This window comes from Balearica regulorum, chromosome 3 (genome assembly GCF_011004875.1).
Source record: "Balearica regulorum gibbericeps isolate bBalReg1 chromosome 3, bBalReg1.pri, whole genome shotgun sequence".
NCBI lineage: Eukaryota > Metazoa > Chordata > Aves > Gruiformes > Gruidae > Balearica > Balearica regulorum.
This window is the reverse complement of record NC_046186.1, coordinates 49,795,116-50,036,277: the sequence shown is the minus strand read 5'-3', so window position 1 is coordinate 50,036,277 and position 241,162 is coordinate 49,795,116. Positions and strand designations below refer to the sequence as shown.

The 241,162-nt window shown below is 40.7% G+C and overlaps 4 protein-coding genes and 1 long non-coding RNA gene across 10 annotated transcripts; 4 read left to right on the top strand and 1 right to left on the bottom strand.

Moving 5' to 3' along the window:
- Window positions 1-16,601: 16,601 nt before the first annotated feature.
- On the top strand, window positions 16,602-138,741 carry PDSS2 (decaprenyl diphosphate synthase subunit 2). Of its 3 annotated transcripts, XM_075747826.1 has the most exons (8): window positions 16,604-17,128; window positions 65,579-65,710; window positions 93,774-93,972; window positions 110,589-110,663; window positions 119,329-119,502; window positions 120,956-121,081; window positions 126,482-126,517; window positions 136,541-138,741. In XM_075747826.1, exons 1-8 carry the CDS (start codon window positions 16,902-16,904, stop codon window positions 136,697-136,699), a joined length of 1,128 nt encoding a protein of 375 aa, XP_075603941.1. In that variant the 5' UTR covers window positions 16,604-16,901; the 3' UTR covers window positions 136,700-138,741. The 3 variants fall into 3 exon arrangements, with proteins under 3 accessions (XP_075603943.1, XP_075603942.1, XP_075603941.1); XM_075747828.1 differs by lacking the exon at window positions 65,579-65,710 and having other exon boundaries at window positions 16,602-17,128; XM_075747827.1 differs by lacking the exon at window positions 126,482-126,517 and having other exon boundaries at window positions 16,603-17,128.
- A 13,209-nt stretch (window positions 138,742-151,950) lies between these two features.
- Window positions 151,951-172,406, top strand: BEND3 (BEN domain containing 3). 4 transcript variants are annotated; one of them, XM_075747818.1, is made up of 5 exons: window positions 151,951-152,247; window positions 158,613-158,722; window positions 163,927-163,971; window positions 164,426-164,649; window positions 169,794-172,406. In XM_075747818.1, the coding sequence occupies exons 3-5, from the start codon at window positions 163,938-163,940 to the stop codon at window positions 172,044-172,046; spliced, it is 2,511 nt and encodes an 836-aa protein (XP_075603933.1). In that variant the 5' UTR covers window positions 151,951-152,247; window positions 158,613-158,722; window positions 163,927-163,937; the 3' UTR covers window positions 172,047-172,406. The 4 variants fall into 4 exon arrangements, with proteins under 4 accessions (XP_075603933.1, XP_075603934.1, XP_075603935.1 ...); XM_075747819.1 differs by lacking the exon at window positions 158,613-158,722; XM_075747820.1 differs by lacking the exon at window positions 164,426-164,649.
- Window positions 172,407-180,605: 8,199 nt separating this feature from the next.
- Window positions 180,606-185,273, bottom strand: MTRES1 (mitochondrial transcription rescue factor 1). The gene is made up of 4 exons (XM_075747822.1): window positions 185,147-185,273; window positions 183,036-183,474; window positions 182,153-182,225; window positions 180,606-181,061 (listed from the first exon to the last, which is right to left on the bottom strand). The coding sequence occupies exons 2-4, from the start codon at window positions 183,464-183,466 to the stop codon at window positions 180,885-180,887; spliced, it is 681 nt and encodes a 226-aa protein (XP_075603937.1). The 5' UTR covers window positions 183,467-183,474; window positions 185,147-185,273; the 3' UTR covers window positions 180,606-180,884.
- LOC142600968 (uncharacterized) lies at window positions 185,200-190,597 on the top strand. The gene is made up of 3 exons (XR_012834483.1): window positions 185,200-185,313; window positions 189,512-189,642; window positions 189,785-190,597. It is a non-coding gene; the product is annotated as an uncharacterized LOC142600968 (long non-coding RNA).
- Window positions 190,598-197,544: 6,947 nt separating this feature from the next.
- On the top strand, window positions 197,545-202,497 carry CD24 (CD24 molecule). Its single transcript, XM_075747817.1, has 2 exons — window positions 197,545-197,668; window positions 200,453-202,497. Exons 1-2 carry the CDS (start codon window positions 197,600-197,602, stop codon window positions 200,636-200,638), a joined length of 255 nt encoding a protein of 84 aa, XP_075603932.1. The 5' UTR covers window positions 197,545-197,599; the 3' UTR covers window positions 200,639-202,497.
- Window positions 202,498-241,162: the final 38,665 nt, after the last annotated feature.

Sequence of the window (241,162 nt, the reverse complement as noted above, 5' to 3'; positions counted from 1 at the left end):
CCCCTGTGACGTTGAAAATAGGAAGAAACCGGGATTTTGCATAGTCTTAGCTGTTAGAGCGGTGAGCGTTAAAAGGCAAGATAGCAACCAGACCTCAGTCTGTAAAATCCTGGAGGCCATCCGCAGCGGTAAGGTCACGGCCGTTGTGAAGCGAAGGTGCTGCCACTCCCCTCGCTGCCTGAAAGAAATCAGGCAGATGTTGGAAAAAACCCACAGATTCCAATCATTGGTTTTCACAGAGTGGCAAGACCTCGCGGAGACCCTCGAGAAGGCTCTGCTGACGGCGAGGAGCTGCAGGAGTCAGCCGCAGCGGGCATCGTGCTGCGGGCTCGGTCCGTTCTGCGCACCCCAGGAATGCAAGGTCCGGCCTCAGACTCAGCAGCAGCAAGCATAAGAAGAAACCAAGATTTACTTTTTAGTTGCCTGTAATATTTTAAAATACAGTGAGTTCTGAAACTTGGGAAACTAATTTGTGACTCCACAGGTAACCTCCAAAGTATGGTGCTTCCCTCCTTCTGTCTCCCACCACCACCAGCAACAACCTCATCTCTGTTTTGTTCACCATATTCTATTACAAACAAATCGGTGTGGTTGAGCTCTCATCAAGTACAGGAGATATTCCCAGAATATCAATGTGTTCTCTCGCACAGTAGGGATAAGACAGGCAGCACAAGGGGAAGTTGCTTATAAACACAATCTCACGTAGCCTCAGAGCTCTTTCTTAGCTGGGAAAAGCCAGCCAACCTCAGAGAACTATTCTACTTTGAATCGCCACCACCTTGCTGATATGTGAAGTCATTCTAATGAAAAAGGCAAAATTAATTCTTGTATTGGGGCATATCACTAGTTTCTCTGTAGAGCTGATAGCAGAGTTTTAAGGAAAACCTTAGAACTTACGCTAAACAGAGTATTGCCTCAAATGGTTCTTGTTCAGTGAAACGTCTGAAGGCTACTTCTCAACACTTCCTATATATATTGTAATAAAGCACTGTTTCGCTGCAGAAATTTAACAGGCTGAGCTGATAATCTGACAAAAAGATTAATCCCAAACTCCCAACATAAACAGAACTTCCTTTAACATTGGAAGTGACTTTGGAGGGTGTATTTGCAAGCCCAAATGATGTGAATTGTCTTCAGCAGGTTACAATGAGAAGACCAAAACGAATGTCTTCAGGATCAAATCTGTCATTCCAGTTTTCCTGAACTAATGGCTGAAGGTTTGGATGTAAATTGAAGCATTTCCCACCCCTCTTGCTACCAGTTCTGAACGCCGATCCTCACTTCTTGATCACCAAAAATAGTGGATTTCAGTTGGGTTTTCTTCCAGTTGCACACTCTGAATACTTTTGAATGGAGATGCGAACAGCCTCCTGACAGTAGGTTCACTTTTCTCAGATATTTTTGAAAGCTCCTGAAAAATAGCCTCCAGTCCCCCAGTACCTCATCAACCATCAGATGAAAGCCATGGTCTTAGAGCATATCCTGGTTTTCTCGGTATATAGGCTTTGGATGGGTACAAAAGTTCTACCTCTCTGTGTCCTAATAATAATATCTCTTCATCTGACAGCAGATTATTTCTGCAACTGTCACGATTCCTGTTTTTCTAGAGCTGTTATTACCTTTACATATTGCATATTATTATACTACATATTCTTGGGAAGTTGTTCTTCTAGTGATAGCATATGGAGGACCATCAACTGTCAACACAGAAGTTCATGCATTTAGAGTGCTCAGATGTTATCTGACACACATTGTAGATACCGAAATAAGTTTTGGAAACCGTCTAATTATTCCACTTGTTACTGGGGAGGGAATGACTAACAAAAAGGAGTGTTTTCAGGTTTTAATGGTAACTCCTGAACTTGTAAGGGGAGGCAGAATATCAGAATCTATGGAAGCCATAAATTTGTCAGTCATACAATGGCATTGATCTGAACGTCTCCAAAAAGTTATGAGAAAATAAATCTGGTATTTACATTACAGAGACCCTAACATTAAATACATTTACTGAACTGTGACAGCACATATTTCTTGTGTGAAAACCTGTATTTTTGGTAAAGAAACCTAGTTCAGCAGTGCTCAATATGGCTTCTGCAACCATCTTAAACAGGTGAATAAAGGTGGCTGATTGGATCAATAGGGCTGCTCGCATTTATTCTACCAGACAGAGATACCAGGGTATGTGGTATCAGCAAGTAGTTATCAGCCAAAAATGAGATCCTGATCCTGTGAAAAACAGTGAAGAATTTGCTCCTGAGTTTAATGACACCAAATTCCTTGTGAAATTTCCAAGGTAATTTTAAATCCGTCTAGTATATAGTGTGCATTGGCAAGCAAGAATCCCATTTTCTTTAAAAACAAACAAACAAAAAGAGCAGTGTTTTCAAAATACATTTCCATTCTCATTCAAAGCAAAAGTAAGATTTTTCAGTGTGAGGGGGAAAAAACTTCATACTCCTTATTGTAATTAATCTCAAAAGGGAGTGGGAACTTTGTATCAGGCTTCCCACGATGAGTGCACGCTCTGACCACAGTGCAACAGAGTAAGTTTCTCACTGTCTCACCTATTCAAGGGTTTGGGGTTGTTGGGGGTTTTTTGGGGTTTTTTTTGCTTTGCTCATTGGTTACCTTCAAAGCTGGGAAGAAAAAAGCCACATGATCTGCCTTTCTGTGGTCACTAAGTCACCTGCAAGACTGAGGTTCAGGTCCCTGCTGTATCTAAGTCACAGCAAGAACCTGAGCTTTTCCTTCCATTGCCCAAGCTTGTGTTTTACACAGAAGGCACTTTGCCAAGCTCCGTATTTTTGTTCTATCATGGCTTTGGCTTTCCAGCTCTGAATTTGCTCTTGGATTTTTGCAAGCACAGTAATTTCAGCCTCTGAAAACCAAATATTGTTCATAAAATGATAGGTGTAAATGAGTTGCCTAAAATAAATCGCCCCGGGTTTAATTTATATTCTATTATTCATATTCCTCTTTATTAGTATTTACCTGTTTTAAAAGGGCACCTATCCACTTACCAGAGTTGCTTTTCAGATAACACGAAAGCAACACTTTGCTATAACCAGGTTCTTCAATTTGGTCTTTATTAAGATGTAACTCTCTTTAATATTATTATTGAGCTATTTCTTCTCCTTATTGCCTACCGGAGAGGCCGAGACAAACAAGCAGGCCTGATTTTCTAGCTGGTAAACACGTAAGCGGCACGACGGCTTCAAAACGAAAGGTTTTAAAAGGCAACGGCGTCAAACAAATGGCAGTCGGGGGGGGGGGGGGGCACTCTGGACGACGTGACGGTTTATCAGAGGCAAAATTGGGACAACCGGGGTAATTACTGTAGCAGCTGTGCTGCCCGGTGGGAGGCGGGAGGAAGGGGCCGAGGCCCCGCCGCCCCCCGGCCCGGGGGAGCATCCCTGCCCGGTTCAGCCCGGGCTGCCGCCGCGGCGGCTGCGGCGAGAGCTCCCCCTCCTGTTTCTCTCCTTCTCAAACACGGTGGGAAACGCATCATGGAACCTCGGATACCAAACGGTGTGTTAAGCACAAGTCTGCGTGCGTTTGTGCACGTATAAAACACGCGTGTACACCCACATAGAGGGAGAAAGCTGGAGGTAAAAAGGTGGGCTCTTGTGGGTTTTTTTCCACAGGCGTTGCAGGCCAAAATAAAGATGAGGCTCTTAATTGGTTTCTCTTAATATTGCTGATAATTTACCTTATTGTTCCCTGCTTGCCAAGGTGCTGTTAGCTCCCCATCAGGTTGCTTAGTAATGCCAGTCACTGTGGAAAATATATGTCTATGCAGTCTTTCACGAGCTAACCTATTCTCATTTCACCTGTATCCGAGGGCAAGCCATAATAAACAGCAATTTAAATTCAGGTATTTGGTTTGCTGAAGTGTTAATTAAACAAAGAAATTCATTATATGTGTTCATAGAAAAGTACCGTTACGTTGATTTTTTTTTTATTATTTGACTTGAAGTGGAAACGTTCCTTTGACTTTTTGTGCGACACGTTAAGGTGCTAGGTTATTTATGCCATCAGAAGCAACTAAATGCACTGAATAATTGAAATATTGGCTCCCAATCTTTTTCTTTTTTTGTTTTTTAAGTACAGCCAGCCGTTTTCATACACATGGAAAACATACACATGAACTTCTCCCTTGCTTCAGTTCCATCCAATCCCCACTTCCACCTCAGTGATGTTATTTCAGCCATACCTTTGAGAAGGGGTACATTCCACTCGTTCCTGAGCTTGGACGAACGCCCACAGCGTTACTCACACACAGTAGTGTCTGTAGATTCCTTTCTGCTGTGGATACTAATCTCAATCCAGAGTTTCCTTAGACGATTAGAGGCTGTTCTGCAAAATGTCAAGAGGTAGCTTCTCCAAAGCAGACACAGTATGGCAGTTGAAATGGGAGTAGTGGCAGTTTTCCAAATACAAAGGTCTGGAAATGTTTGGAGGTATTTTAATATTGATGAATATTTCATTTTTTGTGCTGCTTTAGGGTATCAGTGTCAAATCTGTACAGATTAATGGCAAGACAGAGCCTTAATACTGTTAATGCTTTTTAAAGTTCTGGCAAACAGAGAGAAACTTTATTTAACTTATTAAATCATTAATTAATGATTGCTTTTCTTGCCTGAAATTTCACATAATTTGATAAACAGAAAGAAATGTTAACTTGTTTCTCTGGTTCTTCGTTAACTACTTCCGAGACTTCTATTAAAATGCCTTTTTGTTTCTTGTTTTGTTTCTCATGTTCCCTACACCAAAAGTAAGCAAGGAGAAGTCTTTTCCTTCTTCAGCATCAGAGAACACCCACACCATTAAAAATCAATCAATATTAAACCTTTAAAAAAGTATCAGCAATGCATTAAAAACCATATTACTAAAATATGCCCCGGATACCGGTATTGACTTTGGGGAGAAATCTTTATCATCTGTCTACTGCTACACCCTACCTATCCACTATAGTTATTCAGTGACTCTGCTGTGACACTTTCATATTGAAAACAATGCCAAAGATCAGGTAGAGGAAAATGAAAGACCTATGGATGAGCAAGAAACTTAAGACACATTATATCAGATTTGAACTTGGCTGTGACAAGCTACGCATTTGCAACCTCTAGACTTCATTACGGTTAAGGACTGTACCTCAGAATGAATCTTGTGAATCTTTTAAAGTTTCATTTGGTTCAAAAGAGCAGTCTACTTGCTCTGTCATGCAGGTTGGTGAGAGCATATACAAAGCCCTATGTTCTTGAGGGCTTCTTATTTCCTTGCGGCTGACACCCAAAATGCTGACCTCCTAAGGCTACTTTGGAGAAGGTCTGAGGTACCTGAGACACCCTCCTACTCTTTATGCGTCCAGCCCCATGTTTCTCACATACCTTGAAAGCAGGGAACCGTCAAAGTCAGAAGCAAAACTGGTGAGGGGTGGAGACTTGCACTCTCTGCAGCTGTCCCACAGCTGTAAAGCTCCCTCCAGGGTGAACTGAGAATATTTACAGGCACACTCATTTCTTCACTTATCACTTCTCGACAATGACCATTTCTGTCCCTTCCCATTCTTTTGCTTCTTCACACAGAAGAAGGCAGGAGAGAGTTGTCTTATTTTCACTTTAATAAATGGGTAAGTCAAGTCTCCCAGATGCTGCAATGACAGGAGGAGAGGGGGAGAGGGGGAGAGGTTGTGAGAGGCTGGGGTACAGCAGAAACTTCTCCCTTCTTTTTAACTTTTTTTTAATAGATCAATTGTGCTGATACATTCCTGGAAATATTATTACAGTAATCTACATCAAGTTCTTCCTAAAAGGCATCCCTCCTCTCTTTGTCTTTCTGTGAAGAATAAAAGAATTTTTTACAATAAAGATAGTGGTTTATACATTTTTTCATAATCCTGCATTTCCCCTGCGAGCTTTGTTGCATGATATAGTATGTCAGTTTAAGTAACATCTGTCAAGGGATGGAAAACAATTACAGGTTCTTTTCATTCATGAAAGTCATTCTGAAGTTTCTTCATCCTTAATTTTCTTGTCATGCTTTCAAAAACATTACATCGTTTTGTCCAAATTACCCCCTGCATTGCATATACAAGGTACAGTGGGTTATTCACTTCTTTCCTGGACCCAAAGAAACATGTCAAGGTATCTACAGTGACATATACTAAATGATTTAGACTTGGGTAAAGTTAGGCTTTCACATGTCGTTATTTGACAATTACTCTTCTACTGCAATGCTTGCTTTCCCGCCAGCACCTCACCAGAATCCTACATGACATGTGATTCAATCTTTTGGTCTTCTCAGTTATATTTACATGGATTTTACACATCCTAATATATAATGGCAATGCATTTACATCGCTGTGGTAAAAAGTCTGTCAAGAAAAACCCCAAAACATATCTTGGGAATCCATAACAGAAAGATATTCAGGACTAGGATATGGCACGTATTTTCAGCCTAAGAAAATGTTCTTTATTCAGCAAATCAAAGAATAGCTGAGATTGGAAGGGACCTCTGGAGATCAGATAATCCAATCTCCATGCTCAAAGCAGAGCAGGTTGGCTCTGTGGCCAGTCATGTTTTGACAATCTCCAAGGATGAAGACTCCACAGTGTCTCTAGGCTATCTGTTCCAGTGTTTGACCACCTTCACAGTAAAAAGCGCCTTTTTTATGTTTAAATGGAATTTATTGTATTTCAATTTGTGCTCATGTGCTCTTGTCCTTTCACTGAGAAGAGCCTGGCTCCATCGTCTCTACTTCCACCCCATCATATATTTACACACATTGATCAGATCCCCCTTGAGCCTTCTCTTCTCCTGGCTAAACAACCCCAAATCTCTCAGCCTCTCCTCATATGTTAGATGTTCCAGTTCCTTCATCATATCCATGGCCCCTCACTGTCCTTGTTCCAGTGTGTCCATGGCCCTCTTATTTTGGGGATGCCAGACCTGGACCCAGCACTCCAGACGTTTCTCACGAGGGCTGAGCAGAGAGGAAGGATCACCTCCTTCAACCTGCCGGCAGTGCTCTTCCTAATGCACCCCAACCTTCTCTGCTGCAAGGGTGCACGGCTGGCTCATGTTCAGCTTGTTGAATGCCAGGGTCCCTGGGCCTTCTCTGCAAAGCTGCTTTCTAGCCAGTCCCCCACCTGTATTGCTACAAATATTATTCCTCTCTGGGTGCAGGACTTCACATTTCTTTGAACTTCATGAGATTCTTGTCAGCCCATTTCTTCTGCAATTTATTCAATTTGCTTTGATTTATGATCTTTTAGGTAATTAGTATAACTATTATCTGGAAAGATTTTGTTTTCCTGAACTGTGTTGCTTTTCCTAATTAAATCATACTTGTAACATTAATGATAATAATCTATGTCTCTTACTGCCATAACCAAAAATAGATTTTGCTCAAAGACAATCCTGAGAATCCTTTACTACACAGGAAGGATTTTTTGCCTTAAACCAGGATCAATGTATGTATCCATCTCCATCTGAGATTCTTGAAGTCACGTGTGGTTATCAATTTCTTTTCACACTACTAGTTAAAGGAGAACTGGCATGTCCTCACTGCTCCCTTTCAGATCACCAGAGGGTGCTGATGGGAGATGGTCACATACAACTTCCATTCCACCCAGCTGGCGTGGAGAAGGCTTGCCACAAGACTTGAGCTTTGGGTAATTTCTGGCAGTTGAGTGTCAGGCACTCCGTGCATATCTCGATTAGCATGCATTGAAATCCTGCCCGCATACATGTCAGCCCCTGCCATGCTGTGGTTTATTCTGGGTGTCACTAGAGGTCCCCAGGTGCACCACCACTCCTACAAGCTCCAACAGCGATTCAGTTGGCTTGCAGAGCCAAGGTTCTGTGTTATTGCCTCCTCTCACCGCTCAGGACCATGTGAGAATTTGCTTCTTGCATATTGTGAGTGTGTCACAGGGAGCGCCTCTGTGGTGTGAGGAGCTGTAGACTGAAGTATATTGGCTTTACCTGAACTGCCAACACCAAAACCAGGTCCAAGGCCAATTTCAAAACCTAGCCACCCATATGATTAGTTGGGGTCTTCTTGTTTGTTGTTAACTAATATTACAACTACCAGTTAGTATTAAAGCTATTTTGCGGATGAGAAATCATCGGGAGAGAGATAAAGTGACAAAACACATGTACCTGAAGAGTCTCACGGACTCAACTAGAATCCAGCTCTTATGTCTTGTAGGACAGTCCTGTCACCATTAGAACATGTAATCTAACCTTCTTGGAAAAAAATGAAATGTGAGCCTCCCTTTGAACCAGCTTGACTTTGAGCTCACTCATGAAACGCCAATGACCTTTGAAAAAACACAGGGATGGCACCATTGACAGATTTTGCCTCAGTTGGCTGCAAATAAACTTATTTGAAATAAGTGCCAAAGCTGTAATTTATCAGACTTTTTCACAGATTCCACAAAGGCAAGGAAATTCAGAGTCGAAAGGCTTTCTCCAGGCAGCACATGCCAGGCATTTGTGCATGAATTGCAGGAGGGGAAATGATATGTTTCTTTTAGAGCTGTTGTTGCCATCATGGAAAGCGAACAAGCATCTGTGCTTTGGAAATCAGTAGAAGGAAGGTGTTCCGTGAAAGGGAGCATGTGGGAAAGCGGCTTAAAATGGTGAGAGTGTATGAAAGTAGCAGGAGTTCTGAATGCCATTGGGGAGAAGAACTGGAACAAGGCTGACACATAGAAAGGTGGCGAGAAAGCAAAAAGAAATGCAAAGAGGAGTACACTGAAGGAAAAAAAAAAAAAGGAAAAAAAAGAGACATTTGGCTAGAGAATAGGTCTGAGCAAATTCCAAGAGCGAGAGAGGAACAGAGAAAGAAGGAAAAAATACAGGGCAGATGGAAAGTGTATCTCTTGGATGATTGTGCAGGTGAACGTGTAAGTTCAAGTTCTTGTGTTTTACTTTGGAAACTGATCTAAAGCTGAAAATCAGATGTCCAAGCAGGACTCCTGACACAGCAATGCTCTCTACGTTTACACTAGACAAAGTCTGTAAGATGACTGTCCTCTGTAGCATTTCCCACTGATCCTGAAAAAAATGAGAAGATTCACATTTAGTAATATTTAATTCAAGAGGACTGCTTACCTTAAATCAACATAAGTAAGGGTTGCACTGCCACTCCTAAGGTTCTTAATTTCACTCCAGGGCTGATGACTTCCTGTGTCACTACATTGTGAAGCTGAATCCAGAATAACAATTTAATACTTGAGTGCCCAGAGCCAGGCAGATGCTTTGCATAAAAGTGTTCTCTTGTGTGCGCCGATGCCTGCAGCTCCCCCCGGGAGGTGGTGGGTGCTACGCACCTCTGAAAAACAGGTCACCGTCACTCGGGAGCTCAGAAAGGAAGTGCCAAAGTTTAAGACTAAACTTACAAGCAAATGACATCATCGTGGAAGAGTGTGTCTCTGAAGGACTGCCATGCTTTTGGTCGTTTTGGTACGTAAATCAGATGCCTGTGTAGCTGGTAACACCCTCCAGAAATAATATGAGGATAAAAGAAAGAGGGAATGGGAGAGAAAAAAAGGAAGATCGGGGGAATTAATAAAACAGAAAAGGATGGACATGTTGTTCAAGCCTTCTTTTAGACTAGCTTGAGCATGCCTCATTAGCTCTGAATGCAAGCTATTAGTTAGGAAGCTTAAAATAAACACAGTGAAGTGGGTTTTTTCCACCTAACACATACTAAAACTATGGAACACATGTCCACAGGATGTTCAGGGGAGCAAAAGTCTAAACAGCTTCAAAGAAGAGCTTAGAAGAGCCAGACTTGAAAGTTCTGGAAAATAGATCCATTTTGGTTTATTAAACATGATAGACTTGATAGAGCATCTGGCTCAAGATGTCTCTAACGCGCGCTCAGGTGGAAGCCGGGCAGACATGCCACAGAACATACTTTTCCGTACTTGCTCAATTTCTCATTCTCTTCCCTTAAGCATTTCAAACTGGCTCTTACCAGAGACAGCATATATACTACCTTAGATGCTCCCTTCCTCTGACCCATTACTCTTATATTCTATTTTGCATTAGTAGCTTATGGTTTCCCTTCTATAGCTTACTTAATTGTGTTGGCCTAGATCAATTGTTCTTCCTCTTGTACAGCAGCAGTAACTATGATTGCTATAACGTTCAAATTTTAATCATTTTAGAGCATGTACTGAAGTGGCAGGCATTTTAATTATAGGGATTAAAAGGAGAACAGATGCAAGTGAGTGAAGTGCTAGGTAAAAATAAATGCATCTCCCTTTGTACCCTGAGGGTCATCACTCTGTCTCCAACGGATTGACATCAGGACAAATTCAAAAGCAGAGGGAATTGTAATGAAAAACACATATTGAACAGAAGGCTTTACCTAGACGGGGGGGAAAAGGTAACAAAAAAAGAAGTGCAAAGAGGCAACAAAAAATAGTATAGTATAGTATAGTATAGTATAGTATAGTATAGTATAGTATAGATGAATCTTTGTTGATCTTATTTTAATTTCCTCAAAGCCATTTAGTCAGTGCTATTTAAAAGACATTACTTTGTTCAGACACAGAATTACAAGGCTGGATTCAAACATTTTTGTTTAACTTGGGTTTTCTATTTTAAATTTCTATTTCAAATTTTAAAACCATTTTCTTTATCCAGATTGACTTCCATATATTGAGACTTGGTTCCTGGAAAGATATTCATCTCCACCTGATAGTGAGGCAGCAAGTGGGTATAGAGTCAGAGGACCCCCTAAGATAACTATTTCTTCGAGTGCTCCGGGCTTTAAAGTTGATCAGTAAACAGCAAGCCAGTGCCGAGCCTCTGGTGCGGAGTGCTCATGCTGTGCGGCACTGCTCAGGGAGCGGGCAGCAGCTTTCTCAGCAACTGGATCTTTCAGGCACGCTTCAAAGGGGACTCATAAATAGAAAGGTACAGAAACCCAGGTGGACGTAACAAAGGCACCAGTGACTTCTGCAAAGTTTACTTCAGAGGAAATGTGCAGCCAGCCTTGGTGGAGAATACATAGCTTCCCGCCTAAGTAAAAGAGAGAAAGACAGAGAAAGGTGGACCGATGTTCTCCTCTCAAACCCAGCATTACCAGCAGAAAGAGCATTTAGTGTTCTGTGTTTTGGTTATGCATGTGAATAGCAAGCAGCAAAATGTAAATAGGACTTCATAAATTACATATATTTAGTCCCTGAGAAATAAGCATTTTAACAGAGAAATGCTTCCATTTATTTATTTAAATCCATATCAAATGTCTATGTTGTATATGATTGCCAGTCTCCTACCTTACTATGACTTTAATCCCTGGATTGTATCACTACCTAGTAATTGTGGAATAATTTAGATAGAGTTCTTTTCAATGTATTTTTCACCTAGCATACAAAATCTTTTTTTTTTTTTTCTGCTGGACCCTCCCAAATCACATCACCTTCTGTGATTTTAAGAGATGCTGATATGGAACTCACTGGAAAAAAAATCCATATAAAATCTATAGATTTGTGGAGCAGGGAGTTTAATAGAGGGCATGTGAGAAAGCCTTTGTTCAGTATGGCTGTCATTTCCTCTTTGCTGCATTTCACTCTTGCCCAGACCATGAACTCCTCCGGCAAGGGACCATCTCCTTTGTTCCAGTTTTGAAACGTGTCTGGTTGGAGTTTTCCACTGCTACTAGAGTTCAATTAAATACAAATAATAAATAGTTAATGGGTTGCCAAGCTGCAGAGGTGGGGCTAATCAGCTGAGGCTTCATGGGGTGGTTAATGATGGATTAGGAATAGGGGAACTGATAAAGCTGAATATTTAAAGGCTAATACTGTACAGGATGATGGATGCTTTGTCAGCTTCGATTGCATATGACCAGAACTAACACTGTGCTTATCTTCCTCCTCCTCCTTCTGTAGATTACTCGGCTCCAAAACACTGCTGTTTTGAGAGTCTGTGTCCAAATTCCCCTGAGTGGAGCACTGCCCGTCAGAGGAGATGGCCTAAGAGGCTGTCTTACAATTGAAATTGGGTTGGGAGGTGAAAAAACAGTGACTCTATGAAAGAGGGGCGTTATCAGCCGCACACTTGTCTGCTCCTGTTCCTACTCAGCTTGCTGAAATGGAGGGATTTCAATTGATTTTGTTTTCTTTGCAGTGCTAGCTGGCGAGCCAGTGAGAAGGGAGCTGTGTTCTGCGAGTGTGCGGCACAGGAGGGGCACGTCCCACTGCCTGCACAGCGCTGCTGAGAGCTACCGGGAGCTTTGGCTTCTCATCCGTGCTGTGCACTGACAAGCTACTGTATCACTGCGTTTTGTGTGCAGAGTGAAAAGGGTAACATGCACCTACCCATACAAAGGACCCCTATGTATCACAGCTGCATCTATTTATTTGTTAAATAAAATCAAAATAATTATGCATTTATTATCATTTATTAACCAGCAACACATCATGTTCTGATACTGGTATCTCAGTAGGTATATTTAGGCTTAAAAATTAATACCTTTTAGTGCCAAATTCTGTCCAAGGGTCGTGACTCCTACTGAAATTAACTGATGCTAAATGATGCTGTTTTTTCAGCGTCTAACTATAGGATCAATAAGGCCTTCATCCTTCTTGATAGTCTGTCAGCTAGTAGGAAGTCAGGCAGCCTTGTAGACAAGACACAGACAACGAGGTCAAGAGAAGTGGATTCTTTTCTCAGTTTGCCTTAGGGGGTTTTGTGAAGCCTTGGACAAATCACACAACCACTCTGTTAAACCTCCTGACTTCCAAAATGGAAATGATCGTAACTGTCTACTTCCCCAGGATGTTATGGAGTAAATCAATTCTGTGTATGTATGGTGGGGGGAGAACTACCTGGATGCTTTGGAAGGAACAGACATATTTCTGTTAGCTGTCACTTTTGTACACAGTTTTAAAGTGCACCTAAGCATTAATATATTCAAACCTTAAGCAACATCTAGAAGAAGATTAGGTTATATAGGCAGAGTATAGTCAGTATATTAACATTGCTAGTCTCATTCTCCTATGGACATAATATGTTTTGGTTAAGGCCAGAGTAACTGTGAAAGATTGAAAGTTCCAATGTTCCCAAACAAATGAGAGTGCTTTGCAATTGTTTCACTTTAGATGGTAGTCAGGAAAATATTTCCACATTTCATTTCTTAGAAAAGATATCCAGAGCTGACATTAGAGATGGCTTTCATGTGTTCTCTGGTATATTAGTCCAGAGCATGCTGCTGTAAACAGAAGTGTCTCTTCACCTTTCATCTCTGCTCTTCAACTTTGATACTGGTCCCCTGCAGTGGCTTCTTTCTCCTCCTGGGGAGGCTTAACAAAGTCAATTGATATAGGAAAAAAGAGTTTCATTTTTCTTCTCTACTTAAGACTCTAAAGAAATAGACACATCTATTGTACAGTCACTGAAGCTCTTGAAATAGTGTGGGTTTTTCTCTCAAATCCTGAGGGGAAATGAGCCAAGAAGGTAAAAAAAAAAAAGGATGCTGTTTTGTCCACAGCTTAAAATATGGTAAGTACATCATACTTTTGCTTCTGATGATAAACTGAGAAACTCTAAATTACAGGCAGCACAAGCAGCAATGCCTATGGGTAAGCTGGTCCATCATTGCCCATTATCAGTCCCTGGCTTTTGATACCTGTAACTGTCAAATATTAACTAATTCGTAATGATTTCTTCTGTGATTGGTGTGTCAGCCTGAAGCCGATTTTTCAAATATTTCAGTCAGTTTGCAAAATGAGGTTGGCAAAAAATCCATTTTGCTCGTGCTAAAAAATATCGTTGGACTGCATGACTGAGAAACTCTCCTATCTCCATGCTCTAAAACAAATTTGGCAAAGGATTTTCCAAGGATTTGATGAGTGAGGGATGTCTCCGACTGTTTCCATTAAAAACCATAAATACAGAATGGTCTTTCCACATTCTACTGTCTGAGCAGTTGAACAGTAATGGACTTCTGCTGCAGGTTTACTGGTGATGGGCAAGACTTTCCAGCAATGGCTTTTCCTTGTGACAGAGGCCTCTGTGGAGATGAGTGCAAGAACTGAGGGATGGTTCTGCTGTTGCTCCCCACACTCCCACCCATAAACATGTATGAAAAGAGTAGTCCATGATTAGGATGCAGGCTGTGCAGACAAGAGGATGACTGGAACTTAATGAGGAAAAGATGAGGAGGCTGGGACAAGAATGAAAAAACCCAGTAGGCAGTAAGGACGGTGTGTGGAAATGAAGCAAAGAAGTGAGGAGGTTGGGAGAAAGAAACAATGAACTTGGACCAGGAGTCAAAAATGGACTATTGAAGTAAGAATGTCATGCTGTTAAGAGAAGGGAAAGGGATGAAGGCATTGGGCTGAAAGACAGAGGGTCCTTGGGTACTACAGCATAATCCTTTCAAAGAGTCTCTGTGGTCAAAAAAAAAAAGCCGTGAAACTCACTGACAAAATATATGCTTTATTTCTCCAATGACTGCTGCATTTAAAGAACATCAACCTACTGCCAGTGAATCCTGAGGAAGCTCCCGTGGCAGCATACAGCATTGTGGATATCAAGGGTCTTGCCCTACTTCTAAACCATTTGGACTTAGGAGAATTCTACATAAAGGGGGCAGAGGTGTTCAGTTCCTTAGACTGTAACACAAAGAACAGTGATTTTGAAAAGCTGAAGTCTCGCACATTAGGACATGGTAGGTTTACTGCCCATAGAACCCTAATTCTCCTCAGTTTATAGGTATTATTTTAAGCAGACTTTAATTGCATAATCATGTTAGTTTTTCACAGAACACTTACCACATTAAGTGCAAGAATGGATATGGCTCAGAAAATAAATCAAGAAACTTGTCACCATTACAGGATGAGGGGCCTTGGTAGCTCCTCTTAAGTGCATCCCTCCAGCAATTTTCATTAACTTAGTTCTTCTGCACAGAAACATGCCATTGCATTCTGTCATTTTTAGACTGTGTTTACAAGCTGAAACTCCCTATTTAGCAACAGTTTGTTCTGTGACACTAGCTAACTGAAGTGACTCAATGGCAGCTCCTTCAAAGCAAAGCTTTATTCTCTCAGAGACAGGCAGCACAGAAAGCAAAGATTTGACAGCAGAACCTTAACTCTCCTGTCATCTTTCCAGTTTTTGCAGCATCTCTTCATTCTAGTTTTCACCTCTCCAGTTTGAGAGAGGGTCCTTACAAGATGCCCCAGGCATGTCCAGCCATTGTGGACCCCACAGCCAAACCCCCTTCCCTAGGACAGTAACGTTTACAGTTTTGGCACCCCCTTTGAGTCATCTCAGGTATAAGAACAATAAACACCTTGTCATTGTCAATGGAAACAGGTAAGGCCATTCCTTTTTTAGCAGCTCTCCCCCTTGTAACTTCAAGAGTTATTTGTGCTTTCTTGGATTGCACTTGATTATTCTTTGTGATGGATTTGTTTGCTATTTGCATTTGTACCTTCTTTTACAGTGTTATTCAGTGCAACTCTTTTTAATGACGTGGAATAAAGCAAAAAAAAGTGACCTGTGTCTTGTGTTTGTAAAGATAAGAAATGCAACACTCCGATTTTTCACATGAATGTAGTCGATGGGACTGTTTTCTCATCAGAACTCTGCCCAATTTGTTGCAACAAAGCCTGGAAGTTATAGGAGGAATGGATGTAAGTGATTGTAAAGACAGAATAGATCATATTCTTGTGGAATTGATCAAGTCACTTAAATCCAATTTCTGAAGATGGCCAGTGAATTTGCCTCCTCCACGGGGTACAGAAAATCTATTCCCTGAATTCACAAAAGCTTTGGGTGCATGTAGCTGCAAAGAGGTGACGACAGCTGTGCTCAGAATAAGCTAAAGACTACATGATATACAGTAGACCACACCATGGAATTGCAGGACCCAGCTTCAGCTAGGCACTCAGAATTAGTTATCACTTTTGATGTTAACTGTTTGGTAGAAAGTACCTCTTCAGCTCACAGGGAGGTTAGTCATAAACCCCTCAGCTCTGCCACAGAGGAGCACCATAGGACAAACCTACAAGGAAAGACAGAGTATGCAGTAAGTAAGGCCTGCTGGTGCCACATCCCAAACAACTACAGCAAAAGACAAAACAGAATGCCCATACAGACAGAACTGCAATTATGAAAATATAAACCACAATTGTGTAGCTAAAGACTATATGTCGAACACTTTATGTCAGAACTTGAACTCCCTTCCCCGTCGGTCTCTGTATGCAACACGGGAAGCAGGCAGAGCACAGCCCTTTCCGTGGGGCACCCCCCGCCAGCCAAGAGCCCAGGCTCAGCCGGGGGAGCGCCCCCCCCCCCCCCAGCTGGGCCCTGTGCCACGGCCGGGCTGGCGAGGCCGGCCCACACACCCCGCCCTGGGAGGCGAAAGGCACAGAGGGGGGGGAAGAGGCGGCAGCCCTTTACCCACGGCAACGACTAAAGGTGGAGAAAAAAGGGAGCTATACCCGCAGGCATCAGAGCGGCTGCCGCCAAACCCTCAACTCCGCCACCGCTGCCCCCCCGTTCAACCGCCACGGCCGTCAGGCGAGGAAGCCGGGTGGGAGGGGGAAGAAAGAGACCTGCCGCCCTCGTTTTACGGCCCGGCGTGTTTTGCGACGCCAAAGATGGCTGCCCCCAGGGCACAATGAGCCCGCTCCGGCCGCTGCCCTGCCGCCGGGGGGAACGCGGACAGGCAGCGCGGCCGCCGCGCGGTCCCGCCACCCGGGGCTGATCCGGCCGCTGACGGCGAGGGTGCGGGGAGGGCCTCCGGCCGTAGCGAGCGAGGAGGAGGAGAACTCGTCCGCGGCCGTTTGGTCTGCGGGGCCCCGCCGGGTCGAGCAACGGGTGAGGGAGCCGGCGCCGGGGGCCTCCCCGGGACGGCGGCGGGGGCAATGTGGAGCGCCCTGCTGCGTCGCGGGGGCCGCGGCGCCGGCGGTCTCCGGGGGCTGGTATCGGGCGGCCCGCCCTGGAGCCAAGTGGTGTCGGAAGCCGAGAAGATCGTGGGGTACCCGACGTCCTTCATGAGCCTGCGGTGCCTGCTGAGTGACGAGCTGAGCAACATCGCCATGCAGGTCCGCAAGCTGGTGGGCACCAAGCACCCGCTGCTCGACACCGCCCGGTAAGCGCCCGGCCCGACGCGGGAAGCCACATGCTGCCCCACCGGCTGGGGGGCCCCGGGGTGCAGGGACCTCGGGCCTTGGCCTCCGCGGTGGAAACTGCTGGCAGGCCTCGGGAGGCTTGTCAAAACTTGTGGGAAGTTTTGAGCTTCGTTAGTTGTCAGGAGTTGGGGCTTGGGTCGTTGGCGGTGGTCGGCATCGCTTCACCTCGGGTGGGTGGGCGCGTTGGCCGTGGCAGGTGCCCGAGAGCGGCTGTGGAAGTGCCATAAGTGGCATGTCCCTAGGGAACCCTGCCTTGAGCCGTGGGGTTTTGTGTGGGCACTTAGCTCTCCGCTCCGGGATCTCCGTTTCCTTGCCGCGACAGGTTTTCCTTCGGTTATCCTCTGTCATTCAGAAGTCGCTTCGTTGCAATACCACGTGCGATGAATGAGTTTCCCCATGCGATGTGCAAAAAAAATCCCTTGATAATAGAAGAAGCGTGGCTGTTTCACTAACAGTTATGTATTTTTTAATACTAAGGACTGTATTTTGAGGAAACCAGTGAAAAAAACGGAGGAACTAATCAACTTAAAAGCTTAAAATGACACTGTTCTGAACTGTGTATTTTGTTACTAAGAGCTTTAGAAAACATTTTCCATTTTGAAATATCTGGCTGGGAGTTGCGAGGTTTTGTATATTGTTGAGATTTTTAGGGTTGCTAAGCTGATTACCCACCCTTTCATTTTTAAGGCAAAGTGATGGAAGACTTGCATTTCTGCCAATAAGCAGAAGTTGGGATTATTTGGCAGTGTTTTCTTTGACTGTAAAACAAGAACTGATTTGCACTGGGTTTTTTTTAAACAATAAAATGCCAGAGACTTAACAAAATTTTAAAAAAAAGAATTGCAATCTTCCAGGGGCATTGGGTTGTGGGGTTGGTTTTTTGGTTTTGGTGGTTTTTGTTTGATAGAGCTGTGTTTGCTATAACTGCAAATATAGCAATGTTAATAGGATGCAAGGTTTTTTGAATAGGTGTAAACAAAAAATTAGCATTTGTTCAAAACAAATGTTCTGCTTTTCTTTTAAAGAATAAAAATTGTAATTTTGTAGCTGTCCTTGGCAACTCCATAATTCTGGTGTAATGATATAAACCAAGATTTGTTTTTCAAACTCTCTGTCTCTAAATCTGGTTGTCTTGAGTGAAAAAAAGGTGTACAGGGGATGAACATAGCTTTTTAAAGAAATATTATTATCAGGGAAAGGGATTTAGACATTGGCTTTAAGTAGACTTTTCTGGAAGAAATAAATCAACTTGTTAATAAAAATGGAAAATACCTGACTTTAGAAAATGCTGGTGGAGGGGATTTTGTTGAATTGTTTGTAAATGCAGGTTATGATATTATGATAAGCTTAGCAAAGATTTTTGTGTTTCTTTTTTAAGAGGAGGGACAAGAAGAAAATGTTTTTCTGCCTTTGGATCCAACTTTAAGGTCAGTTGATGGAATGGGGGGAATAGCAGGACCAAAGTACAATGCATTCAGGCTCTTTAGCTTCCACTGCAGTCGCAGAAGCATCATAGAGACCTGCAGCCCTGAAGGAGGACTTCAGTGTTAGCTTTAGATAGTCTGTTCGATGTGTAGTAGTTGCTGCTTTATTTTTTTGTGAATTAAGTTTAAATACAGTAGCCTGGGGCGTGGTTGGAGGTTTTGTGGTGGAGCTGTGATGTGTGGGGTGGTTTTCTTTTGTTGTTGTAAGTAGGCTGCTTTGGGCTTAATTCTGTAAGCCTGTGGCTTGTGGAACGCCAGTAGGAATGTAATCATGCACAGGGTCAGCAGGATTGAATCTATTAATTTTTTAAATTCATGTATGATTCAGAGTACACTACTAACCTGATGTGTTGTGCTAGAAACAAAAGTCAGTATTTACTCACATAAAACCGAAACAGTGTGCTCTTATTTTAGATGTTCTTATTTGGCTTCACTGGTATTTCCAAAGGCTTTGTTGCAGATGCGTTTCCAATGGCCTTGACCATCGTATTATAAGAAGAGTTAATTTCCTGCTAACAAGTTTTAGTACACCTGTAACAATGCACAAATTGTACCTCACCTTGGTTTATGGTATGATTTTGCAATGAAGTGAATTTTGACCTTGTTTTTTTCTTAGTAATCTCTTTCTGATATTTGACTGTTGTACGTTTGACTGTAAATGTGATTGATTTTAGTTCTGGGTCTGAGATCTATGCTCTGACTTACCATAGCAGTTTAGGAAACAGGTGTTGATTCTTCAATACTAGATATACATGTTTTAAATCTCTGGCTTAGAAAGTAACGTAGGTTTCCTGTTGTGTGTTCAGGCAAATGTTTAAAGCATGGATATCTACAATATATTCTTTAGTGATTTTTTTAAAAAAAAAAAAAACTTAAGTGATTCGTATGTTCTGTGACTCTAATCTTTCAGACTGTGAGTGCATAAATACTGTCTACTTCAACACTTCAGGAGATTTTTCTGTTTGTGGGAACATCTGAAAAATCTGTGCAGTAAAATTGATTAATTGCACGTGTTGTTTCTCAAGTTTCTACTCATTTATTTTTGAGGTTGTAAGTGGTGACAATCAAATTATGATTGCTTGCCGTCGTCTCTAAGAGATATTAATTTTTTTTTTTAACCTTCTTTGGTGGCATTTTTTCATCAGCGTTTTTGTGTCTACCCTCCCTTCTTGTCTAAATGCTTTGCTAGTCTTTGAAGTCTTCCTTAGACCATCAGGGGTTTCTTAAGCATTGGTAGAAACCCCTCCTCTTTATCTGCGCAGAATAGGTTCTGAGCTGAGATGGTGTAAGACGTAATTGCCACCACATTAAAAGCCTTTAGTGTAACAGGAGAACTGAGGAGCATTTTTAACCTTTTGCCGAGCTTTGGGTCACTAGGCTGTTCCAACACAGCCTGTGCTGAGAGCCTTACAGAAGGCAGCTTAAAGATAACTGTCCGTGTGAGACAGGTCGTGTGGAGGAACAGCTGCTGGGGCAGTGTACGTTGCTCTGACGATCCCATCCGTTTCTTCCTCTCGTTTGGATGTGGCGGTGGCAGCTTCTGGGTGTAAGTGTCTGCCATGAATCAGGACTGCAGCAGGTGTTCTTCTGGGATGATGTGCGACCCTGATACCTCCTACCAAGCCTGTGCCTGGCCAGCAGCTTTAAATCTGTGAGCTATTGCTGACTCTGCTCTTGGGAGGGCAGAGATGGGTAACTGAACCCTACAGTGAGGGGTTTGGGAGTTCTGTAATCTGTCTGGTAAAGTCAAGTTTATATCACTTTTTTTTTCTTTTTAAGTTTTTTGTTTCTTAAAAGTCAACCACACAAAGTGAACATCCTACATCCTCAGTACTAGTTTTGCCAGACTTGTTAGAAAGAGGGCAGAATGTGAGGGAAAGGTTACATTTCATTTTAGAAAGGCTGATGTTTAGTGGTTAACAGATCATTGGAAGCTGGGGTATCTGGATTATATTCACAGCTGTGCTTTTGGCTCTCTGACTTGGGCAAGTCACTTAATTTTTCATACTTGCATTTACTTATCTGTGAAATGAACAATGTAGCATCTGTTTTCTGGAGGTGTTACACTTCATTCATTACAACCTGTATCAACCACTGTGATCTTTGAGTGGAAAATTGTGCATAAGCAATATTAATAAAGAAGACTTTAAACAAATGCTATTATTAAAATATTCACCTCTAATGGATACTCTGGAAACAAAATTGCAATCTGACTACTTCTGGATCTTTCTGTTTGTAGTCCTGAGAGTCACTGTATGGTTCTTCAGAGCTTTCAATTTTCTTTCCCTATAATGAAGTATTTTCAGCAGCTTTTCAAAGCTAACATTTAAATTTTTTTGCTCTTCAGGCTTTGTTGGACTAAAGGAAAATTTTTTCAATGCATGAATGTATGACAACCTTTTCAGCTGGGAAGCAAACAAATCTGCAGTCTTCTGTCTTCTCTTTCCCCCTCCTTTCTAGGCTAGCGTATGTCCTTCTTCATATAGGAAAGAATCTGTAATTGGTGCAGCTATCTACTTTTCTCAAATACATAGGGTGAATAATGTTTTCTTGATTATTTAATCTCCCTTGAGAAGGGTATAGCTTGCTGCAGATTGTAAACAGTAAACATTATGGCCAATGCATCACTTTTATAATATCACTAAATGAAATGGAACACTTCATACACGTAAAATTATTATGGGATACCATTTAGCTCTCACCGTTCTGTCATTAGCATGTAGGAGGAATGATTATATTTTAGTTCTGTCAGAATTGTTTGTTGGTGATAAATGCTTAAGTAGACTTAGTTACAGTTTTCCTGGATTATTACAGAAATAAAAAGCCTTGATAGACCACCTTTTGTTTTGTGGCAGCCCGCTCCATGTAGATCTCTAGACATTTTAAGCACCGAACATAAAATGCAATCCAGAGTAGCTTCAAGATTACATGCTTTTTGGTTAAAATATCCAATAACACTGGTTTCCTGAGCTTGAAATGGCTTAGCTCAGTAACATATCTTGTAACTACAGATGTGTGCATTTGCCCTCCTACGTGGGTGACTGATTTCAGCGTAGACCCAGGGATTTGTTACAACCTGCTGTGGATGGAATTGTTACGACCAATTTATATTTTGTCTTAACAGAATGCTGACCTTAAAGCTGTCCTCTTTTATAATTGTAGGTGCTGTGATTGACTATGAATAGGTTTTAAGCAACTTGTTCAAAATGTTAATTGAATTGGGTCTTTTTCTGGGTTAGAAAAATGAAAGTGTCTATTTACTTGGCAGTGGCCAATGAGGTAACTTTCTCTGAAAACAGCCAGCAGCTGGATGCTCAAAGTCACAAGCAGAGGGTCTGGTCAACTTACAGCTTCTAAAATGAAAACTTACTACAGTCTTTTAAGTTTTAGTGAATTACCTAATCTGTAATGGACCCTGGGGGCATAAAGTCCCTCTCCTGCTGTTGCTGGATTAGAAGTTAACACACATTTGCATTCACTAAATTTTATTGTTTTTTTCAGCCTGCTGTGATACTTTGTAAAAAATATTTTTGTGGTAGAGAGATGTGATTTTTATAACCGTGGTCACAATGCCTGTGAGGTTAGCAATGAGGTAGCAGTTGTGTCGTTACTGTGTTTACCATTGGACTTCTGGAAGCACTGGCCACCAAAGCTAGCACACAGGGCACCTTTGCAGAAGGTCTTAGTAGTGATGTCTGAAAGGCAGAAATATTTTTGCTGCTTGATATGTTTGATACAATGTGCAAAATTACTGAAATACTGGTGGTTATAGGAAGTTTGCCTTTGTCCAGGAAGACTGTTTCCCAAAGCATTCTGTACAGCTGATGGAAACAGAGGTACTCTCAGGGGAGCTGTGGTTGAAGCACTGGAATTAAATTCTTGCTTTGACTCACCTCAGCAAGAAACCTCTCTCTTTGAAGAAAGGCTGGCCTCTCTTAGCTAAATAAGGATTTGTGAATATCTTTCAGTCTGTTTTGATAGACTTGAGTAGTAACTCCCAAAACCTTCATGTTATGTATCATATACATGTTGGTACTCCCTAGAGGTTTCTGTTACCATACTCACCATTGAGTACACCATTCTTAGCCACCAAAAATCAGTTTCCTGTGTATTTTGGCTGAATTAACTCACAAAGAGTAGAAAAGTTAACTTTGGCAGGTAAAAAGGCATGGAGAAAATTAAACTGTTGTAGGTTCATATATAGACTGAAACTTTTTTCTATATCTGATTCCTTCCATGTTCTTCCTTGTACCTGTGGCCTTCACTGTGTGGAAAAATTTAGTCAAAGGATGTTTAATTATATGGTACAATACCTAATTTGCTGACTATTTTGCCACCATAAGCAAAGTAGGATCAAGTAGCTAATCTGCAATATGGATGTACAAAAGCTAGGCTCCAAATTTAATTCTCTTGCATTTAAATAATTGGTTTTGGCAATGATTCTCATTTAAATAGCCACGTTGAATCCAGGTTTCCGTGCTTAAGAAGAATGTATTATTTCAGCATGTAGGGTGATCTTAGTAAATGAAGTATATTCAGTAGGTGATGATGCTGTTTGGGATTTTCTGATAGAATTATTTACAATGAAAACTAATATACTGTCCTAATATTGATAATTTCTAGTATGTTTTATAATGAATATGAGTCTGAAGATTTCACCAGAATTTCATGTACAAGTCATTCTGACTAAAGGAAGGACCTTGGGATTTCTTAAGCTTGGGTTTCAAGCGTGAGGAAAAAAAACCTGAATGTATAATGAACAGAACCAAGTGCCAGTCAGTCTTGAAAGGATGTAGTATACCACACCTAGAGCAAACTTGATTTTACTTGAGGCACACAGTAGCCTAAACATCTTTTCCAAATAAAGATAATTTTTGCAGTTCACATCTGTTCTTTTCTGTTTTCAAGTACAATTGATTCATAATGCATGTGAATATTGAATACCAAGTTGAATGTACCAGTGAACGACTGTAACGTCAATGTTTGCTCTACACAGGAAGAGAGTACTGATTAAGTGGAAATAGTTTCAAAATAATTATTTCTGTAACCCAGAAGAGGGTTACCAAATATGCCTTTATATAGAGTGCAGATGAGAACCGATGTCCTAGAGTATCAAAAGTCATATTTTGGTCACTGGAAATGGTTTTCTTTTGTTGGTGAATCTTCTATTTGTCTGTGATAAGTTAACTTCCTTGCCTTACAAGAAAAAGTACTTTTCCTAGGGCTTTTACTCCTTCTAAGGCCTGTATTTTGTAGCTTGCCAAAGGTGTTCTCCCCTACTTGAGATATTTCCCCCCTCTGCCGCCTTTTTTGTTGATGCTGCCTCCCAGTTGACTTTTCTTCTTGTTTTGGAGGCCCTGGCAGTGGCAGGAGACACCGTTAACGAGTCATCATGAGCATTTTCAGGACTCCCCCAAAAACCATGGGTAACGCTGTGTCCTCTACAGCACTTTGTAAATCTATTCAGGAAAATACAAAGTGCACAAAGGACAAACCTCAGCTCGGGAGTTAGATAGTTAGCTATTGCTTTCTCCTAGGGGTGGCAGTCTTAAATTATTAATATCTTTCCTTCACCCCACATGTGAGTGTCTTAGTTTCCCTCAGGGTAGGCAGGCTGTCTGCAGTGCTTGCCCTAAAGGAACTACTGCTAGAGACAAACCTGACAGACTATAAAGGAACACCATGAATTTAAAAATAGGATCTATTACAAAAATTAAGTTTAAAATCTGTAGCAGCTGCTTTGCTGTCCTTGAATTGTCCCTGCCAATTCTCTGGCATTGACAATCACTTTAGCTTAATTTTTTTTTTTCTTCTCTCTCGCTGTTTGAAAGATTCATTTAAGGAAAGAACTGATCATATAGGAAAACTGGTGAGGCTCATTATACATGAGCTTTTATCAAATACATGCTGTGAACTAGCTAGATTTTACTAATAATGATAGATAGGGCTTAGAAATTTGCCTCAATACCTGACTTAACTGAGAAACTCTAGCACCTGTTCAGCCTGCTGGAGGTTCTTCAGGTGAGCCACAGTCATCTTTTCTTCAATCCTTAGCTATTCCTAAAGAAGCATCAGGGGCTCCAGCTTTTGCATTCATCTTTCATTTCTGTTCCACATGAATTGCAAGTGATGGTTTTCTCCATTTTGCTTTCTCGTTCTTCCAGTTCCTTTCTTCAAAATAGCACTAGTTGGTTCTTCTCTGTAGCTGCTTTTCCATTTTGGAGAAAAACAAAGAAAGGCCTACAGATAATCCTCTGTTTCTTAATAGAATGAAAGTGTATAGCAAACATCTGGTTTTTGTTCTTCTTTTCTTCTTCCCTGCTAGGGAAAGAAGCTGTACCTAGGAACTACCGATTCAGCTTTATTTTTCTAGTTAAAAAACCATGAACAAGCAAACCCCATAGCCTCCATCCCCACTTTGTTTCAAAAAGTGCTCCCTTTAGAAGGAGTTTTCTTCAAGATCAAGTAGAAATTATTTTTGATTATTCATTACTTAAACAGTCCTATAAACATTGATTGGCTTGATAGCTACCACTAATATGCTCAAAATTAATTTATTTTGTAGAATTTGAACTATTTAAAAAAGATCATTCCTCCTAACAACTCCCATTATTTTTTTTTTCTAGATCTTCACACTCATGGTGCAAACTTGCTGGAATGACAGCTATCTTTTTCATTAACTGCCTGTTCAGCACACTTCACAAAATAATCATAATCAAAGGGTTAATGCATCTCTGTGCTCTCACTGGTCCTTTAAATAGCTTACATAATTGCATCTGTAACACACCCCACCCCCCCAAAGAAAACCCAAACCCCAAACAAGTAAAAGAATCTGTATTACAGACCCAGACCTACTTTGTGACTGAAACAGGATGTGCTTGTGTAGATCCATCCTGCAAATGCATAGTCCCGATTAAGGCAATTTGAGGGTAATGGTCCGTGCCAACACGCTTTGTGTCTGGTTGTCATCTGAATGATTAGCCAGTAGCAGAAGCACCATAATTAGTTGATTTGGTAAGACTGCTTTTAATCAAACTTAACAGAAAGTTCAAGTTGTTAAGAGCTAAACGGAATACTTGTTAGGTCAAATACACAAGGCAAAGCTTTGTGATCACAAGTGGAAAATCATCTCTCTTACACATTTTAAAAATAGTTGTGCTAGCATATATGTTTGTTAGTGATTTTTTTTTTTTCCAAAGATGCACTGTGTTCCTGTTAAATTGGTGTTGAGCTTTGAGACTGAATGACAGAGCCACCATGTTTTCATATGATAAAAATTGATACATTTTCATAGGCTAGGAAATAAAGGTTCTTATGATATATCAGTGCAGCCTGTAGCCATGTTTTTATCTTTTCCACTGGGAAAGTTTTTATCCCAGTAACCTTCCTGTTTCTGATTCCTAATTGCTTTTCATTTAATGTTGTTTGTGAAGATGAAGGAGATATACTGTGTGCATATTTTAAAAGTATTTCAGTGATGGTAATGCTACATTATGAAGTTCATTTTTTGGATCATTCTTGTAGAAGTCAACTTCTGAATGTAAATTTGTCTGGGATGACATATTTCAGTAACTAAAATTAATCTACAGGAGAAACATGTCTTCCCCAAACCTGTGTTATCTTGTGGAGGTGAAGCTGAAGTGTAAAGAGCCGAGAGATCAATTCATCTGTTCTTGATCCTCAGTTGTTAAAGCCAGAAATACCGGGAAGGGTGTATACTCCATGTTTTGTTGTCCACAGGAAGAATTTGTCACTTTCTGATTATTTGTAAGTTTAGATAGCATGGGAGCCATTGACAGGCTCTGCAAGAAATCAGATGTCATCTATCAATAGGAGTAAAAATGCAAAAAGACTGTTTTCAGAAATAGGGCTTGGAAGGCTTGAGGAAGCTGGAAGTACAGAGACTTTTAGGGTAATTGTGGGGGAAGCCCTTCTTCCAATACATGTTTATTTAAGGCATTAAAGGAGTTTCTACTATTAGAATTTACAGTATATTTTATGTGTCTTATGTCTATAATATAACTTCATAAAACTGAAACAAAGAGTCTTGCCAGTTGGAAAGTAGGAAATGAATCCATGTAATGACTATAATGTGTCATAGTAACCAAGTTTTAAAATAGTCAAATTCCAAAATAAAGTTATAAAAATGACATCAGAGGAAAAAAGAGTATTATGTTATAGCAACAGAAACGTAGGCTTGTTTGTTTGTGAATCACTTGGGATCATATTGCTGCCTGTGGATTTTTGGGAAGGAGTGGCGCTGGAGTGTACGTCCTAACACATAGTGTGCATTCAAGGGGGTGTGTGGGGATATATTTATTTTTCTTTTGGCCATCCTTGTTCCTGTGACACTTTGAAAGAGCTGAAGTTAGGTTTTCCTGGTTTTAATTTGTTTTCAAATAAAATACTAACTGAATATTCACCTTCTCATTTACTTTTCTACTTTTAAGACTTTAGGAGTTCCCTCAAATCTTTTGGGTCTTTTACCAGGGCTTGTCAGTGAGCAGTTAAGTTTTAGTAGCAGAACTTTATGAATGAAACTTCAAGAGGTTGCCAGCCAGCAGTGTGAAGTTTCAGCGCATCCCAGGGCAGCAGTGAGATTCACAGTGAGTGTACGTGCATCCCTCTGCTACCTTGCGTGCGCACTGGGCTCTGAGCCGGGAGGAGTGACCTGGGTGGCGAGGCAGACTCGCTCTCTACGCCTTCTTACCCAAGTGCCAGCTGAGACTGTGGAGATCTATTGTAAGGAATCAGCTTGCCACTGGAGTATATGTCTAATAACTGTGTGAATGTAAATTGTTGGCAGCATAGCTCTGTGTCTGGGTCTGTGTGGATCCAGAAATGCGATGGGTTATATCTTGCTCTACTTGTGCAGATGTTCTGCTTTATAAGATTAGCGCATGCAGTTAGTTCCTTTGAATATGTTTTTATCTGAGGGCTTTGATTTCTGATTTTCACAGGTCTCATCCTCAGTCCACAGCATTCTTTCAGATATGCCATTCTTCCTAATAGTTAATTTATCCGAAACAACTTTTTCAGATAACTGCTAGGAATTAAACATGCATTGCAACCAGAAGTTGAGATGTCTTCAGGACTAGAATTGTTCCCCTTTCTTTTCCCCTTCTGTTGTAATTGCCAGGTGACTGACTTGCTAGGAATATCAAGTCTGGATTAATATATTGTCTCTGGGTGGTACTGCTGCTTCAGATTACCTTGGTGTGCATGTAGGTATTAAATATTGAAAGCTGTTTTCATGTTCTCGTGTGGTGAAGCTCTGTGTAAACAAGTCTTATTTACTGAACAGTTTGGGAAGCATGTACATGCTGGTATGCCTTAGGAAATCTGCCATTTAAGCCTTTGTCCTGATTTTCTCTGGCTATGATAAATGGAGTTGTAGACAAGGAACCATAATAGTGAGTGTAATGGAGAGGAAGAAGCATTGTCCTGAGAATGTGAAAAAAATCTGTTTAAGCTCATGAATAACTTAAATACTTACCAACTGCTATAACTAGACCTCATGAAACATTTTTCAATCTGTTTTTTCAAAGGAATTTGAAAGCAAAAGTCTCTAATGTTGTATAAAATAGTATCTTTATGCTTTAAAGATTTGTATTCTATGTGTTAAATCTGGAGACAAACAAATATAAGCCTTTCTTATGAATATAATTATTAGGAAAGCAAGAAAATACATTGAAGAAGATTGAAGACATGTTAATACTTTGTATCTACATGGAATGAATGTTGCCATGCTATAGAATGTAATGCAAACGTATGAAAGCTGTGACTGGTGTTGCTAATTGCTGAGAGAATGTAGTTGTATGTTTCACATTTAAAAAACCCAACTGACCAAAACCACCCCACTTCGGGAAGTGATGATGTGCAAATTTTATTTGTGCCCTACCTCCAAATGTATATTGTTAAAGACAGCAGATGCTCAAACCTTATATATGTTTAACTCTTGCCTTATTATGAATAATTGGGAGATATTTTTACACTTCTGTATCAAGAATGGGAAATCCTTTCGTTCTTTGAGTGCTAAATAAACCTTTCAGAGCTGGTCTAGCTCTAGAAAGAGAGTTAGAGGAAGAAAGAGCTATCTAGCTCTCTTTCAGCTCTAAATTCCCTATTTACGACTTTTACGAATTCATAAACCATTGAATATTTATCTATTTATTTTTACTACTGAGACACAAAAGGTGGAAACCTGCAGGCTGGTTATGGTGAAAGGAAAGGTAACTGTGGGTAGCCTATTGTGCTTCCATACCTGATGTAATTTTATTTTAAAATGGAATTTTGCATTAGATTAGCTCAAAAATGTTGTCATTTGTTGATGCGAATAATTTTAAGTGCTCCCCTCCCCTGTGAATGATGAATTATTCTTTCATGAGAGATCTAGATTATTTTAATTAATTACTTGGGGGTTTAAATCTTTAAATTTTAAATTAAGTTACAGGTGAGTTAAGCTCTTCCCTGAGGAGCTTTTACTGTGTTAGCAGTGGAGAAGGATAATATTTGCTGCATAATTCTCTAATGGGCTGTTGTATGCAGCTCTGTTGAACAAGGCTGCTGTTTTGCTTTTGATTTCTGGTCTGTGTCCAGCATTTCGGGGAACAACTTGGACAATTAGAAGATATCACCAGCAGCATAGTTTCTTGTCAGCTGTGGAAGAGAAAGATTAAAACTCATTGAAATATATTGCTTTGCGAAGTTGTTGAGGACTGCAGAAATTTGATGTAAAACTGAGGCATTGGTAACTGCATATATGAAATTTTTGTAGACAATAGGCAAAATACAGAGACGAGTTTAATGGTGTTAATTTCATATCCTGTTTTCAGTAGGTATTCCCCTTGTTTAAACTATTTCTGGTGTATGTATATAACTATATACAATTATAAAAATGTAACCGTATCAGTTGTTTATGGGCTGTGGGGATTGAACCAGTGCTTATTTTCCTCTTCTCAAATATGATTACTTGTTGAAGATGTGATACATTTAGGTCATATTTGGCATGTGTTTAAACTGAACCTGAGACTGATTTATGAAAAAGAGGGAATAACAAACGTAAATTGTGTTTTCCCTTGTGTGGCTATTGCAGCCAAGCTATAATTTATTTTGTAGTGTCTTCAGTTACGATAAAAGATACATTCATAAAATAAAGTAGGGTAAAGAGTTCAGTCATTAAACCTTTTTTTAAAGTTAGTTTTCATCATTGTGCCTTTAATTGTGTTAATTACTTCAAAGAATTTTCTTGGAGGCTAGTTGAAGAGCAGAATCAAAGGGGAGGGGAAATTGCCTTAAGCAAAGACTTTTTTTGTGAGAACATTCTTACAGTAACTTTTAGGAGAGATCACTAAAACAGTCACTTTTAGAATCTCCCCCTCTTCGTGCTTTTTTTAGTCTTAATATTTTTGGTTTCCTAATAATATTAGTTGAGGGAGGTGATCCTGCCCCTCTACTCCGCTCTCATGAGACCCCACCTGGAGTACTGCGTCCAACTCTGGGGTCCCCAGTACAGGAGAGACATGGAGCTGTTGGAGAGAGTCCAGAGGAGGGCCATGAAGCTGATCAGAGGGATGGAGCACCTCTCCTATGAAGACAGGCTGAGAGAGTTGGGGTTGTTCAGCCTGGAGAAGCGAAGGCTCTGGGGAGATCTAATTGCAGCCTTCCAGTACCTCAAGGGAGCCTACAGGAAAGCTGGAGAGGGACTGGTTACAAGGACAAGTAGTGACAGGACAAGGAGTAATAGCCTTAAGCTGCAAGAGGGTAGATTTAGATTAGATATTTAGAAGAAATTCTTTACTATGAAGGTCGTGAGGCACTGGCACAGGTTGCCCATAGAAGCTGTGGCTGCCCCCTCCCTGGAAGTGTTCAAGGCCAGGTTGGATGGGGCTTTGGGCAACGTGGTCTAGTGGAGGGTGTCCCTGCCCATGGCAGGGGGGTTGGAACTGCATGATCTTTGAGGTCCCTTCCAACCCAAACCATCCTATGGTTCTGTGATCTGCCAGAATACCATATTTCAATGCCTGTGGCCAATGGTAGACAGCAAAGTGTTTGTCCTATAATAAAATTTTCTCTCATATTTTCATTTTTGGTATCTGTTCAGGACAAGATATTAAGTTAGATGAATTCAGCTGTTGAATTTGGTGTGCTCTCTGGCCTACCTTTTTACCTTTTTTCTCCCCCTTAATGCTCAACAGTTAGAGTGCTAGCCTCTCACGTAAGAGGCCTAGACTGGGTTCTTCAATCTGCCTGTGTGACTTGGCAAATCTTTTTTTCTGGGCAAATTGTGGCAACTTTCTGTGCGTAGCACCATTTAGGGATATGGGCTTAGAACCCTGGCAGGAGCATACTACCCCAGATACCTTGAGGTTAGAGAATGTGAATGTTCTGCTTCCCATTCTGTTGTGCTGTGGTGATTCCCCTGAGGAAGCAAAAAAAAAAAAAAGTGCCTTAGCCTGGAGCCAATGCTTACAAGGGTGCAAGAGCTGGAATATTAACAGAAAAGTTCATGAAAAATGTAAATGTGGGTAATTGCATTTTGTGAAATTTGGGGTTTTTTTGTGTAGTTGGGTACCCAAGGAAGCAAGTAGTTGGAACTCACCCATGATGATGTGCAATTGATATACTTCAGCATTGTAGGTTGATTTGGTTTTTTTGTTATTGTTATTTTTACCATTAGCTATTGTGAAGTCCTCTATTTGAACACTACTTGCAGTTAACTTGGAAAATGCTTAGTTTTTTTCACTACAAATGATATAAGATTGCTTTGGTTGCTACAAATTCAGTATAACTGTAAGTTATTAATATTGAAATACAGGAACAGTTTGAAGTAGTGAAAACATTATTTACAGAAAATGTTGAAATTCTTGATGCCAAGTAAATGGGAACTTTTTATTGGCATCTTGTGATACTAAAAAAAAGAAAGTCTTTGTTTATTTCATATGTAAAGAAAGTTACATCCAACCTGATTGATTTATTTTTTGCTTCATGCACAAGTGGTCCTAACACATTTTTAGACTGAGGCAGAAAGTAATCTCCAGGTAATGATATTCTGTGCTATTTTAAGGATGTATGCCCTACTGATGATTTTTAAAGCACAAAATAATGATGACATATCGTGCAGAGGTCTTGCTTGCCTGGGGCAAATGGTCTGAATGCACTAGATGAAGACTTCTGTTTGCTGATGAAAGTGTTGAAACCCAGCTCCTTTTCGTTGTTTTGTGGTTGGGATTTTTTGTGTTGGTTTTTAAGTGACATTTATCTCTTTTAATTTGCTACTAATTATACTGCATTCAATTAACAGCTGAAATATTTTACACAGAATAAGAAAGGAAGCGTAAGGGCTTCTGGGAAAGAAGTTGGGAGTTCAGTTTTGGCAGAATTAAGGTTCAGTTGGTTGCTTGATAATGGCAAGAAGAATGCCAGGCGGTTTGGACGAAGCATGCCAAGCCGGGGCAAGGTAGCTTTTCAAGCAAAGGATAGGGGTCCTGACAGATTTCCTAGCAAGTGAGCAATTGGAGTGTTACCACTACAATTACTAGAGAAACAGCTAATGAAAGAGGAAGGAGTCAAGAAGGCTAAGAAACCCACAGATTTCAAGAAGTAAGAGGAGTATGTTACAGAAGTCAGATTAAAGGAGTCAGATGGAGCGTGTGTGCACTAAGGACCGATCATGGTGAGGTTGTTAGAAATACATGTGAAACGATTCCAGTTTGTGTCCAGAGCGTTCCAGTGGTTTCGATAGGTTTTTCGGCTGTGAGGTGCTTTTAAAAGCTAAGCACCGTGTATGCTCTTTTCATCACTTTAAATTGAAAACAACAGAAGGATGTAGTTCAATGGACTAGCAGCTCCCCTTATGGACAGCAGTTCGTGGACTTTATTTGTCTTGCAATGCACATCTGTATCGTGCATACTCGGTCTGACGGCCTTTTTTACCTGTCAAGTAAAATTGGAAATACTTAGCATTTTTCATACTAATCTTCAGAGAACATATGATACATAGAGGAATGCAATGGGACTTTTTTATTGAAGAGGTATGTGAATAATGTACTCAAAGAAATATAGGGAAAGAGAACCTTTATTAATTAAAACTTTGATGTAATACAGAAGCGATGGTTGTGTCTGAGTGTGCAAATGATAACAGCTTATTGCAAATGTATTTGAACACAGGAATAGGCAGTGCTTTCCTGTTCTGTTGGGACTTAGAAGGCTATTGCACCAGATATTTCTATTTTGTAGTGGAGTAACTTCAATTTTAGTTTCATGATTTGCTGAGGGATTTAATAGTTCATCTGAAATCTTGTATTGACTCTTGTAACAACTCTTGCAATTTGAATCTCTGGAATAGAGGTATTAAAACTGTAAAGCTTTTCCTTTGACAAGGGAAGTTCTTGGGTATAGTGGGTTCTGAAAAGTCTTACTCCTGTTGCCTTAGTCATTGCATTCCTGCTTCTCAATCTTCTGGTTCAAAAGAGCTCTATGGAGGGGAAAAAAAAAGCTGTAGCAAATGAGAGAGAGCAAGAAAATCCCTAAGAAATATGAATCTCCTTTTGCTGTAAGAACACATGAAAGCTGTACTGAAATTGAGGAATATTGTGGAAAATGAGGTTTGTATCAGAGTACTGTGTCAAAAATTATAAACCCATATAGACACCAGACTTCAGAAATAAATGAAACCAAATCTTTTTTTTTTTTTACCAATTTAGTATCAAGAACACTTGTTCCGTATAGGATAAATACATAAGAAATATTTATTATTGCCATATTATTGTTATTTGAGTTTTAATTGCCTCTCTTGGGGGAGAAAATTTTTTAAAGAGGAAGGAAAAAAATCTTCTTGAAAATGACTAATAGTTCTGCAAACTTTTAAATATTTGAGTTTTTAATGATTAAGGGAAAACTTCTGGCAGTTAAACAGTTTTATTAACTGAAAATCATATTTTCATTTGAAAATAGCTATTGAATAGTTTAGTTCTGAAAGCAAGCAAGAAATCTTTTTGGTTTGAGTGGCTGCTAAGTGATGCAGTAGAGTAGTTTTAACAAGTGTCTTAGGGCTCAATGTGTGGAGTGGAAGAAGCAGAATTGGCCAGAGAGGTCTGGGATTGTGGTTTCAGAAGCAGCTGAGTTGGTCTGATGGCTATTGCTGCTGGGAGGGAGAGGTCATGCTCTTCTCTTCCCTGCTCGTGCTTGTACAGGTCTACCCTTCCTGTGCTTTGGCTATGGTGTCGGTCTGGCCTTTCTGTGAAATACTGTAATTTGTTAATCCAGGAAAAGAGGAAAAACAGGCGTGTTCTTAATTTTCAGTTTGTTTTCTGTTGGGCTGATCTGACTCACTGATGTAGGTGGTTTAATGTATACTCTCTTTCAGTGCAGGATATTTAAGTTCCTCAGTGAGGGTGTGTTTTTGTGGAGAAGTTACTGCTTCCCCTTTTTGTGTCTGCAAGGACATTCTTGCCCTGGTGTCTGAAGTAGCAGCTGAGCTTCTAAACTCTGAGGCTCCTCATGTGGTTTCTCTAGTTCTCTGCTAGTTTCTCCTTCAGCTGAAATGAAAAGAAGCTTTAACAATTCTCAGTTTCTTTCCTTGATTCCAAAATATGGATGCATGGCCTTACAGATTGCAGTTGTCCTTTGCTGTTGCTGTTACTACAGATTGGTTTCATTTATTAATGTAGTTCTGCAAAGAGACAACAAAGAGTAGTATCAAGCCACGAATTCAGGCATGTGTCCAGATTTTCTCTGTTTACCCCTTCACTTCGGGATTGAGTTAGTAGGGGAGCACAACTGTTGGTATTCCTTGTATGTGTTGGGCAGGAGCGATCCTTCTCTATGTCATAACTTCATCTTACTACAGAGCTCAGTGCAGGAAAGGATGTGTTTGTCTTTCAACAGGCTGTCTACCCTTGTGAGGTGAATAGGTGTCAAATATGCCTTGAATATTTTAACAACTAGTTTTGTCTCAGCCACAAAAAAAGAAGATTACAGATCTATTTTCCTCTTAAGGATAGCCAAGGTCGTGCCCAGTCACCTCTATATGGTTTCTGAAGTTTAAGTTGCCTTAGGAACTAAATGCATTTCAATGCTATTTTTTAAATACATTGTCTGAAGAATCTCAGATAAGCTGAGATGAGAATGCCTACCCTCCCAGACAGGGTAAGTGGGATGCTTAAAATCTTCCAGCTGTTTGTCAGATACTTAACTCTCTGCTCTGAAACTGCTGTACCATCTGTCTAGCTAAAAAAGGTGCACTGAGCAAGAAGAAAAGCATCTTTCCAATTCAGATGAGTCTACTGCATCCTGTGAGATAATCAAGTCACAGATGATTATGGGAACAGTGAATTTTAAATTTTATAGGAATAGCTTCATAAAAGACATGAAAGATGAAGTTTGAATGAATTCAGCTTCTGGGTATCTCAAAGGAGCTATATCATAGCAGGAGCAACATCATACCATCCCAAGTTTAAAGTCACATTTTTGCTATGTGAATTTATTTGTTATTCAGCCTTTTATGTAGGTAACAGGTTCTGTTTTCTCTGTAAAATGTGCCATTTTCTTTAAATTAATGGTATTGGCCATCCATTATTTTATATTATCTATTACAAATGCCTTGTATTTGATTAATAAAGATATTTTTTTCTGAAATTTTGGAAGACACCTGAAAGGTGCAGCAGGAGGACAGGGTAAATTTTATGGATTTGAAATAATCAAGTTGCTTAAGCAATGAGTTCTGCAATACAATTTGATGAACATGAAATGAAGGAAGTGTAAAAGGCCTCCGACAAGAAAAAATATGAAAGAAATTTCTTAACCCCTAGTGCCATCTGCAGGATTGCAGCTGGAACAGGCAGGGAAAGTAGGGGAACAGAAATTTGGGTGGCAGTTTGCAGTGTCTGACAAGAAAACAAGTGACACCTCTTACAAAACCTGATGAAACACAATTTCTTTGTCATGCTGAGTTTCATAACAATGTATATGCCAATTAATTTTCAGCTTGTGAGCAGCATTAGGTTTGTTGGGTAGGGAATACACTGCGTCATGAGGTTCCTCCCCACGTTTTGTTTTCTGCTTCTGCAATAGCAGGTGGCTTAACCAAGCTTTCTTTTTATAGACTTCTTGAAAGAATTATCCATTATTTAAAATCGTACATCCACTATGAGCCATTTTTGGGATGACTGGTCCTTTGGCTTTGCTTCCTTTTTGAAAGCTGTCTCCTCAGAGAAGAGTAATGGACCTTAAATATTTGCCTAATATTCCTTCCATCAGCATTTATGTAAAGGTGCATGTCAGAAATAATGATGTAAATCTGCAGCTCCCCTGCTAGGTCTTTTTTTTTGTGTGCTATTAGAAAATAATTACTTTCTCTGCAGACCAGTAGGCAAGCTGAGTGTAAATGCACATGTTAGCATAGACAAATGATGTATACATGAAAGGATATAAATAACAACCAAGAAGAATCAAAGTTAGTATTTTGGGAAAGGGGGAGCGTAAGCTGAAACCAAATGTGGGCAAGATGGAGGTGATAACTGTGATGGTGTCTGGACAGTTGTTAAGCCCTACGAAGTTGCCATTGTGTACGAGTACATTCCCTCTGTTTGGCATGTGGGTTCAGCAAGACGTCTGGGAGTGTTCCCATCTGCTCTGCGAGAGCTTAGCATTCACAAGGAATGTTTTCTCTTGCCTCTCACTGACGGGAAGCTCTCCCTTGTCAGAAGCTGACCTGACCTCAATTACTTACCTATTCATCATCTTCCCCCTGACTATTGTAATGGGATACTCCTGGGCACGAAGCCTGCAGTTCCTCAGAAGCTCCAGCTGGTTTAGGGTCTTGTGTGTCATCTCTGCAGCATTGGCTGCCACTACTTGAATCTGATCTTCCTTTCTGTGTTGACTTTCTGCAGAACAGCAAGCTAAGGTATTGGTCCTTAATCTTCAGGATACTTGTTGGTTGGGATTCAGCATGCGTAAAAAGCTGCAGGAAGCAGCAAGGGGAAAGCTGTGGCTGCTTGCTGTGCTTTCTGGTGTACTGGAGCCCTTTGAGGTGAAAATCATACATGGCAGAATGTTCTCCAGGACTCATTTCTCACCAGAGAGGTAGGTCCCTTTGGGACTAAGGACCTCTTCAGTCTGCATTGGGCAGTTTTCTGATAGGTGTCTGTTGTACACAGAAAGCTAACCATATAAATTTTTGGAGTATCTTGGACTTGAGACAAAAATTTCAGCCTGTGTGTTTACATGTTTATCAGGAGTTAATTTTCACTCTGCCAAGGTCTGTATCTGAGCTTGTGGCTGTGGACAGCCTTTATAATGAGCATTGGGAAATGAATGCTTTGGAAAGCACAATCTGTGGCATCCTGTCCCATGTTACTAAAGTAAGTTTGATGGATGACTTTTTTGAGGAGCTATGCAAGAAGGATGTGAACGATGCATGCTGACAGTGTTTCAGGCCTACAGGCATCACTACTTCAGCTCTGTGAATCTCTAAAATTCAATAGTCACTTTATTTGAAGGAGTCCTTGGATCAGTGTAGGGAAATGGATATGGGAGGGAAAGATTTTGAAATGCGATCAGAGGTCCATTGAGGACTTTGTTGCTGCAGAAGTGGTGATCAGGCATATGATAGAAAGTCAGGCAGATAGCGTTGGTTCCGTACTTTTGTGTTGTGAAATCCTGAATCAAGAGAAATTCTTTTAATCCCAAGAGAGTAGATTTTTTTTGCCCAGATACATGCACTACCACAGAAGGGACACCAAGACTTGCACACCAGAGGCTGGGTTAGTAAAGCGGCTTCAGTACTGAAAGAGTGCCTTTACTCATGGAGCTGTTAACAGTGAGCTTCTGAAAGCAAGAAAGAAACACTCTAGCAGGACCAGGGATAGGAAGAGGCAAAGGCCTTCCTTTCTAAGGACTTCTTTTGTTAGTAAGCTTTTGCTTGTTTAAAAAAAAAAAAAAAGCTGTAATGGAACTATGTGTGCATGTGATTGAAAGTCTATGCCTCTCTGGCCTGATTAATCTAGCATTATGTTTCAGAATTGTAAGAAGTTTGCAATTTCTGAATCAATTCTTTGCTTGGGCCAGACCAAAACTAAAGTTCTGAAGTGAATTATTGCTCCTACGAGCCACCAGAGGAAAGAAAACAAATAGAAACCTTAGCTGTATTATAAGTGCACAGTCTTTGTCAAGATGCACGTTAAACAAGAAGACTGCCGGCCTTGGGTTCCCTTGGGAATGCTATGCCTTTTTATTCTATCATTTTTTTGATGAAAAATAAAATATGGAAGCAAACTTCTGGTGTAGATCACACATTACCGAAAAGCAAGGGTGTTTGGAAATGGTGCTGATGCTAAATGAACAAATTATGGGAAGTTTGCCATTGGGCACTTACTCACTGTGCACTTTTGAAAGGCAAGTGTCTGCTTGTACGAGAGCATCTGGAATGAGATGTTTCCATACAGATGCATCAGTCCATTTCTTGTAACAGTAGTATTTTAATCTGCAGGATAATGCTGGCTTTCATTGTTATTTGTATCTTGTTTATTTTGATTCCATTTTGGTTTAGAATATTATTGGTGTTTGGAAAGCATGCAGGGATAAAGGGAGGTCTCAAACAGCAAGTTGTAGTATGTGACATCAGTTCTGCCTCGTTAAAAAAATTGTCCATTCAAATCTTTTAGAAGTCTAACAAATCAGTATTTATTTGTTCTTGCTTATTAAGAGCTAAGTAGGAATCATAAACAGTTTGAGATCAGTAGAGCAGTTTGGGCAGAGGAGAAGATGTTTCATTGTTTAAAGGTGGATGCTAAACAGTGTCATGTACTGTTCTTTAGCTGAACATTTATGTATAAAGCACTTTCTCAGTAATTGATTTCCAAGGGCCTGTGGAGAAGAGAATAATGCCATTAGGCAAGTTCTTGTAATGAAACGTATGTACTTTTGGCCCAAGTTCTCCTCTAATTTGAATTACTTTCTTCAAAAAGAATTAGCCTATGAATGCATGCACACTGAAAAGCAAGGTTAGCATTAGTATGAAAGAGTAAAAGCAGATGCCAAAGTTGATCCTCGATTAGAAGAGCTTTCCTCTCGGTTTTAAGTGACATGATTAGTCCTTCACAATGACACGGTGGGGAAGGTTTTCAGTGCAGCCTGCAAGAGTGCAACAATGAGTTCCTGTTCACAATGGGAATGGCATAGTTAAATCCTCACGCATCGTGCTGAATATCTGTCACATCATGTCAGTTATTAAGATATGAACCTACTGGGCAAACCAAAGAGCAAAACTTAAAACACTTCTCAGGATAGTATTTTTACAGCTATTGGAAACTTTTATATTAGCAGGGCACCAAATTTATGTTAAGGTATTTGTGTGAATGTTTTTCTTTCTATGTCCCTTTATATGCAAGAACTTCAGAAGGTTGCTGTAGAAGTTATTAGGACTGATAATTAGTTTTGTAAGTTAGCTATACATGTATAGTCATCACTTCTTCTGTGCTTGGATTGCAGTGAATAAAGTGACATTTATAAAAATCCATACGGTAGGGTTCTTATGTCCTTGCAGCTTAAGTAGTCAACATTTTGATATTTTTATTCAAAAGCAAGAGCATAGAGGGAGATAGAAGATTTTTCTCTTTAACACTCCTAAGATAATTTGACAAAAATCAATTATTATTCTTCCTTTCATGGCAGTGAAAGAGCTTGCCTAGACCATGAAAACTTTGGGTTCAGGGTTTTGGTTTCATCTCCTAGCTTCTTTGAACCTTTTCTCCCCTCTTTCTCTTTTCTTGTTAAAGAAAGAACTAACTAGCTGAGGCTTTTTTGTTTTGTTATTTTAACTCTATTCATGGCTGCAGGAATCTTGCTGGTAGTGAAAGTCCTGAAAGTGAATTCATTTTTCTAGTGTAGGGCCACTCTCCTGACACAAAGCTTTCACTCAGCTAAAGAGAGAAGCTCCAGCTGATAAAAGTGGAAGATTGCTTTGTGGCCAGGAGTCAAGAAAAGCCCTGGAGCCAGAGAGAATGGAGCTTTCCCTGTATGCATTCCTAGTTAAAATGTAAATTGAGGCACTCCCATTTCCTCGTGCTTTCTCTAGAACCCTCCAAGAGACCCTGTACTGTAGAGTTGTGGCCTGATGCGATCATGTTTTGCTGCTTTTTTGGGAAAAGAAATAACTTCCAATAGAAGTCAAGTGCCTTTTGGAGAGAAGGAATCAACTCTGTTAGGACACCTTTTACTCTGCTTCCTCACTTTTTTTTTTTTGTTTCTTCCTCTCCTTCCATTTGTCTTCCCTTCTTTCTGCAGCACCTTCTGCTGTTCAACAGTTGCATATTGCTCCAAAGGTTTCTGCAACAGCTTTCTGAAAGAAAAAAAAGCGAAGAGCTCTGACCAGGAGCAGAGGAGATTTTCCTGATTGTGGACTACTGTGCTTATCTTGAGAGCTCCAAAGACATGTATGGATCCATATACATTAAAACACTTATAAAATGGACATTTGGATCTGGTAGAGTTTAAATTTTTATGGAAAAAATTCTATTCTCTGTAAGTAACTGGATCTTTCCAAGCTTTCATGGAATTAATTTGGGTGTTTATTTGGATGTAGGTTGTAGGAATATCTTCCTTTAAATAGTAATCTACACTTACAAAAATGGCACCGTTTGTGTATCCTATTTAACAAAAAGAAATAAATTAACTCGTACATGAGAAGAGGTGGGCACATAAGCCCACAGACTTTCAGTGGCCCTTATAGTGAAAATTCTGTAAATTCCTTCTATGGTTTTAACATGTATTTAGCTGCACAATAGTAACTTTTTTGGGGGGTGTGGGGGGACCACAAAAGCAAAACCATGTGCTAAATTTTCAGGATCTGTCCTTTATATTGCCAATGTTGCATAGTTACAGTATGCTGCCACTATCTCAATACATGTGATTGAGTGTTAAAACCAGAATTGTTTATAAAGGGTATGTAGTCAGGTTACTGCTCATAGATGAGCTGGGAACACTGAATAATGTGCATTCACCTAGCCCTAAGCAAATGCAAAATAATGCAATGTAGCTTGACCTTTTCTCATTGCAGGTTAACCTCAGTCTAATTATCTTGGATTTGCCTCAGGCTAAGAGTGGACAGGAATCACAGCTTGGCTGAGTAGTAACTTTTTAACTCTTAGTAACTTGCTTTTGTGTTTACATCCTGTGCTACTAAGGGGGAGGCAAGGAATTGGGGGTAACCCGAAGGAGGACAAGCCAAAAGTGCTTGTAGCAGCAGTGATAGTTACCTGCTGTAAATCTGAAGTGAAGTTCAGGACCCATCTACTGGGTCTTGTGCTACGGAGTCTTCAGTAATTTACAGTCATACAGCTTTAGGACCGGTCCCAAAAATAAAAAGGGATCAGTAGCTGTGTATCAGCAGCACTATTTTTTTCATTTTTTTTTCCTTTTGAGTAAACGAAGCTGAATTGTATATGTGCAGTGTTGAAATGTATGCAAGTGTTTAAAGTGAAGTTCTTAAGTTTTAATTTTGTTTGGCTTTGTGGTATTGGGGGAACTACATCTTAAGTATCACATTTATTTCTTTAAACTTGTGTAATTTTTATTATCAATTATGGAAGTGGTTTCATTTCATTTCATTTGGTTTTTCTGTGCCCTGTAAATTCATAAATTTGTTACTTTGCTCTGAAAGTACTCTAGATAGCATTAACAAAGTTAGCTCTTGGTCAAGTGCTGAGGTAGCTGTTGTGGCAATGCACTATCAGAAGTTTCCCTTTCAAAATGCTAGTAGGAGCTTTTTTCTTTTTTTGAATGGTAAGTGCTTTCCTTGCTGTGTGTTCTGCAGTGAGATCTTGGTCACTGCAGCTTGAGAAACCAGTTGAAGCATTTGTAGCTTATACTGTCAAGTCACTTCCAAAAATTCATGCAAATTTTTGAAGGTCATATTTGTGCCAATGTAGCTGAAAACCAGGAATTTCACGACCTCATTGCAATTAATGTGTAAGGTCATGAAACTGAGAAATATACAGCTATATTATAAATCTGTGAAGTGCCATATAGCTCAGCATGAAATTCTGTTTCACAAGTTATCAAAAAAATTCACTGTGTAAAGCTTAAAAACCCACACTTACAAATAACTTAGTTAAGCTAGTGGTGGTATGTGCCAGGTATTCTCAATGTGTTTATGCCTTTGAGTGTGGTTCAAAATCTCCAACGCTTCAGTCTAGTTTTTGTAGCTAGGAATAAATATACCAAATAAGCAGCCTCCAAATGGGAATGGATTTATGCCGTAGCTTTTCATGTGGCCATAGCAAAATGAGAAGTGAGGTAAGGAAGTCTTGACTGGTGATTGGGACTTCAAAACTATGTTAGCAAGTTTGCTGTGAATTATTTGAGAATGCTCTGTGTCTCTGGACATGTGAGACTTCTCATAACGTGATATGGATGAATTAATGCTATGCTTGCCACGCATGCGGCAGCTACAGCATCCCAGGGGAATTGTTGAAAAGATTCAGAAAAACATTCTAGATTTATTTTGAAGAAACAGTAGTCTTTTTTTCTCATTATGATTGTGGCCAGCATCCATGTTATCCTGTTTCTTGACTTTGCTTTGAAAAAATAGTTTTGGTCTGGAAAATGACCAGTTTTACTCTGAAGAAAAACGTTTCTGTAAAACTAGGGAAAAGGGTGAAGTCTGAATTACGGCACACTTGCAGTTTTGTTGCAGTTTTTTCTTTTTAACTCAAAAAACAGTCCAGCCTTCTGGTTTCATGTGAAACAGCTTTACTTGAAACTGTTTTTCAGCATCTCTTCAGACTTATGTAGGGTCTATAGCTGAATTAAAAACAGCATAAGCCCATGCCTTGGTACTTTCAATAATAATTTTGAGCCAAATTCTGCTCATCCTTTTTGACTTCAGGAAAACATTCTACTGTACTTTGCAGTTGACATAGCAATGCACAGTACATCTAATAATAAGCAATATTTTGCTGTTGACCTAGGAGACAGAAGGATCAGCCTATTGATTGCTTAAATGAAGAACTAACCTATTCACAACCCCCACTCCCTATATTTTGGTGGTGGTGGATTTTTGGTGGGTTTATTAAATAGGAACCTGCCTAGCAATGGTGCTTTTTCTATGCACAGAAATTGACTGGCACAACTATAGCACAAGAAGCTATTCTGGAACAGGGTGTAGACTCTCTTACAAAATAGCAGTAGCTTTATTCCAGAACAATTGTGGCCCTTATTGTGTGCAATTATTTAATATTGCTTTCTTAAGTGGTGTTTGCTTATAATTGCTGACATGAGTACTTTAAAGATCTGTAGCGGTGGTCCCCAAGCAGCATCTTGTGAGCAACATCTTGCTTATGTGATTCTTTGTAGCCCTGGGAAAGAAAAAGTCAAAACTGACGGTGCCACTGCTATGTTGACATGGAGAGCAAGTCACTGTGAAAACACTTTGTAGGCCAGCTTACTGAACGTTTTCCCTGGTTCAGCAAATGTTTTGTATCACTGCTCTCTAGCTATTGCTGGTAAACTTTATCCTTCGGTTTGCTCTGTTTTTTTGTAAGAGAGAAAACAGTTGCCATCTTTTCAGTTACTGCCTGGTGATGCTCAGGATGTGGTATGCAGTTCCCTACACCTAACGGAATTTATCCTTTCTGCATATGTTCAAGTATAAAGAGCTTTGGTGAATGGTGGAGTCTCTGAACAGGGTTCAGGTCTCCTGAGGAGGAAAGCAGGGAAAGCCAGTGGACATCAGCTGTGCCCTCTGGTGATGGATGTTTTGGTCTGCTCCTGAAAGAAATCTATTTGCCTGACTCCTTGAACAGTACAGTAGATCACCTCATCCCACATGTCACCAGTAGGGCTTAAGGACACACTTAACTGCTGGCAGTCTCTAAAGTTTTAATTATTTTGCACAGAAATGGGATTGCTGATCACTGACCTGCAGTAGCATGTAACATTAGCCAACATTGTTGGATATTCATGACCCTCGGGTTTAGATGAGGACACATTTTAGAGGCGTTCAAAATGATTAAATGGCTATGAAATCATGTGAGAGCTCGGTGCTTATAGTTCTTGCATCTGTCCATAACTTTGTGAAGGATTGATTATTCACAGCCTGCCTGTGGAGGTATGGCAGGAGTGAGTGACCCAGCACAGTGGTGGCTCTGATCCTCTCTCTTCAGCAGAACCCAGCACAATGACTTAACAAGAGTTACTCCCCTACACTGGACACTCCAGGGATAGCTTCTGAGCTCTTCCAGAATGATGTGCTTCTTGCAGAGACACGTGAAAATGGAAACCAAGTATTGTTAGCTGAAGTGTTCTTGCTCTGGATCTTCTGGGACTTCAATTCCAGAGGAGATTTAGAGAAATTTTTGAGTTTTGTTCTTCCTAGATAATAGCAAAAACCTTTGCTGAAAGATCCTTCTGCTGAAAGAATTATTAATAACCATCGTCTTTCATTAACCTTAATAGCCAAGGGGGAAAACCTGCCTCTAAATCAGTTGAAAGCAAGGTATACTAATTGGAAAAGGTAAATAAAGTTTTTCTCAAGTGAAGTTTTACCCTAAAATGTAACAGATGCCAGAGACCAAATGTACTGAAATATGAAATTTTCTCTTGATTTCATGTGAGAGGTACAAGTAGTAGTGATGGACCTCAATAACCTCAGGGTTACTAAAAGAAAATAATGCAATTTTAAGAGTTAGTTAGTATTTTTGCCTTTGCCAGTGTGCAATGTTTTTTTCCTTTCCCTACGTGCTTGATGGAATCATTTTGACTGTAAAACTTAATTGGCTTAATGCAGTTTGGCATGACTGCCACCTTTTCTGAGATGAGATAGGAGAGTGCCTCTTCAGTGCTGCTTCAGCAGCCAACCTCCTCCTCCTCCATTCCCAGCTTGTGCAGGGCTGGGCTGCTCTGGAGAAGGAGTTGGTGATTGTTAATTCACCTACATGTAACCTCTGCCACAAGAAGAGTAGCTTCAATGGGTGCTGTGACCTGTGGCACAGCCACCAGCCTAGCTCTGTCCTTTTTTCTTTTTCTTTTTTTCTTTTTCTTTTTTTTTTCTTCTTTCTTTCTTTCTTTCAGTCCTGTCCCCCCTCCTTGGGCTGTAAGAGCAAGAACAGGAGCTTTAGCACGTGTGGCAGTAACTGCTGTGGTGAGGAGGGGCAAGGTTAACAGCAGCATGACAGAGGCAAAAAAAGAGGAGATTGGGAGCCAGCACTGCTGCAGGATGCACTGGAGAAAGGTCAGTGAGGGAGTAGCCCCGAGCTCTAGTCCAACCACAGAAATTGCCAAGACTGTGTTTTACAAGGGCCTCCAAAAAGTCTCTGTAGCCTAGATTATGAAGTTGTTAAACTGTATTGTATTCTTTCTTAGGGATTGAGGATAGTGGTGACGGAAAGCAATTCCAACTTCTAAAATAAATCAGTAATAACAACTTTAAAAAAAATAAAGTCAATCAGACATTGAGTCACGTTCCCCAGAACTACACCTTCTTGGTATTGGTGGCAATACTACCTTGTATTACACAGCAGAAACATGTGTTTCATTGTGTACACAATGCTGCGTTAGCTGTGATTCTTCTATTAGGTGTAGATTGGGTTGGGAGAGTTCTAATCTGAGTTGCTGTGTGCTTTACTACATACTGTTGACTACATACCATATGCTGGTGATGCCTAGTTAAGTAAGTTGTTCCTCTCCCTTTCCTTCTCTCTTGCCCTTCAAGAAAACTATGTGAAAGTTTTTTGTTTAAATAGAAAAATAGAATAAATAGTAAGATACATGGCTGGACCTTCAGTATTCAGGAAATGCTGATGTTGTGTTTGTAGTCTTGTATATATTCTTGGAATACTCATGGTACCTTCTTAGATGAAAGAATAAAATACAACAGATGTTTTTTATTTTCTTTTTAGCTGCAGACTAATAGTAGGATTTTAGCAGATCCGCAAGAATAAGAGAGTGTACCAGAAGCACCAAGTCCATGCTATTTGAGATAAGAGCTCATTTTGTTTTACTAGTGGTACTTTATCCTTTAATTAAATCAGTCCTGCAAAGATGTGTAATCATATAAGCTTCATCAGTCTGTTAGAATTACAGGATGCAGCTACTCCCTCTGCGAAATTGGAAGGAAATACAAGGTTAGCAAGGGAATATTTGTTCCTATCTCTGTTCATCTCATAAGTTACATTGAAAATTTCCCTAAAAAGAGAGAGAATTCTAAGAGACTGTCAGAAGAACTTTAATTGCACAGTCCTAAAACGGGGAAGTTAGTATTTACTACAAAGCATTTTTCACATGAAATTGATGGAAGATTGCAACTCAAAGGAAGAATTCAAGTCCCAAGACAAGTTCTTTTTGCATTAGCACATTGTATATTTACTACAAGGGTTTTAATAAGATAATATAATGCAGGACTAAAACTCTATTCTGAGTGTTTATGTTCGGCTACTATTATATTTGAATATAACAAGCATAATCTATCTAGATATAAAAGTACTGCAATATTTCGGTATGATAAAAAAGGAAATTACTTGAAAAGAAAGACTTTGTGCTGTTTTTATAAATTATTGGCTTGAAGTAATTTAAGTCATCAGAGTCTGACATTTTGATAACTTTGGATATACCTGGAATTACAGATTATGCATGTTACTTGTCATTTATACCAGCTAATTTGGATTTTCTGCTTGATGCAGTGTCTCAAATGCTCCTCTTCAGAGCTAAATAGAAGTGTTACAAATTCCAAAGTCTTTGTTTTTGTGGATTTTGAAGATGTTTTGTAAATTTGATGCAGCATCATTGACTGACAAAAAAGAATTTATAAGTTGCATGTTTAGGTGTTACATAATTGCTGTTAAAATGTTTTAAAATTTTGTGGTTTGGTGGTTCTGCAAGCATCATAGGCCCAATAAGACTGGAACACCAGTACTACAAAATCAGTGTCACACATGGTAGTAAGAACTTGCAAATATAAGTTAGACAGTGGGAAATCTGGCTTATCTTCATAGGGAGTGTTTGAAAGAGGGATTGTCCTGGTCAGGGAACCCTGGTCAAGGACAGCATATTCTGGTAAATTTAATATTAAAGTTAGCAGATAAAACACACCAAGAATTAGCATGTCTGTCCTCCCTTTTATTGCCTGGGAGAAGCATTTACATTAAATCATAACATTGTCATTCAAGTCTCTAAATGGCATTAGCAATGTCCTCTGACACAGTCACCAAATTTCTGTCTGTTGTGAAGACTGAACACACTGTTTTTATTCTTTTATCAAAATAGGCTCCATGGAGTCAGTTCTAAAAAGGTCAATAAGGGGAGCTAATTAAACTTTACTTGTTGAGAGTTTGCACCAGGATTGACATTTTCTATATACAGTCTATTAACATTTACAAGTTCTTATTTTTAGATTTCCAACTTATCTACAACTTTCAGATGCACCTTTGACAGTTGAATTATCATTTTCAGTCATTAAATCTAGAGAACAAGAATCTGATTACTTAAAGACTACAAACTTCGATTTGATCTCAAGTTCTGCTCAGTGAATATAACTAGTAACTACTGTTGCTGTTAAATTTAGTTAGCATATGCCATTCTAGATCCTGCCATAGAGTTAAAGTGCCCTCAGAAGTTGCTGTCATTTCGGTACATGAAGAGAAAGGACTTTTCATGAATGTGTGTTTCTATATGTATTTGTAGTAATTGAGAATGTGGAATACTTTTGCTTAAGAATGACATTCTCTGTTTTTTTGCTCTGTGTAAGTTAATGAAACCATATAAACTTCTCTGTGAGATAATAAGCTGTCAGTAATTTGAAATTTCCTCTCTGTCCAAGATAGGCAAAACTGAGACTTGTTATTGTTAGGAGTTACCCTGCTTATTGAGAAGTGTCACTGTCATCATTCTGTCTTGTAGCACTAGTCAGTAGAAGTGTATTTCTGTAGAGAGGACTGGTCTTCCAAAAACATCCAAATCCTAAAGTGGACCTGAAGGATCACGTTTGATTTCTATCTGCTTTCCTCTCTTGCTCCAGTCCTGAAAGAATAGGAACCCTGACTCATAACTGATTTCACAGTTTTGGGGTTTGTTTTGTTGTGGTTTGTTTTTGTGGGGTTTGTTTGTTTGTTTTGTTTTGTTTTTTCCCCTTGCGGCTTTCTACTAAGAGCCTGCCCTTCTCTAGTTCATAATGTGGTGAAAGAGAAGCAAGTTGGGGAGCTTGTTGAGGCTGAAGAAAGCACTGCCTGCCTGATCTCTGATCTAATGACACAGCAAAGCTCTTCCAAGTTTGCTTTTGGAGGGGAGCCCATTTGGACTAAGCATGTGTGCAAAGAACCTGTTTTGTTCTTTGAATTTTTTAAATGTGGGGACGTTGATAAGCACAAAAAGTTCTAGAAGTTTTGTAAGTAGTACTTCAGTACTTTTTAGGAGTTTGGGGGTTGAACTGAAAGCTCTCCTAGTGGGTTGGACAGAAAAGTCAGGCGAGCCTCAATATATATTGATGGCCTTTTTTTTCATCACTGCCTTTTACAGATTTATCTGAAGAATTATCCAGGTTATTAAAAACAGTATGTGTGTTCTTGGGTGGGTTTTTTTTCCTTCTGAGAGACTGAATAATATCTGTGGCAGGAGGTGGTGGATCCACAATCGTCTTTCCACATAAGGCACCTCTCCTGAGGCTCGGCTGTTCAGGAACAGTATAGATGAGCAGGACTGCATATGCAGATGTTTTTTTCTGAATTATGTCTTGCCTCTAGGTCATATTGTTCATCATGTCTGGAGATTTTTGTACAATTTCTACTTTTTTCCAATTGAGTAAAGTGTTTTGAGTTTCCTTGCAGCAGGGTTGCATGCCTCTGCAGAAATTTGTCATGAGAGGGAAGACCTTAATGATTTTTATATTTTCTTTAAGAATGAGTAGCTAAAATAAAGTAAAACGAAATGGATACTGTTTTTTAGGGAAGAATCCAATTTCTTAATTTTCTCCCTTTTCTTTATTTCTGATCACTGACACTTCACCACAAAATACTAATCGCATTTTATTTTAGAAACTGTAGTATCCACTGTGGCTGGCCTCGTCGACAGAAAGGAGACATCTGAGCACAAACACAGAGGTACCAAAAGGTTCTAGCCTTCTAGCTGGCTACCTTGTAGTCTGGTGAAGAGAGAAAATGAAGTCTCTGAAATTTTTTTGGAATGGTATCTAACAATGCTAAAAGCAGTGTTTGCCAACTGGCAAAAGTAAAGTTGATAGGTAAAGAAAATTGTTGAGAGCACTGTGTATTATAATTGTAGTGGTACTGGTTTTTTAAAAGCTCTAATATATAATTCCAGTTACATGCTTCTTAGATATCTGTACATTTTTCATTTACATTTTGACATTTAAATTTACATTGCTTTATGATCCTGTAATTTTACAGCTCATCTTACATACGCTTTTTTTCAATGGCAAATGGAAATCACAGATGAAGTGCGCTTAACTTGAGTAAAGAATTAAAAAAAAATGTTTAGTGGGATGGGGAAAAAAAAGTCGTAGCACACAAACATATTCCTTGGCTGCAAGCTTGTATGTGCAAATTAGGCTCACTTATGAGAACGACCTTTTTCATTTTTTCTTGTGCTAACAAATCCCAAGGGAAGTACATATGGTTCCTTAAAGTATTAAAACGTATCCTGTTGTTGGCATGGTAGGGAACACAGTTTGTAATACTCAAGAACTTGCCAGCAAGCTGCAGTAAAAATAAAAGTGGACTATTGGATTTTTGGTGAAAGTTTAGCAAGTTTGCTAGAAGTACTTTGACCCAAAGTTAAGTTCTATCCTTCAGATGTAAGATAGTATAGGAGAAAAAAATAAAAGTTCTTTATCTTTTTTGTTTATCTCTGAATTTTTTTAAAATATGTTATTTTTGTAAGTCTTGTATCTTGGAAGCATTTTCTGTTGAAGTATTTGCTGTAATGTTTGTCTTCTAAAAGAAACTTAATAATTACACATCTATACATAGCACCATTATATGCAGTGTAGTGGTAAGAAAATTTTACTTGAATGCACGGTATCGTTTTGACCAAAGATAGCCAAACAGAAGAATAGAGCAGGCTGGGACTCATCATAAATTTAAAATCTGGAGCATGCAATCTCAATATGGTTTTTTTCCAGACTGAAATTGTGTAGAGAGTATTTCATTCATCATATCAAACATAAGCTACTCAATTAATCAAATGATTTTATGTGTAAGTAGTACAAAATGGCTATTTCTAAAATCCTACAGAATGATGTTGAAATTGAAGTGAGAGATTCAAGGCTGTCCAGTTGTACTGAGATGGCAGCTCTCTCCAATTCAGGCAGATTTACTTACGGCAACGTTTGTAGTTGCATGTCATAATCAGAATGTAGTTAGCATCTGTAGTGTAGTGATTAATCGACTCACAGCACATCAGGCAACGTGTATATTGGATTTTGTCTTTTCTTTTCCACTGTCTGGTGAACTAAGTGAGGTCAGGCATAGTTGATGTTTAGTTAAAGTAACAGCTGGAGAACTGGTGGAGGGAAAACCAATGTTAACAGGTAACTTGGTAACTTGTTTCTGCAAGTCAGCACTCTACCAATATTGACAGAGTATCATTTGGGAAAAAAACCTGTTTCAAAGATGCTGCTAAATTTTGGGTGAAAGTTTAAAAAGATCCTGAAATCTGAGATTTGATTTTTGTATAATTTTTTCAGCAGATGAGATGTAGCACTGCCAGTTCTGCGCAATAGTTGTTAAAGGTCTTCTGGAGCATTTTTCATTGTTCAGAAGGTGGCGGTGATTTGTCTGAACCACTTTTTGGGGTTTTTTTGGAGGGGGGTGGGGGTGGTGGGTTTGCTTTGGTTTGTTAAGGTTCTGCTTTAATGTTTTGAGTGTGTTCCTAGAGGTAATCTTGAAATGGTATTTGTATTTCATTCCAGAGATGGCTTATATAACCAAAAAAGTAAAATACAAAATAATAGAATACTGGAAATCATTGTCTCTTTTTTTTTTTTTTTCATAATTGTATTTGCTGATTATTTTTTTTTCTTCTGAAATGTCAGTACACCTGAGAGAGTAAAAAGCCTGGGAGTTGTCATAGTTTTCAGTGAGTTATATATTTACATGGGTTCCTTTTGCCATTGAGAGCAGTAACAGTTTGCTTTTGGTATAACTAAGAATATTTGAAATAAATGAAGGATTACTTTCAGAAATATTTGATATCTTTTGTCAGCAGGATTTTGTTGGTATGGATAATGTTATATTGTATGACTGCAGACAGCATGTTGTTGATCTTCATTCTAGATAAATTAAAATTATTTTTTAAAAAAAGTTTAGATATATTTATCACAATGTTGAATTGCACTTTATGTGAATGAAAGTATTAAGCAGAAACATTCTTTCAGATCTTTAAAGAAGAAATAGATATTCCTCAAAATAAGCTGGACTTGCTGTAGCAATTTGAATTAACATTTTTTCATATAACACAAATTCTATCTTAATTGGTCTAAGATTAAGCTACTGCTGAAAGTGCCTGTTCTGAGTTACTGTCAAAGGAAACTTTTGTGAGCTACACGGCAAGATGTGTGCCAGGTTAGAATAAAACATCAGGTACACCTGGATAATCTACATAATAAAAACCTACATGTAAACTACACTTAAAAAACATTCGTTATCTTCCTGCATGTCACAGGCAAAGGTTTCTCTCTCCTCACTCCCACTCCACTTTGTCTCAGCAAAGGTTTAACATCAGTGCTGTATTCCTTTGTCAGAGCCTGGCATTTCATTTTTATTTGCCTCTGTATCTCTTGGAGACAGGATCAGATCAGTGACTTAAATTTCCTTCCTCGTGACTCTTAATTCTGGGGTAATTTTGCTTCTGGCAGCTTCACCTTGAGCTCTATTCAGTTTTCCCTGTGGTGGGCCATGGAAAAATATTTTCAGATTGCCTGAAGAAGATTCCTCTATTTTCACCTTTCCTATTATATTTGTCTTGGAAATTTTTCCTGGCTTGTATAGTAAATAAGTTTTCCTTGTACTGTAGGCACCTGAAGTGGTAGATATGCTTCTTTAAAGCAAATTGACAAGTCTGGCATGTCATTCATTTTTCTTTTCATACTTGCTTCTACTCCAAGAATGACATTTTAGTAAGGTGCCCTCCTTTTTGGCAGTTCTGGAGCGGTTCTTTTTTTTTTTTTTTCCCCCTCTTGTCCTGGTTCTGGCTAGGATAGAGTTAATTGTCACAAGGAGCCAGGGCAGGTGAGCCGAGCTGGGCAGGGGGCTATTGCGTACTATGTGACATCATGCTCCCATAAAAGGGGGCCAGTCGGGGGGCTGTGGGTTCGGCGCGGCTCCGGGACGGGCTGAGTGCCCGGTCGGTCGGGTCGGTAAGTTGCCTTGTGTTATCACCCGTTGTGTCTATTCTAAGTACTGTTGTTGTTGTTTCCCTCTCCCTTTGCTGTGCCCGTACGCTGCCTTTACCCCAACCCACGGGGTTCGCCTCTGTCTCCCCGTTCTGCGGCCTGTCCCGCTGCGGGGGGGCCGCCTGGTGCTCAGCTGCGGCTGGGGCTGAGCCACGACACCTCTGTTAGCCGAGCTGCTTTCCGCTTGTTTGCCATGCAGTCCAGGTCGCTCCGGTGGGGAGAAACGAGGTTCCTGCCTCGCGTTCCAGCATTGCTTCCTCTTGCCAGGTTTTTCTCGTGGGTTCCGGTAATTCCTACAAATTAAGTTCTTTAACTTTGCCCCGCAGACACTGGCACCAGGCAGGCCAGGAAGAATTGAGGTGGTCAGTACCAGCAACACCTTTCCTGAATAAGTATGTAACTTTAGTACAGCAGCTCCATCTCTTTACTTGTGTCGGTGTAGTGTTTTGAAATTGTGATCCAACTTTTTGTATTATATCTTCTGTAAATAAAGCAGTTGGTGTGAGAGCTGGGTTGTCTTTCATTACATGTGAAGCCTAGAATCCTTCTGAATGATACAAACGTGTTTTTGCCTTTCCCTCCCCACCCCATTCCAAATTTGTTGGTGTTCTGTATGCTCACCAAACTGAAGTTCAAGCGCTTCACAGAATGCTTGTTCTGGTTTGCCACCCCTTTTAAAAGGGCTCTCTGAAATTGAAATCTCACTTATTTGGAATGCTAGTTAAAGGGTTTACCCCCACCTGTGTACTTCCAGCTAGCTCTGTAGTTTTCCAGCTTCTTCCCTGGCCTTCTTGAGGGTAGGAGTGACACTTACTTTCTTCCAGTTCTTGGGGACCTCCCCTGATTACCATGGCTTTTTCAAGATTATGGAGTGACCTGGCAACAATATCAGGTAGTTTTTTCAGCACTTCTGGGTGCATCCCGTTGACTTGTGTACATCTGATTTGTTTAAGTGTTCCCTAACCTCCTCCACCTGATATTGATCAAGTTTATATATCAAACATAAAGATTAACACTGGATTTATGTCATGGTGGAACTAAATCTCACCATTTCCATGCTCCAAGTGTTTTGGTGTAGCCGGCAGGTGAACAACAGTATCCTGAAATGACAAAAGTGTATTGGCATTGCTGGAATGTTGATGATGGCAGTAGGCAGCGGCTTGATCCTTGAAGGCATAGAAAGCAACAGGGACTTCTTGCCGTGTGAATATGCACTTCTGAACAGGCTTGTGCAACCAAACTGAGCTAGGAATCTAGTAGTATTAAGTTTCTACGCTTTAAGCACTGTTGGAAACTGTTGGGATTTTGGCCGAAGGGTCCCCACTGTTACATTGTACTTGTGTATCATTTGCCTGGTGTCAAACAGACAAATATAAAAGTAGCAAAAGTTTGTGTGTGATTATCTATCTGTTGAACTTGTTGCTTAATGCAGTCCCATTTGAGGTGCAGAAAGACTTCTCATTCGTACCCTAGCAGGTTTCTGGCTCCTCTGTGCATGCTGAATGTTTGTTATCCTCTTGATCTTTGCCAAACATGTTCACATCTTTAGTAGTTCACACTTTTCCTAAATGTATTATTGGTTGCTTTATAAAGTTGAGTGGGTTTCGAGAGCTTTGGGTTGTGTGGGGATTTTTGTGAATCTCAAACTTATCAGTGATAACTGCTGTGATATTGGTAGCAGAATGGATAGGGGCAAACCTGGAAATTTGTATTTGAGGTAAAGAAAAGATTACTTTTTAGGTATTACATTTGTCCTTGAGATGCTACAGCTTAGTGGAAAAACCACCAGGCATTACAAATTCTCCATTGTTTATTTTTGTTAACTATTTTGTGGAGACTTTATGCAAGCGCTGATTGAAACTGGAAAATGGCATGAATTTCAGTGGTAGCTGGATCAGTATTACTGGGTTGTTGGGGTTTTTTTTAATAGTTTGATAATAAAGTAATTTAATCTTCTTAGAATACAGGTGATACTTTGATCTAAAAATGTGTAATTTGGACTCCTAACATGCAGTCAGTTAACCCGATAGGAGTTTTGCTTCTGCCTTTCTTCTACTTTTTCCCCAATTCATGGCATTAAGCCTATTAGCTAAAACATTGGAGGAATAAGTTGAATGCAAGAATCTATGTTAGCTTGCACTGCTAGTAGTTAGTGCTTGAGACTTTTCCAGGGAGGTACCAAATCAAATGCTGTACCAACTCAAATTCTCTTCATACTTCCAGCCATCTATAAAACAAGAACATTTGCACATGGTGTAACATAGCTACAATTGAAAGATTAAAATGCAAAAAATTGCCTGCAAGAATAACCTCTGCTTATTAGGACATGATGAAGGTGAGTTTACAGTTTGCTACATCTTCTCTGAATAATTCAAAATGTAGTACAACAAAAATGTAATTCTAAAGCACATTTTAATACCAATGGGTGTAAATATAGTCACATTTCTATTTCCTGTTTGAATTCATTATTTTAATCTCTGTCAGATTCTTATTTGTGGTAGTAATGTACCCTGCATGGCAAGTGCTGAGAAAACATTTATAAAAAGCTTTGCCAAAGAAATCTGACTATATAGACACAGTGACATTACTGTTGAGAATCTTCATGTGTTTGTGGAAAAAAGGTACTAGTTAAGCATGTCTGATTTATAGATTTTGTTGCTCAAATACCCAAGTTACTTAATAACTCTAATACATGAGATAGAGTAGTACAGCAGTTCTATTGATATGCTGGCAAAGAAGCAAACATGACCGGTCTTTACCATCTGTTTATAATGCTATATAAAGAAGACCTTACTGGTTGCCATGGAAACCAGCATTTCCAAAACCACAAGTGTTTGCTTAAAATCTCAAGCCTTCTAAAGTCTTGTCTTTTCTGAGGGAAAAAGAATAGAAAATCTCTAAAGTTTTCCAGTGATTTTTTTTTTTCTTCTCCCCAACAGTTGCTTTGCTGTAAAATGCTTTCAGCATTTTTGTAATCTATCTTGTTTCCTGACTTCATAAATGTAAAGCCATGCCGCTGGTAATTTAATGAGCTTATTTGATGCTTAGCAATGGTCCAGGAACAGGGAGCAGCTATTTGTTGTGGTTTGTGTTTAGCTTTGTAAAAGGAGGTTTTCCTGTTCAGGCAAACTTGCCTGATTGTGATATTGACACAGTGGAGTGAAAACGATGGAATTTAGTGGAGGTCACATTGAAAATACTTCTTACCTGTGTAAAAACCTAGATTCATCTTAATTATCAGTGTCAGCCACCTGGGTCTCGCTGAGAAGAGACTCTCTAGAATCAGTAATCTAGAGAAAAAGATCAAAATGAAGATTATATGGGTAAGAGTTATGATCTAGGTTTGGTTGTATTCTCCACTATTGGCTTAAAATTGATTTTTTTACTTGAAATAAACCCTTGAAAGGCCCTCAGTGTATAGTATTTAGAAGTATATACATTTGTCATAGTGTCTGGAAGTATTTCTTCCCATTTGTGATAGTATGTATGTATTGCTGCCTTGCATTCTGTCCTAATTTTCCACTATATTTTAAGGTGTGTTTTTTCTCCACCAGCTTGTAAAAGCTTCTGCTGTGCATAACTTCCGTAGGTCGTGACAAACCTGTAGAGTCTTTAGAAGAGGTGGTGCATTTGCACTAATGGTGCTGGTTGATTTTTTCAACCACTTAATTTCTATTTAAAAGGAGTCTTGTTTTTACAGGGCTCTTGGTGTGTATTTGGCTTAAGCTACTTACTTTAAGTGAAAACAATCCATTGAAGCACAGAACTTTGAACCTCTTTTTCACTACTAGTGAAGAGCCTTCAGTATTTTTAAGGAATAAATATTTGTAATAAATTCATCTGAATAATGCTGAAGATCAGTTAAGTTATTGAGAAATATTGTTGAGTACAGAAGGTTAAAAGAACTTTTTAGATCATTCTGTAATGACAATACATATCCTAACACTTTTGCCTTTTTATGTTTCATCCATTTGTAGAACACGCTGTGAGCACTTTCAGTGTGAGATAATGGCTAGGAATTGACCTATTTCATTGTTGCATTTCCCTAGTAGAGTTTATTTAATGCAAAATACATTTTTCTGACAGGCTTTACAATTACAATATTGCTGAAGTGACACTGGACCTCCAGAGGTGTCTGAATTCATTAGCCTTGTGCAGCTAATCATATTTCTGTCATTCACAAAGCTCTTCAAAAATACTTGCATTGCTTTCACTTAGCAGAATATTCCTGTGTCCGAGAGAGCCTGTTTTCAAAAAGGTAGTCTTGTGCTTGAGTAGGCCTGTTGATATTGGTCGACAGAGGGGTGCTAGACCTCCCACAAAGTTTAAATAAAGTAAATATTGATGGAGAAATCAGACACACAAAAATTAGGCTTCTGTCTAAGTATTTGTGGTTAGAAAAATAAGGGTGCCAGACCTGCAAGCTGCTGCTGGTCAGAGTCATTGCACTCAGACACTAACTGCATTTTTTGGTATTAGCTTGCCTGTTATCCACATTGCATTCCAAGTTCAAGTCAAACACTGACCAGGAAAAACAGCAGAGACTGGCAGTTGGCTTAAAAATACATTTTGGTGGTTTGATTTCTGTGTGATGCCTTTAGTGTCGTCCTTAAGGTCATCCTTTTTGTCCTACCGCTCATAAGACCTGATGGGTGGAGGACAGAATTATTTAAAAAAACCCAAGCAAAACAAAAAGACCTTTTTCTTGAATAATCAGTATCTTTGAGAGAAATGTCTGATTATAGCTGCCCTTTACTTTCATAGTGGTTTTTTTCTATGTCCATAGAAAACTGTTTTCAGATCTTAAATGACCGTGCAACCTAAAACCAGCTGTTTTGAAACTTCAGTTTCAAACTGTTACTGTGCATCTTGATTCAAGTGAAAAAGTTGGTGGTTCCCTCCTTCTTACCAAACAAAACTTTCCTCTTTGTCCTCAGTTGGTCATAAGTTTTGCAGAAAAATGGGAGTTTAGAATGGTTTTGTTTGTTGGCTTTTTTTAACGGCAATGCCTCCTGTTAATCCTAAGGGATACCTATCCTAAAGGAAGTAAGTACATCAACAAACCTGTGAAATAATATACAGGTACATAGCTGATCTTCATGGCAGTGATTCAACCTCTGCCTTTGGGAAACCCAGTAAACCTAGTAGCAGTGGATGGTAGACACTGATACTAGTGTCTGAATGGGGTTCTACAGGCTCCAGGGAAAACTTTGGTATTTTTCTTTCAAGAATTCAAAGGCTCTATTGGTTTCTAGGAGCTGTAAATGCGCAAGTACAAGTAACCAGCACCAAGTATCAGTATTTGCTTTGCACTTGCCCCAAACCCTGTAGTTTCTTAAACTTCATCTTTGTTATAAGATTTGATTTTTGTGGGATCTTGCCCATTTGAATCTCCACAACTTTAACCTTCTGACGTTTATAGTTTCCTAGAGGAGTCCGTCTTTTGTGATCATTGCTGTGTTTAAAAGGTTGTTGGAATTTTCTTCTTGAAAGTACTACAATATGTGGGAAATATACTAAAGCCTGAAGAAAACAGGTACATGTAGATACTCCAGAAAGACATCAGTCTCCCTTTTGATTTTGAAAGGTACTCTAACTTTTCCTAGAAATCCTTCAAAAAGTTAGGTCTAGAGACTTTCTCTTATGATAAACTAGGTCTGGCAATGATGCAGTTGCCCCCAAGTTCTGTGTTACTTCTTATTGTGGTTTAATCCAGCAGGCAACTAAACACCACACAGCTGTTCACTCACTCCCCCCTCCCCCTGGGGGATGGGGGAGAAAATCAGTGGGGGGAGGGAAATTCATGAGTTGAGATAAAGACAGTTTGATAGGGCAGAAAAGGAAGGGAAAATAATAATGATGATGGTGAAAGAATATACAAAACAAGTGATGCACAGCACAATTGCTCACCACCTGCCAACTGATGCCCAGCCAGTTCCCGAGCAGCGCCTTTCCCCCAGCCAGCTTTTCCCTTTGTTTATAAGCTGAGCATGACACCGTATGGTATGGAATATCCCTTTGGCCAATTCGGGTCAGCTGTCCTGGCCGTGTCCCCTCTCAGTTTCTTGTGTACCCCCAGCCTCCTTGCTGGCGGGGCAGTGTGAGAAACTGAAAAGTCCTTGACTTGATGTAAGCACTGCTTAGCAACAACTAAAACATCAGTGTGTTATCAACATTATTCTCATCCTAAATCCAAACCACAGCACTATACCCGCTACTAGGAAGAAAATTAAGCTATCCCAGATGAAACCAGGATACTCCTGCTGTTCTAAGCATTGTTTTCTACACTCCCATTTCCTGCAATGATCACATTTAATAAGCAATGGAGTGATAAAACTTGGCATGGAATTTTTCACTTTTAGTTAAGAAATGTTTCTCCTTGTAAATAAAATCCTGTGAAAACTGCGCAGCTATTTTCTTCTCTCATGAATTCAGGTTGGAAAGGAGCTCTTAGGAGCTTAGGTCTTAGGAGCTCTTCTCCAGGAGCTGCCTGTTAGGAAGGTATGCTCCTGCAACCTTCTTCTAAGATAAAGCAACTAAGATCATCTTTGTTATGTTTCTATTCAGTTTGTGAAGAATATATTTAATATTTTTAAGACATACCTTATGTGGATTTCTAGGACACTTGAATAGCTAAATTTCATACAAGCTGTCTTTCAAGTGTACGTTGAGTGAGCCTTAGTCACTCTCCCTGGATGAGTAGGTGTCTGAGACTTCATAAATGCAAGAAAAGTTACCCAAATCAATAAAGTTCTTTGCATCCCAAAAAATGCTGCAGCTTATGTGGAACTGAGCGTTTTGATGCCTGTTTTTCACTGAAGGCCTTGGTTGTGATTCATAAAGTATTCTTAAAACTGCTAGCCAAATGGAAGCAGAGATAGAACGTTGTCTGTGTAAGTTATTCAGTGACTGTGCCCGTGGAGGTGCAGTTGTGAACTTGTAATTTTCAGGCAAGAACTTCCTCCCTGGGCAGCAACCATTCTTCTTTTGCACATGATCAAGTTACCATCTTGGCTTAATCTTAACTATCCAAGCATCACACCGTGTGGTGGTCGGAGTTATTAACAAGTTGCTTTGTATTGGAAGTGAACGCCACACTACATCTAAATTGTTTTGGGGTTTTTTTTGGGGGGGGGGGAGGGGGGCGGCTTTGGATGAAGACCCAGTGCAGATACAGGCCTCTGTCATCTTAGCACCAGAGTCATCTGTTTTGGTTTTTGTCTGTGAAATCTTATGTTTCTTTGTGATTGGCTTCACAAAGCTAACGGGTTGAGACCCCTCGTTTGCTTGGAGGCAGGCAGAGCAGGAGTGCTGTAAGAAAGACCTCCCATGTAACCTGCTACCTTCCTGCAAAGTGGGAATTCCCCCAAGCCTGGCCTGACCCATTACACAGGTCTGCTCTTACTGGGTAAGCCTTTTAATTACTGGACTATTAGATAACAGTAATGAGCCCCGTCCCCATCACAACCCTGTTTTTCAGGTAAAGAAATTCCCCCAGTCCCAAAACTTACTTTCCATACTCAAAGTGATGTTTAGATGTCCAAGTCCAGGAATAAGTTTCTGAAATGCACATGTTCTCATCTGCAGCCTCCAGTGGGCTTTTAAGTTGAGATGGCTCGTGGGTTTCAGAGCATCCCTCCTATCATTTCCTGTTAGCTGGATATTTAATTTGAATCTCACTTTTAAATTCTGTTCTCCCTGTGTGAAGTAATTTTGTCTTCTTCCTCCCCCCTGGCTGAACCGTGCTCAAAACACCCGTCGTGACAGGGTTGATCCCTGTCTACAGATCTGGCCGTGGATGTTGGAATGGACCAGGGGTTTTAATGTTTTTTAAGATATGTTGTGCAGAAGGGTATTTAATATGTACTCAAAACTTGAGTAACAGGTGAAAATAAGTTGCTATAGACTTACAGCAACTTCTAGCTGTTAGCATACACCAAATATATAAAATTGAATCCTCTGAGTATTTGAATGTATGCATGTATGAGTGTGATCATATGGTCAGATAGTGAATCCTGTGATTCAGACAAGTGCATCTACAATACAGTGGTTTAACATCCATTTAAAAAATGAGTATGTCAGAGAGTTTTCTCTTATTTACTTCTGACAAGTCATTAATAAAGCAAATTGGATAAAAGCCCTGAGGCTGGTAGAACTCTTGCATTTCTAATAAGGAAGCCGACAATCTTGCTGAATAGCTCCATGCCCTACCTAGTGCTAGATATAGAATTGTCAGTTATAATTAATTTTGAAAAAGTGTTTTTTCTTTTTTTTTTTTTTTCAAATGTACCTGTAACCATTCTGATAACCCTTCTGTATTGAGTAAAATAGATGTTACTTTCCCGAGATGTTACAGATTTTAAACTGTGTTTATATTGTCACATCTGGGATTGTCAGTTTGAATAGAGGGTGGGGTTTTTTCAGAACAGTTTGTATTCTGGCCTGAAACTAGCCTGTGTTTTCAATGACATTATCCCAGGCTTATAAATCTTCATCAGCATAATTGATTTTGGTTGTGCTACAGACTTTCCCAGCTGCTTTTTATTAGAGCTGTGTGAACAGGTGATTCCCACCCCACCCCCCCTTCTTTTGTTTGACATCCAAAGTGGGAAGGTAGAGGAGTGGCTGGTCACTACCCTGTATCTCTCCATGTTTTCCTTCCCCTTGTAGCTAACCAGAGCTCACGTATGACCCAAATTGATTCTGTCAATGGGGCACCTTCAATAAAATGCAGGGAAAGGAAGGGCAAAATCGCCGGCAGAGGTGAGGAGGACGGCAGGGATCTGTTAACTTCAGCCCCTACCAGCACCTGGGCAATGGTGGAGGGGATAACTGATGAAATGGCTGCAAATCCAGCAGCTCTTGTTTGCATCAGTCGTGAGCAGAACATTTTGGAAAATACTAAAAAATGTTTGACTAAACATTTAACAACCCCCTTTTCACCCTTCCAAAATACCTTATCAGGTCTGTTTTGACTGGAAATTTGTTCTGTATTCTTAGTGGTTAAATTTGAACTAGCACTACTACCCATAAGTATGTTCTCTTCAGCTACACCCACTTGCAGAGTCAGTTGACTTCACAGTTGCCTGTGCTTTATTTTTTTGTGGTTGGTTTTTTTCCCTCTCATTTGGTACCATGAAATTTCCCCCATGTCCATCTTTTCCTTACAGTAACTGTTGTATTTGCCATATTTCCTCTCTATTGTTTAATTTCAGTGAAATGAAAAAAGTGATAAGAATGGTAGCTGGTTTTGTCTCACACAAATAATTTAAAATCTTTGCAGTATTTAAACAAGATTGCTCAAAAATATGAATGGTGTTTGCAGTAAGTAGTCAATTATTGAGTTTTTTGTAATAAAAGTCTAAATTACTGATGGAGTTAAACCTATCAGTTATTGGGGATTAATATTTTAACTGCAAAGTCTCCTGAAATGGCTGCACATGTGGAGAAATACACAAAGCATTAAGCGAAATGCTCATGTTTGCTCGATTTATTCTCTGCAGCAGACGGACTCTGGTAGTAGGAGGTGTAATTTGCAGCACATTAGCTATTAGCCAGTGTCATTGCTTGAGTGGGTGGTGTGAGTCTCTTGTGCCTGTACGGTGTCATACTGCGCATGTGTCAGAGCTAAGCGCTTCCTCCCTGTGCTGCAAGATGAATTTTTTTTGTGAACAGTGTTCTGTATTTAAAACTGTAAATCTGCCAGTTTTCAAATGGGTTATTCTAGATAATACCTAGAGTAAATGCTTTCTGGATTATTGTTTGCAGGGTGTGGTGTGTCCATGTCTGTGTCCTCCCCCCCCCCCAATTCTTAATGTTTTGCAAAACTAAAACTGACTTGTAGAAGTGTTTGACTTACCTTTTTTGGCATGGGGTCCCCTGAGGATGAAGTATGTAATTTGCAAGATAACCAGATAACCAGCCTGTAACTTAGGACAAGCCAGATTGTGATCCTGTTTCTTTTTGGGTACTTTATGCATGTAGCTGTGGTGTTCAGCAGAGGTTTTCCAAAAGAGTCTCAGCCTGATGCATCCTTTTTTATGTGTGCACAATTTCACTTGCGTTGCTTTTAGTTCACTTTTCTTCCCTAGAGGCACCTGTCTCCTGCCACATACCCATCAAGACTAATTGCACCATCTGGAAGACTTTTGTGTAGCTGTTACTTGTGCAGAGTATCTCTTGGGAGCTTAATTCAGAATGTGAATATGACCCCTGAAGCCATGTCAAGTAGCTGCAGTAGTTTCTGGTGTCTAAAGGATGATCACCGTAGGCTTTATTTGTTTCAAGTCTAATGCGGTTTGCTTTAGTGTGGATGTGTTACATGTCAGTACCACAACTTCAGTCATGTTTGGAATGGAATTAGACTTTGGCTACTGGTTTGGTAATTCATAGAAAATTCTGTCTAAAATTACATCCAAACCATATGTAGCATATAGGCTATAAGATTAGATGTAGAAATGACAGACATGTTGCTTATTATTATTAGGCTGTTTAATTTTTACGTCCTGTTCTTCCCCCTTACCCCCGGCTGCACTTCTCATCAATAGTTTTCTGCTAAGAATGCAAAGCATTCCTTGCTAGTGGTCTTGCAACTCCCTGAACAGCTCTGAACGCTGGCTTTTGTTACTGCTATGAAATTGTTTGAGTATTTTCAGCACAGCTAATTTTCTTCTTCTGTTCCTCACCTAGTCTGAATCAGGTAAAAGCACTGTAGTGCTTCACTTCTAGTGGTGTCTACCTAGGCAGAGGCTTCTTTAAAGGCCAGTGCTTTATAATCCTGTGGTGAACACCTTTTTTTCCCTCTACTTCTGTAATATCCTGTCCCATGGCAAGCTGTAGAGCACTGGGCATGGAAAAACAAAGTGTCTAAAAGTATCACCATAATTTGCTATATTTGGTGGGTTTGGTTTTTTTAAAGTGTTATTTATTTCTCATGGGATCCTGCATTTAGTAAGGCGCTCTGATTTTACCAGCATACATGTGTGGGAAAACCCCCAAATTTTCCTAAAACCACTTTTCTTTTAAAATGATGGAATTGTAAATAGTGTTGAAGAAATATATTTAAATTTGGTTGTATCATCTGTGTAGCTTTTGTGTCTGTGAGTAAAATGATCAACTGAACTTCAAGCCAGAGAAGTACTTACACCACCAGAAACAGCTATGACTTCTGTATACAGGATATATACACACTATATATTATCCATTTTATGTATTTTCTAGTTTTTTTCCTGGGTAGTTTCGTGTTGACTGTGGCTCTGCCTTTGGAAATCTATGGAGTTTTAAGTGTTGCAATTAACGCTTAACACTTCTGCAACTCTCTTGGCTGCATTCTGTTAACTGTATATTGGAACCTGGTAAGAAGAGTAATTTATTTGTGTGCTTGGTGAGAATGAAGGTATGCAAGTTATAAATTCACAGAATACTGAAGGCAAGCAGCTATCCCCTCCTCTTTAAAATCCCTCACTACATGTACCCTTTCCATAAATAATAATAAAGGTGGGTGTTGCAGGACCAATTCTTTCTTGGGGAGAGTTCTGAGCTGTGCAAGCTTTCCTGGGTTTGGGTGGTTGGGAAGTACTGCGGGACTGGTCTACGAAAATAAATTATTGTCTGCTCCGGGAAGTTATATAGTGTCTTCCTTTCAGCAGTTCTTATGCTGTTTTGTTCAGGGTTTGGTTGGGTTTTTTAAAAGGATCTTTGAGGACGGAAGAGGTGAGAGCTGGTGGCTCTGTGGCATGATTTCTCCTCAGGAAGTTATGTTTGGATCTCATGTGCTAAAATCTGTGCTGAATGTCTTCTACTAAAATATTGATTACCCATGTTCTCGTAATTTTCAGAAACATTTTAATCTGTTTATTTTCGGATAGCTGGCAAGGTAATGTGTTAATTGCTATTTGCATTTTACTGTTCTTTTAAGAGAGACTTTTAATTGCATTATTGCAGGTTAAGATTGGTGGCTAGTGCTTGCTTTTGGCTAAATTTCAGCTTTGGCTGTAAACATTTGGTATCCACTTGGTTCTTACAACCTCAACTTAGTTGAACCAAACTGTGTTACTGTCTGAGGCCATACACGCTTGCTGTCTCTTTTGGAAATTTAGCAGAAGTCGATACCTTCTCTAACACCACAGCTGCCACGTTGCTGAGTGTGGGGTGTAGTGCCTCAGGCTTGGTACACTCACCCCTAGCTGGTCCTGGGTAGGCCAGTCCATTAGTCTACAGGTGAAGCAAATGGGATGTGGGCACATTAAAAAGGCACAGAATGAAAAGCTGTGGTCTCATTTGGCTCGTTAGACTCCACCAGAGCTAAGAATGTGGGTTGTGGTAGAAGGCCCTACTAGCTATACTGGCCTCCTCTTGTGTTAATTGTTGGTGGCGTTTGGAGGCTGTAGTTGCACTGAGTGTGAGCTCAGGGCTTCTCTGGAGGGGGAAGTATTAGCCTGGAATTCAGTGCAGGTGTCAAGGTCAAGCCCAGTAGTTGTCTTGTGCCAGCTACCTGGGTAGACCCTCTCATTCTTCTCCTAGAGCTTTTTGAGACTTCTGGTTTGGCCCGTTTCCCCATCACTGTAGGAAAGTTGTAGAGACTAAAGAAGTCAAGATTTTTTGTTTTGTTTTTTTCAGTTGAAGTAGCACAAGAGCTTTCACACAGAAGGGTGCTATTGAAATTATTTTTTAAATGTTTATGTGTCTATCTAAATAGTATACTGTAGATATTCTTGCTTTGTGAAGTGGTGTAAATGTAATGAAAAAAAAAATCCAAAATTCGAGACTGCAGTCAGAAAGGAAAACTGGGCTTGCTTTCAAACAAGTTAATTCCTGAGATGGTATATTTAAGAGGTCATTTAGAATTACTTTCAACAGATACGTTTTTGGGGGCAGTTTCCTTCTGACCCCAAATTTTAAGGTGCAGCATTTGAAACTGGTTTTGGTTTGTTTTTTTTAAACAGCCCATCTGTACTTCATTTGTCTCTTAACTTTTTATTTTATGTCCTTCATCAGTTTCTGCAGTCTATTCCTAATATACTTAGATGTGTTGTATGTATTGTGCAGTCTGTTCGTAACCACTCTGATCTATAATCTGCTGAAAGAATACTGTTTAGATTTTGGATGTACCTTTCCTCCTTTCCCTTTCTTCTCTTGAAGTACGAGGCTTCTTTTGGCTTTTTTGTACTTCAAACAACAAACTGTGAAAGCTCTTATGTTCCTGTTACAGTAGATCACATTGAATTATTCTGAAATACTCTTTTCATGGCATGACATGAAATGCAGGATATATGGTGCTCCTTGGAAACAAATAAGATTTAATCCTGAATACTTGCAACAGTAGTATTTCATTGTAAGTGTCAGGTAAAGGATGACAAAAGATCACGATTAATAATTGCAGCTTATTTCCATGCAAATGTGAATATTAAAGAATTAATGAAATGATGGCAGCCTGAGGTCTGAGTCTGTCTTTCCGCTTTGGTATGACTAGTGAAAATAGATTGTGAAAACATGTTCTTTTATTTTTCCTTTCCTTTTTGCAGGGGTTTTGTGTACGATAGCCGAAATAATTTACAGATGCGAGGTCTGGTCGTATTGCTTATTTCCAAAGCTGCTGGACCCAGCACGGCAGAACTCTCTTTCCAGCACAGCATGGTCAGTGGAATTTATTCCAGGTATGTAGTAACTTTCTTCAGCAAGATATGCCAAGGTACATTTGATGGGGCAACTTCATGGTAGTGTCAAAACATCTTAAGTGGCTTGCTCAGCTGTTAAGTAAAATCAGTACTTACCAAATTACAAAACTTTGTTCCTTAGGATTATTATAAGCTTTCCATGGTGAAAACCATTTCTTACTCTTCGTATAGCTCATATATCCATGCCTATATCTTCATTGTGGCTTTTGAGTGCAACCAAATTAAAAACATTTGGATCAAGATAGCTATTTGAAAGCTTATGTTAAGACATACTTGGAACCAAAAAAGTAAAGATGCTAGGAAATATTTTTTATTAGAGTATTTCCATTTTGAGTTACTCAGGTGTTACTTGGGTACACCTACTTACTAGACATTTCAGAGTCAGATTGCCAGTCTTGTCAAATACCAGTTGGTTTCACTGGGCACGTAAGTTTTGCTATAGCCCCTTTGAAGGATATTTTCTCATGAAACAGCGGTATAGAAGAAAGTTTTTACCTCCCACGTTTCACACAGAATTACTCAGCCTACCATTAAGGTTCCTCAGGCTCTCACTGAGATAGTTCAACTTCATTGAGTTCCTAAACATTTTTAAGTATTTAAACTAAATTACTTAATACTAGTAACAACAGCAGTCAAAAATAGTGGTTGCTGTCCTTTGTATTTTTGACAGTTAGCTGTTCCACTGACGTAATAAGTAAGATCTGGTTGAAAAATTGCAAAATTTGAATTTTTGAAATCCTTTTGAAGAAGTGTGAGTGTTGCTTGGTTAAGGGAACAGACTTTGGTATTTTCAGTTGTGTTTCTGACCACTGTGATGTATTAAATGAAGATGCACAACCTTAGTGACATGTTTGTATCCTGATTTGTTTTAGAAGTGCAGACATAGCATTGTGAAATTGAAAAGACCAAACAAAGATGTTAAAATATGTATAATATCTTAAAATAACAGAGAAGGAAAATATGTATGAATGGCTACAGACAGAAATAGCAATAAGTAAGAAAAAAGACAAGGCTATAAAAGAGGCTTGTTATGGAGGGCTGTGTTGTCCCTTTAGCTGTTTAATTCTATTCTTGTTTTGTTTTGTCCTTAATGTCCCCTTAGGGTTGTAAAATTTTTATATTTATATGCAAATGATGCTGTATGAAAGCATAATTCTAGTTAGCTAATTATGGCACAGGAGATATTTTAGTTTGTTTTGTAAATGATTAAAAAAGTTTACCTTAAGTAGGCCTCATAAAAGGAGAGAAAAAGCATTATTTTTTTGATAACTAAGTTCTTGAGTGTGATGATTCTGACCATGGAGGTAACGTTTGAGCATTTAAAGCTGCCGTTGGGAAGGTGACTAGTGGAAGTATTCATTAAGGAGCAAATAAGACCTTGAATTAATAATAAGCCATTTGGTGTAAATGGACATCATTGGAACTATGCCAGTTCAACCAGCTGAAAATCTAGCCTAATAATCTAAGTTTGAGCAAGTCAATAGCCATTATAATGTCTAGTTTGGAGTTACAAAGGTACTCCAAAAATGAAGCAGTTTTGAATACACCCACACAGGTTCATTACTGTCTGCAAAAGTGATAACTATGGAGTTGTTAATTTAAATGGATTTTCAATGACACTTTAAATCTGTAGCACGGTGTAAATATGAGCAAACTGATGCACGCTAGGAGAATGCTGATGCATTGTTTCCTTTTGTGCCATAGTGGCTAGTTCTTGCCCTCCACTGAAGTCACCGTGGGGTTTGCCTTTGATTTTGGACTCCTTTATTTAAGGTGCTTTTCCAAATACAGTCTTAAACATGAGTCTAATTTCTGATTTTGATTTCTCCATTGTATAAAGCAAAGAGAACAGGCAGTTTGTGAAATTGTGATCTTAAAGCACTTTTGTGATTGTTTTATGTATTACAAATAGTATTTTACAAACTGCTTTCTCATTAATAAGACAAAAAGACATTGTTTTCCATTAATACATTTTTATCTGCTATCTCGGTTACAGTGTAATTATATATGGTGTGTATATTAGACATACATATCAAAGGCAAAGTATATCCCTCAGTGATACGAAGTGAAGAAATATGTTTAATCCTTTATTGTTCATATATGTCTCTAGCTTTGGAAAGTATTTTTTGGAAATCTTACAGATATTCAGTTCAGCTGTAAACTGTACAGTTCTTTTTGTTGCCATGCCATATAATTACTTCATCTTTATATATAATATTTTGCTGGAAATATTATTTCTGGCACTGTAATGAGCATCTTCATTGCCCGATACTTACGTGCTGTGAATGTTACATTGTGGACTATTAGCTGGGATATGGCTCACTTGATTTTAGGGTACTTAGTAGTGATTAATTAATTGCATTCCTGAAATCTGAGCATGAGCTAAGTTGTTCCAGTACGTGTCAGTGATTGCACCAGCCCAGTCTTTCTTTTCCCACTGTTTGTGTTGGAACCAGCTCTTGTGTTCTCTTTAAATATTCAGTCCCACAGTGGGTAGCCAGCTTACATCAGTCCGCTAAATCTGGTACTACGCTAAACGTACAATCTGTGACCAGGAAGATGTAACAGTGCCATAATTATTTAACTTAGAAAACCACAAAAAAACCCATGGTGGACTTTTTCGTTCTGGAATCTGGCATGTTCTGCTTAACCTCTTCTTCCTGTTTCATATTCCTGAATCACAATATAAGCAAGGAATAAAATAACTACAATTAAAACAGAAAGACACTGAGAGCTGAATTTGTAATAGCGAAAAAAAAAATTATCCTATTCTCCTGTTCTCTAGATATGTCAGTTCATGGGACAGTTGACCTAAATGTATAAAAATAGATTAGCTAGCTGCTTAGCTGGCATCTGTTTTTTACTGGTACACAATGGAACAGAACTGATGCCTGCTACCAGAGAGCAATCTTTTCCAGAATAATGAGGATTACAATTAGGTAGTTACAGGAACAGGGCTAGTGTAGTTATATGGTGCTGCCTCTGGCTGGCTTTGCCTCCAGCTTTAGCACTTCATAATTTGCAGGAGACATGTTCTGCCTGCATTAAGCTGGGGCTGTGGGGGTCATTGTATGGAAGGAGATCATAGTAACTGCTGATTGCCTTATGAGCCATGCCGAAGATAAGGAGGGAAGTGTTATAAAAGCCTGCTTGGCATGCTTTACTCTGTACAGCAACCTGACTTTATTCCTATTGGTGGGGAGAAGAACCGGGCTTTACTTCCAGCTCAGCACCAATGATCCCAGAAGAGGATGAAGAGGAGATGTAGCAGCATGATAAACAGGTCTATCTCAGCTGCTGGACAGATTTCCTAAAGTTGAAACTTTCTGCTGGTCTCTTACCCTTTAGGAAAATATTTCCTTGGCTATAGAAGCATTGCAAATGTAATGATGAAGTGCAGTGCTCACTACAGAGTATGCAAGCAGTATCATGTACGGGTTGATGTCGTTGCTTGTACCCAAAGCATGCATCCCGTATTCCTTTGAAACTCCTTCCTACTCCTGTGCCGAAGAGAAAGCAAAACTCACATTTGGGTTTTGGCAGAATCGAAGTAATGATAATTTAGCATGCTAATAGTATGAGAGAACACCTTAGATGTGACACAGGAGCCTAGAGCTTCATAAGAGCTTTGAGATACATTTCCTAACTGGTGATTATACTAGAGTCTGACACTGCTCTCTGTTGTCGTCTTCAGAGCAAAACTCACTCGGGTAGCCAAGTATGCAGCTTGCTGTTCTTTTACTTCATTGCTGGAAGTGAGGTTTTTAATTGAAGCTCCAGGATCATATGATTTCTGAACACTTAGAGCTTTATGCTTTATAGTTGGAGCTAGATTCTTACAGTTGACAATAGCAAGACTGACTTGAGTCCTCTCACTAAATAGCCAAAGGGGTATCTTTTTCTGTTCATGTCTGCTGCTGCCAGACATTGGCTGGGGACTGAGGAATCTCCTTGGCTTTATATTGAGTAGTGAATCCCTGACATAGCCTCTATATTGCAGTTTGAAATGCAAGTGGCACCAAAGAACAAACTTACGCCATCTCTTCAGACCTCAGTATCCTTGGCTCTAGTACAGCAAGTTATTTTCTTCTCTGTCACGTTTTGCATCATCTTTTTTTTACCATTAGTGCTAGTTTCAAAAATACCCTGTAGTACTGACATCCACTGAGTCAGCTCTGCAGATTTACATGGATGCTTGTCAGAGGTTTTAAAAAAAAATAAAAATCCTTTTTTCAGTCAAATCTGCCTGTGCATTCATACTGGTGAATCCTATGGTCATTGACAAGCAAAGACCTTCTTATTCTACCAAAATCAGCAAGTGTGTGTCTGTATGTGTAGAGTGGAATGTAGAAAGGACTAAAATCTGGTAAATCCAGCAAACAGATTGGTACTGTCACCACTGGGCTCTGTCTCTGCCTCTTGACCCTCAAGATGATGCAGCTGGCCTTTAAAGCTTCAGGAATTCGTCTCTTGCAAGATGAACATGCTTTCCTACAAGAAGAAGGTGCACACTGGATAAACTTGTCTCTGAAGCAAAATTCTTCCTGCTGCTTGGGAGAGTGGTGATAATGCTATAGTGACAGTGATCGTGAACATACACTCCTTTTACTTAGTGTTTTAGTAATGATTTTGGAACCAGCATTGATACTGCTTCCAACAAAAGCCCAATTTAAGTGAAAGTTAGCAGCAGATGCCACCTCCTTGTTATAGTGATGGGTCTTTTGCTTGTGGAGTACCAGTAGTAATTCTTACTAAGTGGCCCTGGGTACCAAAGTCATCTTGTTCTCACCTTCTGTAAAGGAACATTGATTCGCATCCTAAAGGTCTCCAAGAAATACCAGATCTTAAACAGAGGGTTCATTCATCCATTGGTTGTTTTTTCTCTGGAAATGTCTTTGGTTGCAAAGAAGTTAGGAGAGGGTAGGCATCATTCTAAGGACAGAGGACATACTGTTCTGTCCCTTTGCAGTTACATCTAGCTTGCTCCCAGCATTTCTTTGCTAGATATGAAAACAAAGTTTTGCCTTAATTTCCTTCCCCCTGGATTCTGAACAGCTTTATGTCCTCTTCAGAGAAAGTTCACCCTTCCATTGCCCTCCTTTCAGGGTAAACCAGATGCTGCCTATAGTACTTCTAGGTTCACAGAATAATTCAAGTTGGAAGGTATCTCAGGAGGTCTGCAGACCAACCTCCTGCTCAAAGCAGAGTCAGCAATGAGGTCAGACTCATCTAGCTTTCTTCATGAAGGTCAGGTCTTTCAAGAACATGGGTTTTTTTTTTTCACAAGGTGATAATCAAAATATGTTTTAAACAGGTGAGTGAACTTTCTACCCCCTGCCTTTAGCCTCATGCTCTGTATTTAATGCTGTAGTTGGTGTGCATTCATGAATATGTAGCTGACATGTAGCTCACAAGAGGCTGCGCTGATGTTGGCATAATCTAGACTATTAGATGTCCTTAAGGTCATTTGAGAGGTGACATATCCAAAGAACTTTCTATCCCAAGATTTTCAGAATTAGTAATGTGGACTGTGTCAGGGCCTACTATGAGAACACAAGCATAAAGTTCTTGTCTGTCTTAAGAGTTATGCCACCAAAAGTTGTGTATTGGTGAAGACACTAGGAATCTCTTCCATTTCTCATAGGTGACAGCTCACCATCTGCAGCACTATCTGTTCTTTCTGCAAAACCCATGCCATGGCAGGTGTAACAGAGGTGACACTGTGCTTGTTAGAGCAGTCTTTAATTGCTGTATGCATGAAAGGCAGTCGGGCTGCCTCCAAGGAATTGGAGCTATGTGAATGATGATCCTTGGACAACTTCAGTCTGTAAAGGTAAATATGGGCTGTGTAGTCAAAAGTGTGAAGGTTATATACTGGTTATAGTACGCTTTTGAGACTTGCAGTCTGTGCAAATTTACACAAATGGGCATTGGTTTGTTGGCGTTATTTCTACATGTGTCCTGGACTGCTGTTGAACTGGGATTTTATGGTTGAGAGGGATCTGAAATGGCAATACTCTGCTCTGTGTATTTAGCATAATAGCATTATGAGGTGTGAGAACAGCTTCTCTGGAAATTGAGAAAGTGTAAAAGGTGTTCTACTTTGAGTGATAAACAGAATAAATACTCCATGAGGATGTACAACTTGGGCTCTGAATACCCTGAGAGCTCCAATTATTGGCAAGTAGCTTCTGTCCTGTCCTTGTGAATGCAACCAAACAGCTGAGAGACGATGATGTTGTTCTTGACTCAGAAGACTGTCACAACTCCAATTGGAGCAGATGACTGTAATTGCAAAGGGCTCCCGTCTGGTTTAGGAACAGGTAAATGTTAATCTGGCAAAGGAGGTCTTTTACTGTGTAAGCTGTATTTTCACTTGCTCAGCTCACCAGCAGAGTTTTGCCAGCCAATTCTTTCTGCTGTAGACAAGCTTAAAGATGTTTGTAATTTTTAATAGTTGTTTAAATGCTTTCCAACTGAAATGTGTCTCCACATAAATCTATATTCAATGAATAGTAATTCTATGCAAAGAAATCAGCCTCCCTTTAAAATGAAGAAGGGAAAATGCAAATCCATTACAAAGCCTCTTGGCTAATAAGCCAAGGCAATGGCAAGTAAATTTTGGTGAAGGTGAGATTAATTGTATTGTTACACTGTAAGTGATGCTTAGAGGTTGTCTTGATGTTATTTGCTATTAAATTTTATTTAAAAAAATTCTTTCTACCTTGCATGGTATAGGTTTATCAGTGGACAAATTCTGTTTGAGAGTTATTGCAAAAGACAAAACTCAGATGAAATAAAACCAAAGAACCACCATACAAATGATGATTTTGGTACCTACAAAGCTACAAAGAGCATTAATGTGTGTGACTTATCACCTCATCTTCAGACCTTGCCCTTCTTTCAGTTTCTGTACTTTGAACTGTATAGTGTATTAACTTGGGAGATTGGATTTTACTGTTTTCTTACCTTGACATTTTGAAGTAAATAAATGATTCCTAACTTTATCGTAGACTCCTGTCATGTGAAGAGTACTTCTGTATTTGTAGGAAGTTGTTTGGGTTTTTTTTTTTTCCATTACTACTACTTTGAGTTTACTAGTAATGGAAAACTAAATTAGATTTACCCTGGCCTGGTGCGATGCAGAGGGAGTGGCTGTGAACCACAATTTTGGAGACTTCGCGCTGCATTGAACCTATCCCCATCAATGATGTAAATCATGGTAGAATGTGTTTTAACAAGATATAAAGCAAGAAATGAGAAAGATGTAGTAGGACCGGTAGTGTGTGTAGAAACTCAAAACTCAAAGGCAGCTGAGCTTTTTTTCTTTTGTCTGATGTAAGTATTCAAGCTGGGAGTTTTAGTGTGGAATAGTTGTTGCACTTTAAATTCACGCTGGCGTATTGCACACAAGCCCTGGGTCTCAGCTGCAGATATTGCAGAGATTAATCTTATTAATGGAACTGCTAATTGGTGTTTGACTTCTAATTATAGTAACAATAGTCCATAACAATCAATCCTCACCTTTACTGGGGCACATTAGGACTCTTTATCATAAAAATGATTTCCTTTGGGACTTGGTGTTCTTATTCCTATCTTCTGGAAAGCTGGCTTTCAGCAAAGGTGCAGTATCCCAACTAGTGTGTACTTTGGAAGCTAAGCTAATTAACTGGTGGAGAAAATGCATGGTCCTAAAATATTCAATATCTAAGTACATTAAGAAGTACAATGCTCTTGACAAAATTATTTGTTTGAAAGATAATGGGAAAAGTATCTCAAAATATGAGCAGTGGCATCTTTTATAATCTTTAAGAAATGTGTAATTTTGTTTCCTGATCCTTGGTAGCTTTCCTGTAGCTTTTAGTGAGGAAATCTAAGTGATTATTCTAAATTATTCTATTTAGTTTTTGCTCTCCAGGATAAATCCTGTGAGATTCTTCATCTCATTTACCAGACGAGTCTCAGGAGATGAAGAGCACATACAACTTGATTACATATTCCTATTGATCATCTTCCACCCACAACAATAAAAATCAACTCCAAATACAAATCTAACAATATTACTAATTCATTACAACCAGTACTTTTCTTCATTAACTTTTTATTGTTTTCAGCATATGCAGCATTTGCAAATACAGCAATTATGTGTTGAATAAGAAAAGGTCCTCTCCGTACAGTGTAGAATAAATCAGAAGGCACTGCATTACAGCTAATCAAAGACTGTGCAGAGATATGAACTCCAGCTTTGTTGAAAATAAGTCTGTTTAGCACTAGATAGCTGAGCAAAGTAAACTCAGTACGTACATTACAAAGGCGTTTTGTTTTGTTTTTTAAAGAGGAAGTAATTTTCAGTATTGTAGACAGCACAGTAGGGATGGCTTACCTTGGAGAAACCATGATGCTGCCTACTGTCTGTCTGCCCAGCCCACCCTTTTTTTGGAGCTTCCTCCTCCCGCTGCTTCTGAAGTGAGTACTGGACTGCCATGATGAGCAGCACAGCATGCAAAAACAGAGCAGCACTGATGAAATTCTGCAGTGGGTCAGGAGCAGTTGTGGGAGCAACAAAGTCCTGCCTTCACCCTCGTGGGAACTTTTCAAAGAAAGGCTGTGTAACCTGGGTTAACGAGACCAGGCACAGCCTTCCTGGGGCAGGACATCTCCATGCACCAGAGCACTTCACCAGAGCTGTTCTTTAGTGGTTTGCTGTAAAATCTTTCTCTTGCAACAAATTTCTGCTTATTTCTGCTTGAGAACTTTCACATTTTCTTTAAAAAAAAAAAAAAAAATTATTTGTGAAGAGAAATTTCCAGCCATCACCTAAGTGCAATCCAGTGCTGTGATGAAAGCACACAGCAGCTCTGGGGACTGCTTATCCCTCAGAACTATGATGTCAATATGACCAATTGCTTCACCACAAGTTGAGTAACTATCTGTGTAATTTATTTGTCCTACAGTCCCAAAATATCTCCTATGCTTTCCCATCTGCTGAAGTACCAGCTGTCTTGTTCCCAGGCACAACCTATTAACTTCTCCCTTGACAAATTTTATAATGCAATTATGCAGTTTCAATACAAATTTCTGCAATACTTGGAAAATTGTAGCAATATGAAGTTAAGTATTACAAGGCTTACTGTACCAATTCGTTTATTTTCTTAATACGATTCAGTCAGTACTCTGAGATAAGGTGACTGAAGATACTAAAAAGTTTTTTATCTACTGGGGGGAAGTTGAGGAGAAGGTCTTCATTATACACCTCGGGTATATGTATATAAAAATATGTACTGATCTTTGGCATATTTGGATATGAATGGGGAGTATGTTGCTAGTGTGATGATAACAGATTGTTTTCAGGTTGAGCATAAATGAGAGTGGGCCTGACTGCTAATGAACAATGCCTTCCTAGCTCAGAAGGTATCCTCTTTTGCTTAGAGTTCATGAGACTGTATAAAAACTATACAACATCCATTCCCTTCCACTTGAAATAAGGGTGTGTTCTGGACTCTGATCACATTACACATTAAGTGAACGAATATTTCTTATCACTTCACTGGTACATGGCCTTTAACTTTCAGTAGATTTTTGTGTGGAATTTCACAACTCTGAGATGCTTCTAAAGCAAACAATAATAATAATAATAAAAGAAAAAGCAGCATGTTACTGTGAGTGGTTATTGCAAGATAGGGCATTGTGTTGCTGAACAGAGAAGCTGGGTTATTTGTAATATATTCCAATATAAGGGTAGGCACGTGAGTATGTACAGATAGCAGGTAGATAAGGAAAATACGAAGAAAGAGAAAGAAGTTACCACTTATTGTAGTGCTATAGCCAGGAGTGTTCAAGTTAATAAATTTTCTCTGGCATGAAAAATGGGAAGAGACACAAGAGAAGATTGCCTAAGAACCTTCCATGTGGTTGGTGTGTGGTGGTGGTGGTGTTTTGTTGGTTCATTTTCTTTTTGAAGGTGGGAAGAAATGGTTCTAAGTTGAATTCTGGTAAAGAATGTCAAATAAAAAATTCAGTATTTTGGAAACTGAATTTTCTTCAGGGGGTGACAGCTGGACTTGGAGGAAACAAATTTTTGGACTGACTCCCTTTTAAGTAGACATTGACTATGAAATAAAAGTACATGCTGACATCTTCATGTGGTAGATCTTCATCTTCACAAGCAAAGTGGTTTTTAATTTGATGTAGTAGTGGAAGAGAAATTACTAAGGAACAATAGCAAGAATTAACATGATGGAAATGACTCATTAATAAAAATGAATCATCGGTGCAGAAACATTTTTCAATGGGCATGAGATGGTATTTTAGTAGATTGGAATGGAGAATTAGTCCTTGTTATGTTGCACTTTGGCTATCAGAATAAGTTAAATTGTTACTTAAGTTAAAAGGTTTTAGGTATTAATGGATTGCAAGACTAGCAAATTCAGATTAGGAGATTGTGGTTGCATTCTGAGTTTAAGTTACTAGAAATATGTATGACGATAGTGATCAGTGATTTGAGAAGAGGAATAAGGAGTTAGAGAATTGGGGATAAAGATTTCTAGAATGTGAATACAACATGGTATTCTTACTGTGTTGTATTTGAGAAGGTGCTTAGGCAGTCAAAAGAAAAATCAGAAAGGTGGTGGTTTCTTCTAGCAATTGAAAACTTCTAATCAGCACTGACAGTGTGATTATGGAGCATATTCAGTGCACGTGAGATTTTGGGAGCTTGATTGCCCAACTCTTGAAGTCTGTTAAAGTAATTGCAGTTGTAGTTTTTAATTTTTCCAAAGACTTGGTGAAATTTCCGTAAATTTTTGCAGAAAGAGAAGATGCCAAATAAATTATGCATCTGATATTTCTAGAAAGAGAAAAAACATGAGAAAGTTTCAGACACTGTACAATACTTCTGATTTATTTCTCATAATTGTTATGTTTCACCAAAACAGTGTTCTGCGGAAAGCTTACTTTAGTCTTCTATAGCTGAAATTTCATTCTGGCTTCCGATATCCATGCAACAAAACCAGTACAAAAAGTTCAGCTAAATTTATGTGCTGTTCCAGTCAGCAAATTGAATTTTAGCAAAACTACAGTAGTGGCTGCAATCAATACATCATCCTATTTTGTGGACTCAGGTAGGAACTCTACAAAAATTAAGCTTTTTCTTAAAGGTGGTTTATTAGCATATAGCTGTCTCTCCACCATCACTCGCTTGGGGTTAATGTTGCTTGAATTGGTTGATGTTGTTTTGCCCCTTATTAAAATGTGTAGATTGAATCATTCTGGGATGAAAGGACCAAAAAATGAAATCATGAGATTTTCAGATACTTTATAGAACTGATGTAAATAAGGTAAAAATAGATGGAAATTATGCCAGTGAAATAATAATAGGTAGGTTTTTTATCAAGACACACTTTCTTGTATCACGTTAGTCTATTTGCATAAAATATATACTAATAATAGTGATAAAACTTTACAGCCATCAATAGCCCCAAATGCTTGTTACTACACTGATACGGTCCCAGAAGCAGCAGTCGTTGCCTTGCTCCAAAAGGTTTATTATCCTTTCCCTGCTGGCGATTCTGTCAACACACCTGGTGTAAGGGGCAAGGTCTCCGAGAAGTCTGCCGTCTCCCTTTAGCTATTAGTTTCGTTCCTTGTCCATGGCAGGCAATATCCATCTGCTGCATACTTCTGCTTTGTGAAAAGCAAAAAACATTCCTATAATAAACCATTTTAATATATGGTATTAATGTCCCTATCCAATTCTGATCATTGAAAGTTCAGGAGGGGAGAGGAGAGCAGGTGTGATGACTGTACTTTTAATTGGTGACTAACAAAAACGCAGTTACAGCTGCTCAGAATAGGACAGGTTTCCCTGATTATATGAGGTATCTGTGGTTGTGCAGGCAGTGTATGTTTTGATTTTTTTCCTCTGAGTTGTCTATTGGTATTTCAGAATATACAGTATATTTTGTATAAGCATAATTAGAAACTATAATTTTTAATATATTTCTATATAAAAAAATAAATCACAACCCTATCTGGTACACTGCATTCTGGTGGTTCACATTTTATTTTTTAGTACCTTTTTCCTGTGCAGTTAGTCTCTTAACAGGGCTGCTCGTTTATCAGGTCTTCGTTCTTCACTGCATAAAAAAGGTTACCTTCTTTTCTCTTGCATAAAAAGGTTCCGTGTATTTCAAGTGTCATTAGTAGCAGAGCTTTAATGTCAAGGTTACTGCACCTTAACTTTCAGCTACATTGAATACAATTATAGACAAACTCTTCAGAGATATTTCAGAGAAACACTTGGAGTGATAAGTCATGCTGACGGTCTCTGCATAGTTGACGGTACACAGTAATGGCAATTTCTGTTATGTTGGTTCAAACTATTTCCCATAGTCACTGCAAATAAAATTATAGCCATGCTTCAAAGTCTTGGAGGGCTGAGTAACAACTAATATAAGGTAATAGAGAGTACAGTCACAAAATTAATTCTTAGTAGCCTGTTTCTTCTATTTACCTGCCTTTCATTTTCCCTTCATATCCTTGCAGTTGGTTTCAGTGCAAGTATTTAAATATTTTAGTTAAATAAAACACAGGATAGTTAAAACGATTTTTAAGCAATGATGTGAAATTTGTTATGGAATAGGTGCAGGAGATATAATTGGACGATACTTGTTGTTGAGGGCCTATAGAGCAAATCTGGGTAATCCTGGCTGGATGCAAGTCCTGGGTGGTGCCTAGTCATTCCATAAGCAGTCTGGCTGGTACATACTGCCATCATAATGGAGGGAATCTTGGTCATTTCCATAACAAAATATATGATTTTCCTCCATCGTCATCTTCCTTTTTGATTTCTGCTTTGGTGACAGCACTGTCATCCAATCCACAAATTAATCCTTTAGTTCATACCTCATCTTTTGAGTTTTTCAGTCAACATACCTTACTCAGTTCTGAGTCTGTCTTTCCCTGCATCACATATCCTACCATCCCATTTTTTCCAAGGCCATGCTACAGCATGTTGCCAAAGCTTTTGATCCCCTCCTTTCTTGCCTTTTTTAGGCTCCTGTTTACAATACCTGCAACTTGCTCACTTCAGTAAGCCAAAAAGATGACTTTTATGCTAGCTGCATTTTAAACTCTTCTTTTGACTTGCACTTTTTCCACCCCATCAGGTTCAAATGTCTGTCTTTTGTCTTCAGTTTTGAAAAATGTAGCACTGGGGTGGTTTTTTTTTTAAGGAAACAGTGGTGGTTCTGTTGTTTCTAGACCACTGATAGTTGTGCAGCGGTGGGCTTGCTTGTGATCAGCTTTTTTGGAACTGGCCACTGGTCTTCTATTTTTGAATCAATATTAGAGAATTTAAACCTACTCTGAATTGTCCGGTAACTTAGCGTGAACATAGCTATATAAAACTTCTGCATAATGTTTGCTATATTCTACTTAGACCTTTAAATTAGTCTGATGTCCTTTGGATTTTATAATGAATCAGGGGCTTGCATTTGTTTCACGTTGCACAGATTTCGTATTTGTTTCATAATTGCTGGTGTCTGCCTGCAAAAATGTCACCTTGTTGAGGTAAGTAGTTTTGTCAGTGATAAAATGAACTGTACAAATGGCAGGTAGTAGAACAAACTTGATGCAAAATATTGTTGTTGATAGAAAACCATTTACTGTATTATCGGAGTACCTGTTCGGTTACCATAGGCTTGCATTGCCTGGAATTAATAGAATTCTTTTTAATTTTGTAAGCTTTTTTCTTAAGACCCTTTTTAATAAAGCATGCTTTTTCTTTCAAACAACTGCAAAACACGGGTAAGATTGTTGGCTAGCTTAGCTAGGAATAATTATCTAGGTGGGATTCCCAAACTGGAGATGTGCCGCTAACACTGCTCCGCATTGTTCAGCCACTGACTAAGCATTCACTGAGGATGCAGAAAGTCCAGACTTGGCTCCCCCCGAGTATTTGAAAGGATGCAAATCGCCAGTACTCCTCGGTCTGAATTTTCAGACAATTCCCTTTCACACAAGGATAAAGGACACCTAGGTCAGGAATGCCCGTGTACGTAACGTTGTTTCCCTCCCAGTAACTTTGTGGAGCAGGAACTGGAGTCCAGGTGTCCCCCCTTTCTCTCCTATAATCTCCTGGAGACTGCCTGACTTTTTTCACTCTTTTGCCATCTGGCTGAATGAATAATTCAGCATTTTGTGTAACAGCAGAATAGCTCGGCAGGAGTGGCCGAGGAAGGAGGTGTAAAGATACCCTGGCCTTGTGAGCTGGGTGGCTGCGATGCAAGACCCAGATTTCCAAGTGATGCTCTGCATGTTTCAAAAGAGGAGCTTAGACTGAAAAGCTGGTTCTCTGCAGTCGTGTTATCAGGTGGCACGTCCAGTACTCCAGTCCTCTCTCTCTCTCTCTCTCTCAATTTTTTGACTATCAAATGCTGGCTGTCACTTGGAGTTTGGGGGACATCTGTATGTTTTTAAGCGATAAACATATCCTTGCTTGTGCTGACAAATACTCACATTTGCCCCGTTACATCTTTTCACCCACGTACCTTCTATCAACACAGAAAGGCAGGAAATAAATGTCTCCAACAGTCATTTTCTAGCTGGAAGTCAACATATGCAGCTGGGTAGAAAGGTACTTTAAATCATATTTTATAGGTGTTTTCTCAGAGATGGCACTCTAGTTATTCGAGACAACTGTTTTTCCAACCTGCTGTGAAAGATGAGTTGCCTTTTGGACACTTAAATATTTCCGTGCTATTAAAGCAGCAAATTGAAGCGCAGATGAGAAAGTTCAGAGCCAAGGCTGAAAGTTCAGTTTCTACTTTTAGTTTTATGACTTTTGTCACTTTATGTCACAACCTAACTGTTGTTTTCACTTAGTGTTATTAATTAAGTAATATAGAGTTTGCTCATTTAAAATAGGCTATCTTTCTTTACAGCAAATGACAGTGAATTTCATTCTTTGTAATATCCTGTGTTAGATAATAGTTGAGAGAATAATAGATTCCAGAGACCTTTGATCCACCATTACTGTAAAATAAAAATACAACTTAATTTTTTTTTTTCCTCTGACCATAATGATTTTAACCTTGTGTACTAATTTGAATGGGCTTGTGGGGGCAGAGTCTTAAATGAGATACAAATGAAGGAAAAATTGCTAATGCTGCCACTGTATATCTAATGAGCACTGTGTAATAAACCATAACCTCTTCAACATTTCTGTGGAAAATGGTGTGATTATTTTGGATGGCTGGCCCTTTGTGTATGGCTCATTACCATCTGGCATAATGTGTATTGATATAGCCTGTAATTGTCAACTCTTATTTGACATGCTGCCTTTAATAAATGTGGCTTGCATGGCTAGAACCCCCTAATGGTTATATGGAAAACTGTAATTAAAGAAAATATGTATACTTAGGTAAAATACACACCCTTATACACATAAAATAATTTTGTAGATGGTCTCTGTTTTTCTTTATCTCCTGTTATTTGTGGGAATACTTGCATGTATTCCCAGGTTAGTACAGCGCCAAATATATTGCATTACCAATGCAGATACCTAAATGTGTGCAGACAGACATGAATCCTGAATGTAGGTGGTTTCCTCTTGCAGAAGTTGCTTAAAATGAATTTTTAAATGTTTATTCTCTGCATGCAGAGATAGATAGAATTAAACTTAATATACCTGTGGTTTCCAGCCTGCTGGTGGCTTTGGATGCTCCTGCACTGGCAGTGAGAGGTAACTATAATGTGCAAAGTGGCTCTGGGTTTGAAGTGTGTCCTGAATAAGGTGGCCGAAATAAATGCGTTTGGAAACCCCAATGCTGAAAGCGTCTATACCTCCTTAAAAGAAAATGGGCTGCTGGCCAACAGTAAGTTTTCAGATAGAGGGACAACATAAACTGCTGCCAAAACTAAGTTGTCTTTTTTTATTTTCTGAGAAGCTTCCTTCCCTTGGCTTTACGGTTCATGAACACATGAATAACTGAGAAACATCATTTTGCTAGTCAGATTGGCTTGCAATACAAAACAGGCCATAGGATTTCCCCAATTTTAATCAGCTCTAATACTTAAGTGGGATTTCATCAGATGTTTTGGGTTTTTTTCAGTTTTGCCAGTGTTGGAGAGTCCATCGTTACCTTTTGTAATAGATTTTGGAATGTGCCTTAACCTGGATCTGATTTTTATCTTTGCTTGATAATCTTGAGTATTTTCTTCTCTTGAATTTGTTTTCCATAGAGTCGATACTTAAACCTTCTTGAAATGGCTGTGACCGAGTCAATCTACAGATTCAATATGAGCCTTCTCCTTAGTTTAAACAGATTTTGTTTCTCGCTTTGCATGTTTTCTGTTACTCTGATTGTTAGTGTAACTCTTCTGTAAACTTTTTCCTCCTTTCCCAAATTCTTCCTGAATGAAGTTTCCCAGAAATGATTTTTACTGGCATTGGAAACCCAGCGTTGACAGAAACACTACTTTTGCTAGTATTCTTCCCTTAAATCATCAATGGATCCAATTAGCCTTTTTGACCACAGTGGTATCCTGTACCTTAGGTGATTATCCGGGATGATCTGTCCCTTCACCCTCCTTCCACCCTTTTCCAAACCTTGAGTGTTTTCTTCCAAAAGAGTTCCTTGTCCTGTATATATATGGTCTGCTTTCTGCAATTCTAGCTCAGATCTTTTGATTGATCTTTTTTTTGCAATGCATATTTTTGCTCAAGTAAAGCATATTGAACCAGCTCAGTTGACTTGATATTGAGGATGATTCATGCTCTCTTTGCTGTTTATCAGCTATGTCATTTCTTTTCTGTTGCCTTCCCTCCTGAGTGCAAGTTCTCTGGACTTTCTGACTATAAAATCTTAACCACTGCTGCTGTTCATGAACATTATTCACTACTGGGCTAGAAGATATTTATATCTGGTTGTGTAAATATATTGCTTAAAAATATAACAGGCTTTCTAAAATCCCCTGTCTGTGTTGTTCTGTTTCTGCCCACCCCTTACCTAATGGACCAATGTTCTTAAAATTCATCATGGCTTTGAGGGTTTTTTTTACTATATCCTTTGTAAATTGCCTTTGCTCAGCTTCCTGTCCATCCCTGCATTTTTCTCATTTGTTCCTTTATCAGTTTTCTTCCTTGCCTAGTTTCTGATTTACATTTGTTACCATTAGTTTTCCAGTTTCATTGAGCTAGTGAGGGAGTGAGTTATAGCTGGTTTGGCTTTGTCTAAGCCACAGTTTTTTGGCTTTTTGTTTTGTTTTTAATCAGCTTAATCTTTTAACTGGGAAATTGTGGCTTTTTGGTCATATATCAAAATATTCTTGAATAGGTTCCAAAAACTATTCAGATTTTTCTGTTTAATTTTTCTGATTCAGCTTGTTTTATCATTGAAAATATTATGTATAATATTATATACTTCTGAATTTTATATGTGCTTTTTATAAAGAATGTTTGTATACTGCTATAGTTTTGATTATATTGTTTTCATATAACAAATGTATTGAGATCATAGTCACTTGTACCTAAATTTTTAGTTCTGATATGAACTCTCTGTAGCAAATTAAAGTTTTTTAATAGAGAATTCGAGTGGAATGCAACATTTCTTGAGCTAGGAGATTTCCTTTTAGAAATTCAAGATAGTGACAATACAATATATTGCCAATATACATTATTCAAAGTAAATTCTCATGTAGGATCTGCATCTCTATTTACATACTGAGAGAAGTAGCTCTTTAAAGAAGTAAACATACTAGGTTTTGATATGACTTAATACAATACTTGATATGGTCTACGTAGCTATTAATATAATCTGTAGCAGACACCAACTAGAATTTCAGCCTATCTTTTATTTATTAGAAGTTTAAGTCTTGATAATTGCCTTATAAAAAAACAATATTGCATTTGACAGCTTTACTTCATTTTGGAGATGTAGATCTTCCGACTGGGATAGCCAGTGATTTTAAAATGGGATTTATGGTATGTGATTTTAATAATGCCAAATCTTAATAAATTTGACAATATGCTTATAAATTAGTAGCTCTCATTTTTATTACTGATTCCTTAGCATCAGTGTTCAAGTAATTAAAGAAATCTCTTTTTCCAGATATGTTATTAATTTTTTTTTCTTTACATCTGCAGGCGAATAGTCTTAGTTTTTCCTTTGGTTTCATTTGTTAAGTTAAGCTAGCCAGCCCTCCTTTAAACAAACAAGCAAGCCATAAAACCTAAACTGTAAAGCCAGCTTTTTTAAACAATATTTATGTAAATACTGGCTCATGTCTAAAGTCCACTTTTTCTTCCCTAGCAGTGTAGAAAGGATCTCTAAGAAAAGGAAAAGTAATTGATGTCTCCTTCTTTAACTCTTTCTAGTGTGTATGAAATCTGTAATAACTGAAATAAGATGTGAAGCTATTTAAGTTTGTCATATAGGGCTGTAGGGCTTAAAAAAACATATCTAGACTTGCCACCACATCTCATGTCTGGTTTGAGAAATGCAAATGTTCTTTTAATAGCTGCCCTTGTAAAATGTCCTTTGGATCCTTCTTGCTATAAAACCCTAACATGACAAGGACTTTTTGTGGCGAGTGTATCTGGATTCTTACCCTGTCGGCCCAATCTGCCTGCTCCTAATCTGTTCATTCAGCTGGTTTGTTACTGGTTTTCTGGAGCTTACAATCATTAGATGCTTCTTACTGTGCAGGCTTTCTCTTTATGTTCTCTTCTTTATTGGTCCCAGCCTGCATATCTGCCTCCAAGTCCTGGAAAAAATCAGTTTGACTTATTGATGCTGGTGGTATTCTTCTGCTGGCTTCTCTGATTAACACTTGCTTTCTTAAACTGAACTTGGGGTAGTGATTCTTAGCAGATCTTTGTCTAGATTCTCTCACTTGCTTCCCAGAATTGATGCTTTTGCTTCCAGGCTGGGAGAATTTTTATTTTAGCCTGTACACTTTGAAAGGGAATTGCCACGATGGCGCCATCCAGCACAAGGAAAATGTGCTGTACTGTATGTTGTGATCACTGTTACTTTGCTGACCACAGATGCCAAATATAGGAGTAAGCCAGACAGAGCCTTCGGACATTGAAGCTTACCAATTAGGACTTCATATTACTGGGAGATGATGATGCAAATGTGGATTGCTTGCAGTCTGGTGCAGGCAGCTGGCTCCAAGGCTTGAGGGCTCCTAGCTACGCTGTAGTGACATGGTGGTGGCCATCTTTGCACATCAGTGGCGCTACTTTGGAAACTGATAGAAATTGGTTAAGTTTCATGTTGCTGTCCGTACAAATGGGGGAATTGGTTGTTCTGTGGTAGAATTCAATTAATTATCAGTCAAGTCAAGGCTGCCAAAACCCTTCTTCGTAATTCCAACATTAAAAAAAGAAACAGGAGCCTGACTTCAAGTGCCTCTCTCCCCCGCTGCCGACCACCCACAACACTTAGGGAAACTGGCTTGCTAAATTCAAGTGAACGTCTGCCCATTAAAAATCAGAAAACATTTTCAAATCCTATAGTGGGCTGAGGGAAAAGCTTATGAAGACAAATTAGGGGGAAAAGAAATTAATATTAATATTCAGTGGTGGGGAAGATACAGAAAGAAAATGTAATATTTTCAAGAATAAAAAAGGAAAAATACATGAAGGAGTATAGGTAGAAGTTTTACTTCAAAAACTTTGTGATGCTAGGAAGGGAAGGAGATGAAAGAAGTAAGATATGTAGCCAGTTTAAAAATAAAATGATTGACAGGAATGCAATTAAACAGCATACTCAATAAACTTCATCGAATTGATGTCTTTCAACTTCATTTATGTCTCAGGTGGAAGATGCCCGTACAGTAGCTTAGTGACCAAGATAATAGGAACCACAAAAGTCTCATTCTCTGACTTTGTTAAAGGATAGCAGTGGGTTGATATTTTCTGCTGGATAAGATACATGAGTCATGGTCATGCAATGAGTATTTGGTGCTATGCTTAAGTCTGCTGCTTCCCCCCCCCCTTTTTTTTTTTTCTTTTTCCTTTCCAGAATGATAGGGGTTGGAAGGGACCTCTGGAGATAATCTAGTCCACCCCTCCTTGCTAAAGCAGGATCACCTAAAGCATGTTGCACAGGATTGCATCCAGGTGGGTTTTGAATATCTCCAGGGAAGGAGACTGCACAACCTCTCTGGGCAGCCTGTTCCAGTGCCCTGTCACCCTGAGAGTAAAATTTTTCCCCATATTGAGATGGAACTTCCTGTGTTCCAGTTTATGCCCATTGCCCCTTGTCCTGTCACTGGGCACCACTGAAAAGAGTCTGGCCCCATCCTCTAGAAATCCACCCTTTAGATATTTATAAGCATTGATAAGATCCCCTCTGTCTTCTCTTCTCCAGGCTAAACAGACCCAGCTCTCTCAGCCTTTCCTCAAACGAGAGATGCTCCAGTCCCCTCATCATCCTCATAGCCCTCCGCTGGACTCTCTCCAGTAGTTCCCTGTCTTTCTTAAACTGAGGAGCCCAGAACTGGACACAATATTCCAGATGTGACCTCACCAGGGCAGAGCAGAGGGGGAGGATAACCTCCCTCGACCTGCTGGCCGCACTCTTCTTAATGCACCCCAGGATATCATTGGCCTTCTTGGCTATGAGGGCACACTGTTGGCTCATGGAGAGCTTGTTGTTCACCAGGACTCCCAGGTCCTCCTCTGCAGAGCTGCTTCCCAGCAGGTCAACTCCTAACCTGTACTGGTGCTTGGGGTTATTCCTCCCTAGGTGCAGGACCCTACACTTGCCCTTATTGAATTTTATATGGTTCCTCTCCACCCAACTCTCTAGCCTGTCCAGATCTCACTGAATGGCAGCGCAGCCTTCTGGTGTGTCGGCCATTCCTTCCAGTTTAGTATCATCAGCAAATTTGCTGAGGGTATGCTCTGTCCCCTCATCCAGGTCATCGATGAATATGTTGAATAAGACCAGATCCAGCACCGACCCCTGGGGCACACTGCTGGCTACAGGCCTCCAACTAGACTCCGCACTGCTTATCACAGCCCTCTGAGCCCTGCCATTCAGCCAGTTCTCAACCCGCCTCACTGTCCACTCATCCAACCCACACTTCCTAAGCTTGCTTATGAGGATGTTATGAGAGATGATGTCAAAAGCCTTACTGAAGTCAAGGTAGACAACATCCACTGCTCTCCCTTCATGGGAGAGCATGGCTGCTGACCCAGCCAGTCATGCTACGTAGAAGGCTATCAGATTGGTCAGGCATGATTTCCCCCTGGTGAATCCATGCTGACCACTCCTGATAACCACCTTCTCTTCCACATGCTTATTGATGACCCTCAGAAAAAGCTATTCCATCACATTTCCAGGGATGGAGGTGAGGCTGACTGGCCTGTAGTTTCCTGGGTCCTCCTCCTCCTGATGACATTGAGTGACATTGGCTTTCCTCCAGTCCTCAGCCACCTCTTCTGTTCTCCATGACCTTTCAAAGATGATTGAGAGCAGCCTAGCAATAGCATCTGTCAGCTCCCTGAGCATTCGTGAGTGCGTCCCATGAGCGCCCATTGATTTGTGGATATTGAGCTTGCCTAGATGTTCTCTAACCCAATCCTCCTCGACCAAGGGAAGGTCTTCCTTTTGCAACACTCTCTTTCCTACCTCCAGGGTCTGGGATTCCCGAAGGCTGGTCTGAGCATAAAGACTTAAGCAAAGAAGGCAGTCAGTAACTCCGCCTTCTCTGTATCTTCCGTCACCAAGGCACCCACCTCATTCAGCAGCGGACCCGCATTTTCCCTAGTCTTCCTTTTGCTGCTGATGTATTTGAAAAAGCCTTTCTTGTTGCCCTTGACATTTCTTGCCAGAGTTAATTCCAAGTAGGCCTTAGCCTTCCTTGTTGCATCCCTACGTTCTCTGACTACAGAGAATGTTCTGTCCTGAACACTTTTTCTGTTAGTGAAACCGCAGCACCTGCCGTGCATGTTGACTGGTTTAAACACCACCACCCCCCTTTAATGTCTTGTAAAAGAGACTGTACACAGAAGATGAGAATGAGACTTTCCATCACCATGATGCTATTTGTTACACACTACACATTGTTCCTTTAGTCATGGTTTTCTTAACCATGGCATTGACTTTGACAAGTGAATGGAAAAAACAACTGTAAAAATCGCAGCCATTTCTTGCTGTGTAACTAAGTGGGTTGTCTTGGTGCAGCACAGTGACCAGAGCATACTGATTGAATTTGAATTTAGTGTATGCACCTTCTTGTCTTTACAAGTTTTTATTTCTGTTTATTAGTCACACACACACAAAAAAAGTAAAATCAAATACCAAGTTCTGCCCAAATACATTGTCTGTGCTTAAGATTATTACTTTAATTCTTTGGTTAATGCTTTTTCATATGTAATTTTCCCCCTAAAGAACTATTACATTTTTCAGATCATAGGTATCTACAGATTATTATAGTTGTCACTAAACTGGATTAAATGCTGGTATTTTTAATGGGGGGTTGGGTGGCTGCTTTGTTGTTTGTTTTTGGGTTTTGGGTTTTTTTAAATCCTGAATGTAAGGCTATTCATCCAAATTAATCCTTTGTTTTGAAGGGAGGTTATTGGGTTGACAATCACAGAGAAAATGTTCAAATCTTGGGTGTATACTGTTAGTCACTTGAATTCGAAGGTTTGATGCTAAGGGTTGCTAAAGAATTTTTGATGTATTGATTTCATTGTCTTTGTTCATTGCAGTTGCTTTCATTGCTGAAAATTTTAGGCTATGGATTTTAGTGGCTAATCTAAGTCTTTGGTCTGTTTCTGTGAAATGTTATGCCTGCTATTAACATTTTCAATTATAAATGTTTCTTTGCATAAACTATCGTCCTTTGAGAGGGCCAGCGTATTTCTGACAGTTAGCTGATAATGAAAGGTAAACTGACTCAGGTTTTCTTGCTGTTACTGAGAGCTTGACTTTCCATCGCAAATATTGCAGAGGAGTATTTAAGCTGAAGAACTCTTTTGTTCACAGCAATACAATTGAGATATTTAATGTTTCTATTTTATCATATGTTTTGCAAAATGCTATTATTTCTTTTTAGAGTAGGACTTGAAATTAGGGACTGAGGTCACTTATAAGAACTCTTAAATAGATTGTACTGGCTAATGTTTCCTAGCTGCAAGCCTTTAAAGATAATACAAACAACAAAGTGGGTATTCAGGATGACAGGAAGGAACACTGCAAAATTAATTTTAAAAGGTTGCATAGGAAATTTGCTGTCAGAACTTATTTTGTTTCCATATTTTGCCAATCCCCCTTGCCATTTCATATAGTTTTGTGTAGGCTTTAAAATTTATGTTGAGATCTGCATGAGATGTTCATCTCTGTAATAAGACCATTAGTAATGGTGGTACTGTGATGAGGCAGACTCCCAAGCATACAAATAGGAAATTTTAATCCAAAATAAAATTGTGTAATGTGTTTTTTGAGATACAATCGTAATATCATTTTGGTTGGAAAAGACCTTTAAGATCAAGTCCAGCCGATAACCTAGCACTGCCAAGTCCACAACTAACCCATGTCCCTAAGCACCACATCTATGCGGTCTTTCAAATACCTCCAACGATGGTGACTCAACCACTTACCTAGGCAGCTTGTTCCAATGCTCAACAACTCTTTTGGTGAAGAAATTGTTCCTAATATCTAATCTAAATAGATTATAGAGAGATATAAAGATAGAAACATATTTACAAAGTTTCTCCATTAGTTCTTTTTTTCTTTTCTGTAGATGTGGTGTCTGTATAAGCGTGGGGTTTCTACAAAACCTGTATACCTTTGTCGTTGGCAGCAGCAGGATATTGCAGCTACTGCATTAGTTTATAAGGGCAGATATAAAAGATTTCTTGAAGTCTGCTCAGCAGTTTATCAAAGTTCACTAAAACATACTTGAATGTTGGTGATCTGCGTGACCTCATTGGGGGAGAGGAGCAAAGAGAAAGAATAGAAATTGCACTTGTTTTTCTTGTTGCAGGATCTAATTGTCTGTAGAACTTAATTTTGCGTTTTTCTAATACTTTCCTGCAAGCTGGTGTTTTGCAGTCCTACAGTCAATATAGCTCCAGTTGACCTTGCTGAAGAGTTTTTTTTTAATTACTTGTGAAGTTAGTGTTTCCTTTGTACTTTCCAAGATGACATTTGCAGCTTGAGGAGCTGGTAACCTAAGGGATACTTTGTAGCTAGCATTTTACAGATTTAGGTTTGTTACACTGGTATTAAAAGCAGAGGAACAAGGAGTCAAGACCAGAAAACCAAGAAGCAATTTACATGCTGCTCCCTTTTACATACCACAGGCAGGAAAAGTCTGTGAATTAAGATTTTCATGAAGTAAAGAGTAGGGCCAAAAAAGAAGAGAGCTAAGAACAAGTTGGAGGATCCTAACAAAGACTGGAAGGGGAGTGGAAGTATTCACTGAGGTGATAGATAGTAGTTGACTTGAAAGGGTAATCCTGTTGTCCTGTTTACAGAAACAGAGGTTGTGGGGTCTCCATCCTTGGAGATACTAAAAAACCACCTGGACATGGTCCTGGGCAACTCTCTCAAGGTGGCCCTGCTTGAGCACCAGGGTTGGACCAGATGGGCTCCAGAGGTCCCTGCTAACCTCAACCATTCTGGTATTCTCTTAGTTGAAGGCGGGGGGGATGATGATGATGTTTCACAATTAACTCGTATAATTAACTCGTATAATGCATCTAACAGCGGAACTTGTGCCTATTTGACTGTGACCCACCAAAACTTCTTTGTAAGGTCTCCCAGGTACTGTCCAAGCCTCTGTACCACCCTTCTTAGAACAACATTACTGCATGGGGGTTGATTTTTGGAAGGGGAGAAAGAAAAGGAGATTAAGAGATTGTGTGGAGCTCAAAACAGTATCATCTCTTGAAACATGATGTAAGTGGAGTCTCCAGGGAAGTTGGTGATGGTTTGTGGGGAGTTCTTCCTTCAGTGGCAAAGGCCATGAAAGATAGATGGAAGTACTTTTGGCATTTTGTGAAAAAGCATTCCTTATTCTTAGCCTGCTTCCATTTAGAGACTTTGTGTATTTTAAATACAAATTTTAAAATATTGATTATTTCCTCAGTACTACCTTGCTATGTAAGTAATTCTTGTGGCAACCACTTCTTTGTTGTGTGAACACGGGCTCTGGAGCTGGAACAGGATGGAAGCAGTAGGAGTTAGTAATCCTGTTGCCCTGTTATTTCTACTTTTGTACTCTGTTGTATGTTGTTGTAAGTCCAGCATTGCATAAACATTAATTTTTTTTGCATTTTGGGATTAGCTGCTTTCAAATACAAAATTATTTAATCATTGAATTGTGCTTCAGATTGAGAAAGCTGTATATAGTATTGCTTTAGCCATTTAATTGCAACTTAATAACAGTGGGGAGTTTTTTGTTGGATGCTTTACAGAGTTGCGTCAAGAAACCCTCCTGTATCCGTAGCAGCACTGTGGACTTCTTTGTTGTGCCTGGGGGGTTATCACAAAAAAAAATTAAGAAATCTATTGCCTGGGATTTCTGCAATAGCTTTTGTTCTTATATTTTTAGTTTGCTAGAGAGAGAGGGTGGAAGAGCAGTGTAGAAGATCAGAACTGGGTGCAGATTATCTGCCTAATATGGTTCTTGTTAGCACACATAATATGAATACCGTTTGGAGAACAAATGGATTACAGAAAAAGAAATGAAAACATCCAGATCCCAAGCATTTGGAAAGCATGACACTGATGTATTTGTGTAACCTTTTCATGAAGAGCGATGCTGAAGTCAAAGAGGAGATTTTGATTTCCTTCATTAAAAGCTTATTAAATGAAGAAATAGGACAGTCATTGTTTTGCTTCAGTAGTTGGGGGTCACAGAGGCGGGCCTGATCTCCTCAGGATATTAATGTCTGCTTTCAGCTGGGGGAAATGAGCCGCCGCTTGAGTTAGCTGCAGCTTTATGTGCTCGTCACTAGGGATCCCCATATGTCCTGGGATCTACGGCAGTCGGAAATGGCAGAGCTCGGCAGCAGGGAGCAGAGGGCTCTCATTGCTATTCATAACAGGTAGCTCGGCTCAATCTGCCCAGAGCAAGTCTGTTTAATGTTGATCAGCTGTCCATCTGATAAACCGAATTGATATGGACATTTCCTCCAAGGGCTGCCCTGACAATGACAGCAGGAGCATCGGGATGTCTTGTTAGTCTTTTTCTCCAAGCTTGAAATTTTATTAACCCTTTGTTAGAGCCAAGCCAAACGTGATTACAATACTGCAGGTTGTGCTTGTTTCTCCCTTGCCTCTCTGAAAAACTGCATCAGCCTTCAGTTTTGTTGTCTACGTGGAGAATGGCTAGCTGGTTTGTTTTCAGATTTTTTTTCTCTGTGTGGAGCAAAAATTGTGAATTTTAAAGGCAGCTTTTAAAACACTTTAGGATTTTTGTGTGTGACAAAATACATTGGGAACCTCTGTTTATCCTCTCCCACCAGCTCATCTACCTTCTGCATGCCTGCCCAGGCTGTGTGGCTCTACTACCTCTTCTCGCTTGCTAATTGGCAAGGGTCACTGGCCTGAAACAGTTGTTGCTGGGGCTCTTTGCGGGTCAGAGATATTTGGGGCAGAAGGTTATTTTAGATTAATATTGTTTGGGATGGGAGCAACACATCTGCATTGTCCAGAGGAAACAGTATTAATTTGCTCAGTACTGTGCCGGTACTGAAGCAGAATCTAACCTGAGCATGTATCAGCAAGGATATGTGATGTGAATGTATGAAGCGGTCTAGTTTCTCAATGAATTGGTGTTTGGCCACTTTGAATAAGCACAGGGAGCATAACATGCCTTTGTACTAGGTTGCAATTTCATTTGAACTTTAAGGCCTTTTAGTTATCTGTTTAGCTGAGGACATGCATTGTGGTTTTGCTCATATGTGAAGTCTCCATGACATAAAGGGAACTACTTGAGTCAGAAAAGATGTGAATGTGCTGAAGATTTCATAAGCGGGGGGGTGGGGCTGTGTGTAGCTAGGGTTGCAGCATTGAGAGGATGCTCCAGTGTGTTGCTCTTTCCCCCCTTCCCCTTGTCCCCGCTCAGTTATCATCTCTGTTCATCGCCTTGTTGTAGTTCCAAGCTAAGGTGACATCTCTGGGCTCCTTGGAGTGACAGTCACTAACTATCGGGGGCTGCGGGGTTGAATTGCGGGAGGAGGGGACTGTGCTACATGACTCTTTCCATGCCTTTTCCAAAAAATGAAAATAAATAGAAATAACACCTCTGTGGCAAGCCTCTCACAGGGATGTGAAACCCCTAAATTCAGAATGTAGCACACTGTATGTTGGAATAAGAACTGATTTGTAAACCTATCCAAATGAAATTGGGACTGCCCCTTTGCTGGACCTTTGCTGCTTCTGAGTAAAACAACCAGTGAAATATCATTAGTGCGCAGTTTTAAAATGTTCAGCAGTTTCTCCTCTCCCCTTTCTGCCCCCCCCCCTTGGTGTTACTGAACTGCAAGGTATCCTGTTATTAATTTAACTCTAATTTGAGCAGTCATTGACTGCAGCATTCTTATGGTGTTCAGATCAGCTTGCTTGCAACTCCCCTGCTGATACGTCCTTTGTTCCTTCCCATCAGTACTTTCTCCTTGGCATTTTCTTCATGTCAGTGTCCCTCAAGCTTCTAGAAGACAAAACAAAAAAAGAAAGCACCATGAGGACTGTATTGATTATTTAGCCCCCCCCCCTCCCCCCCCCCCCCCCAAAAAAAAAAAAAAGGAATTCAAACAAAGGACAGCATTTCTCTAAATGGAACCTGTGGTACCCGCAGCTTACCTGGAAGTACTTTAGGGGCCTGACGAGATACTTCTCTCTGCTTAACACTTCCTGGTTGTGCCTTCTAGAAGTAAATAGAAGAGCTACACAATAATTCATAAAATATCTGTTTAGTACATAGCATGACCTGTGTTGTTTTGTTTTTCCCCTAATAATCTATATTTTTATTCATGGCATCAAAAATAATTGTACTTTTTCTTTGCTTTCAGTCAGCGAAGTCTGGCCGAGATTACGGAACTGATCCATACTGCCTTTCTGGTGCATCGTGGCATAGTAAATATTGGTGAGCTCAAGTCGTGTGATGGCCCACTGAAGGATATGCAGTTTGGAAATAAAATGGCTGTTTTGAGTGGAGATTTTCTTCTAGCAAATGCTTGCACAAGCCTTGCACAGTTGCAGAATACCAAGGTAAAAAGAAAAAAAATCTTCTACTGCCAGAGCAAGTAACTATTAGTGAGTCTTCTGAAAGAGAGGTCCTTTAAAAAATCAGCAGGTATGATATGTACGTATATATGGAGCATCCTTTAAAAATCAGCGCACTTAGATTGCAGCTATAGATGGATTGACAGGCTGCTGTGAACATGTTTACCACTGTCCTATAGAATTACTGTGCTGAGGCCTTTAGTATACATTCTGTAGCAGTGTAGCCATAGGTAGTAAGGGATGAGTGGTTAATTTGGTGAATTTAACATATATGCAGTGGCATCCTCATGACATGTTGGAGCATAACACCTCTGGCAGACTGCCAGCTGAAGATACGTTTGGTTTGTTGTTTTGTTTTACCTTGTGCTTTGTGAAAGGTTTGTCTGTCTGAGGGAATTCTTGGGGGAAAAGGCTTCATTTCTTTGTCTACACAGCACTCAGGTGACTTTTTACTCTTAATGAAATTATTTTGTTAGGCATTTGCATGCCCTCGAGTATTGGATTGCCCTATTAACGTGGATGTACTGACTTCTAAAGGGCAGCCGCCATCCAGCTGCTCAGCCAAACTGTTTGAAACTTTACAAGGAAATGTTTTTCATGATAAACGAATTGTATATGTGTATGATCTTAGAAAAAGACTGATGGAGACCTTAAGAGATCTTCTCTCTAGTCGATTCTTCTTTTCCCCAGACAGGATCAGCTACACCAAATAATTTTTGACGTGTGTTTGACTAGCTTGTTCTTAAAACCTCCCGTGGTGGAGAGAGGTTCCTGGGCATCCCTGTGCCAGTCTAATGTAATACCTAACAGCATGTGTGGCTGGAGAGCTTAATGTGCTGTTCCAGTGGAAACAGAAAACAATTCTTCATTGCAGGGCTACTTTTATAGGTCTGAAGGTTGCTGTAAAATAAATGTTTGTTGTGTGTGCAGTTGTCAATAAACAACATAGTTTTAATCCTGAGCTTGAGTCTATTGTTTTTAGATTCTCATGCTAAATCTCCTCTTGATGGTAGCTGAGTATTTCTGTGCTGCTTTGATCATGAGTGTGACAGTTTCTCTCAAAAGTGGTGTCATTTTGTAACATAGAGCTGAGATTCAGGAGAAGAGACAGAAAATCAGATGTCAATCTGCTAGAATAGGGGGTTAAGCCATTACAGTGATAACTGGTAGTAACTATTAAAAAAAGTTCTAAATAGTACAAAATTTTAGTCATCATAAGCAAAATGGGGTATAGTTGATTTTATTCATTTTATTTTTTTTAGTACTTAGTAAGATTCTCATGACAGACCAAGGATTTTAACCCTACATCATTTTTCTTGTTTCAACATAAGAGGAAACTTTTATAAAAGTAGCACCTATTACTTTGCATTTAGTACCTCATTAAGTATTGCAGCAGCAATGTATAATCCCTGAAGACTTGCCAGGAAACAAGCCTACAGTGAAATGAAGCACAAGTGCAAAGAAATACTTTTTTTTTTTTTTTTTAAAGCAATCATTATACTGCATGTCGGAAAATTCTGCCAAAACATTTTAGCACTTTTTTTTTTCATTTTTCTGACATCTAAATACTTTCATAGCTTCTACATACGATAAGTGGGATGCCATTATGGAAGCTGATTGACTTAGTAAATTATTCTTTTTCATACGTCTAACCCTACTAGTGAAGTTAGAAAAATTGAAGTACAAGCTATAGAAATCTCTTGACAGGTGCAATGATTTAAACATACTGTATTTATTCTTTTGTAAATGATGAATTTTCAAATCTGGCATCTGTTTTTCAGCAGTGTGAAATAACTGTGACTTTTTTCTTCATAATGTTTTGTTTTCTTTGATGTACAAAGTAAAAAAAAAAATCACAGTACCGCATTTTTGCTGGCATTTATTTGGTAGCTCAGCAAATTGGCTAATGAAATGAGTAGCATTGTATTGTACGTGGTACTGACCACGGAAGGCTATAACCTCTGTAGACATGCATAGCTGTTGAATAGACTAGAATTTAAGCGAAAGGGGTTTTTAACATCAACTGAAACCTCTGCCACTGAGATAATTTTATTGTGCTGTTAAACTCTTGTCTAAGCTTGTGTATGATGCATTTATCTCTGTGCTTCTCTCGGGGCTGACAATTAGATGTGAAATTCTGTAGTCGTAATGAAATGCAGAGCTATTTTATAATTGCCAAGGGTAAAATTAGCAAAGTCAATTATTTTCCCTTAGGCTTTTCCCTGTAGATATTAAAAGGCTGCAAGGTAATTGCCTTAGGTAACACTTTGATTTTTAAATAACATAAAATATAGGAATTGTTGTTGTTAATTCATAGTAATTTTCCTCTTCTTGCTGCTGTTGTAGAATATAACTGTAATGATGTTAACAAGATTCAAGGCTCAGGGTTTGTGTTTTGGGGGGTTTCTTTTAAACTGGTGCTCATACTGCTCATATGTTTGCTAAAGTTATGCAAAAGAAGAATTTGGGGATGTTTTGGGTTGGTTTGTTGTTTTTGGTTTGTTTGGGTTTTTTTTAATATCTGAGGTACAAAGACTCAAGATTTCTTGAAAAGTCAGTTAGGAAGCTTCCTGTAAGATAAATTCTGCTGTTCTGGTATTATAAAGTCATCTAAAATTTTGGTCTTTGAACACACATAATTCAGAAGAAAGCATTCTCATTTTCTATTTTGTGCAATTATGAGACTTTAATTGTGATTACAAAGTTGGTAATGACTGAAGCTTAAAATAAAGTACTGAAGGGCAGATGAAACTGCATGCTACATTTTTGTAATCGTGACAAAGTTCTCCATTTATTCAGATAATAAATACTGTTTAAAGTGAACAGTAATTTCTTCAAAAAACTTTTACAGCTACAAAGCATTAGATTGATCAGATCACATGTATTTACAATTCTTTTGTACATTCATGTTAACTTTTTGATCACCTTACATAAACTATCCTTTTTTTTTTTTTTTGTCTACTTTGTATTTTGGATAGAAAGCTTTTCTTGGCCTGGTGATTGTGGTAATAATTTATGTTGTTGATTGAAGAGAATATGGATGTAACCCTACTTCAGAACTCCATACTGTAGTAGACTGGACATTGCTTATCCTCATAATTGAGCCCGAAGAGGAATTGGCTCGGGATCTTTTAGTAGTTGGTATATTCAGCAGTGGGTTTAGGAATGGTAAGCCTTTGACAAGGAAGGGCGTGGCTGGTTTTTGTTACTTCAATAACAACACAGTAATGGCTGGTAATGTCCTGATTTATCAGACTGGGGTGTGTTTATATGGGATGATGGGGTGGTTTGATAGGTTTCCTCATGTTGAGGTTGCAGGCTTTTGATAGTAGGATTGTGATAAGATATTTGTAAAAGTCATCGTGAACATGTAGATGTGGGAGAGATGGAAAAGTAAATGATGTTTGCCTAACAAAATAAGGTACCCCCCCAACTATCTTGTGGGGTGTGTGACCATATACAGTTTTAAATAAATAAGTGAATAAATTATTAAGCATAAAAGGATATGTTTAAGGGTTGGTTCTTTGTTGCCATCTGAAGGTAATATATCTTTAACGTTTATTGTTTCACTTTGTCTAGCCAAGATGTGGGGATGAAACTGCAAACAGCAAGTTTTGTTGGATGAAAGTGCTTCTTTGACTGGTAGCAAAAAGTGTTGGTTTTGTCTTTGATTTCTGCTTAAATAACCTTCACTTCTTGTAATATTTTTAAGATGGCATTCAGATGCAAACATAGCAAAAGTAACAAGTGTTAATTGGCATTTTTGTCACCTGTCAGCCAGATACATGATATGGACATTTTAACACAAGTGATGTGTGAATATTGACCATGATATAATCAAATAATGTGCTTTTTCAGGGTAAATCACAGATAAGTTGGTAGAAACCTGTTGCAGCATTAAAGCTGGAGCTTCCTAAAGCATCTGAATCATCAGTTATCTTATGAAACTATGGAGAGGGTGCATAACAGATGTAATTATGACCAGTTTTGATCCTCCCACTCTCCAAAGACAGTGATACATAAAACTTTAGAAGGATGAAATGATGCATTTTAGTGCAATGCCTACTGTAATGTGCTGATGACTAAAGAAAATGATAAAATAATCTGTAAATGCATGGCTTGCAATTCCGTAAACTGATAGGAAGGCATCCCTTTGTATTTAAAAAAAAACAAAACCCCACACAAACAAACCAACCGAAACCAAACCACCAAAACTCAACATGTCCAAAACAAGAAATAAACACAACACACCCTCAAAATAATAATAATAAAAAAGCCTAGCCCAAAAACCTGAAAGGCATGTAACAGTACTGTTTTCCGTAGTTCTTACTGAAATCTTAAGAATGACTCTATCTTTCCCGCTGTAATTCAGTGAACTCTTGTTGGAATGATTAAACTGTTCACAGAAGCACTTCAAAATCGACAGCCTGCAAGCTTGGAATTGAATTTAGGAATCTTGTCTGTCAATGCAGAGCTCTGCCAGAAGACCACATTATAGAGCATTGTTTTATTAAGCATTATTTGTTTATAAATAAACCGTAGCACAGATGTAGTACTTATATAGTGGATGCATTTCCTTATGTTAAGTTTATGTGTTCCTAAAGGCATAAATGTGTTGTTTACAAAATAGGCCTTGTGTTTGCATAAACATCAACAAGTTATTTGTGTAAGTCTTCCTATGACAACAATCTGAATGTACGCTGTACATAGAGGAACTGCTCATCTTGAACTATGGTTTCTACTTCTGTAGCATCAGTTGTGGTCCTATGGAGAAGGCTCAGTTTTGAATTTGAGCAACTTGGTTCCTTGCTGATCAGTGAAGGATATGGAGAGTATCCCCTTTCTGGAATTATGCCAGAGTTGCCCTTTTGATGTGAATTGACATTTTTAAGAATTGACAAACGAGTCAGCTGGACTCTACAATTAGAATTTTGAAATGTCATTTAAGAAAGGTAGTACTTTTGTATCAGGCTTTTCCTTTTCCTGAATGATGTCAAGACAAGAACATAAAATTTTCAAAAAATATTTTAAGTATTAAAACAGTGAAAAATCGTGGATTGGCTAAAGAAATGATTCTTAGGATCAGTGGCAGTCTTCTGGTCCTCTCTTCAAAACTGAAAACTTGTTCTAAAGCACTGAAGAGTGCATGCCATCAGCAATCCCTTAACAGATATCCTTTTTAAAAAGAAATGTCTTGTTGCTTATGTGAAGGCAGCCATTAGCAGCCACTGACTTGTAATAGGTCCAAATTACTGTCCCTCAGATCAGGCTTTTCATTTTGTTTGAGGTGACTAGAAGGTGCTTCTTGGTAAATGTAGTGGTGAGATGAGTTATTTTCAGAGCAATGAAAGTTATTTGGAAAGCGCTATTCTTCATTGTTTCCTCTGGAGGAAAATCTTAACCATAAATACCCTCTAAGTATATTTGTATTTTACTTAAAATAAATAAAGACCCTTAATCTGAATTTTCCTTCTGAGATTCAGTAGCTGTATTGAGCAAAGAAGGCAGGATAAAAAAAAATCATGGAGAAGAGGTGAGAACCAGAAGTAACATGTTTGCTCCCAGTTACATTGTTAGTATAGAAAACTGAAGCTTATGATGAAACCATTTTCAAATCATGTCTATATTTTTAATTATTCTTAACTCTTCTCCTTTGCTCACTTACTTCCTTTTTCTTCCCTGATACAAGCTGCTGTTGGAGGTGAGTACCTTTAAAATGATCAGCTCACAGAGCACTTAGGTGATGCTGAGGAATGAATTTGATTAAGAAGCAGAGGTCGGATTGGATTAAGAGACCCAGGTTATGAAGTTTGAGGGTGAAGTTGAATTTTTCAGAGAAAAAATTAAGAAAAACAACCTTCAATTTTTTTTCTAGAGAGCAGGATAAAGAGCTTTTTGGAAGTACGTTACCATGTCTGTCTTGCTGTACCTTCCCCGAGGTACCGTTTGATGGTGATGTACTGGACTAGATAGGAAATAGGATAGTATCTATATTGCTGAGTATTTTTATTCTAATTTAGTACTTTAGAGTGCCACGGTGGCGTATCTCAAAACCAGACGCTAATGAAAAATATAGATAAGTTTAAAGAGCTCTGAACTGATTTATGGAAAAGTACACTCAAGGAACACTATTTTATCTGGGAAATGGGGGAGAAGAAAACCAAGAAAGAATTGTAATGATTTTTGAACCTTTAACCTAATATGAGATGACATAAGACAACATGGCCATCATGATTGCATTATTACAGAATAAAACTCTTCTTTGGGCAACCCTAAATGAGCAGTTATGTATCTTAAAATATTGAGATACCTACTCAATATTTGCATACAACTTAGTGTAGATTTTATTGGAGACTCCAAACACACTTTCAGTACTAAGTAGTACATCGTTATGACTATACATAATTATGAATCAATTATTAATAAAACTTATTTGTTTTAATAATTATTTTTAGGGTGCACCAAAATTTACTAATTTGCATCCACTTATGAGAGGTAAATTTGGTTTTCATTTACATTAAAGTAAAACATAAGAGATTGTAATTCAAACAAACTTTGTCCATTAATGACACATATCAGGGGTTTTTCTGCCCAATGTTCTCAAAGACTGGATTTTTAATAAGAAGTTTTCTTTACTAAAATTTTGTTGACGGTCATGTGAAGTTTCTTTGGTAGCAAAAAGGCACTCTTTATAGTAGTTGACGAAAGTATTTAAGCATTAGGGGGAAAAATCCTGTATGTTAGAGATAGAAGATAAAAATCTATTGGAATCAGTACTTGGTAATTAAATTTTCCCCACACTACTGCCTTAAAACTTTTGTCTAGCATTTCTGCTGTCATTAGAGGTAACAGTTCTTGTGGTGATGATGATCAAATTGTAGGAAGATGCTAGTGAATCTCGTAATTACGGCATTGTGTGCTTCCCATTGCCCCTTTCTGCACTTGCGTCAGTGGAACAGTTCCTTAGCAAATGCATCGATTGCCTTTGTTTTCAAGAAGTAAATGTATATCCCCTAAAATAACTCCTGAGCACATGAACCATTCAGTTTTCTGAATCTTTTACAGATATTTTTTAAATTCTATTTCACGTTTGCTATCTATAACTGGTAATATAATTAAATATTTGTAAAATTTCATTACCTTAATGACTGTGGTTATATATTTGAAAAAGTAATCTGTTGGAGAAGTTAAATTAGAGGATTAGGTGACGCAGCTCATTAATTTATTAATTTAATTGAAATTCTAAAAATTAGACTTAATCTGTAATTGTGGTAATAGGTTAGAAACAGTCTCCTCTTTGATCTGCAATCTGTTGCATTGAATTTGAATGTCGGTTTTGAGATTACAAGTGCTTAACTTTGTTTTGATTCCTAATCAGTGCGTTCCTCAAGCAGGTCTGTCCTTTTCCTTAGTGGCTTTTTACACCTGTTCTGGTTTCTAAAGCTAATGCTTACATTAAGCTTTCCCAAAGCTAGACTTCACTGGGGTTAGTATAGGTCTGTATTGAAAGAGTTTATTTTTCTGTGGTTTTTGGCCATGGCACTGCTGGAAAATTTTATGTTTAGATTTCCATCTATTTTCTGTCCTCCCACTTCTGCGTGAAAAAAATAGTTTTAAAAAAAGAAAAAAGAGTGATTTCTGCTGCTTCTCTTACGGACACGTATGACTTACAACCAGTGCCTTGGATCAGACTGGCTGCTGCAGAACATGGATGGACTAAGATTGAGACTGCTATCAAGTCAAGTATCATTGTGAATCATCAAGTCTAAGATTGAAGCTGTTTCCCAAAAATATACTGCAAGAATATCTTGAAAGCAGCGAGGCATGGAGCTATCAAGAACAGAATTGTGAGTGTTGGAGTTTCTATCTCAGTGCTGCGTTGACTGAGCAAGTAACAGTCTGAGGAAAAAGTTATCCACTCAGTTCTGACAAATTTTCAGTAGACTACTAAAGATTTTCCTACTGGTTTGCACAAAGTCCGTTCAGTGTTCTTGCCTCTGAATTGTCTCACAATTTCCTTAACTTGCATCTGAATTTGCCTTCCTCTTAGTAGCAATTGGACATGTCCTTCTGCTTCTCTGCTCTGCCCAGCAGACCAAAGTCAATGTTTACTGCTTAAGTTCCTGAACCAAATACCTGTCATTATTCCAGATGAATATTGCTCTTCTCAGAGGTAAACCACACAGCTACTTCTGACACCTGGTTAAGTAGTTCTGTATCTGATAGAACTACTGTATGCCTCATTCTAATTAACAGAATGGTCTGGAAAATACTAATATGCTATCTATACATGAGAGAACGAGGTCTTTTCAGAGATGACTCTTGAGCATCAATGAAGAAGAAAGTGAAACCTAATTTGAAGAAACTGAAGAAAAAGCTGATTTTGTTGAGGAAAGTCAGCGGTCATCCAAGATCTCATGGATAATCGTTATACCTGAGAAATGTGTTCTGGATAGTTGGGGTTAGCAGTCTGTCCCTCTGTTGTTTGCTACCTTAATGTATGACACCGAATTGGCAGCTGTCTGGTGGTGAAGACAAATGGTTTAGGAGTCAAAAATATTTGCAGGCTCTGATATATATATGCATGCATATTGTGTGTGTGTGTGTATATATATATATAAAAAATAAATTTCATTGAATGTTAAGACCAAATTATGAAAGAAAGGGGGGTTTGTGGGTGGTTGTTTTTTTTTTTAAGGCAACCCCCCACACACACTTTTCAAAGAACAAACTGCCTTTCAAAGATTTGAGGCAAACATTTAAATGTGGCTATGTTTGCTATTTCCTTAACTGTTAACAAGAAACTGTATCCAAGATGTTAATCTCTGCCAGAATACGTAAGAAATAGATATTCAAAAGAAAACAAAATTTATTCCAAGAAATTGTAAGTAATGAAAACTTGTGGGTATGTGATGTTTTATTCTGCATGAGATGCACACTCTGAGAAAGGTCTCTCAAGAGCCAGCAGTTCTGCTTCATTTACCAGCTACTTAGAATAGGTATTGCCACTGTCCAGGTTTCTTAAAGCAGAGATGTTCGATACAGCTCTTTCTTTTACAGCCATAAATAATCATCCTGGGGGGAATTAATTGCTAAATAGCTTTAGCTCATATACAAATGATAAAATGCAAATGGATTTTCGTAAAGTTGCAGGAGGTGATGTCCTCCATGAGCGATATTTGTGATGCCAGCTTCATTCTTTTTATAGCTGAAGCAGTGGAAAATCACAAGTTCTGTTTTCTTGGCTTTATTTAAAGTCTGTTTCTTAAACATAATAAGATTCATATTGAGAGTACATGGTAGGACAAAAAGCAATCAAATCTGTTTCTGGTGAAATACTGTCTTAACAATATTATCTCAAACAACCTTTTTTTTTTTTTTTTTTCTTTTGAGTAAGGACTTAATACATATTAACATCCATTTTAGGATGTATTTGATTCTAGGGGTGGACCATCATGACAAGACGGTTAGTAAACAATGTTGCAGAAGGACTGGAGATCAGTGGTTAGAATATAGTCAGCTGTCCACCTGGAGTACAGCTTCAATGGAGAATACACTTTTAAAAAGTGAAAATACATTTTTCTGGTGATTCAGTTGCAATTCAAAACTGTTATCAATAGTGACAAGAATCTAAAATTTGTCTAGACGGCCTTTCTTAGTCTCCCAAGAACTAACTATTCGTAGAAGGGAAATCTGTTCCCAGTACAATCAGTAAACTTAACCCTTCCCTAAGAGAGTATTTGGTACCAGCTTTGTAGCCTTGGTTTTATTATTTCAATGAGGAGGAAAGTTGTTATTACTGGTGCTGCAGATGTGAGTATGCAAAATCAGCTGTGGTCCTCCTCCACCAGCTGCTAGTATCACAGAATGGTTGAGGTTGGAAGGGTCCTCTGGAGATCTTCTAGTCCAAACCCCCTGCCCAAGCAGGGCCAGCTAGAGCAAATTGCCCAGGACCATGTCCAGATGGCTTTTGAATATCCCCACAGATGGAAACTTCATGACCCCTTTGGGCAACCTGTGCCATTGTTTTACTGCCCTCACAGTAAAGTGTTTTCATGTGTCCAGATGGAATTTCGTGTTTTAATTTGTGGCCATTGCTTTATTCTGTCAGTGGGCACGGCTCAGAAGAATTTGGCTCCTTCTTCTTCATTCCTTCCCAGCAGGTGTTTATACACGTTGTACCACTAGGAGAAGTTAAAATATATGTCTTGTAAGTAGGGTGATAGATTATGTATCCTCCCCTCTTTTTGCACTGCAGTAAAGCTCATCTTTAAAATGAACCTTCCCAGGGTCAAATGTTTAGTAAAAGTGCCTTTACATCTGGAGTGGCTTCAGTGCAATAATATAGTGTAGTGCATAAAATTATAGCACTTATGTAGATGAGTTAATTGTATTTTTAAACAAAATGCTGAGGTATTTGACATCCTGTTGGCTAGCAAGAAGGTTGAGTCTTTGGATGGACTGGAAATGGTGGTTAATATTAGTGTTTTGAAATTCAGCAGCATTTCAGTTGGAGTCTAGAATCTGATTGCCGCTACTCCTGGTATGCGGGGCTGTTGATTTGCTAGTTTAACAAACATCTGCAGCTTCGTTTAGTTGATTCCATCTGTCAGATGCTAAATGATATTACTTCTGATTCATGTTTATTCAGATACAGTCTATGCAGAATAGTTAATACCACTTGCAGGTATAATTTCTGTCAACTTGGAGTTGATCGGATTTTTTTTATTCAGTTTAATCCGCAATTCATTTGTGAACATATCCCAGTTTAATGGTTGTCTGCACCAGCACGACTGGAAATAGTGTTTTAAAGTCATGCCCTTCTGCATCATTTATTGATGAGGAGGGTTTTATAGCTACAGAACCCTGTAGTCACGATACCTTCTTTGGTCACTGTTTTATATAGAAGAAAGATATGTAATGAAATTACTCCATCCAAAAGGGTCGAGCTGAAGCAATCATGTACTTCTCTAATCTGAGTCACTCATCAACAGTTGGGTGAGTGCTTCAGTGCAAGGATCTGCAAAGATATTATACACTGTGTAAGGTACCATGTGGAGGTAGAGAAGGGAGAACGATATTTCTTCTGTTGGTTATGTTATTGTTAAGGAAAATGACTAAATTATGCCCTAAAAGTCTTTATACTAGTGAAAACCCCTTCTGTGGATAGTGTTGCATCAGCGTAAAAAGGGTAACTTAACACTGTTGAAAATCCTTAAGGCAGACTGACCTTAAGGTAGGTATTTGACAATACTAATGATATTCAAATTGACTGCTGCTGGTTATTTTGAACAATTTTTCTATGTCTAGGAAGTACCTTTATATCAAGTAGTGGGTTTGGATGATGTGTTTACATTGCACTTTGTGTTTTGCTACTAATTCATCGTTAACAGAGTAAAGAAAACCATAAATGAGTTTTCCAAGAGCATTTAAAACTTGCTAGAAAGCAAATCACTGTGAGAAAGTCCCTTCTGTGTGTTTCAACTAAAAGAGAGACAGCTTCAAAAAATAGTAAAGCTCAAGATAATTTCAAATAGTAAATCCAATAGGATTAAATAAACATTACATTAAAAAAAATACCTGTGGGCTGGCACACTTAGTTATGTGTATGACTAATGATGTTTGAGGAGATTACCAGGAAAGAAAATTGAATTCCAGTGTTCTTGGAACTCCTTAGAGTTTTTGCTCCCTTTTTTTTCCCAGGTATTATTGAACAATCAAAATCCAATTTCAGCTGTTTACTGAGTTTTGTCTTTAGTTTCCTAGTGTTGCAATGTTTCTGTGTCAAATGCAGGAGAATATTTAATTTTAAGAACTTTCTGTGGAATTTTTAAGTGTGGAAATATTTCCAAAAATTAACACTTGTTTGGGGAGGGAAGTCACATGCACATTGAAGGAACTTTTATCTGTATATTTAATGTTTCCTGACTATCTGATTTTCTTCTTTACTTATATGGAGAAGTCTTGCTACGTTTTCAAGCCTACACATCAGTAGCAAGGAGTAGGGTCTGTCATAGCAGATGTGTGAGGAAAGGATATTGTTTCAACACCAGCAGCTCAAAGAGACGGAAAGAGAAAGACTAAGAAAGGAAGGAATTACTTGTGGTCCTTCTTGAAAGGAATTTGGCAAAGCTAAGGAAGTTTGTCATAGAAATCAGGAAGGATGAGGAACAAAGATATATCCATTGCTGTGTTCTTCCTAGTGCTGTTTTCTGTCTTCCTGCGAGAGCTTCATCCTTTCCCTGATGTTCCCCTTGAAAATATCCGGTAGAGTCTGGAGAGACACTGTATTACTACTCTGAAATAGAGTGGTCTGTGTAATCAATTCCATTTCAGCTGCTGAATTTAAAATAAAACCACCACACATTGAATGGAGCTCAAATTTATTCCTTTTTTTTTAAACTAGAATGAGAAACAGGAAAAAATACATATGCAGTGTTATGTTGCAGTGAACTTAAACAAAATATTTCGAAGACAAGTAAAGCGAACAAAGTGCTCGAGTTGCTAAACTGATGGCAGCAATGTCGTCTTTTCATCCAGGGTGTTTAGAAATCTCGTGAAGGATGAGTGGGGCCCAGAATCCATTCTTTTTACTGTGCTTGAAGGAGTCTGAATCCTATCTTCTAACTTCGAAGAAAGTGTGGTACCAAAATGCTTTATATTCTATGATTTCCCTGCAGTCCTTCTAGCTTTGAAGTTTCACTTAATTAAAAATACATGGCTGTTTTTTATAGAGAGATGGATTTCCCAGGGCAGTCAACTGCAGGCAAGAACCGGGCCGCTATACCTGTGACAGTGAACACGTGGCCCGATTCTGTGTCGTCATGTATGTGGAGTGCTTTGGGAATTTTGAACTCTGCAATATCTTATAGATGGGTCCTGAGTGAACTATCTGAATGATTTCATTTGAGTTCAGGAAAAGGAGGGAAGAAATTCAATGTGTGGTTGGTTGAACGTCCTAATTTTCTGAACCGCTAAGAAAATTACCACTGCTTTGTTTTATTTCTTCAATCAATAGTTAGAAATTCTGAGTTTGGGAAACTAGAGTCAAAGTAAATTTAAAGAAGCTTGAAGGGCTAAAGCTGTCCATTTTTGTAACAAATAAGTTACTCTACTGGAAAAAAGCAAATTAAGTTTCACCAAGCTTCTGATCTTCAAACCTACAGAGCTCTTATGACATTGAAACATAGCACGGACTTCTGGACTATTTCATATTTGCATAAATCTGAGAGGTCAGAGCATGAGCTCTATCTTGCTATGGAATCAGGCATCACATGCTTGTGTCCAGAATTTACATCATGTTATACGCTTAGCCTGCCTAAATAGTAGGAGAGATTTTAGCTTTAACGATCCATCTGTTCCCAATGATCATTGTAAATTGATGGCCTTTGTGTTGACCTTTTAAAAGCGGAAGAGATTACATCTCTACAGAAGGTGTTGAAGTAGTACCTCCTTAGGAGAAAAAAAAAACAAAACACAAAACAAACCCTTGCAGAACTGTTGCAGAACATGTGTTTAAAGGACATGAAATTATTTGCATGAGATTTCATTTGTCACCGGCAAGGAGCTGGTCTTCCCCTGGGCTGCTCCTAGCCCTGTGGACACTCCGGGCAAGCAGAAAACACAATGCTTTGGAAGATGCCGATGCAGACTGGAAAATGAAAAATAGAGTGGAAGTTTGTTTTCTTTCAATACAACATTAGTCCTGCTCATCTCAAGTATGTAAAAGGGACCAGGCTTCTCAAAAATGTGTAGAGGAGTGGAAAAGTAGCGCGAAGAGAGATTATGAATAGGCTGCCTTCAGTCTCTTTTGAGACGCTGCTGTTTTCAAGCACTAATTCTGGCAGTTCTTTCTTCCTTTTCCCCATCCTTGAACTTGTTTAAAGTGGAGCTCAACCTTCAAATGAGAAAAGAACAAAAACAGTTGGGAGCACCTGATTTTTCATCTACCTTTCCTGCTCTTCAAACTTGTGTCTCAGGAACATCGGCAGTGGAACAGGGCACTGGTCAGGCAGAAAGGCACGGATGAGAATAGACACAGCTGCGATACTGTTTTCTGCTCTTCCACTGGGATGCTGCATGATTTTGGGGGAAATCAGTTCCCTGACACTGTTTTCCCCTTATATAAAATAGGAGGAAATAAGTTTTTACAGTCAATGTTGATTGCTTTCCAATTTTCTGATGAAAAGTGCTGCATAAGAACTAGTCAGTGTGTGATTGACTGCATGAATACTACTGAATCTGTAATAATTTTTCTTCCCTTATGTCAGTTTGAGATACAGAGGAAAATTACCTGGTTTCCTCTTTTTTCCTTGCTTTCCCCAGCGCTCAGGACCCCAGGCCACTGATGTTATGGAGCAGATGCTTTTCATAGATCGGATTAGGGGTTGGTGAAGTAACAGAGCCATATGCGAGCATCCCACTGTGCTCTTGAAACTGGAGTTTCATTCCTGGTAGTGATCTGTATGGCCTTGCATTTACCTTAGAAAAATATTATTAAAAAAAAAAAAAAAGATATTTTCAAAGAAGGAAAGTAATATTAGCACTAAATTCTCACTAACATATAGTGTTCACTATGTCACTAAAGGCCTAATGGTATTTAATATATGGATTCTTCTAAATAGTGGCTGTGTAATTCTCTTAAGATGTTCTATAAACTATAAGAGGAAGAGGTACAATTGTTCACAACTGTTTCTCCAAGATTGTTTTAAGTCAGTTAAAATTGCCTTTGAGAGTAGAGTTGCACTAAAAAGAGAGAGGAGAGGTGGAAAAAAGAAACCCCAAAACAGGGTCCTGCTCAGTCTAGAGTTTCAGGCGAGAGAGGAAAAGGTCTGGTTATCCAGAGCCAGATGCATTGTTAAAAGTTCATACTATCACTTTGACATTTAGAGTAGGACTCAGTGTCTTTGTAAATTCCTCTTCGTATTACCAGTGTAGGTCTCTGAGCTCAGACCATTTCACAAACCATAACATTTTTTAGTGAGTGATTGATCTGTATTATGTGTCCTAGCCATCAGAAGAATCTTGGGATGTTGCTTGTATAAACTGTAATACAATCTGAACCTGGGCATTTAGTTACAGACTTTCATAGACCTATTGGCGATACTCAATCCTCCTGGATTTAGGAATAGGGCTTATCTGATACCTTAAAAAAAAAAGGGGGGGGGGGGAGGGGGGAGAAGAGAAAAAAACCCCAACCCCTCATTTTCTCTGTTCCCCACTTAAATAACTCAACACATCTGGTAACACTGTAGGATCATTGTCCTTTCAGTTCCTCTGCAGCTCATATTGCTACAATATTTCTTCGGTATCTAGTTTCCTAAAGGGCAATGTGATTTTTTTTTTTTTTTTTTTAAGGCTGTTTTTATAGGTCTTGCAAATTAACCCATATGCATTGCAAGAAAAAACATGACTTTTAATCAGCACCATTTCTAAAGTTAGCGCTTGCTCTGTGAATATGAATATGTATATGAACCAGTGTTTGGGAAAAAAAAAAGAAAACACAAAACCTTTCTGCTAGTACTCAAAACTAGCATACAAATGTGGTTTTATTATCAAATAAAGTATGCCTAAATGTTAAAATATCTTTCTGTTATGAGTTTTATCATTTGACTTCTGGACTTCAGTTACAAGAATGATAAAAATTGAAACTAAATCTTTTAATTCAATAAGAACGTTGAATTTTAGGAAACAAAAAGAGGAATCAGATATAGACTCATATGCATAAGAAATTGAACATTCAAGAAATTAAAACTTCGTGAGCAACTAAAGGGGTAGCCTTAAGGTGTGCTGATTTGAAATGCCTGTATTTAATTTTACAATAAATCAGAGTATTTTGTTCCAATTAAGACAGTTCATGTGTGCAACTTTAAATTGTACAGTAGTTCCAGGGAGACTGTGGACTGCTTGTTTTACATTCTGGATCAAGTTCAGATTTTTAGGCTTCGCTTGAATAAAATAAAAAGTCTGAACCCTGAAGATAATACAGATTGATAAATCTGATTTAAACATTCCCGTGTTGCAGACTTTCAGTGTATGTGGTACAGCTGAGCCTCAGGCCATGCACTAAATACATCCACAGTGCATTCCCAGGGCACCCGAATACCAAATGATCACATTTGAAAGGTTATCTTTCTATGGATTCTGACTTTTCTGTATTAGCCACGAAGATTAGAATTTTAACAGCTCCCAATGAGAGGTATTGTGAAGTATTTACTTGGCAGGAAAAAAAACAAAACAAAACAAAGCCCAGATGAGGTACTGTCTCATATTCATGAACTGGGATTTATTAGTTCTGTGAACGTCCTTGTGAGAATACACTCCATAGTTCACGCTTTAGGGGAAGAAAAAAAAAAAAATCTTGTTTTTTCATTTATGTTAACTTAAAACTTTGATAGAAGAGATACTGTAGTAGTGGTTTTAGCAGAGAGACAGGATCATGCTTGTGCAGAATAGGTCCCGGTAAATTCTGCAGCCTTTCACAACGAGCTTTCTGCAAGGAAAGTTATGCCCATTTGTCTCTCTGGACATCTGGCAGTAGCTTCATTAGTAAATTTGGTGATAATTAAAGATGTAAGGCTTTTCTTTCATTTCTTTTACAGGTTGTGGAACTCATTTCAAGTGCTATTGGTGACTTAGTTCAAGGTATATACTATGAAAACTCAAAATCATCTGAGGTAAGAATTTCAGTAGTTTTAGATACCCAAGAACGTTGGTGATATTACTGTGTGATTACAATAAATGTGATGACTTTCTCATGTGTTTAAAAGGAGGAGGGAGAGGGAGGAAGAGAATTAGCTGCATCCTAGTGAGTTGCAGCAGCAACTTTGTTGTGACACCTGTGAACTCTGATGGAAGTTTCTAGAAATGCTCAGGGAGGGACTGTTTTATTTCTGTGAGTGCTTAATAATATCATGCATCATTACCAGGAGCACAAGACATGTCTTACTATGCGCTTTCCAAACATTTCCAGAGGCTTCTAGTCAAGATTCTGTTAGAGGCATTTATTACAATCTTGTCAACATCATTAATATTTTCATGTTAAATAAATTTCTCATTTCCAAGCCCAAAGATGTTTACAAAATGCTTCATCCCAAACTTATATCAGGTCCTTTCTTCTTCTGAGTGTTCACTTTTTGATAGTATAAACATGAATTTTGTCCTGAAGCGGTAGGAGTGTAGCACCGTACTCTCCTCCACCAAAAGTCACCATGCAAACGTTGCAGGAGTCTGCGTGGGCAAAGACAGCGGCTGCCAGCCTTTTGCACCAAATAATCTTGTGTTTCTTCATGGGCAGTAACGGATGTAGTGTGTTATTGTGTGGCTAGAACTGTAATGAAAATTGGTCAAATTAGATCTAGATATTTTTGTCTTTACTAGAATATTTAAGGAAACTTGTAGAGACACTTCTTGAAGTAGGCTTGCTTCGGCAGGATGTTGGAGAAAAAAGAGTTCTTTCTTTTATTTGCTATGACTTTATCTTAACATATGCAAAAAAATTTGATAATTTAAAATTGCCATGACCTCTACAGGTTTTATAATAGCAAGTTTTCACTTGCTCATCATGAATGATGAGCAGTATGTATATGTGAATATCTATCTTGAAATCCACTGAGGTAGGTAGATTTATTTACGGTGATGTTTTCTCACATGCCTCAGTTGCCTCAGAGACCCGAATCTTAATGTTCAGTAGGTGAGACAGCTTGAAAATTGCAGCAGTATATGAATTCATTTACGTTTGGTGTGTATTTAGATTGCAGCTCTGGTTTACTATTGCCGTGTTGTAGTACGTAGCAAAATTAATACCTTAGTGGAAGCCACGATCGCATGGGTTACTGCTATGGTAGGTACCTGCGCCGATGGTTCCGTACCAGCCAAACCGCAGCGGCTGGGCCCTGGAAGGTGCTGCTGCACCCAGCGACTCTGCTGGTCAGTATCTGTCTCTCCTGCTCTGCAGCAGCAAAGACATGTCCCTAAAACTAACCTCGTTTAAGTTTATCCCTCTCATTTTGATTGAAACCAGTTAGGTAGGAAGCGATCACGCCAATGAGCCAAGCTGTTCCCTCGGAGGAAGCGAGAGCCTCTAGCAGGAAAGCAGTAATGGCATGCTCTGGAGACGCCTGGGGCCACGGGCTCGCCGGGCAGCACGGCTGCGTGCAGAGATGACGTGCGCAGAGCATCCTCTGGCACCCTCGGGAGGGGACCCTGGGTGGAAGCGTGGCAGCAATGCGATGCTGGGAACTTGGCCGTCCTTCTGCACCTGCCGCGTTTAGCTCGTGGATAAACACACTTCAGCCTTCGGGGATGCTCCCAAGTCCTGTGCTCAGGGTTACGTGTTCAAATAGATGACGTCTTTGAGATTTTTCCAAAGAATGTTTAAAATTACATTTTCTTTATTCAAGCAGGTTTCTAAATACAAGTAGATCCGAAATGTATCATGTTTAAAAAAATAACTACTCTTTCATATGTAGAAGTAAAGCTCTACAAGCTCATCTCAGCAATGAGATTTTACTTTATTTTAACTGTGGCCTCTGTATAAATGAGAAATGTCGTGGACTCTCTTGGGTTTCTGCCACTGCAGAAGGTCTTAATCTTTTTTTTTCTGTTTATTTTCTGTTGTGTTGCTGAAGCACTCCACATGTGTAGATTGCAAGGGAAGTGTGAGATAAACTAAGCACAGCTGCATGATGTTTACCCTGCCCTGGCCCAATTACAAATAGCAAAGATTTATTTTGTTTCAGTGATGTTTTCTGTCTAAGGAGAGTTGAAAGTACAGTATACCCTTCTTAAGGGGAACCCAGTTAATTCAAAACACAATTAGTGTGGTGGCAAAATAGAGACTGAAATTTATGTGACAGTGTCTGAGGTTTAGTCTTTATAAAGAGTAATGCATGGCTTCTGATGAGACCTAGAACAAACAAGTATGGGATCTCTTAATTTTTTTTAATCCCGTCCTTTGAGAAATTTGGTTCCATGTTGCATATGAGACACATCCCTGCTGCTTTCCTTGTGCTATTCTGCTGAGGCAGTGTCTCATTCATGTCCTGAACATCTCTTTAGCAAAGGCTGCCAAACGGACTAGGTCAGTTGTCGGTCAGTCTTACTTGTATCCTTTGCACATCTTCCCTCCATCCCTAATTGCAATTTGACCAAAACAAAAATGTGAACTCTGTTTCCTAGAGGTAAGACAAATTTTTTAATCTACTCTGCAACCAGATCTCAATTTCTTTTTAAGTGTTGGGCATAGGGATGTTAGTAATGGCATTTTCATTGCTAGGAATGTCTTAAATTTGGAAAAGCAGAAGGATATCTTCTCACCTTTTCTTTTTTTTTCCTTTTTGAGGCAGGAAAACTGTACTTCATATGTTAAATGTCTTTAATGCAGTTGTTATAAAGCTCCTCAGTACCATAAAATAGACTAATTTAGCACCAAGTTGTTTTGAGCTTTGCTAGATGTCTACCTAGATGGTAGGCAAAAAATACAAAAATAAGTCTGCAAAATTAACCTTTCTCCTCTGAGACCCAAAGTTCATGTTTACCAAAAAACCAAAAAAGTTTGTTTGCTGCATTTGGATGACCCAGTAGGAAAATTGAAAGAATCATTTGACCTAACAAGACTTCCCTTATTTACTCCGGAAGACATATAATGGAAGTAGTTATTTGACAGCTCTCATTACCACTTATTTCTCTGTAAAACCACATGCAATCCTGCAGCCATCCCATTTTAGTACATTCTGTTTGGTCATTCTTCATCTTGTCAGCATAGCGAGTCATTAGATCTGGGCGAAACAGGGAAAATAAAGATAATATTTAATTTTTCATCTTTATTTGAAGTGACAATCCAAACTGCGAAGTGTAGGCTTCAGTTGCAGAGACAGCCTGAAGGTTACAGCTGCCACTCATGTTCAAAATACCAAATAGCTGCTGTGGTTTAAGATACTGCATTAGCAATATTCAGCTAATATTCAGCTAATATTTTGGACTGTAAGCTGGAGCAGAAAGGGATGATGTGATAAACTTTGCAGCTTTGTGTGCTAAATCCCCTCTCAACCCAAAATTCTGTGAGCAGAGGACATTCTTTCCAGTTCCCATCTGTCTTTCCTAAATCTAGGTCTAATATGGAAGCACAAATTTGTGCCTCAGTGAGTGCAAAGATGAAAGTTGTCTAATCTGGCCTTCAGTCATGATCATGGTATCTATTTTTAACAGAAAAAGCATTGCACTGAGTCTCTGTTTTCTACTTTTAAGACACTGAAGGTTTCTAAAATGTTTGCTAACTCACAGAATACTGTCGCACTTTTAGAAACCTTCTGTCTTAATATCCCAGATCATTTAACAAATACTAATGAGGAATGCTTTAACATCCCTGTCAGTTCACTGAACAGGGATGACAGATGCAAGGAAGCTCAAGGTCAAACAGCACAATCAAGAGCAGGACTCAAGTGTGGTGGCTTCTGTGCTTCACCTGCCAGACCATTCCTGCAATCCTAAAGGTTTAGGGACCTTCATGGGAAACTGTACTTTGTTGCATTTTTTCCTTTCCTCATTTCCAGAATATCTAGCCGATGCTAAATGTGCATTACCAAACCTCATTTTTAATGTCAGAATGAGACTGTTGTGTAAGATAAGACCATTTCCAACATGTTCCGCTGATGGCTAGAAGAGCTGTTAAGTATTTTTGAAATTTTTCCATGCAATTGTGTGAAAATTGTACGTAACTAATATGTAAAACAAGCTTAAAAAAGAAATACATTAGTATTACTCGTTGTGCCAAATAGTGAAGTAACAGGTAGTTGTTTTGGAGCAATGTAGGGTGGGGTTTTGTTTTAATGAAAATAAGTTTATTTTCCAGCAAAGCACAGGCTACGTGCAGTGAGTTGTACTGGGTTTTCTTTGATGTTTAGTCACCAGTCCTGCTTTGAGGAGTAATGTTTTGAGATACTGCACATGTCCATTAACTGGACTGCTATCAGTCTATGTTATAAGTAAAGGATTTGCTTATAAATTTTACCATAGGAGGTAAATCAATGGATTTTGAGTCAAATAAACCACCTTTTAGCAGGGCAGCAGTCAGAGGCAGAGCTTTCACTTTCCTTTTTTAAACAAATGTTTCTGTTGCAAGACAAAAGGGAAGGATAAAATATGGAATTTGAGTAAAGAGCATCTGTGAAAAGAATGGGTAAATGTGTCAGAGGGAAAAAAAAAAAAAGCATAGCTAGAAAGAAGCCAAATGCTATTTGTTTACTGCTTTTGTTCTTTTAAATACTAAGCTTTTCCAGAGAGATTTAAAAGTAGCAGATGTGGAGATATATTTAAATTTATTATAAGTTTTCAAACTTTTTTTTAAACCATGTGCTGCTTTTTTTTTTTTTTTACAGTGTCACAATAAAAGTATTAGGTAGTCAGTGGCATGCTCTATTGACCCATTTGCGGACCCCCTTGTTCCTCCAAAAGTAGTGAAGATGTGTATTAATAGAGTGATAAAACATACCCTGTCATGTTCAGCGAGCAGGAATACATCTGTTGAAAGCTTATGTGAACCATGGGCAGGATGTTTTGCAGGGTCTTGCTACTGGTAGAGAGAGTCATAGTTGCATTGGATTTTATTTATGTAAAATAGAAGTTTTTCAACTACCCAATTTAAAACTTTAAAATGCTATTTTAAAATATCTCTGTGTGTTTCTGTGGATTATTTGCCCATTGAGAACTGAACTAAAGTTTGATATAAATGGTTCAGACATTTCGATCATTTTGTGCAACAGATGGCTAAGAAAGAGCTGCCGTGGCAAGGAAATAAACTCAAGGCTTCCTTACAAACGATAGCTGAAGTTTTACATTGAAAAGCCTCTGACTTCTACTCCTTCCTGGTATTGCAAATGGTTTTGTGCACTTTTAAGACAGTTTTCATTCATATTTTCTTTAATATGCTTTCAACTGAATTGCGAATAAGCATCTTTTTTGGTATGACAAATCAAACTGAGTTATTGTAAATGCCACTTTTGTTCTGAGGATCCTTGTTACCATCACTAAGAGCTGCCCTTCTTGATGGTTATGATTGCTTATTTTGTCCTGCAATTTCATTTTCTGAAGTTCTTTGTTTCCTGTTGCTTGAGATGATTGTTTCAAACCAAATTTAAATTATGGAAGTAGCTTAACAACACCAAAAAAACCCCTCAACTAGCCAATTTCTTTCTAACAAAACAGTAACCGACCTTACCATTAGTAAAATGGGAGCACCCTCAGCTGTTCTTAATTTCCCAAAGGAAACGATGATCGACAGAGCTAGATTTGGATATTTTCCTTGTACTCCCATGCCGACATTATCAAAACTGTATCTGGAGTTGGCTGCTTTCTTCCAGGGATGGTGAGGGGTTCGGCTCTCTTTATCCAGCTTCTGCTACCCAGACAGCATCAGGGTTGGTGGTGATCTGGACCCACTTCTTGGTGACAGAACTTGTGAACGAGGTCACTCCATAGGCATTAGTTAATCAAATGTCTGGGCACTGTCAACTACAGCTAGAATTAATTTGAGTTTAAAAAAGCTTTTACACGAAAGGCTGCTAGGAGTCTTCTGGGCCATCCGATGTCCACTTTTATATTTATGCTTTGAAATATCCACTGCTGACAAAATAAAACAAAGCTTACAAAAAAGTGAAAATTTCTCTAAAAATAAAAGGTGCTGTCATGATGTCAGATATCATGGACTTTGCCATCTAGAACTAGTTTCATTTTTCCCTTGATGTTTTAAAATAGTGTTTAGATCTTGTCATACGTACCCGTATTGTAAGAATGCAGTGTGGTTAGCAAACAGTTTCTATATAACATAAGAGTTAAGCTTGGGGAAAAACGGCGTTTGAATTGTTGGAAAACTTTGCTGTGAAGAAAGGTTGTGTCTGCCTCTGCCTTCGTAAGCAGCAGAAGCTTTAGGGGTATGTGGTCATAAGATGTTCTGTGATTTAAAATCAGCTATATTTTGGCTTGCAAGCTCATATGCTAAAGCACGTCCATATGGGCATAATGCCTTTTTACAACTCTCTTCTTTCTGTAACCCAGAGATTCAGAATACCTATGTTTTTATGATTTCAATACTATATCTTCAAATATATCTCAAATTTTTGTCTTTTTTTGTTAGAGGTCCATTTTAGATGCTTGAAGCTCCTACGTGATGTTCATGTAGTGAACAGTAACTTGTGCCATCATTTTCAATCCTGTGATAAAATCCGAACTTGTTTAAGAACAACATATTTTTGCAACAAATCATAGAATTAATTTCCTTGTATATGTCGAATTGCAATGACTGTTTAATCTTCAGTTCCTGCAGTTGATATTTGATAATGTCCACATTTCTGTTACTGCTCAAAGGCTCCAGCAAACAAACATTTTCAACTTATGGGTCTTCTGAAAGATTTTTTTAACTTCATAAATTGTTTCAGGATACCTTTCTAGAATATATTTGATTTTGTTGGATTTAAAACAAATAATTATAAAAATCACTGCCAATTTTCAATACCATCCAGCAAATTTTAGTAAATACTGTTTTTTCACGGAGCAGATTGGTTGTTAAGGAAAAGATTGTGTTGCGTCTTCCAAGAGCTCCTGATTTTAAATTTAAAATAAATTGATCTATATCTGAGTGGGGGAAAAAAAAAAAAAAAAGACTTGATATATAGGAAACTACTTGAATTAAATGCTCATTTTGACATTTTGCCAGTCATGGGAATTTGCACATGCTCTGGGCTGAGTTAAGATATTAAAACAAAAATACTACAGTAAAATGAAATACGAGGAAAGTTGAGGCTTGACTTTGTAAGTTAGCATATGCATAATAGCAAACATGTGGTTTCTCTGTTCTTCACTTTCCTTGTATAAGTTAATAGTATGTCTGAAAGCAAAGGCATTTTGATACAGCTCTGGGTTACTTGGCATTGCAGAAATCTCCTACTTTTTCCATTAGTCTCAAATTATCCTCTCCCTTGTAACGCAGCACTTCTGGGTGATATCCATAAGGGAGGAAAATTAGAGCTGAACGGATGGATTCTATTTCATTTGTTACCGATTTCATGACAGATAATACCTTGCTAGAAAACTATAGGGTCACACAGAATTACTTCTTGCTCGTTTCTAAGTAATTTCATTGACGTCACTTAGAGGGAAAAGGTTTGTTATATAAGAGGGTTTTTTTATATTACTCTTTTAAAGAGTACCTTTTGGCTTAGCGTACGCTACAGGTTTGGCTGAACTGAGAAACTAGAAACTTCTTAACATTTATATGCTTGAAAAATTTTCTGTACCTTCTCATTACTGATTTTAGTTTATTCTAAGCAAAACAGCTATGGTCTTTTCTGGGTTTGGATGGGGTCTTTTCCCCTCTCTAGAAAGTACCTAAAGGTGTGACAGTAACGCGTATGTGAGAAAGATTACAAGTCATGTCTAGCTTTGAAGGCCCATTAGTAAAATAGTGGCATATTAACACCTTGTGAGCCAAAGGAGCTGACTGCAGTAGAATTTGGGTTTGGGGGAAAGAATTGGATTTGTGTTAATTAAAATATTTTGTGGAAAGTAATCCAAATTAATATTTTGGATTGTTTGGATACAAAGCGTTGAGCGTCTCTGACCTTACAGTCAAGGTGATAAAGCTCACTAGAGGCATCACTGAGATCTCTATCAGCCCCCTGGGAAAGTTAATACCTGACATTTCTAAATCACATCTTTATTTACTTATTTTTAAATACTTTCAGTCATTCCTCACCCTTAATATGGGAGTAGTAGAGGTCCTCCATCACAGCCCTTCATTTATCCAGTGCAGTTCTATAAGGATTTTTAATACCTTCTGTAATTATTTTTTTCTTGACTATAAAGGAGAAATTGTAGGGGCTTCTCAAGTTTGTTTGGGATTGTTGGTTCTTGGTAACTGGTAAGGAGCTGAAGTACAGATGTGCTCTGGGGTTTTTGAGGGGAGGGGTTGTCTTTTTTTTTTTTTTTTCCCTCCCCAGTCCCTCATGAGGAATATAGTCAGCTGTTAATGATTAGTGTAATGATCATTACATTTCAGTGTAGGAAAAGGATCTATGTTGAGTGTGTTGACAACTCTGTGTATTTTGCATTGCTCTTTTTGAGCAGAAAATTAAGATGATGTTGTTTGAAGCTGCCAGCATATTTATGCTGATACTTTTCTCTATTCATCCCCAAAAGAATGCCCTTCTTTATTTGGCACTGTGGCATCCAGAGTCTTGTTACTCACCATGTGTGTGCCTCACCATGTGTGTGCCACACCATTAACTCCTGCGAGCTGACACAGCTGCAGTTTCAGTGCTTTCATGTTGTCCTCTGTTTCATTTTCAGGAGAACTGTCTTACTGATGATATCGGTATATCTACGTGGAAGGAGCAGGTTTTCCTGTCACATAGTGCCTTGCTGGCAAAGAGCTGCCAGGCTGCGATGGAGCTAGCAAAGCATAGCGCTGAGATTCAGGACATGGCATTTCAGTATGGAAAGCACATGGCTATGAGTCATAAGGTACGCCTTTTTCTTTCACTCTGGGATCTTAAAAACAGCAAGACTTGTAAGATATGTTGCTCTTGAGCTTTGTTGTATACTGCCACTATGCTGTAGACTTTTGCCAGCAGGTCAGTGGTGTTGAGAGAGTTGACTGCTGCCTCGTGTGAAGATGTTTGCAGAAATTGCTGGTATGAACAGTGCTTATGAACTGACAAAATCATAATTCTGGCAATATAGCTTATTTCATTCAAGGCTCTGTTAACGTCCCTCTAGTGCATCTTTCTGTAGCAGCTTAAAACTTTACCTTCTCTGCTCCTACGTTCTTCTTGAAGCCACTGTCCCAGTAGCAGGAGTTGCAGGAGGAAGCATGTGTTGAGTCTCAGCTGCCACCATGCAGAGATTTGTACCGAGAGGCTCAACTGCCTCCAGCAGCACACGAGGCTGAGGCATGAGCTGCGGTGGCTGAAGGACCTGCATATGTTCTGAATAATCTGCTGTTGAGGTAACTTCCAGAGGGGGCAGCTGGGGGATGAGGAGGGAGGTCACCAGATATGGACAGGAGCAGCCTACACCTCTGCAGTAGTAGGATTTCCCAGAGGAGGCCTCTGACCTTCATTAGAAGTGTTTCAGTCCACAGCTAGAGTTAGTCCAAAGGAAAACGCACGTAGTGTGGAACTCGGGTCCTTGGCACTCTTGGTTTGCCCTAAAGATCTGCTCCTACTGGATTGCACTACTTGCAAGTAAAGACGTAGCTTGAGACAGGCAGGCTGACCTCTCATCTGCTTCAGCTGAGTTGGTTGAGACAGTTTCTAGTCCTTCCAGGAGAAGGAAGTGGTTTTATAAAGTACAACTTTACTGCTGTGGAGGTGCGACTATATGCTATTACTAGGTACAGCTCTACCAGTAAATTGCTTCTAGTGCAGACTGTAACCTTGATATTTTGTGTCTGCTTTAATATTAATACATTCACCATTGACATATAGTTGTGTATAAGAAGGATTGCATCATTTTCATAGAAATCTCCTAGCTATGTAAAGTTTCCTTTGTCAAGAGAGTCATATTGCATCAGCTTCCTCGGGTCCTGAAAAGTAGAATATATTACCCTTCACAGATTAAAAACTGATATTCTTCCCACCAATGACAATATCATTCTTTCCTTTATATTTTTTTCTGCTTCCTGCCACTCAAAAATTGCCTACCTGGCTGTGTCCCATCACTTGCCCAGCTCTGCAAGCTGTTCTTTACCTATTTCTTTGCAGATTCTCTACCTGCTTCTCTTTACCACAACTGTCTGCCACTGCAATGCTTCCCCCTCTTCCTCTTCCTCCCCCAAACTTAAAAGCGCAACCAAAGTACAAGTGTCAAAGCAGAAAGTGGCGAGTAGGTATAGGATCAGGATATGGACCTTGATGTGGTGAGCGGGTGGATACTTAGACTGTACCTGGGAACTGAAGACATTCTTCTCTTTCAGCTACATTCAGACCTTCAGCCATTTGTTAAAGAAAGTGACACCATGGCCTTCAGTTTGAATTCTGCTCCTGCAGTCCTGCATCAGGAATTCCTTGGAAGGGAGGCATGGATTAAACAGATCAGAGAGGTAAATTATTGTTTAGCATTTCCTAGTTTTGCCATTTATATCTCTCTTCCTATCTATACTTTGAATCTGCAAAGACATTTAGAAACTAACAACAGAGAAGACAATATAGAGGTTACCTCTGCTCTCCAGTGCTTAACACCTCTCTCTCCCATGCTTTCAAGAGGGGGAAATCTAGGGACCTGACAGTCGAGTCAAACTTTTGTGTGTCAGCATAACAAGTGGATTCATTTGCGTGGAGCATATGTCTGTTCCCCTGCTATACTTGTGCAGTCCCACGTCTTAGCTTAAAGCTACTTTCACTGGCAACTTAAAGCAGAGAAATTTGCATTACAGTGGTTGAAAGGTAGGCGCACGTTTCCTTCTGCCAACTTGGCTCTGGGAGCAGTAATTTTGGATGGGGGGGAAAAGATCTGGGGAACTTGGCTTCCTGACCACTACAAAATATTTGTGAGATCTAGCTGGTTGTGTCCTTATTCTCAGTTCTCTTAATCCAGCTGTCTTTTCCTCTAACCCTTAGATGAAGAAGGCAGTAAGAATAAGCTAGCTGTGTGGTGTAGATCTGTTTTACGTACCATGTAGTACAGCAGGGTTCAGGTCCATGAATAGCTTCCTGGGTGTTGTTGAAACACAGATAGAGAACTCTACACGACAGCAGGGAGAGAAGGTGGGGGAAGGACCAAAAATAGCCATAATTAAGCATTCTGTTGCATTCCTGCATCAGTCGGACATGTTTTGCTGGTCTATAACAGCTGTGATGAGTATCGTTTGGAAATTCCTGCAGTTGTTATACAGATCTTCAGTAGAAAGGCTGCTGCCTTCAATAAGAAGCTGGCTGTGTGCAAGCATATTAATTCAAGATGTGCTTCCCGATGGCTCCTTTCCTTGCTGGTTTGAAAGCAGGACTCTCGGGCAGAAGGTGTGGAGTCTGAGCCTCTGCCTGGTTCTCCGTTCATGATGGCTGGGTTGCAGCCTGCCTTCGCATACCGCAACCAAGAGGCATAGTCTCTTCAGCCATGAAATTTTGGCAAGTATATGCAGAATCTACAACCTTATAGTGGTATGGAGTTGAGAGACCTTAAAGTGAAGCAAACCTTTTGTCATTTTGAAATTAGGGGCTGTTAGTTTATAATGTGTGACGAGGAATTTTGGAATTCTACTATCTCAACACAAGGCTTATATGCGAGTTTAATGTAAATGGATTTGGATGATTGCAGTTGGAGAATAATAGTATTACCACAGCACAGTTTTTATAAAAGCTTTGAAACAATTTCCCATCTGCAGAGTCTAGAGGAGGTTGTGGGACTCCAGGAGTGCCGTCTGTCTGCTTACTAATTCTCATACTGAAAATGGGCATTATAGAAACAATTAAGCAGTTCTTTCTGAAGGTGGCAGGGGGAGGGGGCCTGTGGAAATAGGTGACATGCACTGTGCAGAATTATCTACTAACTACTACTTTATCTAAATACAAAGTGAAACACCTTGTCCATGAGCCTTTCCTGGCTTGTGTTGATTTAGAAAGGAAAATTACCTTTTATTAAGTACAAGTTCTTTGAGATATCATCCATAGTCACATTCACTATGCGACATTCAAGATAGGCCAAGCACTCAAACCAGAGACTTTGTCACGTTGGCAGTACTAATAAGTGTGTGCTCGTGAGCCACCCTCCTGTGCAGTGCAGTGCAGCTTGTGTGGTATAAATAGGCAAAGCATGCACAGTACACCCAGTCCGCGTCAGGTAGAATTTTCCTTAGCTAACTAGGCATGTGGAAATCACATTATGGACCTGTAATTACTGCTAAATAATCTGGCTTTCTCCTTTGATTGTTTGCCATATAAGCATTCGTACGATGGGTTGAAGGTGGCAGCTTCCTCCTCCAACGGGAAGGTTTTGGAGGTCAAGAAAGCGGAAGTAGAGAGCCCCATTGCACCCAGGAGCCTCCGCAGTGGTGTGGTGCTCAGAAAACATGGGACTGGGACTCAGTGTCTGTCATGCATATCTTAGATGAAGGCACTCTGCAGAGAGGTCGTGAAGGATGCCTGAACTGCTGTGGGGTGCCCAGAACTTGTGTGATTGTTTCACCACAGTTCTCTTGTTGGAGGTCTGGATACAGTCGCTGTTCCCAAGGTAGCCTTTGAAAGAAGGCAGCCATGTGCACCTTTCTGCTGCTGAGCTGAAGACCTTTTAAAAGCCCCCTGGTCTCTTCATTTGAGAGGAGCAAAATACATCAGATACCCAGGTGTGAAAGGTTGTATCAACACCGCGTATGTGTGTTTGGAGAAGATTAGATTCTGATTTGGATGAAATTTAGACTGCCTTAAAAGGGACTTGGGATGTGTATGGGGGAAGCTGTGTCACAGGAGGAAAGAAATGTGTAGGTATGTATACGTGTGTGTGTGTACATGGAGAGAGAGATATATATGTACATGAATGTATGATCATTCATAAAGACCTGAGTTTCTCCTGTTCTCACTGACCCCACCACCAAAACCCTCCACCTTTGTGCGTTTAAAACTAAAATACCCAATGAACTGTTTGGCAGGTGTCTATTTTAAAAGAAATATGGGTTGATGGGTTGGAATAGAGTCCTGAAATGCTTTAAAAAAAAAAAAAAACAAAACCAAAACAAACCCTAAATGGTTCCTTGGAAACACTGTGGTAGACAAAGAAGTGCTTGAGTGCTCTTCTTCAGAAAAAGTGTTGAAATAGTTGCTGAATGAAGTCCCACTAAGCTTTTGGAAAGCCCTATATTCTAAAAATTTAGCAGGTGATCCAAGATTATAGGATGGAGGATTTCCTAGGGGTCAAAAGACAGAAGAGCTGGTCACTTTTAGCCACTTCCAGATACCTCTCGCTAGACAAGAACAGAAATTCTCTGGGTTAAGCAGACATCCAGCATCTAAGCGGTGAGGTATGAAACGTCAAAGTTTAAATGAAGAAATTAAGCAGAATCCTTCAAGAACAGGTCTAGAATCCCTCTTAGTTCATAGCACTTGTAATTTAAAAAAGGAATCAATCAGAAACTAGAACCATCTCATCTAGGTCAAGGTAATCCATGTGCTTTTCACCATATCTTTCTGAGCCTTCAGAGAACAAGCATGACTGGAAGAAAAACATTTATCAAATGTTTTATCAAGCATTTCTTAAGTACAGGTTTTAGGAACACATGTAAGAAGGACCATCTCATCTGAGAAGGAAAAGTCAATCTTGGAAAACATACTGAAAACCTGCTCCAAAAGCATTGTCTTAAGCAGACCACAAGCGGATGGTTTATCTGATGCATTCTGAGTCATTTCATGGGGCATTCAGGGATCCTTTTTCCTGGCAGGGCAAGTTAACTTCACACCACCTCATTTATTAATGAAGAATGTTATAGTGGTATTGTCCATTGCTACTGGCACATGGTGATGTTTGATGTTCAGGAGGAAGGCGGAGCTGAGTTGGCCGTTTATATCTCTAATATGCTGGTAAGCAGATGCTTTTCTTTGAGGACCCAGAACCCCGACATTCAGAGGCTGAGCTCCCCGGCCAGTCAGCAAGACCTAGAAAGTTATCAAAGTTTGACAACAGTGCATACCATTTGTAAATCAGGCTTAATACCTTTGAGGAAGCTAAACCAGATGCAGAAATCTGACATAAAGTGCAAAAAAAAATAATAAAAAAAAAATGGTGTGTGTCTGAAATCGGGGTCAGTAAAAGTCAAAAGATCCAAACTACTGTGAGGCTAAAAAGAAAGAAAAAAAGCAAAGGTACGGCCATTGACTTGAATGCTTGAGAGGAACAGAGCACAAGAAAATATTCTTGCTGTTTGTAGTGTGGATTAGACGCCGGAGGAGGCATGCTGAGCACACACCTCTTCTGGTATTGCTAAGACTAAAAAGCCTCTTCCTCAAACATGTTGGCAAATTTTCCGCTGCAGTGTGAATCTGCATATAGGCAATCATTTATTAAAGAACATATTTCTGGTGTGTTCCGATATACAATGTAACTACTAGATATATTTTGAAGCCATAAGATCCAACCGGTATGAATAAAAGTTGGCAAATCGGAGAGATGGGAATACACAAATAAGGAAGCAGTTATTGGCAGTGATTTTGCTGCTCCCAAATGCTATCAGGCTGTTTTCTTAATATGCATTCCAGAAAAACTGACTCTTTAGAAGCTTAAAGAGAGTAGTAAAGAAGTTTTGTGGATCAGTCCCCTTTCTCCTTCAGTGAAATCAGTGTTGTTATCTACTGTTTTCCTTCCTGGTCTGCTTGCTTAGTATCTCGTCGGTTCTTTTCTCTATTTTATTCTTCCTCCCTTGCAAAAAAATTAATTTATTTTCCAAATCTGTGCCATCTCAGCAACACTTTTCAAAGCTGGGCTTGCCACTTAGTGTTCCTCTTCAGTGCAAGCCTCAGCTCTTCCCCTTCTGCCAGTGGACCTGCTCCTCTTGGCTGCTCTCTGAAGTCCCCACAGAGGACACAGAGAGGTGGTGGTCTTGATCTACATCTTTTCAGGAGACCATTCCAGAAGAACTGAGGTTTGTGGTATTCCCTTGTGAAGGCTAGAGTGAAAGAAATGAGTGAACTTTTTTTTTGTCTCTTAATGTGCCTGAAAGAGAAGAACTGGAGTTGCATGAGGTGACAGTGATAGAGCTGGATCTGACCTAAGGGAAGGGCTTCAGTTCAGGTTGGTTAAGCAGGAGTTCTCTGGGTCTGGCAGAGCACTGCCACCGGGTGAGAAAGACATAGACATCTCTTCTACATCATCCTGTGACAAAATTGAGGAATTTAGACTACCTACTTTTCTGCATCTGGGCAAGAAGAAACTTAAAATTTATTCATACTTCTTTCTGAATGTGTTAGGAGTTACAGGTTGTATGTATCTGCTGCTCAAGTAAAGGATGGTTCTGATGCTCAAATGCAATTCTGAACCAAAAGCATCTCTAACCTAGGTCTAATAGCACTGACATGGTCCTGACATCCCCTTTTGAGAGATCTAGACTATTACCTGTGTGCAAATCCCTACAGATAGACAGAGAGATCTCTTTTAAGAAAATAAATCGTGTTATTGCTGATAGGAAGTATAGTTTATTTCAGAATCTCATGGGATAAATTAATTAATGCAAAGCATGATTTCTTAAGACCAAAACGTTTTGGATTCAACAAATGTTTAACTACAAGTCATAATAAAAGAACTAAAAATTACATTAAGTATCTGCAGTCCTCAACTGAAACAGAACCATGTTGTATAAGCTGGTAACACACTGGGTTGTATTTTAGGTTTTTCCCTATCAGATTCCTAAAGAAAGTCGGTTATGTTTAACATAGTAGCTCTTTTAATTGCATTCTTTATTCTTGCAACTCTAGTTTGTAGTATGTAATGTCTTATATAAAAATCTCTCTTTCTCTTTAAGGCACAAGGAAAAGGAAATATAATGGACTACAAGAAGGTTGGTAAATTACATTTAAATCTCATTATTTTAATGCCTTTTTGTGATGTTTTCAAGGATATTCTTGACAGTTGAGAGAAACTTCATTATTAAAGTCAGGTTATTTGTGCATGTGTACATGGAGGGAGAGAGAATGGCTTGTGCAATTTCTTCATTTTATAAAAGCCAGTAATAGTCAGCTGTACTGTAAGTATCAAATGTAGCTATTTAATAATCACTTTTGCTATTATTTATCCCATTTACTTCCCTAAACTTGGTTTTGAAACCAGGCTTCTGATGGCTTTTGCTGTCATCTTTTTCTGCAGTCTTTTGCACGTTAGCTCCCGTCAGTGGTCTCTATGTATTGATAGAGTATGCTGTTACATTTTTTAAATCTCACCTTAATGCCCTGCGATCTATTAAAAAATATACATGCACATGTTTTGTAATAATTTCTGTTTCTTCCAGTCCCCATTACGACTTTTTTAGCTAAGTCACCGCTGTATTTGCTACTGGGACTGCTCTATAGTAAAGGCAGAGCTGAACTAACTAGCTTATCCAGTGAAAGTAGCTGGGACACCACAAAGCTCTTAGAGAGCTGCAGGAGATGGCTGAGAAGGTTCCCCTGGTTAAATACTGGAGGACAGCATGCTTGTACTGGAGACAGAAGATGACGTTGTGTCCCCAACTCGCTTACTGAGCATGAACCTGACTTGTTCAGAGTCTGACGTAGATCATGAGGATCCAGGTAGTTATCTCCAGCATCAATGGGAAATGATAAATAAGTTATTGAGCCGCACACACGATTGAGAATTGCTTCTTGAACCGGGGCCTGAAGAATGTTACAGCTCTGACTGATTGCTGCTAGTATGGAAGGCTAACACACAGGTACAAGTTAGAATTTTACTATAACTATTCTGTATTAAGAAAATTTGTAATTTAGAAGTAAAGCATCTAAAATTTCTTTACTGAATTAAATATTTGTCCATGTATTCTGTATTTTGACTGAAATTATTTCATATTTTGCATCCTTCCCATGAAATTTAAAAACTTAGTGTGCTTAGGCAACTTGAACACTTGAATAAAAGGAAAGGAAGGGGAAAAAGTCCTTCAAATTTTGTATTTTGAGCAATTGACTTCAGCTAGAAAGCATGTGATTTTACTAGCTCTGGGTAATGATCTCTTATATAAGCACAGATATTATGAGTTTAGTAATGATAGTGAAAAATACTCTATGGTTATTGTGAGCTCAAAAAACAATCAACTTTGTTTTTTATAGAATTCAGCTTCAAAACTATCACGTCACATCCCTCTCTTCTATGTTTCTTCGTGTAAAATAAAAGTGGTCGTTAGTTACATCCATGCTAAATGAACCCAGTAACCTGTAGCTCACCCCAGCATCGTAGCTTGCACACGACCAATTAGGAGGTATCTTGTGCGGTACAAATTAGTATTTCCTTTTTGCCCTTTGCCGTGTTGTCTTTATTTCTACATCACTGGAGTCAGTGTTTTGCACATTGCTCAGTCTTTTCTTCTCAGCATCAAGGTCCCCTCTCATCTTTCTATTCAGTTGCTAGAATTACTTCAACATTCCTGATCAAATTTGAGGATTTGTTTCTCATTGAGTCTCCAAAATATCTCCTCTTTAACTTTGTAAAAGCAAAGGTCACCAAAACTAGCTGTAGAACTTCTGAAAATTTGTATTATTTTTGTTCTTTTAATTTTTGTTATGAACTTCAGTTTGCCACTTAGTTGATGTTGATGTTAAAATGTTCTTCCTTTAGTTGTATTCATAAATAATATGTATACAAAAATTGTTAGCTGTTTATCCCTGCTTAAGAATGTTTTACCTTACTCGTTGTGGCTTTCAGTTAAAATAATGAATGAAAGTAAATTTGAGAAATTGAGATCTACCCATTTAACATGCCTCCTTTAAAGGCAAAGATCTTATTTCAATTTTGAGACTGCTCAAGAATTTTGCATTGTTCTTTTGATGCATGTTATATTAAAATGCTATCCCTGATTTTTTTTCACTGACAAAAAACTATCTAGATGGTACTAGTAAATTTAGTGCAGGCTCTGACGTAAATACAGAGATATAGAAGTAAAATACTTTCTATTAATTTAATTAGTTCTGAGAGTGTCATGTCAATAAGGTCACTATGTTCTGCAAAACTTTTTGGTATTCTTTTTCTCCCAGCCTTTCTCAATCTTTTTATCAGAAGGACTTTGATATCGCAAAAGGCTTATTTTGAGGTCTGTCTTTCTGAATATATTTTCTCAATTAGCATCTGAATGTTTCACTCTTTTCTTTTTTTTTTTTTCCCCTACACCATCACACTGCATCCAGACAAATTATTGATCCATCGTTGTGATGTTTGAAAGTCTCTTCCAGAGATGAAAAAGTAGTTTCAGCTCTGTTTTAGTGGTGTTTCTCTGATAACAGAAGAGAAAGTACCAGTATATGGCAGGGGCAAAATTCATGTATGTCATTGAAAGAGACAGCAACTCTTCTGTCACCCTCATTCGTATGTGAGATTTTGGCAAAAATCTCACTCTTTTTAAAATCAAAGAGCGTTTATCCATTTTACATCTACTTTGCATGCAAGGTAAGCTGTGTAATTCTAAAACAACAAATTGAGATTCTCAATTACTATTTTATAATATTGATTACAAACTCTCTACTGAAGTCAAGGCCTTAATGGTGCTTGAAATTATACAGACTTTTTAAATGAGTGTAACAAAGGCACAACTAGTAGCAGAAATGATATGCTAGGAATAATTTTTGTTTTCTGGCCAAGGCTCTAGAAAAACTATAAGATAAGGCTAAATAAAGAAATAAATCCTGTAGTTTGCAGGCAGTGAGTATGCTGCTGCAAGGATTTATTGTTTCTCTAAAAGCAATATTCAGAAATGATAAATTAAGTCAAGTGAAAGAGGACGTAGGAAAATTTTTTTTCTCTTTACTGCAGCCCTGTCCGTTTGCTCTGCTCTCTGTTGTAGAGGCCTTTCATCCACACTGGCATGGGAAATGTGGTGCATCAGCATAGGATGCTGTAATGTACTTTGCTGGTTTGTATATGAAACACTGTGCATGACGTTAACACGGGGAGCAGATTCCGTACAGCACTGGAACTAGCATGAGTCAAGAAGTGGTAGATCCAGCCGTTCACACACTGCGTGGCACTAATGTCTTGAACTTCCCATATGGCGGGAGAGAGAGAAGAAAAATGGGAAAGGTCGCGTTGGGAAACAAGGAGGATTCTCAGTGGCAGCCTGCTGTCATGCAACTAATAAATACCACAGTGCCACCCAGTTGCGTTGGCAAGAGTCGCATGGCTCCCCTTCCCCAGCTCACCGTTGACCACCAACCACGGTGTGTTCATCCCGCTGCAGTGCTGTCTGCAGAGCAGCTTTGCAGTCCCGCGGTGTAAATGACGGTGGTCCCACGGTTCTGTTTGTTCAAATGCCAGAGACTCGTCATGAGATGTGTCACGGGACTGTAGGCCGTGGAATATTCACTCTCTTGCTCCTGAAATGCAGCAAAGAGTTAAAACCAGAGGATTGTTGTTTGTAGATGCTTCTGACCTGTGGCGGTTTTCTATGAAAATTTGTCTTGTTGGTTTTGGAGCAGCCACTGCCATTAGTTCATTTGTTATGTATATTAAAAAAAAAAGTGATTTAATGAATGTAGGGTTTTTTAGATATGTTAGTAATATTACAAAAGCAGCCAAAACCATTCAGAAGAAGCAATTTTCTCCTTTGCTGGGATTAACTATATCTGAATTGTCAAGGTGTACATCCAGTACCAAAAATCAGTTGCATCTTTGTTTTTAATCACTGGGTATTTTCCATGGCTTCTTTGGGGTGAGAGTCCAGCACAACTTCTGTTCCATTAAAGCAAACAACTATAAGATCTTTTAACATAAATATGAAGTTAATTGCTTATGTATGCTAAGATGGCAATTAACAATCATTGTTTGCATTAATGTGATTTAAGAAAGTCATGCTTTTTGGTAAAAAGGCATCACTTAACTACCATTGTTTAGATTTAAAAGCTAGTGGGCCTTGTTAAGTTCATTGTGAAAGACGTGGAAAGGCATAAGGAGGAGGAGTTGGTGTCTCTTCTGAAGTATTAAAGGGTCTGTACAATCAATCAGTGTCTTGGGATGACTTGTAATTTTTTGGCAAACCGTACTACAAGAACTGCGTAACAGCTGGAGTAGCAGCGTTCCCTGTGAGCGGGCCATCTTTCCTCCACTGCTGGGGGTGACTTTCCAGATCTGGTCTCTTCCTAGACAGGTGTCTCTGAGTTTTAAGTAAAACCAGAATTTTTCTGTTTGTCAGATGAGTAGTACTACCAATGGAAGTTTCTACAGGGTGTTTATGCCCTTTAAAGATGCATTTCTTTACCTTTTATATAGAAAAAGTTCCTAAGAAGAAATTGGATAAATACATGTACTGCTCCAACTTCAAGTGGCATATCATTCTGCATATATAGCCAACAAAGATTTTTGAAAAAATGAATGTATCTTACAACATTACGAAGTGATGCATTTAAATGATTATCTGGCCCATTTTGAGAAGGAAGAGCATAACCCTGTGTCCAGCCACAAAAACTGTGAGAGTGGATGCTGAGATAGTCCAAGGTACTTACTTAAAAAGCAAAGGAAGAATTTCACAAAGTTGATCTACTAGCTGTGAAACATGTCGGTGCCCTTTCAAGGTAACATTTCAGTGGTCTAAACCTTCAGTGCTTATTGAGCATGGTGTTCCCACAAAAGGGAAAACAAATTTAGAAAAGCTAGTGCAGAACACTGCAAACAGGGCATTACTCAGTCACTCAGCCACAGATCAATTTAAATTTTGTATTTTGAGGTTTCTTTTTGTTTCAGTGAGTACTGTGCGCTTTAAAAATGTAGAATATTTTAGCTCGCTTCTTGAAGTGAGCTCACTTCTCAGAGAAAATACATGATGTGTGAAGATTTCAGGTATAAGAAATTAAGCTGTTTAGGATCATTCTTCTAAAACAACAAAAAAAAATTCTGAAGTTACTTGGTATCTTATCACTTAAATAATCCTAAGTTTGACCATTGCAAAAAAGCCCTAAGAATTTCAGTGTTCTCATTCTCCCTTTGCACATAAAATCTAGTACAGCCAAAATACCACATATTCAGGGAGTCTTTTCCCCACCAAATTTGTTATACCCTAGAGGGTAGAGGAATCTTCTTTCCTTTGGCTGGGAAATAAGGCAGAAATTTAGAACCATAGGATGGTTTGGGTTGGAAGGGATCTTAAAGACCACCTATTTCCAACCCCCCTGCCATAGGCAGGGACACCCTCCACTAGACCACGTTGCCCAAAGCCCCATCCAACCTGGCCTTGAACACTGCCAGGGAGGGGGCATCCACAACCTCTCTGGGCAACCTGGCCCAGTGTCTCTCCACCCTTGTAGTGAAGAATTTTTTCCTAATATCTAATCTAAATCTACCCTCTTCTTTAATTCTTCAGCCTCCAAAATCCAGCAGTCCCTAGCTTGCCTCTTTGATCTCTTGCTGCTCTCAGACGTGACATTCTGTCCAACAGCAATCCTGAACAGTTGGTCTGAAAGGCAAATACTTAACTGCTGTGGTATGGGTGAGAAATTTTCTCTTTGCCTTTTTAAAACAAAAAGACTGGGAAACGTAGTACTTTTAACTCAACTCTATTCACAGAATCATACAATAATTTAAGTTGGCAGGGACCTCTGGGGCACATCTGGTCCAGCCTCTCACTCAAAGCAGAGCCAGAATGGGTTTGCTCAGTTGAGTTTTGAGTATCTGCAAGGACAGGGATTTCACAGCTGACCTGAGCAACCTGTTCCAGTGCTTGATCTCCCTCCTGGTGGAAAAGAATTTCCTTGGGTCTAAGCAGCATCTCCCATGCTGCAACCTGTGCCTGTTGCCTCTTGTTCCTTCCACATCCACCTCTTCTCAAGAGTCCAGTTCTGACTCCTTTGCACTTGCCCATGAGGTGGTTGGGACAGCAGTAACAGCCTTTTCTTCTTAGGGCTGAACGAAGCGATTCCCAGCATTTCCTTGTAGACCATGTGCTGCTCCAGCCCCGTATCATCTGGGTAGCCTCCCACTGCGCTTGCTGCTCTGCAGCAATGTCTTCTTAGCAGGAAGCCCAAAATTGGGCACAGCGCTCCAGACATGGTCCCACAGGCCCCAAATAGGGCGCGGTAAGTGCTGGCTGAATAACACTTGTTAACACAGCCCAAGAAGCAGTTGATGATCTTTGCTGCGAGGACACACTGCTTCAAGACAAAACAATGTGCGTAGATAGTTATGAAGGAAAAAGAGTACAGTTGGACCATCAGAAAAACAGGATGTGGACCTCTTGGCCTGTTGGTCATTGGTTCAAATGTAGTTGAATGTTATCAAATCCGATTAGAGGCAACTTCTGTTGGATGACCATTTAGCACCATATGTGAAACTGGCAGTTGATTTGCAATTCACCACCACCATCACCATTTCATTACTTTCTGTGTATTTATAACAAATTAGTAGAATCGAAAAGCTGTGTAGACCCTGTCAAGGTTGTTTATCCAAATGCAGACTGTCCCTTACTTATTAATGTGCCTAAATACTTAATTAAAAAAACCCCGAACGTTAATGCTACAATGTAGGAGCAGGAATGCAAATTCACTACAATTTTACATATGGTATGACCTACACAACACAGAGTTTCTTTTTATTATTCACTTATGCTGTACCGCAGGAAATAATTTCTTAGTCTTAATGTCTGTCTTGCTCATAAGCAGAAAGATGGGACACACAAGTATACTCTTTTGGTTTTATGGTGTACTTATGGTTCAGCTGTACTCTTTTTCCTTCATAACTATTTACGCACATTGTTTTGTCTTGAAGCAGTGTGTCCTTGCAGCAAAGGGTAAGAGAAGTAAAGTTCTCATCTTCTGTTCCCACAGGTAGGGCCAGAACCATGAACAGACTATATATATTGTTACATGGCCATTGCTACCTCTGTATTTTGTCCAGTAGTTTTTAACATGAGAGATGGAGGCAGTCCTGAGACTATTCCTTAAGCTGAATTTAAATAACCAAAACCCAGCCAGTGATTTCTCAGGTTCTTGGCACCTTTAGAATGAAGCAGGACTTTAAGCTTCTGTTCAGACCACTGGCACTAGAAGTTAAAATGCAGTATTCCAGCGTAGCTAGCAGCTCAACTGGAGAAAAGTATGTTGAAGCAATCTGTATTTTGACTTGTATTTGGTTTTACTTACTGAATGCCACTCTGAAGAAGGTTATGTTTTAATGATGGATGAAATTGTTCCTACAAGTGGAAACATTTTTGCACAAAATGATGCCATGTAAGTAAAGACTAAAAGAGCAGATTCCTTTATTTAGAAGAAATTCATGAGTGTAATTAAAGTTTATAAAGTAACAAATAAAAGTAGTTCATTTTGCTTTTCTGTTTATTTGCCTCAAAAATTAGCAGTTTCTATCCAAATGAAATTAAAAAATAATACATCTAAACTGGATACATGGAATTTTTTTTATGCACTTAGTTTGTGAAGTTCATTACATAAAATCATTGAAGCCCAAAAATTGAGAGAGAGCGTGAAAGTGTAACTGTAATAAAACTGACAGTAGAGCTAAAGGCTTAAATTAGGGGTTTTTTTGCATACAGCAGGGCTACTGAAGCCTAGTTTCCTATGGAGTTATAGCCTATATTTCTTTCATAGCTATCCCCGTACAAGAAGCTCAATTTGTCCTTTTTTTTTTTTTTTTTATTCCTTCCCCTTTTACAACCGTAGCTGAGATAGAGGTAGCATGCGGTCTGGTTAATCCAGACTGGTTTACCTCAGTGTATGCTTATTTGAATTAACCAGCTGATTCTGCAAATGGAATATGAAACAGGTAAGTTTTTTTTAGGACTATAAATTGTTCATTATATAGGACGATCTCTAACTGAAGAGCTGAGGAAGGAGCTTGCCATAGGAGCAAGAATTTGTCATTTTGAGGTTCCTTGAACTTTGCCTGGAAACATTCAGTAATGGATTAGACTGATTTTTGTATAGTGATTCCTCTGCATATAGTTCGACATGAGCTTTGCAATTGTTTTGGCTTCAAGGCACTGCGTGTGTCTAAGGGCTTACACAAGACAAGCGTGTAAATGGATTGTGTCACTGCGTTAGAATTCTCCCCCTTTCCAGATTTTGGTGTTGGAAGTAAGTCATAGTGCATGTATACAATCATATATGCTTAAGCTAAGCTCCTCTGGTCTTTGACCAGTTTGAAGACTTTTTAGGAGCTATTTTCTTTCCTGTTTACATCTCAGTCTGTACTTACATGAGTATTACCAAGCATGCTAAACCTTTTTAATGAGCTTTAGCAAATCAGCAGCGTTTGCTTCAAGGTGTGCAAGTTCTACCATCTTGCCGAGTTGTGCCTCAAGGAAAGGGGAAGAAACAGCTTTTCAGGCTGCTAGCCTACCTCATCTCACCTATCCCCACCTTTGCTGCAGAGCTGTGGTCATGTGGCCGATTCCCATTCGTTAGAAGACGTGTTGAATTAACTATGCAACGCATTTATGCCTCAGGGCAAGTTCCTTTCCAGCACACAGTGCAGGAAGATTCTAACTGAAGTGGAGAATAAAATTTTGATGAACTGGGACTTGAACACTCAAGTGCTGTAATATGCTTTCAGCTAATTTCATCTTTAAATACAGATAATGAATCCACTTCAGTTTGTATTCAGATAAGAAATGTCATTCACTCTGTATGAATGCAAGTATCTGTAAAAATGGATGACTTTTACAATTTGCTCATGGCTTAGATTTTTTTTTTTGATTTTACATGATTTAAACTAGACAGATAAGGTTGTACTGACGTATTTGTAAATGAATTGGGGCATTGGGCTGTGTATTGGAGGAAAACATCATTTATAAACCACTGTATAATTAGTTACTGTAGATACGTGTTTGAGAAAAGCCCTCTTTTTAAAAGCCGATACAGTGATGTAAGCCACCAATGAAAGCCAGCTGGGACACATTAAAGATGATGAAATGCTGTCATGCCTTGGTTCTCAGGCCAGGAGGCATCAGCCTGGAGTTGGTCTGGGGACACCTGGGTTTAAGGTAGAAAAACGTAATGGTGTTTCATGATGGTCTCATGATGCTGTTCAGGAAAAAATAATAATTAAAAAGAAGCCCTCAATAAATGTGATTACTATTTAGAGCTTCAGCTAAATTGAGATACTGGGAAGAACCAACATGTTTCGTTTGGAATATTTGTTGCTATTATTTCATATGAAATTTAACTTGTCATTTACCCAAGCTTTTTAGGTGCTAAATCTTTCCAGCAGCTTGCCATGAAATGTCTGTTATTCCATGTTAATATTCTCTTTCTCATATGGCATATCACCAAACCATTGTCAAATTCCCTAACCTTACTGAGAAGATTGAGATTGCGCAGCTATAGTTCAGTGAGATAAAGTTTAACGCATCCCATTTTACTGACAAAATTTGCTTTTGTCCACTGTAACAAATGTAATCATACGGTATATAAATAGAAACCTGTATTACAAAAGACAAGAGTTCAACGTGTGTCATCCTATGCCTGTTTCCAAAAAGGGGATGGAACGGGTGTTCATAAAATACAGTTTTTGACTGCACAAAATGAGAGAGCGAGCGAGCGGCTGGTCTGCCAGTTCTGCAGAAAAGCTCTCAAGCAGTGCCTTAGGTATGAAATGCCCAGATATTTAACAATTTTTATTTTATTTTTTAAATTAAATGTGCCCTTTGAAGAGCCAGCATTTTTCAGGTGACGAAGTAATGCCCAATGTAGTTTAAATTACCCGCAGCTCTATTGTAGTGAGGAGCCAAAATGGAGCAGCTGTGAGAGTATTTGAGAGCTTTGTCTGACGGCTTGGGTTCTCGCCTTTACCTTGGGAAGGGGTGGCGGGAGCTCTGTCCTCTTAGAGATAGTTGCATGCGCCATGTTGCCGAAACCCACTCTGTTGTGCCTGTGTTTTCTGACAGCTGCGGGAAGCCATCAAGGCCGGCAAAGGTGTGACTTCTGCCATCGACCTCTGCCGCGGCCACGGGAACAGAGCGCTGGCAGCCCTGGAGCGCTTCCCTCCCTCCGAAGCCAGGGCCGCCTTGGCCAACATCATCTATGCCGTGACCAGGTTTCCCTGACCTGCCGTCCCTCCGCGGGTGACAACAACCCAGCGGGGACGCCGCCGATGCCCTGCGCCGCTGCTCACCTCATCGTCCCGATGGAGGAACGCGCACTGGCTGCCACCGCCACCAGCAAAATTCAAGGGGAGGGGGAAGAAAAAAAAAAGGTCACAGCCAGCTCTCGCTTGTTGTGCCAGAAGCACACTTGAGGCTGCACCGGTAGAAATAATTAATGAGTCCCGTTTCCGTGACCTCAGCAAATGGACAGGAAATAAGTCAGTATTGATTGGGCACCGGCGGGGACGGCGCCAGGGCGGAGACCGGTGGTTTTCCTGCCCGAGGGATGGAGGGGCGTGAAGATCCCGCTCAAACCTGCCCAGAGAGAGCGAGCTGCCCAAGCCGGGAATTAATGTCCCCGCTTCTCATGGGGAAGGGCAGTTCGGGGGATTAGTGGGGAAAATCCTCTCTCTGCCTGCATGTCTCCTCACACTGTTTTTCTGTATTCAAATGTAAAGTTACCCTGTGCCTAATGCTTTCTGTATTTGCGAAACTTGCTGAGAAAATGTGTCAAGCATGGTAAGTAGGAGCTTTAAAATATTTAATCAAATATTAATTTGGCTCTGTTAAGGGAAGTGACTGCCTAGGCTTTATACCGTGTGTGTAAAATATGTTGCTCTGGGTCAAAGAATGAGGTTTTTCCAACTCTCTTGGGGAGAGAATTATCCCTCCCTCAGATCAAGCCGTTTGTTTCAACACAATCTTACACAAAAGAATTTCCTAGGTTTATGACGCTTGTGTTCATTTAAGCCAAATAAATGTTAACTTGTAAGGCTAGACATCGGCCTTTGGCAGAAAGGAAGAAGGAATGCTCTTCTGCAAGTACAGTCTTTCAGCGCGCTGAATAAAATGCAGAAAATACTGGAAAAGTTTTGAACCTCAGTATGTTGAATTTTAAAGTTCAATTACAGACAGCATATAAGGTGTATCAGAAGCCTGCAATTTGAGACCGTCTCTGTTTTGTTCATAGGAGATGATTTTTGTGGTTTGCATGCGTGCAATCTGAGAGTGCCGTTGACAAGAAGGCTGAGTTTACATAAATGATCTAGATTGAGACTCAGCTACCTTTCTTCCTTCTGTGGTGTAATTACAGCCCAATCTGGAGACAGCTAGCACAGCAAACAGATTTCATTACATCGCTCACTCAAACACTAAGTGGAGTTATTTCTGTTAAATTCTCCCCTCCCTCCTTCTCCCCCTGCACTCCTTTCCCCCGTCGCACAGCTTGTTTGTCACAGACCGGCGTGTTGCGTTCCACTGAATGCAAAATATAAATAAAACCTCTGTCCTCTAAAAATACATGCTGCATAATGTACATAATATTCTGTGTAAGATATGCCTATATTATACCATAATATTAGATGTATAACAGGCAGCCTTGAGACACAGTCTTTCTATGGAAGCAGCATCCAGAACTCAGGACTCGCTTTGTTCTGGAGAATGGCTTCAACACCAGACCGCTTCTTCCTTGTGCTTCCTTTCTCATGCCTGCCCCGGTGTTCTCTCTCCTCCCAAGCCTCTGGCACTGCTGCTGGAGTTAGTGCTGCTGCAGCAGCAGGAAGGCTGGAGACAGAAGAGGAGCAGCGTGGGTGAGCCCCAGGGTATCTACCATGAGTCACCGGTATCTACCTTAGCTAACCACCCTACGTTTTTCACCTGTGAAGTTCCCTGAAGTTCTGCTAATGTAAAACTTGTGCTTGAAAGAAATACATCAATTCAACCAGAGTCATATTTCAGCTTTTTTTTGGCTCTGGTTTTTACATAGTACGTATAGCAGGAGCTATACGTCTTTTTGTCTTACATCTATGCTAATTGGTTCATAATAATTTAGGTCTGCAAGAAGCTTGGGTCTGCTGGAGATATTCTGAGCCATCTCACCTTGGTTGTGTGAAAGAAATATCAACCATATTGCAAAACTGTCTACACATAGTTTATTTTTTCATGAAAGTACAAGGTTTTTTATTTGTACTTTTTGCTAATAAAGGTAAATTGGCAAAATTTAATGACTTTTTTAATTTTTATCACCAGAAAGTTCTGATTGCTCTTAAACTAATCTTCAATCTTAATTAAAAAAAAATCAACACGAATTGTCCCTTAATATTATCAAGTAATCTTATATTTACGATATTTGCCTGTAATTATTGAGAAATTTTTGTTGTCTTGTTTCCACCAGGTAAACAACCAGCAAAGTATTATACCTGTCTGTCAAACTCTTGGTGAATTAATCACTGCTGTGTATTAATATATTCCCCACATCTTACACAATTTCTGAGCAGTGATGGAACCTTAAGGCTGTTCAGGTTTTATTTTTAATTTTCTTGGTTCCTTTTCCCCAGCCACCTCTATAAGGAGGTCAGGGAGGGGGAGGCCTGTGGTCTGGGGGTGCCTGAGGAAGGCCTTCACCCCGTTTACTTCAGTCATTCAGAGGTCCAAAGCTGGGTTCTCATCAGCTGGGCAGGCTCTTGCCTAGAGGACGATGGAGAGCAAGAGCCTGTCTTGGCTGCTCAGAGGTACCATCTTCTTTGATAGGAAAACAAGATTCTTCATTTGAGCACCTAACATATGTGGTCTGAATGCTGCTATGTTAGAGCCTCTAATCTCGATCATATCATTAGACATTTAAACATATACATTTAGACACTGTATAATATATAATTAAATTATCTATGTGCTTGGATTGCAAAAACAAAAAAAACCCAGGAGATAACTATTTTGAAGGTCTTCTGCATTTTTAATTTTCTAATGACCAAGAGCTTGCAGAATGTACATTGATTGAAGGGTTTGGGCAGTGGGGTGGGTTTGTTTTTAGCAAAGTTAAGGACATAAGCCATTTCTTTTCCATGCCCTTGCATTTCAGAAGGGCTTTGGCACAGAAAATTGCACTGAATTTTTATGTCTACTTTTGCCACCAATACTCCAAACCAAAACACCGGTGACTCAACCAGACATACCAGTCAGCTGGTCCTCTGAACTTGTCTCAGGTATTGTAGTGCTGGACCATGCTGTAGGTGTGCAAAATATAGGACAAGGTCCCAGTTGCTCTTTAAACCAAAATAAATTGATCTCCTACAAAGAGCTCATCTGCAGTGGTTAGAATGGCTGTTTTGTAGGTCTGCTATGGAAAGTCATTTAACTGCCAGCCGAGTATTTCTAGCTCCACAACTGTGATAACGCTATAGGACGGGTGTTTGGCAAATGAAGTACTTAGAAGAATAGAGATGTTGGCTGGAAGGGCGTGCTGAAAAGTCATCAAGTCACATCTCTCATTTGAAGTGGAGTGTTGCCAACATGAAGCCTGGCCTTGGAAACCACCAGGGATGGAGCTTCCACAGGTTCCCCATGCAACCTGTCCCAGTGCTGCTCCACCTTCCTTGTGAAGGAGTTTTCCTCATGTCCAGCAGGAACCTCCCTCATGGTAGCTGGTGGCTGTTGTCCGTTATTTGCCACCTGCTGCTGCCAGGAATCATTTGGCTCTGCTGTCTCTGTTAATTGCTGTGTGCTGCCGTTTGATTGCCTGACAACCTCCTGTTACTGGCTGGAGCAGCCCTGGCTCTGTGGTGGCCTAGTGTGCTATGCCCTAACAAGGTTGCCCTCCAGTGACCTGCATGACTTTTGTATCATTCCTGTTGGGCCGTGAGCCCAAAACAGGCCAGTTCAGGAGCAGCTTCACTGGGTATGGTGAGGAGGAGAACAAAAATTCACCCAGATGTACTGGGTCTTGCTGTGACAGACTTAATTTTCTTCATAGTATCCCATACGGTGCTGTCTTTTGGATTTGTGACCAAAACAGCATTGCGGACACACCAGTGTTTCAGCTATTGCTCAACAGTGCTCGCACAGTGCCAAGGCATTCTCTGCTCCCCACTCTGACGCCCAGTGAGCAGACTGAGGATGGGGAAGGGGCTGGGAGGGAGTGCGACTGGGGCAGCTCACCCGAACTGACCACAGAGATACTCCATACCATAATGTCATGCTCCACAATAAAAACAGGATGGCGTGTGGGGGTGTTCAGAGGATCTGTTGCTCAGGGATCATCTGGGCGTCAGTCAGCTGGTGGTGGTTGCTTTTGCATCGCTTATTTTTCTTTGTTTTGTTTCACTTTTTTCCATTTTACCTATTAAACTGTCTTTAACTCAATCCATGGATTTTCTCATTGTTGCCCTTCTGATTCTCACTCCCATCCCACTGCAGGGGCCAGTGAGTGGCTGCAAGGTGCTTAGCTGCCATCCAGGGCAAGTCCACCCCAGTCCTTTTTGGCACCTGATGTGGGACACGTGGGGTTCAGGATAACAAAACGTTTGACCGGAGTGTGCTAGAGGAAACTTACTATACCTATTTAGCTGTTGCTGATCACAATGTTGACTTATTTGTTCTCAATGCAGGTTTATTTGTTCCCTTGCCCCTTCCATGTCATGTTCCCTCTCTTGCTGTACATCAAATTTGAGAGGCTGTTAAAGGCTGGGTTTGGCTTTTGCAGTTTGCTGTGCTGCATAGCACTCAATTGTGTTTTGCCCGGGAGAACTATGATGAAAGCGCTGGCCCTGAGCCTAATCTGGTGTTTGGGCCCTGCATTGCTGCTGTCCAAGTACTTCGGGAACCATCTCGTGGAGACAATTAACAACTACACCTTTTCCCTCTTTTCCTCTGAGAGCCAATTTGTGGAGGAAACAAAGAACAGCACCTTCCCCTTCATCTCCTGCAGGGTAGGTGCTTTCCACCATGTTACAACAACTCTTCAGTATCATCTTGAACATCCCTGGGTAATCAGAATCCTCACACTGGTGTGTCTCAAGAATCTCTTTCCAGCTTTTCCTAAGGTTAACAGACTGTTCAGGAATGTCACACAGGGATGTGCCCTGAGGCAGCCTCGTCCTGGGTGGCAAGGTGTGTGGAAGCACATGGGCAGGTATCCAGAACAGTTTTCATCTGCCGTAGTGTGGGACTTGACCCCCAAACAAGTGCAGCATCCTGATAAAGTGACAGAGCATTTGAGAAAAGGATGCCCTGGCTGTGCTAACGGGACACAACTTCTCGCACCGTGCTGGGCCTGGCCTATGCCTCCTGAGCTCTGCTCAGCACCCACAAGGGGGACAGGGGGTCTCTGGATCTGAAGACATACAAACAGGCACCGTGGCTAAGCCAGAGACCCGACTCTCAACTGTACCAGTTGGTCCTATAGTCAAAAAGAAACAATGGAAGCAGAAGTCAATTAATTTAGTCAGGGAGGAAGAAGCTGCTCCTGAGAGGGAGCAGGAGTCAGAGAGGCAGCTGGTCATGCAGCACAGCAGTCACAAGAACAGGAGGGGAAAGACACAGGAATCATAAACGAGTCAGACACCACTTGCTCCCTATCCCTGCGTGAGCTGCGAGATATGCACAAAAATTATAGCCATCAACCTGGTGAGCTAATTATCAGCTGGTTGCTCCAATGCTGGGATACTGGGGCCAACAGCCAGGAATTAGAGGGCAAGGAAGCCCGCCAGCTGGGATCCCTCGCAAGGGACTGGGTTATCAACAAAGGGATCAGAAAAGGGGCAAAAATCAGTAGCCTCTGAGGGTGATTCCTGTCGAGTGCAAAGGAAAGGTATCCCCTCAAGGAAGATCATGTAAACTATCAAGGCAAGTGGATGACCACCAAGAGTGGTATCCAGTATCTGAGGGAATTAGCAGTGGTAGAGGTGATCTACAGCAACCTGGACAACAACCAGGCATCTAAAGACACAGATGAAGTTCAGCACACGTGGTCTATGCGGCAGAAGTTTGTATGAGGGACACCGTCATCATATGCCAGCACCCTGGCGCTAATGAGCTGGCCTGGCATCGAGGTCCCAGCTGTGGGTAGATTGGGTGTCCAGCTCCAGCAATTTGAAAAGAATCTCTCTTCCACCCCAATGCTACAGGCCTGTGTCTCGGCTGGGGAGAGACTGTCCCAACTGTTCCAGCTATTCAAAGACAGTATGTATTCCTCCTCGCCCATACCAGCCATCATCTCAGCTATCAAGTGAGCTCTCCTCTGCTCAGGGAAGGGTAGCATGGGCACATGTGCATGCCCCGCCCCCCCGCTTCTGCCTGCATGACCATGAGGAGAACATGAAGAAATGGGATGGTGAACCCACCTCGAACCTAGAAGCTGGAGTATGTGAACTGCGAGGAAAAACAGCAGCCAAAAAGGGGCCATGCAGGAAAACTACTGCTCCAGTTGCTGTTGAACAATTCCCCAGAGTGGAAGGGCTGATCCTCCTTCTGATCTAAGGGACTTCTGGTTTGCAGTCACAAGAATCAGGCAATGAATGCTCCCTCCAGGACTAGAGGGGCCCTACCTATGGCTAGATGGAGGAAAGGGACAGCCAGGTTTATTGGACTGCATGGGTTTGAAGGCCTGGCACACCTGGTCAGCTGGCTGCGCTTCTCCTAGTGTAACCCAGCACGCATCTTGCCATATTTGCAAGAAAGAATGCATGGCCCATGTTTGACTTTTAGCATCTGACTTGATAGACGTTGCTAAAAGATTGAAAAACTTTTTTTTTTTTTTTTTGTTTCCATTGAAATGTTGAGGAAGTGTTCTTTTCCCCCAGAGTGGCAGGGGAAGGCTTCTTGCCCCAAGTGGTGTTAAAGATGCCAGACTAGCCTCCTCAGGGGTTAATCTGCTGGTGAGATCTCTCTGCTGCGTTTTTCTTCTGAGCAGCTCGCGAGCTGTCACTACTCTCATCAACTACTTCAATCTCACAGAAAAGGGAGGCATCAAAGTTTTTTTTTTTAATTCTTTGTAGTCTTCAAAGTACTTTTACCTACACAATGTCTTACGAAAAATAAAGAGCAAAGCAGTTCAAAGGAAAGAATATTTCCAGTTCTGGAAGTCATCTTTCTGACGGTCTTTGCATTAGATTATCTTTTTTTTTTTTTTCCTTTCGGAAACCAATCCCTAAAATGCATTAATTATTTACATAATTAGCATTCACGTGTTTCTCTTTTAGGGCAAGCCTGTTTTTCTAAAGCTAAGAGAAAGTAGCCATTAAGCTAAAATTCTGATAGCAAATGTCTTTAAAATAACTGAAAAGATAAAGCACAACACTTGCTCTAAGTTGTGAAGGGGAGAAGAGGATGACAAACAAATTGGCGGTCGATACACCAAAGCTTTGCGCAACCACCTTTGTCCATGTCTTGAGGCATTTTTGTGCTCGTGCGTGACTCTGCCCGCAGCTCCCAGCGTTGCTGCCAAATTCTCAGCCACCGACATCAGCCAGAGGAATGCTCTGGCTCCCCCACGTGTAGGAGATTCCTTCTCTGCAATGCTTGGAGCTGATTTTTATTCCTTCCTATTTGCGAAACGCTTTTGTCAGGATACATCTCTTGAGGAAAGGGAGCCTTTTTCTCCAAAAAAGCAATGGCAACAAGACAACTTACTTATTAAACTGGAGAGCAGTATTCTTCTACTGACTTCACATGACAAAATAGCAAGTCTATCTGCAGTAGAAAAGAGGGATCATATCGTACAAGAACGTTGCTTTTGGCTAATAGTGACAGACAGGTGACCCACTGATAAGCAATGGTTCTCAGGTTTATCTGGGTTTTAAGAAATGTATTTGTAAAATTCAATTTTAGGCATATTTTCATATGATTGCATAGAAGAATTGCAATTTTGCAGCATTATAAAAGATTTTGCTTTAAATTTTTCTTCTTTACCCTATTCCACTTTGCCTTCTTCCCTTCACCCCTTCCACCAAATATCAAAGACTAAAAATACTCTGCTTTACTGTTAGACCAATGCTGAACATTTTTAGTTTTAAAATTGTACACAAAAGTGAGTATCTTACTTGCACCAAAAACAGCACCTTAAAACTAGACGGTTTTTATGCTTGCGACATTTATAGCAAATGACTTGCATCGACTGCAAGGTTCAAATTTTTGAAGTTTTTAAATGTCAAATTATAAAAATTAAATGTTATGTAGAAGTAATTAGAAAAATCTAAACCAAGTACTGATAGATTAGATTACTTTTTTTTTTTCTCCAGAAAAACATAAACACTCATTTTAAAAAGCTTTACTCTCTGCAGATGAGCGTGATATTTTCTATATGTGACCGGCTTATCCGAAACAGAGTGTGATTAGGAAATGAAGCATTTTTCCCTCTTGGCTAATTCTGATGAAAGCTCTCCAACTTGCACATTGTGTCTGAACATTTCTTCATTCATAGCATGTGCCCATCGAAAACTGCTTTCTGTTTGCAGCATTTCAGCTGTACTATTTATAAGCTAGTTGAACAATGCTAACTAGAGGCAGTAAAAGGTGTGTATTTCATATGCAAATCACTAGCAATAATTTTCTACAATTACACTTAGTTGCTTGCATCATTATTTTTCAGCACCAACATAAAAAAAAATTGGTTTAGTGGGAGAACATTACAGAGAAAATGCCTGTATTGCTAAGACTTATTTTTAAGCAAACAATTTTGTTGCTTTTGTCAATCTATGGAAGTTAATATGTTAACATTTATATCAACGTACAAAACCTATGAATATCCCTACCTCTGCTCTGATGCTCTGTGCCCACAAGCTATAGATGGCTTTTAGACGCACATATGCTAAGATAAGATATCTTTGCAGGAAAATAAACAGAGTTTAAACATCTAGTATTTCTTAAAGATGATTGGTGCTGCTAAAAATGGTCACGCTACTAATGACTGGGAGTATTTCTTACATAAACTTTTATGAAAAGTAATTGTTTTCTGTCACATTCTATTGTAGTAATAACGGCTAAGCACAGGTGGTTTTTTTCCTGTCCTTCTTGTAAACCCAGGTCTCCACACCTATATTTTTTATTTAAAAACCAGTCCAGATTAAATATTTTAATTTCAAAGGCAAATTTCATTTCTGTTGGGTAAAATGCATTCACTTTTTAAAAATGAGATTGTTCTCCAAGTCATTGCTGTAGGGTATGACTGGCTTATACAAGGTGGGTTGAAGCATCTAGTAGCCATGAACCAGAGATCCATGTTAATGCAAAGCCAGAAGGGAAGGTTCCCATCCACCCAAAGGTTCAGGAGTAGCTTCCCAGTAGTAGAGAAGGTGAAGACTGGAAAGGAAAAATCACTAGCTGCTTCTAAAACAGTGACTTGTTTGTGAAAGGGATTGTATAACACGATGGCCATGGCAGAAGCAGCTGGGACTCAAAAAAAACTAGAAAGGCTCTTTCACTTTCAGGTTCTAAAACAAAGAGTATTCCTTCCATAAGGATTTCTACAATCTGAATACTGCTACTTCCTTTTAAAAAGAGAGAAGCATTTACATAGAAAAAAAATAGAGCAAATCAGCCACCTGAGTTCTCAAAGAACCCAATTTTTCAAATTGCTAACCAAAATCTTTTTTTTTTTAATATTATTGCAAATATTTGAAATTACATATATTAATGAGGTACAAGACTATGCAACAGGACTGGTGGGCAGTATATGGCACTGAGTGTTAAGCACACAAAGAAGAGTGTGCTGTTTGCACTTGATTGGGAGATGTGGACGTCTTTGAGAGAAAGGACTTTTCAGGCTATATTTACCTCTTTGGGACGTAACACAGCATTTTGACAAGCGGACCTTTATGGGATAAATGTTTGATCATTCAGAGTTAGTTATGGTGTAGATAATACAATGACTGTGCATTAAGTGAGCATCACTCCTTTTTAAATGCAAAGCTGCAAGATAGCATACAATGGTGCAGTTCTTGGCTGAACTAACATAAAGAGAACCACGATTTCATTGCCAAGAGATTAAAAGAGGCTTATGTTTCCAAGAGTGAAATAGCTCAGATTTGTCAGTTTTTAAACAGTTATGGATGCAACTGATGTATAAGTAAACTGCTGCGGCACAGAAGGAGATTTTTAGGTTGTTCTCTGGGTTACTCTATTCTTGAAGCTCCTTTACAGTTCTGTTCTATTCCATCTTCCACTGCAGCTTTGATCTGATTTTTATTTTAAGCTTTTATATCAAATTCTCCTTCCTCTAGTGCTCAACTGTTACATATCTGCTGTCTTGCCAGTATGCTCTGGTGCTACTTCAAGCTAGAAAAGGGTTTTTTTATAATGAATGTTCATTTAATCAAACCTTTTTTTCTGTGAGCTAAACTCTAAGTGTAAGATTTCCAACCCACATGCACTTGTTTTTCAAATCCAGAGATGCCATGTGGATTCTCTATTTTGATATCCTTGATTCAGCAAGCAACACAGTTACAATTATTTCTTGTCCATCTTCATGGAGTCTAGCTAAGTAGCAATATTGAGAAGTTTCCAAGAGCAGCTATCATTGTACCTAAGAACAAGATGCAGTGTTGTTATAAAATTAAACAGAGTATCATGTAACAATCTTGTTTCTGAGAAAAAAACCCCTGCAATTATATTAACTGGCACCCTAAACCAGTGTTTCCCCACCAGTGTAATATGTTGCTGGCAGAACCCTCCAACACTGCTTGCAGCCATGGGAAGTTTAAAAATATAAATGAAGTTCAGGAGCCTGCCACTGTTCCTTTCTGCCTGGGTTATAGCAATGTATGGATATTGCCCGCAGCATGTTACTTGTTCAGTATTGTTGCCTGTGGGCCAACAGAGGTTCTAAATATTACTGTGCAATGTGTCCATACATGTCCTTTCAGTCTGACTGGCAGTGAAAAGCACTAAGGTATGCAAAGTTGGTTATCATGTTGCCTTATTTGCCGTTAAATATTTCAGGTTTTATAAACTTTGAATTGCAGACCATGTTTTACTGCAGGTCACATGAGTTATTTGGACTGATTTTTTTTAATAGTGCCTTTCAGATTCTCTGAAAGTCCTAAAAATCACTTTGGTTTCTAGCTTTAATCCAAGGCGGAAGATTTCAAAACCTGTGTGCTTTTTTTTTTTTTTTTTTTTTTGCAAACCTATTCTGTCTCTTTGAAGTTTATTTATATCAAATACACGCCTAAATAATTTAAGGTGAATTCCAAGCTGCCTAATTTAAGTACCTGCCCCATTTCGGTGAGTCAGTGCCTGACTCCTGACATCGCACACACACAGAGTTAGTGTGAAGAGTTCAGCTGGACATGCACCACAGGGACAGGGGGCCAGCCTGCCCGATTTCCCTCTAGAGGGCAATCCAGCCCGTTTGATCCAGCCCGTTTGAATCCCCGCGAGTGGGTAGGAACCTGCAGGAAATATTAACCTCCATCAACTCAGCAATTCCCAGGGCAAAGCACCCTTCCAGCGGCAGCTTTCAATCCGCACTCAAATAAAGAAATTGTGCCCGTGTTCCACAAGACAGCTGCTGGGATCTGGGCTTCCTTGCAAGAAGGGGCACCCACACCTGCCTGCTGCACACACGGTGTGGCCGGCAACAGGGGAATCACTAAAAGTTATCCCAAGAGCAGGCAGAAGAAAGGCTGGTTACCAGTGGGGGCTTGTCTTTTTGGGCAAGGGGCTTGTTCTCCCGTTAAGGCCTTAATGTAAAATGCATGTAAGTTGCAAAGAACTGGATCCGTACACCAGAGTGCTCTCACCGCTAAGGCTGTTTCTCATCTGCTTTTCTTCTGGACTCCGAGACTCTTGCGTTTGGCTGCAAGGTGGCCTAGTTTCAAGACGTGTGGCGGAGAAAAGTGATAGACGACGTACTGGTACCATAGCAATACTTTTTACAGAGTCAAACTGCCAAAATTAGTTGGTGCCCAAAGTGCTTTCGACATCACATGCCGTGTCTCTGCCTACTCAGTGCTGTAGGCTATTGCAAGGCTCTACAAGAAAGAAGCCTTGCTGAAGGTAGCTGGTTGGATCATTGCTTATGCCAAACCTATGTGGCACAGGAAGCAAAAAGGCCTCTAAATTTAGGATCATTCTTCTGCTCCATGTTGCTGTACCAACCTTCAGCAGACTGATCAGGGCCTGCTGCTGCGACGAGCTCTGCCAGCTCTGCCACCTCCCTGCCAGCCACCGTGGTTCCTCACCGCTGTCCAGGGTGACCTCTAGCTGACTAGATCCTTTGAACTAATACAGAGAGGGCATTCTCCAGGGGGAGGGTCTGGCACCTCATAGTTTCTAGGGGTAAACATCTAAGGAGCCTCTACAGTCCACCCTTACAAAAGTCCGTACAACTGCAAAGAGTGCTTTCAGCTTTCCAGGGACTCTGAACACTTTTTTTGTTGGTGGCGATGGCTGAAGTCTAGTTTCACTTTGGTCGAGTGAGAAATGGCCCGTTGTACTCAAGAGCAACCGTGATTTTTTTCCTAAAGAGTTCTCTTGCTGGAGCAACACAACTCCCCTCCCCAGTGACCTGGAATTTTCCAGAGGTTGCCTCAGTGTCACTGAGTGGCTTTTGAGCCAAAGGCATGAAGGGGGAAAAAAATGAAGATTTGAATAAATGACTGGTGTAGCGCAAGTTCAAATGGTGAAAAAAATGGGACTTGTCTGGCTGGGAAGCCAATCAAGCTTGCTACCTGCATTGCCTGGAGACAACTTGGCTCGCTCCCTTTTCAATGAATGCTGTTATTGCAACAATATGCTCATGCTTCTTTATGCTTAGCTGAGGCCCTTCAGGTCTCCTCCTGGGCTTGGGTCCCTAGTAGCTACAATGCCTCGGGCCAGCACTATAGAGCAGAAATGAGGTGGAGTTCAGACTGGCAAGTATTTTCTCAAGGGCTCTGAAATTGAGTTTGGGATTCCACTAGCTCGCTCTTGCCTTATGGTTGCCTTTCCTTAATCCCACTAAGTAGAGCATTCAAGTAAAACCCAACTGAGATCTAGCACTGCTTAGCAGCTGGGCCAGGTGTTAAAACACGGTACCCTTTAAGTAAACCTTCAATTAGCCCTACAATAAAAAGAGAGGGCAAATCATACTATAAACTTCAGTCTTCATTGCGCTAACAGACTCAGAAAAGTTATCGGGGAGTGCTCTTTATCTCTAAAGAGTGAATGAATTGCTAACTGCAGAACGCTTGTATTAATAAAACGTATCCTTCACTCAAGCACTCATTGGAGGAGTTATAATGCTGGTAGTTCCTGCTTTTAAGGGCTCCTTTAAACAGCTGTCTATTAATAACAATAATAAAAAGAGCAGTCAAAGTTAAAATCAACAAACTATTATCCGTTAGGATTATTCATGGCATATGACACTGTAAGCATGCTGAAAGCTCTAAATTCTGAATTTAGAAGAGCGACGTAAGTGGAAGAATGAAATTTTAGAGAACTGCTTCTAAAGGAAGCGCCAAAAATCTGAAACGGTGAGGATTTTTTTATTTTAGGACCCACTCTTTGTATTGTTCAGTTCTAAGGAAATAGGAAGTATCTAGGAAAGTGCTGAGTTATTTATGGGGCAAAAGATTTATCTGAGATTTTTTCCAGACAGTTATCTCTCAATTGACTTGCATGTTTTCATATTTTGCTTTTACTAAAAAAAAAAAAAGAGAAAAGAAGTAGGCTTCTTACAGTGAAATGTTGTTTCAGAGATAACAAACAAAAGATTTATCTGTTAAATTCACAGCAGCGCTCAGAGCTAATGTGTTCTACCTGCACATTTACTTGCCACTTGCCTGGTGTGTACTTGCTTTGCTACTTCTGTCTGATATGTCCTTCGTGCTGGAATCCATCACTCTTCGTGGCAGGATCCATCCTCACCTCTTTATTTTATAATAAAGTAACACCTTTAGACTTAACTCCTTTCACTCTGGAAAAAGTGAAACAATTACAATACAATTAAAGCACTTGGCCGTGGGCTTTTATTAAAAGGCAAAATGAATCTAGTCAATAGGCATGGCAGCACCAGCCGAGTTTGTTGTGCGAGTAAAACGTTTCACAAAAAGCTGTCAAGTTGGATACGTTGCTAATTTGAGAGTCGTTACATATAGCCAAAAAAATCTAACTGCCATGACTGGCCATAGGTTACAAAACCAGACTTCCATCTCCCACATTTATATATGTATTTTTTTAAATCCTTGGGAAACTGTTTTTCTACACGCTGTTAGTGGAAAGGGCACGTACGATTTGCCAGACTAATGTAATGTCTTATGTGCTCCTGTCAAATTCAGGGAAGATAAAATCTACAGGGATAATTGAAATAGAATGTGATCTCTGTTTTATAAATCGTTGCTGCCATCCGCCCCCCAAACGTGAAGCAGGGAAACAGCCTCTCGTTAAAACGGTGCAGGAAGCGCATAAACTCCTTCAGCTTGGATGTGAATTCAACTTACCGAATGAACTTTTTTAAAAGGCTAGTGGCCGCGCAGGGGTTACGTGCCAGTGTCACAACCGATCGATGTAAGAGAGTCTCCTCGCGTTCCCTCACGCACCGCCCGTGTAGCTGCCCCGGGGTGACTCACGGGCATTACGGCGTGGGGATTTATTTACAGGCTCCACAGCCAGCGCCCAGCGCCAGGCCAGGTGCGGCCGCGGCCGGGGACTTAGGAGCCGCTGGGCAGCCCCTCCGCCCGGCCAGAGCCAGCCGTCTCTTCGGGATGACCCGGCTCGGCTGCCCGGGCTGCCCGGCTCACCCCCCCATCCCGCGGCGGGGCGGGGCGGGGCGAGCGGCGGCGAGACACGAGTGGGTCGGTGGGCAGTGGGGCCGTTTCCCTCAGACCGCGGGGGCGGGGTGGGATAACGGCCGGCGCGCGCCATCCCCAGCGCTGCGCTGCGGGGCCGCGCGGCCACGTGCTCGCCGCCTCCCGTCACCGGCCGTGGCCACCAGCCGCGCGCGGGCACGGTGTCCGTCCCGTCCCTCCCCAACCCCCCCCCCCCCCCCCCGCCCCACGCCGTCCTCCGCGACCCCGCCCGGGTGGGCGCCCGGCAAGCCGAGGCGGGCGGCGCCCGCGCTGACCCTCTCCCACCGCCTCCCCGCGTGCACGTGCGCGGCTCGCCGCGGCGCCTTGCTATGGGTGCCGGCGCCGCGGCCACGCGAGACCGCGGCCGGCCGAGACACCCGGCCTCGCGAGGCCGGGGGCGCGCTTCCACGCGGCGGGCTGCCTTGCGGCGAGCGCGTCCCGTCACGCTCCCCGTCACGCCCGGTCGCGTTCCCGAGCTGTGGCCCACGTGTGGCCGTGGCCGCCGCGCTGCCCGCGGGCGCTGGGGACCGGGGAGGGCGCGTCGCGGGGAGGGGGAAGGGAGGGGGGAGCGGCCGGCGCCCGGCGGTGGGGCTGTCCGCGCGGCGCCGAGTGGGCGGCGGGGCGCGCGCGGCGGGGGCGCGCGGGGTCTCCAGTGGGAACCGCGCGTTCCCTGTGGCAGCGCCGGGGAGGGCGGGGGGTGGGGAGGAGGGGGAGGGGGGAGAGCGGCCTGCTCCTCCCCCCTCCCCTCCCGCCTCTGCCCCTGCCCCGGGGCGGCGGGTGGCGCTGGCCGCGGCGGCTCGGGGCTCAGTGTCCTTGTGCGGAAATGACACACGGTCCCGTCACGTCACGCGAGAGCGCAGCGCGCGGACCCTCGCACACAAAGAGCGGGGGGGAAACGCGGGCACCAGCGGCGGCCGCTCCAGCCGCCCCCGCCGTCCCGGGGCTCCCGTGCCCCCGCGCGGAGCCGAGGTAAGTCCCGCTGCCGCCGCTCGCCGGCCGGGCGGCGGGAGGGGCGCCGCTCCGCGCAGCCCTCGGCGGGGAGCGCCGCCCCGGCGGGTAGGGGAGGAACGGGGAGGGGGGCCGCGCCAGCGAGCGGGGGAGCGGGAGGCGCGGGGCCGGCCCCTCCCCCCGGCGGCGGCTCGGGGCCCCGCCGCCGCTCTCCCCCGCCCCCCCCCTCCTCCCTCGCCGCGGGGCGCGGGCTGCCGGGGGCGGGGGGCTCTTTGTTCGTTGCTTGGAACGTTGCTATAGCGCTGCGGCGCGGGGCGCGCGAGGGCGCGCGCGCCCGGCCCGGGTGCCTCCATCTGCTGGGCGGGGGGAGGAGAAGGAGAGGGGAGAGTGGAACGGTCACGCCGCCGTCACCTCCAGTCTCACCTTATCCCCTCCCCCTACCCTCCCCCCCCCCCCGCAGCGCCGGCCACATAGATCCGCCCGGGCAGGGTTCGGACCGGAAGCACCAACCGCCGCCGCCGCCGCCTCGGGCTCGTGGGTCTGACCGCGGAAGCGGCCCGGGCCGCCGCGTGCGGGGCGCGCGGGGCGTCCTCACCGCAGCCTCCGCCTCCGGGCGGGGCCTCGCCGCCGCGCCGCTCCCACGTGGCGCCCGCCGCCGCCCCTCCGCGGGGAGCCCCGGCCGTGCGGGGGGGGGGCGAACGGGGCACCCCGGCGGTGCGGGCTGCCTGGCAGCGTCCCTAGCTGCTGCCCCCCTCCTGCTGCCGGCTCCCCCCACCCTCCCCTCCCCTCCCCGTGCCCGCCGCCCCGCCACGCGGTGGCTTCGCAGGAGCCCGTGGAGCAGCGTGGGGCCAGGCGCCCTGCAGAGGCGTGGGCTGGGGTCAGGGCCCTGCCTGGCAACGACGGTGGCGGTGGTGTCGAGTGGGTGGTTCTGTGGTCATCCACATCGGTTCTTCGGTGGGTGGTGCGCCGCGGGGAGCGGAGAGGGCCACCGCGGGGGAACCGTCCGCCTCTGCCCAGATCGCCCGCTGCCTCTACCCTACTTTCCCCTGCGGTATGTCCACGCAGCCTTTTGTAAATAGAAGGGAACAAACTCTGAACCAGCAGAATGCGAGCCGGCGGCAGGCCAACAGCCATGTGACGGCTTCCACATAGCGTTGACGCAGTCCCAGAGCTTTTTGGATTGAAGTGCGGGTAGAGCGTGTCGCTGCCACCTATAAAAAACCAGTGTATCCCCGACCCCTGGGGCAGACACATTTAAACAGCGAAAGAAAAACCTTTTCTCTGCTGCTGGCCCATACCTGGCAATCGGATTGTGAATTTATGTGAATGATTACATCTAATAAAACAAATAGTTGCCAATATATGTTGATACATTTCCCTTTTCTCTCCTGCTAAATCAAACTCGGCATTGGACCAACTTTTCATTTTTGCTAAGTATTTTCATAGCTTAAGTAAGTCCAGTGGCTAAAAATAAGGGAGAGTTGATTGCAATTTGGAGGAGATTTTAAATTGTCTGTACAAAGTTCGGGTGGAACAGTATTTTAAGATAAAAGCAAAGAACAAGGGAAGAGAGAATGAAGCATGGAGGAAAACAAAATGTTTCTAATAGACCAGGGGAAGACACCTAATTGCCGCAAAACCAAATTGATGCATTAATGCTGGAAATAAACTAGGTTAGCATTTTGCTGACCAGTGCAAGTTTAAACTGGTGTTTGATAAAGTACGGGGGACAGGTTGAGAAAACTTCAGCTTTAGGCAACTTGTGGGAGAACTGAGGACAGTGATTTTATTTTTTTTTTTAAACTACATCTGCAGATGTAAGTAAAATGAAATAAAAAAAGACGCAAATTGAGAACATGCCCTCTAAGTTCTGTTGGCAAAATGCCCCTGTTGCAGGCTGGCTTCAGTGAAGACTTGAGGCTTCCTATCCTCCTCCACAGGGCAGCAAAGGAGGTTTTCAAACTATGTTAAGTATAGGGACTTTATTGTCCGTAAGGGTACTGCTTCCAGCAACATCTGCTGGCTCTTTTAAGAGTATTTTTTCATAGTTTTAGAACTTGTTATACATGTATTTATAGTCGGAAGATGATTGTAATGTTGCAGTACTGTTTTCTAAAGTATTTAATGTTTCAAGTCTCAGTACTGGATATCAGGAATGAGTTTTACTCAAAAACTTCGCTCTTGGGTCTCTAGCAGCACCCTACTATCTCAAAATTGACAGAGTAGAAAGCATCTGCTTGTAATATTCTTTATATTGTCTACTTGCATTTTGCTCATTGCTCAGTTGACTGAGGCAATGTTCTTATTTCACAGTTTCTTTAAGATGGGTAGTCAATTTGAAATCAGTTATCTTTTTTTTTTTTTTAAATTAAGGTGGTTTCAGATATGAGACTTCTTCAGCCTGCTACCTTGTCAAGTAACTTCCCAAGCTTTTTCAAAATTTTCCTCAGAAAAGTCACAAGTTACAAGGAAACCTGACTAAATATATACACCCTGCAGTCAGGTGTGCAAATCAAACAATACAGATTTCCCCATCCCTCCCCAGTTTCTGTCTGTTACAATGGTTTTAGGTGTAATTTGTAGCATTAGTAAGTAATGTTGTTTCAGGCAGTACACTGACAGTGACCCTTTCTAGTTATTTGCTTATTCTGAACATCAGTGTGGTGATGAAGTTTTCAGCAATAGGAGGATACTCAAATAGAAAATAAAAATATTGATGAAAATGCAAAAAAGTCCAGAAAAAAATTTGTATTGTTTTGCTTTTCTTGAGAAGGCCATGTATTCTGTAATGTTTAAAGTCAAATCACTGGCCCATGGAACTGAACAGAAGGGAAACATCGCCTCTAAGAAATACATTTTACGGGTCAATTTTGGAGTGGTATTTATGTGTAATTTAGTTGAATTGAATTCGAGTTGCATTGTTTTTTACAAATTGAAGGAATCAAATGTACCCCGAGGATAATTGCAATATTGAAATTATTGAACCCAGTGCTACAGCTAGGAAGTAGAAGATGCAGATGACTTGGCTCCCAAAGCAGAACCCAGAACTCGCAGTTCTCTCGGTTTGCTTCCAGCCCAGCAGGAGAGCTTTCCAAGAGACAGCCTGAAAAGCAACGCACACCCGAGCAGGAGGCAGCTCCTGGGCAGCCTGAGCAGAGGCGTGTGCCTTCGGTCCTGTCTCCTCCTGGGACTCCAGGGCTGCATGTGGAGAATGGCTGTTGGCTCTCATTATTTCAAAGCATTACGCAGGAACTGGTCTTCTAAAATGTCACGAGGGACAGGATTTCTTGCTGTCACCAGGCGGTTAGAGCAGCCTTCCGCTCACCTGCTGCATGGGACAGGACTATTCCCACCTACCCACACCTTCTTTCAAGGCTGTGGGTTTCCCTTGGGAAGCATTCGTTGCTTTCTGGGTTTAACCAGTGCGTGCTTCATATGAAATACGCTGAGGATAGATATATATATACATACGTACACACACACAATAGTTTTGGTTGACTCTGGGTAAACCACGCTCTAATTACATAGCATAATACCATTGCAATTTTGTAATAAAGTCCTGTTACAGGAAGGCATGTGTGGGAGTAGGTGCTACTTCTGGCTGTTAAACAGCACTTCAATGTACAGATCTTGTAAAATTCAGCCAATGTTACCTCCTTAGAATATCAGCTTCTTTGGTATTCCCATCATTTATTTAACTTTACTAGGTTGCCTGTGCTTTAAGAGGAGTATTGTATCTTTCACTGCATTCTGAAAGCAAGGAAATTGAGCAGCTTATTCCACATACACTATTAAACACATATTTAATGTTACTAGCAAACACGTGTATCGTAACTTTTCACCAAAACGTAAAGAACAATTCATCTCTTCAGAAGCAAATGACATTCAAGTAGAATACTTTTCATTGAAGCCTCTGAGGTTAATGTATGAAGCAGTGTACCACCATGAGGCTTTAAAAGGAATAAACATCTCATAGTACACAATGTCTGAACCCCTATATTTGTAATAACATTCTTGTAGTTGATAATGCAAAATTAGAGACATTCCTTCCCACCTACATGAAGATACTAAAATATTTAGTGGGATGGTGTGCATTCAAGAAGCAGCATCTACACATTTACCGTGTATTAACTGAACAGCACAGAGTTATGCAAGCATATAAATTATAAATAGCAAACTTCTATAAAATTGGTAACAGACATTCTTATTATATTAGAGTATATTAGTTAAGATAATGATTTATTTACATTTGTAGTTACAATTAATAAGTGTTATGAAAACAGAATTGCTTTCCACATACAGCGTGTGTTCACTTTTATACTTTTCTACATGGTTTTCACACTAATCTTTTTTTTTTTTTTTCAGTCATTGGAACTTACTACGTTAGATATGGGTGTTTGAGGAGTAAAGAGTTACATGTTTAGTTATGAACAGCAGAACAACACTATTTTTTTTCTGATCAATCAGGCTTTCTTTAAGAATGATTGCAAAGGCAGAGAACTGCCTTGATCTTACATTATCAGCAAGATCTTTTCTCTTTGCATTGTGCTTTTACAATGGTCACGATCATAGGACAGGTAGGGAGGGTGTCCTCCAAGACTGACTGACACATGAGTAATTGTTAGGTGGTAAATAGGAGGAGGACAATGCACATCATGGGATGATTTAACTTAGGCTTATGATTCAATTCTGGTTTATGTATCAATAATTAGGTATACTTTTATGCTACTTTTAAGTATCATTATGCATTATGCTAGATGATAGGAGACTGAAATATGTTTAGAGTATGATTTGCAATTTGCTCGCTTACTCAGAAAATCTTTTGTACCAAAGTGCTTTAAATCCTTAAGGCTTCAGTGCATATTTTGGGTAGGCACATTTTTGCTAAATGGATCCCATTTTTTGCTCTACTTGCAAAAGCATCTTCAGGGTGGTAGTTAGCACTAAACGCACAGAGAAGCATTCCAAAACCTCATTTTTAAGGCATTCTTCCATGCTTTGGAGCTTGCAGCATTGCAGTATGCACTGAGCTTCACTGTTAGCCACTGGTAATACCATTTCAATGTAGAACGTTGTTACAAAAGTGGTACAATGATACAATTAAGTATCATAACATGGTAGGTCTTTTGTATAGAGGCATGTGTCTAAGTGATACCAATGGAAGTGGGGAGTGTTAAGTCCCTTCCTTGAGCTGCCTCATTCCTCATCTAATCTGATGGGAAGAAGGGAGAACGGGAGCTGTGGGAAGGGGATTCGGCAAACAGTGACAGCCAGGGTGTGCTGGGACCCCCCTTCTTTCCCTGCCCCGCCTCGTGCCCTGGCCCACCACTCCTCTTCCCACTTGCCCTCCAGTGTGCCGTAACCTGGTGATTAGATCACTCTTCTAGGATTTGGGGACCTCGATTAGATCGATGTCTAGAGTTAGACTGTAATGCACACTCAATTTATTAGAAGTAGCTTAAGTTGGAAGAGGAGGACACAATGCTGTCTATCACATCAGTTGTCTGCAGATAGGCTCATTGTACATTAGTTAAAAAAGAATAGTATCATTGTTTGCATGATTGCAAATCTAGGGGGTTTTATTCACTTCTCTTAGAAGAATAAGGCTTTAATGATCTTAAGAAAACCATCCTTTTTGGTTCATTTTTTTTCATAGAATCATAGACTCATGGAATGGTTTGGGTTAGAAGGGACCTCAAAGATCATCTAGTTCCAACCCCCCTGCCATGTGCAGGGACACCCTCCACTAGACCAGGTTGCCCAAAGCCCCATCCAACCTGGCCTTGAACACTTCCAGGGATGGGACATCAACAACCTCTCTAGGCAACCTGTTCCAGCGCCTCACCACCCTCACAGTGAAGAATTTTGTCCTTATATCTAATCTAAATCTGCCCTCTTTTAGTTTAAACCCATCACCCCTTGCCCTATCACTACATGCCCTTGTAAACAGTCCCTCACTATCTTTCCTGTAGGCCCCCTTCAGGTACTGGAAGGCTGCTGTAAGGTCTCCCTGGAGCCTTCTCTTCTCTAGGCTGAACGACCCCCACTCTCTCAGCCTGTCTTCGTAGGAGAGGTGCTCCAGCCCTCTGACCATCTTCTTGGCCCTCCTCTGGACTTGCTGTTGGACTCCCCAACAGTTCCATGTCCTTCTTGTACTGGGGACCCCAGAGCTGGATGCAGTACTCCAGGTGAGGTCTCATGACAGTGGAGTAGAGGAGGAGCATCACCTCCTTGACCTGCTTGTCACACTGTTTTAGATGCAACCCAGGATATGGTTGGCTTTCTGGGCTGCAAGCGCGCATTGCCGGCTCCTAACTGTTTCAAGTGTCAGGATGTGTGGGTGAGTCTGGAGGACTGAGCCAAAAGAAATGTTTGTGTCTTCCCAGGTGAGTGCTGGCATCCCCCAGGCTCCGTTGCGTGACACCTAGCAGTGGCTCAGCACAGGTATCTGTACAGTACCAGCACTAGTAGCTACCAAGGCAGTTTAGATGGGAAGGTGAGTATGTGCTGATACATCAGCAAGGTGTTTATTTTGAGACATTGATTGCACATAAATTGTAAATTACATACTGTTTTCAAGAAGACCATTCTCAATACATGAAAGGTTGGCAATGTGAGGATGGGGCCTGTTTACCTCTTCTTCCTTGATTGTTGAATTTGTCCAAGTGCTACACATCTTTCTGCTTATCTTATGTTAGGTTTAGCTAATGACCGTACTAGAAACAAACTGTGATTAATGAAAAGCGGTCTCTTTTGAAGAAAAAGTGAGAGTATCAGCTTTTTGCTTCATGTTTAGTGTTCAGAGGTGTAGGATCCATCATCAGGGTTATAAGAATTATTCTTTCTGAGTGTTTTGCCCATGTTTTAGCATAAGCAGAGAAACAGTGTGTTAATTTTCCTATTGTATGTCTGTTTCGTTAGGTGTTTCTGAACTGTTCACACATTCTTTGGAATTTAACTATACACAAGATAGAAACCAAAGAACCCAGAGAAAATGCTTCTAAAATAACTTGGTTCATGAATTAAAATATTTACAAGCAAAATCCTAAAACTTGAAGTTTAAGATTTATGTTCATGTTTTGTAAAGCATGATTTTTTTTGGCCAGTTCAGGTGGAAATACAAGAAGTTTCAGCTAAAATTTAGAGATACAGGTGCTTAGGCTACAGCACCAACCAGCTTCATTAGGATCAGGATCTGGCTGTTGACGTAGCTGCTGTTGTAGGTGTTCAGTATGTTTTGGAATCCTCCTTCCAGATCCTCTTTTCACCAGAAAGTAGCGTCCGTCTATATCCCAGCAAGATAAAACTGCCAAGGCTGGTTGCTCAGCCAGTCACGGCTGCAGACCTGGGCTCCCAACTTCAGCACAGAATGTTCACCCCTTCCTAGAACCAGCTCACTGCTGACCTGTAGATAGCATCGAGTCAGTATTAGGCTAAAGGTGATAAATATATTCATCTTCTGTTTTGAAAAAAGACATATAAAGTAAGAATAAAATATGTTTAGAGTATATGTAATCAACATGACAAGGAACAACTGTCAGGTGTTTGCTTTACTGGATGGATTTCTTACTTGATCGCTTTTTGTACTATTTTGTCCCAAGTTCTTTTAAGTCTTTTTTTTTTTTTTTTTTTTTTTTTTTTTCCCCAGCTTAGTTTATTCTCACAATCTGGGGCACAATGCTGCCTCAGAACAGCTTTTGACACTGCTGCCTCTTATGTGGAGGCAATAATTATTATTCATAAGTACTGATTCACTGCAAACAGTATTTTAAAGAATCTGAAGCTTTTTATCATTAATGAACTTTAAACAATCAACAAAATTATTGTTAACCTTGCATAGACAGGCTTATGTGCGTGGACATGCACACACACACATGCAGGCTTCTCCTTACCCATCTGACCTCATTCTTTAGAGAAGCAATGATACAAATTGCTCTGTTGATATCTCTGTGTCCGCTTACTACTCACTTGTGAGTCCATTGCAACCCAAATTTGTAGCGAGTTGGTGGTATAAATAGGTGGTAAGTGAAGTTTCATGAAATGGTTCAACCAAGCTAGTTGGCTTGGTGGTATGAGAGAGATTTTAATTCTTCTTTTCTGTCCCAGACCTCATGCATGCTCCTGAGCTGGGCCTGATTACTTGCCTTACCATTTACCTCTCTGAATTAGAAGAAAAATAACCCAGCAAAGAAAGAAGTGAATTGTTTTCTGTCAGTTTATCAAGCTAGCAGAGCTCACTGAAGGTTAAGGTGGGCTCCCATGCTTGACCAAGGGAGCCAGTGAGACTATGGGGCAGGAAATCAGAGAGGCAGTTGACTCCTGTCTCTTGACAGAAGCTGTTATATGTGCTTCATTTTCTTATAATATCTTAAGTTCTTACAAATCTCACAAAGAAGATTGGATACCAGATAATGAGAGAGAGATTACCAGGGCTCCCAAAACTGAACAAGGTTGGAGCTCATGCTTTGTGTGGAACCAAAGAGTTCAAATACAAAACCCAGTATTTCCAGGCCTTGTTGATTCAAGTCCATTTGTTGATGGACTATTCACTTTTAGCTGAATTCTGGCAGGTTTTGGAAAAAAAAAAATTTTTTTTTTTCTTCAAATATGTGAAACACTGTTTTGACTTAATATTATTTGACCTGAGTTTGGGATAGCTTTGGTCTTCCTGCTGTTGCATCCTTTAGAAAGTTAACCAGGGTATGCACTTTGCTTTAGTTTTCACTTTTTCCAGTTTTAGAGTGGTTATTCAGGTCCTCATTTTATCTTCTCCTTTCAGTTTCCTTGTATTCTCTCAGAAGAGTTCTCCTAAAGCATTCTTCCTGTTTGAATAGCAGTAGTAGCAGGACTTAGAAGGAAATTATAATTCCTAGATACCCTCCTAAATATTTTGTTGCCCCTCACCGCCACCTTTATATTCTTCCCTTCTGATTCTGTTGACCATCTTTTAATGTTTTGCTCTAATAGAGCAGCCTAGGACTATCTGGAGAACCATTCTGATGTCCATTGCAGAATATTCTGTGGTGGTATGGGCTGATGTGCTTACTGTCACCTCAGGCCCTCACAAACAGACTCTGTGTCACACTTCTTGAGCACTGACTGTCATGGTTTAACCTGGCCGGCAGCTAAAACAACCACACAGCTGTTCGCTCTCCTGGGGGAGAGAATTGGGGGGGGGGGGGGAAGTAAAACTTGTGGGTTGAAATAATGACAGTTTAATAGAACAGAAAAGGCAGAGGATAATAATAACACCAACAACAATAATAACAGTAATGATAAAAGAATATACAAAACAAGCGATGCACAGCACAAATGCTCACCACCCACAGACCACCGATGTCCAGCTAGTTCTGGAGCTGCAATCTTAACTCCTGACCAGCTTCCCCACAGTTATATACTGAGCATGATGTCACATGGTATGGAATATCCATTTGACCAGTTTGGGTCAGCTGTCCTAGCTGTGTCCCCTCCCAGCTTCTTGCGCACCCCTAGCCTACTTGCTGATGTGGCTGTATGAGAACTGAAAAATCCTTGGCTTGGTGTCAACATGGCCTAGCAACAACCAAAATATCAGTGTGTTATCAACATTATTCTCATCCTCAATCCAAAACACAGCACTATACCAGCTACTAGGAAGAAAATTAACTCTATCCCAGCTGAATAACAGGACACTGACACACGTTGGTCTTGTACCACATCCCTCAGAGCTAAGCCTACTACAGTATGGAGAAGTGTAAGAAAGATCTAGAAACTGAATGTCAATGTATCTGAGATATCAGGGCAAAATATGAACTTTTACTGCTAGGTGCTTTTCTTAAGGTCCAGTGTAGCTTTTTGATGGTGCTGTACAAAATACACGGTCTTAGGATTTTTCATAAAGAGCTGTAGTGGCTGTGTCTAAATTTATAAATAATGTTGAGTTAGTAAGACTGGGTATTAACCCCCACCAGTGCTTATCAGGTGGTTTAGAAGTTGGTGCGGGCCGCTTAAGTTTCATGCTGTTATGTCTTTACAGAGTTTACAAAAGTTTAAGTGAAGTGATTATAATCTGGCATAATTCATATGTGGATCAATTAATAAATGCAAGTCCTGAAATAAAGAGTTATGGTGGGTAAAAGGAGTAGATATCTAAGGGGTTTGTAGTAGCTCTACGTCCAACTGAGAGAGACTTTTTTGGTGACATGGTGATGAAAACAATCTCATGTTATCCTGTAAAGATGCCCTTTATAAGGCTGTGTGTAGGGGCCGTGTTGAAGAGTGGCACATCAGAGGGTATTGTGGCTTATAGAGTGGCCCAGTATGAGCTGATTTTATAACTCCATGCATCTTTTGTTTGGGTGTGCTACCCATTGTAGTATAATCCTACAAAATCTTACCCTGAATGGGGTCTCATACTTACCATTAAGGCCCATCAGTTACTGATGAAAAAATATTTATAACTACCCTAACTATACAGTATTCAAGTGTTTGCAGAGGTTTTTAACAATATTTTGATATTTAAAAAAATAATTCTATTGGACAGTATTCGAAAGTAAGGTAGAGACTTTTTTTTCCCTCCAAAACAGATTCACTTTGTCTTTCTCTCCTCATCTCTCTTTTAAATGTCATTATAATTCCCACTCCTGGGCTGTACATACTTTTGATTGACCGGTTGCTTTATTCACTTGCTCCAGCCAGAGAGAAACCTGCCTTGATTTCAGATCTTGGCTAAAGGATAGGCAGGAACAGTTGAAAGGAAACTATTTGTAAGAAGAATTTAACTGTGGAAAATGTGAATTAATAATATTCTGGGGTTAAGTAAACATAATGCTGTGTGTAGATGAGCATGAGCGGCGTGTGACAGTTTGCCAGTCACCAGTTTACCAGTTGAGAGTGTCGGTTTGCAGCTGTGTGCCCTGTAACAGTCAGTGACATCTGATTAGGTTGTTTGCTTTGTAGATCTCTGAAAGATTTAGAATATCTTTCAGGAACATGTCCACAGATTGATGTTTGCCTTCACGTAATTTGCAAAATTAGTTTTCAAGGAAACAGAAATATAACTGAGTCTTTCACATGAGAAATAATGCTAAAATCATGCTAGAATAATACATATATTTGTTTTTCCTTACAAAAAAACATTCTTACATTATTTAGAGGCTGACAGAAAAAAGTAGTTACTGTAGATCTACAGATTGCTCTGCTTGAATCGATGCAATCCATATCAAAAGAGCAAAGATTTTTAAATGAAAACTTACTCCAGCATGTATATTCCACTTCATGACGAGTCTTCCTTCTGTGATGACTCTGGGTCACTCACAATGACAATATAAAAACGTTTGACTGTAATAAGAAGTAGTGACTTGGTGCAGGATGGAGAGTTTAATACAGTTGACTTCCATTTATATACTGCCAGGATACTTTAGAGGGAAGGTTAAAATGACTTTTACTTTTCTCCATGCCAGAAAAAAACTGTGTAGTTTTAAATACATTCCTAGCTGTTGTATGCAGTCTGCAGTATAGTTTGCATGTTGACAGGTCTATAGATGGCCATGAAATTTATTGAAAATAGCTAGGTTCTACAAATGCACAGATTGGAAATTATCCATAGGCTGTTAATGCCCAATGGCTCTAGATTAAAAGTAATTGTAAAAACAGATGTAGGTATTTCCTGATTCCAGAAGATGCTGATATTTATCTTTGTATTTTTGTTTTGTTCTTTAGTGAAATAGAAGATGAATTCAGCTGAAATCACTGATGATGATGAAGGTAAAATATTATACTTTGTGAAATTTATGATCAGGCAAAAATAGTTGTTAAATGAAAGCCTTTGTAACCTGATAAGGAGTGCACTTGGATCAAGACAAATTACATTAATGGTTTTTAAAAAGCTATCTAAAATACACCGTTATCTTTGTTACTCATATTTTCTGCTCTACGTCCTTCCTCCCCTTCAAAAAAATTCTTCCTACTGTAACTTTGTTTATACTTCAGACTCTTCTTTGGGGAAGAAAGTGTCATTTACTGGATGACTGAATGGTTCCCAGCATAATAAGAACTTGACTTTGGGGTGGCCTCAACATACACTTACCATACAAGTCATGAAAAATAATTATGTTCTGCAAAACACATTTTCATGAAACAAACCACAAAAGATTGTATTAAGGGTGTCGTGGTTTTCTGGAGAGAGTGCTTTATCTTTCTAAACCTTCTCTTTTTCCAGTAAAAATTCCTAAAAAAAATATTGTGAAAGTAGAAACAGAAAATGAAGATGAAGCTCTAGACTGCTCGGTAACATCCAGATCTGCTGAGAAACACTCACTGGATGGCGCAGTTACTTGCCTACAGGATTCCAACAAACGGAAACAGACCTCACTTGGTTGTGATGGTTCAGGGAGCCAGCAAGATGTCTTACCCAGTGTGAAGAAAAGACGCTTTACACAAGAGGTGACTTCTCTATACATGACTGTGTGATTTTTCTGTTCATATTTCACAGGCTAAATTCGTTGCTACTATAAGCAAAATGCAAGTCATTTAACTAGATTTGCATTAGTAACGAGTTTGAGTCAAATATGGCTAATCTTAACCCAGTTTGCACACATTACTTGTCTGGGTATTTCTTTAAATAACGTGGGAGCGATCATATCTATGAAATACACTTATAGGTTAATTCATTCATGTGAAGTATATTTTTGTTGTTTGTCAGAGAATGTAGGAGCAGGTAGTGATTTGGATTAACTGAGCATGACTCTGATTACAGTCCCTCTCATGTCACACAGTCCTTCAGCTGGATCCTCAGTGGTAGATTCAGGGCTGTAATTCTTCCTTCTGTGAAACAGATTTTGATGTCAGTGAGACAAGTATAAATTTGTGTATTACTCGAAAGATAAAAATGTGAGGATGCAGAAGACTTCAGCATATCAAGAGCAGAATGTATTACAGCTTCTGGTGCAGCATCCTGCTTGTGACAATCCAGATGTTTGTCCAGCTGGTGAAGGAGATGCCCAGTCTCTTCTGTTAACCTGTTCTAGTGTTTCACCGCTCTAGCAATTGGAGATTTTCATTAATCTTTGCTGAAACTGAGCGAGTTTCTGTTTGTCCTTGTTCTTTTCAGTAGGGAAGGCAGTGATCATCTGTTCCTAGAAAAGTCTTCTGCACATGGGAAAATTGGTGTGATGTTGTCCACCTTCAGCCCTTCCTTTCCAAGACTAAAACTCTGTTTCTTCAGTTCTTCTTCAGGAGTCACCTTATTATTTTTGTTGTTCTCTTTGAGATTCCTGAAAGGGTAATACCCAGTGTTGGATAGTCATGTCTCTTCTAACACCCTCTACAGCAGTATAACGACCTCCTGTTTTTCACACTCAGCACTTTATTAAAATAACCTAGATTCAAATTCATCCTCTTTTGAATAACTTCAGGCCCTGGGTTATATTTAGTTTATGACCTACTCTAATGCACATATCCTTTTCTGCTGTTCTGCTACCTAGCCAGTTATTCCGTGTTGTATTTGTGCATTTCATTTCTCCTTTCTAGCCATAGCTCTTCATATTTCTTTTTCTTGACTGTCATCTCTCTGACTTCTCGGGGCTGTTTTTTTTCCCTGAATGCCTGTGGTAGGTAGGTTTTAATCTTATTACACGGTTTCTTTCTTTTCCTTTCTCTTTTTCTTTTTACAACTGTCTGTCTTACATTCAGATTCTTAAAAGAGCTTTGTAATGGTCTCTGAATTGTGCTTGCTTTAGATTTTACTGTATGCTGTTTGATAATTTTTTAAATTTATTTGAACTGAGTTATAACTTTGGACTTGTAATATCAGAAAGTGACCCAGTAACAATGATGAAAATTCATTCTTGACTGACCCAAATGAATCAGCATGTTTAGTTAAATAACCAACCAGAAATCGTCCTCAATCCTAACAATATTTTTAAAGTTAATTATTTTTCTAGTACCAGTATTTTGGTTTAGTTGATGACTTCATAAACTATTTCTGTTTAAACAGAGGATAAAATGTTAATTATTTTTGAGAATATTGTGCTTGTACTGTATTTTTACTACACATCACATAGGCATCTATGTATGATATAAGCAGAGCTGTACTTTATGTACATAACTTTATGTTATGTAACCGTACTATTGGGCTGCTGGTGATTATATTACTAAATGATTTTCTATCAGAAGACATTTCACTTTTTTTTTAAATTCTGATTCTTCATAATTCATTCATATTCACTTCATAACCAGAAATTCATTTTCCCTAATTTTCTTTAAAAAAAAAAGTGTAGAAGACTGTAAGTTTAAAAAAAATTATGTGCAAGACATTTCCAAGTTCTCATGTGTTTGATAGAATCGTTTTATATGTTTCTTGCTCATATATTTATTCTTCTTTACTCATAAGCTAGAATATTATGTTCTGTATACTTACAGATATTTAGACTTTGTTTATTAAGCATAATACAGGTCATAAATTAGCTGGACTTTAGCACTGAGCAGAGCAATAACTAAACAACTTTTAGAACTTGGCTTAGGACTCCAAGAGATAATGTGAGAGACTATTTCACAATTACTTCCATTGGTCGATATTTACCAAAATAACACAAATATACAAAGAACATGTATAATATAAAACTTGCTGTGCAAATCTAATATAAAAACCAGCACTATCTTAATATCAAGTCTCGTAGAACAATATCTTTGCTTATTTTTTGATGATACGTTAAAACTGATCATCTTAAATCAGTGTAGTATGATCTGAAATACATGGATGTTTAAAGATCAGTGTTACAGAAAACTAATTAAAATTACTAAATACTAGTTTAATTGGAGAATTTATGAAAAGCCATGTATTTATGCTGTGGCTAGTGCTGTTCCCAGATGGAAGCTGTATAAAGACAAGATAATTAAAAGCAAAGGGAAAGAAAACGAGAATGCATCTGAAATAGAAAATCCTTAAATATAGTCTCAAATGTGTTGTCATCTGTTAGTTGAACACTGATTATGTGTTTCTGAAATGCAGATAACCAAATCCGTCCCACAACCGGATCCAAACACTGTGAGCTGCGTTAGTGAAAGGGCAGAAGTTGTGCTGCTGTCGCAGCAGAGATCCGCTGTAGTTAGTTCTTAGCGTGAGCACTTCTCCTCCTCCAGAGCACCACGTCCAAAACTAAGAATGCAAACTTTCACAATACTCACTGTCAAAGCGCAGTAAGATACTTAAGACAATGAATTTGTGCTCTTTAGTACACATTCTAATATTGCTTTGCCCTGGCTCTGTGTTTACATTAATAGAAGTGACCCCCACATTGCCAAGCTTTATTATATAAGTAATTAGGGAAAAGGTACGGCAGGGGTTCTGATGAGAACTGACAGATGACCAGTGGCCTGTGGCAAGCTATTTAGTAGAGAAGGAAATGAATGCATCGTACTATCATACTCTGTATGTGAGGGAACATTTGGAACAGTCTCTGTAAAGAGTAGTGTTAATGGAAGAGCTAGCTACTTGGGTAGCAGGTCTCACTGTATGTGTAAGAAATGTATTCTCCAGAATCGCAGTTTTGTTTTGTTCTTTTGATCTAAAACAGTAAAAGAAATTTGTCATTCGGTCTAGAGGTCTGACTGGGGAGCAGAACTATGTTTATTGTCAGTGGAGAGTTTCATGACCTGCTTTCAGGTGATGTCTGTTTGGGAGAGCTCTGTTACACCTGAAATACCTCTGTTTTTTCGACTGTCAAGTGCAGGTGGTGTATGATGACTTTGGTCCCAGTGTAGGAGCCTACAGTTAGGTGGGAGCAATGTGCATCACAGTCTGCTCACAGTGCAATCTTTTGTGTTTTGGTATTTTACAAGTCACAAAGAGCTGATTCAGTCAGGGTATATCACCTCTTGCTGGGGTAAGTCACCCTGTAATAGCTGATGGTGTTACAGGTTTCTTGCTGTCCTCATGGCAAATGTGCTTTAACATGAGTGGGACTGGAGGGACAGTCTTCTAAATGGGACCTGGAAGTCAGGTGACCTTGGCACCACCACAGCTAGGGATTTGGTGCACTGTGAAATATATTGCCTTTGTGTTATGCTTTCATTTTATCATCTGTCTACCCACAGAGCTTTGGTTGTGAAAACACAAGGTTTTTGTATGTAGGATTGTATGATGTGAATGAGAGCAGAACTTGGGAACACAACTTCAATTTAATTGAATCTGCTGGTTTCTAAACTTGGAATGGAAACCAGCTTGTTCTTTCTGAGCCTCTTTTGAGTATACGTTGCATTAGAAATTAAAAAGTAATTAGATTCAATTTGTCACTGCAGTAAGCAGATGCCAAGTGTGAGTACACATAGGGACTAGATTAATTTCATGAGTGTTACAGTTCTGTTTTTTTCAGACAGGAATTTTAATTCAAGTTTCTCACTGTAGGACGTAGCGGAGGTCTTCACTAGGATTTCAAATTGCTTGTGGCTCTCAGCTCAGACCTCAAGTCTGTGTTCCATTTGTTTTAATACTTGAATGCAAATTCTGTGTTTTTATCTAATTAATGTTCTGTGTAAGAAGCCAAGAAAAATGTTTCAGTACACTCTTCTCTAAAATCTGTGAGTGTTTTCTCATGTTTGAATTCTGTATGTTGGATTTTGATTCTGTTGTATTTACCTAACTTCCTAAGAATTATTTGCAATATCCATGTGTTTGTAAAATAACCCAGCCCACCCAAGCCCTGCATATTTGCTGTGAATTGATGAAAATGCTTGCTTCCAATTTCAAGCAATGAGGAAGAGTTAGAAATTACTGAGAACATTAATTCCTTAAGAGCTCATTACTGGTTTTATATAAATAATTTAGAAAATTAGAAACCCATGACTCTAAACTTCCCTGCCTTTCAGAAATAAGGAAATCTTAGGCTTCCCTTTTGAAAAAGATAATATGAAGGTACTTTTCACTTTGGTTTTAAGTTTTTATTATTTAAATAGAATACTTTTTTAAACATTACAGTTATTCTTAGAACTTGCTTAGGAGTTGTAGACCATTATAAAGATTAAAAAAACCCAACCGTGTAGAAACCTTTCACATCAGAAAGAAGAGAGTAAACATAATTTTGGTGTCTTACAGCTTTTGTGGTATTTTCAAAAGCTAACCTAAAGAGAGTGCTGGAACGTTAAATGCAGTTGTTGGAGGCAGTGGCAAGGTCACAGGACTAGGAGTCAGAAAATCTAGATTCTATTCTTGGCTCTGTTGCTGACTTGTTGCCACCCAAATTCTCTACAGCCCAAGGTCCTCATGTGCAAGGTGAAGCACATCGATACTTAATTTGGGAGAGTATTTAGAGCTCTGTGGGTAAAGAGTACGAAGGTTTATTATTGCATTTCTGTTTCATGGAGAAAGCCATGAGCAAAAAAAAAACCCCAACCAAACACCTAACTAATACTTCACTGTGGGGTTTTTTTTCCTAGTGAATTTATTAATTTTGATTTATTTAACACAACTAAGTCCTCTGGAGAAAAATTGACTTTGCGTATTTATGTAACAATGCCTGCTTAAGGGGCATATATTTATAGCTATATATTTTTAAGGCAGTCTTACTAATACAATATTTATTCATTCAAAGGGCCCCCTTTCAAACATGAAGAATAGAGATACTGGTTCACCCACTCAGGTAAATGCAGAGCAGCCAAACAAGAACAAGAATGCCAATGTAACGTGGCTCTGTGAAGAAGAATCCTTCAGTGACATAACCACTCCGTCTTACAAAAAACCTCTCTATGGCATCTCTCACAAAATTACGGAGAAGAAGAACCCGCCAGGAGCAGAGCAGTTCACTTCTTATGAGTTGTTTGAAAAAATCAACCCCAGCAGTCCCTCGCATCTTCGGACTTTGAACGATCAACGCAAAAGGGACTCGGCTGCAGCCATTGCCGTAGCAGCGGCCGCCGCAGATTCTGACCCAAATATATATTCTTTGATACAGAAAATGTTTTACACACTTAACACCCTCAATACCAACATGACTCAGCTTCACAGTAAAGTTGACCTGTTGTCTCTGGAGGTTAGCAGAATTAAAAAGCAAGTCAGTCCAGCGGAGTCTGTTGCAGACTTCAAGCCTCCGCCGGAGTACCAGCTGACTTCTGCGGAGCTCAAACAAATCATGGATCAAAGCACGTCAGGCGGAGACTTAGCTTGCCGGTTGCTGGTGCAGCTCTTCCCAGAGCTCTTCAGTGATGATGAGTTCAGCAGAAGCTGCAGTGCGTGCGGTTTTCTCAACAAAAGGAAACTTGAATCCCTTCATCTGCAGCTTATCCGTAACTATGTGGAAGTTTGTTATCCTTCTGTGAAGAATACAGCTGTGTGGCAGGTGGAGTGTTTGCCTCAAGTCAATGATTTTTTCAATAGATTTTGGGCTCAAAGGGAAATGGAAAACAGTCAGCAGAACGTGCAATCGTCCAGTTTTTATGAGACTGAGCAGGTCGAATCCTCTCATTTTATGGAGGATAAAGAGCAGGAGGAAGCTTTGTCCTTGGACAGGAGTACTGCTATTGCATCAGATTACATGCTGGATGCTCAGGACCTCAATGAATTTTTAGATGAAGCTTCTTCTCCAGGGGAATTTTCTGTTTTTTTGTTACACAGATTGTTTCCGGAACTCTTCGACCACAGAAAATTAGCTGAAAGGTACAGCTGCTTTGGAGACTCTGGAAAACAGCTGCTGGATCCTCATCGACTTCAAATAATCCGTAGGTACACTGAAATTTACTTCCCAGATGTGCAAGAAGAAGAAGCCTGGTTGCAGCAGTGTGTTCAGCGAATAAATGATGAGCTTGAAAATACGTATATGGATGGAAGTGAATGTGATCAGATGAGAGATGACTGTTACGATTCTTCTAGTTTACCGGATGATGTATCAATCATAAAAGTGGAAGACAGTTTTGAATATGAAAAACCTGGCAGGCGCTCAAAAAAAATTTGGCTTGTACCCATAGACTTTGACAAACTTGACTTTCCCCCTCCCGATTTTGATGTCCCTGTCTCCGATTACCTGTTGAACAAAGAACAGATTAAAAGCATATATGAAAGCAGTCTTTCCATAGGTAACTTTGCCTCTCGATTGCTTGTTCTCTTATTTCCTGAACTGTTTACTCATGAAAACTTACGGAAGCAATACAACTGTAGTGGATCTTTAGGCAAGAAACAGCTCGACCCCACTAGAATTAAATTAATTCGACATTATGTGCAGATACTGTACCCCAGAGCAAAGAATGACAGAGTATGGACATTGGAGTTTGTTGGGAAGCTTGATGAGAGGTGTCGGCGAAGAGACACGGAGCAAAGGCGCACATACCAACAGCAACGGAAAATCCACATGCCGGGGCCCGACAGGAGGGAATTTCTCAGCTATGCAATAAACCCCGAGAGGTTTCGAGAAGAATTCGAAGGGCCACCGCTGCCACCGGAAAGAAGCAGCAAGGATTTTTGCAAGATACCACTCGATGAACTCGTGGTTCCTAATCCAGACTTCCCTGTGCCTTCTCTGTATTTGCTGTCTGATAAGGAGGTAAGAGAGATAGTGCAGCAGAGCCTGTCGGTTGGCAACTTTGCTGCCAGGCTTCTCGTAAGACTCTTTCCCGAACTCTTTACTCCAGAGAATCTCAGAATGCAATACAACCATTCAGGTGCTTGTAACAAAAAACAGCTCGATCCTATCAGACTGAGACTGATCCGTCATTACGTGGAGGCAGTTTACCCCGTGGAGAAAATGGAAGAAGTATGGCATTATGAATGTATACCGAGCATCGATGAAAGATGCCGGCGTCCTAACAGAAAAAAGTGTGATATACTGAAAAAAGCAAAGAAAGCAAAAAAATGACAGGCTCTTTAAATTCTTAAGACTTTGACCACTAAATTATTGTCAGGATTATGCTTTGGTTTAAACTGAGCGGCCTGTTGGGAGCTGAGGGTGCTCAGCATCTGGGACAGTCAGGCACTAAGTTTGTTGCGTTTTAATGTGTGTGTTGCATCTCTGTGGGCACGGCAGCAGTGGGAAGTGGCTTACTACGTTTGTACGTGGGTAAAGACCATGAGTCATCGGTGACAGAGTTATCAGTGACTCTTTAAGAGCATGATTTTCACTGGTGCAAGTACATGTATTGAAACTGTATTACTCCACTCCCCATTTCTGCGTCTTCCTTTTTTTATCACTTTCTAATAATAAAGAACTTTTTTTTTATTCTTGTGCTCTTCAGGGGCAGTTTTTCATTATACCCTTATAAACAGTCTTGTTAGTGAATTCAAAGGTTGAAATTTAAACTTAATTTAAATTTGAAAGTGCCACGTTCATTGGAAATCATTGGAATATTAGACTTTGCTTCTACAGTAATTGCAGCTTCACAACTGTTTTGTTGGTGATACCGAGGTACTGAAAATAATAATACTGTGTCAAAGAATGGGTCAGAATGGTGTCATTTGCATTTTTGACTGTTACCTAGGTTTTATTTCCAAAACCAAGAATTAACTGTTGAAGAATTGAGATGTGAGCTTAGACATAATGTGAATGTTTGTTTTGTGGTTTGGTTTTTTTTTTTATATTGGCACCCCAGTCCTGCCCCTGTGAGTTTGTTGGGTTTTTTTCTGTTTTGTCCAGTGTCACTGCTGGTGTGACTAAGGATGGCTCGTCTGAATAAAGCCAGCAGAATAGACCCAAGCTTATACCTATGGAATGTCTTGCCATCGCCTGCTTGCCACTCTGTTTGTAAAATAACAAAGACAACAACAAAAAGACCTGAAACAAGAACTCAGAAAAATTTTGGACCTTACTCTTTATCAATATCATAATTCCAAAGGTTTCCAGTATTCATATTGAATTGCATATATAAAAAGTACCTGCAAAGATTGGTTTTGTGATGGAATTAAGTGTTTCAGGGTCCCTACGTATGATCTGTGGTAACGTCACTTATTCTGTGCGTGAATGCAGCACCATCTGCATATTTCGAGTGTAGGGATATTGAACTCTCTCACTTTGCCAAATCGACTTAGTGTAATTAGTAGCTATTTGGAGGCATAACTGTGTATGTGTAACTTAGGTTCATATGGTCATGTTTGCATCATTAATACGTTCAAGTCTAACAAAGACCACCCAAAACCCGATGTGAATTTGCTGTATGATTTGTCACTGGAGCGCGCTGCTTTAAAACTAGGTTTCCTCTTTCTTTTTTTCTTTTTTTTTCTTTTTTTTTTCTTTTTTCTTTTTTTTTCTTTTTTTTTCTTTTTTTTTTCTTTTTTCTTTTTTTTTTCTTTTTTTTTCTTTTTTCTTTTTTCTTTTTTCTTTTTTCCTTTTTCCTTTTTCCTTTTTCCTTTTTCCTTTTTTCTCTCTTTTTTCTTTTTTCTTTTTCTTTTTTTCTTTTTCTTTTTTTCTTTTTCTTTTTTTTTCTTTTTCTTTTTTTTTCTTTTTCTTTTTTTTTCTTTTTCTCTTCTAATACTGATAGAAGTGGAAGGCAGTAAAGATGATAATTGCTTACTGACCATTGCTGGAACACGTTGGAGCAATTGCTGATGTTCTCTGTGGTCCTTTTTTGTTGTTTACTTAGATGGGGCATAGTATCAAATTTTAGGTCAGTTCCAGTGTAATTTTCTATTTTAGCCTTTGTAAGAAAGTACAAAATACTTGATATTTTTACTTCAGATTTTTAGAATTTATTGTTCTTAGAGTCATATTGATCCCTTTCTTTTAAAAGCAAAACAAAGTGTTTTTTCCTAATGGCAAGAACTAGTAAAAATATTATGTTAAACCAGGAGTAAATCATAATAGATCGTAGCATTTGCTCATTTTCCCCATATGCTAGCAACATTCTCAAAGAATGTATGAAGAAAGTCATGAATGTACTAAATAATACACTGATACTGTTTATATCCATTTAAATGTTTCCTGTTGGTTTAAATAATAGCAGACCATGCACAAAATGGATATCAGAGCAAATATGGCTATAATAAAATGAAAACATTTTACCAAAGATAAAGAACTGATACCACAATGTCTGCATCTTATCTTTCATTTTAGTGCATTAATTTAGCAAATTGAATGTATCAGAAACCAAGACTTTCTCTTGTAATTGTATGCTACCTAGCACCTCTGTGAATTTTTTTACATGCACTTTTATGGGAGATAGAAAATGACAGAAATTATTAACAGCTGCTTAATTTGTTGTTGCAAATGGCTGGCCAGAAGGTAAGAAATATAATTATATTTTCTTATCTTAATGTCATACGCGTTTCACCACTTAGTGATGTCGAAGCTCCCAGAAGAATTCAATATCTATTAAACTTTTGTACAATTGACAGATGTTACTAGCTAGCATGCAAATTTGAGACATACTGGCTTTTACTGTAGAGGTTGACGTGAAGTCAAAAAATCAGTCCATTCATATTATCTACTTAGTAGTAAAAACCCCCAATTTTTCACCTTTTAAAATTACGTTTTTGAAAGTGGGTATAGAAAGATTTTCATTGTTTTTTTCTTTTAACTTCTGTCTAATTGCTGTGTACATTCCTTTTATCTCACTCTTCACAACCCTTTCATGATTCGTTTGATTGTATGTTTTATAACTGATATCAAGAAAATACAGACATATGAATAGTGACACAGTTCACTAATGAAAGCTCTTGCAGTGCTTCTGAAGTACAGCCACTTCATCCAGTTGGTCAGTCTTGTAAATAAATTAAAGGTATATTATTTTCATACAAGAGGAATGTTGTCTGGTGATTGCTTGAGTATGAGCAGGAATTTTTTTCCTATAAGGTCTGTTACTAAGCTCTGAGATAACCTTAGCTAGTCAGACAATATAAAAATGAAAACACCCTGGGTTTCTGCAGCCATTTAAAAAGACTTTTCTGTCTTTCAGACTTTTTTTTTTTTTTTGTTTAAAAGAATAAGCTTCTTGTTTTGAAAGTGAGGCTATGATAGGAACATTGCTAGATACTGAAGTGTTTGGAACATACATAGCCACACGTACACTGACTTCCTGTGGATGAACATTGCTTTCTACTGACCAGGTCAGTAAACCCTGTTAAGGTGAATACCAATGTCTTTATGGCTTATAGTTTAAATATATCAGCTTTGGATAAGCATTGAATAGCCCACTTCTAACAGATTTCTAAAAGAAGCAGTGTATAATATATCATAGCTCTATATTTTTGGGTCTTAGCCATTTTCTACAAATTAGAAACTTACTTGGAAGCTCTGTAAAAGACGTAAAACAGCCCATCAAAACGCACACCAAGTATGCACCAGTTTATTGCCCGTTAACTGTATTCAGCTGACAGAATCAACAAGTTTGCAAACGAGAAAAATCTTTACTTGAAGTCAACCACTTTGTTATGCTAATGCATTACAGCCCCCAAAGTGTTTCATGTTCTAGAAAATGTTTGTGACTTTTTTAATCTTCAAAATGCGTATAATTTTTTTCTAGATACATTTTTAAAAGCTGTCATTTGTCTCTCTTCAATTATTGTTTGATATTTGTATTATGTTATAGCAGTGAGAAACAGAGAATCGTGTGCTCGACACTACAGAGGCACACCAGATCTAATTTCATGCTGGAAAGGGCTAACACAAATTCTGCAGCTCCAAGAAACACAGAAAATAACATGCAGGTTTTATTCATAATTTATTCAGATTTTGTTTCACTAATTAAAGGGATGTGAAACAGCTGGAAAATTCAATGCCTGTACTAAGGATGGGGCATAAATTGACAAGTGTTCTTATTTATCATGCACATTTTAGTTGATTGCACTTAAAATCTATGGGAGAACAAGCGTGGCAGGTTCAAGCTTATGCTTTTTCTGAGTAAATCAAACTAACTCCGTCACTGTCATTGCCAAAATTTCTTCACTTCCATGGTTTGACTTTCTGATTTTTTCCATTGTTACTGCAACTCGGTTGGCACCAATGTAGTTAGGAGGTTTTTCTCAGGAACATGCTGAAAACTTCTTTTAAAATGTGCCAAAGTTGTTTAAAACAAATAGCTGAAGTGATGGTTTAGTTCCCTCTCTCAATTCTCTCTTACCATTGTCTTTGCTAAGAAAGAGAAAAAGAAAGAAATCCTCATTTGTTTGTCTTCATCCTTTCCTACCTACTTTTTTGTTCTAGTAAATATTAAGATAAATTTCTAGTAGTAACAGTGCTTTTGAACTCCTCCTTCTACTCCCTCCCTTACAAAAGTAATTCATCTAAACTTCTCACTGGTAGTGATAGTTTTAATTTCTTACAGAATACACAATACTCATCATTATCTTTGCCATAGCTCATACAAACCCTGTCCTGAGAGGTCACCTCTCCTGCGGCAGAGCGCTGTCTGAAGGAGCTGCCCTGGGTTGGCCAGTCACAGTGCTGGAAGCAGATGAGTCCTAACAACATCAAAACTCCATCATATTCACAACATTTTCCTCATACCTCATCTGAGTGGCAGGAGATTATCCCTTACGCTGTATTATTTTTATCCCACATATTCCTTTTAATTTGTGTCATTTTCTAGATGCCATCTTTTCTCATTAGTGACCATAAAAGCCTGTGACATGGGCAGACCACCTGCTTCTGCCATTTCCTGATCTGTTCCACGATGGGGCTGTGGTCCCCACTGGGCATTTTTCTTTCATTAACAATTTGGAAAGAACAACTTTGATTCTCACAGGAAGGGAAGAGCTGTAATAGAAGGGAAATAAAGCTGTTCTGGAGAAATGGTAAGTTCCTTTCCTACTTCTCCACTTTCTCCCTGCCCCCCCACCCCCCCCAAAGGTAAACATGAATACAACACGCTTGTTCATTTTTTTACTAGGTTTTTGTCATTTTCTTTTTAAAAAATTATCATGACTTCCCAGTCAAAAACCTGGGCCAAATCACTATGTGTCAAATCACACTAAAATTTGTGTTAATAGTTGGAAATAAAAGAAATTGTGATTGCTGAGGACTGGAGGAAGATCAGCTAATTAATGTCTCCTCCCACACACAAATGTCAAGTAATCATTCCCAATTTCCTTCACAAATTTCATTATGGCAAGCCGACTGTTTGTCATTGTTTCCAGAGGCATTTTGTGGTGCTGTGTGTTAGTGCTCACTTTCCTGGAAGGCAAAATACTTCTTTCATCGTCACACTTTCAGGAGTGTACCACTTTTTGGTTAGCTCATAAGGTGGTGTGTTAGCAAGGTCTACAATTGTTTCCTATGAAAAGAAAATCCCGAGGTACCTGTCAGCAGTAGGAATGGGTCACTCAGTAGCATCACAGCCTACATTTGAGATTTGATCTCTTAGGAGGTGGGTTTTATGTCATGTAATGCTGTGCCTTGTCTCTTGTTTCCTATCCTTGTTCCGAGGATTTTAAAAAAAAACAGGGTCTCCTTGAAGTGCTTGCCTATATATGCATTGGATACTCAAGGGCTGGAAAGTGAAGAATTTTTTTTGCTTCAGCAGTACTCAGATTTGCATCTGAGGGAGGGCTCCCACAGCCCCCTTTCCCATTCCTTTCCCCGTGCATGCCATTGTAGGATGACCTCCGCAATTGGCCTGCGCAGGCTGTGAGCACTGTAATTTGGTAGGTGCTGAATGAAGGTAGGCTGTCTTGTTCTGACATGCCAGCACAGATAAACAACAACCCCAAGATGAAAAAAAAACAAACCAAACCAAAAACCAGAAACACTTTGGTGCTTTTTTGTTCTATAGAAAAAAGAATTGCGTATTATTTGGGGGGGGCAGAGGGGTCAGAGCATAACCTCCCCTCTCTCTGTGTTGATCTGTATGTAGGCAGCAGAACTCGGAGTGTGGGCATGTGCCTGCTTTAGCTGACCAGGCTGACTCTTCTGCCAGACCCGAATCCCATTGCTGTGTGAGCAATTTCTCGCTATTCCTTCATGGGATCCCCCGGCACCCCGCTCCATAATGCAGGCTGGCCCACGTGGAGCAGATGCTGCAGCGTGTAACGTTGCTCCTGCAGTGGGTGGAAGACGCAAAGCTGTCAGATAATGCTGCGTGCTACGCCAGTGACAGCTGGGTCCTGTACCCACAGCCTGAGGGCGCCTGTCTCTTACAGGACCAGATGAACTTCTGGATCGGGCCATCCCCCTGCGCAAGGACAGGTATGCTGGCCACGCTGGGCTCCACACCTAGCCTAAGCATGGATTCGTCTGTGTTTAATGCAGATGTGCTGGGCAGCCTCCAGTCACCTTGCCAGGCACTTCTCAAGCTGTCCAAACCTCCCCTTATGATGCTCTGCAGTATCTCCATGAAGAAGCCCTTTCATATAGTTCCTCCACCACACAGACTAAGATTGGCAGGTGCCCATGTCGTGGAGCAGGAAATTCATTAGAGTGGTGAATAAGGGCAGAAGCAGCGACCGCTTACCCAATTCACTGTCCATACCTTGAACTCTGAGCAGGAGGAAAAGCATTTGTGCGTCTCCCACCTCTCAGTACTCGGTGGTGTACTCCAACCATTTCAATCCTGAGGCTGCTCTCACCCATCACAAGACTCCTTAGGAAGTCTGCCTTCCTTTTCCTTTGCTTTGCTGATACCACTAGTGGCTCAACACTTAAAACCTATGAAAGCCTGTTTCCACCTTTGTCAGTGAAGACCTGTTTTTTGGTGGCAGTCATAGACTCACAGAATGGTTTGGGTTAGAAGGGACCTCAAAGACCATCTAGTTCCAACTGCCCCTGCCATGGACAGGGACACCCTCCGCTAGACCAGGTTGCCCAAAGCCCCATCCAACCTGGCCTTGAACACTTCCAGGGATGGGGCATCCACAACTTCTCTGGGCAACCTGTTCCAGTGCCTCACCACCCTCACAGTGAAGACTTTCTTCCTTATATCTAATCTAAATCTACCCTCTTTGAGTTTAAAACCATTGCCCCTTGTTCTGTCACTAGAGGCCTTGGTAAAAAGTCTCTCTCTGTGATCACTAGGAGAGAGCTAGATCTTTATTACAAGCTCTCATCTACTTTACTTCCCAACAGGCTTTTCCATAAGTTCAAATCTCAGGGTTTGAGCTAATGTTGTATTCATGTTCTGTCCAACTCAAGAAATTACCCTGCCTGTGCTCTTATGTCAGCGGGTTCCAGGGATGTAACTTTCCTGCCCATCTTGGATGCCAGGCATCTGTTGGCTTTTTTTGTTGCTCTCAGTTTTATCTTAGGCAGAAAGACCCTTTCAGAGAGTTCCCTTCTTCGCATCTGTACCTTGGCTATCCCCAAGCCTCAGAGCATTCCTGAGGTCGATGAGCAGGGTCCTGTTCTGGCCCTGTGAGCTCCGGTGTGTAAGCTGCTACCGCTGGAGGTCACAGGCGGTGTGACTGTACATACTAATAAGCACTTCACAGGTAACAAATGGTTGATGACCAACAACTGGAGCTCACTGACATATTACTCATAACACATCTTTCTACTTGTTTCTCTCAGCATCCCTGGAGATTGTGGGAGCCACTTAGAATAGCAACAGTAAGCGGAATTGGGGAACAGAGGATGCATCTCATCTCTTATTTCCATAGCACTTGGTGCAAGCTCCAACAAATACGGTGGAGACAGCAATGCCCACAGTGAAAGTACAGCCTGCCATGTTCTTCCAGGTGCTTGCAATGCTGAATCCCTTCACTTCTGCAGAGTAAGGATCACCAAAATCCTCTCAAGAACCAATTTTTTTAAAAGGTCATTATGCCTCTAAACCATTAACTAGGCATTTATCTGCCTCTTTAAACTTCTACACAATCATCATTAAAAAAAAAAAAAAAAGCCCCAAACAGCACAAATTTGTAGCTATGCCTAAAGAAAGCTAGAAATTATTTTAAATCCCGCACTCAGCAGCACCACTTCCAAGGCTACGGACAGCAGCAGGTACAGCCTGCTTAAACACAATTATTGAGTAGCTGCTGGCAGTCAAGCCCAATGGTTCCCATGCGCTCCTGACCAGGCGAGCACCATTGCTTCCTCTCACACTTCAGAGACCTTTTATGCGGTGAAAATCCAGTTGTTGCTTTACCAGAGCTTTTATGTGTACCTGAGAGTCTGATGCTTAAGCAGAGCAGTCTCCTCACTGATCTGCCTTCTCCAGGAGAGCAGAGTGTTGCTGCCGTGATTCGTTCTCTGTCACTGTGAAGTTTCCTGCCTAGAAATACACAGCTGCAATCAGTAGCCTTTTGTATTCTTGGTATAGCAGCAGTGTATATAAGCACAGAGTTGGTATTATTAACCAAGATCAAACCAATAATGAAAAAGGATTGTTAACCAAGATCAAACCAATAATGACAAAGGAAGCGATTTTACATAATTAGGCTTTTTATCCCTATTATCCCTATTTGATGAATCTAGAGATAAAACTAAGAAAACAGTTCTGCTTGTTGTGATGTCAGTTTTAATGTAACCTTTCTGATTAACCAAACTAGACAGCAATTAAACAGTGATCAAATTAGTCTTTATTGGTTTGTTATATATAACATCTGCAAAGGAACTGCCTGGAAATGTAAGGGTTGAATCTTTTATCCCACAGTACCAGAAAACAAAACAAACAGCAAAAAGTGACAGGCTTATTGCATGAATATTGCAGAGGGAGATAACATTCTAACACAAACCCTTGAAAAAGGGTACTGTAATTTTGTTTAACCAAAATTTGTATTAAACAACAACTATAGTTTTCCGCAAAAATCTTATGCTGCCACATGCAATCCCCTGTTACTTAAGTACGTCCTGTTTGGGCACTTTTAAGTTTTTCCATCGCCTCAAAATTACTTTGTATTTTTCACTTTCAGTTTTGTTAGATACTTTTTTTAAGACTACCCGCATAACTACAGCAGTTCCTGTTTCTTTATCTTCACCTACTATGAGATCCAATGTGTCACCAATTTTCACCTGGAAACAGAAAGAGAAGATGAGCGATTATAAACATACCCTGGGGAAAACAAATCCCTGCAGTCTACAGCCAATTTTAATTTTGTTCCTTTCTTTCCATTTAATGTTCTTATCTCACAGGAGAGGAAGAAGGAAGACAATACTAGTACCCATCATAGATTCTCCAGCTATGAATTTCTAGGAAAGCCCTGGCAATAAGCAATTAAATGTCTCATGACGTTCTCTGCCAAGAGCTTTACCCTTCCTGTTCTACAACTGACACTTAACTGTGTGAAAAGGGTATGTTTTTTTCCTGAAGGGTGTTTCCTGCCAATCTTTTTGTATCAACACAGACACAAAACAGCAAAATGCAAAGTTCTCCCTCCTTCCTTTAAAACAGTTTGAAATGCTTTAAAAAACAGAATGCTGGTCAACTGCTTGTGTTCCTTTCAAAAGTCACAAAAGCAGTATGCCTTTCAAAAATGAACCTTAACTTTAGGGGATCAGGAATTAAAACTTCTTATTGCCATTTGATGACATCAACCACCACCTAAGATCACCCTCACATAAAGGGTGGGTAAGAAGTATTTTGTAACCATTCTGGTGAGCTCTGTTGTGAGAGTATGGCCCACAACCCTTCTGGCTCTTCCCCTAACTCTGTTCCTGTGTGCTCTATTGCAGATACAGTAACCTTTCCTGAGCTACCCGTTTCAATCCCTATCATCGAACTTTCTCTTTTCCTTTAATCATGTGCTGGCTCCATCAGTATCTCAGATTTAATCATTCCTACTCCATCAACCTCAAATCTATCATCACATCCTTCAGCAACTTAGAAAGTTCTGTCCTTGCTACCTGAGTTTCAGCCTTAGGTTTTACTCTCTAATACCACAAGTCTCCTGTCTGCCTTAGGGAATAATGTCTTACCCAGGGAACAAATCATAGTCACACACGTACAAGGCTGGAAGTGGTGTTAGCAATGCTATTCATTCACCTTTGCAGAGCGATTTAGTGGTTAGCTCTTCTGACACAAGTAAAAGGAGAGACAAGAAAAGGTCATGCCTTAGTTATTTTCTTGTACTGTATTAAAAGATTTAAATTTTAAAAAGTCTTACAGTTCTACTTTTCTTCCATAGTTTTTCTCCATTCAGCCTGAGTTCATTATTGTAGAATGCATCTTCTACTTTACTGAAGAAAAACAAGGTTTTATTGCATTTACAGCATGCAGCAGACCAAACGCATTTGTATCTTTGCAGATACACAGTAACACCACTCAACTGCAAAGCACATTTCCACAACTCTAATTTGTGCATAATGATACCTTTATTTAAGGTCAGGACAGACAGACCTGAACTGGAAGTAAAGAAAAGGTCTTTCATTGATATTAAATGTGTGCCAGAGCACACAGCAATAAAAAGCTGTTCCTAAAGCCCTGTCTCCTGAATATCCAACAAATAATGTCCTCTTTCCTGCACCAGCCAGTTTAATAATTAAGTCATCAAGTTATACTAATATTCTGTTCTAACAACACTGCAGTATAAGGCTCTGTAGGTTGCATTAGATCAAACATTGTGATATATTTATAGACTGCACATTTACCTGGCTGACTGAGTACGTTAGGTTTATACTTGCCATCATCTATTTCTACAGCCATTAAGTAGCATATTATTTTACTCCCTCAATCTCAGATTAGATCTTTTTGTATTACTTAGTACAGTGTTTTGCATTTTCTTCATTTTAAATATAGTAACTGATAGAAAATGCCTCCTCAGCAATCTTAGAAATAACGCAGACAACGAAAAGCAGAAAACAGGCTGTTTCAAGGGAAGTAGGGTGAAATAAGAACACCCATACATCCAAAACATATTTTTAGACAGTGAAAACAGCTACACCCCCCCCCCCAAATACAGAGTTATTCCAGCAATAAAAGGGTATAAAACCTCACATTTTAGATACATGACATCTTTCTCATCAGCAGGTTGTTTCTTCCTTACTTACTTTCTTACAATGTCTAGACCAGCTTTCATGATCACATCATATCGAAGAGACTGCACTACTTTTTCAAGATCCTTGTAATCTTTTACTACATTGGGGTCATTTTCAACTTCATCTTCCCAATCACTTTCCTCTTCATCTTCCTCCTCTTCTTCCTGTTCTTCATGTACAGTTTGTCTGCTCCTTTTAGAGCTTTTGTTACTTTTATTCCGCAGAGAAAGTACTGAGATATGATCTGGAGAAAGTCTTAGTGCGCAGAGTTTTACTGGGGAAAAGCTGAAACATCTTCTGTAGTTTACTGTGCTTGCTTGACAGCTACAGAATACGCTTCTCCTCCAAGAGAGAGACAGTTTATTAGAGGGGAATTTCTCCCACAGTCCAAACCAGACATTTAGTTTTCTAAAAGCAGTGATGGGCAGTCTGAAGCCAGTCATAGCATACCCTAAAATAAAACAAACATTCATATGTAAAAATGAGCAACTGCTTTGACTATTTGAAGGATTTCTCCAGGTACGGCATAAGAGTTACTACAAAAAGATTATTATCTAGTTTCCTATAAAGCAATACATCATCTAAAAGCACTAGGCTATACCAGTTTTATGATCTGCCTTTCTCATACACTGTTCACCATTAAAGAGCTAAAACACCAGATGAAAAACAAACACTAAAACCCCCAGTGGAATGCTCTGTTCATAATTCCTTTTCTGGTGTTTCATATTAACTGTCCAAACATATTTGTGGTGTTTTCCTTCCTACACCTGACATACAATTCACAAAAGACACACAGAAATGAAGTTAACTACATCATAAAGAGCATAGGGAGACCTACGTTTATCACGACTTATTCTCCATAAAAGCAACTTGCTCAATACTGCAAGCAAGTAAACCCAAAGAGTTGAAAGCCGCTGCTTAACTTCAGTCCCTGCTCAGACCGCAACCCTCCTGCGTGGCAGAATGCTGCACAACATTCCCCCCCGGAACCTCCCACGGCAAATAGCATCATGGTAGAGTTCAGGAGAAATAACGCTGCTCTATGCACTGCAACAGGACTGACACCAGCAACGAGTCCAATGTGCAATCCCCCACCACTTTCTGGAGCCATCTCTAACCTGGGACAAGGAGGTGGAAACAGCCCCAAAAAACCCAGAATGTCTTTCAACATTCTTAGAAATTGATTTACAGTCCTTCCTAGCTAGGTGGAGCACTGGCTTTTATTATGGCCATGTATGTATGGAAACACGTGTTCACTTCATGAGACCGAAGTTTGTTTTCCCTGCACCCAAATGAACTCTGCCAAAATCTGAATGAAGGAATTTTTTTGTGGTTGGGAAAAAGCCCTGATTAATGACAGCAATTATTGGCCATATAAAAATAACCACAACTCTCTCAGCTTTTTTTTTTTAATTATTTAAACATACGAACTTAAAATATATGACATATAGATTAAAATTTAGGATGGTTCAATCCTTACATAAGACTTACACCTCTCCTCAGTTTGGGAGCAAATTCCTAGAATAGTTATTTGAATGTGTAAACGATTATTAGTGCTTATTTTTAGTGCTCGATCCTACTTTGTTCACGGTTGGCCAGCGGGTACAACCGGCCGCTGAGGCAGCCCCTGCCAGGACGGCCGACAGCACGCCCCGAAGGGGAAGGGCAGCCTCTTCCCCTCAGGACACCTTAGCGCCGACGGAGGCTCACCCACCCGGCGGGACGTAGGGCTGAACGCTGCCGAAGGCTAGACGTCCCTTCAAAGCACGCAGCCGTGCCAACGCCAGCTTTGGCGGCGTGCGGTGCGGGCCCGCAGACACCCCCCACGCCCTGGGGACTGTCCCTGACCCGCCGTTAGGGCCCCTGGCGGCGGGCCCGCCGCGGGCGCAGGGCCCGGGGAGCCTCGGCTTCTCTGATCGCTGCCCCAGCGGAGGCCGCGGCACGCAGGCCTGGCCGACGCCCACCCCCGGCCGTCGGAGAGGCCGCGCCGGCCCCTGCAGCTCCCCCGGCCCCGCGACCCTGGAGCCGCGGCGGGGCCCACCGCTGCCCCGCGCCCCGCCCCTGCCGGAGGGGAGGCCCGGCGAGGCTCGGGGCGCAGCGGGCCGCGGCTGAGGCGCGGTTACCTGCGTCCTCCAGGCGCCTCGGGCCCGGGCCTGCCGCTGCCGTCCCCGCGCCGCCGCTCGCAGGCCGGAGGCGGAGTCGCCTCAGCCCGGGCTCGGCGCCCTCTGCCGGAGCTGGGGCCCGGCGGACCGGCTGCGGGCGGGGGGGTTCCGCGCCCCGGGGCGAGAAGGTGAGGGCGGGGAGCCGAGGTGCCTCTGCCGACGCCGGGCGAAGTTTGGAGGCGGTTTGGGAGCGGCGGCCGGAGGGAGCTGGGAGAAAGGCGGGAGGGCGGCTGGCTGAAGCGGCTATCCTGCCGCCCCTTCCTCAGCCCCGCGGCGGGAGGTCCCGGGAGGAGCCGCGACCGCCTTCGGCGCCGGGGAGGGCTCTCGCTAGAGACCTGCCCTACCACCGCCGATCTCCCGCCCCACCGAGATTTGTCCGAACTGTTTCCCCGTTATCATTTTCCCCGTCGTTACTTTTCCCAGCGTGTACTTTTTCAGTGTACGCTGGTTGGGGGGGGGGAGCGGCAGGCCACGACTTTCCCTGCGGGGGTGTCTGGGCAGCAGCTTCCCCCGGCCGGCCGGGTGCCGGCGAGCCCCGCCGGGCAGGGCTTTCCCTCCCTCACCGCCCATGCTGCTGCTCTCCAAATCTCGCAGTCAAAGCACTCGGGAGGAATTATGTTAATACTTTTCATATCGTTTTGATTTTGCACACTTCTGATTTTCCCTTTGCAATACTTGTTGAAGTATTTCGCCTCTATGAGACCGAGCCTCCCGGACCTCAGTGCCAAGGGCCAACCTGTGTTTTCAGCCCCTCAGGCTCTGCCCACATATCCAAACCAGAAAACAGCGGAAATCTCTCACTGGGGAAATGCCTGCAGCAGATGCTGAAGTTTCCTGGCCACAGATTAATTTGAAAGGCTTGGCCACGATGACAATGTAATCCAAATCCCATTGTGGCCTGGGTTTCCCCTGTCTCTATCTTCGTTACTTTCCTTCACGTTATATCTCCCTCTTCCACTCCACATCTCCACTATTGGTGGTAATCCATAATCCCTTCTCTTTGGAGCTCAGAAACTACGAGAGGTCCATCCCTCTTTCTGTCTTCTCCCAGCTTTCTCTCTGTCACACAGCAACTACACCTCTCTCCATGCTTTTGAATGCTCTGCTCTGCATTTGGGAAATTATAACCATACGAAATGGGTACAAAACATAACTCCATCAAATTGGCAGTATCTTGCTCTGATGTAAATGGCCATATGAGGTTCAGGGTAATTTTGGCAGATGGAAGAGCTCTTCAGCTTTGAAGTTCTTTAAAATACCTGTCACCTCACCTGACAGACCAGTCCTCCTTGGGAAATTATCAGCAGATATGGCAAGTGATACAACTGTGGAGCTACTGCTGCACAGCAGCTGTGTGATTAGCATGGGTATTATAAGTGATTGCTTAATTTTACACCTGTATAAACTTTGTCATAAAAATGTTTGAATGAAAGATTTTTATGTCAGGGATATTTTGTAATGCAGCAATTCCTTGGCAAAACTTTCCTCTCCTCAGAAACCTCACTGGGAAGGAAGCTGTGAACACAGAATCATAGCATCATGGAATGGTTTGGGTTAGAAGGGACCTCAGAGATCATCTAGTTCCAACCCCCCTGCCATGGGCAGGGACACCCTCCACTAGACCAGGTTGCCCAAAGCCCCATCCAACCTGGCCATGAACACTGCCAGGGAGGGGGCACCCACAACTTCTCTGGGCAACCTGTTCCAGTGCCTCACCACCCTCACAATGAAGACTTTCTTCCTTATATCTAATCTAAATCTACCGTATGTCTTTTTGTATTTTGAATCTTCCAGTGCCCAGTTCTGTGAGATTCTACCCAATTTTGGTTGGGAATCTAGCTGTTAGCTTTTTAGCACTTTTCTCCCCATATGTCTTAATATATGCATACATCCTTATTGAGGAAAGAAAAAAAAGTTGGTAAGAGTAACTTTCTTGCATTCATAGTGGCACATAGTGAGTCAGAACAGAAAATGAATGTCTGAACAGTGGGGATTCCCCAAGTAGAAATGCTACCTCCTCTATGGGGGAAAAAAACCCACCCTCAACCCTCCCTCCCCCTCCCCCCCCCAAAAAAGCCCCAATAAAACCCCAAAACCCAAGCCCACATACACCCCACGTTTTTCAGAGCTCTTAGAATCTGATTCTCATGATCCTCATGTAGGATTGAAGTCATGCTCTAACTTTGCTAAGAGTGAAGATAACTTACTCTTAGTAAACAAAGTTATAAGTATTAGTGCTTTTCTAGGTTAGTCTGGCATTATACATCTTTATTGTATCTTCATATTGAAAAGCAAGGTAAAGAATGTGCCTGAAGTCACTCTGTCTTTTATATTATTCAAATCTGATGAGACAGTGGCATCTTACAAAAAGTAATCAATTCATCATTCAATATCCTTTCCAGCAGGCCTTACAGTTTGCAGAAGGTTAATAGTGTGGCACTCAAACAGGTCCCTCTCTAGTCACAGAGGAAATGTAACTTGGATGTCATGAACAGGCATCGTGCATCTGATTTATCTCATCATTGTGCAACTCCAAACAGACACATCACCTCTGTCATGCTTGCTTCATTTCCTAGTCCAGCTATGTGGACGACAGTTCTAGTTGTACTAGTTAGAAGATATGTTACTATCATGTCTCAGTCAGGAAAGCAGATTCTTATCAAGGTTTTTGTGAGGACTCACTCAGCCCAGGACTGTAGAGGAACTTCAGTGGCACACGGGTCTCCTTGTCATCAGATTCCCTCCATGCGCTAGAGTAAGAAGGGCCATGAAAGTGCTTCTCTTTAAGATTTGTACCCCAGTTGTGTGAGGCCTTGGCAACTCCCACCCTAGGTCATTAAGGGCATTTTTTAATGACCAAAAAGGCAAAAATGAAGTTAAAATTCATTAGACCTCCTTTAATTATATCAAACTGTAATTATAACCAAAACATTCAGATGGGGTGAAGAGCAAAGTCCAATTTTTCTCTTTGCCCAGTTTACCATTAGATGGCAGTGAACAGCTCCCGCTCAAAGCTGCCACAAGCTCAGGCTGTGCTCGCAAGAGGCTTTGCTCAAACACTGGCTGCTCATACCTGTATCTGATGATGTTCTTTAAGCTGCTTTCAGGCGATTTGAAGCTTTTTTTAAAATCATATGACACCTCAGCAACATACAGTCAAAAGTTTCAGCTTTGGTAGGAAACATTGATCATTTGTCTCTGGCAGATTAGTGGTGGTCTACTTATCCTTTTGAAGGCTGAGTGAGAAATCAGCCTGACCAAGATGTATTCGCCTTCCCATGGTTATTCTCATAGAATTGCTTCTTTTTTTTCCAGTGGAGTCACCTCCTGTCTAGGAAGGATAATTCCTCTCTTGTTTACGGTTTTCATTTTGTATATTTCAATATACTCCCTATGACATTCACTCACAAGGAGCTTAGGCTTTTAGTTTTGATGGCTCAGAGAGAAAAATTTTAATAGCTTTTGACCTGTACGTTGGAATCTGTAATCGGGAATTCCGTCCCCACTGCCTTGGGTTTTTTGTTACCTTTATTTTCCTGCAAAGTTGGGCAAGTGACAGCAGTAGATCTGCTGACACTCGTTCCATCTCAAAATAAAGTCAAGAGCACCGCGTTGCCATTCTAGCCCTGTGAGCAGCTCTGATTAACATTCTGCAATGCACATCTCACCAGATTACTTGTCACTGCAGATTTACCTTCAGCATTACCTTGTTGGAACCACATGCCTTTTAAATTACACTGCTTATTTCAAGGTGCACTGAGGAGGTGACTGGACAGTGTTCTATACATATTTATGCAGCATGAGAAAACAGAGTGTCCTTGAGTGAGAACCACCTCTACATTTGCACATATTCATTTGAATAATGAGCTAAATCTCCCTGACTGCTAATTCACCTCTTCCAGTGTTACACACCTATTGTAACTGCACAGATGTTCTTTTTTCTTAGTTCATAGTCTGGACACAATTCCTGCTTGCATCCAGTCTGTGACCAAATAATTCTGCCATCTCTTTCTCTAAAGCACATCTCTGAAAACTAATCTCTCATGTAGCAGAAGGTCTTTCCCTGGCTTTTCCACTGCTGCCTTTTCAGTTGGCACACTGCTCTAAACTGGTTTCTCTTTCTTACATATTTACCCATATCATCTACTGTGCCATTTTTACTATAAAACATTGGGTTTATTCTTTTTGCAATACCTTTAACGTCTCCAACCCCCATGTACACTGAAGCTTGTCTCTGTCTCTCTCTACTTACCAACTCTTTGTGTTGCTATGTCATTTCTTCCAATAACAACCGCATGATGAACTTCTGTCCACTTTTTCCTGCAGCCACATTGGTGTCCTGCACAGAGAATCCCTTTCCAGAAGTGAGGAGGTCTTGCAAAACACCTTGGCTTGCAGCATACACATTCCTTGAAAACTTGTCTTTGAACTTATAGATGGATAATTAGATGAGTAAGGTAAGGTGGATGAGTTTCAGATATTGTTTTGTATTTCTTTAAGTGATGGAGATATAGGCACTTGCTAAAGTAACAATCTTTTTTTCCCCACCCTTTTCACTACCTGACTGATTTGGCTTTCTCTGCCTATCCTCTTTTACAGTAGAAAGCCACATTGAGAAAGAAAATGGAGGTGGACAGTGCAGACTGCTCTGACCAGTGCTAAAGAAGCTGATAGAAGCCACCCTAATAAGTTAGAGCATGGCAACCCACCTAAACCAGAAATACATAGCTTCCTTGCCAGTGAAAATCAGTGTTACATCAGTGGCTAAGCAAATGGGAGGAAAACAGTGAGTAACTTCCTTCAGCCAGCCTGGTATTCCATCCAGCTACTTGGAGATTAAAGGCTCCGCAGTTCCACTGCTAATTCTTCAACTCCTCAATTCGGTGAAAGGTTTGCAATGAGATTTGTTTGTTTTCGCATAGCTTACTTGTTTGGCAATTATCTAAAACACGATCATTTTTTGTAGGAAAAGTTGATGTACTGTTTCCTAAGTCAGGCTTTCAGACTTTTGTTCATTCTGTAGTGAACATTCTCCAGTCCTTCTGGTTTTGGTTGCTGCTCTAGCTACCGCTAGATTTATCTAGCTACCGCTAACAACGGGTGGCAAATGCAATAAAAAGGAGAAGCAATCACTTAAGCATTTGTTATTTGAACCTTACTTATTAGCCATAAAACTACACATTCCATGAGCAAATGTTAATTAGTTTGAATTATTTGTTTACTTCTGTGTTTCCTCTGTATTCTCCTCAGATTAATGGCTTTACTATTTAGAATATAATGTTCTCTTCTCTAATTGATAGTAACTAATTCAAGATATATGCATGCAAGTCTAACATAATTTCCAATGAGGAAATGTAGATTGTTCCTCCATCTGTGTACAATTAAAGTTTTCTTATACTTTTTTTTAAATTATGTTTTGTGTCAGGTTTGCTTTTAAAAGTAGAAAAAAGGCTGTTCAAAGTACTTCAGCTTCCATTGTGGCTAAGGGACAGAGTTGCCTTGATTAGCATTTATAAACATTACTGCTTTAGGAAAGAAAAATGTATCTGTAGGTTTCAATACACCTTTGATAAAAAAAAAGAAATAATATAAATAAAGGTGCAATAGCAAGGGATAGATTGCCAGAACAATCATATTGCTTGGTGTCAAGGCTGTCTCATCCTTTCACAGTGTCCAGGTCCAGGGGTATAAAAGATGTGTAAATCCCATAGGAGGAAGATCTGGGATGATCCATCTCCCAGGCAAGTGTGTCCTTGCAACACTTGCTATTTAAACCCTGGATGTTCTCATCCCTACGTGACCACTTGTCCTCTGTACCTTGCCTAACAATACCCTATGACAAAGAGTTCACCATCTAAAAGATACATGAAGTCTTAACACTCCTAGTGATACATGATACATGTTTCCTTTCAGCAGTTCATCTTTTCAAATCCAAGACTAGTCCCTTTTCCTATTACGAAATGGGAAGAACACCTGATCTACCTTCTAGAACTTGTCCATTTATACACCTTTTAATCATAGCTGTTCTTATTTTGTCTTCTAAAATAAACAGCTCCAACTTTCTCTGTTCCTGTTTATCAGATTTCTCCATTGTTTTTTCTCATTACCTTGTTACCTCTGCCTGTCCTGTATTCAAACTAGAAATTACCCAGAAAAGGTTACAAATGAGCGAGCCTTTCAGGATGCCATGACTATGAATGAATTCTGAAACTGAGTACTCCGTAAGGCAGCTCCCTTTATATATAGACTATCTTTTTTCATAACTGTGGGTAAAAGTCTGCCCAGTCTAGTGGCAAAGAGGAGGCAGTAAATAAAGATAAAAAATAAGCAAACAATAACAAACAAAAAAGGGAAACAGAATAATACTAGATTCAAATTGCAAGATTCATTTTCAAGACTTCTCAAGAGAAGATAAAGACTTACACTGTTATCAGAAAAAATGCTTGGTGGGCAGGGCTAAAAACATAGGTCTTGCATGTGTCAAGGACAGAAGAAATCCCAACAGTCATAAACTAATGATGATGGTTAAAAGGAGTAATAAGGATTTCTTATTTACTGAAAGATTTTCAGTGAATGTTTTTTCATTTGTTTGGAAAGAAGCTGAATGAAGTAGTAGTATAATATCAGGATAACTAACTTTTCATCCACTGGTAAGAAAGGTAATGCAGAACATCATATCTAGTGGGAGAAATCACAGACTTACAGAGCTAGTGCTCAAGCTAAGGGTGAGAAGAATTTGCTTGCATTAATTGCAATTAGTAATAAGTCTTATCATAGAAGGAAAATTCAAGGAGATGGTAAAAGTGCTAACATCATACTATTGTTCAAGAAATGGAGCAAGATCGTCTCAAAATTGCATCAGACCACAACTATTATGAAACTGCTGCTGCAAAAGACAAATTTCTTTCTAAGCTGCATCAACAGAGTTGTTGAACACTGAACTCTCAGCTTGAGTAGAGTGTGCTGCTTTGGACAACATGATCTAATGAAGACAGATTTGAAAGAATACAAAGGAAAGCAACAAAAATGCATAGAAATCCTATGAAGAAAGGTTGAAGGAACTGAACTTGCCACCAAAATAAGTGGCAAGTGTCTGAGCTAATCATCTTCACTCTTTTGACAGTCAGTGATGTAGTCATGTCCAGAATGTAATTCATCTGTTTCAGATGTCTATGTTGAAATTACATTAATTACATCATAAAAGCACTTCTTCACCTTCATCATCTATCAAGGGTTTCCAGGGAGACTCACTTAGATGAAGATGGCTGCTGTCAACCCTTCCTTCCTCCTCTCAATGTGAAGTGCTTGATATGTTTTAAACCAGTAAACACTTCGTTACAAATCTGGCCATCATTATTATCCATGCGCTTTACTATGGTGATGTAATAAATCATTACTTTAAATTTGCAGCGAAGATGACTTTGTATTAAGATAAATATTCTGCAAAGATAGTTTGGCAGAGAAACAGGAGCACTATGGGCTGTGGAACACCCTTCACTGATTTTTTCTGAGAATTATGTTTAAACCTGCCTCAAATCAGAAGATGGAGAAAATGACCTTTGATCATTTTTACTTCTTCATGTCTATAGACCTGTCATCTGACATTATGCCTCATGAGTTGAAGGAAAGCCCTGTCTTTGTTTTGTCCCATACCAAGTAGCAAGTCCCAAAGAATTCCTGAGCATGATTCAGGGGTTGGCCCAGGCCAGGGACAACTACCTACCAATAGGCAGTTTAGATTCAGACACCCTTTTCTGGAGGCTGGGAGAGTTTAATAGTATGCATGTGGGTAGACGTGTCAGTTGGCCTCAAGGCCAAAGAACAGGCTCTGCTACCATTTAATTCATTTGTATTGATGTCACCCAAGAGTTTGTTTGACTTAGGGAGAAAAGTGTGCTTTCAAGCAGATCTGAAGCCACATCCAATTGTGTAAGCTGACACAATCCCTTGAAGTCTACCCAGAAGTCAAAAGATCCATGGGTATGACGGTGGCAACTCTTAAACGTTTCTTCTCGAGACTATTTCTGGAATCACAATTTCACTTCTGCTCAAACTTCCAGGCTTATGATTCCAGGGCTGGAAATCATGGCTTTGTTTACTTCCATAACTATATACCTCTAATTAAGCAGCCCAATGTTTTTTGCCTTAGATTGACACAGAAGGGAAACAGTGGCACTGCTGGCATACCAGTGTAATTAAGTCTGGATCATGGCAGCAAGGTCCATGTCTGAAGACGTGTAGAATTGAACCCAATCATCAATTATTACCAAGTGGAGTTTTACAGTATCACTGATCATGCCTTCCATTAAAAAGCTCTACTTACATAAAGTTAATGTAAACCCTCCACTGGAAGAGGGAATGCAGTCCTCAATATATATTGCAAGTTCTTACCCAAGACACATGCCAAACAGCTTTCTCCAGTTGTCTAAAATCAGTTTCAACCAGCCAGCTCCCATCAGTATTTCAGTCTTGTTCTGCAGTGATAGTGAATGTGGAACTGCAAGGAAGGGTGCTTCAAAAAAGCTGGCAAGTTTTGATTATATAGCTGGACCTCTGATGCTGCTGCAAGATAGGTCCTTTCCACTAAACAAGTATCAAGAGAAGGGCCAGCCTAGCTTGTGAAAAGATAGCGTTCCTATATATTAGAAAATATTGACCTGTGAGTTTCTCCAGGCAAAATGGACATCAAAGAAACATCACCAGATGATGTCAGCATAGATCAGCATATACAGGCTAGTCGATAACACTGCAAAGCTGGATTTCTCTCTTCAAAGTTGTGTTTTGAAAAAAGATCAGGTTGTAAAATATAAATGCAAAACATGTTCACAGATGGGTACTAACTAAAATAACTCATAATATGACCCAGGTGAACCCTGAGAACTGCAGTGCACTCTAGCATGAGCTTGAAATGGATGAAGACCCTGGGATGAGCCACAGGGTGCAGTAAGTTCTAGTCTATGCACAGCAAAGGAGAGTGAAGAGCTGACTGGGAGCACAGGATCCGGTGATTCTCATTGGCAATTGATGATCCTAAAATATTTAAGTTTAGGTGGATCAAGATTGGCAGCTAAAAGGCAAGAGTAAATTAACGGTTAAGTCAAAATTAGTTCTCATGAATTCCACTCAGTGCTCTGGCTACACTTATTTTGCTAAAGCTTGTCCAAATTTAAATGCATTACTTAGATGTCTTGGATACTACTTCTCTGCTTCCTTTTATAGATGACTAATTTTTTTATGCCAGTCATTTTAGCTGATCTTGTGTGCTAATGCATTATACAAAGCAGCACAAGTTTTGCTTCCGATCACTAGATTGAAAGTTATAACTATTGCAAAGTTCACTCAACTTAAAAGTCACTGGTGGAATATACAGATGAACTTACATTTAACCCAAAAGATCAAAATAGTTTTCTCCCTTCTCTTTGCTAAGCTTTCTCATCAAATATTATGTATTTAACTGGGAGAGGTGCTGAGTACTGTTCTGACCTAGAAAAAAATAAAGGAAGCAGAACAATGGGGATTTAACAATAATATTCAACACTATATCTCAGCATCATTAAAGCTCTTAGAGCACACTGCTATCAAAGGACCTTAGATGGAGAGAGTATATTGTCTTTTCTGACAGAAAAAAATCAGAAGTGCCTTTTGGCCACCAGATAGCAGTGCTTCACTTTGTACTGTTCTCAACTCAATTACAGTGTTTGTTGCCTCACAGAAAAATCCATATATTGGGTCCTGATCTCTTGCTCAGATACATTTTTTGCAGACTTCATGATAGACTTCAGCTGAAAAAAATAAAGATTTTGGCATTAGGAGTGCAGGTGATTTATATGTTCAGGAGGAATCAAGAATGTTGCAGCTTTCCTGAATGGGGAGAGTAGGTTGTAGAAATCTGATGGAGTGTTGGCATTATAATTACAATTTTCAATGACAAAAATTTCAAAGAAAATCTTGGGCTTAAAATATTTTTAGCGCTTCTCCCTTGTTGCCCGTACATTTCCTTGTTTGTATTAGTATTTCAGGAATATTTCAGAAATGCATGGTTTTTTGGCCTCAGAACATAAACTTAACATAGCTTTTTTATTTCAGTAATTTATAATTTCTGCCAAATGTTTTAAAATCTCTGCATTTTTCTTTATTTTTAAATAAAGCAACAGATTTTATAATATTTTTAGCAAAAAGAAAGATATCCCCATTTTCACTGAATCTTGTTAAAACACCACAAGTGCAATACCCTATATAATAATTAGCAGTTGTATAATATTGTGTTGGTTCATGTCACCTTACAAGAACCATGCGTCATCCTCATTTTTTACATCGTGCCAGAACTCAGGTAATGTGCACTGGGTAGAGAGAATGGGAAAGGCCATGTGATAGTTATTCCCTCATTCTCATCTGTCCCAGCTTTGACATTAATGTGCCTCAGCTGCTGCTTTCACCTGCAACAGCCAGTTATGATCCCTATGGGATCATGCAACAGCTGTATCACTTCCTTTTCTCCCAAATGAGGTGGGAGACATTATAATGGAAGTCATCTCTGTCAGCTTTGCACTAGGATACTCTTTGCTTTGGCTGTCATAGAGCCCTAACTGGATTCTCTTCCTTTTGCATCTCCTCCAGGGGATCTGGTGTCAGAATAGTGTGAGCCCTCGCTTTATTGCTGTGATTCACGTGACTTCTCTCACAGGGAACTTCACTTTTCTGCAGTGTTAGGCACGTCTACTGAGTGAAAAGGTGACCTTCCCTCCCATTTGTGATTTCATTTAACTGTGACAACTAAAGCAAACTGTTTGCAAGGAAAAGTAGTAAGAGGAAAGTTTTCGGCTTTGTCACCCCTCTTTTAAGTGAATCACAGTTTCCTTTTTTCTCTTACATCCCTATAATCATGAAAACCCATCTTCTGGTAACCAGTTTTCAGCAGACAACCAGCAAATATTCAGAGACATAAGACCCTCAATTTGATGACTATTACCACAGTTGCTCTACAGATAGACTATGCCTCTAACATTTATAAAAAACAGGGAAATGTTACTTCAGGAGTGCTTCAAGCTTAGTGTACCTCTCAGAAGATCTTTCATCTTGGTGTAAAATAAAGATTGATACCTTGGGTGGTACAGCTTGCAAAATGCCTTTATTACTGGAAAAAAACCCCAACAAAATAACTATAGCTTTGTCAGGCATTCTGAAGCAATTAGTGTGGGACTGGGTTTAGAATTATACATTTCGCCTAACACAAGTCCCAGCAGCCAGTTCTGCAGCACATCTCCAAGTCTCCTGTGCTTCAGGACCAAGTTCTAGCAATGCCCTCAAAAACTCATGTAAAGCAGTCTTGACTCTGGAGATGGCAAATGAGCTACATAGTGCTGAACGTGGGTATCTCCTCATGCTTTGGTCTGAGATAAACAGGAACATATACAATTTTAAAATCCATTGATTAGTCTGAGCTAACAGGACATTATTAAATGGAAATAACCCCTTTGTCACAATAAAATCAGCACATCGGTGTCTCTTTTTGTAGTTTATGAAGTGGACACAGACCATTTTTGTTATTTTGTCTGTACCCTGAGATACCTGATCGATTTGGTGAGGCACTGGCACAATTTATTGTCAGTCTGTTAAGGGAGGAGATACAATGTAACTACAGTATTTACTGTTCCAGTAAATACTTACATACGCAGAGGCTACAGCTGGAAGAATCTTCTGTTCCACTTGTTACACAGGTTTCCTACTCTTTAAGAAATAATGGTAATAATAAAATATTTAGATCCAAAGAGTACTTGAAATTGTAACCTGTAGTCTGAAGTCTGAGCACTAGTGGTAAGGCAGCTCTTAACAAGATGGGATCTTAACTCCTCAGCCTCTCACCCGTTGTTCTTACCATTTGGGGATACATACAGCCTTCTTTACCTTTCTTTTTCTCGCCCACGTTTTTGTTTTTTTTTTTTTTTTTTTTTTTTAAATAAAAAGCCTGATATTTTCTCTAGAGTAACTGCAACTCAATCTCTGCAACCCCATGCCGGTCGCTCGACACCACAACACGATGCCGGCACCAGACAAAGACACCTCCGCCTGTAAGACCTAAACGGGGGGAAACAAAGCTCTCGGGTCCGTGGAAGAGAGGCCAGCAAGACCCCAGCGCGCTGCTGGCAGCACGGCCCGGCTCGGCGAGGGGAAGCGGAGCCCTCCGGGGAGCGGGGACAAGGGCCGAGGAGGGGAGGCAGCGACTTGCAAAGCGGCGGACACGGAGGGCGGGAGCAGAGGTGTGGGCAGGAGGAGGGGGAAGGCGGTGGCAGGGCGTCACGGGAGCCCGCGCTGCCATAAAAAGGCCGAGCGCGGCTGAGTACCGTACCTCTCGCTCGCAGCCACAGCGGCCGGAGCAGCAGCAGCAGCAGCGCGGCTGGACAGCAGCGAACGGGCATGGGGACGGCGCTGGCGGCGCGGCTCGGTCTGGGGCTCCTGCTCTTGGCCCTCCTCTTACCTACGCAGGTGAGCCCTGGAGCGGCTCGGCGTTTCCTCATCACCGGCCTGAGTGTGAGGGACGGGAGAGCGGCCGCGCCGAGACCCTCCCTCAGCCTCACCACCCGCGACGGCGGTCTCCTCAGGAGCGGGGGAGGGGCGAGTTTCTCCTGAGGAGCCGTTGGGCGCGCGGCCGTTAGGTGTGCCGCCGCCGCCATCTCGCCGCCCGGAGCCCACCGTGGCGCCCCACCGGGCTGCCGTGGGTCGCGGGCGGGCGGCTCCCCCATCTCCGCCCCGGGGCGGCAGCGGGGCCAGAGAAACGAGCCCGGGTAGCCCTGGCTGGGCAGGGGCGCCGCCGTCTGCGTGTGGGCTCGGCCCGCAGCCCTCCTGGGGACAGGGGAAGGGGTGGGCTCGGTTCCGCCGCCCGCCCCAGCCCAGCGCCCCGGGTGGCGGTGCGCGGGTTACCCCGGTCAAATTTAAAAAAAAAAAAAAAAAGGAGGGGGGGAAAAAAAAAGTTGGGAGCTCGCTGCCTTTCATCTCGAGGGAAGCCGTGGTGTGAGCGGCGGAGGAGCGTTCGTTTTCCCCGCTGAAAAGAAGGGGAACGCTCCCTCCAAACCCGCCTTAGGTCCGGGTGTTACAGCTGGAGGGCAGCCAGAGCCCGGTCTGAATCCCCCCGAAGCGCACGGGGCTTTGGGCCCGGCCCTGGGGCTCGGGGCACGGCAGCAGTTGGGAGGTTTGGGGGCTTGGAGCAAGGACGTCAGTCTGCCGCTGCTGTGCTGGCCAGGTCTTACCCTTGGTGCAAAGGTAATGAATGCAGTAGCGATTTGCCTTTCTGTAAGCAGTCAAGCCAAGCGGGGCTCCCAGATACCAATGGATGTCTTTGTTTCTAGAGATCAACATTTAAAAGGGTCAATAACACAATATCATAAAATAAACATCAAACACATAGCTGGAGACTGTTTGGGGTTTTTTTTTCCACCCTCCTTGTTTTGTAAGGAAGGGCATTATCCCTCCTCCATTGTGCTCAGTGTCTTGCCCTTGGCAGTGCTGAAAGCGGGATCAAACCCTTTGGGTTACTGGTATTTGTCGTATGCTCATTAACAAGATCTGTCTGGTGTCCTATCTACCCTGATGTGTTGGAACTTGGCTCAAAGCCCTTCATCCTAAAAAAAAAAAAAAAAAAAAAAAAAAAAATCCAGAAAATAGGTTTCTGTTTAAAACCAAGAAAATGTTAAAAATATATCCAACTGTGAAACAGCAGTAGAGACTTTATATGAAGACTGAAAAAATTCCAGGGCGAGTTGGGACTTGCTGTGTATCCATCTTGTAGGTTATTAACTCTGCAATTCATTATTGATCATTTTCGGACTGGTTTCAAGAGAAACTTCCACACAGCGACTTTTTTTTTTTTTTTTTTTTACCATGCAGTTCTAAATAGCTTCCAGCATGTTGCTGGTTGCCAAAACCCCTAACTACCAGAAGCTTTAAACCATCTTGATATTTTTATATTACATGCTTTTCTTTTTTTTAGTAGAAAATAATTAAAGAAAATGCTCATGCTGTTTTCTAATAAATATAACATTGACTTCATGGCTTCACCATGAATCTACACTGAGGGACTATAATTCTTTTTTTCTACTAAAGAAAATTAATTTTCTCAGCAGCACTAAAATATGAAGCATTAAGGGCACCTTTTATGGAGAGTACTAATTATTAAACTAATGGCTCTTGCTTAAAAAAAAAAAAAAAAAGGCATTTGTTTTTACTTCAGCTAAGTCTGTCAGAGCTTACCAGAAGGCTCTGATATAATACAAGTTTGCTGCCAAAGAGCTGAATCCAGGCTTGCTAAACTATGCTTGTTTTTGGGGAGCAGATAATTGTGTAGGGTAATTCTTGCTATTGTTTTTCATCATTGTGTATCACATGCTTTTTTTTTTTACTGGAAGAGAAGAACATGTTAGCTTGGCTTTGAAATTTTTCCTGTGTATGTGTAGGAAAATGCTTGATACTGAAATTACATAGGGTGCAAATGTTTATGTTCTATTTCTAAATTGCAATGCAGAGTTAAGGGGAGGAATTGTAATTTTTATTTTGCTGTTAGCGTTTTTTTTAATTTGCTGATATTATATGGTCTTTCCACTGCATTTCCTATTTGTAATCTACATGTATAGCATGCTGATAAGTTATGATTTAATCAGTATAGTTCCATTGTGTTAAGTTCTGCTGTTCAGTACTACCACAGCAAGATAGGAGACAAGAGAGGCTGAAATATTAAGTCTGCTCACATAAACCTCACTATTGCTTGAAAGGAATCTCCAAACTAGACCCAGAAACAGTATCAGTAGGTTCTTTGCTGTGGTTTGTTCGTATTTTTGTTTGTGGCTTAGTCTGCAAAGACAATGAATTCATGCAGTTGTCTGAAAGTCAGGGGGGTTTTACCCTAAGATTTGTCTTTGCATAGCTTTACACTTACATTTTTTTTGGTGTGAGGTTTTTTGAAACCTACTTTATTCTAACTTTTGGTTTAGTGCAGGGTTTTGATAAAGTGATAGTTATGTAACAACAGAAAAAACATTTAGAAAAATGTTAGATTTATTTGTTTAACAAATCCTGTGCGTGCAATTCAAAATGTCTTTTGTCTTTAACTGCACGAAGAGAGGCATGAGCAAGTGTGTGTGTGTTGTATCTGAGTACTGTGACTGAGTGGTGCTACGCATTGTTCATTAATACTAATTTGTCTTCTGATTTAAAAAACAAACAAAAAACCCACAAAACCTCCTTTTTGTTATTTTTTCCCCCTCCCCTGCATTCTAGATCTACTGCGATCCCAATGGAACAAGTCCAACACCTTCAAACAATTCTTCAGCAAGCTCCGTTTCTCTGTCAACTGTCACAAATTCAATGAACAATACCACCCCTCAGGGACATGGAAATTCCCTTCACTCAACCACAAGTCTTCTTTTCATTCTCTCAGTTTCTCTTCTGTATTTTTGCTATTAAGAGACTCTGGCATGGAAACGGCTACCACTCCCCACCCAGTTTCCTGAACCATCCGAGATGGCTAGATCTCTGACCCAGCATGAAAAATCAGTCCAAACTACATCAAACCAGCTTGGTTCCACTCCATACTCAAATTAGTACCAGTCTGACCTAGAGAAGCACTCAGTATTCGACTTTCCAAAGCTGACCAGTATGAAAAGACCGACTTCAGCAAGGAGGTAAAATGATGAGCTCTTTCACCAAATAAGTTGGAATTTGAAAAACAAGATGGAAGCAAAAAGAGACAGTATTGACAACCCCTGATTTAAAGCTGAGAAGAAATGCAGTATCTTATAATAAGGATGGATGATAACACTCCACCAAGAAAAAAGGCTAGAGGGTTTATCTACCATTTAGAATTAGGACTTGAAGAGATTTTTATTTTTCATTTAAATTCATTAAAGTCAACAGGCTCGTAGAACCACTAGAAAATGCAGAAAAGCTTGAGTGGTTCTGTTTCTTGCACAGGTTATGACTTATGGGTACTAGGATGTATACAAAAGAAATAAAATATCAGTGAAGACGGTTTCTTCTAAACTTCAGTTGTGTGAAATTGTTAACAAGGCTAAAATAGAATATCAAATTTTTGTAAGAATCCTCTTATTTAATGTCTGAGTCCTAACCAAATGGCTAGCCAGGCAAGGCTAGTTTTGAAATAGCTAAAACCCACCAGTTTTCATAAAAGTTGAATTATTTATGGTGGGAATCTGAATTTGACATTTTATTTAAATTGTTTGTATATTAAACCATACGTGCCAGAGGATGGAGGTGTGGAAACATTGGGAAAAGTTCCAGGAGCTTTTTGTAAATGAAGTTCAGACAAAAAAAAGTCAAGGGATAAATGTCTCCTCTCCCCCTATTTCCCCTCCCAAGTTCTACAAGTTGTATAAGTTTTTTTTTTTGCTCCTGGAACTTTAATTATGAAGGATTTATGGAATCTTCTGAGTAATGTTCTAGTGCTGCTTTTTTTTTTTTTTTTTTTTTTTTTTGGCACAAGGTGAATAACTTACTGTTTTGGGTTTTTTTGAAGAGTTTTTAATTATGATAGTTTACTTTAAACGTGGGCTAATATTTGTGGTGGGGAGAAGGAATGGGGAGAGGAGAGCAAAACGCCAAAAATAAGAAATTAAATGATTGGGTGTTTGGAATATGAAGACTGGAGTCTTAATTTAATCACTGAATTTAAAACTTACCTTTGTAAATATTACTTTTTTTAAAATTTTCTGAATCAAAATTGCTACACTTGCACAGATCGTTTCTGTATCATCCAACACATTAGATAATAGTATCTGGTACTTGATCAAAGTAAGCTTTGTTGAGGAGGTTCAACTACCTTGATGATAATATCTTGTCAGAAACAAAAATGTTGATATGATCACATGTGAATATACACGATCATATCACTGTGTATAGATATTTATCTCAGTATAAGATCATGTCAAACATGAGTGGTTCTCTAATTTTTTTTAAATACACATCTGTCTCTCAGTTACGTTACCACCAATCCAGAGTATCACATATATTAATAGCAAACTAACACGAATTCATGTCAGTGAGTGTACATGGACACTTCCTTATGCTTATCATTTGTATCCAGTAAAATGTTAATGATTGTATTTTTGTGTTCGTGTAATTATGCTTTGATTTATTAGCTACTGATTTTCATTGGAAAAAAAGTCCTGTAAACAAAACAGTGGACAGGCAATGCATTTGAGATGCACTTCCAGACACTTCTACAGAAACTTGTAACTTGCCTGCATAAAGTGAATGAACTGTTAAACAAGACAGTGTATGTGATTAAAAACCTCAAGGTCTAGAAATGCTGAAGCGTAATTAGTTTTATTTCTCTGTAAGGTTTAGTGGGAATCTGGATTCCCCTCTGAAAGCAGTGGGTGAGACTTGATTAACATCTCTATTAACTGTAATAAGTTTTCCACAGTTATTACAGCCTCTTCCCTGTCAAAGTATTACGATGCTTTCATTTTAGACAAACAGTACTTAAACAGAGTTTTCCTTTGTTTCTTACTGTGGCAATGAGTTATTTTCCTTACAATGGCTAAAGCTGTTTTTCAGCTTCTGGTTATCAAGTATGTGAATTAACTGCCTGAGGTTTCTGACTCCCACAGACTCCATTAATATAATAAGAATATCCTAATATTTCAAGCTTTACTATGCTTGATGGACAGAGGCTGGAAGAGGGAGGAATTTGAGCAATATTTTGCTGAAAAGCAAAAATTAACTGGATGAGAAATCAAAACCAAATAGTTACAGTTCATGACATTCCAAACTTGTGTCTTTGTTATTTTTCAGGTATACTCCTTTCCAATAGCTCTTAAAGGCCCAACAATATTCTGAGTGATTATCTTTACTCCCTAGATGTGGAGAAATGCATTTTAAAATGCCTAGCTACTTAGGCATGCTGCACCACGCTCCGCATTTTTCAGTGGGAAAGCGTCCCCCGGAGAGGCCTCCTGAGGCTTCGGAGGGAGTGCAGCACGGCAAACCTTTGATTGTGTTCCTTTACTTTTCCAGTAGGCTGAACAAACCCGAGGAGCGGGACGAGTTTATCAAAGCTCACTATTTGAATATGTCTTGGAATCTGCAGGGAGTATCAGAGCACATTGTTCCCTTGTTTAGCTTCTTTCTGAATGCTCCAGAAGAAAGCATGAAGATAAAATATTATGCCAACCATTACCTGGCTACGTATCTCTTTCTAAAAAAACCACCAAACAAACCCAACCCCACAAAACTGAAAATGGAGAGACTGTCTCCAAAGGGAGACAGAGAACAAGAAAGGCTGCAACAATGGACCTTAATTCTATGATCTACCACTAAAATAAATGAAGGTTAGGAAGTTAAGTTTTTGCTAAATATCCAAATGAGTTGGGATGGTTGGCTTAATTAGTGGCATGCTTTTTTTAATTAATTTTTAAGAAATAGGGTCAGATTGCTTTTTAATAGCATCTAAGCATACTTAAACTCTCTTGAGTTTTCACCAGACCAGATGAGTGATTTAGAAAAATGATCTGGTAACCTTTGTTCCATCACAGAACAATGGACTCGGTGATGAAGAAATCCACCCAGGGAAAGAGGACGTGATGGATTTATTTAATGAAATGGGAAGGCGGGAGGGAAGGGAGGAGAATGGGAGCCTACGCACTTCCCCACTATTTAATTTTTTAAAATTACACGTATAATAACTGTAGCCAGCTCTTACCTCTGCTTCTCACTTTCACAAATCTGGCTGGCTGGAGTGTGTCTGTATAACGTATATTGCAATGACTCTGAAACAATTCTGCTTCTGTTTAATGCATGGCACTGCTTTTGTTGTAAACATATGCTAGCCACATATGTCCTGAATAAAGCATAGTGTTATTATTTGAATGAAATAGCCTAAAATGAGCACGTACAGTTTGTGTGCAGCCTACTGTTCCTTTCTTCACAACATCATATTCTGAATAGCCCTTAAGTTTTTCAAAATTGCAGTTTTCAGCTGGTTTAGAAATCTGCAGGGACTTTGAATGAACAACTTTCATTCAACAAAAATCTCCACAAGGTGAAGTATTTTGGGCCAGATCCAATGCTGTTATACCCATAAGCTTCTGCTAGTGGCTTCCTTGTTTTCAGCAAGATGAAATCATGTACCCCAAGCCTTTCTCTACGGGTGAAAGGCAGCACGCGCGGTGCTGCTGTATTGCGCTCTTCTGTCTACATGGAGACGTGACATTATTAATGTCTCAATAAATGACTTTTCGAACGAACTCAGGACTATTTTGACAAGCCATTCCCAGCTTTTAGCCTAATCCCTCAAACACTTAGGGTTTGCATGTACGATACAAATACTGTCAAGTTGGCTCGAGACAGTAGCATACTCCCTAATGTCATTAGTAGAGTATTTCACATGGAGTCATTTCTCCTGAGAGTGGTTCTTACGCAGCCCGTTGGCCTGTGGAAGGACTCATGAGACGGAACGCTTGCAGGGCTTGGCACTTTGTCGTGCATCTTTCCAAAGAGCATTTCCCTGCGCTCAGGTTACATCAGGCTCCACAGCAGAGCTCACAATGACACCTTGTATCTGAAAGCGAGGACGTATATATACACGCGTATAGTAGAAGCAGGTGGGAGTGATTTGCATTTTGTGTGCATTTGGGCTTTGTAGGGATTTGATTTCCCATACACGAGTGAAATGATTTAGGTAGCAGGCTTTATCATCTAGCACCTTTATTGTAATGGATACAATTGGGAATGTTTCTTGTTTTTGCATTAAAGATAACTTTGAAATAGGATCTGGCAGCTCTGCCTCTTAGCAGCACAAAGCTCTTCATTATAGAGCAAACATTACATTTAATGCACTGTACAGGTCTACCATGCCCCAACAGATGAAGAGGCTAGTTATTTTAAATCCATCATTTTACCTGCAGCAGTTTAAAGAGCAGCACTGGGCTGTCTGCAATACGTGCTTTAAGATGTGGTGTTTTCATCGTTATGCAGTAGCCTTGGGAAAGACACTTGATCCTTGCTTTGGTTATCAGCCTTCGGTTCTCCAAGTGAAGCCCTCAGCATCCTGCTCATGAATGCATAATTGCTCTGGTTTAGTCTTCATCTAAATGTCCAGAATGGATGACCTGGAGCTGAAGAAAAAACATGATCAATGTTGTACAGGCCAACCAAAATCCTAAACTAACAACATCTCATCTATGAAGGGTCATTCAATTCTCTCTTGAATCCAGCAATACACCCTGCAATGTATGTGCTACAAATACATGAATAAAACATTTTCAAGCTTTTCAGAAGTGACCCGAGACTCTTTCTTTTATGTTTTCAGCTTAGCAGGAGCTATGCTTTAACAACTGATGGGTGTACAATATAAAAATTGAGCACGTAGCAGAATTAAATCGTGGTAGCGTGGTTTTGCTGCATAAACTGAATGATCACATTCCACCAGAATCTCTCTTGAATGACCTAGTGTGAAAAGTATTCTTTATGTGGCACATATTATTAAAGGAAGCAACGCCTGTGTGAAGCAATTGTTCCGTTTCTCTCTTTTCAACAACTCTCACTGAAAACACAGCGTGGACTTTTTTTCAGATCGCTTAGTGTGCATAACCTGGACTTAAACTCTGTGTTCATTATACTGAAATATGTAAACTTCACATGGCAAAACCTGTGTATTTTTTTCTACTGAATTATATAAAATGCAAATGTTTTTTTGAGGAGACTGAACTTTGAAACTGGAGGGGTATATATACACCAGACTACAAAAACAAATGCATATTGTCTGATTGATTAGACAGGGAGGATTCAAAGCCAATTGAGTACATACAGCTAATTATAGCATTCAGAGCTGTAATAGCAAGGATTAAAAAACAATTTAAAATGGATAGAAACCATGTTTTGAAGACCCTCATTGTTTCAGGAGTGAGCGAGAGTTTCCTCTGCGAGCAGATTATGTGGTGGCTGGTTAGTGCAGTTTCCCTTAAGGAGCCAGTCTGGGACATGTTTATGGCATGAAAAGGGACTCGATGGAGTCTTTGCTTGAACATGGCAGTTTCAGTGTCTTAATGCTTAAGTACAAAGGAGTTTTTAAATAATGAGCAGGAAGAGTCTTTTGGCAGGGCTGTGAGAGCAATGCAAAGATGTGATGGCATTATTATCCTGAGACATCATGATGACATTTGCTGTCATGTACCTACTGATGATGACATTTTCTGTCATGTATCTACTGTATCTACTATCTACACATTTTTTAATAAGTTTTCTAAAGCTTGCTGGCATTTAGTGTCTTTTTATAAGTTTCCAATAGCATCTTCAAATTCCTTTTTAAGGCTTTTCTCACTACTCTGATTTTATCTTTCCTGTTTTGGGAAACTAGTAGAAAGCTACATGCAACGCAGCCAATGTTTTCAACTTGGAATTAGTCATTGCCTCCATTCCAAAATTCTCAGGCTTCCGTAAGGTGTGCCCTCTTGCAAAGTACTACCAATAAATGAGCCAATGTGAAGCATTACCAGGATGACAGACTTGTTGGGTTTTTTTTCCTGCCAGTGTGTGTTTTTACTGAAATTAAAATATCAACACTCAAGTCATTTTCAGGACACAATGCAAACTCCACAGTAATTTAGCCCTGTTAATCCAGCACTGATCTAAGCCCTCTGCCACAGTTTCACAGTAAGCAAAAGCACTTCGCTAACACGGTGAAGGAACTGGATGACAGGCAAAGCATCTACACAAACTCCTGTGACCTGACCAAGATGTCAGCTTTGATCCTGAAATGTGTCATCTAATATGCTAGGGATTTGTGGATCTTGCTGGGTAGCTGATATGGGCCTGTGACTTTAATTAGTATTTCAACATGTCTGTTCTTACTCAGCAATGTAGGCTGACACTGTTCAACTTCTACTTCACTCCTTTTTTTTCCTCCAGTCTTATATCATGTGTTCCTCAAAGCAGAGGCAGTCATTGCTGAGTGTCTGCAAAACTCCTAACAGACATTAGCTATTTGTCAGCAGGTTTTACACTACTTTCCATAGTGTACACTACTTTTCCGTAACAGCAGTAATTAAAGCCCAGGTCTCCAAAGGTAATTTGGTGCCTGACTTCTAATTTCTATTGAAATCAGTGTCCTTGTGGTTGTAGTCTGACTGTCTTCCTGTAAAATTAGTAACAATATTGAAAGCTTTTATGGACCTCGTGGGGTCTCTGCTCATTTTTCAGGGAAACAACAATTAAGTACATCTCTCTTTTGTTTTGCTGTTGTTCGCTTTCTGTATTATTAGGACTTATGATTGCTATGGCAGAAGGAGTGTTTGAAAATATCTTTCCCTCAAGGAAATATCTTTCCATCAAGGCGGTGACACCTGCTACAGCAGGATGGAAGGTTTCCGGAGTCCGGTGCTGCCTGGTCTCCACAGCCTGCCTGCACTCCTTCCACGGGGAGAAGCCCATCCCAGGCTCTCACACGTGGGGGTCAGTGCTGTCCCAGAGCAGCCACACTCCTTTGGTGGTTAACCCTGGGGACGACTGGCGGACTCAGTCAAGCCCCAGGTTTGGGCTTGAGCCAGTCATTGCACTGAAGCCCCAAATGATGGGTTTATACTGATTTTTGAGAAGACACAAGGAGGGGCTGAGTGAGAGGCAAATGAACTGGGAATCTGGAAAATGGCATTCTCTTCCAGCTGAACCCTTCACATTTGATTTCCAGTAACACTGAAATACTGTATTTACTCTTACTTATCATTTATGTTATTCTAACACTAGCTAAGTGCCTTGAGGTGGTCTCGGCCCTGAAGAGCCTGCAGTCTTACTTCAAAAAAAGACACAGCAGATGTGTTGATAAGGAAAAATGTAATTCGTCATAACCTCAGCACATTCCAGCCTTGGGGACGTGAAGGTAACTGGTGCCCCCTCCCCTCCTCACTTCCTACCTGGAGCAGGCAAGGCTGCCGGGCACGCAAGCCATCCTGAGGTGAGAGGCAGCTGCTGGCTGCAGATAAGGAGCGGGGCAAATGCCCAGGGTGGGATCGCAGCAGCAGGTGTTACCCCGGGGTGGAAGCTGAAGCCGAGGGCAGGGAGCACCCCGGCTGTGCACCCGTGGGAAGCCAGGATGAAAGCCATGGGAAGCCCGTGGTCATGGCACACACTTCTGAACCCCCGGCTCACGAGCAGAGCCAGCACGTCATGAGGAGGTTGAGGGAAATGATCGCTATCCTTTGTCCACCTCCCGTGTGACCACATTTGCAATACAGTGTGCAGTTTGGGGACCTCCAGTACAAGAGTAGACTGAGAGAGGCCAGAGGACAGCAACAATGGCGGTCTTGGTTCTGGAACATGTAACATAGGAGGAGAGGCTTGGGGAACCGGGTTTGTTCCGCCTGGGAAAGGGAGGAAAAATTGGGATTTAATTGCTATCTTGCATGACCTAAATGGTGGGGTGGAGGGTTAGGAAGGTTGGGGAGATGGCAGGGCTGGGATGGCATGTAGTGTGATCTGGTGAGGAAAAGGGCAGCATCATGGAGAGACTGCAAAAAGAAAGAAATGTCTGAAAAATGCTTATAGCAAACCCTTCAACAGAAATCAACAAGCCCAAAAGAAGAAGTCCTGAGTCTGGTTTTGGACACTGCAATTAGAAGATATGAAGAGATAAAATTCAGAGTAGAGCAATGAAAATCATGAGTAGTGTAGATGGAAAAAAGTAGAAAGAGTGGAGCATATTCAGTTGCTACAAGTGGGAAGCATAATGAAACCTGCAGTTAAAAGACAGTTACTAAGACATAGGGAACAGCCTGTCCTTCCTGCAGGCTCTGAAAAGAACAGGTCACACACCGAAGCATTGACCTGAACTGCTGCTGGAGCTTGTGGATGTTTCTGAAAGCAGGTTTGATAAACATCATTCAGGAATAGTTTAGATCTAGCTGATCATACCTTTGGGCAAGGGGAGTGCTGGATGGCCTCTCATAGCCCTTTTCCCCCTTCTGATTCTAGGGTAATAGTGTTGATGCAATCCCAGCGCATGAACAGCACATGTTAAGAATACCTCCTTTCCTCTCAACAGAAATTTTCTTCTGTTTAAAATGTCCCTTTAAAACAAATAATCTGAATGAATAATGCCAAGTCACTCTAGTTTCCCACTTTTGTGAGTGCTGCATCCCTGAATCAGTTGCTTGGGTGTTGAAAGTTCAGATGGATCCTCTGAGGTTTAATAAAGGTCTTGCCAGGTGGGTAACACAAACCGGCTTAAATGTGGTGCCCAAGTGAGACTTCACCTTTCTGCGTGCCCAGTGTAGGGATAGGGTCTTCGTTTCCACTGTGTTAACATAATAAATATAGCCACAGACTTCTGCAGGCTTGTGGTTTTATTATGTCATTTTGTCTTCTTTGGTGTCAGTTGTTAGCAGTCAAAGGAGCTTTGGGAGTCTCTCTCCTCAGCTGGTGATAACAAGACTTGTGGATATCTCCAGCTCCAATCCATGCCTCCAGTTAGCAAATCCTAATAACTAGATGTCCATTCAAGCGCTTGGAGTGTGTTTGAAAAAGGGCTAACACAGCTCTATCACAACCCTAACCACGGGAGGTGGAAGGTGTCTCTTGCACAAGCAGATGCCCGTCTTCCATGGCAGGAGGATAAACTTCACCTTGCACAGTGCTCCTTGGAGCTGGAGCTCTGCAAAGTGTATGTCAAAGAGGCTATAGTGTCTCCGTCACGCATGATAATGGATGCTGTCTTTACCCCAGGTCTACAGAGAAACTTCTGTAGTGGGAGATAAAAGGGCAGAGCAGCCAAAGATTTGGGGGACATGGAGAAGCACTATGGCATGGTTATGTCGACTGGCAGAGCCATTATAAGGATGAAGGGAAATAAAGACAGACAGACAGCTTGGGTAAAAGTCAGACAATTTTAACCATGCTGCAGGGTGGGGATAAGGAATTGTTATCAAGTTACCATTTCGCTGCATTTGAAGTTAACTTTATTGCCCTCTAATGAGCAACCCATGAACACTGAAGCTAAGGGAATTCTGGTGTCTAACAGACACCTTCCATGTGAGCTGAGCCTTTAGAAAGTCTTACTGTCTCTCACATGAGACAAGTGTATGTCATTCCCAATTTCTTCACTGGGTTTTTCTAGAGGATGTTGCTCTTTTCCCCAGCTCTCTGTTTTCGTGGGGTGAGTAGGAACTTAATTCTGTTTGGGACTTTGACCACGCTCTTAAAGCCTGTTGAGATAGGCCAGTGGGTTTCAACATATGAATTAAAGAAATGTGAAGATGTACGTGCACCGCATGCAAGCTAAAAGTCAGTTAGCCAGGCTGGAAATTATGGGAGTTTTAAATAATAAAAAAACTTGTCATCCATTTGATGACAGGGGGGAGAGGGTTAGGAAGAGAAAAACAAGTTCAAAGAATTTGTTTGTCAATGCATCTCTCCTTGAAATATGCTTCTGTATGTGGCAACACTTAAATAAAATGGTGATAAGGCATTTGTCAAATGGCCCAAATTTACTGTGCTTGAAATTGGCAGAGGAGTTACTGAAATTTTAGGAGACCTGGAGCTCATAATATACTATGAAAGGTTTGTTTGTTTTGTGTAATTTACATCTTTCAACCTTTCATTTTCCGTAGAAGGAGATGGAGTATGAATTAGTTTTTTAACGCAGCAAAGATTCTCTAAAGGTTACTGTAGTCTCTGTAGTCCATTCAGCATATTCAGAATGCAAATTAATTCTACATCTGAGTCTTTTTGTGAGGCTTTTCATTACAGGCGACAAGTAAAGCAGTCATATTTCTTTTTTAATTTTAGATAAAGGTGGATCAAAAAGTGGATAGATCTCTTTATTTGTATTTTTAAGAGTCTTTTTAATACTTTTTCCTATCAAACATGAGAAGGAAAATAGTTATATTTCTAGGTATTTGGGGACCCCTTTGAAGCAGTGAGCAAAGGAACGCTTAATACTTTGAAACTATCTATTATTTAAACTATCAATTATTTTAACATTTTTTCAAAGGCAAAACAGGATCCTCACCAGACCAGCTTTGTGTCTCGTTTTTCTTGTTCTGACAGATTGTCTATCTGTAGTGTAACAAGAAGATGGTCAGACTAGCTTAACGTTTAGCACGATACTTTTCATCTTCAAAATGCTTTGTGAACATCAAGCAAGCATATCAACTTATGTTTCTCTAGTGAATACTTGTATTGAATACAAGCAACAGATCACGACTTTTTGTAAAATGTTGTGGGAGTCATTATATACCGGTGTTAATTTAAAAACCTTTCAAATATTAAGTAAGGCAAAATTAGACTTTTTTTGGCAAACTAAGACCAATGTCTAGTGATCAGTAACATTGTCTGCTGAAGGTTTAGTATTACTGAGATCTGGGTTTGTAATTTTAACTCAGGTTTTTGTGAAAGTCAAAGACTGCAGCACTGAAATCAAAGCAATTGTTTTATTATTTGCAATGTGTAAGGATTGATTAAAGCTTTTGTGACTCTTCTCATTCTCCTTGTTCTTGCTTACATTTTACTGCCACTTTCTGTCAGATGCACCGACAGAGATGAAAAATCTGCCTAGAATATATGCTGGGCCCTGACAAAAAAGGCAGGGAACATGCCATGAAAACCTTGTATCTCAGAGGTCGTTGTGAGAAAACTGTGTTGGGGAGGTTGCTTGTTCTCTGAAGAGCTCTAATTAATCCAATTAATTTGTACCCCATTGTTCATTTTCACTTTTTAATTTGAATCTCAGCCCTCATATCTGACAGATTTTTTGTGTCAGACGTATCAAATGGGTATTCTTGATTTTTCCCCCCTTTAGGCTTACTATATTCTACCAAAAAAGTGGTACTGTGAATGGGAATTATCCCTTTGCTTTGAAAACTCTGACAGGTTCAGGCATCCATCTCAGTTCTGGGCAGCATGAAAAAACTCAGAAACTTTCAGCACCTTTTCAGTTGCTGTCTGAAAGTGATTCCTTCAATCAGTGACATCCATCCATTTCGTTGTTTTAATACAAATTGTTGGAGGATATACTAAAATTGATGAAGCCTTTATCTGACAGCACTTCTCAGACATTTGCCGAGCATCATTCACAATAATCCCTTTCGCTTGTGCGCACATACATAAATATGCAGTGCTGTCTGAACTGAAGGACGATGTAGAAATCATTTCAGAATGCTTCTTCTGCAGTGCTCCCAGCTGGGGCAGCTCCTGGTGTGGGGCTGGAGCACCTACAAGCGTGAGAGCCGTTGCTGCGGCTGCTCAGATCAATGAGTCTATGAGTCTATGAGTCTATGATGCTATGATTCTATGATTCTATGGTTGTGTGATGCTATGCTTTCTGGCCCTCTGCAGCAGTGCCTGAGCTGCATTGCTCTCCCTTCTGTAGGCGAATGCTCTCAGCTTGGCCGCGGTGTTACCGAACTGCAGGAGATCCCTCTCCCTGCACCCGTGCTGGCGTATGTGCGTGCATTTGGTAATGGGAACTGAGAGGTCAGTATATCTGAACGGTGGCAGAACAAAGCGAAAGCTTTTCCAGAAATGCTCTCCTAACTGTTTTCTGCCTGTTTGAGAGCCGAAAGAGGACTTCACACACACAAGATCTGGAAGGAAAGGAAGAGGCCATCAAATCGTACCCATCCATTTAAGTCTGACCTTCCTTTTTTCTCAAGGAAAATTATTTGGCTTTAATTATTTTCATAGAGTCATTTCTTATCAATTCCTTCTGCTCCATTTTTTTCCCTATCCTCAATCCAAAATACAACTCACTACTTCAAGCGGAAAAACTTTTTACAATAAATCAACAATATATGAGGTGATACAAAATCATCTATTTTTGCATCATCTTTGACTTGAAACTAACAATTTTCTCTTGCAATCTAGCTTTACCCTTTTGGGCTGAAATAATCCAACATGTTGTTCTTTCCCATGAGTGGGTCACTTGGATACAAGCAAGCACAAAGCTATCGATGACTCAGTAGATGAGTGAGTTCAGGAGACTTGGAATGAAACACTTTCATTATATTGACAGTAATTTCACATGACCATATGAACTGGCTGCAACGTAATGAGGAATTGGGAGGGGGGGACGAGGGTCCACATGGCAGAAAAATAACATGAGATCTTTCTAAAAGGAAAAAAATTGCAGCATCAATCTACACTCTGTCCTGATTTCAAATGCAAATTACACTCAAAAAATGTGAGAGGATGAAAGGTAGATAGAAAATGGAAATTCTTTCTTTGTTCCTGAGAGTGCACATCATGCTAAGGCAACATTTTCTGAATCTTATTCACACTTTTGACTCTAATCATATCAGTTTCCAAGGCAAATAATTTATTTTTCAGAATAGACTGTAGTTCTTGTGATTGATAAAACAGACACATAAGTGGTAGGAATCATCAAGCAACAGAGGGACTATGAGATATTCTTAGTTTGAAAAGTTATAAGCCAATTAGAGGCTAAATTGTGAAGAACTAGACTGACCATAAGGGAAACTGAGTCCTGACCACAAATGACAGGAGAAATATATTCATGTACAGCATGAGCTAGAAGCTAGAAGCTAGCCTTTTTGTTTCTCCTATTACAACTTCAATAATCACTTGCACAAAATGTCTACTGTCTTTTAAAAAGAGATAAATCAAGCTAGAGTATTTCTTATATAAAAGCTAGAAGTAAACTCTTTAAAGACTAATGTTTAACATCTAAAGACTCTTTAATACCTTTGTCAGCGACATGGACAGTGGGATCGAGTACACCCTCAGCCAGTTTGCCGATGACACCAAGCTGTTTGGTGCAGTCAACACAGTGGAGGGAAGGGATGCCATCCAGAGGGACCTTGACAGCCTTGAGAGGTGGGCCCATGTGAACCTCATGAAGTTCAACAAGGCCAAGTGCAAGGTCCTGCACGTGCGCTGGGGCAATCCCAAGCACAACTACAGGCTGGGCAGGGAATGGATTGAGAGCAGCCCCGAGGAGAAGGACTTGGGGGTGTTGGTGGACGAGAAGCTCAACATGAGCCGGCAGTGTGCGCTTGCAGCCCAGAAAGCCGACCGTGTCCTGGGCTGCATCAAAAGCAGCGTGACCAGCAGGTCGAGGGAGGTGATTCTCCTCCTCTGCTCTGCCCTCATGAGACCCCACCTGGAGTACTGTGCCCAGCTCTGGGGACACCAACATATGAAGGGCATGGAGCTGTTGGAGCGAGTTCAGAGGAGGCCCACAAAGTTGATCAGAGGGCTGGAGCACCTCTCCTGTGAAGACAGGCTGAGAGAGTTGGGGTTGTTCAGCCTGGAGAAGAGAAGGCTCTGGGGACATCTAATTGTGGCCTTCTAGTACCTGGAGGGGCCTACAGGAAAGCTGGAGAGGGACTGGCTACAAGGGCAGGCAGTGATAGGACAAGGGGTAATGACCTTAAGCTGAAGGAGGGTAGATTTAGATTAGATATAAGGAAGGAATTCTTTACTGTGGGGCACTGGAACAGGTTGCCCAGAGAAGTTGTGGATGCCCCATGCCTGGAAGTGTTTAAGGCCAGGTTGGATGGGGCTTTTGGCAACCTGGTCTAGTGGAGGGTGTCCCTGCCTGCAGCAGGGTGGTTGGAACTAGATGATCTTTGAGGTCCCTTCCAACCCAAAGCATTCTATGGTTGTATGGTTCTATAACTGGACATGTGTAGAAGAGAGATTGATACAGGAGGTTCCCAGACACTTTGTAATCGTGAAACGTGTTTTAATACAGTGATTATAATTTTTTTTCTTTTGGCTTTTTAGGAGAATTAGGAAAAAATGTTCAGTGAATTCCTTATTTTATTGCAATTTTTTTAAGGAAAACAAGGAGGAGAACCTGCATCATGCTTCCAGTCACTCTTTCTTTAATGACCAAAGTTGTTGACACGAACACGCCTACCTGAACCCCTATCCTGTGAAGTGTTAGAGCAGTACTGGATGAAGAACAGCCATTTCATCCCATGGAAAGTTCTCGAGGTTTTTGAAGTCTCTGTATCTTTTGTGGGAACAAAATACAAAGCAGCCCCTTTCAAATGTCTGTGTGTGAGAGGGCTGCGTTGAAATGCTTGGTTTGAGATCAAAGATCTTGGGTATCCAGTTGCGGGTTTTCATTTTGGTCACCAGTGAAACTGTTGAAACGTTCATGTTCCTCTGAGATGTTTCATCTTTGATGTAGTGGGGTATTTGACTAAATACCACTTTGAAACTGTTCTGACCAGGTCTATGGTTTTAGTGCCTTTCTGCTAAGAGGAGAGGAACTTCTGCAGGGAGAGCTGATAGACGAGAAGCTATGAAAGGCCTGGAAAAGGAACACAAACACTTAATAAGGTGTTAGCTCTGTGCAGGATCCAGCCTGCTTAAATTGAGACTTAGGTCCCTAAAGCCTAAGGCTCAGAGAATAATCCAGTCTGTCTGCTTCTTGCACTGCAAGGCATCTCTGTACTGCACTTGAAAATTTCCTGGGCACTTACTGTAGTCACCTATTCATGCCTAAAAGCACCTGCTAGACAAGAGCCAGGTATCTCTCGCTCCCCAAAGCTGTCGCAGTTCAAGTAGGCAGGCACCTGAATGGCATGAGTGCTCTGGGGTGGCCCGAAAGCCTGGATGTGGCTGGGGCTGTGACTCCCTCTCTCTGGTGGGTTTGTGTGGTGCAGGGACAGGACAACCTGCCCTGGAGGAAGAGTCAGACTTGGCTGTGGTGCCCAAGTCCTCATGCTGCGTGCCTGTGCACAGCAACCCACAGAGGGAGGGGAGAAGGCTTTCCTCCAAATTCTCTAAGGCCCAGGGGTCAGAGAGCCGTCTTCAGTGTAGAAAGTCTAAATTCAGTCTTTCTTGGGCTAAGCAGGTTTAGAAATCATGTTTCCTACCTTATTAAATACTCTCAACACGAGGCGATAGAGACACCTAGCTCTTCCCATCGGTTCTCTTCACTCGCAGCAGAAAGGAGCAGCTTTGTGTACAGAAAACCTCCCTGCACATCTCTAGAGACCGTGCTGGGAATTTATGCAGTCAGGGCAGGTAGACTGACCAGTGTCCTGCTGAGGGATCTAAAGCGCATGGGATTGTTGCAGTAAAATGAGGGCTGAAGTCAGGTCTGTATTACAGCTCTCTTTCTGTGTTCTCCAGCCTCCAGCATCAGTGGTGGTAAGATCAGGCTTTTAGTGTGCTGCTGCCTTGCAAGTATGTTGATGTGTATTGGTAATTGTAGGTGATGTGATATGCAGTGCAAGTGACACCTCATCCTGCTGCAGGTGGTGGGCGTGGAAAGCAGTGATTGTTTTAAGGTATCTGCATTTGCGTAGATTATATTATTTTTGTATTGGACGGGTAAGTGGGATGGAGGAAGTACAGTCTTGTGGAAGAGGAGGTAAAAATCAAATTAAATGCTGGATGAGAGAATTTTCATGTCCCAGTCTAGTGCAATTACAATACTTGCTCAGTGCTAGGGGAAAAAAAAGTGGCAAAGCAGATGAGGTTTGGGAAATCATGGCTTTGTTCTTCTAGCTATAGAAACTTAGATCAAAAAGCATCTCTTTGAAACGAACAAAAATGGAGCATCTGGATGTGAATGCAATGTAGATACACCGTCTATGGTGTATCCTCCCCTATGGAGGCTAAAAATATTTCACTTTCACCACATGGACAGACAGATATAAAAGTTCAATTACACTCATAGATTTGTCTGTAGTAAAATGGGAAATAAGAAATTGGTCTTCAGAAAGAATTACACATAGAAATGGAATTTGTGGATCCTGGATATCCTCACAAAATCTTTCATTTTTGTCCCAAACTTTGCCTTAGAAAGAGGGCTTAGTGCCAAAGCTGAGGGCAAGTCTTTATAGTAACCCGGTTCCAGCTCTACCCCACAGACTCTTTTTTATGTCTTTGGCTGAGTGGTTATTTCTGCATCCTGTTCCTCATCTTTAGAAGAGATGTCGTATATCTTTTTCTTCCTAGAATGTAAGTTCCTCTGCTCTGGTACTGTCTCTTATGATGAGTATGGAGGAGGCAATCTTGTTTAGTGCCTCTGAGCTTCCACAGTATGCAATTATCAATGTTAATATCTTCAAATTGAGGGAATGATTGGATCTAGCAGACTGCTTTGTAGTTTGTGTGTTGTGTAATTATCAGCATTCATTACGAACAGGTATGTCTAATTTTTCCAGCTCTCAGCAAGCTGACTACAATGATGGTATTATGGGTTGGGTTAAACTGACTGGAACTGGTTGGTGAAATGGCTGCCCTTCTGTTATGAGTAAATGCAACAAACACAGAGCTAGGCAGATTTTAAAAAAGGAAGGAAGAAAAAGACTTGTTCAATACGTGAGCTGTGGATTTGAACTGCTCGTAGCGGAGTTGGAAGCACAGAGCTTTGGTGGGATTTCCCAGGGTATTGTTCAACTGTCTGCACACAGCTCTCTCCAGTGAGCAAACAGCAGGTGAGAGAGAGGTGCAGAAAACAGCAAAATTGGAAATATACTCTAAGAAAACGTATGTAAGAGACAAGGCATTTAAGCAGTGTGGCTAGACACTGAGAGCAAGGAGCAAAGAAACACCTCCTGTGCCCAGAGATACTGGTTTTGGCCAGCCTGTATGAATGCACAGGGTTGTATCGAAGAGTCTGTCCTCAGCTGAAGTGCTCCAGCAGTTATATCTCATCAGGAAAAGTGTTGTTGGTGCTGGGGCACACTGCTGTCTGTCTTCTCTGTGGTGCAAATGGGAGGCTGAAGCTGCGCTGACAGGCTGCTTGTCAAACTGCTTGCAAGTAAGTTTATAATCAGTGAAAAGTAATACAGAATAAGGAACAGTATTTTTTAAAAAAGAAAAGCGTCTCATTCCTAGGCATATCCAGAGGTGCTAGTATTTAGAAAAGCAATATCTTTATTCAAGAGGATACCCGGCCATCGCTTCTCCTTTTCCTGTATTTTCCCCGCTTTGCTTTGGCACAGGTGTTACAGCATGCCAAAGAAAGGTGATGTACTTACAAGCCCAAAATCATAGCCTGTGTTTTCAGGCATGCAGGCAAATCTCCTGGATCCGGAGCAGCCTATACCATGCTGGGCAGCCGCCAGTTTACAAAAAGTCCCAGTTACCGCGTGGTGGGAGGCCCTGGGGAAGCAGGGAGGGAAATCAGCCGTGCGTGTCTTGGGTGCCGGTGTGTCGGGAACCGGGAGGGACTGGGTGCATTCCCCAGGGGACCAACAGCTCGGAAGCAAGCCCTGCTGCTCGGCACGGGCACAATCGTGCCTTTGTTCGCTGTGGTGGGGAGTTGGGTAGTTGGGTGAGGAGGGTGCCGTGGGGAGGGCTGCCAGGTGGCCGGGCTGCTGCGACGCCCTGCCCGGTGCAGAGCCGGGGCCGTCGCTAAGCGTAGGAAAGGGGGGGGGGGGAAATCAGAATTGAAAAGCTCTGTTGAAATCAATTCTCCAGGAGAATGTGTGAAAACAGGCACTGGCGCTGTTTTGAAATCTAGGGAAATGTTTCGCTTGATCTCGATAGTAAGAGGAGAAAGCAGAAAGTGTTAATTCTTCATTCATACCCCGGGGGTGGTTCAGCTAGGGGGGAGGTAGAGCAGTGCTCTGTGCAAGTTTATATAGGTTACTGTGCCAAGAGAAATTACGAGGTGTTGCAGAAGGGCAGTTAGGAGAAATGTAATACTCCTGTTAATAAAAGTAGATCTTAACTCGTGTGCCACTACAGATAATTCTTACATGCCCCTAATTTGGCTGCTCAGAGCAAAATAAAGTTCAGCCAGCTAAAGCACTATCTGGGAATATACAGAAAGATAATCTTTGTTGCACAGTTATTCAGATGAAATGGGTTTAAGTAAGTGCTTCACATAGAGTAGGCACCAGTCTTGACATTTGCACACGCCAGAAAAAGCCCCAATCTTGTTCACACACTTTCTAAGCTTGATATAAGAAAAATAACATGACAGCTATGGATTGTTCATGCAGCTCAAGGTCTGAGCTGCAGGAAATAACATCAAATTTTCAAATCGCCACTGGTGATGCAGAGTAGCCATCCAAAAGCACGAGCGAGAAAGAATTTCAAAGTTTCCTTGGCTTCAAACAGAATAAATATATTGTGGGGAGTTTGAGGAAGTATTTGGTGTTGAACTTAGTTTGGCCCAACTAACGTTTTGTTTGATCACGGCAGTCATTTCAAAAATTGTATTCTAGACACAGGGCAGATGATAGAGAGAAGAGTGACCCAGTTCATTCTATATGACTGTTACCAAAGCTGTAACCAGGTTGCTGAGACAGGTGTTTGACTGTTAGAAAATGTCAGAAGGGGTATTTCCCCTGCAAGTTTCATTCTGCCCTGTATTTGTGTTTCTGCATGTTTTTAGTGCCAAAGAGCGCTGGCCCCATCAGGGTGTTAGAAATTCCTCCCCCCCTTAACCACAGCGAGTGTCTGTAAGTCTGGCTGGCACGCTGCGGCCAGCTTCTGATCTCCATTGCAACGCAGGATACGCAGGAAGCATTTACTGCACTGCCCAGGGTTTGCTCCTGCACAAGTGAAAGGAGGAGTGGGAGGCTGATGAGCAGAGGAGAGGGCCAAAGAAACAGCTAAAAGGGGGGCAGTTTAAAAAAAAAAAGCAAGAAGAAAACATACAGCAATACTTCTTTTTATGCATAATGTTTAATTCACATCTCTTGATGATGTTTTGTTGGTGCTTGCTTTTGTTCTTATTTTTTAGTCTATTGTAAGAGCAGGTTGTGTAAGGTTTCCAGGTCTCTGACACAGGCGCTGCTTAAAAAGATGACTGAATATTCTGCCCTCTGCTTCTGTATATTTTGCTTCTCTGCATACACTTTTCTCTGTGGATAGTAGTTAAAATTCTAGTGGGCTGCCCTCCTATTAAAATACCTTTAATGTTTTATTGGGATACCTCCCACTTGAAAATGGTTTAGCACATAAAGGTGCTTTGCTCATTTGAGAAAAAATTAAACTATATTTCTGATGCAGAGGCAAGATTGTTTGGGCAGCTCTCCTGTAGATTGCTCTTTATGCAAATGGTGCCTTGGGAATGGGAAGATGAAAGTATTTCAGGGCGGGATGACGATGCAAATGTTTCATCTACCTGCCTGGGAGTGCTCTGCTGCAAGAAGGGAAACAAGCTCTTCTGCACGTTGCTGACTTATCTCTTCTTCTCTGAAAGTTCAGTGTCTGCTCTAGAAAATAATTGCTCGTTTTAAGTAGGGAAGGAATGTCCAGTGTGCTTGTTTCTGAGCACTTTGCCTTAAGAAGGTAGATTCAAAAATTTGAATCGTTGTCTCACAGAGGATGGAGAGAGGAAGAAAAGAAATAAAACTGGAAAGGGTGATGTGAACTAAAACCCAAGAAATCTGAAATCTGAATGTCAATAAAATGTAAGTCTACACAGGTTAGTTGTCTTGAATGACTAGAACAGGGTTTTCTATGACTAGGAAAATACATGGGGTAGTTGCTCGTTGCAAAGAGCATTTTCCAAACAAAAAAGAAAGCTGCACTTTGGTAAAGGTAAAAGACACCAGACCATCCAGGCTGGGAGCAGAGAGGAGCAAAGAGTTCAGCTCCAATGCTTCTGATTAAACCTTTTTCCGAGCATCAGCCTTGGCGGGGTTTGTTCAACCCTCATTTTAACACAGTCGACTGCAAAATCTTTCTCTAAGTGTTCCTAGGCTTTTTTTATTAAAGCCTATGGATACTGCAAAGAAGTGCTTTGTGCATTCGAAGTGCTGCAGACGTGTAGTTCTGATGCCAGTGTGCGACTGCTGACAGAATTGTGGTGGGACATTAGGCTGCCTGGGCTATTCCCACCACAGCTACATCCAGCCCTGGGGCTCTCCCCCAGGCTCCTTCCAGGCCTTGGGACACAGAGCTGCTTTTCTTGGGAGGCAGTGTGGCACATTTGTCCTCACCCAATGTCCTCCTCAAAGGGACAGTGGAGCATGCTCCATGAATTGCTGAACATCTCGGGGAGAACCAAAGACCCTGGAATCCACCTGAAAAGTCTCTGAAGGAATTGGAAGATTTTTTTGGGGATGGAATAGAGTTAGGTCCAGCTCCGTTCCCTGGCAGTACGGGACTCTGAGCAGAGCCCTGATTTGGTACCAGGCTTCACGCCTCGATCCAATACTGTCTGTTTATGCTCCATGGAGATGCCTGCAAGGGGTTGACTGAGCAAACTTCACTTTTCTTCCCACCACTTCAAGAGGACAAAGGAGACAATGGCACCTGGGGGGGTCTGTGGATAATTCGAACACATGGGTGAATGTAGAAGAACCTTGTAGTAGCTACCAGTAACCATGGCATGGATTTTCTGTTTGCCGTCTTTACACAGCATTTTCTTTGTCACTGAATTAGTCTCAAAACAACTTGCTGTTATCCTGGTTGTCAGTGTACCCACAGCATGCAGCAGGAGATTAAGGGAGGCACTGTGAAAGACTGAGAAACCACAGGTATTGCAAAGAGCTAATGGGACTTTCTTCATTGGAAAGAAAATCCTTTTTACTGCCCCATAGAAATGACTAAAACCTTTTACTCAAACTCTCTGCAAGGAGTAAGATGTTGACAGCATCACTTCAGAACGTATTATCCCAAACGGTGTCTGTAAACCAGACCACTGCCACTACTCTTTTGGAATGTCTGGGTAATAAATATCTTTCTAGCTGTATAACTGAAATATTATTGCTGCTTCTCTCTCAACCTTAGTTAACAGCCTGCTGCAAAACCGGAGTAAACTTGCAATACCAGTGCTTTGGTACAGACCTGCTATGTCTACCTAATTTAATCAAAATGTCTGGAAAACAGTCAGCATCTGAAGAGCAAAATGTCTTTTTCTATTGTGCAATGGCTCTTACTGGAATCTCTTTAAGTACTACTGAAAGAGAGCAGACATTGACCTCTTCCATTTCCCCACCCTCTTATCCATCCAGAGGAGAAGAGTCCATTTCCTCCACTGATTTAATTAAGGACTGAAATGCAATTTGAAAAGGAAGAGTGGAACCGAAGATTTATTTTTATATGCAAAGATCTGGGGGTTTTCTTGTTGGTTGTTTTGTTGTGGTTTTTTTTTCTCCTTATGTCTGGATGACAAGAGTCCTCTGAGGGGTGATGGCTACTTGGAGCAAGATTTGGCAGATGTGTACTGTCCATCTTCCAGGCTGGACAACTGATAAGGCAGATGGGGAATATGATGGTTTGAGTGCTGCAAAGGGGGTAAAAGTAATTGTGCCTGGAATTAACAGGCTATCAGTCCCAAATAGAAATAGATCTCCGTATCTCTGCAAAGCACTATTCAGAAAAGTAAATGGAAAAAAATAAGAGGGAGGGAAATACTGCTCATACTTACAAGTGAATTCCACTGTCAGTACCCATTTTCTACTTGAATTAAATTTTCAGGGGAGAAAAATGGGAGGGGAGACAAAATTATGGAAGTATGGCATATTAGTTACATCAGAAATAATGAGTGATCAGATCCAGGCTGTTGAAAAAAGTGAAAGGAGAAAGATTAGCAGAGCACCAAGGGAAGTGTCTTTGAATCAAAATTTTGAGGCCTTGCTGAAAGGCATTATACAGGTATTAAATAAAAGTTAAAGTGCTCAATAGAGAAGTCTCAGGGTGGAAGTAGTTAGTGTGAGAACACTCTGGAAGTTGAATAAAATGATTGTGTCATTCCTTCCCAACCTTCAAATTTCAGAGAGATCAACTTTTTCATAATTAAGAACTGAAAGCACCAAAAAGGTGGCTGGTAGCTCACTGTAGTCATGCGGGGGTGAAAATAATTCTAAGCCAGTTGTAAGGAGGAAGAAGAGATCCATGTGCCCAGAGCAGGTGGACACACCAGTCAGTCCGCTGTTTTGGTGGCAAATGAGTTTGCAGCTGTGACTCGCACGCTGCATCTTAAATGCTGTCAAAAGCACTGCCGTCCTAGTTCAGCCTGCTGTAAACAGCGTTTTAAAGGGGCTTGCAGGTGGGAAAGAATCCTAAACACGAATGCCTTGCTGTGGCCAGCAGACATCTCACAATGACTGATGACATTAGTGACTTCTCCAAAGAAGAGAGGGTGGCAAGCTGAAGTGAGGCAGTACGTTCATGGCCATCCAGCAAGCTGTCAGGGCACCAAACATCACCTGCAGCACAGCTTAAGATCAGGATTTCCAAACTGGGAATTTACAAGCCATCTCAGCTGTCAAGTTAAAACTAAAATAAATGAAGCTGCTGCCTGTGAAGATGGCCAAAAAACCACGTTCTGAAAGACTGGAATAAAAAACCTACTGTTAAAATTTTGAAGGGTTGTTTGCTTTGCGTTTTTTCTTGTTATTTGTTTGGTTGGTTTTTTTGTGGGGTTTTTTTGTGGATTTTTTTCTTTTTTTTCTCTTTAGTATTAAACAAGAAAACAGCTCCAAGAGCTAATTTCTTTTTGTTCTACTTAAAACTATCCCTGTTTGTACTGGAAATGTTCTTGTTACCTGAAATCCCAGCTTGAACAAGACTTCACATAGAATATGGTTACAAAAATGACTCCAAAGGTGGCAGCATCCTTTAGGCTGCAGGGACAGAAGGTAATGCTTACACCTTGCTTGCACCTGGCTCATATATCAGCGATCAGGGAAGCCTGGGACAGTGTTTCTTATTAGGTTTCTGTAATATGATGCACACTCAGATAAGTAAGCTACTTTTTTTTTTTTTTCGGCATCAGCTGTGAGAAAGGAAGGGGGGAAGTCTGGGTGAGTCTGGTGGGGTTTCTGTCCTCTCTTTTTTTTAAGTTTAGAGGCTGAGAAGAGAAGACTGTGATGGCTACAGGGAGGCAGTGACCAAGAGCAGTCAAAGGTACTTCTGTAAGCAGTAGTTCTACCATGTGTACTGCCTTAGAGTGAGTCTCTGACAAGATCTACTTACTGATAAAATTCAGCCTTCTGCACGTCTTGAAAGGGAAGATCAGAGGATTAGGGATGATGCTGGAGGCAAAGGTGGAGTTGAGATGGAGATGTGTAGATATTCTGAAGGACAGGGAAGAGCAGCTGCATAGGCTGCTTGAAATTTGCCCAGCAAGAATACCTAGAACATGAACTGTTTAATAAGGAGGGTGACCATCCAAGAAAGAGAAGATATCATCTAGTGGAGTACATTGATCTTGTAATACAGACAATCACAAAAACAAACAAAGAAAAGGGAGGTGGTGATGGAGGAGGGAAGATATGATGCACATGAAGAAGACACATAATTCCCATCAAAGGTCCAGAGTTATGTAGAGCTTGTGAAAAGAAAAAGGCTTACCATGAAAGTTGCCAGACCAAACTGAGCATCTCTTAAAAAAAAAACCCCAACCCCCCAGGCAGAAGGTGGAGAGCTTTTGAGGAGTGAAGCAGTGGCTGTTCAGCAAAGAGAAGTTCCATTTTGCAAGACTTGATGAAAATCAAGCCAAGACTTGCAAAGGATATTAAAAATAAGCCATGAAGGATCCTACAGCCATACAAGTAGAGGGGAGACAAAAGAAGTTAAGCTTTCACCCTGGCATAAAATTAGGAATGTGCTCATGAAACATGTTTATGATGTGAATTAAGAAGTACTGGTAGTGTGAAGGAGAATGAGAATGTCATGCAGAAAACATTAGTTGACAGTAAAAATGAAAGAAATAGAAATGCAATGAAATCCAGTAGAATGAGGTCAAATTCATGAATGGTGACTGCTAATAGCAGTTTATGTTATAGGAAAGGGCTGCACAAAATCAAAGAAAGAACAGGATTGGTTGTCTGTGTAGTACAGTTATGAGAGAAAGAGCAAGGGCATCCCAAATATGGCAGAGGGAGTATTTTCCCTTTCATGTTCAAAATATGAATATTCTTGTAGAAAGTACTCGCAACACCTCCTCTGCCTACTCTATGAAATTCTGGCTGCTCAGAAGCATGAATTCAAGCGGAACAGTCACCAAAAAGGGCAAAGAGAACAGCTAGAGAGCATGTAACATTAAAAAAGATCACAAGATCCCCATGAATATAGCAGTGGAGATGATTATTAGTGCACACTATGCACTGTTTTCAGCATAAATCCAAAACATAGCCTCATACTAGCTACTATGAAGAAAAAAACCCATCCAAAACAAGCACATTCTCCATCCCTTATTCCATACTATTTATGTCATGCTTAGGTTGCACACTATCCAATACATTCTCATTAACCACCACCCATCTTCTCATCCTTTGATATAATATGCAGATATCGTTTCCTTAGTCTATGGAACACTCTTGTAAAATGTCCGTAAAATGTCCACAAAATGTCCATTGAGTTCATTTAGCCCATGACTTTGGGCTCCATCAGTTATGGTGGTCACTCAGGACAGGAGAGGTGGTGTGTTGTGTGGTGTTAACTGGGCACCAAAGCCAGCTCAGGTCAGGTCACTGATGCACTTGTACTGTTTCTTGTAAGACTTTGTCCTCCATTGGTTCAGGTGGTTCTTGCTACAGTAATTCTTATAACATACAACTCAAATCATGGGTTACAACTACTTAAAGGTATATCCATTGCAATCTCCATCCCTGGTCCCTTTGGGCCAATCAGGTTTAACATTGCAATGAACTCCTCCCCTTGCCCAGGCTCCAGCTTGGACTTTTCCACAGACTGCAGTCCCTTACGGGGGTCCCTGCTACAAGTGGAGCCTTATCTATAAGCCACAGTCTCATAGATATACCTGTTGCAACATAGACTGATCCACAGCCATAATTGCTTTGAGGTGCACCTGTTCCAGTGTGGTCTTATCCATTGGCCACAATGCCTTCAGAGATATACCTGCTCCAGCATGGGTTCATCCATGGCCATATGCTTTGAGATGGTCCAGCATGACCTCATGCACAGCCACTGATGCTTCAAGGTGTACCTGCTGCAGCATGGACTTAGCCACAGCCACAGATGTTTTGAGGTGTACCTTCTCCAGCATGGACTTATCCTTGGGCCACAATCCCTTCAGAGGCACACCTGCTGTGGCACAGACATAACCATGGCCACAGACACTTTGAGATGTATCTGCTTTGACATGGGCTTATCCATGGCCACAGATGCTTTGGGGTGTCCTACTCCCACGTGGACTCATCCACAGGTCACCGTCCCTTCGACTCGAGTTCACACTGGAGTTCCAGCCTGCCCAGTCCAGCTGCACAGAAACAGCAGTGGTGCCCTGGCCATCTACCAGCCCAGGGACATCGCCATTGCTGTTATCAAAACGTTCCCAGCACAGCACAGTGCGATGATCAGCAGCACAGCACTACAGCAAGCAGCGAAAGCAAAAAGCAGCCACTAACGAGCACTGGACTCTACTATACAGTAAGGCAAGCAAACCCCATGGCAAGCACAGGAGCCTGCCAATTAATAGCTAAACAGCAATAACAGCTATAAATTCAATCTAGCACAACCCTTTGAGCCGCATTATGGAAACCAAAAAGGACTGTTGTGGTTTTGCCCCAGCTAGCAGCTGAGCCCCAAGCAGCCGCTGGCTCACTCCATGCCGGTGGGATGGGGGAGAGAATCAGAAGACTGAAAGTGAGAAAACTCATGGGTTGAGATAAAAGCAGTTTAATAGGTAAAGCGAAAGCCGCATGCACGCAAGCAAAACAAAACAAGGAATTCATTCCCCACTTCCCATGGGCAGGCAGGTGTTCAGCAGGAAAAGTTTCTCCAGGAAAGCAGGGCTCCATCACGCATAACAGTTACTTGGGAAGACAAATGCCATCGCTCTGAATGTGTCCTCCCTTCCTTCTTCTTCCTCCAGCTCCTTATATGCTGAGTGTGACATCATATGGTATGGAATATCCCTGTGGTCAGCTGGGGTCAGCTGTCTCGGCTGTGTCCCCTCCCAACTCCTTGTGCACCCCCAGCCTCCTCACTGGTGGGGTGGGGTGAGAAGCAGAAAAGCCCTTGGCTCTGTCTAAGCATTGCTCAGCAATAACAAAAATTTCTCTATATTATCCACACTGTTTTCAGCACAAATCCAAAACATAGCCTCATACTAGCTACTATGAAGAAAATTAACTTTATCCCAGCCAAAACCAGCCCAGTGAGAAAGAGTTTTCATGCATAGAAACTCTCCCTGGGTGAGAGTTTTGGTGCCTAGAAAAGGGGGCCATATCCTGGAGACCTGGGAGAGGCAGCATGGTTTGATGAAGCTTGTGATGTGATGTGCAGGTTTCAGGTGTGGGTGCTGGGCAGGCGGTAGGACAGTTCATGCTGACCAGGAGATGTGGTGACGATGAGGAGCTGGTGGAGTTCAGGAGATCCATATTCTGCCATATGCTGAGTGTTGTCCCTGTGCTATACTCAGCAGCCATCTTGAGGCTTTCTGTTCCCTCTGCTTCCTGTAATTATCGTGAGACATCAGCAGGGACCCTGGCTTTTGCCTCTGTCAATGAAAAGTCCATCTAATACTGCCGTTATAGGATCACTGTCTTTTGGTTCTTCTCTGAAAACTGTTCCACAGATGTGATCACCTCTCTTAAAACTGTAGGCTCTTGCTCTTTTATGACGGAAGTAACTGTCTCCTGCTTTATCATACTCCTGCTGTCTGACTAGGGTGGTGTTTTGGGACTGGCTGGAAACGCTATTCCAGTGCTTGAATGCATCTAGAACAACTGCAAAGTTTGCGCTCTCATAAATAAGTTTTGTTAGTGTAATTTCTGTTACTTGAAACATGAACTTGAACTCTTCAGTGTGGTTGTAACAACATTGAAGTCAAATTCAGGTATGCTAGATTACATGGGAGACCCTCCTGACTGTTTTCAATTTATCTCAGCTTGTCCCTCTTTGTTATCCCAGGGAACAGGAGGATGAGGGAGAAGTAGAATAACTTGGGTAAAGCAAAATTAAGGATAATGCAAAACCTTTGTATAGTAAGAAAATATTTACTTGGCGTCTGCTGACTATGTCCCTGCTCCTCAGATTCACATTCTGTGTATCTGAATTAGGTGAAATAAGGGTTAAAAAATGCTTCTGCTCTAGAGCCACAGTTTGGGGCATCCCAGGAATGCTGGATCTCATTTATATTTGTACCACACCTGGCCACAGCTCAGTCATGGTCTGGTCAAAGCCTCTAGATGGTGATAGACATGACTGCTGGGGTGTGAGACATGTACATTTCTGTCCTTGAGATGGAAGCAGTATGGAAATGAAAGAAACTATCCCTTCCCATAATACACCCTGGTGTTCCTCTAGTGTAAATGTAAAATATTTCCATTTGAAAAATGTAACCTTGCAATTAAAACGAGATGTTAATTTAGAATCATAAAATGGATTGGAAGGGACCTCAAAGATCATCTAGTTCCAACCCCCTTGCCATGGGCAGGGACACCCTCCACTAGACCAGGTTGCCAAAAGCCCCATCCAACCTGGTCTTAAACACTTCCAGGGATGGGACATCCACAGCTTCTCTGGCCAATCTGTTCCAGTGCCTCGCCACCCTCATAGTGAAGAGTTTCTTCCTAATATCTAACCTAAATCTACCCTCCTTCAGCTTAAGGTCATTACCCCTTGTCCTATCACTGCCTGCCCTTGTAGCCAGTCCCTCTCCAGCTTTCCTGTAGGCCCCTCCAGGTACTAGAAGGCTGCAGTAAGGTCTCCCTGGAGCCTTCTCTTCTCCAGGCTGAACAAGCCCAACTCTCTCAGCCTGTCTTCACAGGAGAGGTGCTCCAGCCCTCTGATCAACTTTGTGGGCCTCCTCTGAACTCGCTCCAACAGCTCCATGCCCTTCATATGTTGGTGTCCCCAGAGCTGGGCACAGTACTCCAGGTGGGGTCTCATGAGAGCGGAGTAGAGGAGGAGAACCACCTCCCTCGACCTGCTGGTCACGCTGCTTTTGATGCAGCCCAGGACACGGTCGGCTTTCTGGGCTGCAAGCACGCACTGCCGGCTCATGTTGAGCTTCTCGTCCACCAACACCCCCAAGTCCTTCTCCTCGGGGCTGCTCTCAATCCATTCCCTGCCCAGCCTGTAGTTGTGCTTGGGATTGCCCCAGCGCACGTGCAGGACCTTGCACTTGGCCTTGTTGAACTTCATGCGGTTCACACGGACCCATCTCTCAAGGCTGTCAAGGTCCCTCTGGATTGTTTTGGGATGTGGTGAGGGAAGGCTGGAGACTGGTGAGAGCCCACTGAACACACAGGGTCTCTCTCCTCCCTCCAGTTAGCAGCTGGCAATGCATTCCCACAATAAAATGTTTAATTAGAAACCTTATGCCTCAGGAGTGTATGTGGAGCTAAACTTAATTCTTGGCTTCTGTGAAGTTTTGCTTTCTTCCCTAATTATTTGTTATTTTCATTCTTCAAACAGGTGCTAGACACACTCCCTTTTCATACATCTAAACTGTGTCTCATCAGCATGGGTGAGCTGGCTGCCTGTAAAGCACAGTCCAGTGCTAAGCTGCCTTTTCAATGTGGCAATTGGACTGGTGAAATTTGTGGGAGTGTAGGGGAGGTTTTCTGTACCCGCTTTTGTACGATACAGTACATTCTTCTTAGATTAAACATTTACTGGGGAAAAGTTGGGTTAATGTTGTATGGATCAGTATACCTGCTAAGTCTAGCAAACTGCAGTCTGGACAGGCCTGGCGAGTGTCACCTCTTGATGAGAACCGGGTGTCACACAACTGTGTTCAAGCCCTTGGATTTCTGTGACGCAAGCACAGCTTCTTCACAGTTCCTCAGGGATTTAATTTGATTTTTGCTGTTGGTTTTACTGCAGTGTTAAAAGTGCAGGGATTCCTCTGGCATGCAGATCTAATTAGGCAGAAATGTAGAAAAATCAGGAACAAATCCTCTTTTTCCTAAAACCCAACAGTCCAGTGAGTGCCATATAATCAAGTGATATTTAGAAAGCCTTAGATGGAAAGGAGAAGCTAGCTAGTCACATTTTCCATCTCTATTTCAGGCCACATGAAAGAGAAATTTGGGGAAAAAAATTTGGACTGTGCATGTTTAGTTTCGTTCTTTTGACAGAAAATGTGCAGGTTCACGTAGACAATGGCAACATTATTGATGTACACTGAGGCTGGAACTTTATTTATGCTATTTCTTTTTTTTTTCTTAAAGCCTAGTATTTATGAGGATTAACTGCAACACATATTGGACAATCACCTCTAAATAATCAGAATTGTACATTCAAGTATTAGCAAGCATGTGCATAAAGACAGAAACTGCAGCTGATTGACTACTGTCCCTTCCCAAACAATGGAACTGCTTCTTATAATAAATAAGGAAAATTAAATCTGCTGCCTAGCAAAATGGTTATTTTGTTAAATTTACATGAGAGAAAATTAGAGATCCAGACATCGCCTCATTTATGAACATACAGACGTTTCTGGCAGTTTAGTAAGTGATGCAATGTTTATTCTTTCAATAAACTATTTTAAATTGGTTGTTAAGCCATAGTAGTAATTCACATGAACTACAGGGAAAATTAGAGAGGCTGCAGCACCTCTTTGGTACCATGCTCTGCAGGGCACACAGCTTGCACCAGTGCTTCATGCTGTGCTTGTACATTGCTGTGTTGGGTTTGCGTGGCAAGGTTTTGGTAGCGGGGGGCGGGGGGGCTACAGGGGTGGCTTCTGTGAGAAGCTGCTAGAAGTTTCCCCTGTGTCTGACAGAGCCAATGCCAGCCGGCTCCAAGACGGACCCACCGCTGGCCAAGGCCAAGCCAATCAGCGCCTCTGTGATAACATATTTAAGAAAGAGAAAAAAAAAAACAGTTAGAGAGTGCTTTTGGAGCCAGAGAGAGGAGTGAGAAGATGTAAGAACATCTGCAGACACCAAGGTCAGTGCAGAAGGAGGGGCAGGAGGTGCTCCAGGTGCCGAAGCAGAGATCCCCCTGCAGCCCCTGGTGAAGACCATGGTGAAGCAGGCTGTCCCCCTGCAGCCCATGGAGGGAGGATGAGGGGGTGTAGAGATTCCATCTGCAGCCCCGTGGAGGACCCCATGCCGGAGCAGGTGGAGGCACCTGAAGGAGGCTGTGGCCTGTGGGAAGCCCGCACTGGAGCAAGCTCCTGGCAGGACCTGTGAACCCATGGAGAGAGGAGCCCACGCCAGAGCAGGTTTGCTGGCAGGACTTGTGACCCCGTGGGGGACCCACGGTGGAGCAGTTTGGTCCTGAAGGTCTGCACCCCGTGGGAGAGACCTGCGCTGGAGCAGTTCGTGAAGGACTGTAGCCTGTGGGAGAGACTCACGTTGGAGAAGGTCGTGAAGGACTGTCTCCCGTGAGAGGGACTCCATGCTGGAGCAGGGGAACGATGGGAGGAGTTCTCCCCCGAGGATGAAGAAGCGGCAGAGACAACGTGTGATGAACTGACCATAACCCCTATTCCCCGTCCCCCTGTGCTGCTGAGGGGGGGCGGAGGTTGAAGCCAGGAGTGAAGTTGAGCCCGGGAAGGTGGGAGGGGTGGGGGGAGGTGTTTTAAGAGTTGATTTTATTTCTCATTCCTCTACTCTGTTTTGCTCGTGATGATAATTAGTGAGTGGTCTCTCCCTGTCCTTATCTCGACCCATAAGCTTTTCATTATACCTTTTCTCCCCTGTCTAGTGAATGAGGGGAGTGATAGAGTGGCTTTGGTGGGCACCTGGCCCTCAGCCAGGGTCAACCCACCACAATTGCACAACACAGGTAGGAGAAATGATGTGACAATTTTCAGATCACTGCAATGCTTAACTTTGAGTGATCTGCAAGTCTAGCTGCTGAAACCTGCAAATGCCACGTCCCTCTAGATGCTATGGGCCAAACCCATAATATCATATCATATATCATATCATTCGTATATCCAAATGATATCAGAGTGGCCTCCCTGGCTCACCGTGCTGATGGCAGTGGCTCACTCTGCCACGGTACCACAGACCTGTTGCTCTACTTTCCAAGGCCTTTTCACAACTTAAGCTGTTTCTAAATTATAAAGCTGGAAGATCTATCCCAGGCAAACTCTAAGCAAGGCACGCTAACACTGAATAGAAGTGACTTAATTTTTTATCAGAAAATTAAATCGTTCTTCAGGAGGACCCTAATTATATTGGAAAATAAGTGAATATTTTCTTCCAGAATCTTCCACCCACCCAGAGCAATCCACCTCTCTGTGCTGTCGGCTTCAGCAGGTGCTCCTTGTTCTCCTCTGCTAACCACCTCTCCTCCATACTGGTCACTCCTTGCCATTCAAGGGACCGCTTGTGACCCCGCAGTTCCTCGTGCTCCAGCTCCTGCAGCACAGCCGCAGTGCTGTGCCCCAGCTGCACGGCAGCATTCCCTGTCTGCAGGCTTTTTCCTGATGGTTTATTCTCATGTGGAAAGGTAAGCTATTTTTTTCCTGTGCAAAAGAGAAGAGCTTGTGCATGGGCTGCTGTGTGCGTCTTGACGGAGCAGCTGGCAAGTAGTAACTTGTTTCTCCACAAGAAAGAGAGCTGCTCCTGAGCCTTCCCTGGCCTGCCCAGCTGCACCGAGGCTGGGGCTTGCCTGTGGAAACAGGGCGGCAGTCACAGGTTTGGGAACCGGAGGCTGTCAGGGGAGAGAGGTACAGAGAGCAAGGATGGGTCTGGGCTGCAGTCAGGCACTTGGAACATGCAGGACTCTGAGGATTTGCGGGAGAGAGAAAAAGGGGAGTTGAAACCAAGAGGGACCTTGACAGGCTGGAGAGGTGGGGCCGTGCAAACCGCATGAAGTTCAACAAGGCCAAGTGCAAGGTCCTGCACGTGGGTCGGCGCAATCCCAAGCACGACTATAGGCTGGGCGAGGAATGGATTGAAAGCAGCCCCGAGGAGAAGGACTTGGGGGTGTTGGTGGACGAGAAGCTCAACATGAGCCGGCAGTGCGTGCTTGCAGCCCAGAAAGCCAACCATGTGCTGGGCTGCATCAAAAGCAGCGTGACCAGCAGGTCGAGGGAGGTGATCCTGCCCCTCTACTCCGCTCTCATGAGACCCCACCTGGAGTACTGTGTCCAGCTCTGGGGGCCCCAGGAGAGACATGGAGCTGTTGGAGCGAGTCCAGAGGAGGACCATGAAGATGACCAGAGGGCTGGAGCACCTCTCCTATGAGGACAGGCTGAGAGAGTTGGGATTGTTCAGCCTGGAGAAAAGAAGGCTCTGGGGAGATCTAATTGCAGCTTACCAGTTTCTGAAGGGGGCCTACAGGAAAGCTGGTGAGGGACTGTTTATCAGGGAGGGTAGTGACAGGACAAGGGGTAATGGGTTTAAGCTGAAGGACGGTCAATTTAGAAAATTGAAAGAAAGAAATTCTTTACTGTTAGAGTGGTGAGGTATTGGAACAGGTTGCCCAAACAGGTTGTGGAGGCCCCATCCCTGGAAGTGTTTAAGACCAGGTTGGATGAGGCTTTGGGCAATGTGGTCTAGTGGAGGGTGTCCCTGCCCGCAGCAGGGGGGTTGGAACTAGATGATCTTTAAGGTCCCTTCCAACCCAAACCTTTCTATGATTCTATGAAACGCTGCGTGTTGGTTTGCATAAACGAGCATAGAGAGACTGTGAGGGAGCAGAGGAGAAGCAAACTCATTACTCTTCAGAATGATTTCCAGCCCTGCCTCGGGCTGACCCTGCTCTTACAGCTCCTCCTCCTTGTTTGGAAGAAGGCACAACCCCACCACGACTGCCTTCCGCTCCCTTGCACCCATCCCCGCAGGCTGCCACCACTCCCTGGTCACCTCCACCGGGCAAGCAGTGAGCTACAGAAATCTCCGCCATCCCTGGCATGCCCGTGCTGCCTGTTTCCCCTTCAAACGTGGGGCAGAACCGGAGCCTTCACATTCTCCTAGGGACAGATGTGTGTTTATACCCTGACTGTGGTTGTCCATTAGAGCCAGAGTTTCCTGAGGCAGAAGACATATCTCCATTGCCCCTCCGGTCTGCTTGGGGGAATAAGGTCCCAATTTTATTTCTGAGGTCTCTACCAGAGTATAATATTTTTCTTACTGCTAGTAGTGGCTGGGAAATCGCAGTTGCTGTTATAATCAGCAGGAGTTGGAGATACTCTTCTCTGGATTGACCCTGAGGGGTGGGATGCCTAACTAGGGACCCTGGAAGTTAGATATCTGAGCCTGAGCCCTAGTCGCTTATTTATACATTAGATAAAGCTCTCACTTCACATATTTTCCTGTGGCACAGAAGGCCAGCATGTTTCAGCTATTAAGTGATTTAAACTGCAGCTGCTAGTGAGTCGAAATCTTTCAGAGATGATGAGTTTGGCAAAATTTACTTCCGATCTTTCATCGGTCTGATAAACTACCTTGGCAAGGAAGGCCAGCCTCACAGTCAGGTGCTCAGGTGTACATCGCAGTAAATTGCTTTTGCTCTTTACTGTGAGGTGACCTCCGCTTTGGCTTCCTGGGTTGCACAAGGCCCTCCTAGTTCTTTTAGATTACAGGAGCTGAATTTTTTGATGTTGCTCCTTGAGGCTCTTGTGGGTTTGATTTGCTCGGAGTTTTTAACTCTTCTGGAAGGCTCCAGTGAGTTTCTACGCAGACTACAAGAGCTGGGATTTCCTCAGCAACCCTCCTCTCCGATGAGGAAATGCTCTCAACAGATCCTGCCTTCTTCAGGAAGACAACAGGTTCGCCTGGCAGCTTCTGAATGTTTATCAGGTATTCTAAGTTCATTAAATAAAATGGAATGGGGCTTTTAACAGTATTATTAGCAAGATGAATATAATTTAAGAGAGTAGGAGAGTGCTTCAATTCCTACCTTTAGCAATAAATTGAAAATAAAATGTAAATGTCAAGTGGTAATGTGGCAGTGTGCTTAGCAACCAGATGATCAAATGTTATGAAAATGCCAACAGCAGTAAGTCAGAGCTGCGTGCTTGTGTGTTTGTGTGCATGTAAATAATCTTCCTCCCCTTCCTAGGACCTATATGTTGGCAAAGGTTATTTTGTTCATTTCCACTTCTCCATTTGAGTGATAATTAGCTTAACGAGATTAACAGATAGCAGAAAGCCAATATAACTTTGATAGAAAGGCAGGCCTGAAATCTCCAGATACAATAATATGCCTTTACGTTAGTGTGGCAATCAAAGTGGTATTAGGCTGGATAGAAATGTGACAGACTTTTCAGGCTCTTCACAAGGTTGAAGTTGGTATGAAGAGTGGATACCTGATAAGCATGGCTTTATAAGAGGTGCCCTCAGGCTTTGAGATAAAGGTCAGCTATGTTTATGGGGATTTAGATAAAAAAAGTATGTAAAGGGACAGCCTCCCACCTTGGGATGTTTGTGAGCCCTTCATTTCCATTGGAAAATCTTGAGAGACAAAAAGAAGGCACTCCTAGGCTTTGGGAAAAACTTGTTTGACCCATCATGAGGAAACAAGGGAATTATTTCACAAGCTATTCAAGCTTTTGTGCTAGGTATCAGTATGGACTCACTGACCATAATTTCCCTGCCTTACTGTTTTCCTGATTGTACCATATTACATTTCTTTCCTTTCTCAAATATTTGTAGAGTGTTACCAGTCCTTGCTCATATGCTCTTAAAGGTTTTTCTTGCTTTTTAAATCAACCCCTCTAGGGCATTACACATTTTTTGTTGCTTTTCTACCTGTATTTTATCAATACCTTTTTGGCAATAAGTTACCAGATCTCACTGTGCTATCTGAAGAACGATCTCATGAGAGCAGTAACTATTGCTCCTAGCTCTGGAACAGCTGCATTTTATAAAGTAAAGAGATTTCCACCCCCACCCCCCCTCCCCTTCAAGCCATTTCAAGCAGCCTGCAAACACCGAAGAGTTGAGCTACTCCACAGGAAAGCTCTTCCTGTAGCACTGGCGATGTGTAAGTCTTATCCATGAGCATGCAGCTAGACATGGTGCTAGGAAACTGTGAACATCTATGGGCATCGCTAGCAGAAAAGGGTCCTGAGCTTTTTCCCAGATAGCATGGAGATTTTTGGAAAACCTGTTCTATATGTAACTTGGATGGAGTGCCTGCTGCTGCACAGCTTCCCACTGGTTTGAAGGGTTTATAGGCTAAAAGACAGGTCCTGGATAAACACAGCGCCTTGTTTAGATCTTTGTAACTGTTGGATTGATTAAATTTTACTCAGCATGCTCTGCCCATCCTCCCATATTGATTTTCTTCATGTGGGGTATGAAATCTTTGTTCACCTGAGAGGGATAACCTTGGTCTCCTGCTGTCCTGCCTGCCTTGGATCTCAGCCCATGCACTGCCTGTTTCCTTCCCATTTCAGTCCCTCTTTCTCAAAAGGAAGACCATGAGTTGAGCGATGTTTTGTGTTGTTATTCATCACAAAAATAAAAGAAAGCCAAATCTCTCACTGACTTCGCTGACCACAGAAATTCATGTTACTTTAGGGCTGGGATCTTTTTTCTTTCTTCTTTTTTTTTTTAAATAGAGAATGTATGATTATTGTGTCACCTGTGTTGCCTATACATGCAGCTGGATCCAAATGAAACTTTGGGTCATGAAAGTACAGTTATCATCATCATTACAGTAAAGCTAAAAGGGAGGCTGAGGCCATGAATATCTAACATCTTTTTTAATCTTTCATCTTTCCTGTGCCTGTGCTCCAGGGCTGTACTGCTTGGTAATGACTAGATCTAAGCAGGAACTGGATTATTCTTCTTGTGAGAAGTTCCAGGGATTCCCAAACCTTTTCTTTGTTACAAAATTGACTGGAATAATAAAAAAAATCCTTTTTCTGTGGAAAAAGAATCTGAAAGCAATCAACAGGAAACAAAAATGAAACTGTTCTGATTTTGATGATTGTCTTAAAATTTTTGAACATTTGAATCTTAAAAGCATGGAAAAGTTTTATGAGTCTTTTTACAATGGTAAATGAAAGAGTTATGTTCCAAAAAGGTAAAAGAGCATCTGCTAAAAAAAAAAATACTGAGCAGATGCTACTTCTAAAGACAGTATTTACATTCCAACTTTCTCTCAAAACAAATCTGCCTTTCCCTTTCAAAAACATTTTCCTAAGAAAAATCTCTTGCAAAGTAAGCTGCTGATGTCAAGTAGCTGACTTTTCCCACCTGTGTTTTGGTTTGCTTAGCTCCTCTAAAGCCTTCAGGGGTGCAAAATCCTCTAGAAATATCATGCACATGGACTACTATGTGGCATATATGGACTTACTTTTCTAAGTCACTGCTATAAAACCATAGCTAGGGATTTTGTAGGCTGAAGAACACTCATGCAGCTGGCTCCGGGCTCTGTGAACACTACGTTTGTGGCACGGGCAGTGACAGTCACCTTGGCACAGTCCTCGCTGAAGAAGCAGTGTGATAGCTTGCTTGCTAGAAACCAGAGAGGGGTTGGTTTTTAATGAATGTTTTTACTAAAAATATCAGAGAATATTAGAGAAAAGGTAGGTTTTGAAGTCTAATTAACATCTTCCACTAAGTTAATGAAGGGAAAATAATTGAAAGGCCTCCTCTTTCACTGTCACTGCCGCTTAACACCAAGTCATCAGTAATAGAAGACTCTGGTGAAATTTTGCTTTCCTGTGTTGACTTCCATTTAAATTTTTCATATCAACATAATGACCAATTTAAGTTACAATGATTTGAAAATAGCAAATATAGCTGATTAACAGAATGAACATCCAAGCAAAAGGAGATCTGATTGCAGCGCTTAAAAACTCCTCTCAAGTCTTTGACTTTGGCTGTGTAATTATAAATCATCACCAGCATCCTTTTAGGGTCTCCTATGTATACGGGTTGGTAACTAGTGCAGTTTAAATACAGTTCTACATAATACTGTGGTGTTCTGCTGCCTTACGTTAGGTGAATTTTTGGCCGTGTTGGTGCTGATCCAAATCTGGTTGGAGCTATAACACTGCAAATCCATCACCTTCACGAAGTTGCACTGGGCACAGACCTGGATCCATAGCCCAGATGATAGTGTTATTCTGTGTAACTGATTTGTTAAATACCAGTGGGGCACAGATCACTGCATAGTCTCCAATTTGCTGGAAGAACTTGGATCCAAGGAGGAAAAGTGAGCTAAACAGAGAGCTTGGAAATTTTGCCCAGACATCAAAGTTGGGAAGGAGTTAAAGCATCAAAATGTCTGGACAGCTGATATAAGAGAAATTCCTGGAGGCCTGAACACTATCACTTTCTGCAACAATGCAAATTACTTTTGCTGGCATTTTTGCTGCTTAATGCCACTTGCACTCAATTAATATTGCCTATGTGCATAATATAAGTAAAATTGCAGTAGGCAAGAACATAATAATGAGTCTGCTTGCTTTCTCCACTCCCAACAAAGAAATAATGCAAGCCATTAGTTTCTCCTTGATGATTTGAAAGCCCAAATAGCGCTTTGTACACTCTGTGTGTGTGTGTACTAAATTACAAAATTTGTATTAGATAGATGTTTATGAAATTGTATTTTAAGAATTCATAACTAATTTTGTCATTTTTCCCAAAATCTCTGTAGCTTTCATTATTTTCTTTTTGAATATAGGAAGACTTTTTTTAGGGATTACCTTCAACATCACAATGTGGGGAATTTTTTTTAATGTGCTTGTTGGCTCACGTTTCTCAGCTCTGCCATTTTTCTTTCTTTTCTTTTTTTTTTTTTTTAACTCCAGAAGATTTAAAGTGAATACAACGGATATCAGACTTCTGACTGGCAATAAATGAATTCAGTGCAGTTGTTTTCTGTCATTAATTTTAGCTGGTAATGTTTTTACCAAGATCTCTCTTCACTGCTCTCTAAATTGCAATTACTCTCCTGACCGGGAATAAATGTTGCCCATCCAAATTCTTCTGTATGGTTTTATGTAGACTTAATTTAACATATTAATCTCATCTCACTCCAGGCTAGAAGCAGAGCATCTCACATGTTCTCACATTTTAAAATTAGTTCTGTCAGATTCGCTGTGATTAATTTTTCAAGAGAATTTAACTTTCAGAAATAGGGGAACTATCAGAGGGTTCGTCTTAATGAAGCTGTTTCCATTCTGCTCCTTCATGACTGATAGGTTTTTATCTTAACTAGTTAAACAAAAATGCTGTGATGAAAAAGGAACTTTAGACAGAAATAATCTCTTAAGATATACAGTGTACCAGAATTAGCTCTCTTCTCTAGAAGGCTGCGTATGTGAATGTATACATATAATATTTTTTCAGAGGGTTTTTGTCTTATTGCAATGTTTTGCACAGAACACTTCAACTGTTATTTAATTGGCTTGATTTTCTTCCTTTCTTAGGAAGATTAATAGATTTATAAAGTTCCTAAGAGGATTTAGATACATTACTAATCACAAAGCTAGGAGACTGGCTGTAGTTAGTTTTTAAAAACCCAATTTAACAATTCAATGAGACTTCAAACATAGTTCTGGAGAGTTTTGTCTCGTGTGTGTGAGGAGAGAAAGAAAACATTTTCTGCCAAAATCTCTGAAATGCTGCTTGCTGTGTATACTGTACATGGGCTGCGTTGAGGATGTCAAGTCCAATGTCTGGCCCTATTGGTCTTTTTAATGGGGTGGGGTACATATGATAGGTGCTGTGAACTCAGGACCAGTGACAGGCAATTTACAGCAAGAGCCCACAGCAAGTTATAGAATGTTTTCCAGTCTGTTTGGTCAACTCTGTGGAAAAAAAAAATAATTATACACACATATATATATATATAAAAATTAGCAGTATGAAATAGAAGAGCTGTACAATTAAATGTCAAAACCCATCACTCTCTTCTGTGGGCTCCTTTGATTGCACTGACACATCCAACCAGGTTGGAGTGCAGCATTAATGGGATCCTCTGCTGGCACCCACCTCAAAGGCAGGCAGGCTCAAGGGGAAGGAGGGAGAAGGGAGAAGGAAGGGGTTTTTTAGGATTACAGCTGGATGCACTTCTAGAGCCAATGGCTTAAAAAGAGGTGGAATCTTCTACAGAAATTGAAATATTTATCAAACTCCAAAAATCTTTTGCATTCACCTATGCTGGTCTTCCATCTAATGTCAGCCCTGGACTTAATTCCCATTTGGAGTCAAGCACATTTTTAGAGGGAAATTTAAAAAAAAACTTGGAGTGATAGAGAAGCTACCAGAAAACCTGAGAGCCTACTCCAGTATCTGACAGCAGGTACAATGAAAACCTTGCACCTTTTTATTTTGTCTACCTTTGGGTTCCTGCCTATTACACTGAATGGCTCTGTATCTCTCGTCTTGTTCTGTACGGCTGATATTTATAGACATATATACATTATATAGATATGTAGTGAGCTGGGACTTGATCAAGACACACAACTCCAGAAATCTGTGTTTAAAGTGTATTTACCAGTCTTTTGGTTGTTCTTACGGCTTTCCTCTAAATCTCATCTTGTCTATTAACCTCTATTAACCTCTTTCCACAATCGTGGGCGTTAGAATTAGTCAAGGTTCTCTAATACCACTCACATCCCATGAAAAATACAGAGGCAAAATACCATCTTTGATCCTGGCCCGTACTCTGTTGCTCAGCATGGGATCGTGCTGTCTCTTTCAGGTGGTTGCACGGGAGATCTGGTTCAGCCAATGGTCCCTGGTGATACCCAATTTCTTATCAAAGCTGCTCTTTCCTGGAAGAGAGGCTCTTGGCCTGTGAGTCTGGCCTACAGACTTTGTTTCTAGATGTTTGACTTTGCATTTTTTGTATCTTTATATTCAGTTTTGCAAATACCTCTAGCTTTGTGCCCTGTCCTCCCAGTTGCTCCCCTTCTCTGTTCTTCAGATTACTCGCATACTTGGGTCAGTATCAGTTTTTATACCTCCATTTCACTGGTAAAAATGTTGCAGAATTAATACCTGTGAGAATCTGTTAGAAACCCACCTCTTCAGTTATGATTTCTTGCCTATAGAACCTGTGCTTGTAGTTTTGAATCTGGTGTTCAATGTGGATTCTTCTTTTCTCTAATTATTTTACTATATTAAAATACCTTATATATACCTTAAGTTATTATATCAGTGCTATTACTTTAACAATCAAATGTGCAATATCAGAAAAAGGTCATCAAATTTATTGGGCAAAATTGATTTTCTGTAAATCTGT

Excerpts from the sequence above, each read along its gene's own strand:
- BEND3 (XM_075747819.1), top strand. The coding sequence starts at position 163,938 with ATGAATTCAGCTGAAATCACTGATGATGATGAAG. Across the intron at positions 163,972-164,425 it reads AATCACTGATGATGATGAAG|TAAAAATTCCTAAAAAAAAT; the intron begins GTAAAATATTAT and ends CTCTTTTTCCAG. Across the intron at positions 164,650-169,793 it reads AAAGACGCTTTACACAAGAG|GGCCCCCTTTCAAACATGAA; the intron begins GTGACTTCTCTA and ends ATTCATTCAAAG.
- MTRES1 (XM_075747822.1), bottom strand. The coding sequence starts at position 183,466 with ATGACTGGCTTCAGACTGCCCATCACTGCTTTTAGAAAACTAAATGTC. Across the intron at positions 182,226-183,035 it reads GGTCTAGACATTGTAAGAAA|TAAAGTAGAAGATGCATTCT; the intron begins GTAAGTAAGGAA and ends GTTTTTCTTCAG. Across the intron at positions 181,062-182,152 it reads TATGGAAGAAAAGTAGAACT|GTGAAAATTGGTGACACATT; the intron begins GTAAGACTTTTT and ends TTCTGTTTCCAG.
- PDSS2 (XM_075747826.1), top strand. The coding sequence starts at position 16,902 with ATGTGGAGCGCCCTGCTGCGTCGCGGGGGCCGCGGCGCCGGCGGTCTC. Across the intron at positions 119,503-120,955 it reads ACATGGCTATGAGTCATAAG|CTACATTCAGACCTTCAGCC; the intron begins GTACGCCTTTTT and ends CTTCTCTTTCAG. Across the intron at positions 121,082-126,481 it reads GGATTAAACAGATCAGAGAG|GCACAAGGAAAAGGAAATAT; the intron begins GTAAATTATTGT and ends TTTCTCTTTAAG.
- CD24 (XM_075747817.1), top strand. The coding sequence starts at position 197,600 with ATGGGGACGGCGCTGGCGGCGCGGCTCGGTCTGGGGCTCCTGCTCTTG. Across the intron at positions 197,669-200,452 it reads CCCTCCTCTTACCTACGCAG|ATCTACTGCGATCCCAATGG; the intron begins GTGAGCCCTGGA and ends CCTGCATTCTAG.